This window comes from Micropterus salmoides, unplaced genomic scaffold, assembly GCF_014851395.1.
Source record: "Micropterus salmoides isolate LMB-PRFRI ecotype aquatic unplaced genomic scaffold, ASM1485139v1 Ms_hic_scaffold_16, whole genome shotgun sequence".
Lineage (NCBI taxonomy): Eukaryota > Metazoa > Chordata > Actinopteri > Centrarchiformes > Centrarchidae > Micropterus > Micropterus salmoides.
The window spans coordinates 2,259,139-2,531,060 of NW_024040707.1; the positions used below are offsets into that span (position 1 = coordinate 2,259,139).

General features: G+C 42.3%; 2 protein-coding genes and 1 long non-coding RNA gene across 9 annotated transcripts; 2 read left to right on the forward strand and 1 right to left on the reverse strand.

The window, feature by feature from the left end:
- Positions 1–207: 207 nt before the first annotated feature.
- Positions 208–41,471, forward strand: LOC119905086 (myosin-7B-like). Its single transcript, XM_038721809.1, has 45 exons — positions 208–307; positions 404–507; positions 1,488–1,631; positions 1,712–1,868; positions 3,592–3,619; positions 4,022–4,115; positions 4,246–4,338; positions 5,362–5,425; positions 5,505–5,603; positions 8,879–8,982; positions 9,063–9,201; positions 10,954–11,072; positions 11,204–11,353; positions 11,808–11,978; positions 13,236–13,415; positions 16,123–16,255; positions 16,345–16,421; positions 16,765–16,852; positions 18,102–18,219; positions 18,322–18,445; positions 18,585–18,721; positions 18,903–19,073; positions 19,201–19,285; positions 21,328–21,570; positions 21,688–21,864; positions 24,132–24,277; positions 24,396–24,486; positions 24,588–24,745; positions 26,754–26,985; positions 27,399–27,525; positions 29,215–29,333; positions 29,540–29,736; positions 31,221–31,404; positions 32,937–33,102; positions 35,171–35,295; positions 35,386–35,501; positions 35,588–35,774; positions 36,621–36,830; positions 37,128–37,253; positions 37,373–37,463; positions 37,546–37,625; positions 37,747–37,851; positions 37,964–38,059; positions 40,061–40,204; positions 40,291–41,471. The coding sequence occupies exons 1-45, from the start codon at positions 208–210 to the stop codon at positions 40,300–40,302; spliced, it is 5,811 nt and encodes a 1,936-aa protein (XP_038577737.1). The 3' UTR covers positions 40,303–41,471.
- Positions 41,472–43,556: 2,085 nt separating this feature from the next.
- On the reverse strand, positions 43,557–163,771 carry LOC119905009 (extracellular sulfatase Sulf-2-like). 7 transcript variants are annotated; one of them, XM_038721663.1, is made up of 25 exons: positions 163,337–163,771; positions 143,572–143,607; positions 121,719–121,762; positions 85,976–86,205; positions 84,509–84,629; positions 83,761–83,879; positions 83,520–83,671; positions 80,953–81,122; positions 75,419–75,569; positions 75,159–75,258; positions 73,491–73,566; positions 70,960–71,088; positions 64,091–64,147; positions 63,524–63,653; positions 59,554–59,794; positions 56,902–57,103; positions 54,870–54,966; positions 54,698–54,792; positions 54,534–54,593; positions 52,917–53,086; positions 51,788–51,930; positions 50,583–50,706; positions 49,490–49,523; positions 49,269–49,325; positions 43,557–46,115 (listed from the first exon to the last, which is right to left on the reverse strand). In XM_038721663.1, the coding sequence occupies exons 4-25, from the start codon at positions 86,133–86,135 to the stop codon at positions 46,085–46,087; spliced, it is 2,619 nt and encodes an 872-aa protein (XP_038577591.1). In that variant the 5' UTR covers positions 86,136–86,205; positions 121,719–121,762; positions 143,572–143,607; positions 163,337–163,771; the 3' UTR covers positions 43,557–46,084. The 7 variants fall into 7 exon arrangements, with proteins under 7 accessions (XP_038577591.1, XP_038577588.1, XP_038577595.1 ...); XM_038721660.1 differs by having other exon boundaries at positions 49,490–49,526; XM_038721667.1 differs by lacking the exon at positions 54,534–54,593 and having other exon boundaries at positions 49,490–49,526.
- Positions 163,772–227,900: 64,129 nt separating this feature from the next.
- LOC119906253 lies at positions 227,901–229,751 on the forward strand. The gene is made up of 2 exons (XR_005444952.1): positions 227,901–228,711; positions 229,053–229,751. It is a non-coding gene; the product is annotated as an uncharacterized LOC119906253 (long non-coding RNA).
- The last annotated feature ends 42,171 nt before the right edge of the window (positions 229,752–271,922 follow it).

Below are 271,922 nucleotides of genomic sequence, written 5' to 3' on the forward strand. Positions count from 1 at the left end.
CTTCTTTCTCTAGATATTGACCCCAGAGAAGCCGTCTGCACTAACAGCTCTTAGAAGTATTTATTGCTGCTTTTCCTGCTACGTGTAGATCTCTTACTGCATTTCGCTCTGAATAAAAGCGTCTGCCAAATGAGTAAAATGTCAATTCTGATCACGACTCTTCAAAACAGCTAAGGAACGTGTGTTTCAATGTGTTCTTGTGTTCAGATGTCTCGGTTCACGGATATGAAGGAGTTTGGAGAATCTGGTCGCTACCTTCGTCTCACCAACTTGGAGCAGCTGGCTGCCAAGGCCCAGGCTTTCGACGGTATAGACTTGTGTCTACAGTGTATATATATATATATATTTTAAGTGTACATTTACTGAGTACTAAATGAGAAACTGTGTAATCTAATTCTTCCAGGTACGAAGCGTGTCTGGATGCCTGATGAGGTTGAAGCGTACATCGAAGTGGAGGTTAAAGAGGTGAATGGAGACAAGGCCACCGTGGAGACCAAGGACGGACGGGTTAGTTAATCAGTTTACTAATCTTTAAATATTATTAATGCGTTCATTTTTTTGTCATTTAATGTACAAGTCACTCAGGTTGTCAATAACAGTAGTTATCAGTTTGGTTTTAGCAATATATTAATTCTACAGGCTGTGATGTGACTGTACTGAACTTTCAAATGTTATTGGCTGCATAGTTTACTTGCGTGTTCACTCCGGCATAAAAGGACGGAGTAAGTTTTCTAGAGGACTGCACTAGTGTTGTAGTACTCGAGACCGCTCTTGGTCTTGTCCTCGACCGCATTTGTACTCAGTCTTGTCTCGGTCTCGGACACTGAGGACTCGGGATTTTATTTTAAGACCAGTCAAGACCACAACTTTAGGAATACCAATAAATTTCTTTTGCATTGACTGATTTATTTGTTAACATCCTAACTTTGATTGGATGGAAAACTCATTGCTTCAAATGCATCCAATAACCCTAATTAAAAATGTTGTTGTTCCCGTTAACATCTGTCCCCCCTCCCCGTGATGGTCACGGAAGAGGAGTGTTGATTTCAGCTCTTAGTGTTTGTATGTGGGCGTTTTAATGGGAATGTGGATCTTTCCACTTAGTTTGAGAAGCACCTCTGATCTCGTTCCACATTTTATTGTGTGTCATGTAATGCGGGGAACTGGTCTTGACTTGGTCTCGGTTTTGGGCGGTCTTGACTACAACACTAGACTGCACTAGGGACCGACACCAATACCTGGGCTTTGGGTGTCGGCCAGTGTAAAATGAATAAGCGGTATTCCTCACTGTGAAGAAGAGACTGGAAGTTTTTATGCTCGTCATTTATACTATAGAGCGACCAATACATATTTTTAGGGACAATAATAATATTCAAGAGTTAAATAAAACAAATATATTGTATTTATTTTACGTAAACCTAAATATCTTTTGATAATGAAAGACTTGGTTTAAAGCCAAACCTCTCTCTTATATATGTGTGTTCCAGTTTCTGATAGTAAAGGAGGCCGACCTCCAGCCAATGAACCCTCCGAAGTTTGACATGATGGAGGACATGGCCATGCTGACTCACCTAAACGAAGCGTCTGTCCTCTTCAACCTGAGGAGGCGATACAGCATGTGGATGATCTATGTTAGTGTTTATTCTGATACACACCTGCAGCACTCTTTCCTCCTCGTCTGGGCCTTTCTAACGCTGTGTCTCTGTGTCAGACCTACTCTGGTCTGTTCTGTGTGACAGTCAACCCTTACAAATGGCTGCCGGTCTACTCTGCTGAGGTGGTAACAGCCTATAAAGGGAGGCGTCGCGCAGACACGCCACCCCACATCTACGCCATCGCCGACAACGCCTACAGTGACCTGCTGCAGAGTGAGTCCCCTGTAACCTCTAACATTAGCCCTGTGGGTTGACCTCACCTGGTCTTTACACCGTTAGATGCTTCAGGCCACTATCCTAGTGTTTTAGTACATGAGACCGGTCTTAAGACCACATATTGATGGTCCTGGTCTTGTCTCAGACTCGACCACATTTGTACTCGGTCTTGTCTCGGACTCTGGATTTTATTATTTCAAGACCAGTCAAGACCATAACTTTGGGAATTCCAATAAATTCCTTTTGCATTGGCTGATTTATTTGTTGGATATAAAACTTATTGTTTCAAATGCAACCAATAACCCTAATTAAACATGTGTTCCCGTTAATGACTGTCCCCCCTCACCGCGATGGTCAGCATGGAAAAGGAGCGTTGAATAAAGATGCTGACGTTGGTTTCAGCTCTTAGTGTTTTAATGGGAATCTGGATCTTTCAGATCAATCTGAGAAGCACCTGAGATCTCGTTCCACATTTTATCGTGCGTCATGTAATGTGGGGAACTGGTCTCGACCTAAAAGTCTCGGTCTTGACTACGACACTACAAACGTCCATCCAGCTTTCCTCTTTACTGCTCATGTGCAGCTCTGCTCCCCATAAAGCTCTACAATATTAGACTAGAATATCTTTAAGGTATTTCTTTTAGTTATCCCGTTCATTTTACTGCACAATTGTAATTTAATCAGACCTGCAAACCCTTTATTTCCTTCCTAACTTACAACAATGAAATCAGATTATACGGATGCGGCCGAGTTATTAAAGTAACGTGATTACTGTAATGTAGCTTTTTGTTGTAACACAGTAAATAACATGACTAATCTCAGTAAGGAAACATGAAATCAGTGGTGATTTGTTATTTTAATAATTCACCAACACCACAACACATTTCTGCACCAGAGAAAAAAAGAATATCTGTGAGTAAAAGAGTGACGTTATTTTCTGCTGCTGAAGTTGGATGGTTGAGATTTTAGGCATTTTATTCTACATGTGTTTAACTATTTGATTTCCTGATTAGAGAGGCTGCTGTAAAGTGCATCCTGACAGGGAGATTTTACCTTGTGCATTAATGCGCACAGCGTCTTTAGTAATGGAGGGACAATTTCATGTGCAGTCAGAGCGCTTACTAACATTAACACTAGTTTGCCAAACACTTCCCATACATAATTTCATACTACTATCTCGAAGACTGGAAATGCCTGGCTCCTTCAAAAACTATTATTTAACTAAATTAAAGACTTTTCTTTTACAGAAAATACTTTTTCTGAATAACTTCTCAGCTTTTACCAACACGTGTTATTTAATTATTAACAGAAATACGAGTCTTCAGTTGTGTCCAACTAAACTTTTCACTTTATTGATCGATAATTCAAGTACAAATTTAAGGGTGGATGAATTTCCAGAGGCATTCGAATGATAGATTGAATTTCTGTCTTTATACACCTAAAAGCTGTTGAAATTAAAAAGACTTTCTAAAATATGTTGTGCTGTGTTTATGTAGACTCTCTTAATGTTGGTTGTCAGCTGGCTTTAAGTCCATATTGAGCTTACAGACGTGAAATAGGTATAAATGTTCGAATCTAACTCTCTGCAAGAAAGTCCCAGTCAGCTACAGCGAATAGCATTTCCAGGTTAATTAAGGTTAATTAGACCTTCAATTATAAATGCCAGGTTCTACCGCTGCTCCTCTACGGGTCCTTAACTTGGCTTCATTTCCCTCCACAGATCGTGAGAACCAGTCGATGCTGATCACGTGAGTCAGAGCGGCTTCATCATTACAGGCTGTTGGATTAGCCAGAAATTTCAAAATTAAGCTATTTACTATTTACGCAGTGGTGAAATGTACAATTTAAAGAACATTCAATCGAAAATACTGTACTTAAGTACAAATTTAAGGTACTTGCACTTGAGTATTTAATGCAACGTCCTGCTTCTACTCCACTTCATCTCAGAGGCAAATATTTTACTTCTACTTACTACCAGAATAAAGAATCTAAGTATTTCTTCCATCACTGGTTATATTTCATGCACTTTATAAAAGAGAGCGTCTTCACCACCAGAGCCTTTTTTATTCTTCTTTAATCTGAGTCACAGCAGTCGTGATCTTTCACTTTATTTTTGAACAATCCTTCTGTCCGTTATGTCGTCCTGTCAGTGGCGAGTCAGGCGCAGGGAAAACAGTCAACACCAAGAGGGTGATCCAGTACTTTGCCATCGTCGCTGCTCTGGGGGAACACGTGAAAAAAGGCGTACGTCTTCTCAGTGTTCCACTTATATTTATTAGCGTCTTGTTGCTTCACAGTAGATTTTAAATAAGTGAATACTGGGACTTTATTGTGTTTACATGCGTGTCAGCCTCTGTCTCTCTGTTTTATTCAGGGGTCTTTAGAGGACCAGATCATTGAAGCTAACCCGGCCATGGAGGCGTTCGGCAACGCCAAAACCATCCGCAACGACAACTCCTCTCGCTTTGTAAGTTTAATAAAGTCTTAATGACTGCACAGGCTGGAGCTGAGGAGGGAGTGCTGGGTATAGTTATGTGTCAGATATCAAATGTAACTATGTGAGCTACTTGTAGTTTTTGTCTATTTTCCTTTTCATGCCACTTTCTACTTCAAATCCCCTTCTTTAATATTTTTGAAGGTTTGGACTGTTGGTTGGACACAACAAGCATTGTGAAGATGTAACTTTGGGCTCTGGGTAACTGTGACAGAATTTTTACAAACCAAACAATCAGGCGATTAATGGTGAATTTTATTTATATATATTACCAAAAAGTTATCTTATTTTACTTTAAATAGAGCAGGTCTAGACCGTCCAGACCCAGCAGCTCCCCTTTAACAAGTGGAGTGGAACCTGGACTCAGGACCATCTGCATCCATTAGCAGCGGATACAAGTCGCCTCTATCCTGATTGACAGGTCGCCATGGTAGCGACTTGTCAGTCACCTTGTAGCCCTGCCCTAAAGCCTCCCCTGCTTCCTGGTCTCTGTTCCTCTAAATGGGACCATAATTTACTAAATGAACATCATGCTGTGTTGAAGAAGACTTGAAACTAACGACTGAGACCATAAACTCATCAGGAAAGTGTTTACTGAGGGAATAAATCAGCTGACAAGCAGAAACATTTTCTCACAGACTTCTAGACAGCGAGTGGAGTCGCCCCCTGCTGGCGGTTACAGAGAATGGCACTTCAAACTTGGCTTAAGTTCGCAGATCCGGAAGTTCCCGCTTGGTAGAGAAATAAATAATCAGCAGTTTAATCCATAATGGAAATAATCATTAGCTGCAATCCGATACAAAACAAATACATCAGTAAAATCGTGCTTGCACATGAATGAATAAGGAATACTAAAATGATGATATAATAGTACAACAGGCTAAGGGGACATTTTACTGCTTTAACTACTTTTACTTAGTACATTTTGACTGCAGGACTTTAACAGAGTGATTTTCACATTTGAGTAACGTATGGATCTGTGTTTGTGTGTCTCAGGGAAAGTTCATCAGAATTCATTTTGGGCCAACGGGGAAGCTGGCGTCTGCTGACATCGGCATCTGTGAGTCACATTTATCAGATTATCCTTCAACTAGTTAGAATTTTCACTAAAGGATGTATTTATGTTTGTATTTAATCAGATCTTCTAGAAAAGTCCAGAGTTGTGTTCCAGCAGCCAGGAGAGAGAAGCTACCACATCTACTACCAGATCCTGTCCAATCACAAGCCGGAACTACAAGGTAGCCCCACCCACCACTGTAACTCAGGTAGCCCCACCCACCACTGTAACTCACCCAATCACAAGCCAGAACTACAAGGTAGCCCCACCCACCACTGTAACTCAGGTAGCCCCACCCACCACTGTAACTCACCCAATCACAAGCCGGAACTACAAGGTAGCCCCACCCACCACTGTAACTACAAGGTAGCCCCACCCACCACTGTAACTACAAGGTAGCCCCACCCACCACTGTAACTACAAGGTAGCCCCACCCACCACTGTAACTACAAGGTAGCCCCACCCACCACTGTAACTCACCCAATCACAAGCCGGAACTACAAGGTAGCCCCACCCACCACTGTAACTACAAGGTAACCCCACCCACCACTGTAACTACAAGGTAGCCCCACCCACCACCGGAACTACAAGGTAACCCCACCCACCACTGTAACTACAAGGTAACCTCACCCACCACCGGAACTACAAGGTAACCCCACCCACCACTGTAACTCATCTAATTACAAGCCGGAACTACAAGGTAACCCCACCCACCACTGTAACTCATCTAATTACAAGCCGGAACTACAAGGTAACCCCACCCACCACTATAACTCAGGTAGCCCCACCCACCACTGTAACTCATCTAATTACAAGCCGGAACTACAAGGTAACCCCACCCACCACTATAACTCAGGTAGCCCCACCCACCACTGTAACTCATCTAATTACAAGCCGGAACTACAAGGTAACCCCACCCACCACTGTAACTCAGGTAACCCCACCCACCACTGGAACTACAAGGTAGCCCCACCCACCACTGTAACGCAGGTAACCCCACCCACCACTGTAACTCATCTAATTACAAGCCGGAACTACAAGGTAACCCCACCCACCACTATAACTCAGGTAGCCCCACCCACCACTGTAACTCATCTAATTACAAGCCGGAACTACAAGGTAACCCCACCCACCACTGTAACTCAGGTAACCCCACCCACCACTGTAACTCATCTAATTACAAGCCGGAACTACAAGGTAACCCCACCCACCACTATAACTCAGGTAGCCCCACCCACCACTGTAACTCATCTAATTACAAGCCGGAACTACAAGGTAACCCCACCCACCACTGTAACTCAGGTAACCCCACCCACCACTGGAACTACAAGGTAGCCCCACCCACCACTGTAACGCAGGTAACCCCACCCACCACTGTAACGCAGGTAACCCCACCCACCACTGTAACGCAGGTAACCCCACCCACCACTGTAACTCATCCAATCACAAGCCGGAACTACAAGGTAACCCCACCCACCACTGTAACTCAGGTAACCCCACCCACCACTGTAACTCATCCAATCACAAGCCGGAACTACAAGGTAACCCCACCCACCACTGTAACTCAGGTAACCCCACCCACCACTGTAACTCATCCAATCACAAGCCGGAACTACAAGGTAACCCCACCCACCGCTGTAACTCAGGTAACCCCACCCACCACCTATTCCTGATATTATTCATCAGCAAAGTAACAAAGAACAAACCACAACCATTCAATAAGAATTTGAATCAGTGTGGTTTTAGCACTTTATCTAAAAATACTTCTCACACAGGTTGAACCTGTGCAGAGGCTCATTCACAAACCGCACACAGTCAACAGGTGACTGAAAGACCAGTAAACATGCAGCAGCAGCAGCACAGATGTCCACACAAACAAGTGCAGAAGATAACTTGCACCAGCTGAACCGACAGACAGGGTGAATTTGACTCACGTTAACTGACGCTGAAGGCTTTTTCTTGCCTTCACGGAAGCGAACTGGTCCTTCTGAAGCTGTGATGTTATTGATCACCTCCATTGCTGCTATAACTAAACTGCCATCATTAGCAGCACTGGGGAACAACTCTCAGCGATGCTACTATCTGCTGTTTGTGTCGGTCTCCGCTCACTTCACAGGCTCCTTCCACATGATGACACTGACTCACCTGATTAGTTCATTAACCTGCACCTGGTTTCCACCTGCGCACTCTGGAAGGCTGCAGTATCATGTGTGGCCGTTACAAACAAGGGGGGCGCTGTTTCACTCATTTCTAACAGATGGCTGCAAAACGGTGGAGGGAAGTAACTAAGTACACTTTTGATTAATTTGTACTTTATATTTCCACTAGCTGCAAATTATGGGCACATTTTACTCCACTATTTTTATCTGATAACTTTAGTAACAAGTTACTTTGTAAATTCAGATTAAGAAAACCAAATAGAATATTGTTATAATGTGTTAGATAAGAATGTCTTGATTCCCAGTGGGAAAGTTAGCAGTATGTGGTGTGAACACATTAATCCATCAATATATTTAATTCTGAAATGGGCCATTCTACGTAATAAGAACTTTTACTTGTGGTACTTACAGAGTGTATATATTTGATGTTAATACTTTTGTACTTTTACTTAATTTTGCTCTCATAAACATGAAGTGGAACATCTTGCAGCCAAAGAGATGGATAGACCAAACCAGTGCTAAAAAAACAGAGATAACTCTGTTTAGCACATTTTAAACTGACCTTACCCCACACGCATGATATCATTTTTCCAGATTTCTGAAGTTGGACTTTTCCTTTTGTCAATTTAACAAATAATTCAAGAGTTCAAGCACACAGTTTAAGCAGAAGGAAAAAAACAAATGTGAACATGAAATCAATAAGTCATGCTCTCGCATTGAAAGACTACGCTCTTGATTTAAGACAGGAAAATAATCCCATACGCCGGCGCATATAAAAATGTAAAAAATTATTATATAACAGTTCAAGGTTGTAAACAATATTGTGCCATTATGTATAAAAACAAATACAGCAGATATATGTAAGAACTAAAACTATTATAGTTTTAAAAATGTCTTTCAAAATTGTGTTATGGTCTGCAGAAAGTCCCACATCAGCACTTTCAACTGGTTTTCTCAGCGCGTCTCTACATGGTATATAAATAAAGTTGTCACTTAAAGTACGAACACTGTATTCACCGATGAGTCGATGGACCACAGAGTCAACTAGAAAAACTGACGTTGTGTGTGTTGTTGTGCACACTTTAGCTTCCATTGTGGTCTTTAATATTAGTTTTAAAGACAAATGGACCCAAGTGAAAGGGATGCAACTTTCTGCTCATTTCTTGGGAGGCAAGTGACTCTAAAAGAAGAATTTGACTGGCATATGATACATCCAATAACCTGTTAACGCTCAGCGATGATTATGATAATTAAGATTATTTAACGCTGGAATTACTGTGGTTGTACTGTGTTGCAGACATGCTGTTGTTGACCACCAACCCCTACGACTACCACTTCTGCTCTCAGGGAGAGACCAAAGTGGAAGGCATCAACGACGGAGAGGAGCTGATGCTGACGGACGTAAGAGACAAACTCCTCACCCCCAAAACCACACACGCTGTTCTGTGATGACATTTAAACTACAGTCTCTGTATGTGCAGCACGCCATGGACACGCTGGGCTTCACTCCAGAGGAGAAGTACGGCTGCTATAAGATCGTTGGAGCCATCATGCACTTTGGTAACATGAAGTTCAAGAAGAAGCAGAGGGAGGAGCAGGCCGAGGCCGACGGCACCGAGAGTAAGACGCACCTTTACTCACCGTCTCATCGGCTCAGATAGAACTGCTGCTGGTCGGTAAAGCAAGGACACAAGATGATTTATTTTGTGCCATAGAAGCATAGAAAAAGCTTCAAATAAGCTTCTTAATAAGGCAGCTTGATTAGACAGCCAACTCAAAGAACCAGGCCTGGACTTTCATCATTTTAAGGTCACTTGGCCTTTGGTGTTTCAGTTTTTTGAGGGCACAAAGGCCAAGGGCATCAATAAAACAATGAGTCCACATAAATGATCAGTTTATCTCAAGGCTTGAGGATAATTTTACTTTTTTTTCAAATTTATTAAGGCTGAAGTAGGCAACGTTGGAGAAACAGGAAGAGACAACTAGATTTTAGTTTTATAGTATACAACCGAAAAACCCCCTCCCAAAGCACATCACCATGAGGGAACTGCCCATGAGTGCAGTGGCAGAGTGCACGCAGGTAGACAGGTAGGCTAAATTTATCATATCCACTTGAACGGCCAGGATCAGTTCTGTCTAATATTTTATAATGATTATTTTATTATGCCTTTATTTTACAAGGCAAGTTCTTTAAGAACAGTTTATTTACAATAATATAAGTAATAAACTACAATGTGAGAACGTTTTACCCCAAGACAGCAGACTGAGATCTGCTCATAAAGCAAGCTAGACCACCTCCAGATGTGGTCTCGCAGACTGGATTTCATTGCATGACAGCAAACTAGAATGCCAACATACTGCCACAGCGGCTGCACAGGAACCGAAGCATGAGATCTGCAGGAGATGAAGAGAGAGATTTGACCCACGGCCGGTTCATCATAGTTTCTGATGACGCAACGCAGTGATGATACAGACATGTCACAGAGGAATCAAGCATGAATAACATGGATCTGTCAGGCTTCTGTCTTTCTGCTTCAGCTGCAGAACCTCGATCCAGCAGTTGAACTGGTGATGAGGAGGAGGAGGATGTGGGCTGAAGCAATAACCAAAGCATCTCTCTCGCTTTTGTTTGGCCGAACTAAGTCTCAGCAAAGGAAACTGCTGTCTATAAAACATGGACAGAAACGAGGCCTTCGTGAAGTTCCTGCCCTGCAAAGAGCATTCAACAACAATAAACAACAAAAACAAAAATAAAATCAATTAAAATACAAATAGAATAGACCAGAAATACAGTTACAGTGCAAAAAAAACTGAATAAAAGAGCAGAGTGCATTTCAGATCATCAGGAAGTCGGTTCCATCTGTGAGCTGTATGGTTCTGACTCGAGGTTCTACCAGCTTACTGCTTCCTGTAAAGATCTAAGGTTCCTACTGGGTTTCATGTTCCGCAAAGAGATCAGAGATGTGTTGTTGGAGATTACTGAGTGATTCATAAATTAGCAGCAGCACTTTATTTAAGATTTAAGAACTGGCGAAGTGTGCTCAGCTCTCTCGGTTCTATCCCTGAAGGAGCTGAAGTCGTCCAACAGCCTTTGTGTTTTAGACCTGACAGGAGCTGAAGACCTGGCTCTTTGTTTGAGCTCTAGTTTCTTAATTGTGGTTTAAATCTCCTTTTAATTACTGGAGACAAATTAGCCAAAGTTGGGTGAACTAAAGTCAAGTAAGATATTATACCCAACGAGGCAGGTGGACAGTCAACGTTTCACGTCAGGTGATTCTTTGCCTCCTCATCACAGTTGTGGAATATCCATGTAGTTGTGGATTAATGGGCTTTAAAGACAGATGAGATGAGCTGTATGTGTTGTGTGTTGAGGTGTGGATAAAGCAGCCTATCTGATGGGCATCAACTCTGCTGACCTGCTGAAAGGCCTGCTGAACCCCCGCGTCAAAGTCGGAAACGAGTTCATCGTTAAAGGACAGACTGTTGAACAGGTAACCCATCAATCAATCAATCAATCAATCAATCAATCCATCCCGGTCTCTTCTACCACATCATGCTAACAGCAGTAGGATCACTGAAACCATTTATCTTTGCAGTCACCGGCCATTTAATGTGTGTGCAGGTCAACTATGCAGTGGCAGCTCTGGCCAAAGCCACCTATGACCGGATGTTTAACTGGCTGGTGAGTCGGATCAACTCCTCCTTATACACCTCTCTGCCTCGTCAGTACTTCATCGGAGTCCTCGACATCGCCGGCTTCGAGATCTTTGAGGTAAAGAGGAGCGAATGACATGAGACACATAGTCAAGTTTCCACTCTGTTCCAAACCCAGCTGACCGCTGGATGGATGTCCTGTGCGAAGCTACGCTAAACATGTCCCAGAACTATTCCTGTATTAGATGCACAGATTCTTATCTGAATCTATGAGAGATCCCCCAGAATTCACTTGGTTAAGTTAATATTTGATTTGGCCCCCAGTTCGTTTTTGTGACCTTCCCAGAAAATAAACGTTACCTTGTTGATCTCCAGAAATGTTAACCTTGACCTTAAAAGAAAAAGAATACAGGGTGCAGGAGGTTAAATTAACCATGAGAGTTGAATTTAACGTGGTGGGATTTGTAAAGGCTCCCTTAGCGCCTTTCCATTGAACTGTTCTTAGGCTAAGAAAAACGCCCACCGGCCGGTGATGAACACAGCTGCTAAATGTCGTCCATCTCTTTCTGCAGTTCAATAACTTTGAGCAGCTGTGCATCAACTTCACCAACGAGAAGCTGCAGCAGTATTTCAACCACCACATGTTCATCCTGGAGCAGGAGGAGTACAAGACTGAGGGGATAGAGTGGACCTTCATAGACTTCGGTTTGGACTTACAGGCCTGCATAGACCTCATAGAGAGGGTGTGTGTGTTTGTGCGTTACTCTTGGGTGGGCTTCGTCAGGAGGAGGTCATGTCTTACTGTGTTTGTAAAGTTCAATCATCTTTAACATCATGGAGGTAGAGATTAGTGTTGTAGTACTCAAGATCAGTCTGAGACCTTTAAAAAGTGGTCTCTCTCGTGTGGTCTCCAACGTTTTATTTCAAGACCACAACTAGTGGGAATATCAATAAATTGCCTGAGCACCTTCTGATTTATTTGTTAACATCCTTACTTTTACTATATAATATGAAGCAATTGTAAATCGATTTGGATGAAAGCGTCAGCTAAATGAATAAATGTAACTAGTTTCAGTTGCTGGAGCAACACAAGCTACTTAATTTAGTTAACAGATTGAGGGAAGTAGCTAATATATGCGGTGTTAACTTCGTGAGACATTGATGGGACGTTTTTGCTTGTTATAAACAATGACGAGACAGGCGGCATAACGCTATGTAGCTAATGTGCAAGCTAAGTTACTTCAACGTTAAGGCAAGGCAAGTTTATTTGTATAGCACATTTCAACAACAAGGTAATTCAAAATGCTTTACATAAAATATAAAAGCAACAGGGAAATATAAAAAAAGTTTAAAAGCAACGTAGGGAAATTGAAAAAATACACATTAAGTTATAGTGCAGTGTACAATCAGGGTTAAAAGCTATAAATGGAAAATAAAAACAGGCTGAGCAAATAATTGAAAATTATTTTGAAAAGAGAATAAACAGAGAAGTACATTTAATCTACTCTCTCTAGCTAGTCTGTACTCGGGTCCATTGCAATCTTTGGGTCCACTGAAACTCCAAAAACCCTCGGACACTACAGAGAAACCAGGACACGTCTGTCCACAAGCCACTTTGATCCAGTTATATTCTGGATCCACCTGCGCGTTTACAGGTGGACAGAGGTTCCTGCAAATCACTCAGGTGTGAGATTTAAGACCAAGGTTAGCTAATGTCAGCTGCATACAGCTCCTGAAATTATAGCTACTCAACCCCTCGAAGTCTTGGTCTTGTCTCGGTCACGATACACTTGGTTATGACTTTGTTTGGGTGGCCTTGACCACAACACTAGCAGAGATCCTTCACAAGTATTATCCAAGGAATATTAGCTTTATTTAGACAGATGAGGTAGAAGTGAATGATTCTGCATGGTCAAAGATGTTTTCAACGTTTTCCCTGAAGGAAAAGTGCATCTGATATAAAAATACTAAATAAATAAATCAATGTGGATTTCTTTCAGCCTATGGGTATTCTGTCCATCATGGAGGAGGAGTGTATGTTCCCCAAGGCCACGGAGCACAGCTTTAAAACCAAACTCTACGACAACCATCTGGGGAAGTCGCCCAACTTCCAGCGGCCGCGGCCGGACAAGAAGCGCAAATATGAGACGCACTTTGAGGTGGTTCACTATGCTGGAGTGGTGGGTCTCAGCTCATATTGTTCCTTTAAAGTTGCTTCTCATGTTAAAGTTACAGCAGTTGGAATTTGCCATATTTATTGATTTGAGTGCTGGTTCCCAATCAGAGAGGCTAGTAGTAAAATTATTATTATTATTATTAAACCTTTATTTAACCAGGAAAATCCCATTGAGATTACTAATCTCTTTTTCAAGGGAGTCCTGTCCAAGACAGCGGCACAGATCACAACAATTCAGTACATTTCAGACAATTTCATAACAATTTCATAAGACTATTTAAAAACATTTACAAACCATAGATTTCATTTCCAAACCTTTGAGCAAGAGTTTAAATTGGCCTATTGAAACCAGTTCCTTTAATTTCCAGAATTTTTGTAAATTGTTCCATGTTGTGGGGGCAGAAAAGTAAAATGCCACCTTACCAGCTTCTGTGCGGACACTTGGTACAGACAGTAGCAGTGAGTCTTGTGAGCCTAAAGAATACAGTCCAGCCCCTTTTGGTTGAATATATTCACACAGATATGAGGGGAGCAGACGCAGAATACCCTTATAAATAAACATATACCAATGACTGAGTCTACGGTTTTCCAGTGCTGGCCAGCCCACATGTGTATAAAGTTCACAGTGGTGTGTGCGAGGCTTACAGTTTGCGATAAACCTCAATGCAGCATAGTAAACAGAGTCCAATAGTTTCAATACTTGGGTCGGGGCATTCATATAAATGAGGTCACCATAATCCAGAATGGGTGTAAATGTTGCAGCTACAAGTTTCTTTTTTGCATTGAAAGAAAAACATAGCCTATTTCTAAAATAAAAGCCAATTTTCAGTCTCAGTTTCCTAACCAAATGTTCAACATGTCCTTTAAAACTAAGACTGTCATCAATTAAAATACCTAGATATTTAAAAGATTTTACTCTTTCGATTTCTGCCCCTTGAAGAGTGACAATTGGAGGACTTATGTATAAGATTTAGTTTGACCAGGTGCTGGTACAACAATAAACATGGATTACATGAGTACGCAGAGTACTGTATTATCTCTATAATGAGTGTTTTAGTTTGTAGTTAAGACTACAGTCAGCATATTTAAACTAGCTAACCTTGCATTTGACTCGTGCTCAATTCTGCATGTCTACGTTTCAACTGTGAAGGCTTAAGCTATGCAGGGGTAACCTTCTATGTTTTCAGATTATTTATAGAGAAATGTGTGAACGTTATTGTTACAGAGCTCCTAAAGTCATCCTAAACCCAGTGAATAATCTTTAATCTGTGGGCTTTATATCAGGTCACCGTACATCAGCTAAATTAAACATGCAATTTCGGATTTAGGAGGCCTTAATAGAAATATCTAACATAAAACATAGATTTGGAATGAAAAATGGAAGCACTGAAATTAAATAGAGTGGTGGCTTTTACAGTGTGTCTCTGCTCACTGTTGTTCGTCCAAACAGGTCTATGTACTAAAAAGCAAAACTCAGGTTCAAGAGATGCACCGAATGTTCGGCCACCGAAATGAATCGGCCGAAAATAGCAAAAAAAAGCTCTTTCGGTGTTCGGCCTAATACGTCAAAGGCTTGTGAGAAGGCGATTAAGTTAGCCGCACCTAAATTTGGAGTGCACACGTATTTTAGCCTTTATGGTAACTGAAACGGCCCAGAGCGAGCTGACAGGCAGGTTAGGTTATCCTGTCAGTGTTGCAGTATGAGAGTCCTACCTAAGTCTTACGCTGTACGAGAACCACATACAACATTTATCAAACTGGGTCGGACTGGATGACTTTAGTGCGAGGAGGAAACACACGTGACAACGTCCGGTTTCCAAAATAAGGCGTCTGTACAGGATGGAAATAAGATTATTTGGATTATATTCACAGAAAGTATAAAACAAAACTCGTGTCCATTAAAAGTAAATGGACGCGTGTAATTTACTTTACCGGACCCTCTCGGGCCCCGGACCCCCCACCACAGTCTCTCCACATGTGGGAAACACCATCTAATTTATGCAATGGTAAAAAAAGGAAAAAATGTTTTTACAGATGTTAAAACAACCACACACAGTTAGACCGTTCTCCGTAATTTACTGTTGCAAGGAAAAGATCCAAAGGAGAGGTGGAAGAGACAGAAAATGGCCTTGAGCCGGGCTCTTTGGGTCGATAAACTAAACTTGTAAAGACATCATTGCAGCACCTGATCATCTTTAAAAAAGCATAGATATGATTCAATTTTATTTATATACAAAAGTGACAAAAGTCGTCTTGGTGCTCTTTTCATGTGAGTCACTCCCAGACGGAAGTACTTTAATTCTTGGTTTATTCTTAAGGCCATGGCTATTAAAATATCATCCAACATACACTGAGACGTGGTTTGGTTTGTGGTTCTAGTATCAGGGATTCAAGGTGAAAACTTTTACTGTTGCAACCAAACCTTTCATTTCTGTTTTATCTTTGTTTTACAAGAAGAAACTTTGGCAAATCCAAATCACTGACTATAAGGGACTATAGTCTTTGTGTCGTCTGCTTAGACATAGTCAGATCGTAGCCAGTTGGAGCCTGTAGATCCTGAAAAGAAGAGACCAGAGAGACAGTTTTTGTTTGCTGAGCTGTGTACTGATCAACTATAGAGATACCAGCCTCACACTCTTCTCTGTTATGTTGTACGGTTGTGAAAAATCTATTCATGATCACAGTAGTTCTGTGTGTTTGTCTCCCTGTAGGTGCCGTACAATATCACAGGCTGGCTGGATAAGAACAGAGATCCTCTGAATGAGACGGTGGTGGTTCTGTTCCAGAAATCCTCCCACAAACTAATGGCTGGACTGTTCGAGAACTACACCAGTTCTGAGATGGGTAACTAGACAAACAGCCACTATATGAATGTTTAAAGTACGAGGCAGAAATCCAAGTGACGTGAACAAGTGTTTGTGCTGTTGTTTCAGCGGGTGATCCCAAGGCTGAGACCAAACACAGGAAGAGGAGAGGAGCTTCCTTCCAGACAGTTTCACAGTTACACAAGGTGAGCTGGACTGTTGTTCTTACCTGTGGTTGTGACAGATGCTGCAGAGCCGTGCATTCAGAATAAAGTGAACTACAAGGGAAACGGGTCAAAAAATATCTGGATTTAAAAGCAGAGACCGTCTTCGTCCCGGCCAAAAATAAACAGCCTGAAACGGAATACTTCTTCTACTTAATGCAACAAGGCTGGGCTTTGGTGCTCACCGCCATCTGTGTCATTTAGAGAAGGGGGTGGGGCCTAAGTGCAATTATAAAAGCAGCAACCCCCTGGATGGACTGTGATAGGCTGAGACTCTTGACAGGCACTACAGATGGTCTCCAACTCTTTCTCTGTTTGAATGCAGGAGAATCTCAACAAGCTGATGGCTAACCTCCGCAGCACTCAGCCCCACTTCGTCCGCTGCATCATCCCCAACGAGTCCAAGAACCCAGGTAACCAAACAACAGCGGCAGCAACACAAACAGTCTGTGGCCCCGCTATTGGCCCCATGGAGCCTGTAATGTTCATACCGCAAAGCTGTTTACTAACACATTAGCCAGGTTTCAGGTGTGATGACGAAGTTCTCGGAGACTCAGGATGACTTACACAGCTTTTGTTTATTGAAGCGAGGCTGAGGAGATCACAGTGTCAGCATACAACACCAAAACCCCCACAATATTTATGCTGTGCGCATTTTACACACGAGGTACAGCAGCATGACGTCAGTGATTATTAGATTTCTCCCGACAGGTTCGTCAGGATGAACTGACAGCAGCCTCTCTGATCATGAAAGTGATTTGTTTAAGCACAAACACACAGCCTATAGAAATCTATTTACCCATGATCCATCAGGGGAGCTAGCAGCTTGTTAAGAGGAGCCGAGCTCCCCTGTAGTTTGCACCCTGCGTACAATCTCAACCATCGGATTCCAGCAACAGGAAATAACGTTATCCTTTCACTCTTTGATTGGTTTTTCTGCTGCCGAAATGTTTCTTGGTGTTGGTGATTTATTAAAAAGACACACCACTTAATTTCGGGTTTAAATGCGATGAAACGCACGGTAGAGAGATTGTAACGGGTATAATATTACCAATTCTTTTGGGTAATGTGTTATATTATTGCGTTACAGCAAACAACAATACATTACTGTCATTGCGTTAGTTTTGTATCCCAACACAGCCAAACTGCTGATGTTTAGACTCCAGTGCAAAACCGACATCTCAATCAACTCTAATGCTTTCCAATAACAGACAGTGAGTCTGGAAACAGAGAAGATTCACTTATCAGTCAAGCTGTCGTCACCATGACAAGGAGGGAGACGGAGGCAAACAACTATGGCGGAAAAGTTCAGGGATCTTCTACTTCTGGGGTCAGCTAGTGACCCCAAGCGAGACCTGTACCTGAGCTGTGTCTGACCTGAAACCTGAATTAAGCCTGCTAATACAATCCCCTCAAACCATGCTAACATACATGGTTATTCTAATGTAAGCATAGTTCCAATACTTCCAACAGTCAAGGCATTTCAATTAGAACTTTAACTGATTATAGTTTCATTTCTCTACGAAATGTCAAAAAATTGAAAAAAGAATCAGTTTAAAAGTTTGCAGAAACTGAAACTAAAGAATGGAAACGTGTCCCGTCATGTGGAAGGACAGCAGACTGTCTTTGAAGATGTTTCAGGTGTCGCATTGTGTTTTCCAGGTGTGATGGATCCCTTCCTGGTCCTCCACCAGCTGAGGTGTAACGGGGTCCTCGAGGGGATCAGGATTTGCAGGAAGGGCTTTCCAAACCGCATCGTGTACGCAGAGTTCAAACAGCGGTCAGTCCCAAACCGGACCACACGCAGAAACACAAGTGTTTCTCACTCCGGATGTTCTCAGCTAGTACTTTTTAAGAATCTCTTTGCACGTTTCTTTCTCAGGTATCGCATCTTGAATCCTTCTGCGATTCCAGAGGACTCGTTTATGGACAGCAGGAAGGCTGTGGAGAAACTGCTGGGCTCTCTGGACATAGACCCCACCCAGTATAAGTTCGGACACTCTAAGGTGCAGTACAAATACTGTAAATATTACTACCGGGGTCTGAGGATAGAGGGGGTTGTATGTTGTCCTTACATCTGTTCGGAAAGCTGAGATGAAGATTAGATGGTGTTGCTCTATGATCTTCTCTGTTGGGTCCTCTCAGGTGTTTTTTAAGGCAGGTCTGTTGGGTCAGTTGGAGGACATGAGGGACGCCCGTCTGTCTCAGATCCTCACCATCGTTCAGGCCATGGCCAGAGGGAAGCTGATGAGGATGGAGCGACAAAAGATGATGCTGCAAAGGTCAATAAGACAACGTTTAGATAAAACAAATAAGCGCCTGCTTGTCTGAATGTCTGCCAGAAAGAAATGGATTCAATCTACAATGAAACTTTGGGAAAACATCGGCTGGATTATAAAGTTCAAGAGATTTGTTAGTTTTGGGGGTGGAAACTCAGGTGTGGTCTTTACTTCTTCCTCTCAGGGACGCTGTACTGGTGATTCAGTTCAACCTCAGGGCGTTCTTCTCTGTGAGGACGTGGCCGTGGATGATGCTGTTCTATAAGCTCCGCCCCCTGCTCAAGAGCGCCCAGGTGGAGAAAGAGCTGGCTGCTCTTAATGACAAATTCAACAAACTAAAAGAGGCCTTTGACAGGTCTGTCACCTGTTTGTATAATTTAATCAAATACATGCAGGCATTTATATCATGATAGAAGTCTGCTGCTCCGCCTCCTGCCTGTGTTGTCTGTCACTGTGGTTCACTGTTATGTTTTCTCCGTCAGGTCAGAGGTAAAGCGGCGGGATGCAGAGGAGCGGCAGGTGGTTTTGGTTCAGGAGAAAAACGACCTGGCTCTGCAACTCCAAGCTGTAAGCAAGCACTGAAACTTAAAGAATGACGAAGGGGTCAAAACTCCTAAGAAAGCTTGTACCATTTAGAACAACTTTACTGCCAGACCGACGCTTTTCGGCTTGTGACTGTCGTGTTGATTAGGTCATCCAGAAGGCCACAAGCCGCATTTTGACCTCTTCTGACTTTTTCCCTTCCCCATGCATCTTGAATGTAGGGGAAGTTGTGCCGGAAATCTCTGTTTATCTTCTAAAGTATTAAAAGGAACAATTCAAGATTTTTCTTACACCCATTTACACCTAGGATTAACTTGCAAACGGTGTCTGTAGCTCTTATCTGGATCAGGAAAAATAAATCTCAATGCAGTTGTAAATACACACAGAATACAATTACTATTGGTTCAACATCTGGGAGGTTTGTTGCTGTCCAGTGAAAACCATGCATATCCAATATTGGTAATTTATAATTATTCAGACAAAATTAAGGACTGAGGTTTGTGAATGGGTTAAGAAAATTCTCTTACTTGTTAAATTTAAAGGAGACCCATTAATCTGCTTTTCCAGACCTATATTGTAGTTCTGTGACTCCTATATGGCAGCTTTTCATGACTCAAAGTTAAAAAAAATAATTTTCTGTCTTAGACTGGCTCTTCATGTAGGCCTTCATTTCAGCCTCTGTCTGAAACGAGGGCTGTTTCTCAATCTGCGTTCTTGTCTGTTCATCAGTCGCAGCCAAAGTACTGTTCCAATTCAAATTACGCATCTAGCCAAGTACAGTCAAATACCCGGATGTGTTCTCACTTCGGATCACCAGAGTTCCCAGAATGCATTTCGCCGCCAATAAGCGGAAATGCCGGACAAGAAAACTCAGAACTCTAACTTATAATACTGCTGTTCTTGTGTCACATATAGTATTTTAAAGAGTTTTTTATGTGGGAATATAGTTGTTTAAACTACAAATATGTGGTTGATTTCTCAAGACAAAGCTGAGTTAAAAAATTGCTACGACGTTTTCGGAGATGTGAGGTTCCGCCCGCTAATGGGTCTGGCCGTCATCAAGCCCGCTGCTGTTCCAATTGCTGAATGACTGCTGAATGGAAGTTTGTACTCCAGAGCCGAACTTGCCAAGTCCGAGCTTTAAAGTACAGAAGTCCGAACTTGGCGAACTCGAGAGATAGATGGTAGATGCTCCTGTCTCTTTAAGGCCCCCCCTCTCAAAGCCCACTGTTTTCTGATTGGCCAAGAACTGAAGCATGTTACCAGGCTGTTGTTGTTGCTGGGCGGAACAGGCAGACTGAGCGTTGCTGTGGGAGCAAATGACCATATTTGTAACAGCAGCTCCGTCTGGCTCCGTGTGTCGTATTACGGAGCCGTTGGTAGAAAAAGCAGTTGAAAACAGAACATTCAGAACAGGAGGAAACCTGAGGTTTACGCTCACAGGGATTTCTTTTAAATACTTTAATCTCATTATTTGAAGCTTTGGCCAAGTTTAACATGAACATCCAACATTAACACATTGTAGGTCATAAAATGAGGAAAAGCATAATAGGTCTCCTTTAATAAACAATTTAAAAGATGATCTGCAAGCTGCCTTTCCTTTTAAGAATATTTAAATTTAGGAGATAAATTTAAGAGAGTTAGAACCAAATTCATTTCAAAATTAATTGCATCGATTACAGAGGTAGTTTAGCCTAGCTTAGCATAAAGACTGGAAGCAGGGGAAAACTACTAGTCTAGCTCCAAGTAAAAACAAAGTAAAAAAAAAAAAAAACTTTACTTTGAACATCTACAAAGTTGTTTGATTTACAAGTTAATAAAAATTTAATATCTGCAATTTTAGTGTGATTACTGGCCTCATTAGGTCATTAATACATATGTGTCTGAATTTCTTTTGTCAAAGGACAAACTTATCCCTGGTTTTGAAATAAAAGATTTGACCTAGTTGAGCTATTTTCATTTATTTAAAACAAGAAAGCCTTAGTGACCTTCTTTATTCAGCTAAACTCTCACTTTTCTTTAATACCTTTATAATTTGTTACATCTTTATCATTTTAATCATCCAGGAGCAGGATAACCTGATGGATGCAGAGGACCGCTGCAACCAGCTGATTCAGTCCAAAATCTCCCAGGAGTCGAAGCTGAAGGAGATGCAGGAACGTCTGGAGGATGAGGAGGAGGTGAGCGCCACGCTGACGTCCAAGAAACGTCAGCTGGAGGACGAGGTGGCGTCGCTGAAGAAAGACGTCGACGACTTGGAGATGACCCTGGCTAAAGTGGAGAGAGAGAGACATGGAGTGGAGAACAAGGTGTGTTGGCGAACAGCTATGTGTCCCTGCAGGATTCTTTCTTTCTCTTTTAGATTGAGAGCTTTAGTCTGGTGATGGGTGGAGCTAACAGGTTTAAATGTTTTTCTTTCCGTCCAGATGAAGAACCTGTCCCATGAGATGTGTGTTCTGGATGAAACCATATCGTCTCTGAGCAGAGAGAAAGCCGCCCTGCAGGAAGCTCACCAGCAGGTTCTGAATGACCTTCAGGCACACGAGGACAAGGTCAACATGCTGGCCAAAGCGAAAGCTCGGCTGGAGCAGCAAGTGGACAATGTAAGAAAAGTCTGCCTGAAGTGTGAAAATGTATATTTATTAACGTCTGTCGACATGCTGGGCTGGAAGAACTGCCTGACTGTAGATTGGTCTTGTCAGCCAAAAACTCCTCAATGAGCACAATGACCATCTAGAACAGGGGTATTCAATTAGATTTCAAAGAGGTCCAGTTAGAGAAAATTTCCTGAAGCAAAGGTCCGGAACATCAAAACGACGAACTTGCGTTATCATTCAGTACTATAACCTATAGTTGTATCAACACATGTTTTTAGTCAACAACGGACTGTCAAATCAAATAATATTTCCGTCAGTTTTAACATCAAACTGGAGGGATAATAAATAATAACTATTCAAATAATAAATTCTAAATTTAAGTAAACTAAATTAAAGTGCCTAATTTTTTGAAAAAATGTAATAAAAAGTGTAGCTTGAAGTGATGAAGTGTAGTCTTAACCAATTTTATAATAAACACACAAATGAACAGCTGTAATGCCTCCTCTTCTCTTTCATTTTCCTACTTTCTGTTGTTCAGTGAGAAACGTGAGCTCCAGCTAGCATATTGGAGATCTATGAGATATTCTGGTTTTGAACTGCCCGTGGGAGGAATGTACATGTAAAAATCTGTACATGCTTGATTAAAAGTCATGTGAAATCTCTTTTATCTTACGCTCCGTCACGAGGTAGTAAGTCTCAATAATAAATGGGCTGTAGGTCGGTGGTCCGGAGAGGACAGCAGCTGGGTCCGGATCCGGACCGCGGTCCGCCTATTAGTGACCTCTGATCTAGAACCTCCTAAATGGCCTTTAAAACCACCTATTGGATCTTTAAAGCCTCTTTTAATTATCACAAGAACAACCAAAGGAAGCTCTACAGTAGAACCTCTTAAAAAATAACTAACATTATCAACCAAATGTGAAGAAGTAACAGTTCTGACATCTATGTATTTTGTTGCAGAGATATCTACCCTTGCAGAGTAGTTAGCATGCTAACCATGTAGCCCCGGCCTGTTCTGGAGACAGTATAGCTCAGGCCTCCTCCTTAAGTCTAATAAATAAACTTACAAAATGGCAAGAAAGAAAATATTCTTACACCTATTTTTCTTTTCAAAAAAATACAACCGTACACCTTCGGTTTCTGTCTTTCACAGAACTTACCGCCTTGTTAACAGATCACAAAATAAAGCTCACCAGCACCGCCATGGATTGTCTTTCCACTTTTCCAACAATCGCCAGCTCTGGTTTGGTGAAATAAACCCGCAATTCAGTGAGTTAGATGTGAAATCTTTTTGCCTTTCTGATGCCTGATCTCCTACCTGATGTCTCTCCTGTCCCTGCCTGAACCCGGTGTCCACCCCAGAGACAAAGTCCTGGTCAGAGCCGCAGTAAATCCCCTCTTCTTGTATACCTTGTCATCCATCTGGCCTCCATCTGTCTCTGAGGCTGGTCCTGGTCGGGTCATGATCACCAGGAGGCTGCTGATCCCGGTTGCATTGCCTGCTCCCCCAGCTCCGATTCTAGTGCCCTTACTTCCCCAGGTCCGATTCTAGTGCCCTTTCTGGTTTCACTCAGCTAATAGGACAGCTTAGTTAGCTGCACGGCTAACTGAACTTGCTAGTTAAAGGCACTTAACAGCAGTTATAGACTGATGTGTGATATGCTGCCCCCCATTTTTTTGGAGTATGGATTTGACAGGTGGCCAGTCTCAGTTCTTACACATTCTATTTTTAATTATCACCAGAAATCTACACCCTAACCACCTACAGAATCCCTACAACCTCTTCAGCGACTATATGAATTACCCAACAAACCACTACAACCTGCTGGATGACACCAAAACTGCCTAAATGACCTGCTGAACCTGCTTAATAAGGCTTTTCATTACAACTACCCAAAGGATCCCTGGGACTTCCTAAAGGACAACTAGTACCAACTGAATGGCCATAAGGACCACCAGAAGGAACTCTAGAACCCTCTCAGTAACCATAAGGACAACCTGAAAGACATTTGCAACCACTTTCTGACCAGTAGATCATCCTAAAGAACCACTAGAAACTCCTGAAAGGCCATGAAAATCACCAAAAAAAAACTTGAATCTATTTAATGGCAATCAGAACTTCTTCAAGGATTTAAAGATCCTCTAGATCATTTACATATTGGTGTTAAATTTAAGTAAAACCCAACATAAAGTGCCTTCTAAGGTTTTGGAACACCTACAAGGTCGAGGTACTCTCTTTCTATGACTAAGCCTCCCCCCTCTCTTCCCTGCAGGTGGAAAGTTCCTTGGAGCTGGAGAAGAAGGTGCGCATAGATCTGGAACGAACCAAAAGGAAGCTGGAGGCAGATCTGAAGCTGTCCATGGACTCTGTGAGGGACCTGGAGAACCAGAAGGAAGAGCTGGAAGAGAGACTGAAGAAGTAAGAAAACACATGCTGCCTGACAAGAGAATTTCTCCACAAGGACGAGCTCAACTAAAAAATAAAGTTTAGTGTGTTTATTCCTTTCCCTTGATACTCTTTCTTTGTCTCCCTGAAGAAAAGACTTTGAGTTGGGTCAGCTTCAATCAAAAATGGAGGATGAACAGAGTTTGGCTGCTCAGCTTCAGAAGAAGATGAAAGAGCTTCAGGTTGGTGAGATTAATTCAGAATAGAACCCGTTTAGCTTCCTGATCGGCCCCTTCATCACTGCTGCTGCTTCTACAGGACTGTTTTGTGATTGCACCCTCAGACTCGAATTGAGGAGCTGGAGGAGGCGCTGGAGGCGGAGCGGGCGTGGCGTTCCAAAGCTGAGCGTCAGAGGAACGACATCGCCAGGGAGCTGGAGGAGCTTGGAGAAAAACTGGAAGAGGCTGGAGGAGCATCGGCCGCTCAGATCGCTCTCAACAGGTCATCATCATCTACAGTTATAATCCTCTAACGTCCAACAGCGGGTTGACAGTTTCGGTTTTATATTTGATGGATTGTAGTGAAATGGGGGTCAGACGTTCCGCTCAGGATCCCATCAAGTTGGTGATCCTCTGACTGTTAATCGGCATCATCAGGTCAACATGTTCATGGGTCCAATAGTTTTCTTTATGACCAAACATTATACCTGCTGAACATCAGCATTTTTATCAGCAGCTGTATCTAAGAACCGCCTTACAGAAGTGCTAGTAGTGTTGTAGTCAAGACCGCCCAAACCGAGACCAAGTCAAAACCAAGATCAGAGTTTACCGAGACAAGACAAAGACTTTTAGGGGCTGAGAACAAGTCAAGACCAAGACCGATGGAGGGCGAGACAGAGTCGAGACCAAGACCAGTTCCCCACATTACATGACACACAATAAAATGTGGAATAACATGAGAGGTGCTTCTCAAATCGATCTGAAAGATCCACATTCCCATTAAAACACTCACATACAAACACTAAGAGCTGAAATCAACGTAAGCATCTTTATTCAACACTCCTCTTCCACGCTTACCATCGCGGGGAGGGGGGACAGCCGTTAACGGAAACAACACATTTTTATTTAGGGTTATTGGTTGCATTTGAAGCAACGAGTTTTACATCTAATCAAAGTTAGTATGTTAACAAATCACACAATGCAAAAGCAATTTATTGATATTCCCAAAGTTACTTGACTGGTCTCAAAATAAAATCTCGAGTCCTCAATGTCCAAGACAGAGTACAAATGCGGTCAAGTCCGAGACGAAACCAAGACCATCAAAAAGTGGTCTTAAGACCGGTCTCGAGTACTACAACACTAGGTGCTAGCATGGCTGTCGACCCTTATGGCCTGGTTGCTCTTTGGAAAGTGGGACACCCAAAGTTCATCGACTTGTCCTCACCTGCTAGAGGTTTGGTGAAGCAATGGCTACTTTTTAGGGCTAGCTTGGAACTGGCTGTAGCTGCTGAGCTAACTGCTGATTCACAATAGCTCTCCAAGCAAGTTGCCTTGCTAATGGTCACTTACCATCTAGCAAGAACATTCGTTAAACGTTCACACAGTTTATTCAAGAGAAGCATTTGTACCATCGACTAATGTGTCATTACAGCCTGTAAATCTTGGTTGCGGAGCAGTTTATACTCCCGACTGGGCAGTAAGCAAGCTGAACCTCCGGCATTCTTTCGAACAGCCAGCAGGGGGCGACTCCTTTGGTTGCAAAAAGAAGTCCGGCTTCATTAGAAATAATGGTTAAATGTTTCTACTTCTTAGCTGATTTATTCCCTCAGTAAACACTTTCCTGAGAGTTTATGGTCTCAGTCGCTAGTTTCAAGTCTTCTTCCATTTAGTAAATTATGGTCCCATTTAGAGGAACAGAGACCAGGAAGCAGGGGAGGCTTTAGGGCGGGGCTACAAGCTGATTGACAAGTCTCCGTTGAAAAAGCTTATTAGGAGTCGGCTGTTCATTTTTTCCAGTAGGTACGTTTTGTTTTACCCCCTTTTTTTATTGCTAGCCAAAAATTAGCATCCCAGTTAAAATCACAGTTAACGTGAATTACAGATGCACCTTGCTAACCAGGCTTGCTATCGCTACCATCTCCTCCAGTTATGGTAACGTCTGGTGCTTTGTTACAAAATATCAACATGGTGGATACATCCAGTCTGTTATTATCCTGGATTTATTATTTTATAATACAAAAACTAACTAACTTAATGTTTCACAGTGTAGTCTAATGTAATGCAAAGGACTTGTGATTCCATTTATACATTTCATACATCGTAATGAGCTATCCAATACTATAATTGGTAAACCTACATTGTACCAATCTCAAGGAGGCAGCCATTGGTGAGATGCTTCTCCACTCAAATGTTTATTCAGTCTCTTAATCCTGTCTGCATTCTTTACACTGTACCTAAACATAGCATTGGACGCTGTGACTACAAAGTGTACCCAACTTCATGTCAAACAGGAAGAGGGAGGCAGACTTCCTGAAGATGCGACGGGAGCTGGAGGAGGCGGGGCTTCACCACGAGGCGACGGCCGCCACTCTGAGGAAGAAGCACTCGGACATGGTGGCAGAGCTCAGCGAGCAGATAGACGCTCTGCAGAGAACCAAACAGAAACTTGAGAAGGAGAAGGCCGAGTTCAGGCTGGAGGCCGACGACCTGGCTACTAATGTGGAGCAACTATCCAGGTCCAAGGTAAAAACAGCTTATAAAACAACCTTATAAAACTCCAAACTAAAGGAATAAAATTGGCTTTTTAAACTGTCTCTGGAGACTGTTGAGTCTATTTCTGATGGACAGGCTAAAGCTTCAAATCCACACTTTGATGCAAAAAGATAAAATGGTTTTAATAATTAATATGAAGCCACAAATATTAAAAGGTAATTTTTCAACTATTCCATATCCTGACTTTCTAATACCGATCCAGCTGCAAAGACCCTGGATACAACATTTTATTAGAGCCTCCCTGCCACACCTGCAGTTTTGTAATGAAGCTTTCTGTCAAAAATGTGTTGCCTCTGTGACACTGGACCAGATTCAATCATCAGTTGATACGGCTGCTTGTTTGATGACTTATGATCTACTTGTGTCTCTCTGTTTGTGCACAGGGAGCTGTGGAGAAGATGTGCAGGGTTTTGGAGGACCAGCTGAATGAAAGCAGGAGCAGAGCAGAGGAGCTGCAGAGACAGCTGACCGAAGTTTCTTCTCAGAAAGCACGAGCGGTCACAGAGACTGGTACAGCCATGGGCGTAAATCTCACCTCACAGTAGGGGGGGGACAATAAACATAAAATTTCTCAAGAGCAATTTTTGAAGGGGACACAAGTAATACAGCCAAAATCTTATTTTTATAGGATACATGCACACAGAGGGAAGTCTTGCTATTATCTTTCTGGTCAACAACACAAAGCAATAGTTGTTTAAATATGACTTAAGTTCATAGGTTCACAATGCGGCCATATTATCCTAAATGACTTGCGTCCTCTAGGCTACATAGTAATTTAGGTTTCTTCTGGGATAGAAGATGTCTCTTATACACACACACACACACACACACACACACACACACACACTATATATATATTATATATATGTACATGTTTATATATATGTGTACATGTTTTAATTTTCAAAAAACACCACATTTTTGTCATACTGCACATCGCTGCAGCTCTGTTTTAGCTACAGAGTGAAGCATCTCACTTCTATCCGATCTTTGTTTTAAGTTGCACATGCTCTGTACCTTTGGTAAGGACTAATGTACAATCACAAGCAGAGTGGTGGCGGGTCCTGACAAGCAAGGTAGTGTGATCCAAAACATTCAGAACGTCATGTTTCTCAATCCCAAGTTTGCCAAGTTCGGACTTCTGTACTTTAAAACTCAGACTTGGCAAGTTCGGCTCGGGGACTACAAACTCCCAGGAACAGGAGCACGCAGTCAGTCATTCAGCAATTGGAACAGCAGCGGACTTGATGGTGGCCAGACCCATTAGCGGGCGGGACCTCGCATCTCCGAAAACGTCGTTGCAAATTTTTAAATCAGCTCCATCTTGAGAAATCAACCTCATACTAAAACTATATTCCCGCAAAAAAAATACTCTTAAAACTGCATTCTGTGACACAATAACAGCAGTATTATAACTTACAGTTGTGAGTTTTCTCCTCCAACATTTCCGCTTTTTGGCGGCAAAATGCATTCTGGGATACCTGGCTATCCGAAGTCCACACAAGTCACCACCAAGTCCACAAGAACACAAGTACAGACAAGAATGCAGACTGAGAAACAGCTATGGGTTCAGAACATCTGTATATGTTCCCGAATCAGCTTTGCAACCTGTAATGAGGCAAGATGTTTCAGAGTTGTGAGTTATTAATTTGCAACAAATTTATCATTTATACGTAAAGTTTTAACTGAGCTCTGTCTCTACATCACAGCTTTATGTCCACTGACGACCAGGTGGGGGTTAGGGGAGTCAACAGGCGGACGTCTTGTCACTGTGTGTGCTCAGTGTGTTTCTCCACCAGTGTTTTTTTTTTGTGGGGGGGGGGGGCGTGCCACACCAGCCGCTAGGCGAACATTATGACACGTGTTACAAAGGGACTCAGATAGGTTATAGAAGTAAAGGCCGGACTACAATCCAGCTGTTTTCAGGCAGTCAGGAGCATTGGGTGATGGGAACTCCCTTTGAGCTAGACTTTTGGATTTTTTTCACTATGCAAACCTGTTACATGTACAAAAAAGGTGTATATACCACAATAAAAGAAAAGGGACAAAGTCAAAAAGCATAATAAAGACACTCCACCAACCCTATGATCAGTGGACGACCAGCTGTAACTCCTGAGTCACCAGAAACAACATTTGAGGACCTAATGAAGGAGGCTCGACTTACCCATGTTCATCTTCTTTTCCGTGTTGTTCTTGTAGCCGAGTACAGCCGTCGTCTGGAGGAGCGAGATGCTATGATTGGTCAACTCCAGCGCTCCAAGGCCGGGGTTTGCCAAAACTCTGAGGGTCTGAAGAGGCAGCTGGAGGAGGAGAGCAAAGTAACACTGAACCCTAATAACTCTCATCCATCATTTCAATTCTGTGCCCGCTGGGTGTCGCAGCTCTGTTTACATCCTATTTCATGCTAACAGCTGTACATAGATCTTAATAAGCCAGCTTGTGTTCCTCTCTGCTAAAGGTGTGTTAAAAGGAATATGGGAATCAGGTCCGTGGTTAAAAGTAATTACATATGTGTGTGTTTCAGACTCGTGTGGCGCTGGCTCACGCTTTGCAGGCGTCCCGTCATGACTGCAGTCTGCTGACAGAGCAGCTGGAAGCTGAGCAGGAGGCCAAGGCTGAACTGCAGAGGGAGCTGTCTAAAGCCAACAGCCAGGTGGTTCAGTGGAGAGCCAAGTACGAGACCGACGCTGTGCTGAGAATAGAGGAGCTGGAAGACGCAAAGTATGATACTCTGATACTACTACTACAACTACCACTGCTGTGACTGTTACTGCTGATGTTTTTCAGTATTCAAAAAAGTGTAACGATGAGTATGCGCAGACACAAGTATTACGTAACATATAGTTAGCTTTTAGGATTTAGGCTTCTGTTTGCGTTCCTTCAGCTTTTGCCTTTGTTGTGTAATTTTGTCTGACAAACTCTTTGATCCTTGGCAGTTAACTGAGCACTAAAGCCCTCCCCATTACAGTAACTGTCCGATCATAGCTTACTAACAGTAACTTGTGTGTCAGTGTTTGTATTTTTCCACAAGCGGTGTACGTGGAGCTGTGATCAAAGAGATACTGGAGATACTGGGCCTTTTTTTGTGATTTTGCGGCAGGTTTTCTAAAAAATTGCGATGAAGGTTGCGATGGTTTGGGGGGGGGGTTGCGATGAAATTGCAGGAATAACTGAAAACTGCAAAGGTAGATGACACTTGCCGGTGACTGTGATGCAGCATGTGACTCTTTGATTTGTCTCGTCTGTCTACCTGCATGTGTTTCTGACATTCTCCGCGTATGTGCATTTCTCTGTAAATTGGTAGACAAAATGTTTCTGTCCGCTTCTGAATTCATTCTGCTGCGACCATCATCAGTTCCATCATCAATAAATATTAATGAGCCTGTTCCAGAAGCAGCCATGCAGCCCAAACTGTTGTGCTTGCTCTGCCCAATGCTTGTCCAATGGCTCTGGTCGATTTTCTTTCTTTTCTCAGCTTGACAATGGCTTGCTTTTCTCCCATAGACAGCTCTCTGGTCTTCATGTTGGTTTATCCTCTTTAACAGGAAAAGCAGTCTTTATAGGTTTGAACCAAGGATGAAAACTTGTCATGCAGTGACTAGTGAACAATCAAGCTAAAAGGCAACAGCTAGGCAACAAGAAACATCTGTCAGTCACATGTTCCAATAGTTTTGCTCACTTGAAAAAATGGGTGGGTTCAAACAAAGGGTGGTTTGTCCTGAGTTGTTTAACACATCTAGATGTGAATACCAAGAACTGAGAGCTGAAATTCTGAACTCTTGTCTCATCTTTTGATCTTAAACCCAAATGTCTTCAGTGACAACAAAAACAAAGAATTTGCCTTCCTGTTCCAATACTTTTGGAGGGGACTGTCCTTGTTCCCCAGAGACTGAATCGTAATCATGTTGTTGACCTGCTGACCTTTCCTCTGGTTTTTCTACTTAACACTCAAAAATAATAACATCCAAAGTTAAAATTCATCCCCAGAGGATAAACCCCTTCAGATATCAATGAGACCATGACTTTTCTTCTAGCACCATCCACAGGTTTAAGTTTAAATGTTTAGCTCCACCACTGTTAAGACTCTACAAGTGTCTTTACCAGCTGCATAACAGCTCTGACCTGAAGCATATTTTTGTGGTTCAAGTTATTTCTTTTCCCAGCTGTGCGGTCGAGTACATGAGTTCTGGTGCTGTTGTTTGTAGGAAGAAGTTAGTCGTCAAACTGCAGACTGTCGAGGAAACGGTGGAGATGTCTCAAGCTAAATGTTCCTCCCTGGAGAAAACCAAACAGGGTCTCCAGACAGAGATTGAAGACCTGATGATTGAACTGGAGCGTTCCAACACTGCTGCTCTGGCTCTCGACAAGAAGCAACGCAACTTTGAAAAGGTCAGTCAGCAACGCCGGCCTTAAAGGTTCAGTGTGTAAGATTTAGTGGCATCTAGTGGTGAGGGTTGTGAATTGCAACCACCTGTCCAGTCTCCCGCTGCCCCCTAACCTTTCAAAGAGCGTCGGACAGCTACGGTGGCTGACAACAGCACAAAAGATGTCTCTTCTGAGACAGCAGAGAGTGGCCAGTCAAGAAATGAAGTTTCTTTATGTATATTTATTAAGAAATTATATTTACTTAAGTATTCAGTAAATGTGTTATTGTGACTTGGCGACTGACAGACAACATGGTTAATGTAACCCAAGAGTGTGAAACACTGTCACTGTTTCTGCACCGCAGTCATTTATAAACCACACATTAAATAAAGTTTTTACAAACTTTGACAAGTGAAACACATTCATTCTCTCTGTGATTATGGACCCTCGCCAAAACTGCACGCCAGCAATAATATCTGGCCAGCTGCCAGATTACGGTGCCTCGATAGCGGCAAAAAATATAAATAAATACTTTGATAGCTTTGCTGAAATAGATCTCAGTCATGACACCAACAGTTACTCAAATAATCACTTCCTCTTTAGTGGTTTTGCCCACAAAACAAAAGCGCGACAAGCATATATAGTGCAATGCTGTATTTAGAGATGAACTGAGCTTTTACTTGACACACCTCTGAAAGAGCTGTCAGAAAATGTGATTCCCTTAAATGTGCTCTGCCTGGAGATACTGGGGAAATGCAAAAAGCGTCCGTAGGTTGATGGATGTTGATCAAACACAGAAACAAAAACACTGCAGCACATGCTGTGATCTGAAAAACATTTGCCACAGAATCCATTTGTTGAAGAGAGAAAAACTGAAATATGCCCTAAGGTGGGATTGAACCCACAGCCCTTGGGTTGATAGCCCTGCCCATTACCAAGTGAGCTAACTGAACAACATATCAATATAGACCATTTAATGGTTGATTATTGCTCTGATGCAAAACTTTGCAGACCCCTGCAGTATACAGGTGCTGGTCATATAATTAGAATATCATCAAAAAGTTGATTTATTTCAGTAATTCCATTCAAAAAGTGAAACTTGTATAATGTATACATTCATTCCACACAGACTGATGTATTTCAAGTGTTCATTCCTTTTAATTTTGATGATTATCAGAAGTAGAACCAGAAGAATGTAGTGACAAAACACGCTCTGTAGCGCTGTTTGTCCGTTTTCAGCTACTGTAGAAACATGACGATGCAGCGTGGCAACGTCCATGGAAGGAGGTGCCCGCAGTTATGTAGATATAAATGACTCATTCTAAGGTAATAAAAACATAATGGTTTATTATGTAAGGTCTTTATAGACCACTGAAAACATAGTTATGGATATTATATTGCATTTCTGTCAATAGATCCTCAGAAATATGACACACTGGACCTTTATCCCATAATAAAATCGTAAACAATGTAGGAAATAAGATCCAATACTCACCACTTGTAGACATAGAAGGTGGCAGTAAGATAAGCAGTGTTTTCCATTTTGTTTGATGCAGTTGTTGAGTGACTGGAAGCTGAAGTTTGAGGAGAGTCAGATGGAACTGGAGGCGTCGCAGAGAGAGTCCCGCAGTCTGAGCACCGAGCTCTTCAAACTGAAGAACTGCTATGAAGAAGCTCTCGACCACCTGGAGACAGTTAAACGAGAAAACAGGAACCTGCAAGGTACAGTCTCCCTCACTCAGTCTTCTTCACTTAGATTAGCCACAATCCCGGAACCCATTGGCCATCGCTAGATGAAGATTTATCCTCTGGGGACAACGGCCAGTGTTTCGGGACTTGTAGCCGGTGTGACACCAAAATGTGTGACCTATCAGATTCTGTGACCCAAATGGCAAGTGAAGCGCCAGAGACTTTGTTGACGATGTAAAGCGGTTGCAGTTTGGTTGGGTTTAGGCACCAAAAGTACTTGGGTGGGTTTAGGCACCATAAGCACTTGGTTGGGTTTAGGCACCACAAGCACTTGGTTGGGTTTAGGTACCACAAGCACTTGGTTGAGTTTAGGCACCACAAGCACTTGGTTGGGTTTAGACACCACAAGCACTTGGTTGGGTTTAGGCACCAAAAGTACTTGGTTGGGTTTAGGCACCAAAAGTACTTGGGTGGGTTTAGGTACCACAAGCACTTGGTTGAGTTTAGGCACCACAAGCACTTGGTTGGGTTTAGACACCACAAGCACTTGGTTGGGTTTAGGCACCAAAAGTACTTGGTTGAGTTTAGGCACCAAAAGTACTTGGGTGGGTTTAGGTACCAACAGCACTTGGCTGGGTTTAGGTACCAAAAGTACTTGGTTGGGTTTAGGTACCAAAAGTACTTGGAGGTCTAGCAGGAACACAGGGGCAGCAGGTGACCCGCAGCCACAGATCCAGACTCCACAGCTCCAGAGCCAGAAACACCTGCAGGAAGTGATAGGAGGAGAGAGGAGAGGGACGAGAAAGCACAAGACTACTGGAAAGGGGAGAAGTTGTGTTAGTAACATGCAATAATGGGATGAGGTTGCATACAGAGGGAGAGAAAGTAGAGGAGAGAGGAGCTCAGTGCATCATGGGAAATCCCCCGCCAGTCTAGGCCTATAGCAGCATAACTAAGGGATGGTTCAGGACTCACTTGAGCCAGCCCTAACTATAAGCTTTATCAAAGAGGAAAGTCTTAAGCCTACTCTTAAATGTGGAGATGGTGTCTGCCTCCTGAACCCAAACTGGAACCTGGTTCCACAGGAGAGGAGCTTGATAGCTGAACGCTCTGGCTGCTAGTCTACTTTTGGAGACTCTAGGAACCACAAGTAACCCTGCATTCTGGGAGCGCAGTGCTCTGGTGGGGTAGTAAGGTACTATGAGCTCTTTAAGATAAGATGGTGCCTGACCATTAAGAGCTTTGTAGGTAAGAAGAATGATTTTAAATTCTATTCTGGATTTTACTGGAAGCCAATGCAAAGAAGCTAAGACAGGAGAAATGTGATCTCTTTTCCCGGTTCCTGTCAAAACACGTGCTGCAGCATTCTGGATCAGCTGAAGAGTCTTAATGGACTTTTTCGAGCAGCCTGATAATAAAGAATTGCAGTAATCCAGCCTAGAAGTAACAAATGCATGGACTAGTTTTTCTGCATAATTTTTAGTGTTCCTGATTTTCGCAATATTACGTAGGTGAAAAAAGGCGGTCCTTGAAATTTGCTTAATGTGAGACTTAAACCTGATCAAAGATAACTCCAAGATTCCTCACAGTGGTGCTGGAGGCCAAGACAGGTCTTGGTGGGGACAGGCCACCAAAACCTGGGACTGTCCCCGGAAAACGTCTGGTCACGCTATAATTCGCCAATGAGCAGATTTTGACCACTCTTCGTTTTTTGAGTGGGAATGTGTGGTTCACAAACTCCGTCAACTGTGGTGGAGTAGCATAACTTTGCTGTTTAAAAGGAGGTGATTGTCGGGTCAAGAATCGTCTTTTAGTGCCGTCCACGCATTTTAGGACTGAAAGCAAACATGGTGGCATCAAACCCTCTTTATGAACCTCTGATGCTGTTTTTTATTAATCTTCCAGGAAACCACAGCAGCAACGAACTTTACACCATCTCATTTCTTGAGAAACATTGAGCCACGGAAAATAGTTTCAGACTGTTTCACACTGACAGCTGCCTCACATCAGACCAAAGCAGCAGGCTGTGGTTGTTTTGGTTCTGACAAAATGTTGACTAACCATGCCTGGCTAACTGTTATGTAACTGTGTTTGCCTCCAGACGAGATACTGGACCTGACCGATCAGATCAGCCAAGGAGGGAAGACCATCAATGAGCTGGAGAGAATGAAGAAGCTCCTCGATGTGGAGAAGAGTGACATCAGGGCAGCCCTGGAGGAAGCAGAGGTAAACGACTTACCTGTTGTGGATACCTGTCAACTCTCTACCAATTAAACTGTTTCCTAAGCTACTGCATCTGCCACCTCTACCAACCAGGGTACTCTGGAGCACGAGGAGAGTAAGACCTTGAGATTTCAGATGGAGCTGCAGCAGATAAGGTCCGAGATCGAGCGCAAGATTTCAGAGAAAGATGAAGAGATCGACAACCTCAGGTACCAATCTACTGACAGTCTCCGCAGCCAATCAGAAGCCAGCACAATAAATGCGTTTGAGTAGTAATAGCAGTGCTGTCCACCAGGCGGAGCCACCAGCTCTCTCTGGAGACCATGCAGGCCACCTTGGAGGCGGAGGTTCGTAGTCGCAGTGAGGCGGTTCGTCTGAGGAAGAAGATGGAGTCTGACCTGAACGAGATGGAGGTTCAGCTGGGACAGGCTACCAGACAGGCAGCCGAGAGCCAGAGGATGATCAGACACCTACAGACACAGGTAGTCTCATCTGCTCCGCATTCATACCAAGAGATACCAAGACAATAAAGGCAAGGATGGATAAATTACTGAAGGCGACAGATACTCTAAGGCCGTCATGGTCGTCTTCTGAGTATCATGTCGACCTTTTGTTTTCAAAAAAAGGCAGTGGAGGGTGCAACAGGTATGCCAAAGTCAGAGAAGTCTTAAAGCAACATTTTGTTGAATGAAAGCCAACTCCGTGTTGGTCTTCATATCCAAAACAAAGCGGCGCTCTCTCTCCGTGACTCAAGCCTTTCTGATGTTGACCGTGTTTTGGTTGTTAGCAGGCTCCAAGTCCTTCGCTGGGGTGTTGTCAGTCGCCGTGTGTACAGATCAGAATCAGTAGGCAAGAGTCTCTGGAGCGCGCATGAACGACACAGCCTCCATAAACCAATGAATTATGGAGAAAATACGAACCTATTTCTTCACAAAGGAAGCAGCATAGTGGTCGTCAGAGGCGACCGAGAAAGCTGGCGAATGGTTCATCTAGAGGTTATAACCTGTTTACAATAAAAAGTGATTTATTTCAAACTACATATGGCACTTTATGCAAAAGCTCATGTTGCATTCTTGGCATTATGTAAAAGAATAAGTGAGGGAATCAGCTGATCAATGTGAACATATCTACACAAAGTAGGATGATATTACTTGTGTGCTGGATGCTTTCTAACATGTTAGCAAGAACAACTTATCCCGGTGAAGGTAAACCAGAGGTTGGATTTTCAGTTTGCTTCTCTGCTCCCTAGATATTTATTTGGATGTATAGTTGCTCTTCCTATGCTGCATGGCAGATCTCATTGTGTTGTGTGTCGCGTCCTCTCGTAGGTTAAAGAACAACAGGTGGACCTGGAAGATAAAGTCCAGCTGACCAATCAGCTCCGGGAACAGATTGTCCTGTTGGAGCGGCGTTGTACGCTGATGACGGCTGAGGAGGAGGAGCTGCGAGGGATCCTGGAGCAGACGGACCGCGTTCGCAGGACGGCCGAACAGGAGCTGGTGGAGGTCACAGAGAGAGCTCACCTGCTCGCCTCGCAGGTACGAACAGAAACGCACCCTGCAGGGCGCACCAACAGGACGGCTCACGATCAGCAGCAGCAGAGCGTGTGATAGGACTGTGTGTGGTGACCAGTGATTGATCAACGGACTGACTGTCTTTACTGACCGATTGATTTATCCGCTAAGTGACCATAGAGTGATTGACATTAATGCACTGACTGACTGCTTCAGTGATCGATGGACTAATCACCTGCCTTATTGACTAATCGACTGATCCACCAATTGTTGAATTGGATGATCGGTGAACTGACTGATCATTGAATTCCTGTGTTTCAGAACGCAGGTCTGGTGAACCAGAAGAGGAAGCTGGAGGCCGATCTGTCTCTGCTGACAGGAGAGGTGGACGAGGCGATGCAGGAGAGTCGCAGTGCTGAGGAGAAAGCCAAGAAGGCCATCACTGATGTCAGTCCTGACCTCTGACCCCTGTCCAAACCAAAACTAACCCTGAGGTTTTCACTGGTGTTCAGCTGCTTTATGTTGACCTCGTCTGCGGTCTTGTGTGTATGTTTGTGTTTCACCAGGCGGCTCTGATGGCGGAGGAGCTGAAGAAGGAGCAGGACAGCAGCAGCATGTTGGAGAGGATGAAGAGGAACGTGGAGTCAACGGCGAAGGGTACAAAAAATCTCAAACGCTGTTGAACTCACCTGTGCTGCTGCAGGTTGATGCTAACGGGGTCGTCGTGTGTCTCTGACAGAGCTGCAGGTCAAACTGGATGAGACGGAGCAGATGGCGCTGAAGGGGGGAAAGAAACAGCTCCATAAACTGGAGACAAGAGTGAGTGAAATTGTAAAATCGTCCAATCTTTCAACACTGCCACCAGTTTCATGGTCTTGGGCTTTAGTAGTGAAGAGCTGCAGAAAGAAAAGTGACTCGATGAGACATCTTCTGTGTGCAGGTGAGGGAGCTGCAGACGGAGCTGATGGTGGAGCAGAAGAGGAGCGAGGAATACCAGAAAGGAGTCCGTCGCTACGAGAGGAGAATCAAAGAGCTGACGTACCAGGTGTGATTACCTCCCATCATCCAGCTGCTGCTTCTGTCAGTATCAGACGGATGTTCTGCCGGTTCTTTGTTCTCTCCATGCTTTTGAACTGGTTCTCTTTGTGTCCCTGCAGACGGAGGAGGACAGGAAGACTCTGCTGAGGATGCAGGAGCTGGTCGATAAGCTTCAGACCAAAGTCAAGAGCTACAAGAGACAAGCCGAGAACGCAGTGAGTCTTCATTAATGTTTTATTATTACAATAAAATGACAATGTGTAAGGTGTCTCTGGTAGCCATGAACGTACGGAATCAGAATCAGAAGGAGCTTTATTGCAAAGTAGTGTTTTACACATACATTGGTGATAAGGTGCAACATGTAGACAAACATACAGCTGACATAAATAAATCTAGAAATATATAAATTTGGAATAAACAAATGCAAGTTATACGAAGTACTGCTACGGAAGAGATTATTGTGTACATAAATATATAAATTGACAATATAAAAATATACAACAACAACGATTAACAACAAATAGGTCTTTTACAGTTGCAGTCCTTTTTAGATACGCATGGTGTTCTTGAGGTGTTCCAATTGGTTTTAAGACATTTCATAGCACTGAATCTGCACTTTTAAGAGTTTTTAATAATCTTTTAATCTCAACTGACTCTGGAGATTGTGCAATTTTTATGCTTTTAGATCTTACAGCAGCATTTGACACAGTTGACCACAGCATCCTTATTTCTCACCTCGAACATGGCGTGGGGATTAAGGGCACCGCCTTAGAATGGTCATACTTGTCTGACAGATTTTAGAGTCAGTTTTGGTGGCTCTGTCTCACCGTCTGTGTCCCTCACATGTGGAGATCCCCAGGGTTCGATTCCCGGGCCAATTCTTTTTTCACTCTATTTGCTTCCCCTTGGATCAATCTTAAAAAGACATAACATCAGATTCCATCTCTACGCAGATGATTCGCAAATCTACCTGCCCATCAAAAGAAATGATGGTAGTTCTTTAACAAGGTTGATTGACTGCTTTAATAATATTAAAGCCTGGATGGCCTTAAATTTTTTTAACTTTAACGAGAGTAAAACTGAGGTCATTGTTTTTAGACCGAGTGGCGCCTCTGATGTCTCTCAAATAGACCTGGCCACTTTGCAACCTTATGTTAAGTCTGTACCTTGGAGTAAAAATGGATTGTGATTTTAAAATGGAGAAGCAGATCAATTCTGTTGTGAAAGCTAGTTTCTTTCAACTTCTTACTAAGTTTAAGCCCTTTTTATCCTTCACAGACTTTGAGAGGTTCATACATGCATTTGTCACAACACGCCTCGACTATTGTAATGCTCTGTATGTAGACGTTAGCCAGGCCTCCCTCTCTCGACTACAACTGGTTCAAAACGCTGCCACTCGTCTCCTTACTGGAACTCGTAAGCGAGATCACATCACCCCTGTTCTTGCCTCCCTTCACTGGCCCCCAGTTAATTTTAGGATTGATTTTTAGATTCTATTGTTTGTTTTTAAAGCCCTTCGTGGACTAGCTCCAGTCTATATCACTGATCTGTTGAAGCCGCATGCTCCTTCAAGGTCATTAAGGTTTGCGAACCAGTCACCTCTTGTTGTCCCTAAAACACGGCTCAAGAGCAGGGGGGATCGAGCTTTCTCAGTCGCAGCCCCGAGACTGTGGAATGAATTGCCTCTTCATGTCAGACTGGCACCAAGCCTTCCGGTTTTTAAATAGCGACTTAAAACACATTTGTATTCCTTGGCTTTTAATCTGGCATGAGAGCTGTATGTTGTATTTGTCTTGTGTTGTATTTTGTCTTTGGTCAACCTGGTTGTTTTAAATGTGCTTTAGAAATAAAGTTTGATTGATTGAACAAATATGTGCAGTGTGAACGGAAACTACAGAAAGTTATCAGCTAAATCTGCTGCTCCTCGGGTTTGTGGATCTTTAGAGTGAGTTTCAACTCACTTAAAGATCAACTTAAAGAGACATATATTTCCCTCAGGAGCTGGTGGATACCAAAAACAGAGCAAAAAGAGGGGGCAATACAAACATGACTCCACATGAATGTTGCTCTATAACTGGAGGTGGAAATAAGCAACTGTTTGCTAACAGGTTCAACTTCATCATCTGGTTTCTGGTGAACCCTCAGTGGCTATTAAAAAAAAGTTGTAGCAGATTTAAAGTAGAATGACAGCTGTCGCTTCTCTGTGTGTCCGCCAGGAGGAGCAGGTGAGCTGCAGCACGGTGCGTTTCAGGAAAGTCCAACACGAGCTGGACGCCGCCGAGGAGAGAGCCGACGTGGCCGAGACGACCGTGAACAAGCTGCGGATTCGGACCCGCGATCAGACCAACAAGGTCGTCATGGTGAGTCACGCACTTGAATCAGAAAGTGCTTCTTTATGATAAAAAATGTTGTTGTTGTTTCTAATTGGCTGTTTATGTTTCTGCAGATCGCTGAATGAAGCTCTGCTGCCTCTTCAAACACCACCAGTGTGTTTCTGGTGTTTGATTTGCTGTGTGTTTCTGTCTGATGTGTTTGTACTGAATACTCCAGGACCTTCTATTGTATGTAACCATGTCAGTATGTTTCTGGATTTCTCCACTGTAAAGCATTGCGAACCGGTTTGTACAGGAAGTGTTGAGGGTGCTGAGTACGTACGGGAGCTGGGATCGGGAGCTGGGATTGGCAGCAGCAGTCGAGCTGAGGCAGGTCCAGTATACGGGTTAGCAGTCCTGAACTGCTTTTAGTTTGTCACGCCGTCCTCAGTGAGTTTGTAATATTATTTACTGAGGTTATAAAGCTTTCAGTTTGATCACTGGTAGCATAGAAAAGCTGAGACAGTTGGAGCTGGCAAGAGTATTTCCTGGAAGCTGCCTCCATTTTCATTTGTGAGGAGTGAAAACTTTCCTGGTTGCAGACAGTTGAGGACAAATTGAGACTAAGTAATAAGTAATTCAAGACTAGTGGCTAGAGGTTACATACAGCGCATTATATTAAACCTGCATTAAAGCTGCAGTATGCAAAACCTTCGGCATCTGTCTCTGTTGCGTCGTATCACACCGCAAAGCCCCTCCCACCAAACCCACAAGTTGAACGGCAGCAGAAGTAACCCTGCAAAACCTCATCCCTCGTAGGGCTGGCTCTCCATGGCGTGAGTCTCGCCAAGGCCCTGGCCCCTCTCGCCTTGACTCGTCTTCTCACAGATTTGTAGGACAGCCAACAGCCCTCAACATGATTGGCCAGAGTTCCCCGTCACGAGCTACATTTTCTAAAAGCTGAAAAAACAGCCAAGAGGAGGTGCAGAAATCTAGTTTTCTCTCAGACCACTTGAATTACAATATGCTGACTCTGCAGCTCTCTGCTGCCTTTAGCTTCTTTTAGCTCATAGCTTTGGCGCATTCACTGTCTGGTTTAGTCCTTTAGGCTCTCGCCATATAAAACTGTAGGCAACCACCTTCTCAGCAGCAAATAGCGGATGGACACAGTTAGAGACCAGCTGGTTAACATACTGGAGCATTTAGCAGCTAGATCTTTCCCCAGGAGCTGGTGGAGACCAAAACCAGAGCTAAATGATCCTGCTGCTCTGTGTCTGCTGGATAGGTAGGTGGGTTTATTGTCACAATATAACAGGTTATATAATGAAATTGAATTTTGAAACTCCCTTCTGCTACACAGCAGACAATATACATTAATAAAGAATCAATTATGTAAAATGGTAACAGAAATAAACTATCATCACTGGAGCAGTGCTGAGGATGAATTAGAGTTTAAGAGTCAGATACCTTGGGGGGCGGGGGGGGAACTATCAGACTCTTAATCTCAGGGTGAACAGGCTGTGGCTGGGTGGGTACTGTCCTTTAGTATCCTTTGGACTCTTCGTAGGCACCTCAATGATATTGCTGGTGCTCTGGAAATGGGTACCAATGATCTTCTGAGCAGTTAGAATCACCCGATTGGATGTAGAAGTAGGCAGCTGTTTGCTAACATGTTACTATTTTATAAGGGCTGGATTTCAGTGCTCCCCAATTCTTCAGCACTGCTTAAACGTGATCACAGTTGGAAAACGCACAACCACAATTAGACATTCGTTAGACATTCATAATAAACCAGGCGCCTGTATTTAGACTATATGTTTGACTTTTGATGTGTGGGTTTTAAAAATAAATACCTGTTGACCTTGACAAACTGTTTGCCGACATCTTTAACTTCTTCTTCTACACCACACAACACCACACAAATCATAGCGTTCACCAACAACAACATTAACAATTACTCTGCAAACAAACACACACAAAGAAATACAAGGTTTATCCATAGACTGTATTCAGTGGACGCAGCCGCCGTGACGTCACCTGTTGGTTTGTGGACTACCGTTTTGAGGCTATGAGTTTGACTCACTCTTGGTTTTTTGGAACCAGACGTGAACATAATTGGACGAGAGCGTAGTGCCAGCTAGCTTGTTTTACAAAGTGGAATTGTAATTCATGTTAACTTTAATGCTAATTTTAGCTAGCAAAAAAAACAGGCTTAAAACAAGACAATAATAAACAATACACAGAGCAGCGGATACGAGTCGCCTCTATCCTGATTGACAGGTCGCCATGGTAGCGACTTGTCAATCAGCTTGTAACCCCGCCCTAAAGCCTCCCCTGCTTCCTGGTCTCTGTTCCTCTAAATGGGACCATAATTTACTAAATGAACATCATGCTGTGTTGAAGAAGACTTGAAACTAGCGACTGAGACCATAAACTCATCAGGAAAGTGTTTACTGAGGGAAGAAATCAGCTGACAAGTAGAAACATTTTCTCATAGATTGATAGCTAGCTAGCGTTACTCTTGACAGCCCCCCGAAGCCAATTACCCTAACCACAACCATCACCGAGTGTGTGCCTAAACTTAAGTTATTGATTATATACATTTCGACCGGTTAACCCTACAGCTGTGCACATCGGCCTCATGGCTAACATGCTAGCAGACAGAGTTAACCTCCTCCTTGTTGCTGTGCACTACCATCAACACTCCGCTAGATGGCGCTGTCGCAAAAGAACTACGGTCCTACTACTGCGGATTGCGGGGGTCCTGAAACTGCAGCCTCCGGTATTGCTGCTACATAATATTGCCCGGAGGTTTGTGCTTGGCGTTTGTTGCATCAACAGTTGAAAGTCTACTGCCCCCTAGAGGCTGCAGTGTTCATTACAGCCAAAATATGAATGTGTTGGACAGAACAAACGAAATCCTGATGATTTATCTGTTCTTAAGTTGTACTATTAATGAAGCTAAGGCCACGGGGTCTTGATCATGTGCCCCTATGTGACGACCTTGGGGTAAGATGGGTTGGAATAACCTGCAGCTGCAAACGTCTCATCCATGCTTGTTGCATTTTATTTTGCAATTTTCCAGGTACTACTTTTCATAGATGTAGCTAGCAATGAAAGGAACATGACATCTCAGATTTGGGTTGCCCAATATGAAGCTCTGACTGGTCGATGGTTGACAGTCTGTTCAACAGTCACTGAGACGTCATCCTTTGAAACAAGAAAGCTGTTAGACTATTAGACAACAATGACTTAACCCGTTCAAGCATCTCTAACGTGAATATTTGTTTTCTTTTATGATAGCAACCTAAAAATATTTAATATTAAAACATTTAGCGACCAAACAATCAGTTGAATAATTTATAATACAGCCCTTAGATTTAAACACAAACAAAAAAGGTGCATTTTAGCAATCGACACTTTATTCACAAACTAAAACCAAACACTGTGTCCACAGGCGAGTGGGGGACTGTACAGGTGTGTTACATCAGTATTTACTGGCCGCACAGGGCCAGGTTCACGTCACGTGTCGTCGTTTCTTGTCTCAACACAAACCTCTGTCGGTCCATTCATCCCTCCATCCTCCAATCAAAGTGCTCAGCAGTTTGTCCTTCAGCGTGTGTGTGTGTGTGTGTGTGTGTGCGTCCAGTTCAGAACCAGAAATCTGATCTGAAGCCTCAGCTGGTCCAGAACAATCCGATTCACCATTAGTCTTTAGAAAACACACCTAAACATTTAAAAATACATTCAAACACAACCGGGAGGTTTTTCCTAGACAGCAAATAGCACCGCAGAGCAAATACATTTGGGGTTAAAAAATAAACTATATAGACAGCAGACTGGTTGGCTGCACTCACACAGGAAGGGAAAAAAAATCCGCCTGAAACACTTTCACACTGTAGATCCACAACACGAGGCCACGTCCCACTCTGATGAGGGTCGACCGGAAACACAACAAATGTCAGATTTTGGTGTTTGAGGGCTTCTTTCTGTCTCCACCATATGTGGAAACAAACAAGCAGCCCAGATGTCCTGGGCAGCCTACATTAAATAAAGCCTAGTAGGTCTCAGGGGGATAAATTGTTCCCTAGAATCCCCAATTTGTGTATTTTGTCACCTCAGTTTAATAATTCAAAACCTTCAAACCTCAAATTGTGCCCTTAAAATACTAAAACTCAACATAATGTGGTATCAAACACTAAATCGTGCTCCACATTTGCTTTAATAATTCGCTCAAACTGGAAGTTGTCCCCTTCATGCGGCCACGACTTCATATCACTGAATCCTGATTCAGATTTTCAGGGACTTCATTATTTTTATTATTATTATTATAAAAAGCAGTTTAATCCGTCATAATTGTGACTTGAATATTGATATCAGAAACAGGCTGGAGTAACTGTAAATTAGGTGATTTGAGAACAAAATGATGCAATATTTAAATGGCCACATGAATCCATCATCAGAGGGCAGCTGGAGGTTATGATTTATCAAAAGACCCCTACCAGGCTGCATAACATGCCAAAGGAATATGGCACAGAGGAACAGCAGCTGTTACCTCATTGGTCTATAACATCGGCCAATCGGTAAAGCTGTTTCAGCTCACGCGCTGATGCCATAACATCTGAAACGTGTCGTCTACCTGCCGAGAAAAAAAACACCATTTGGGTTCTTCTGTACTGTCGCCCAGTGGTATAAAGAGAGAGCACGAAGAAGCTGGACACACCTTGTCTTTGTGCTGCTGACAGGCATTCTGGGAAATGTAGGAAATCAAACCAGAGAAAATAAAAATTAAATAATAATAAATGCGGTGAGATATTTGGATTCAACAGTCTGGAAGTGTCTGAGAGGCGAGCGACACACATCTGACGTCTTAATATTCTTGCTCATAATCGGCAAGCGCTGGCGGGCGGAAATCACCAGAACAGGTGTGTGCACAGTTATTTTTTTCACTTCCCGTGTGAATCCAGTCGTGGTTTTTCTACAGTTATATTTTACATTTTATAAGTTACATCTTCTAATTTAGAGCTCAGGACGTCTCTGACCAGGAGTTGGGATTCGGGCGAGGGAGAAAACGGAGGCTGAAAAATCTGCTAACAACAAAATCAGCTGAGAGGAGGAAACACCTGAAGTGAAAAGGAAACGTATGTGCAGGGGGAGAAGGTGAGTGGACGGCGATGTTTGATGGTTAACATGAGTAAAAAAATAATAATAATAACAAGTGGCGTCACAGAGCAAGAGCCGACATCTGCCTCTCATCTTGTGTTTTCTTCCTCGTTTGTTCTCATCGGGGCTTGCCGCATTGCATTGTGGGTACTGTAGTCAAGTCACCAGGTTAGTACAGCTGTAGCTCTGTTGCCAGTGAAGCCGCCGGTCGCCGCTGTAACCGGCGTTCAAGTTAGTGGAAGAAATTAAAAATAAAAATAAGGAAATGACATCACATTTACATCAGCGGTGATGTCAGAGTGTTCGACGTGGAAGTTTCGTCTTCTTCCGTCTCAGTCTGAGTTTAGTAACAACAACAACAACAACAGGGAGAGCGGGTCCTTTACTGGACTGTTAGAGAGACTACATATGAACATGTAAAACAAACATGGCTGCCGGGAGGTCACCTGACGAGGAGGAGGAGGAGGAGGAGGAAGAAGATGGGAGTTCTGGTTCTTCCCCCGTTCAACTGACGAGGTTCTCAGATTTTGCCGTCTCCTCCTCCTCCTCCTCCTCGATCTTCCTCTCCCTCCTCAGATCGAGGATGAGGAGGAAAAGCTGGTGAAGAAGTGCGCCGGGTGTTTTTCGTCCCGGCGTCTCCCTGAGCAGCGGGGCGGGGGTGGGGCCAGATGATGTCACAGAGACGGCAAAAGCTGATTGGCTGACCGGTGCTCCTTCAGGATTCTGTGGGCGGGGTCAGGAGCCTGCTCCAGCCAATCGGGAGACTTAGCCCTTCCAGCCGTCCCAGATTGGACCTCTGGGTCGACAGAACACAGAACCGCAGTCAGGTTACGAGCACAGTGAGCGTGTGTTTGTGTGTGAGAGTCAGCAGACAGACAGAAAACAGGCAGCAGCAGAAACAAGCAGCGAACCAGAGATCATCAGGTTTGTTGGGGGGGCTCATGCTACGTGCTAACATGCTTCTTAGCATGTTTAGCAGGTATAATGTTTCCTATGTTCCACATCTTTGTTTTGGTAGAAGCTGATCGGCAGCAGTGGCTCAGTTTGATCCTCCAGTCTACATGTCAAAATGTTCTCGAGCAAGAGACTGAACCATCTGATTTTTCCTGTAGGCTCTGCCGTCGGCGTGCCAGCGTGCCCCGTCCACACTGCTGCGTTTTGGTTTTAAAACGGAGACCTTTTGCTACGTTTGCTCCTCCCGTCCAGACTAAAACGGCAAAAATGAAGACCTAAAACACTTCTGCCTCTCTGATTGGCTCTCATCAGTCGTGCAAAGCAGAAACACGATGCTGCTGACAAAGTTTCTGATTTGGTATTTTTATTTAAATATTTTGTACCGTGCAAATAACACTTACAGCCGACACTTGTGCATGTCGGCGTTTACTTTGCGAGACTCCCAGCCACCGCCGCTTTTAACTCCCGTGTTACATTCAGCTGTAGTGGCACGCCCAGTGTACCTGAACGGCCACTAGATGTGCGTTTTCACTCATTTTAATGTAGACGGAGATCAACTCTGATACGTTGGTGTGGACGGGGGTCGGATTGGTTTTCAAACTCCGTTTGTAAACTAAAATGTAGTGTGGATGGGGCCTCAATGTGACTTCAAAGGTGCCATTTACTACAGCTGAGGCTGATGGAAATGTCTAGAGAACTTCATGGCAATACATCTTAGAGATGATGATTTTTTTATCTGGACAAAACTGGTCTGAGTGACTTTGTCGTCCATAGATCAACGCTGGGAACATCAGCTAGGTGAAGGTGTAAAATGAGTTAAAATGTGCAATCCCTCCATTTAGCTCTAGTTAAATGGAGGGATTGAAAATCTGCTGGCCGGCTGAGAGCTGCTAAACGTGGGGGAGAGGAGCAGGGAGCAGCGCTGCAGCTTTTAGACAAATAAACACCCGTAGTCGTTCAGATTCTGCTTTGAATGAACAAAGCATGAATTCATATGTTTAACAAATCTGCATCATGTTGTAGTTATTTCAGCATCAGTTTGATCCGTTTATTGCTATTTAATCACAGCAGAATGTTTACTTTGGGTTCATACAGTTGTAGTAATAGGGAGTTGTGTTTATTCACCTTCTCGCGTTGTGTGTGAACACTTGCAGCGAATGTACTAACGCGAGGAAAGCGGCGCGAGGCCAAAATTCGCGGTTGGTTTGAATGTGGCATTACATCCAGAGGGTTTTATGTGCTGTAAGCTGTGCTGTCAGGTTGAGGTCAAAAAGGTTGCTGTTAGATTTGAGTTACTGTTACTGGCACCTCCGCCAGATTTAGTCGTACAGACTAATTTTCATCTGAAGTCCCTGGCAGGTTGATGTTTTAACCTGTTTAGGATTCTAACTTTAATTTATAGATTTTATTTCTAACAGGGCTAGTTGGTTTGTTGTTGGCCTGACCTCTTCCTGATGTTCCAGATAGAGAACAAATATTGATCATTCATTCATTCTTTGAGTGATACTCCTCTTCGTAACACTGCATCTCCATTTATCTGCTGTGACTCGTAATAATAACAAGAACAATGTTTCTGTTCTTCTGCACGACAAAATACAACATAATGTTCAACTCAAGTTAAAACTAAGTAAATATGTTTTTATTCTTTAACCACAACACACCTCAACATTTATGATAAGTGTGTTTTACAGGAGCCTTAATGTGGTGAAAATCAGGTTGGGTTTAGTTTCTTTTCTTTCTTAAATAATATGAAAAGAACCAGAGCCAATTCCTCTAAATGTTCCTCGCTCACTCGATGCTCGAATAAAAGTTAGAAAACTGCAAACAACTTCCTGAACTGTCGGGGGTATTAGGAATCAAAAAGGCCAAAAAGGAAGTTGCCGCTGGCTGCCGAACATTTGGATTCTGTGTGTTTGTTAACGACACGGTTTCTGGTTTCTCATTTCTTTTTACATGGAGTTAAACATGAACCCTTGTACCTATTTCCAGGGAAAACGCCTAAAATAACAAACCCAAATGAAATCAGTAATATCTCCTCAACCATTTGGCCTAGATGCATCATTCTGGTCTCCTTTGAAAGGTCAGAAGCAGAGGAATATAAATCCATTGTACATTAACACATTTATTTTACCATTACAGACTACATGGAGATGAAATACAGAAAAAATATGATATTTTCATCCTCGCCTGGTAAAAAAAGCTATATTTTAATGCAATAAACCATCAAAACCATCATAAGGTAGATTATAATGCACCTGGAATAAAACTGTAACTGTAAATTTGATGAAAATGGCCATAATTACTGTTTATATGTTGACTTTTATTGGGAGTTATCTTCAAAACATTATTTCTCTCCACACAACCACGTTCCAAATAACATAAAGCTTCCAAAACATTGAAATATTGATAAAAACAGTCAATATTCCAAAAGCACTCCCACGCTTTACACATGTCTGTGTAGCTCCTACGCATCGCCAGCAGAGGTCGATAAAGACCGCCTCCGCCAAAGCAAACTCTTCTTCAATCTGAGACAGAAATGAAACTTAGAGCTAAGCCGACCTCACCAAGATGGCGGCCCGCCAGATGGTCTCTGTTGACACAAAGGGCCGCTGTTTTTGAACATCGATTACACCCCCCGTACCGGGTCAATCCGTTTCCAAGTGGTTAAGGAGATGCTGACTTCATTTGTGATTTCATTAATCCTTTATTGAGCCATTAGAAATTTTTTGTCTTCATTTTGAGCCTAAACGTGGTCAAAAGATGTAACTCAAACCATGTTCGCCCATAGTTCAGGTTGTTTTTGCTGCTTTCCTGTCATGTGAGGTGGCAAAAGCCGAGGCTGATGTTTGAGGGGTTTAATAAAGTGAATGTAATGAATACGTGGATCCAGTTCAGGGTAAAAATATGATTCTGCTGTATGTTGAACAGACAGACAGGTGAAAGCAAAGTGCAGGCCAGACAATCTACAAAGAGGAAGACAAGGAGGAAGACTCACAGGGTTCGAGATGATGAAGGTTTCTTGACTCTCGGCCACTTCTTCCTCTCAAACATCCTGATGCAACAAACATACACACCGTGTTACACACACACAAACACACACTCTCTCTCTTTGCTCCACCACCAGCAGCCATCAGCGCCGTCAGGAAATCATGCAGCATCCAGAGCAGGAAAACACAGTGTGTGTGTGTGTGTGTGTGTGTGTGTGTGTGTGCTTACCTGTAGTCATCAAAGCTGCTGTGTTCCCGCCCTCCTGCTGAAGAGACAGTCTGATTGGTTAGTGAGCAGAGATCACACCTCATCAGGTGGATTTACCAGCGACATGCTGGCTGGAGCAGGTATTTTAATCACTCACTGAAGCTGTAGGTGTTTAGAAATCTTGTTGTTTAACTCCAACTCACACCGTACGAGTAAATCCACTGCAATGTAAAGCCAAAGCTCACACTGTACATGTGCAAAACGCCCTGTCGGCCCCTGAAGACTGTTCTGGCTATTGACGATTGTTGATAAAGATTTGTTTGTAACCTCTGAGGCAGGTAGAAGTTTAGCCCCTTTTCCACCGCACGGTACCAGCTCGACTCGGCCCGGCCGCCCGCTCACAGAGCCCTCTGCTCCCGCCGTCACACAGACCGCTGCGGCAACAACGGCAGAGGAAAACACAGCTGGAAGGTTTTCATACCTCTTATCTGTCTTTATATTCTGAGGAAGATTCAAACGTTTTAACTTAAAAAAGAGAAAGCTGTGTGTGTCGCTGGTGTGTGTGTCGCATTGAACATTACGTCGCGGCAGTTGTGTGTGGCGTCGCTATGATGACCAGCTACATTGAGGGGTACTATCTGCAATGGAAAACGGAGCACGGGCAAACCGAGGCGAGTCGAGGCGAGCTGGTAGTGGTAATGGAAAAACGGCATTTGTTTTCTACCAATAATGCTAACCACGCAGAATTAATGCCCTGATCATCTGTGGCGTCCTGGGTGCTGAAAAAAAAAAAGAGGGGTGTTTCTGGACTAGGTGGCCAGGAAGACGTAGACACTATAGCTCGTCCATTTTGCAAAGATAATTGGATGTCATCTACTTTTACTGTATAGATTGCTAGTTTCACAGTGCACTTGTGTCCTCATTCTGCTTGTATAGGGCTGCAACTTGTTTGAGAAAGATCGACGCATTTACTGTACAGATGGACAGGAGTCCCGTTAGCTGCTACACAATAAGAGATATTGACACTCCTGCACGGATAAACAATTACAAAGTTTGAAGAATTAATCCTTCTTACTGTTGGTAATGTAGGACTGTGTGTGCGTCACTATCATACCCTGCTCCACTGAGCGTGTGCGAGGATTGCACTGCTTGTGTCCCCTGCAGCCTCTGAGCTCCATCAGCTGAACGTGAAGCTGATTCAGAACCGTCCGATCCAAAGAGCTGACAGCGTTTATCAACTGGCAGAGAGACAGAGAGTGAGACGGGTTGAGGGTTTGTTTTCTGTAAAGGTGCATCTAACTCTGAGAACATGTGACACAAAATCAAGATTCACATTCACACCAGAAAATCACCTACGAACTCCAACAGACCAGTGATGTAAGTTTTAAGAGGTGATCAGGTTTGGTCTGCATGAATAGAATTCCTAAAACTGAGGATCTTGTTTATGTGTGAATCCCAAAACCTTCGCTGTCTTTTATCACCAAGGTCACATGGCCCTCGTAACATTTGTTCCTGGGCGGTCCAAAGGACCAGAGTGCAGATTCAACATGTTGTGAAGTTAGGTAAGTTTGTCTCTGCGACGAAACAGGGACAAAAACTTTCAAACTGGTCTAAGATTGACTGAGAACTCTGCACTCTGCAGCAGCAAACAGGGCTGCAATGTAAAACCTTGTTACAGATTGTTATCACAAGTGTCTGGAAACATTATGGGAAGGATCCCAACAGAGACAAGAGTAAGATCCTTTTTGTTTAACCAGAAACAGTCACTACGTCGCTCTCGTCAAAGCCACCAGACCCCATTGATAAATACTGCAATTTTATCTTGCATGACACAGGAGTTGCTGGTCTTCCGCTGCCTTGGTTGGTTAGTTTCTTTGTGTTATTGTGTGTAATTTGGGTTTAAAAGGGTTAAAAACACCAAAGTCACATAATAGCACAAACAAACTTACCGACCAAGGCAGAGGTAGATCAGAGATGTAAAATTACTGTTTTTATTAATGGAGTCTGGTGGCTTTGACAAAAGAGTTATAGCAACTGTTTCAGGTTAAAAAAAAAGGGATCTTACTCTTTTAAAAAAGAGAGATATTTTCCTTAATGTTGTTAAAATATTGAGCCTGTCAGCGGCAAAAACAAGCTCTTTAGTGGACGTAGTTTGATGGGGAGCAATTTCCTGCAAGGATTACATCTCTCGCCGAAGAAGACCAGAAATATGAGCAAGCCAGTAAGTTAACCTTGAGCTTATAATATTGAATCACATGAATCTACAAAAGGTGAAGCTTGTATTACATATCATTCACACAAGACAGTGTGTGTGTGTACCTGGTATGGGTCTGTGCTGAGGTCGAAGTACTCCAGGAAGCCGGTGGCAAACTCACAGAACAGGAAGTTGTGGGTCTCGTTGATCGTCCTCAGACACCAGTACGTGTTGTTGTTGGCGCTGGTGCAGGCGCAGAACGAACCCACTGCAACACACAAACACATCACAACACAACTTAGATATCACACACAACATCTCTGGTAAAGCAGCACTTTAAATATATCATAAATATTAATATCTGTGTTGATAGATTAAGTTATATTTGAATAGGAAACACAGCAGTCAATTGGTTCAAAAACTTACAGAGCAAATGCACTGTGTTTCTATAGATGGTCTTAAACCAGACTTTTTAGATATTTCCAAGGGTGTTCCTCAAGGTTCGACTTTAGCCCCGATTTAATTTTCGATGTTTATAAATAATATTGGTAAGGACACGCAAACTGCACCTTTTACCCACATATTCGAGTGGCCTTTTCTTGCGGCCAGCCTAAGGCCTTTTCTTGCGGCCAGCCTAAGGCCTTTTCTTGCGGCCAGCCTAAGGCCTTTTATTGCGGCCAGCCTAAGGACTTTTCTTACGGCCAGCCTAAGGACTTTTATTGCGGCCAGCCTAAGGCCTTTTCTTGCGGCCAGCCTAAGGCCTTTTCTTGCGGCCAGGCTAAGGCCTTTTATTGTGGCCAGCCTAAGGCCTTTTATTGTGGCCAGCCTAAGGCAAACCTGTGTAATCCCCATGCTGTCTGATCAGCATCTTGATATGCCACACCTGTGAGGTAGATGGATTATCTCGGCAAAGGAGAAGTGCTCACTAACACAGATTTTGACAGATTTGTGAACAATATTTCATCTCCGTTCCACCAGGTGGCTCTCTGACCAGGTTCCAAGGGTTTTTACTGAGCTGGGGAAAATGTAACTGCCACATGTGATCTGGCTTAGTCCCTTTCCTTTATGCGTGATGCTTGTTTGTTTGTTTGCTGTATTTCTATTTAAATTGTAACTGGTGTGACGTCTTGGCCAGGTCTCCCTCGGAAAAGAGATTTCAATCTCAAGGGACTTCCTGGTCAAATAAAGCTTAAATAAATAAATATTTAAACAAATGTTGAAAAGAGTGTGTGTAGGTGTGTTTGTGTGTCGTACGTGTCCAGTAGGGCGGAGTGTGCCAGTGCTGGTTGTCGTGTGTGAAGCAGGTGAGTCCGGGCATCGAACACGTGTCGTTGTTTTTGATCCTCTTGATCAACTTCCTCATCTTCTTCCTCCTCTTCTGCTCCTTCAGAAGCCACGCCTTCTTGTCCCGAGCCCCGCCCTTCCTGCACGCACACAAACATTTTGAATTGTGGTGAAACATGACAGGATTTTTTGTTTGTTTATTCAGATCATCCAGTTTTTTTTATCTCCTATTTCATCATCTTGCTTTTCTAACAACTTTTTATCTTCTCATGCCCAAAACAAAAATGGACGCCAACCAGCTGCTTCTTTATTTGTGCTGAAAAGGCCAAAACCAGGAGAAAGAAAGCTGAGTCTGGTGAGATCCTGGATGGAGGAGTGTAGGACTGAAGAGAGGGAAGCAGAGCTGAGTGAATTTTGTCAAACAAAACTAACTTCAGGTAAAGATGTTGATTTACGCCGACACACGGACGACATCATCAGTCGCCAACGTACGTACATATCAAACATGTTCAAAGACGTCTTTGTGTGAACGATCGGCAGCGTGTGAAGGCTTCACATCAGAAGCTTATTACACTTATTACAGGATTTTAACACCAGCTGACCCAGACCGGAACAGACCTGGTTACTTTCGTCAGACGAAACTAAACGAAATATTTTCATCAACGACCTTTTTTTCCCCGTGACTATAACGAGACGAAGATGAGACGGCGACAATGTCCTTAAACACTGACTGTGACTATATTAACGTGCAATATTGTTGATGAAAAATGTAAAAAAAAATGTAATTCATAAAATAAAAACCTTTCTTTTTGTCAGTATAATGAGGAGACAAAATATTACAGGCCAGATTTTCTCCCTCTAAATTGTTCCACCTGAACAGCGTGTTTATTCATTTCTTCCTGTGCTTTGAACGCTGGGCGACCGAGGCGACGCCTGGTGGGCGAGGAAAAAGTTACTATGGAGGATGAACACAACATGCTTGGGAGAAAGAGGCGCTTAGATATCAGCTCCCCTAAAAGCTGATATCAAGTGATATTTCGGGGCTCTCTAAAATATTGACAGCTGCTTTATTGCCATTAATCTCTATATGTCTCTGTCATCATTCACACACTGATGTGGTCATAAGATTGTTGGAAAAAAACACTGCGAGCTTGAAGCGGCGTATCAAGGCTGACCACCTGGGAACTGAGCTAAGTTAATGTCTCCTTTGCAATAAAAATGAGAACAGAGCTAAAATTCCAATCATGTCTCTATTTTGGTTTGAGCAGATTGACCAAACTGATAATCAAAATTATACTAATGAGTTAGAAAAGACTAAAATGATGGTTAATGACTAAAACTAGACTAAAATGCTTTTGATTTTCTTTTTACTAAAACAGCCAGACTTTTAGTCAACTAAAACTTGACTAAAAAAAATAATATTCAGTGGACTAAATATGACAAAAACTAAGCAGGACATTTGACACAGGACAACATCAGTGTTTTATCGCCCGGTTTCACTTAAAATGAAAGAAGAAATGTCATTTGCTGCTGTCTGCTTCTTCCTTTTTGTCTTTTAACAGCGACATTTTAATGTCTCAGTCCCACCTGAAGGGGTGCAGGCCACCTCCTCTGTACCTCAGCTTATTCTTCAGTTTGGACTTATACCTGAAACACATACACATCAACACCAGCTGTAAGCGCGACCATTCTCCCTGCGTCTGCGTTCAGGCATGGCACTGTGGCGTGTAAGCATGCTCGTCGTCACTTACAGGTACTTATTGCAGTCACACTCCAGGGGGCGGGCCTTCTTCAGGTGACCTCTGACCTCTCGCAGGTTCTTTATCTTGGTCTGCAGCGTCTCAATCTGACAGAGCGAGAAGACGTTCGGTCAGTGAAGCACTGAGAGTCAGTCAGTCAGCCAGTCGGTCAGCTGTGTGTTACCTCGTGGTCGATGTGCAGCTTGTGGTCCTTCCAGGCCTGCAGGGACTGATAAACTCCCGTGTCACACTTCACGGTGGCGTTCGGCAGAATGGAGCATCTGCAGCAAAACAGGAATAACAATATAATAATAATGTTCACACTTTCCCCTGAATGTGTTATTCCTCTTAATAATTCACAGTGATTCACACAGCTGGTGGATTCAGCAGAGCAATCTGAGCCGTCGAGGACTCGTTCTGTCTGTGCCGACGAGGCAGTTACGCAACATTTAGTTCCCGCCACCGCTGACTGTAGTTAGATAAGAGTTAGATGAGAGTTTAAGTCCGGCTTGGACGCATTAAAGACCTTTTCGGACGGAGAGCTCGGTGCTCCTCATGTGAACATATGTTCTGGAAAAGACTGAAAGAGTCTTTAAGTAAATAATAGTCACTACTAACTTCAGGTGTGTACGCTACACACAGCGCTGCAGCTGTGTGAAGTTATTGGATTATGTTTAATGAATAACAGAGAGCGGCGAAGGTCATTAACTGTTTAGGTTCCCTTAACTGTCTCGAAAAAGTTCAAAACAGTTCGGTTTAAGCCGGCTTCCTACCCGCTCGCCTCTAAAGATGATTTACTCGGCGCATCAGTCTCTTTCTGTCTCTTTTTATCATGTTTATCATGTTCTCTGGCTGATCATAGGACCTTATGTAGTAGTTCTCCCACCAGGATTCGGTATTGAAGGTTTGAACCAGCGTTCCGCCCTTTGTGTTGGCATCTGAAGAGATGAAGCTTCATTTTACAGGTTTGTACTTAGCTGTGATGGCAACTCTTGTTTCCAAATAAACACCCGAGGTTAGCACTTGTCTTTCTTTATTCAATCATCTGCAGAAGGACTCGCATCAACATGTAAACTGGAATGAGTGCGGAGAGCTGAGGGCCGAGTTATTTGTCATCCGACAGAGACACGTTGTCCCTGAAGTCTGGACAGCACAGAGAACAGAGATGCTTTGACTGTTTCGTTTACACATTTTCAGCATCACATCACACACGAGTCTCTCTGAGTCCCGGAGTTACATGAATCCTTGCATCACTATGTTTGGACTTCCATTACATTTCTCCCTTTTTAGCATTTCATGCTAACATGATGAAAAACCTTCCTCCAAACATTTCATGCCACTAGGTAATAAGTACTAATCCATATATTACTCAACAGTAAATCAAAGTTTTATTTTATAATTGTAACTGAAATCAACAAGGGCGTCAGTTTGTGTTGAATGTGGTGGGGACATTTAAGGGCTCAGATTAGGGGTGTGACGAAACACGACGAGAAGACAAGATACTCCAATGCCTTTCAGAAGAAATATTCAACATTTTTAGCATTAAACTCTTAATTTCCTGCAACTTAGAGACATTTTCTGCACCAATTTATGGTGGGAATGTCTTTATTTACATGAAGGGAAACAAAATTCATGTGACTCGTGACAATTCAGAGTATAAAAATATTATCGAATATCATGCAGTAATCAATTGTTTTTTGCCTAAGTTCCTTTTTTTTGGACAAGGCAGATCTGTTTCTTCTATATTTAAATTGCATTTCATGATTTCCCTTTGTGCAAGTAAACCTTTCTCATAGAATTTTTATTTGTTATTTAACATTTCTTGTTGCAAGCTAATTTTCAGAAAACTTTTAGCAGATGCTTTCAGCGTCAATGACACCTATGGATATCTATGAATATGAATCTTTAATCTCTAATGATTAATAATCAAAAGCTTTAAATCACATCATCCTCTCCACCACTAAATAGTTGAGTTCACTGAACAGAATCGGAGAGTTCAGTTGTTTCTTGCACGTAGTGGCCCGTAGGTGACTTAATTAAAAAAGAATATAAAATCTGGTGCTAATTACAGTGAAAGCTGGACAGAGACCAGCATTGGAGTTTAGTTAAGTTGCGTTGAGTGTAAACGAAGCTGTTTTATATGAACTGCACCGTGCAGAAAAGCCCCGCGGTATAACCATGATGCAGTCTGTCGCACACACAAACCTATAACTCACCTGTGTGTGACTTTGTGGGAGTTGGGCAGGGACACGCCGTTGGGACCGCCTCCCATCCCGCTGAACTCGTCCTCAGTCTCGTCTCCTATCAGCTGAGCCCAGCCGGCCCCGTCCACCACGCTGTCGTTAACGGGGTAACTGTTCGTCATGGACACGGAGCGGCTGTACCGGTTCCTGGAGTAACTCTTCAGGGCTTTGAACTCTGAGACACACACAGAGACTTTATCAACGACACACATTTCTCACTGAACAATACGATTAACGAGTTTTACGTCTCCTGGGAAAGTAACAAGATAAAAAAAAGGAAGAACTGTTTTAAAAAAGGAAGAACCTCAACGGTGTCCATCATCATGGGGGGGGGGTGCAGTTCTGACCTCAAACACTAGAGGTCAGCGTCGCATCAGAGAGCCAGGAGAGCCGGCTGAAACCAGTCCAGCAGCTCTGAGACACCAGTTCCACAGAGAACCAGATATGTTAAAATTTATTCTAGATTCATTACACAGAAAGTGAAATATTTTCTTTGTTTTAATCTTGATGATAACCGCTTACAGCTGATCAAAAATCAAAACTCCAGTGTCTCAAAATGAATTTTAGACTAAAGAATTTATAATACAGAAATGTTGACCTGAGAAGAGCTCTGATCGGCTCTTCTGGTGCTCAATTTTTCCACGATATTCAGACTTTTTTAGATGAACATGTTCTCTACATACAAAACACCTGAGAGTCTGTTAGTCAGAAGGGGGGCTGAGCTAACAGCGGCCATAATGCAGCACTCGCAGTCTTGTAGAGAGCCATAAATAGTGTCGCTGATAACAAACAAAACAGGCAACAACTATTTTTTACACATAACAGGTACAACAAGATGAACTCACATGTTCACTGAACCAAGGGCGCCACTTTGTGTTGAAAAGTGGTGGGGACATAAGGGCTCAGTTTAGGGGTGTGTAGAGTTTTAGTAATCAGAATTTTTCCTTTTTTTTAAGCATATCTTGAGTCCCAAAGTGACACATTCACAACACTTTGTAAGTAGTTAAGTAAAAAGCACAATATCTCCCTCTGACATGTGGTGGAGTAGAAGTAGAAAGTGGCGTGAAAAGTAAAGTACAGGTACCTCAAATTTGTACTTACTTAATATACATTACGTACTTAAATACTTTCTACCACTAACTGAAACAAGCAGAATTCAGAATCTGCAGGTAGTTCTGCAAGGTGTTTAATCAGACATCCCCAAATCAGAGTCCAAGAAGAACAAGAGAACTGTTCTGGAAAAATCACAAGACGACCCTCAACCCTAACGAACCGCAGCCCCCTGCAGTCCCCTGCAGCCCCCTGCAGCCCCCTGCAGTCCCCTGCAGCCCCCTGCAGCCCCCTGCAGCACCCTGCAGTCCCCCACTGCCCCCTGCTGCCCCCTGCTGCCCCCCCTATCCCCCTGCAGCACCCTGCAGCACCCTGCAGCACCCTGCAGTCCCCCGCTGCCCCCTGCTGCCCCCTGCAGCACCCTGCTGCCCCCTGCAGCACCCTGCAGTCCCCCGCTGCCCCCTGCTGCCCCCCTGCAGCACCCTGCAGTCCCCCGCTGCCCCCTGCTGCCCCCTGCAGCACCCTGCTGCCCCCTGCAGCACCCTGCAGTCCCCCGCTGCCCCCTGCTGCCCCCTGCAGCACCCTGCAGCACCCTGCAGCACCCCGCTGCCCCCTGCTGCCCCCTGCAGCACCCTGCTGCCCCCTGCAGCACCCTGCAGTCCCCCGCTGCCCCCTGCTGCCCCCTGCAGCACCCTGCAGTCCCCCGCTGCCCCCTGCTGCCCCCTGCAGCACCCTGCAGTCCCCCGCTGCCCCCTGCTGCCCCCTGCAGCACCCTGCTGCCCCCTGCTGCCCCCTGCAGCACCCTGCAGTCCCCCGCTGCCCCCTGCTGCCCCCTGCAGCCCCCTGCAGTCCCCTGCTGCCCCCTGCAGCACCCTGCTGCCCCCTGCAGCACCCTGCAGTCCCTCGCTGCCCCCTGCTGCCCCCTGCAGCACCCTGCAGTCCCCCGCTGCCCCCTGCAGCACCCCGCTGCCCCCTGCAGCACCCTGCTGCCCCCTGCAGCACCCTGCAGTCCCCCGCTGCCCCCTGCAGTCCCCCGCTGCCCCCTGCAGCACCCTGCTGCCCCCTGCAGCACCCTGCTGCCCCCTGCAGCACCCTGCAGTCCCCCGCTGCCCCCTGCAGCACCCTGCTGCCCCCTGCAGCACCCTGCAGTCCCCCGCTGCCCCCTGCTGCCCCCTGCAGCACCCTGCTGCCCCTGCAGCACCCTGCTGCCCCCTGCTGCCCCCTGCAGCACCCTGCTGCCCCTGCAGCACCCTGCAGTCCCCCGCTGCCCCCTGCAGCACCCTGCTGCCCCCTGCAGCACCCTGCAGTCCCCGCTGCCCCCTGCAGCACCCTGCTGCCCCCTGCAGCACCCTGCAGTCCCCCGCTGCCCCCTGCTGCCCCCTGCAGCACCCTGCTGCCCCTGCAGCACCCTGCTGCCCCCTGCTGCCCCCTGCAGCACCCTGCTGCCCCTGCAGCACCCTGCAGTCCCCCGCTGCCCCCTGCTGCCCCCTGCAGCACCCTGCTGCCCCCTGCAGCACCCTGCTGCCCCCTGCTGCCCCCTGCTGCCCCCTGTTGGACTGAACAATGAGCACTCACTCTTCTTGGAGAAGAAAGGTTTGTTGTTGAAGGGCCTCATCGTGGAGGGCCGCAGGTTCAGAGGCCGGAGGTCTCGGAGGTCGCAGTGGCAGCCGTTGGATTTCCGGTACAGCTGAGACTTGATGCTGAGTGGACGCTGCCGACCAGTCACGTCCCTCTGGAAGTTGTTAGCTCCTCCCCCTTCGTTCTTACATTTGAAGAGCCGAAGCTTCCCCGTGGCGTCCTCCACACACTGCCACTTCTGCACACACAAGCAAACAAGCAGAGGAATGATTATAACAGGTTTGACTCTCAACCTTAAACCTAACTAACGTGACTACGCCTTCTCTAAACCCCTCTGCACCTTCAGCACTCATGGTTGTCAAGCTGAAAGGTGGATACTTTGGGGATCACGGTCTCGGACGTCAGTGAATTTACCATTTATAGCGAATGGCTGGACAGGAAAGGCTCTGCCGTTTGAGGGAGCTCTCAAACAAACAGGACTGAATCTTAGTCAACAACAATAAAGGCTTGTTACATAAGGAGAAAGTTGTGGAGGGAGCAAACTGTAATTCTGAGTTGTGTCAGGCTAAAACAGCTGGTAGCCAAACAGCTGATAAACGAGCCACTGATGGTGAAGCATGAGCGACACAGCTGATGCAAGAGTGACTTCAGGGCTCCGCCTGAACGAACAACCCGCTCAGTCATTTTGAAATGTAGCTGCCTCACAGTAAAGACAAATACATGCAGGTGAAGAGTAGAGAAGGTGAAGGTGCAGTCAGACCACATTTTAGTGGGCACAGTGTGTGATGTGGTCCAAAGCAGGCGGAACAGAAAACATGGTGGCCAAGATTGTAAGCATAATGTGTTAACAGCTGTCTACAAGTTATAAATTATACAGCTTCTTATTAACACTCTGTAGCTGCACTCACTGCAGCCAAGCAGCTTCTCTCTTTCAATCAATCAATATTTCCTGAATGTGGTCGATCCTGCCTGCCTCCCTTAAACTGGCTGGCAGTTGGGATGGGAGGGTAACTTTAAAAATGTACTGCAATACAATTACTAATTATCTGTTAAAAACTGTATTTAGTCTTTGGATAGTGACCGGAATTGAACAGCTGGCAAGCAAAGTTTATGTTTCTCCCGTTTTCTGATTTACAAACAATATTGTTTGTAAATTTCCCCCCAGTGAAGGCGTTGCTACATGAGTTGATGGTTTCACCAGCACGTTTCAGTGGAGTGGTACTGTGGGATCATTCATGCACATGTGCACAGTAGTTTAAAAAAGGATTGTAATCCTGTCAATAATCCCCATTTTAAATAAATATATCAGTAAGCTGATTAAGTCTTTTATTGTGTGACTTTAACAGAATACAGTTCACCTTTACGTAACGTAAAGTGTTCCATTACAACCATGCTGGCTTGGCATTGGTGAGCCTTGTATAGATTACCATCGTAAGGTAACTCATTACGTACCGATCATGCTTACTGTCGTGCGAGACGCCCCCTAAAGGCCCATTCTGACATGTTAACACAACATCTGTCCCAAAATATGTACTACATACAAGTCATACTAGTACACGGCTTTAGCCGTTAGTTTACAAACAAATCAACACATTTAACCGCTTTACAAATAACACAAAACGTGCACCTTCAGATGCCTAGATGTCACAAAAAGAAATCTTTCTTTAGATTAATTACGTATTTTGGTTTTCCACAGTGGTTTTCGGGCTGTTTCACCACCATCCACAATTTATTAGAATAGGCAGCTATCAATCAAACAATATTTCCTGAATGAGAGGTCAGTCCTGCCTGCCTCTGGACATCAGACAGCGTTGCGATGCCATTCCTCAACCTCCCAGAACACCTTTGGGATAAACTTGGAAGGAGGACCTACCCGTCAGCCCTTCACCACTACTAAAACACTGCAGATCCCCTGACGGTCAGCAGGTCCAGCTCTGTGCTGAGGTTTTCTTTGGCTCCAAACATCGGTTATTGTGTCACTCTGCAGTTGCTCATTAGCAGGAGCTGAGTGAATTTCTACTGTTGCACTTGGTTATTAAAGAGTGACAAATGTCTGAATTGTTAATTACAAACACACACAGTTTGTCAGTGCGATCCTGCAGCCGGCAGACACTGTTGCTAAGAGACTAATCAACTGGCTGGAGGGATTTTTCGACAAGTGTAATTAACCTCAAACAAGCATGAACACACACACAAACACGCAGTGATGTAGCTCTCCAAACGTCTTGGAGAAAAGTTTGTGTTGTGCTGCTCCATCCCGATTCTCTTCACGTCTGTTCTCTTTGATTGAGTCCATTGTGTTCTGTTCCTTCTAGTAATTACTGCTGTTATTGCATCTGTCTGGTTTGCTGAGATGACATCTGGTTTTTATCTCCCTGACAGAAGTCTCTTATTGTTCGTCTGTGTTTCTTTCAAGTCTCTGTTTATTACAGCAGCAGCCATCTCAGTTTTCCCGCATTTGTTTCATAAAAACTCTTTAGTGAGGATTGTTCTGCAGAAACACAAGTCTGGGTAAGAAAATACAAGGAGCAGTTTACCAGTTTGTCCTTTTTAACATCTGAAAAGAGTGGAAGACGTCATTTATTATTTTATGTTTATAATGTGAAGTATGAATACTGAATAATGGGACGAGGATTAAGTTATTAGGATCAGATCAGGATAAAGTATAATACAGCACTGTAATACACTGAATAAAGTATTGGGATCAGGAGTAAAATATTGGGATCAGGAGTAAAGTATTGGGATCAGGAGTAAAGTATTGGGATCAGGAGTAAAGTATTGGGATCAGGAATAAAGTATTGGGATCAGGAGTAAAGTATTGGGATCAGGAGTAAAGTATTGGGATCAGGAATAAAGTATTGGGATCAGGAGTGAAATATTGGGACCAGGAATAAAGTATTAGGATCAGGAATAAAGTATTGGGATCAGGAATAAAGTATTGGGATCAGGAGTAAAGTATTGGGATCAGGAGTAAAGTATTGGGATCAGAAGTAAAATATTGGGATCAGAAGTAAAGTACTGGGATCAGGAGTAAAATATTGGGATCAGAAGTAAAGTACTGGGATCAGGAGTAAAGTATTGGGATCAGGAGTAAAATATTGGGATCAGGAGTAAAGTATTGGGATCAGAAGTAAAGTACTGGGATCAGGAGTAAAGTATTGGGATCAGGAATAAAGTATTGGGATCAGGAGTAAAGTACGGGGATCAGGAGTAAAATATTGGGATCAGAAGTAAAGTACGGGGATCAGGAGTAAAGTATTGGGATCAGGAGTAAAGTATTGGGATCAGGAGTAAAGTATTGGGATCAGAAATAAAGTACTGGGATCAAGAGTAAAGTACGGGGATCAGGAGTAAAGTACGGGGATCGGGAGTAAAGTATTGGGATCAGGAGTAAAGTACGGGGATCAGGAGTAAAGTATTGGGATCAGAAATAAAGTACTGGGATCAAGAGTAAAGTACGGGGATCAGGAGTAAAGTACGGGGATCAGGAGTAAAATATTGGGATCAGAAGTAAAGTACTGGGATCAGGAGTAAAGTATTGGGATCAGGAGTAAAGTACTGGGATCAGAAGTAAAGTACTGGGATCAGGAGTAAAATATTGGGATCAGGAGTAAAATATTGGGATCAGAAGGAAAGTACTGGGATCAGGAGTAAAGTATTGGGATCAGGAGTAAAGTACGGGGATCAGGAGTAAAGTACGGGGATCAGGAGTAAAGTACTGGGATCAGGAGTAAAGTACTGGGATCAGGAGTAAAGTATTGGGATCAGGAGTAAAGTATTGGGATCAGGAGTAAAGTATTGGGATCAGGAATAAAGTACTGGGATCAGGAGTAAAGTACTGGGATCAGGAGTAAAGTACTGGGATCAGGAGTAAAGTACTGGGATCAGGAGTAAAGTACTGGGATCAGGAGTAAAGTATTGGGATCAGGAGTAAAGTACTGGGATCAGGAGTAAAACAGTACTGTACCTGTCCAGTCTGCTGACAGGGCGTCTGGTACTCGGCTCTCTGACAGAGGTCTTTTACTCGTTGGTGTTTGGGCAGGAAGTTCTCCTCCTGCGACACTTCCTTTCCCTCGACATGCAGGTGCAGCAGCTTCCTGTTAACAGACCCAACAGGCAGGAGGCAAGTTAGAAACGCCGGACACCGTTTATTTCCTGCTGAACGTTTTCCACCATCATTTGGTCAACGGTTTAAACTGTCCAGTTTATGACCCATCAACCTCAGCTGTACTTTATGTTTAAGTACTAATTAGCAATGTTGTGCTAACATAACTGCACTACAATTAGTACTACATGCCAAAGAAACAAAACAAAATATTAATAAAAAATTGTTCTCTTGAGCTACTCCTGCAGTATTTACTGTATTAGAACTAATTAATTATTATATATATTAATTAATTCTAATTCAATTTGTAATCATATTAACTGTAGCGGTAGCAGTGATCCTAGCAGCAGTGACAGTGGCTGTGAGGTTGTAATATGTGCTGTCATGCAGCAGCAGCATCAGGTATATATATATATCTAAAGTTTTTACCCTCTCTCCACCAGAAACGAGTCTCTCCACACCTTTGGCTTCTTGTTCACTTGGAACCTGAAGAAGAAGAAGAAAACAGCACTGTAAGTTCACCAACAATAAGCACAGCCATCGCCTCCTCCCGTCATCCTTCCCCTCTTTGTCTTTTTCTCCTAACGTCAACTCCAGAAACACAAGAGGCAAAATCTCTTTAGCAAACCAGCAGCTAAATGTTCAACCAAGAAACTGACGTGGTGGTCATTACAGTTACTCATTTACTTTTTTTAAATCACAAGTGACTTGTACCTGACCTGTGTTTGCAAAAAATATTTTTTATATATACTGTATATAATCGGTAATTTGATATCTGAAAAAGTCTGTCTTGGTGACGTAAACATTGTTTTTAACTTTGCTGCTTACTTTTGTACCATTAAGGTTTTTCACTGGACTTGAACTACTTAGATTTCATCTAACTCAGGTTTATATATATAAACCTGAGTTAGATGAAAGTTCTGTTTGCAGCTTCATGTACAGAGCATTTTATTTCAGAGTTCATTTCAGTTCAAGTCAAAAATTACACACATTTATATTATGTTCATAATACACACTCTGTCTCCCCTCATTAAATGACCGACTCCATCTGGTTTCTATTCTGTTCTGTTTGTAACTTTAACTTGTAGGAATAATATTTTGATTTTCTTGCCGCAGTAAAAAAAAAAAAAAAAGAACGTGGTGGAAACAGCTGCAGGACTTTTTCCAGTCGTCTTTTTCTTTTTATCGATTTGCAGAAACAACTGTGTTTAAAACAAAAAAATAGTGCAGAAGTGAAACTGCAACGCACACAAAGGCATTGGAAAATAAAATTATAATTCTGTGCACCTTTTCTCCCACAAAGAGGTCTGAGTCATGCTTTAAGAAGGGCTGTAATTTCCTCTCTGCAGCTAAAAACACTTGATAGACAGCTGTCAGTGCAGCACAATGAAAGTGTTCTACGGTTCAATCCCCAGATCAGGCAGGATAAAGACGTCTAATACATGGGTGTGGAAAGGAAGGAGAAGCACTGGCCCCTCTATCATTAACACCACTGAGGTGCCCAAGAACAAGGCCCCCAACCCCAGCTGTTCCAGTGGAGCGTCTTCCAGCTTCTGGGAGTTTGATCAAAGTTATTTACTTGATGATGTAACTAAGATGAGTTTTGTCAAAAGCAACCACACAGAGTAAATCTCCAAAGTGGCTGTTGTTGAAATAAAGGAGGAAGCTTCCGGTCTGGGACGTGGATCCAACGCGGAAGTCCCTTAAACCTACATTCTATATAACGGCCACCAGGGGGCGACTCTTCTGGTCGCAAAAAGAAATAATGGTAAAATGTTTCTACTTGCCAGCTGATTTATTCCCTCAGTAAACACTTTCCTGATGAGTTTCTGGTCTCAGTCGCTAGTTTCAAGTCTTCTTCAACACAGCGTGATGTTCATTTAGTAAATTATGGTCCCATTTAGAGGAACAGAGACCAGGAAGCAGGGGAGGCTTTAGGGCGGGATTAACTATGAGTCGTTACCATGGCGACCTGTCAATCAGGCTAGAGTGACCCGTACCCTCGGCACTGTGTAAATTTAACCAGCGCCGCTGAAAAAGCTTATTAGGAGTCGGCTGTTCACTTTCTACAGACGCACCTCGCTAAGCAAGCTAGCTAGCTCCGCACACGGCCATTAGCTCCACCGTCTCGTCCAAATATGGTCACAAAAACTCACCATGACTACGCCCTCTTCTTTTATACAGGCTATGATTGAAGTAGGTTTTTAAACTGAGAGTTGGGGGGCGTGACGAGAGAGACAGCAGTGGATGAAGCTCATGGAGGCTACATGAAGGTGCTTTAAACCCTTAACACTTAATATCTCGTGCAGACTACATGACTTTCAGCATCGGCCGATGGCCGTGCCGTTCACACTACACGACCTGCCGTCTTGTGACGCGAGTCTTGAAGTCGTTGTAGCGTTTACACTATGTGATCGGTGACAGGGGGTCACACACTACACCAGCTGACAGCGGCTGAGTCACCTGACGCTGGTCTCCAAACCACGATTTGTCAAGAAAACACGTGAAATGTGAAACAGGAAATGACGCGAATCTACACAGGAAACATCTGTTTGTTATTATAAAGACAAAGAATCTGGGTGAAAGGATGGATCAGCACAGCAGGTAGCAGCGATCGTCTGAGCTACAGAGAGCTGGAGGGGAGGAAAAAGTGTTTAGCAGTGAAAAGTAGCTGCCTGCTCTCATTGGCTGGATGTGGACGTCGAGTCGGCCGACTCCTCCAGATATTTACTCCTATTTAGATATCTGGCAGACGTCGGCGATGTGTCAGCGGTACGTTTTAATGCGTCATTGAGTAGTTCACTCGTAACGACTGGCGACCGCTGATTTACCCCTGATCACAGCCCGATGGTCGCCGGGCGGCAAATGGTGTGAGAACTCTGCTTAACTGCCACTATTTGGGTAAAAAGTCCTGCTCTGAACATACAGACACATGTTTTAAGATTCCCAAAGATATCATTATCTCTGATTAAAAATATGCTGCTTAATTAATTCACTTAGAAATTATAGAAAAAGACGCTCCTTTAAATTGCAGAACTTGCCTGAGACTCATCACGTTTTTACGGTTGGTGCACTGCTAACAGCTAATTTGGCTACTTTCAATGGTGAGTGTTTGCATTGCATCAGTATTTATTTGAGTGCTGTTCATACTGTTATATTGTCATATTATATATATCAAATCCAACTACCTCAAGTACATGACACTTGCACATAATACTTATTTACTCCATCACTCTGTGTACAACTGAACCTGTTAGCGGACTGTCCTGGTGCTGCAGAACTATCTGGTGCAGATCAGGTGCTCATGTGTTTTTCCTGAACTGCACAGAATAAGTCCTTTGTCATCCCTGGTTGTTATTTTGAATCAGCTATGGCTCGGTGCAATCAGTCTTTCAGCTGCTGCCTCTGTTCCCCACGGGCATAGATTCCTCTGCACTTCACAGAGGACGGGGAAGAGAAGGGAACAGATGCCGCACAGTCCCTCGCTGCACTCGCGGCGAGGACGTATAGAATCGATTACAACGTGTTCAAACAGCCGGGATGAAACAATCCTCCTGACAGAGACTTCAGAACACTGCAGAACTGAGGTTACAGCGACTAAAAGTGTGTTTGGGGTTTAAAGAAAGCGATCTGGCTCAGTGGAGTTTTTGTTTAAACTCAACATGATACAAACACAGAGACGCCCGCACTGTGTTTTAAAAGGAAAAATAAAAGTTGGAACGACATGGGATTTCAGTCCAAGTTTGTTCAAATGTCAAAGTTTCGTGCCGTGAACAAGTTATTCCAAATTTAACCTAAAGATCTTTGTCTCTGAACTTTCAGGAAACACATTCAGACTCTGGTGCAACATCCAGCTGGATAATTTCTATTCTGATGTGAATGTGAAGGATTTTATAGCTTGAATGCCCCCCCCCCACACATTTTACTGATGTGGTTCCAGATGTTTTGTTTCGCGGCCTGAACATTCGTTTAAAGTCAGATTTAGCCAACATCTTTCACATGGTTACATTTCTGCTGAGAAAAACACATTTCGGTTTGTTATAGTCAAAGAAAACCATGAACATTTTAGTCTAGTGTTAATAAAAACTCTTGCTGGTTTGTCTAGTTCTCACAAGTCCCGCCACTCAGCAGCCATCTTGGTAACGCCTCAAGGTGGTTATTTCGGACTAACAAGTCCAGGCCTCTCTCTAAATGAGCAGAGCCATAACTGCAGCTTCACTTGTAACTTGGGCATCAGCAGTTTTCCCCCAGAGGTTATACTTCTACTCAGTCCCAGCGACATGGCGCCATGAGCTCATCCTGCCGGAGTGCTAGAACAAATGCTAAGCTAACGGGTCTCATAACGTATACGTTTATAGAAGGCGCCTTTCTAATACATACTGCAAGTACTGCAGTATGCAGTTTAGTACTTATTTATTTTTTGCCTATTAATACACACACATTTACGGTTTTATCTATTTATTTTATTTTAATTTTTAATATATTTTAATTTTTTTAACACACGCTGTTTTATTTATTTACTTTTAATTTTAATATTTATTTTTACGGAAGTTTTGTATTTTATATATACAGAACTTTATTATTATTATTATTATTATGTTTTTTTTATTAACACACACACAAACTTTTACTGTTTTATATACTTATTTAATGAAATGTATGAAATTAATTGTAATTAATTGTTTCTTAATTGTTTATTGCAATATTGTTGTAATTGTTGTATTTTGGTGGACATGTGGGGACTCTGATCTGGTCACACGCCTGCTCCTCGCCGCCACCACAACATCTGAAACCGACGTCAGTTCAAACAGGGAAGCTGACCAAAACCTGCATGGAGGGTTCCATGTCGGCCCAAAAGCGACGCACAACGAGTCACAGGACTTTTTGTCGGTGCGGCCATGCGGCTACCAGAGTTCCGGTGTTTCTGCCGTTGCTCTGAGTCTTTAATTAAACTGCGTCTGCGCGATCATGAGCAGCAAACCCTGGTGCCAACAGGAAGTAGCCACATAAAGTTCATTCATGCACAAGTTCTAGTCTATAAGCCAAATCAGCATCTTAGTCTGTCTCTCAATCCTGTGCGACTTCCTGTCTGTGTCTCGAAGCCCATTGGTTCCTCAGATGTAAATCCTTAAAGAGGCCTCCTAAATATAGAGCTTAATGTTTAAAAAGTAATTTCCTAAAACAGGTGAAAACAGGTGCATTTGTTAGGGACTATTTTCGGCGGAGGATGGATCCACATGTGGCGCTCTGGTGAGTATTCGGGGCAGCGGGTCGGTGTATGTGGGACTGAGTCAGCCGACTTTAAAGTTGTGTAGGCATCATCTGCACATATCTCAGATCTGAGTTTGACAGCCTGCTGATTTGTTATCCCATTTGGTTCGACCTCCTGACCTTAACGTTTGCCTTTGTTGACACTTTGATCATCATAAATATGAATATAAAATGTAGAAGCCTTCAGGCGAGGCAGATGGCTCTTAGTGTTTCTGAACTGCGGTGCAGCCAGGTGCTTTAATGAGGGCGTTACAGCTGAGAGACGTCCCGCTGCACCGCCGCCGCTCTGCAGGAGGATCATTTACATACTGATTGTGCGCCTGTTTGCTTGAATGACTACATTATATCCTCTGACCTCTGTCTTCAACAAACTGGTTATCACTTCACTCCGTTAACTCAAACGCTCACATCTTTTACTGGAGCAATACCGCAAAGAATACTTCAGCACAAAGTACATTTAACGAGTCATTATCCCATAAAACATTTACTGTGAAATGTCCTCAAGTAGCACAGATTAGCTTTGTAATATGTTCACATGTTTTACCTTTAGTCAAGATGAGCTGAAGACAAGTACATTTACTCAAGTATTGTACTTGAGACAAAATTTGAGGTACCACTATTTTAAAGCTTTAGTTACTACTACAAATGATGGTACGCTGTTGTGGAATAAACTACCAAACTGTAAATTAAATAGTTCTAATTAGCTCCAAATCAGCCAAATACAACAGTAAAAAACTAAAGTATATATAATACTACACTGTAATAATACAATTCATACATTGTGTGTGTGCGTGATGATTGTTTTGATTCATTTTCTTGCTGTGATTTTGTGTAAATGTAATTTTTAATGAGTCTCTTGCAAAAGAGATCGTGAAACATAACTACCTAACAAACACTTGTGGTGCTCATTTTTCTTTTTACACTTCAAGACCATTGTGCAAATTAAAGGTTCAGTGTGTAAGATTTAGTGGCATCTAGTGGTGAGGGTTGAGTATTACAACCAACGGCTCAGTCACCGCTCCCCCCTCCCTTTCCAAGCGCGCAGCAGACGCTACGACGGCCGACGCGCTCTGTCGGCTCTTGTACTAAATAATACGTGCGCTCCTCCATTTGTCCCAACTTCTTTCCTTTTCTTACTTCTAATAAATCTGATGCTGACTACTGGGTGTTGATGGAACAGTGGATAAGACACATACCTTTGGTGTGAGAGACCCCGGGTTCAAGTCCACTGTGAGACACCATTGTGTCCCTGAGCAAGACACTTAACCCCTCGTTGCTCCAGAGGCGTGCGACCTCTGACATATATAACAATTGGAAGTCGCTTTGGATAAAAGTGTCAGATAAATGAATTAATGTAAATGTACTATTAGTAGTACTTCTTCTTCTTCGTACTTATTCAACATAGTGACGAAACACAATGTGTAGAGCTATTTGTTCATTTGGGCTTCTGTAGAAACGGCAGCTCAACATGGTGTATGTAGATATAAACGGTTCATTCTAAGGTAATAAAATCGGTTCATCGTGTAAGCTCTTTATACACCACTGAAAACATACTATATTGCATTTCTGTTAACAGATGCTCCTAAATATTACACACTGGTCTTTTAAGCACAATTATGAAAACAGGATGTTTAATTGTGACTGAATTTTGTACCTTGTGGTATTAAGTAAAGGACCTAAATAATTTATCCACCACAGCTTTTACACTCACACTTACTGCTGATTACCTAGATAGGCACAGCTGATAAAATCAACGTGGCTGACAAAAAATGAGAAACTGCTTCTGTATATTTTTGTCTGAAACCAAGGACACGCTGTTTTTTTAAAGTAACGCATCTGCCGCTGTTATCATAGTAAACTGAACAATGTGCAGTGGGACGTCAAAGTCGAAGACTGCAGAAGCAAACCAATTGTTTGAGTTTTAATTTGTATGAGAAATAGTTATGTTATCTCTTCTTTTTTTCTCATTTAAAAGCTTTGTTTTCTCACTCTAAGGTAATTTCTGTCTTGTGTGTGTGTGTGTGTACCTGTTAGCAGGTTTGTCAGTGTCCAGTAGAGACATTATCGACTTTCCGTCCATGTCTGGAGGAGTGTCGAGGCCGGCGATGTCCAGGATGGTCGGAGCCAGATCGATGTTCAGGACTATGTGAGGGTTACTGACACACACACACATAAACAACAACATAATTAATATACAGGCAGCACCTACAGATGCTGTGATGCATTGCTCTGGAAAATTTGTACACTTCTCTGTTTATAGCATCTGTCTCTAACAAGTAAACACATTATAATAAGAAACTCCTCTGGCTCCCTCGTTAATGTCCAACAGTAAAACCCAGTTAGGTGAGTTTTATTTTGTGCCGAAGTAAAACACCAGAATAGAAAATAAAAATGTAATTTAAATGTTATAAACTGTTGCAGAAGGAAATGCAGCTCTCTCTCTGACCTCGTCATCGCCTCGTGCAACAGCTCTGACTGTGGTAATCTACTTAACAAGAACACACACACATATTTAGTGCACAAGTGTGTCACATTTTTCTGGGGTATGATTTATTCCACTGCTCCCCTGATCCACTGACTTATTTTTATTTTTAGTCATTTGAATCATTAAAGCTGCATTTACCTATAGTTGGCCACAAGGGGGCAGAAAAACGCAGACACAAAGTTGGACTTAAGCTGTTTCGACCAGAAGTACCGAACTTTTAAGTCCTCAGATCACTTTTCAAGGAACTAAAAGGTCCCTTCAGCCCGCTGCTGTGTGCGTTTCCACCGCGGTCTAAGGACCTGCTGAGGTTAGCCAAATGAACCAGCTGACGTAGGCTGTAGGCCTGCACGCCGTACAAAGCGATGCACAGGCATCATTATTTGTAACCACTATCCATGAGCAACGTTTATAAATGAACATCAGATTTGACTGGAATATAATGAAAAACTCCAGGCTGTGTTTGACCTGCTTTTTTGTGTGTGAGTATAATGAAGAGAGGTTCGTTACAAACTTAACAACAAACTGGATAAAACCATCAAGTTCTTAAAGTAACTCCAGCACAGAGAAAGCAACACAAACATAAAATCTCGACAGTTTGGAAGGTTATTAAAACATTTCCAGCTGACAAAGAGCTGCAGATCAGCTGCAGCATCACGTGTGTGTCGCCTGAGCGTTTATAGCAAGTGTTTATCGAGCTTTATTACCTGCTGTAATCAGCTGTTCTGCTTGTTTTGGAGAGGAGGAGACCGACTTCAGCTCTGTGTAAAAACTTTCTGACTGATGAAAACTTAAAACAATAAAGTACCGGTACTTTCGGAAAGTACTACCCCCCAAGCAGGGAGGGTGGAAACGCAGTGAGATCCTCCAAAGGTTCCTAGTTCCAAAGTAAAGTTCCTTTGGTGGAAATGCGTCTATATTATCCTCTTACAATTTACACATCCAGCAGACACAGAGCAACATCATCACCTGTCAGGTGCTTGGACTGGTACTTGCAACTGATTTTCTCGTTTAGATATTAGCCTTATGGCCGATGTTAAGTCTGGACACTCAACCTGACAAGATCCAATCTATAGTTTCTGCTCAGAAACAACATATTACTGTCCTGGAAAACCACGTGGAAAAAACGCTTGGATCAGCTCAAAGCTACCTGCTCTGTGCTAGAAATCAAAACTCTACGATCTGGAAGGAAGACCTAACATGCAGAACATGCTAAGTCGACAGAATGACCGCACCTCACCGCCCCTTTCTCTCTCAAACGCTTGATGTTTTCAGATAAATTCTCGCCATGAGTTACTCTGAGCCCAGCAGAATCACCCTCTTCCACCGCTACCAGATGAAAGATCTGCGAGAGGCTTGTAAACATTTCATGACATAAAAATCTGTCTTTGCTGAATCCTTCAAACCTGCTCTCGCTCCCTCTTACAGAGAAACGGTAAAGACTGCACCTCTTACAGGCCAATTTACTTATTAAATACAGACGTAAAAATCCATGCAAAAGGTTCTGGCACACAGATTAGAGGCTCTCCTTCCCAAAATCATCTCCCCACAATTAAGCTGGGTTTATAAAAAAAATCAACATTTTATACTCTGAGCCTGAATGTGGAAGCAGAGGAGACAGTCGGTAGAGTGCAGTTATATTCTTATGGCTTTAGAAAAACATCACTGTCTCTATCTGTAAATACGAACGCTTACAACGTACTTTTATACGCCTCTCTGCCAGCCACCCTAGAATTATGGGAACTTTTCAATCAGAACTCAAGCTGAATGAGAGTGAACGGCCCGATAAATAAAGAAGTGTTTGAGCTTCGCAGACCTTCCTTTAAAGTTTTAAATAACTTGGTGTCTGTGTTACGAGGGAGTTTAAACACATTTCAGGTCAAACGTCTCTGTTTTACATGACCAAACAACAACAATTGTCAGGTTTGTCTTTTTGGTCAATTTCATTTGTTTTGTCGCTTAAAATGCAGGTGTGCAGGTTTAAGTAGCAGGTTGTCCAAGGTAAAAGGAGAAATGTAAATATCAAACAGGAACTGATAAGTGTGTGTAAATAAAACTGAATTGAATTGTGTTTACATGCTGCCCTGCTCCACGTTGGGTCCTCTGATGAAGAACGGCACTCGGATGTCAAACTCGTACGGCATGGATTTACCTGCAGACACAAAAACACACAACGTCAATATAAACGTGGCACCAACTATCAACTATCCTGAAAGGCTCTCTGGTCGGCGCCTTTACTTATTATTCATGACTCTTTCCTCATCTGCCAGCTCGGTGCTCGGGGCAGACAGCATGAAGATAAAACAATACTGAAAAGGATTGCTTGAGGCTTTGACAAGGCTACTGGGACTTTATCGAGACCTGAACAGCCAGCAGGGGGCGACTCCAGCGGCTGCAGAAAGAAGTGTGATTTTATAGAAGTCTCTAGTAAAATGTTTCTACTTGTCAGCTGATTTATTCCCTCAGTAAACACTTTCCTGATGAGTTTCTGGTCTCAGTCATGGGTGTTGCCGTGGAGGGGAAGTGGGACTGATTTCCCTTGAAGATCCTGGAATGGACATGTTTTATTTATAAACAAGTAGTTTCATTACTAACTTAAAATGTGCTGAATACATTCAAAGTCCTTCTAGGCAAGTCACGTCACAGCCACCTTAGCAACAACGCCTTCGGGCAGCTATTTCGGACTAACCAGACCAGGCTCCTGTCTGAATGAATGGGGAGTCAGAACTGCACTTTCACTGGGACATAAAAACTACATGAAAATCAGTAAATTGGCAGTAAAATCTAATAAAAATCGCTGAAAAATTTTGACGACTTTGCCCCAAAATAAGGTTTAAAACACATTTTTCCCAACCGGTTATACTTCTACTACGCATGCACAGTCAGGGTGCGAACTACGGGGGAGCCGGGGGGATCTCAGCTCCTCTTAATAAGACATCAGCTCCCCTAAAAGCATGAGTTGTGATATTTTGGGGCTCTCTAAAATATTGACAGCTGCTTTATTGCCATTAATCTCTATATTTCTATGTCATCATGGATCAAGCGGAGCGTCAGACTTCATCCAACCAGAGGAAACGATCTCCTGGCCCTGGTACGGGTTGTGTCTCTGGTACGACCGAGGTGTGAACGGTTTGTGATCGTTCCCTCTGGCTGGATGAATATTACGCATGATCCGTGTAGGCCTACTCTTGCAGCTGGGGGCGGAAATTCTTCTCTCTCACGGAGAATGATGATAATAATAACAATAATAAGACAAACATGGCTGATGGTTTCACAGTCAGCTTCAGGCCTACATGTGTAATGATTCAGCACAGCCCCCCCCCCGGTAAAAAAAGTGAGCTCCCCCGAAAGCTATGGTATAGTAGAAGTAAAACAGACCCTTACGTCAGTGGAACGATTGGCTGAAACATGTTTCCCGCTTTGGCTGTTAAAAGCATATGATTGATTGGCTTTCTAGCGGGAGGGGCGGGATAACCGCCATCTTTGCAGGTACGGGCTTAGAGTTGTATTGAGGCGTCTCTGATAAATTTGTTGAGACAATGAACTTTGCATACCCCTACCAAAAGACGCAAAATGGTTTAGTCCGCCCCACACTACGATTCGTCTCTGAAGGTTCCAACCGAGCAGACTGACTTTTTGTCCCTCATCCAAGAGGTGTCTTCAGTTCTGACTGACTGGCAGGGAAACTCAGCTTATTAACCTCAGTGGGATCGTTAGCTAGGAATTCTTTTCCTTTCCTTTTACCTTTCACGAGGCCAAACTGTCCGATGTGGTAGCCGTGATCAGACGTGTAGATGATGTAGGTGTTTTCCAACTCGCCTGTCTCCACCAGCATGTTATACAGCTGAGACACACAGACAGACACTTTTAGTTTTAGATAAAAGGACACACGGCTTTCTTTTGATTTAACTTTGCAAACAGACCTTTCGAAGCCGAAGAGGAAGCACAATGTACGGATACAGGACAGGACCAGTACCTGTTGTGTTGTGTTGTGTGTTATTTACCTTCTCCACACTGTCGTCCACAGACAGAAGCGTCTGCAGTCGCTTCCTCTGCAGCACGTTGGTGAACTCCATGTGGATGGGCTTCATGGGGCCGGTGTAACGCATGATCCAGTGCTTGTCCTGGTTCGGAGCGTAGTTATAACTGGGAGTGCTGTGGAGGAGAGAGATAGAAGATAGAAGATGTTAGGCCGGAGAGACGGACGGTGTTGAGGTGAGGACACGCCCACACTGAGGAAGACATATCTGCAAAGACCAAGCAGGAACCTCCGGGTCTGCAAAGTGAAGCCAATGCGGGAGAGCCTTAAACCTGCGTCCTCTCCAGCAGCCAGCAGGGGGCGACTCCAGAGGCTGCAGAAAGAAGTGTGATTGTATAGAAGTCTGTGAGAAAATGTTTCTACTTGTCAGCTGATTTATTCCCTCAGTAAACACTTTCCTGATGAGTTTCTGGTCTCAGTCGCTAGTTTCAAGTCTTCTTCAACACAGCATGATGTTCATTTAGTAAATTATGGTCCCATTTAGAGGAACAGAGACCAGGAAGCAGGGGGGCCTTAAAGGCGGGATTAACTATGAGTCGTTACCATGGCGACCTGTCAATCAGGATAGAGGCGACTCGTATCCGCTGCTCTGTGTACATTTAACCAGCGCCGCTGAAAAAGCTCGTTATTTTTTCTAGTAGGTGCGTTGTTTTAAGCCTGTTTGTCGCTAGCCAAAATTAGCATCCCAGCTAATATCACAGTAAACGTGAATTAGAGATGCACCTTGCTAACCAAGCAAGCTAACTAGCTCCACCGTCGCGTCCAAATATGGTCACGTCCAGTGCTGCTGGTTGCAAACAAATCAATGTGGCGAGATGTGTTGCTGCACGTACAGGTGGGATGAAATTTATGATTCAGGAAGTCAATTTTGAGCCACAAGTTCCACAGTCATGAGGTAAACGGCAGAATTAATGTGTTTCGCTCGTCCGTAAGGCACAGGTGATGCTGGAAACTGGTGACTTATGACTGGTGGTTTACCTGAACTTCAAAGTTAGAAATTATAACACCAGTGTGGTAGAAGAGTGTGTGTGTAGCTCAGTATGACTGTATGTATTTGGATGCAGCAGGACACAGGACGCTGTGTGTGGAGTAATGACAGCAGATGCTCCTGCTCATTAATTACAGACTCACCTCACCTCACACACACACTTACACTCCTCCCGCTGTGTTAGCAACAGAGGATGTTGTTCCGTGTGGATAATGAATGGCTCCCATCAGCCACCTCATTTACGCCTCTCCTCCTCTCGACTCGGCAGCTACATAATTAAATTTCTGCGTCGGGACAGAAATAACCTTAAACTCTGCAGCTCTGCTTCCTCCTGACCGGACGGCTGGAAAACATCTGCATCAGCTTCACTCAGAACCAACGTCCCATCAGCACCGTCAGACTGGAAGCCTTCAGACAGTCTGACGGACGAACGGCCGACATGTGGAGCTCCTGTGATTTATCGGCATTAATGTTTTTTAAATGATTTAGTCCCGTATGGATGGTTTTGAGGACCTGTTTTAAGATTAGGTTTAATTTGTATTTAATTAGGGAGTACGAGAACGAAACGTGCAAACTTCTGATAAGAGTCCCGCCCTCAACACGCCAATATTTAGACACAGGCTCTGGGGGTGAAAGATGAAATTATATATTTATTTTGGCTTGTGTCTCAAACTGATTTTTTGGCGGCAACAGAAACAAGGACTGCAGTGAATGCGACATCGACACATCGGATATGTAGAACTAGACGTGTTTGTGTCACCTGATGAAGTACAATGCTCTCTTTTAGCCCCATTTTTGGTCTCCACCAGCTCGTATCGAACTGTGCCTTGTTTGCTGCTGAGCAGGTCGGGTACAGTTGCTGTGATCTGTTTTATTACTACTAGGTTGACGTCACTCTGCTGCTCCAGTATTAAAATCCAGATTAAAAAAAACGCGACAAAACTGATCAGCTATTGGATTTATCGGCGTTGCACATATTTTTTTATAAGTTAATCGTTATTCTTCTTTTATATTTTATATTTTGTCAATTTATTCCATATTTATATATTTCTACATTTATTTGTGTCAACTGTATGTTTGTCTACGTGTAACATTGTCTCCAAAGCAAATACCTCATGCGTGTAAAAACTACTTGGCAATAAAGCTCTTTCTGATTCTGATTCTAATGTTTTTTAATGTATGGATGGTTTTGAGGACCTGTTTTAAGATTCAGTTTAATTAGTATTTAATTAGGGCCCGAGCACTAAATGTGCAAACTTTATATGTTTGATAATGGAGCTGCAACGATAAGTCGATTAATCGACAACAATTTTCATAATCAATTAATGGTTTCAGTCGTTATTTTAAAGAAAAAATGTGATGGTTTAATCTTCCTAAATGTGAGGAACTGCTGCTATTCTTTGTCTTTGGGTTATGGGGCTGTTGGTTGGAGAAAATAAGTAACCTGAAGATGTCACTCTGGGCTCTGGAAAATTGTGATGAGCATTTTATTTATTATTTCTTGACATTTTATAGACAAAATGATTCGTCACTTAATCGTGAAAACAGTCGGCAGATTAGATGAAAATTAAAATAATCGTTAGTTGCAGCCCTATTTGATAAGAGTCCCGCCCTCAACACATCTCTATGCCAATATTTAGAGACAGGCTCTGGGGGTGAAAGATGACATATTTATTTTGGTTTGTGTCTCAAACTGATTTTTTGGCGGCAGCAGAAACAAGGACTGCAGTGAATGCGACATCGACACATCAGATGTGTAGAACTAGACGTGTTTGTGTCACCTGATTAATGCTAAGTACAATGCTCTCTTTTAGCTCCATTTTTGGTCTCCACCAGCGCGTATCGAACTGTGCCTGTGTGCTGCTGAGCAGGTCGGGTACAGTTGCTGTGATTATTTTTATTGATATTTGCTTAATTGCTACCATTATTAATACTTTGCATCTCTATGTGGAACTTGCATTGTGCTTCTGTGTCTTCTCCGTCCTCCTGTTATGTTATTGTATTATTATTGTATGAGTAAGCACATCGTGAGCAGTATTGTTGAGACCAAGACCGCCCAAACCGAGACCAAGCCAAGACCAAGACTTTTAGGGGCTGACACCAAGTTGAGACCAAGACCGAGTCAAGACCAAGACCAGAGTTTATCGAGACCGAGACAAGACCAAGACTTTTAGGGGCTGACACCAAGTTGAGACCAAGACCGAGTCAAGACCAAGACCAGAGTTTATCGAGACCGAGACAAGACCAAGACTTTTAGGGGCTGACACCAAGTTGAGACCAAGACCGAGTCAACACCAAGACCAGAGTTTATCGAGACCGAGACAAGACCAAGACTTTTAGGGGCTGACACCAAGTTGAGACCAAGACCGAGTCAACACCAAGACCAGAGTTTATCGAGACCGAGACAAGACCAAGACTTTTAGGGGCTGACACCAAGTTGAGACCAAGACCGAGGGAGGGCGACAGAGTCAAGACCAAGACCAGAGTTTATCGAGACAAGACCAAGACTTTTAGAGTCTGACACCAAGTTGAGACCAAGACCGAGTCAAGACCAAGACCAGAGTTTATGGAGACCGAGACAAGACCAAGACTTTTAGGGGCCGACACCAAGTCGAGACCAAGACCAGTTCCCCACATTACATGACACACAATAAAATGTGGCTCGAGATCATCCAAAAGATCCACATTCCCATTAAAACACCCACATACAAACACTAAGAGCTGAAATCAACGTCAGCATCTTTATTCAACACTCCTTTTCCACGCTGACCATCGCATGGAGGGGGGGCAGTCTTTAACGGGAACACCACATTTTAATTAGGGTTATTTGTTGTATTTGAAGCAATAAGTTTAAGTCCAATCAAAGACATGATGTTAACAAATTATTTAGAAAATGCAAAAGCAAATTATTGATATTCCCAAAGTGATGGTCTTGAAATAAAAGTCCTCAATGTCCGAGACCGAGACAAGACCGAGTACAAATGCGGCCGAGGACTTCGTGGTTGCTGTTCGCTGGCATCTGCGATTGGTGTGGCTGTGATCTGACCGGACCTACCAATCAGGAGTTTCCAATCAACCCTGGCTGCACTTTAAAAAGCTTGTTTGTCCACAGTTCAGCGCAGCTGTGAACTGTTAGTTTGTTTTTGTCCATTGTATTTCTGTAAGCTTATGGGTGCTGACCTCCTTTTGTTCTTTAGTGTATTTTAGAGCCTAGAGCTAAGTACTGTCTCTGGACAAGACCCTCTTTTGTTTCATTTTGTGTATTGGTTATTTGTCAGAACCTGTATAGCCTCTTTCTGTTAGATTTCCTTGTGGAAGCGCGCTCTCCTGGTTAATTAAACACCCAACTTTAACCAGAATCTTCCAGTTGTCGCATTCCACCTCATTTCCAATCCCAATTACGTGTTACCGCCTCCCTTAATGAGCCGGGTCGTAACATTATTTATAATGATTTGTCTGTTTTTTTCCAGAAGGCCACATCTCTGCACTTTAACCTGCATCTTCAGTCGTAACACTGTCGCAGTGTTTTCTGTCTTATTGTCTTTTTTTATTTATTGAATTCCTTTTTATTGCTTCTTTATTACTTTGGGAAAAGCTGCAGCCAAAGCCGAACCTTCAATCCAGATTTTGTTTGTCAGCTTGATGTTCCACTTTCAGGTTCTTCCTCCTAAATGATGGAGCTGGTTCTTCCTTTTAAACTTTATTTCTCAATCTGAAGTGACCAACAGGCCACAGAAAGCATCGCAGGACACATCGTGACTTCAAACAGCCTGCACAGCGACATCATTTTCAGTTCGCAGTGTGCTGTGCAGTGAGTACGTTCACTTTCTGTCTTGTTTCCAGCTGATGCTCGACTTTACAGAACGTCTTTTGGCTTCTTGGTTACTTATTTTAAAAGGGTAATAATAATCACTGTGTGCTGAAGAAGCTCTCGGTGTACTGAAAGATAAAACTCTCCAATTTGAGAAGTCAAACGTTGATCAGTACGGTGTGTCAGTGTTTAGTCAGAGGCTGTTTTGGAAACCGCCTACTATACAAGCAGTATGTACTGATTTGGCCTAAATGTTCTATGCAGTATGTAGTACATACTAATGCTGGTCTGTGTAATACAGCCACAGAGTGTTTTATTATTCCTTTCAGGGGAGAGGGATTACTGTTTGTTCCAAGTATTTCCAGCAGCGTTTCTGTGTTAACAAAAAAAGCCTGGTGAGCTTTGAATGGGATTTAAACGTTCTCCTGACAGCAGGAGTGCAGCCGGCGCTTTTTCTCAGGCATCTGTTTACATCTGCTGGATGAAAAAGATTTGACCGGGAGGTTAAAAGAACGTCTGACACTCCTGATGACGTCTCTGTTTGTCTGTCTGCTCATCAACAGACAGACGGACGTGTCTCTGGTTCAGATTCAAACGTGGACTTTAACTCGGGCTGTGCAGAGCAAAGCTGCTCCATTGTTCAGCTGGATTATAGTGGCTTAAGTCTCAGTGTGTGCGTGTGTGTTTGTGTGTGGCCTACATGTGCTGTGAAGCGTTGGGGAAGGCGGTGCTGTACTGCGGTGCCGAGTCTTCCGGTCCGTGCGGCGCTGCGTGGCTCAGAACCATCAGCACCGGGCGGTGAGGATAAATACGCTTCGAGGAGCGGAAGTACCTGATGGACTCTGCCGTGATCAGGTCGGTCAGGTAGTCCTGGTGACACACAAAAACACAAACATGGCATTTATATATGGCTGCGAGATCGATAAAAAAATAAAAACATTACCAAGTGTGCCATATGATTCAAAACAAGTGGGAAAGATTATTTTTGAGTTTTCACTGAATAAAATAATAAATTCATGGTGATGTCATGTTTGTTGGCGTCTGTACCAAACAAACGTGTTTTCTTAGATCTGGAGAACAAGATCTGCAGCACTTCGTTATGTCATAATTTACTTTTAGCAAATATATCTTCACATTGTCATTTTGACGATATTCCGCTTCATTGTGCAGGAGCAGCTGAGTATTTTACATTTTGTTACCCTTTCTAGATTCAATCACGCACTTGGAGTTAAGTTAACGTCAAGTCTGTTTTCATTTGCTCCAAAATCCCATCGGGCTTAACTGTATTTATGTATAGGCATGTGTTGCAGAATGAGTAGGGGAGAGCGGGGTGAGTCGGTGTCTCCAACTGAAATATGTACATATATTTTAGGATGTGGTGCATCCCTGAGGATAATCAAATTTGGATCTAAAATAAACTGTTTTCAAAATATGGCTTCCCAAACAAAAGAGTGGACTCTTGTGGCTCAACTTGCCCTCTATGAGGGGTAAGTTGAGCCACATTGGGGTCGGGGTTCAGGAGGTAGAGCGGGTTGTCCGTTAATTGGAAGGTTGGCGGTTCAATCCCCGGCTCCTCCGGGCTGCATGTCGAAGTGTCCTTGGGCAAGATACTGAATCCTGAATTGCCCCTGGCGGCTGTTCTGCCAGTGTGTGAATGTTAGTTTCTGTTTGAGCTCAGTGTAAGAATGTTGTGTGAATGTGATGTAGTGTAAAAGCGCTTTGAGTGGTCAAAAAGACTAGAAAGGCGCTATACGAATATTGAGCATTTGCATCAATGTCATTTCATCATGCAAACTCAAACGCCAGTTCCCAACATTCAATTGCATTTAGTCGTGAAACATTGCAGCTGTGTCTCCTGGTTGTTTCATATCAGCGTATCGCTTTAAAACCATCCTGTTGTTCGTCCTGTCCCGTGTCACCTGATGAATGGACGTCCCATTCTGTACCTCTCCCACTGCTCTGTCCAAACCCACAACCTGTCTTCCATTTATAGAAGAATGACATGACGGTTTCTGGTCTAAAACGCTTAATGTCACATCATTTTGCTGAACTTCCAGTCAAATATCTGGCTCAACTTCCCCCCCGGGTCTTTTGGCTCAGATTACCCCGTCCCTGCCATTTTAACAACTTATGTCATCCAGCAGTTTAAGAGTCACGTCATTCTAACAGTATAGCCTCATATTGTAACTTCCTAAGCACTAACACATGCGTAAGATTTTCTCAAACCTGTCTGTAAATGTTCAGACACAAGAATCAGGACTCCTTGAGCATAAACAAATCACTGTTTTGTGATCTTAAATGTGTTCATCACTTATTCCACGGGACTCTCTCCACCACAGGGTGAGTAAAATGATAAACTCTTCAAAAATGTGTGGTCACGTGACTAATTTTGTCTACGGTTGCCGAGAAACAAGGGGTGGCTCGACTTCCCCACAGGCTCAAATCACCACAAACCACAAATATTACGAACATTATCTTCCTGAAAAGAACTATATAATTTAAAACAAAAATAGTACTAAAAACAAAGTACAGCCAACATAGTAATCTATTTTAAATAAACAGATACGGGTCTTTTATTCAGCTAAACATGCAGAAATGCCAACATATATTGAGAATAAAGGTCCAATTACAAATTAAATTATCTTTACTTTTCTTTAAATGGAGAGGAAATACCTATTTCTTCTAATGTATCCCAAATGACATTATTATTTCCAGAAAATTCAAATAGAGGCATTTTTGTGCGTGTTCGATACGTACCTGGGAACCTTTTGCATGAACAGTTTCTTGTTTATGCCTGTTGTCGCTAATTTGCATCATACCTGAATGTCTAGCTTTTCTATGTTCCATAGACAAATTAACACATAATTTAATTTTTAAAATGTTTTTATTGTAAATAAATTCAGGCGTCAAGCGGTTAATGCATAAATAGATACTTTAAATTGTCTTTTATGACATATAGTTATATAAGAAACAGCTTAATCTATAAGAATCAGAGTTTCCAGATTAATTGTGGGTGTAAACACTTTGACAGCCCTAATAAGTGATATATTTGACAGTTACCAAAAAATGTCATTTCCCTGTCTGTGCAGCTGCAGTGGGGAATATTTATTATGTAAAACTCAAAGAAACAAAGGCTTAAGTTGACTAAAATAAAAAGCACCATCATGTTTTTAAATTTTCTAAATTGTTAATTCGTTGTTGTTTGAAGTGAAGTGAGAACTTAAGAGAACGTCTGAAGACATCAAATCAAACGTCCTTTGGTTGTACCTGCGGGTACTGTGCTCCGTGTTTCTCTCGGACTCCGTTGCGGCTCAGCGTGTAGTTGTAGAAGCGGCTGTTCTTCACCAAACCGAGCCACTCCCTCCACCCGGCGGGGACGTATGAACCGTTATACTCGTTCAGGTACTTGCCAAAGAAGGCTGGAGGGAGGACACGCAAAGACAAGGAGACGGTCAGGCGAATCACAGAGGGCTGATAAAAGCCTGATCCTGTGTGCGCGGTTCTCTACCTGTCCTGTATCCGGTCCCGTTGAGGTAAACCCCGAAGGTCCGCGGCTCGTGCTGCCGCTGCCATGACATAGAGGAGCAGTTCTCGTTGTTGGTGTAGGTGTTGTGGTTGTGGACGTACCTGAGAGACAAAATAAGTATCTTTAGTATTTTTATTTTTTTTAACAAATCTAATTCTTTACATTTCAAATTTAGACATTTTAGTATTCTAGCAGTGGAGTCAGCTGACTCGGACTCCGTGTTATGGTTTTGCTCTGCTGTTTTGGTATTCTCATCAATCACTTCCTGTCCCTGTGTTTCTCATTCTGTGTTCTTGATTATCTCTTGGTTTTCTCAGTTATGCATTTGTTCCGTGTTTCCTGTTTTACTTTGAAATCGTCCGTCTCTGGTGTTCACGTCTTGTTTGATCTCCTAATGTGTCGCACCTGTTTTCAGTCGCCCTGCTCTCTCTTTAGTTTGCGTCCTGTCTTTGTTTAGTTGTCGGGTTGTACGGTTGCTTGTTGCCAAGTTTCTTCCCAGGTTTATGGATTACCTTGTTGGCATGTGGATTGTCTTGTTCCTTCTGTTAGCTAATTAATATTTCCTGGGCTGCCTGCCTCGGTTTTCTTGTGTTGATTAAATTATTACAGCTGTACCTGCTCTGCCTGGTGTCCTGCATCTTGGGTCCAAATCCCTCTTACCTGTGTGCCTAAGCTTGACAACCTTAAATAACATTCAGTCAGTAAATAGTGTAATGATGATCTGTCTTACTTCCCAGTGAGCATGCTTGAACGTGACGGACAGCACATGGGCGTGGTCACAAAGGCGTTGGAGAAGGAAGTCCCGCCCTCCTCCATGATGCGGCGAGTCTTGTTCATCGCCTGCATCGAACCTGCAGAAAGAGGGAGAGAGAGAGAGAATATTACTCAAGCGGGAACCTCCGGGTCTGAAAAGTGAAGCCTGCCAGCAGGGGGCGACTCCACTGGCTGCAGAAAGAAGTGGGATTGTATAGACGGATATTCTACTGGATGCGCGCAGCCAGGGTGGAAAAGCGCTTCAGAAGATAGTAATCAACCGCTGTAATCAACATAGATATATATATATATATAACAAACTGCCATTTCAGAGTCGGACCTGTTTGTTTGTGTTTCATTTTGCATATTAATAGAACACGCAAGGCCGCGCTGCAGGTCAGCGGCACCGGACGTAATGTTTTTATCTCAGACAGTGGTGTTAAAAAATTTTAAATTCTTCGTAAAATCATACTTCTTGATGCTGTTATGAATACGCTCGGCTGCTTGTTGAGTCCTCGGGTTAATTTTTGTTGTACGCTGCGGAACAAGTAACGTGCGGGGTGCGGCAACGAGTAACGTGACTATTTACGGTTAATACCCAGTAATAAGTAAAGTAATATCGTTTCTTTTTAAATGAGTAATAAGGAAAAAGAAACTCATCACAGTTTCTGAGTAATTTGCCCAACATTTGCCGTAAAAACTGATACGCCGTGAAGACAGAGTGCTGCTTTTGTGCTGCTTTTGATGACGTTGGACAGAAACCCGTCTATAGAAGTCTCTGAGAAAATGTTTCTACTTCTCAGCTGATTTATTCCCTCAGTAAACACTTTCCTGATGAGTTTCTGGTCTCAGTCGCTAGTTTCAAGTCTTCTTCAACACAGCGTGATGTTCATTTAGTAAATTATGGTCCCATTTAAAGGTAAAAAAAGCCAGGGATGCTTTTAACCAGCGCCGAAGGAAAGCTTATTAGGAGTCGGCTGTTCATTTTTTCCGGTAAGTAAGTTTTGTTTTAAGCCCGTTTCACCTCCCCAAAACCTAACAACACAAGAGCAAAAGTGTGTTTATTTGCATGGTCGTTAGCATGTCCAGCTAACTATCTCCAGTAGCAATGTTGTGCTACTTCAAAGTCAAGAGTTAGCATTTCTATAGCTACAGTGTTTTGTGAGGTTACAGGTTTCAGGGCTGGAACATGCACCGTGTCCTGGATTATAAGATATCCGAGTTTAACGCTAACGTTAGCGGCTCTGTCCTCGTCTTTATTGGGTTTGGGGGAAGTTTACCTGAGATGATTTTGCCAAACTCATCACTTTGTCCTTAAAAGTTAAACATTCTGTTCTGCATAAATCTAAAAATTTTCAGAGTTTCAGCATTAGCATCAGTGTCGGTAACAGTAAGAGTAAAGTAATTATTAGTAATACTTATTCTAGGATAAGAAGTGTGTTACCCAGCTCCTGGTCCTGGTCGTCCGTCAGGATGAGGATGATGTTTGGCCGGATGTTGCGGCGGTCTCTCTGGAGGCGGGGCTTCAGACGCTGGCCAGAAGGGAAGTAAGCGTGGCAGAGCGTCACAGAGATGAACAGGAAGAGGAGGAGTCGGCCCGCCATGGCCTTCGACTCCTGACCTCCACAGAAGGTCAACCAATCAAGCTGCTTCCCCCCCGTGGAGTCTCAACTTCTGGAAAACCGACCAACAAAGAGAGCCAGAGTTTAGCTGCAGTGGGAATCAAACCTGTGAGTTCAGGACGTATAAGTCACAGCAATCCGATTTTCAAATCTCAACCGGTTGACCTCGTGTGTGCAGTGTTTTTGCACAGAAAAACAAAAAGAAGAGAACCAAACTGTGGATGAGCTCGAGGCTGAGAAGAGGGAATCAGCAGGTTTATACATTTATACTGCAGATACACAACACGTGGGGTCGCTTCCCCCCGTCTTCCCGGCCGCTGATCCAGTCGCCGACCTTACGATTGTATTTGAAATCCCCACACTCTACAGGATAATCGTTTCTGACGAGCTTTGGCTTGGAAACGCCCCCAGTTATCCTCCAGTCTACAGCCAGCATTGAGCTTAAATTGTCTTCCGTATCCAGTTAGTCACTAAAGACTGCGACTGTTGTGACTGCTGCCACAAATGTCTTTCTTTGCCAAAATGTATGTAGTGTTGGGCCTCAAATCAATGACAACAAGGACGGGCCTTCAGGTACAGTGGGGAGCCCGGTTAAAGTCTCAAGACAAAGAAAGAAATAATATCTGCTGCAGATATCTTAGAAATCTGACCAGCTGTTGTCCAGATCTCGTCCTGCCAACATGATATTATTATTATTATTTTTGCAGCAGCAGTGTTTGGGTGAAATGTCAGCGCAGTACGTGACGCTCTGTGTTTATTTTCAGTGTGAGGGTGAGAATATTGAAAACACGTCCAAGACAGAAAGAGAGAGAGACACAGAGAGAGAGCAGGGGTAAAGGCCGATATTGTTAGCACACATGTAGCGGTGTCCGGAGAGAGTTGTTTCCCCATATAGGCGGCATTTTTCAAGTTGTTTGAGACGACAGAACGCCTTAATGTAAGTACATTATTTGGGAAAATGTCCAGGGAAGAAAAAAACTTCCTGTGGAGCCAACATCCTATTTTGTATCTACCTGTTTTCATCTATGTGAAACCATTAAGGACAATTTTTATGTCTCACATAGCCACATAGTCGTGACTATTTATACTTGTGCGTTGGTGCCTTTGTCGCTCTGTAATTACATCGCCAAAATGCCAGCTGGCGGTGGGGTTTCCCACAGCCATGCTGGCTAACTTCTGGTTTAGCCCTCAGTGTCAGCGTCACCTGACGCTGGTCTCCAAACCACGTTTTGTCAAGAAAATACATGTGAAATGTGAAGCGTGAAATGATGCGAACCTGCACAGGAAACATCTGTTTGTTATTCTAAAGACAAAGAATCTGTGTGAAAGGATGGATCAGCACAGCAGGGATCGTCTGAGCTACAGAGAGCTGGAGGGGAGGAAAAAGTGTTTTGCGGTGAAAAAGTAGCTGCCTGCTCTCATTGGCTGGATGTGGACGTCGAGTCGGCCGACTCCTCCAGATATTTGGCGTGCTAGTTATACGTTATATCTGTTGGCAAAGAGTCTGGGAGCCATTTCGATGCGTCATAATGACTGGCGCTAATTTACCCCCAATCACAGCCTGACGGTCGCCGAGCTCTCCGACCGCTGATTGTGTGGCTCTTCTAGACTTTCTAAATGTCATCAGACCGAATGGATCAAGCTCTGATAGTGAAACGAGTCACGTCGCAGTGGCTGTGTCGCTCAGAAAAAATGGATTCACTGTTTTACAGCTGCTTGTTTGGCCTCCAGTAAAATTGACTTCCAAGCACGGAGCACTTCCTGGGAGCTTGGAGGAAATGCGATGCTACTGGCAGGCCGAGAGAGAGAGAGAGCGCTGCTTTCACAAAGAAAAAATAAAATAAAAACCACTGCAGGATATTTGGTTCTAATAATTACAGGAGAACGTGTCGGGAGGCTAAAATCTCTCACACACGCTGCAGTCTTTTGTTCCTCTGACAATGAAACATCACAACCAACACACTTGAATGTGTGTGTGAGCGCTCACAGCAGGGTGCAACATGCAAATTAGCCAGTAATCAAACACACACACAGTAAGCTTTGTGTATGTGGGGGGGGGGGGCTGCTGGTGTGGCGCTCATGTTAAAGTGGTCCGGTGGCTCCAGCTGTGAACAGACTGACATCAGGCTGGATATTAACTTATTGGGAGAAAACTGGTAGTTCTGTGTAAATGAGACGTTGAGCCCCCCCACATCGCCAAAACGCAACTGCTTCGACTGACGGGCTCTACCCTGGATATTATTTACATAATCGCCTGCGTGCTTTGCGTGTACCTGGAGGATTAAAGCTTGATTTATAGTCCTGCATCAGGTCATTTATACTTGTGCCGCTGGTAAAATTTACTTCAACGCACGGGGCACTTCCTGTCGGCTCGGAGGCATTGCGAGGCTACCCAGCCGACCAATCGCAGATCTTTTGGTCGGCGTCGCCTTGACGTGTAGTTACATTTTTGAGGAGGTGCACGTCAGGCAACAGAGTAGGCGACGGCGTAAGGTAGGGGGCTACACAGAGGCTACGCCGTCGATCACCTTCCTTGAAAACCTCAGAATTTGCACAACGTAAACAAACCAAACATAGCAACACTCGAGCAGGCTGTGATTTTAACGAGAGATCATAACGGTCTTGATAACTGCGGACTGGCTCCAGGAGTTTTACTGTAATTCAATTCATTTCAAATTAGATTTATTGGCATGAATGTGTAACAACAATATTGCCAAAGCATCATACATACAACATACGAACAATCAACTCTATACATTTGCCGTGTGTGTGTGTGAAAAATTTTAATATGTTAAAAATTAAAATAAATAAATAAAACAGTAAGCATATGTGTGTTAAAAAAAATATAGAAAAAATTAAATAAATAAATAAAATAGTAACGTGTGTGTGTTAAAAAAATAAAATATAGAAAAAATTTAAATAAAATAAATAAATGAAACAGTAAGCGTGTGTTAAAAAAATAAAAAAGTATTAAAAAGTTTAAATAATATAAATAAAACAGTAACCGTTTGTGTGTGTGTGTGTGTGTGTTAAAAAAATATATTAAAAAGTTAAAATAAAATAAATAAAAACAGTAAGCGTTTGTGTGTTAAAAAATATATATTAAAAATGAAAATATATAAATAAAATAGTAACATGCGTGTGTGTTAAAAAAAATTAAATGTATAAAAAAATTTAAATAAAATAAATAAATGAAACAGTAACCGTTTGTGTGTGTGTGTGTTAAAAAATATATTAAAAAGTTAAAATAAAAACAGTAACGTGTGTGTTAAATTTTTTTTGTAAAATAAATAAATTAAACAGTAAGTGTTTGTGTGTTAAAAAAATATATATTAAAAATTAAAATAAAAGAAATAAATAAAATAGTAACGTGTGTTAAAAATTTTATATAATTTAAATAAAACAATGAGCGTGTGTGTTGAAAAAAAATATATTAAAAAGTTAAAATAAAATAAATAAAAACAGTAAGCGTTTGTGTGTTAAAAAAATATATATAAAAATGAAAATATATAAATAAAATAGTAACATGCGTGTGTGTTAAAAAAAATTAAATGTATAAAAAAATTTAAATAAAATAAATAAATGAAACAGTAACCGTTTGTGTGTGTGTGTGTTAAAAAAATATATTAAAAAGTTAAAATAAAAACAGTAACGTGTGTGTTAAATTTTTTTTTGTAAAATAAATAAATTAAACAGTAAGTGTTTGTGTGTTAAAAAATATATATTAAAAATTAAAATAAAAGAAATAAATAAAATAGTAACGTGTGTTAAAAATTTTAAATAAAATAAATAAAACAATGAGCGTGTGTGTTGAAAAAAAATATATTAAAAATTAAAATAAAAATACATGAAACAGTAAGCGTTTGTGTGTGTTTAAAAAAAAAAATATATAAAAAATTTAAATAAAATAAATAAATACTGCCATAAATCTCCTTTTTTAAAGTCTGCTGCTGACCTTCTTCTAATGCGTTTAATGGCGGTTAGCAAACCAACTGCGTACTGCCACCACCTGCCGGTCAGATCGACTACGTTCATGTGCTGAATTGCATCTTACGGACGCGTAGTGTTAATTCCTGGGGACGTGCACAACCTACGCTCCAAAGGAACGCAGGATACGCGTGGCGGCCATCTTGCGTACGCGTAGTTAAAAGCAAGTATATACAGGGCTTTACTGGACTCATCAGCACCACACGACCGTGACCAGCAGTGATGCCCCCGAGCCTGCCGAGGAGGCACACAGGTGAGAGTAGCGTTTTAACAAAATGACGGAAAACAGTTTTAAAACAGTAAAGTAAAGAAACAATGTCAGAGCAATGTTCACTTATTAATGACAAATCCAAGCACTGACTGAAGCAACTATTAAGCTACAAATGTTGAGATTCCTGTACCTTTAAAAAAAACAAATGTTTAGAAAAATTGTAATGGAATTGTGATTCCAAATCACCGTCCTACTAAAACTCCAACCTTGCCTGTTTACATTATAATAATAATTACATTAAAAACATTAGAGAATATAACGTACAGGGAGTATAAATTTGTGTCAAATGGAAGTACAAGTATCTCAAATTTGTTCTATACTGTATATATCTAAATATATCTATATATATGTTCCCTGCAGTGATACTCTTTGTGAGAGGGATTAACTTTCCTACATTTGAAGGTTGGATTAAAGAAACGTTGAACTGCATCAAGCTGGAGATCGTTAGACTCGTCGCTCTCCGAAGCACACCGGAAAGCTTTCCAAGACAGTTTGGAAATTCCTCCTGGATTACATACATACTGTGAAATGTTTCACACTCCCGTGCACTGAAGAGAACAATCTTAAGGGGAGGGGGAATAAAGTTCCTTATGTTAAGAACTGAAAATATATTTCTTAGCAAGTAAGACACCAAATCCTGCTGAGGTCAGAGGTCAGTGGAGAAACAAAGATAAAGCGACAGTAGCTCAGATTGTCAATCTGCCATTTTAATCTGTGTTCTGTGAAATGTGTTTCTGTTAAACTCTGAGTACTTTTACAGCTAAGCTCTAACCATTAGATCTTTGAAGCTGCCGCTCTGCTTAGACCGACTCAGACATTTGCATTCTGACTTTAATGTCTGTTAATGCAGCTTTTGCAAGCGTCCCTTCTGTGCACGTGTATATTGTGTAACATATACTAACCACTGTGTACCAACATTATTTTACTCCAAAATACACAACTTTAGAAGTCACGTGATGTTATTTATGATGATTTTGAATGTAGAAACATGTAGAAATAAGCAGTGAGATTGAGAACAAACAGATGTGGGATCAGACCCAACACTAAAGTATTTTTTAACCCAGTTAACGGAGCCCAACATCTGGACTGGAGCAGAGCGGTCCAGCCGTTCAGCCCAACACGTGTTCTGTCCTGCAGTGACCCGGCGCTGTTCCTCTACTGAGTCTGTAATCCAGCTCACTATGTTTCTGTTATGTCACACAGTCTCATTATGAAACTGACCCAAAAAAAAAACTCTCCTGAGACCAGACGAACCCTCACGACGACGCAACCTTAACGGGATTATTTTTCTGACTCACCTGTTTAACTCTGGACACAGAGACCAGGACTTTAATGTTTGTTGTCAAAGTTGAGCATCATGACACAACCTGAGCATAGAAGGTATTTGCAGCACAATATGATGGACTAGTGTTGGGTTTCGAAAACCGGTTTACAAGTTGGTCCGTAGATTAGTTAAGACCCGTGGGTTTGGACTCTGCTCCTCGGTTCCTAACTTCCTGCATATTTCAACTCCTGATTGAACTGCAGTGAGCATTTTTCAGTCCATCAAAGTGTCTCTGATCTGCTCATTTGTTACGTCAACAAAGCCTGAAGAAGAGAGTCCTTCTGTTTCCGGTCCTGGATCGTGGCGGGCCGCAGCAAACGCCCCAAAGTTTGGCTCAGCTTCACTAACAAACTGCACCAGCTGCAGTCAGGAGGTTTGGTGCGAGGGAGGAAGCAGCTCTAACATGACGAAGCGTTTCCTTCAACACGGCGTTTATCTGAAGGAACGCTTCACCGTGTTCAACGTGTCGTGCTCTCCCAGATCCAGCTAACGCTAACAGCAGCAACGCCTCAGGTACAAAACACAGGTGAGCTGACGTTCACCTTCTATACTGAAGGGAAACCGACGATGGCTCCAGATGAGACCCAGAGACGCCGCTCTAGGACAGAGACTCCTTTCACTTTAGCCATTAAGGGGAAGAGGAGCGAGGAGGAAGAGGAGGAAGGAGATCTGTGCTGAAGGAACCAGAACTGAGATTTAATAAGAGCCGGATTCGATAAGTAGAATCAGAATCTATAAATTAACAATAACCACCTTATGAAGACTGAAGACATGTTTTTCTTTTAGATGGACTTGAACTAACTGTGCAGCTCCTGGGATTCAGGAGTTAATCCCAGTGTCACTGTTTCATGCGTGCCGCACAGAGGAAAAAACATCTTCAGATACAACTGAAATGTGTCGGCTCTCCGTGACGAGTAAGTACATGAACCCTCTGAATCTGCAGCCAAAACAAAATATAAGTGTTCACAAACATCTCGGCCCCCTTCCTCTTCCAGGTAACACCTCCGCCTGTTTTCAGATGTTGGGGAGCTCTGCTGCAAAGGTGAAAAGGTAGAATGAGGCGGTGTGACGTCGGGTAAATTTCCTCAAGTGACGTCACTTGAGTCAGCGTTGGCTAAAGCCTACAAGTTTGAAAGTGAAGAAAAGTGAAGTTGCTCATCTCTGCTGCAGGCTACATTAACTGCTACTACGCCAACATAAACAGTTGCATTGTGGGTAATGCAGGCTTTCCATGTTGTGGTGAGGAAGAGTAATTTGTAGAATAAAGGAGGACATATCTCCGGTTCTGCTGCATCGATTCATGAGTCAGTGTTACAGGAGTGCAGTGATAAATCTGCAGCGCATGAATCTGTAGTTTCATCCCTCTCACTGCTGAAAGCAAACCTTATTCTTGCTTTTTTCAACTTCATCATTTTCTAGTTCAACTCTCTGTCTCAGCACATCTTCCTGCTAAAGAACAGGTGCCTCCACGAAGTAGCCTCTTAATTTAATATTTTACAGGTTTCTTAAATCACATAAAACTTGTCCTGCAGTATGAACTGCTGCATGGGATGACTCGTCTTTTCCACACAAAGAACGTCTGAGGTGGGGTAAATTACTCATCCACATGAATGATTGAATTTGTATGATTTCATATTAAACGACTTTGTAAAATGAATTTTATATTTTTTTTATAGGTTTTTAGATTGACCATGTAACAGCTGTCTGCATCTGGCTTCACACTGTTCCTGCTAAATTAAACTGAATGAATGTAGTAAACAACTTTTAAAATCCAGCTTCATCATTTTTTTCTTTACATTATTATATCAAGTCAGGTCAATTTATATATAAAGCGCAATTAAAAACAACCACTGTTGAACAAAGTGCTGTACAAAGTTTCACAATTACAACAAGAAGAAGAAGAAAAAAAGGGAGCGTACAACGATAGTAAAGACAGGGATGAAGCATGCAGCAATAAATGGAAATATGAAGCAACCAGGACAGTTAACGATGTCACACCAAAGAATGAAAATGCGTTTTAAGATGAGACTTGAAGGTCTCAGTGGTTGGAGATGATCTAATGAAACTGGGAGGTTTATTCCACAACCTTGGGGCCACTATGGAAAAAGCACGATCGCGCTTTTTTACCAGGCGAGCCTTTGAGAAAGCTAAAAGGAGGTGGTGTGACAATCTAAGGGGGTGATATGGCGTGAGGAGTTCTAACATATATGGTGGAGCCTATATATATATATATATACTGCCATTTTCAATTGTTTTGCAAGTGATCAAAATAGCAACATTTATAAATCCGAAATCATCTTCACAACATTAGTATTGTACACATCTACATGGTCCATGGAAAAATTGCCTTGTCTTTTGTAGATGACATCAGTGGAGAGAGTGGCTGAGTACGCAGAGCTGGAGAGTGAGGCACCCTGGGAGACGGACAAACAGCCTCAGCATGATTGGCCCAAGACAGGCTCCGTCACCTTTGACAGAGTCGACTCTATATTTGACTAACCAATGAAGAGAGGCCAGTATCGCACAGATGTGGTCCCTCTTCCTTGTATCAGTCAGCAATCTAGCAGCCGCGTTTTGAACAAGCTGCAAACGAGGTAATAATGACTGACCAATGCCGGAGTACAAAGAATTGCAATAGTCAATATGGGACGATGTCAGTGCATGTTTAACAGTCTCCATATAAGTCCTCATATAAGAGAAAGGATTTGAGTTTTTTGATAGTCCTCCAGTGGAAAAAGCTACCCTTGAGAACAGAAGTAATTTGTTTGTCAAATTTTAAAGCAGAGTCAAAGACAACACCTAAATTTCTTGCAGAGGGGTGCACGTTTTGAGATAATATATGCGTTACCACCAAAATCCCAGATAGCCTATGAAATAATAGTCTAGCTATTTCAAGTATCTGGTAATTTATGCAGTTTAAAATGCAGTAGGTTTAAGCTAATGATGGTGACCAGCAGGTTATAGCAGTTTTATCATCTTGGTTCGAGCTGACTTATTTATTTGATGCCAATATCGTACTTAAAAAAATTTAATTTGATTAATTGCCCACCCCTGACTGTTTGGTGCTTTACCAGTGGAGAAAACACAATACAGTACCATATTCTGCACCACATGCAGCTGGTGCACCTCAAACAATGAGTCTGCCACTCTACTCTTGGGTAATTAGACCCACTGTTCACCCTCCTACAACCCCTCTGCTCATTCATCATTTCCACTGTGGCCTCCAGAACTCTCTCCCTGGAATACACAAGAACAAAAGGAAAAATTGAATAAACTAACCCCAAAGTGTCGGAGCTGGCGATTCACCAAGGACCAATGTAATCAGATGTCCTCTGTGTTTGGTGAAAGTACAACATTTGGAATATTTTCTTTTCTGGTTGCAGGCGATGAGCTCTGTAGGAGCCGTTTCTTTCTCTCATCAGACCTTCGCTTCCTAACAGGCTCGAATTAGCCGTCACCATAACAGAAGAATACATTAAATACCCAATAACCTTGACAGTAATGAGAGACGTTAGCATGACCTGCCTTTGTTGTAGATAAAGGCACAGTTCCCAATTAGCTTTTCAGACGACGTGGAATATGTAGCACTGCTGAGATGTTCTGTTCTCTCTCTCCACCACTGATGGGTTTTAAAACTTATTTTGCCATTGAAGTTTTCAGCGATGACCCCTTCCTGTTCTTCCAGTGAACCCACAGACACATTTCCACATCAGTGAAGTTATTATAAAGTGAATTCTGCACTATTAATGTCTGACAGAGCACTGAACGGCGTGGTGTGGCGATAAGTTTGGGCTTTCATTAAGGTTATTTATTTATTTGTCCAGGCAGTTATATACACATCAGAAAATACGGAGACAGTTGGTGTGATTATTACCATCACAGGGTTTTAGTTTTTATGGACTGATCAGATTAAAGAACATATTGATCTCCACAATTGCCTCTTTCACAGTGTTCCCTATTTAAACTCAATATGTGAATTAAGAGATGACTATTGAGATAATATGTGCATTACATGACTCTCTCTGCTGCAGCCTTACGGGGGATCAATAAAGTAAAATGTTATCTTATCTTCATTCCACGACTGTCTGACAGCAATTTAACGTACCTGTCTCACATCTTTTACCAGAGATGGGGACTCGAGTCGAGTAAAATCTAAAAAAAAAACATCTTATACAATCAAAATGTATATAGAGTATATGTTAGAGTACGTTATTCTTGTGTACAAAGAGGTAATTGTGCATGTGCAAAAAACTGTTGTGCTTCACAAAGTAAATTTACTGTAAAATTTAAGTATTTTTAAGTAAATTTAAAGTACTGTACTTGTAATTTTGAGGTAGTTTCTACTTTACCCTCCTACTTTGTTAGTAGGAGTACTATAGTAAGTACTATACTACTAATCTACCCAGTAGTATATAAAGTAGTAGTTGGTGATAAATGTAATAATATAATATTCAGTAATATTGTAACAGTACTTCAACTTTTGGTCCTTCTCATTTGCTGATAATACTACTATACTTTTATTTGAGTATCATTTTGAATTCAGGACTTTTACTTTACGGGAGCGGCTGTGGCTCAGAAACTAGAGCGGGTTGGCCGTTAATCGGAAGGTCGGCGGTTCAATACCCGGCTCAGGGCTCAGGATGAAATCTTAAAATTTTGTATCCCGTGGTGTGTATTAATACTTCTCTTCACTGAGCACAGATGTGGTGTGTAGTCCAGGGTAACCTCGAGTTAACCACGAGCAAAACCTGCTCGGAGCATTTTAGAGATGAAGCGTAAATCGCCGTGGCAACAGACCTCGGGTAACACCTGTCCACCTTTCGTAGTGTGGGCTAACCGGGAAGTTACACCTGAAGTTACCTGGATCAGCCAGGTCCCTCGCTCCGTAGTACAGGCCACAGGTCTTCCAAAAAGCAAAGTAATACAAGAGGTAATGAAAATAAATCCACCGATAAACGAAACAAACACAAAACAGACGGTCGGGAGGGGAACATAAAGCTAAAATCACAGGAAACACACCAATAGGCAGGAGCTGGAAACACACAACAAGGACTGAACAGAAAGGAGGACAATGTACGGAAACACGAGCGGGGGAAGGTGAACAAACAGGTGACACACATCAGGAATATTCAGGACAAAACAGGAAGCAAAACACAGAGAACTTCAAAATAAAACAGAAAAAGGTTTTAAGATTTTAAAAAAGGCGTGCTTGTATTTATTTAATTTATTGTGAGCCAGTTTTATCTGAAGATGTGATATTAACCATGACTTTTTTTCTCATCTTGTCTTATCTTTGTTAACACCTTCGCAAAACTAGTTTTAATCCTGAAGTAATCCAGTATTGCTTTGTAATCATAAGAAAACAACTTGCCATCTCAATTTACACTTACTATGACAACCTGAAAATCATACTTATTTAGTAGTTTTGGGAGTATTTGGTAGTATTTTCTGTCCCGGTGACTGGCTGGTCTGGAGCTTTGAGTTTAAGAATTTCACGGTTCACTGGTTGGAGGTGAAAGACGTTTTAATGCTGATTTGAAGCTGCTGAAAACAAAAGAGGCTGTTTTGAATCCTGATACTTTTTACTTTCATTTGATATTCATGGAGTCCAGCCTGCAAGGAAAGCTGCTGCTCTTGTTTCCAGATAGTTTGTTTTATTTGATATTCAGAGCTTTTTCTTCTGAGAGCAGTGAAATATTATATCCTCTCCTCGCCCCCGAGGACACCGGTAAACACAAAGCACACAGACGGCAACACAATAATACATAATATCTTGCAGGGAAAAAAACAAAACAACCTAAACGTTCAAATTAAGTAGAAATGTAAAAGGGAGAAAAGACAAAGGGTGTTAAAATGTTGATTAAAGATGTAAATAGTGAGGAATTCTTGATTTACATTAAGATAAACCAATTAAATTAAACGTATAATTCAATCAGGAGCTGAAATATGTCCATAACGTATGTGGAAAGGGAGCGCCCACATGTCTTGGGACTGTTGAGGTCCCTTCAGTCTATTAAGGGACAATTTTGAGTTTTTATTGGTGACAGCAGTGTACAGGATGCCTTATCAGTGAATTTTAGTTACAATGGTTCATACTAACTTACTTTATGATATTTCGGTTCGTTAGCATAATAAGCAGAAAGCTATTAGCATGGCTAACTAAACTCTGGGTAGTATTATTTGCAGTAATTATTACAAACGTTGCTTCTGTCAGTAACCACGTACATCCTAAGCATCGGTGAGAGGAAGTATTCAGATGCTTTTCTTCAGTAAAAGTACTAATACAACACTGTGAAACACTGTGTCACTTATTGACGCTTTGTAAATAAATATGCAACGTCCGGTTAGACTTTCAAAATAAAGCGCTAGCGTTTCGAAACATTGCCATTTTAAAACAGCGTGCTATTAAAGTTGTGAAACGTTGCAGTTTTTTGACAGGTTTAGGCAACAAAACTACTTGGTTAAGGTGAGGAAAAGATCATGGTTTGGGTTAAAATAACTACGTAGGTCAGTTAACACATAAGTTAACTTAGGTCACACAATTTACGTAACTTGTCTAACTTTGATAAAAATATTTAATGTTGACTTTTTTAGTCTATTTAATCTCCTGGTTCAAAGTCCGGGTTCTGGCCCTCCATCCAGCCCAACCACCTCCTTACTCAGTCTTTTCTGTTAAATATCATATACCTACCTTTACCGTCAAAACTGACACTACAGGACTTCCCCCACTGCGGTGAACAATAACGCTATTGTTAGTCTATTTAAAATATCAATAAATTAGGTCTCTATTGGTTTACTATGTTAATGACAAATGAAGCTGAGAGGCAGAAAAATGGCTGTTTTACCATTAAAACATGTCCAAGTATTATCAGCAAAATGTACTCAAAGTATCACAGTAAAATAATTCATAGTGCAGTAAAATGGTCCCTGCAGTTAGTGTTGTAGAGCTTGAGACCACTTTTTGATGCTCTTGGTCTCGTCTCGGACTCGACCGCATTTGAACTCGGGATTTTATTTCAAGACCAGTCAGGACCATAACTTTGGAAATATCAATAAATTGCTTTTGCATTGTCGGATTTATTTGTTAACATCCTAACTTTGATTGGATGGAAAACTCATTGCTTCAAATGCAAACAATAACCCTAATTAAGAATGTGCCGTTACCGTTAACGGCTGTCCCTGTCAATGGTCAGCGTGGAAGAGGAGTGTTGAATAAAGATGCTTACGTTGATTTCAGCTCTTAGTGTTTGCATGTGGGTGTTTTAATGGGAATGTGGATTTTTCAGATCAATTTTTATTGTGTGTCATGTAATGTGGGGAACTGGTCTTGGTCTCAACTTTTAGATTTAGAATTTTATTTATTTGCACAGTTAAAATTTAATAAAAATAACCAAAACAATAACAAATAATATAACGTGCAGGGAGAGGCTGAAAACCCAGATGGGCTTATTTAACGCCTCCACCTATAGTTATAATCAAAGTTTAAAAAAAATAAAAATAACAAAGAGAAAAATATAAAGTAATGAAAAACTAGTAATAGAAACATATTTAACATCAACAACTATTTTTAATGACAGTAAAAATAATAGAAATATAAAACAAAAATATGAATGTAGTATAAAATGATGTTCGTTAGTGAATTAGACATTTAAAACAGCAGTAAAATGGGCTTTTAATAAGCTTTTTGTAACATTTTAATGAGGAGGAGTTTTTTGCCAGGTGGGAAAAGCTATTCCATAATTTGGTACCCCAAAATCTGATAGTAAGTCAGATTTAGGGGTACCAGTAAAGACTTGGTCTCAGCCCCTAAAAGTCTTAGTCTAGTCTCCGTATCGATAAACTCTGGTCTTGGTCTTGACTTGGTCCCGGTTTGGGCGGTCTTGATTACAACACTTCTGCCAGTGTTTCACTATTATATCTGATGTTTCTGGATTAATCTTCCTGCTGCATTACTGTTTGTTGCATTTTACTGCTGTTTAAGGCCGAGCTCCTTTATATCCTGTTGGGTAGTTTAATCTACAGGAATGCATCATGGGGTGGCGGTGCAGCAGTGGATAAGACTCATGCAAGTGCATCCACACTTTGGTACGGGGGACAGTTTGTGCCCCTGAGCAAGTTGCTCCAGAGGTGTGCGGCCTCTGACATATGTAGAAAGACACTTTGGATAAAATAAATCTGAAGTAATGCATCAAATTCTATAAGATCATCTGCACGTGCACCCTCTTGTGGCCCTTTTTGGTGACACTTGGGAAAGACACGAGTACTAACTACATTTGTGTACTTCATCCACCCTTCCACATTAAGCTTTCCACATACTTTTGGCCATGCAGAGTATAAAACTTTATTAACATATTATATTATGCGTTTGGAAATGTGCAGTCATGCTCTCCTGAACTGCGAACAAGAGCTCCAAACACCTCCTGGGATCATAAATCCTGTCGTCTCTCATCCTGATGTGCCCTCTCTGGCTCCGGCTCTCCTCGATCACATCTATCCGCTCATTAATATTCATGAGCAGATGGGCGAGGCCTCGGCGCAGATGCAGCAGTGACTCGATATGAAATGTGGTGAATGTCAATAAAGAGCTCCAGCGTTAATGCCGAACCGCTGTTCCATATTCATTAGACATTTTTTACACGCAGAGAGACCAGCTGCGCCGTTAAAGGTCTCCAAAGCGCTGAGGGGTGAAAGGTCACAGAAAGGTCAGAGGTCAGCTCGTTGCTTCCTGACACAACCCGGAAAAAGGGGCTAGTTTACTGTAGTGTTTGCTGTGGTAACAGAGATTTGGTTCCTACACTATATTACAGAGCCAGCTGCGGTCTGGATTTACAGCAGGACATCACGAATGATCAATTCATTCGCCAATATTTTTTTGTCTCTTTGATTAATACGTCAGATGATATTTCCGCAGTGTTACCAATAAACCTGTCAGCAGGTATTTACTGTGCAGGATTTAGGATACTTTACATACAAGTTTTCTTCAGTATCACAGTAACGCAGTGATAGTTGTCTCTACTTTCATGGTGTTCACTGCAGGAGGTGATTACAGCTAATCAACGACTAAATGTGCAGTGGATTTATTCCATTTTTAGCGATGCTATCTGCAGTAGCAATAAGGATGGCAACGTGAGTCAGGTGGGCCGCCATTTTGGATGGATTGCCATAACATTGGGTTCAGACATTCACGTTCCCCTCAAGATGAATCTCTCTAATAAAGGCAGGAATGTGTGCGTGTGTTTGTTTTTCGATTATGTTGAGAACCGCTCATCCAGTCGACCTCAGACGTGGCGAGTGCGTCACTGCAGTGCTGGGTTGCATTTGGTTTAATTGAAGTGAAGTGAGGCCGGGAGATATTTGGCAAGGATACAAAAAAATAAGTGCACCACATCAGCGTTTGATTTAAAACGACACTACCTTGTTGAAATTCACAAACTAAGCAATTAAGTACATAGTGTACACAGTGTACTACATGTTGGTGTACTAACGAAATCTGAAACATCTGGCTGGAGAAGACAGAGAACATTTTGAGTGTCTCCCCAAAATAGATACTCAGAGCTCCTCAGTTCACTGCTGTTCTTTACGTAAAGTTTTGTGCAGCATTCTCTGTGATATCAAATCTCAGAATCACTTGGAGTATTAGAAATAGGAAACTGTCTCCTGTTTGTTTCTCTGTTCTCTCAGTCCAGTACTGAAAACAAATGCTGATTCAGGACATGCAAAATGTTCAGTGCTCAAAAATCTGGGGTTTTTCCGTATTTTTCTCACAGTCAACAAATCTCATGTTAACAGCAACATCAACATGTCAGTCTCAGAACTCACAACTAGGGTTGGATATCAAGAACCGGTTCCAAGTGGGAACTGTTACAAAATTTCCAAGAACCGTGGATTAGTTAAGACCCGTGCGTTTGGATTCCTAACTTCCTGCATATCTCAGCTCCTGATTGAACTGCAGTGAGCATTTTTCAGTCCATCAAAGTGTCTCTGATCTCCCAGGAGCTGCTACGCCGACCTAACGTCCCATCATGTGTTACGTCAACAAAGCGTGAAGAAGAGGGTCCTGGACCGCGGCGGACCGCAGCAAACGCTCCAAAGTTTAGCTTTAGCTTCACTAAAAAAAGAGAGCGCCACAGCAGAATGAAACAGCTGCAGTTTGGTGCGAGGAAGGAAGCAGCTCCAACACGACGAAGTGTTTCCTTCAACACGGCGTGAATCTGAAGGAACGCTTCACCGTGTTCAACATGTCGCGCTCTCCCAGATCCAGCTAACGCTAACAGCAGCAACGCCTCAGGTACAAAACACAGGTGAGCTGACGTTCACCTTCTATACTGAAGGGAAACCGACGATGGCTCCAGATGAGACGAGTCCCCAGAGACGCCGCTCTAGGACAGAGACTCCTTTCACTTTAGCCATGAAGGGGAAGAGGAGCGAGGAGGAAGAGGAGGAAGGAGATCCGTGGTGAAGGAACCAGAACTGAGATTTAATAAGTAGAATCGGAATCAGACTCGATAAAATTTAAACACTACTTGAATATCACAGGATTTAATTCAAGTAATTTTTTAAGGGTTCAGTGGGGAAGTTTTAGTGGCATCTAGTGGTGAGGCTTGCGTATTACAACCGTCAGTTTAGTCACCGCTCAGCCCTTTTTTTCCCCAAACGCACAGGAGAAGCTACGGTGGCCGACACGCTCTGTCGGCTCTTGTTCTAAATAACCCGTGTAGTCCTCCATTTGTCCAAATTTAAACCAGACCACAACTACTAATACTTCTTCATCTTCCCTCTTCTTCTTAATACGTATTCGACGTAGTGATGAAACACGCTCCGTTCGGGCTACTGTAGAAACACGGCAATGCAAATGGTGACTTCCATGTAAAGGACCCGCAGTGTATGTAGATATAAATGTCTTATTCATAACTGTTCATTATGTCAGGTCTTTATACACCACAGAAGACAGTTACGGATATTATATTGCATTTCTGTAAATATTACACACTGAACCTTTCAACAAAACACAATTTAAAATTGTATCATGATCTTCCGCATGATAAGCTAAACTCTAAATAAAACTTCCATACCACAATACTGTTGATGCACTGATGTACTGCCCTGATGTCCGATTGTACTTCATTATGATATTTATTATAAATTATTATTATCTAATCTTCTGGGTATTGAAGGTGTTTCGGTCCCTGCAACATAATAAATTCAATATTCACATGAACAATTAAGTTGATTAATCCTCAACAATTTTGATAATAATTTCATAAACTCTTTCCAGCTTCTAAAATGTGAATGTTTAATTCTGTATCACACAGTATGAAACTAAATATGTAAATAATAAAAACAAAAAAATACATTTGGAATTATGTCCTGTATTTAAAAATGAAACTATATATATATGAGGTGTTTTTAAGTCTTCAGTAGGGACCAACACATTGTGGACGATAACAAAACTAAAGAACAACACCAGACTTATCCTTCACGTCCTGCAGCTGTTTGTCTCACTTGACGCCAGTAAATCAAACTAATCCAAAGTGAACAACCTGAGCCGCCCAGCAGAGACCTGAAACATGCACGAAATCAGATACACTTACTGTAAACTGAGCGTTCTGTTCCTCTCGGCGTGAAGACGAGGAGTAAAACAAAATTCAGATGCGAAGACCACAAGTATCCTGACACTCTGCAGAACAGCCAGAACAGACACTACCACTTCTCTGTTTCTGTTCCTCTTTGGCACTTTTTTCTTCTTTCGCTTCCTCTCGTTTGACGTTTCACACTCTCAGATCTTCTCTCTCTTTCTATCTTTTTCTCTCTCCATTCTTCTTTGTCTTTTCCTTCAGTGAGCCTGACATCGTTCCTCACTCCGGCTCTCTCCTCTCTTGTCTCTCTTTCCTATCTGGTCTTCATGACCCCTGCTGCCTTGCTCGTAGGGCTCTGCCCAAACGCCGACAACCTCCCCCCCCCACCCCCCTCTCAGTTCAGGTCCTGTTGGCCGTTGCTGCGGCAGACATGGTAATAATCCCTGTGGAAACCGCGCTCTCCCCTTGATGACCGCACGCTCTCCCTGTCGTAACAACAGCTGAGCCGCTGCTCGCCCTCCTCCGTCCTACTCCCCTCCCTCTTTCTCTCCCTCTCTGTGTCTCGCTCAAGCTTTCTCTATCGCCCTCTCTCTTTCTGTTGATCTTTTTATACCTCCTGTTCTGGATCCTCTCCTCTGCTTCTTTATCGCCTTTTTCCTCTCTCTCGCTCTCTCTCACTCTCTCGCTGCCTGTCTCTATTGTCTCTGCATCTCTTCATCACTTTCTCATCTCCTCTCACGCCCATTCCTTTCTCTTGTTTATTTTCAGACACAAAACGTGGGCTGATTAACTTTCTGTCTGGCTAAGTTGATAATAAAAAGACAGAAAAACTAAGAGGAGGAACAGGAGATGGTGGAACCCGGAGCCGAGGTAGGCAGGACTGCTCGTAGGAAGTGCAGCTTGCACCAGGATGAAGCAGAGCTGCAGAAACATCTTTTGAGAAGATGAACCGCTTGAACAAGACCGTAGGAGGAGTAGTGTCGCTCAAAGTTTTTCTTTGCCAAGTATACTAGCGCTCACCAAAGAAGTTTCCACGCAGCATTTTCAAGTCCCGGAAGCTTGCATCGTATTGAACATGGAAGCTTTTCCCACATTTATCTAAAGTGATTTTACAGAGCTCTGTTGGCGACCCATTTTTATCCTAGGGTGACTGATACGGACGCTTGGTCAAGACCCCTTGGTGTCGCCTTTTTTGCACTTATGGAGTCCACAGTCGAGTTAGCAGGAATAAATATGCAACGTCCGGTTGCCAAACTAGTGTTTAATGTTGTGAAATGTTTAGGAAAAGATGGTTTGGGTTAAAATAACCGAAACGTGACTTAACATACGTGATTTACTCACGTAAATTTACATTAATTAACATGACTAAAAAGACTGTTTCACACAGAAAACAAACACCGGCCTCCTGGGTGAAGGCCCGGTTTCTGATCCACCTCATTGATGGCTGATAAATTAACTACCTTGATGCACCAACCCGCTGTCATACCAACTCGTCACACATAAGACTCCTTAGCGTGCCTTTTTAACGCCCTGGGGACCCTTTAGCGTAATTTTAGAACATGTAGGGCTCCGCGGTCGAGGTAGCATGGTTAGAATTTCAAAATAAAACTAGTGGTTAGGTTCAGGCACAAAAATGACTTGGTTAAATTTAGGGAAACACTGTGGCTTGGGAAAAAAAAAAGTAACTTAAGTATAAAGAATCAGTGTTGACTTTTTGTTTGACACAGGAAACAAACACCGGTCCCCTAGGCAAAGGTCTTGCTTCGAACCCATCGCTCCACGCCAGCAACTTCTTTACGCAGACTGTTATTTATAATAGGCCTACTTTTTGCGTAGAACTATGATGCTACAGTGTGCCATGTGACAGACACATGTCACAAAGCGTTGCTATTTCATGCCCCGGGAATTCATGAGAAAGGGCTGGAGTTGGAGCTGACAGCTGTGCTTCCGTTTCCTGGCACCACTGGCCGCCCTCGCACACCAGATATCTGCATCAAGTTCTCCCAGTTGTTGCACCAATGGGAGATTTTTCCTGTCACAGACCTGCAGTTTCTGCTTTCCTTTTTTTTCTGTTTAGCAAAATGTGCCTGCGATCACATACTGTACACAGTGTGTGAGAGTAGCTGGACTAAAAATAAAATGGAAAGACACAGAAGTAACTGATTCTATTGGTCTATAACGGGCTCATCCGCTTGGTCAAAGTTTTAGAACTCTGACTGGACATTGCATCCAAACAGGAAACTTGAATTTGTCTGTTGTTTGGGGCTTAGTGGAAGTGAATGAGGTCTGGAGTGAATATTCAGAGGACAAGAATAATGTCACAACACCTTAAGCACGATCTCTCCCGAACTGTAACCATGCCGTAGTTGCCATGTGCAGATATTGTAGAAAGAGATAAATTTAAAAAAGCTGTCTTTAGATGTAAAAAAAACTTTTCTCTGAACTTAACACAGGGTTTTGCAGAATTGTCCAATATCAACATTCTTGCCTGGCGACCAGCTTCTGGCACCATTTCCTACTAAACGTTTCTGTTAATCTTTTGTTTGTGAACGTAATTTTTACAAGACAGACCTAACTGAGTCTATGCAGAGAAAAATAGCCTGAATTTATACAAAAGGAGACCCCCTGACCATGCCTCTAGTAAGATAAATTATCAGGATGTAGTTTCACATGGTGGCTGCACTGGCGCCCCTCTGGGACGCCGAGGACTGTTCATGTTGTTTAATATTGTAATAACGAGGATCCTCTTGGTGAGAAAATGACAAATAACAGAGGCTTATTACTCTGACAATGACTGATGACCTTGGCTTTTGTTGCCATTTAGAATCAATGAATTGATTTTGACTCACAGCTGTGGCCATTAAACAGCAGATCATAATATAACATGTACGATAGTGAGATGTTGACCTGCAGTCACATCGTGTCCAGGTCTAAATCATTTATCTGTAGTGTGGATGTGAAGAAGCGCTCTTCGGCTGCTTTATTGATGAGGTGGATGCCAGCGGTTCCACAGGAGCAGCAAATGTAAATGCACATGTCCCGACCACTTTCAGCCTGCTGATGTTTCATATCGCAGATATCTCAGGGGAACACGATGGCTTCAGTGTTTCTACCACCATCAGGAACAGCTCCCTCAACAAGCCTCATATAAACTATCATCAACTCCTTAGTGAAAGCTTTATTTTACTTGGTTAGGTTCAGGTAACAAAAACTACTTTGTTAGGTTTCAAGCAACAAAAACTACTGGGTTAGGTTTAGGCAACAAAAACTCCTTGGTTAGATTGAGGCAACAAAAACTCCTTGGTTAGATTGAGGCAACAAAAACTCCTTGGTTAGATTGAGGCAACAAAAACTACTGGGTTAGGTTCAGGTAACAAAAACTCCTTGGTTAGGTTGAGGCAACAAAAACTACTGGGTTAGGTTCAGGTAACAAAAACTCCTTGGTTAGGTTTCAAGCAACAAAAACTCCTTGGTTAGGTTCAGGCAACAAAAACTCCTTGGTTAGGTTTCAAGCAACAAAAACTCCTTGGTTAGGTTCAGGCAACAAAAACTCCTTGGTTAGGTTTAGGCAACAAAAACTCCTTGGTTAGGTTTCAAGCAACAAAAACTCCTTGGTTAGGTTCAGGCAACAAAAACTCCTTGGTTAGGTTTAGGCAACAAAAACTCCTTGGTTAGGTTTCAAGCAACAAAAACTCCTTGGTTAGGTTTAGGCAACAAAAACTCCTTGGTTAGGTTGAGGCAACAAAAACTACTGGGTTAGGTTTCAAGCAACAAAAACTCCTTGGTTAGGTTCAGGTAACAAAAACTCCTTGGTTAGGTTCAGGCAACAAAAACTCCTTGGTTAGGTTTAGGCAACAAAAACTCCTTGGTTAGGTTTCAAGCAACAAAAACTCCTTGGTTAGGTTGAGGCAACAAAAACTACTGGGTTAGGTTCAGGCAATATAAACTCCTTGCTTAGGTTCAGGCAACAAAAACTCCTTGGTTAGGTTCAGGCAACAAAAACTCCTTGGTTAGGTTTAGGCAACAAAAACTCCTTGGTTAGGTTCAGGCAACAAAAACTCCTTGGAAAACTCCTTGGTTAGGTTGAGGCAACAAAAACTCCTTGGTTAGGTTGAGGCAACAAAAACTACTGGGTTAGGTTTAGGCAACAAAAACTCCTTGGTTAGGTTTCAAGCAACAAAAACTCCTTGGTTAGGTTTAGGCAACAAAAACTCCTTGGTTAGGTTGAGGCAACAAAAACTACTGGGTTAGGTTCAGGCAACAAAAACTCCTTGGTTAGGTTTCAAGCAACAAAAACTCCTTGGTTAGGTTCAGGTAACAAAAACTCCTTGATTAGGTTCAAGCAACAAAAACTCCTTGGTTAGGTTTAGGCAACAAAAACTCCTTGGTTAGGTTTCAAGCAACAAAAACTCCTTGGTTAGGTTGAGGCAACAAAAACTCCTTGGTTAGGTTCAGGCAACAAAAACTCCTTGGTTAGGTTCAGGCAACAAAAACTACTGGGTTAGGTTCAGGCAATATAAACTCCTTGCTTAGGTTCAGGCAACAAAAACTCCTTGGTTAGGTTCAGGCAACAAAAACTCCTTGGTTAGGTTTAGGCAACAAAAACTCCTTGGTTAGGTTCAGGCAACAAAAACTCCTTGGAAAACTCCTTGGTTAGGTTCAGGCAACAAAAACTCCTTGGTTAGGTTCAGGCAACAAAAACTCCTTGGAAAACTCCTTGGTTAGGTTGAGGCAACAAAAACTCCTTGGTTAGGTTGAGGCAACAAAAACTACTGGGTTAGGTAGAGGCAACATAAACTCCTTGGTTAGGTTTAGGCAACAAAAACTCCTTGGTTAGGTTTAGGCAACAAAAACTCCTTGGTTAGGTTTAGGCAACAAAAACTCCTTGGTTAGGTTTAGGCAACAAAAACTACTGGGTTAGGTAGAGGCAACATAAACTCCTTGGTTAGGTTTAGGCAACAAAAACTCCTTGGTTAGGTTTAGGCAACAAAAACTCCTTGGTTAGGGTTAGGAAAACATCATTGAACTTGGCAAAACATGTGACCTTTGACTTTTAGTAACACGGGACACAAACCTCGGTCTCCTGAGTGAAAGTCCTGAGTTTACTTATTGACTCATCCATCCACCCCACCACCTCCCTACGTCACCTGACTTCTTCTGCCTCTAGAAGTTGCAGCCTAACAAAAAACCTAACCTTGGGTCGTAAGAAGCTACTGCATGATCGACCTACAAGGCTGCCTTTCTGGGGAGGACAAACTGGATTTAGTAGCTATAACCTTACGGGCTCAGGATGTAAACCTTGATCTCCGTTATCAGAGTCCTGAGCTTCCAACCGGACCACTTTTGCTGCGGTAAAAACCCTCCCTTGATTGGAAAAATCATTGCCAGAGTACATAATCAAGACAGTGATTGCATTTGCTCCAAAACATATGTGGCAAAGCCAATTAGTAGAATAAATAAAAGTATGTTGTAGGAGATAGGGTCGTCTTCATCGGACAAAAAATTGTATTTTTCAAACTGAACAAACGGAAATTTAACAATAACAATAATAACTTTATTTATGTAACTGTCATGGTTCTGTTGTGGTGGCTGTGTGTTTCATGTTTCCTGTTTTACTTTGTAGTTTCTCTGCCTTGTGTGTCTCCTTTTACTTCATGTGCACATCTCACTGACTCACCTGTGTGTGATTATGTTTCACCCCCACTGGTGCATTTAGTTGGTCTTGCCCTTTGTTCAACACTGTCATTCCTGTGTTCAAGGTTTAGCTTCCAGCGTTTCATGTTTCTCATCTTTGGATTAAATAATTTGTTGTTTTTGGATCTAAAATATCAGTTTGGACTCATGAACTAACCACCTGCTTCTGTATGGACTTCGGGTTTTTTTTTTGACTGTCTCATCCCAGTTTTAACTGTGTCATTGCCAATAAATACCACAAACTATCTCCCATCTGTGTTTGTGTCTGCATCCTTGTGCCACTGACTGATCTATTGTGGAACCTAACAATAAAACCAAAATTACAAAATGCTTTATAATAAGAACAAATAATATGAGATTATTAAAATATGTTAAAATAATCCAACACAATAAAATTCAAAACAAGCAACAAACACCATCTGTTAAGGAAAAGCCATAAGATAAACGTGAGTTTTAAGAAGACATGTACAAGGGGATACTAAGCTCGTCTGCCTGAAATGAAATCTGCTCCAGGTAAATCAATTCAAAACTCAAACACTGAATCAACATACGAGGGAGAAAACAGGGAAGTAGGAGAAATGTTTGGCCGGTTAGAAGAGACATCTGACGTCTGCCAAATAACTAACGACTGAAACAGAGGAGGAGGAACAACAACGTGGGAATACTGTTTTAGGATGGAATATCCCTTTAAGAGATACGCTGCCCATCTGCTGCACACACACACACAGCACTTCAACATGAATAGAACATGAAGACAGAAGCATCATCTAAATACAAGACCTCATTTACACACCATCTCTCTCTCGTCCATCCACCTCTTCCATATTTATACACCAGCACAGGTTCCGCCCACCACCTCATTTACACACTTTTTAATGTTCTCTCCATCTGCACACCATCTACGCATCAATTATCAGCTCCTCTCACTCATTTACACACCACTTAACATCCATGAGTGTTATATAGAGAGTATATATATATCTCCACTACCTATACAAGTGGGAGAAAGAACCTCGTGAGAGAAAAAGAGGACAACAACCAAACATGTCTTCACCGGAGAAACATGGAAGATACACAGTAACAGGACACCATCCCAACGTCAAACACCGTCCAAATACAGAAGAGAAAAGTGGACATAAAGCTGACGTCAACACATGAAGTGAAATACTGGTGAGTAAGATTTGTGGTAAGAAGAAAAAAAAGACATAAAAGAAGAAGAAGTAGAAGGAGGACCATCTTGACACCCAACAAAAACAAAACAGCACATGAGATCAGCCGCTTCTTTTTCCTGCAGCCATCAGGGTCGAAGACGACACATTCTCACTCTCAAGTCGTGGTCAAGACCCGCTGGCGTCAGTTTGTAACACACTGGGAAGCTTTTGCTTTCTACAGTCTCCATTTATTGTGTCAGTGTCTGCATTGCTTTGACCTTTCTCTGTAGGTCCTCCCTTCTCGCACGCCAACATTAGTCGGCTTAGTTAGTTAAAAAATGGCCAAGCACAACACACAAATCTCAGTCTGGATCAAAGCTGGTTTGTACGTGTCAGTGTCAAATAAAGGTGCCGCCGATCTAAAAGCCCACATAAGCTCTGCAAAATTTCAGCAAAAGGAGAGATCTCGTCAGGTAAAGGTGTTAAAAGCTGAATATTTTTTTCTTATTTGTTTAACATTGCCACCAAATATTTGAGCACTAGTTTTATTTTGAAAGTCTAACCTGAACGTTGTATATTTATAATGTGCAAAAACGATGCCATAAGGGTACCCTGTGCGTTAAAAAGCAACAGCAAGGGGTCTTGAGCAAGCGCCCGTATGAGGCGAGCTGTCAAAGACGACACTGATTATCCGACTGTTCACCACTTAGGTCCAGAGAAAAATATCTAACTACTGTACTCGTCAGATTTCCATGAAATCAGCTTTGAGGTTTCGTCGTCCCCAGAGGTGGAAAGAAGAGACGTGGAGAGAGCGCTCTGTTAGAAAGGAGGAGGAAGACAGATGCAGAGAACCGAGGTAAAGGCGGCGAAGGAGACGAGTTATCTGACTAATGAACTCCTCTTATCTCACAGCTCTGCTGAACGAAACAGACAAGGGAGTGACAGATGGACTGATAGACGCTCTTTTGTCCTCGGGTGAGGAGCTGCTCTCCACAGCTCGCTCCTCTGATGCACGAACCGACTGATGAAATAAAATGCTAATGAAACAGCCCGGTTACACATCACGCTGCTGCTATAAGAATAATAACTGATCAGTTGATTGTACTGATTTGTTGCTCAGAGGAAAATTACTTGCACGTCGATCAAACCAAATTATACTTTTAAAAGATTTTATATTTTCTCCATCTTGACTGAAGTTTCAGAGTCTCAGTCCACAAAGACATTTTGACGTCCAGTTTCCTGCAGGAGTCAGAAGTTGAGGTCGAAGTGTTTCACTACTGGAAACCTGATGATTGCGAGGTCAAGTCTTACTTTTGGTGCAATTTTGTGACTTTAGACATGGCGGTCGCCATTTTCTCTCTTCCTCCACTTCTCTCCACTTCCATAATCACGTCGTGTTCGCACAGCGTAAACGCGATGTGCGACAGTAATAAATGTCCGTGCGAAACAGCACGCTATATAGTTTTTATCAATTTAATCGATGAATCGTTTCAGCCCTAAAAGAATGCTTAAAGTATAAATTAACAAATTTAATTAAAAACGCTGTTTACATGTAATTATATCAGCACTAATAATACATGTTAAATGTCATTAAAACTAGGGGTGGGAATCGCAGGGTACCATCACGATACGATACACGGCTCACGATAACGATAATATCACGATACAGCAATTCTGCGACAATCAATATATCGCTTGACAATCCTAAAGTGATACATCACGATATCTAACTATTAATACAAAATGCCCATGAAAAAATTTCCTATTTATTTGCTGCAAATCCAAACAGCACAATTCTGCTCTACAGAACTACAGAGCAACTATGAAAAATTATTATCAAAACATTTGTTTATAAAAGGCACATAAAATGCAAATTCACGGAATTGTTTACTGCAAATACAAATTTCTGTGTACCACCTGAGTCTAGTCTGTACATCACATTATATTAATAACCGTTCAGTGACACAGCGTTGTGCTGCCCTTTCTCTTCCTACTGATAGCTCTATTTTTAGACCACTGGGAACATTGGGTTTGAGTTTTGACCCTTTGGGGTTGCTGTAGCTGATCTGTGTGGAGAGCAGCTCAAGACGGTGAAGTTAGCAGCTCTTTTTTATTTCACACAGAGCTCAGGAAACATGTACTTTAAGTATTTGCGCAGTACGTCACTCAGGATGTTCCGCATGTGAAGCAAAATGTGTAGTTTATGTTAAGATTGTATTTTCACAATCGCAATTCTAATGTCTGTTAGCACGTTAATGGAGATCCCCATTGTATGTTAGCATTGAGCTAACCGTGGAAGCGCTATTTTTGATTAATATTATGTATCGATATGATGGGCTGGAATATCGATACAGTATCATGGAAAAATGTACAACGGTATATTGCCGTATTGATTTATTGTCACACCCCTAATTAAAACAATGTAGTCCATTTTCAACTAACTGGTCAGCAAGAGATGCTTAGAGATATTCTAAAACAAAGATTGAATTAATAATTAATTCTCTTGCTTAGAATGAGCACCTCTGCAGTAAACTAGGGTAGCTGGAGAAGCACATGGGTAATAAATACTGCAGTTGGATCATTTGGGCTGATTAAAATTATTACATACACAGCGCACTGCACTAGAAGCATGCGACCTTTTCATGTATATTTAGGCTTTTGTAAACTCCTACATGTTGCTGCTGAATTAAACGGGACGAAATCGTCTCCAGTCTGGCAACACTGCTCACTCGTGGAGTAACGATAACAGCGTCTCATGCGAACAATGAAATCGATTTCTTAAAGCAGACCTATTATGCTTTTAGACATTTTATGACTTACCTACAATGTTAGGGCAAAAAATGAGGTTAAAGTATTTAAAAGAAATTCCTGTGAGTAAAAACCTCAGGTTTCCTCCTGTTTTGACGCTCTGTTTTTATCTGCTTTTTCTACCAAGAGCTCCGTAACACCGAGCCAGACGGAGCCGGCGTTCCATATATGGGCACAGCAACGCTCAGTCTGCCTGTTCTGCCCAGCAACAACAACAGCCTGGTAACATGCTTCTGGTCTTGGCCAATCAGAAGACAGTGGGCTTTGAGAGGGGGGGGCCTTAAAGTGACAGGAGCATCTACAGCTTGTATCAAACAGAGGCTGAAATGAAGGCCTTCTTGACTACATGACATATTTTTTTGAACTTGAATCATGCAAAGCTGTCATACAGGAGTCACAGAACTACAATATAGGTCTGGAAAAGCAGTTTAATAGGTCTCCTTTAATCAAACAAGGTTGCAAACCAGACGAAGAGAAACGAGGCGGAATGTAAGAGAGTTCAAAGCGTGGAGGTCAGAGTCAAGAACGTAAAGTCGGACAATGGATGAATATTTATTCCCGCTCTGGTTTCAAGAGAAATAACTTGGAGCTACATTTCCAAATCCAACACACTCTCACTACCAAGTTGTCATGTATGGACACATGGTCAAGACTCCTTGGCGTTGGGACTGGGAAACCCTTTAGCGTCATAGTTGAACCCAGACAGCAGATGTAGTATATAGATAACAGAAAAGTCAGAGTAAGGAGGTGGCTGGGGTGGAGGGTGGGTCAGAAACTGGGCTGAAAACAAACATGGATTCTTTTTAGTTATGTTACGTTACTTAACTTCCACAACTGAACCTAAACCAACCACAACCTTTTACTAAACCTAACCAACTAGTTTTGGTGCCTAAACACAACCTTAAGCAGTAGTTAACCAGACATTACATGACCCTACATGTGCAAAAACAAAGCTGAAGTGGCCTTAAAAGGCGATGCCAAGGGGTCCATGTGTGACAATGTGTGAGTGAGAATGTGTTGCCCCAAATACTGCAACTGCAACTACAACCATCCCGGGCCAGCGTGGCTCCCATGATGGAGGAAACTATGAAGAGCAGCGAGCTAGCTCGACTGCGCACTGTAACGCCGTGTCCTGGAACCAGGAAAGATTTGTTTCATAGACATTTGTGGGACTAATAATTCAAGCAGAACTCTAACTTTAATCTGACTCGAGCAGTGATAGCATGTGCTCGTTTACATGCAACATGTAGAAAGTCACTGAAACCCTGAAGTGATTGTTGTAGTTCTGAATTAGACTTGTGTTAAATTTCGTTTTGGCAAAATGTGACAATAAAGCAGAAAGAAGGTTTAGAACAGACACAAAGAGACGGAGAGACTGAGTGTGTGTGAGAGTGTGTACAGGTGAGTTGTGTTGGCAGGCTGCCAGGCGGTAATTACTACCTCCATTAGAAAGCTGTGATCATGTTAAACACTCACCTCTGACACACACTGAGAAACACACTATGCACACTTTGATCATTGTGAGCTTTTTACTAGGTGTGTGTGTGTGATTGTGTGTGAAAAGCTCCCAGCTCCCTCCGAGGAACTAAAAGCTGCCATTTTGTGTCATTAAACTGAATCACAGCAGCTCACATCAGAGTGGACCTCTCACGCTGACCTTTGACCCTGAGCTCTGACCTTAAAATGTGTCATAATACAATAACAAAAACAACAACATATGTAAATGCTCCGTATAGCGCCTTCTCGACCACTCAAAGCGCCTTTACACAACATCTGAATTCACCTTTCATACATTGATCCTAAGTGCTCAAACACAAACTAACATTCACACACTAACACGCTAACGCACACTGGTGGAACAGCCACAGTATCTTGCCCAACGACACTTCGGCATACAGCCGGCGATTGAACCGCCGACCTTCCGATTAACCGATTAACAGGCAACCCGCTCCAGCTCCTGAGCCACAGTCGCCCCTGCTTTTCATGGTCACAATTCCTGCTCTTTGCAATAATGCAAAATGCTACATTTATCTGTAAAAAGGTGTAAAATATTTTGTTCTTTACAGATGATGATTTTAGAGAAATATTGATTTCTTTTCTAAATAATTTTATAATTCTGATGTTCAAATCAAAAGTAATTGATATAGTTGTTTAAACTGACGCCTCATACCTTGCCTCAGAAGCCTGGAAGAGAAAGTATACATACACTCACCGGCCACTTTATTAGGTACACCTGTTCAATTGCTTGTTATCGCAAATAGCTAATCAGCCAATCACATGGCAGCAACTCAATGCATTTAGGCATGTAGACGTGGTCAAGACGACTCGCTGCAGTTCAAAGTGAGCATCAGAATGGGGAAGAAAGGGGATTTAAGTGACTTTGACGGGCTGGTCTGAGGATTTCACGTGCAACCATCTCTAACGGCGGACTCACACAGTGTTCGCCACGGTTTTTACCGTCCTCAGCCCTGCGTCAACTCACACTGGAAGCGTTTCAGATGCGTTTCAGATGCTGTGGAGCGTTTAGCCTGCCCCACGTTGTTGACTTGTTGACTGACTTCCTGCCTGGCTCATCTGCTCTGTGCTTCGCGCAGCGGAGAGCCGCTTCTGGGACGCGCTGCGGCGCTTCTAATGTGAGCACAAGCACTGACTACAATTGCAGCGATTTGCTCCGGCAGCTGTGGCGCAGCCATAACGCGGCACACACGCCGCCAGTGTGAGTACGTGAGTCTGTGAAGGTTCTCAGTCATCCAGGTCAAAGTTATCCAACGAAGGTTGAGGTCAAGGGCAAGAGCTTAAATAGCTGAGTTTCCCTACCAGTGAGTCAGAACTGAAGAAGTCTCTTGGATGAGGGACGAAACGTCTTCTGGTATCTTCAGCCAAGTCCAGTTGCCCTTGACCTCGACCTTCGTTGGATAACCATCTCTAGGGTTTACAGAGAATACAGTAAACACCTCGGAACAGCCTGTTAATACACCCTCAGAAGTTTTATTTGTATAATATTATATATTATATAATATTAAAGAAGGAAGACGGAGCAGCTGGTCACCGGCTGATCCTACACTGAAATAAAGAACAAAACTCCTTCATTTAATTGTTCATTTGATATCGGAAAATGTCTGTTTTGGTGAACATAAACGCTGGTTTTAACTTTGGCAGTTTGCCGCTTACTTTTGGACCATTTAAGGTTTTTCACTGGACTTGAGCTCCTTAGATTTACATACAAACTGGAAAAATGGAGCTGTTCCAAAACCTTTGACCGTTACTGTACTTTATACTTTGATAATCTGTCACAGATGTGAGTCTGTCTTTTTATTTTTGTTTTTCAGTGCAGGCAATTTAGAAATTAATTTTGTTGTGCATTGCAGAGCCTCACTGCTCTGTATTCGTCACAGTTACTGCTGGCTGATCGAGTGCTCACTCTGCGTGTATGAGTGTGTGCGTGAACTCCTTTCAGACAAACAACAAAATGGCTTTCAGATTTAAATCCAGTCCGACGACAGAGATGATGGAGTTTCAAAAAAACCCCGTCAAAATGAAAAAGGCACACAGGAGAGAGAAAGAGAGAGTCCAGCTCGCTGAAACAACATCTCTCTAGACTCTTTTTCAATTGCTGTTGTCATGGTAACCATGCATGATGTTGATTATTATGGGCTGCTCTGAGACATGAACCAATGGAAGCAACAGAGCAGCTGCAGACATGAAGACCCATCCTACCAGAAAACAAAACTAACACTTTCATTTTATTTTGAAATGTTATTTTTTTTTTTCATCCATAGAGATTAATGCCTCCTTTAATTTGGTCCCGCCTCCAGCTCTCAACAAATCTCTGACACGGTCTTCACGGTAAAAATTTTCTAGCAAGCGTTGCACTTTTTGTTTTTATCACTGGTAAATGATACCATGATTGATGTGGTGATTCTGTGTCGTAACCAGCACAGCGCACCAGGAAAGTCCCTGATAAAGGCTATTAATAAGCGTTTAATTTATAAAAACAACTCAATCGTAATAACATTTAATAAACAGATCTCACAGATGATGCATTTCTAAGAGACAAAATGATCGGACACACTTTTCATGACGCCACACGAAGCAAATGTAGGACTTTTACCTCCTTGTTGCCGCTAGCTGTTAAACGTTATCAGTATTACTTGGACACCCGTCACGCTCCGCCTCATCAATCCCTCATTTATCAACCACATCACCATGATTGTCCTTTCTAAAGAAACTTTGGACGCCCATCTACCGGGATATTTGGAGAAAGCCAAGGTTGTGTAGCGATATAGCCTAGCAATGTGATGGCTAAAGCCAGCTAAACAAGGAGGTCCTGCATGTGAGATCAAAGGAAGGACGAGAGTGTCAAGGTGACCACTGCTACCTACCTAAGCCTAAAAGCAGTGCTTTAGTTCAGAGCCGTTTCTGTTAATCGGTCTCTGGTCTTTCAGTCCACCATGACACCAGGACCAGTTCACTACAACTGATCCTGCATGCTTAGAGGAACTGATCCCCAGAGGAATGTGAAACAAGAACACTACAAATCCCTGTTGTAATACCAGAGTCAGGGGGGGTTAAATGGTCTAAACGTCCCTCTACGGCTGAAATGTTTAGTCATTCAAATAACAAGTCTGCTGATTCTAGATGTTTCTGTGTGTCGTATCAGTGAGCGTCACTGCTGCACTGGGTCACATGTTCCTTCATCACCATGAACACACACACACACCGTAGTTTATTCTGACTCAGTCCCACCAATCCATTTTCTTAGTTAAGACCGCTTTAGCGTAGTTTTTGCATGTGTAGGTTTGACGGACCACCGTCACTACGGTTGAATATGCGCTGTGACCGCCATTCCAACGATGCCTGGCTCTGCCCTGTAGACTCGGGTTCAAATCCGGGCGACTGTTCTTTGTGCACCGCCTGCCACATCCGTTCTGCACATGCGCAAACGTTCCTAGGTATCTACCCCATTGATGTGATATGTACTGTGAGCTCTTACTAGTATTTATTGTCAGTTGTAGATCTGTAGTTGATGCTCTGTTAATGCTTGTATGTTGTTCCTCAAATGTAAGTCGCTTTGGATAAAAGCGTAAAAATGTAAATGTGAATTTAAAAGTGGTTCTGTCACTTTCAAATCAAGATAAAATGTTTTTATTAATCACTGGATATTAAATTGTTCACTACGATGTAACAGAAATATACTCAAGATACAGAAAAACCTTATTCAACAGTACATTTTTAATGTCTAATAATGACAACAATCATAACAGAGTAGCACAAAGGAGCTAGCTACCCTAGCTGCTAGCAGGCCGATGTGCACAGCTGTAGGGTTAGCTGGTCGACATGCATGCAGTCGCTGATTTAGGCACTCACTCCTGTGATGGTTAGGGTAAGGGTAGCTGTCAACGCCTTATACACTGACAACATAGCTAGCTACCTAGCTAGCCGCTAGCGCTTCCGGTCTATACAGAGCGTCTCATACAGACGCTCATACGCATCAAATACTATGATCAAATAAAGCTTTGTCAGCCTTTCTGAAAGCGTCAGTATTGGACGCCCTGAGATGAGAACCGACAACAACACATGAGTAATAACAATGACGTTGAGTATGCGCTGTGACCGTCATTCCAACGGGCCGGGTTCTTTAGCGTTGTGGTTAAGTTGCGTGTTTGGTACCCCGTAGATCAGCGTTCAAATCCAAGTGGGGTGACTGCTCTTGGCCCTCTGTCACAGTAAGGCACGCAACATCTGGTCAGACTTTCAAAATAAAACTACTGGTTAATGTTTGGTTTGGTTTAGTAAAAAGGTTAAAGTACTACTTTACTTACGGAACCTAACTTACATGAGTTAATTAATGTTACTTATGTAACTTCACTAAAAACAATCAGTGATACTTTGTAGCTGTTTGTTGTTGTGTTTATAGCGTTAAACTACGACGCTGAAGGCTGCCATGTGTGTTGGAACCAGATGCCGACGGTTGTGACAAACAGCTACTTGACACCCTGGGAATGAGAACAGGCTAGTGCCACATACACCGTCCTGCTTCCCCAAATACTCACTACAGCACCACTTGTGGATCCATCCGCCGCTAAAAATAGTCCCCAACAAATGCACTATTTTCTCCTGTGTGTTTGACTACAGTCAGCAGCTGTTTTAGAAAGTTAAACAGCCTTTTAAACATGAAACTGTCTGTTTGTGAGTTGTTTTTTTACGACTGAAAAGGAATCCATAAACAGTAAACGTCATGTTGTGGGATATTAACACTCTTCTAAGTCTTTGTTGTTGGGACTGTAAATCCTGTACAGCCGGCTGCGTATTAAGTTGCTGGTTGTAAACCTACCAACATTAATGAGCTCTGTGCTGCTGTGTGGATGTTGATCTGATGGTTCCTCCAGTCAGTCCTCACAGACTTCAAACAGGAAGAAAAACACAGATTGATGTGATTTGTAGAGAAAACGTCTGAGAAAATGAAACCAAATGTCTGCTTTTCTGATCGTTGTTCATTCAGATGGAACCAGCTGTCCAAACGCACCCCGGGAATCCACTTACTGTCAGATTAGGACATTTCTAGGTTTTTTTTTTTCATGTCATGTCATCGAAAATAAAACCATCAGTACTTTGTGTTGCTTTTACAAATTGTCCATGCTGATTGGTCTGAAAGCCCCCCCACACACACACACAGTTTGACAAACACACTGAACTGTCAGATCGTAAGATGGTGAGGCTGTCGGCTCGTCTGCGTTTAGCGGGAAAAGGAAACTGAACTTGACACAAATATATAACTTTCAGATGGATGAAAGTAAATAATAGTTCTGTTTATCGCTCTGTCTTCCAGCCCGCTGTGAGGAGGAATCAGCAGCCACGGGGACATTTGGTTTCTCCTCGTTATCACAGTCTGGAGACCGCAGATCAGTGGACCGCATAACGACTGAACAACAAACACATGGTTTTCTCCAGTCGACAAGTTCCATTCGTTCATGTTTAAGGCCCAACAGTTTCTGTTGTTACTAATGTTTATTTATTGAAAACAATACCACAACTTTTAAGGAGCTGATCGGTTGAAACTAAAGGTCCCACCAACTACTTGACTGACTGACTAATAAAACCACTGGTTGGCGCTGTGACCAGTTGTCGACTTTAGCTAATGAAGTTACATAGGGTGACCATACGTTCTTTTTTTCCCGGACATGTCCTCTTTTTGGGACCTAAAAATGCGTCTGGTTTGGATTTCTAAATCGCCCAAATTTGGGGATTAGGCTTTTTCTTTCTTTTTCTTTTTCACCATTCATTGTGTAAGCTTTTGAATTGCTTTGACCTTTCTCTTTAGGTCCTACCTTCTTGTACTTCACCACTGGATGACTAGTAGGTACAAAACTCCGTTTGAGTCTGTTTCACAGCCTGAATACAACCTTCAAATGCATAATTATAACTGCAAAACTGTCTACTTCTTTCTGATATCGTTTTTTCCAACCTGAGCCATAGCCGCCCCATTATAAACTGCTGTTTTCCAAAGTCAGGAATTAATTTCCTGCATGTGTTTCACAACACTCGGCAAACTACTTTAAAAGATTAGATTACATCTTTCAGCACTTCTTGTCAGGAAGACAGTTTGAAACACTGCATGGACAAAACGGAGTGTTATTACATCTGCTGCCAGGAGCATGATGAAACAATGAGGAGTGATGACAACAAACTTCATAGTGCTGTGTAGCTCAACAGTTCAGTTTTGGAAGGAAAAGATGGATCCTCGAACAGGTGAAGTGGCCCCGGCCTTCTACTGAGCCCGCCTGGCTGAGAGACCGCAGTCAGCCCCCCCCCACGCCCAAGCTGAGAGTGCCGTTCTATGGGGCGACTTCTCTCTCGGTATTTGGCGATAAAGTTTTGAGTGTTAATTACCCCAAATTCGTCTTTTCCTGCCGCAAGAAAACAGCGCTCACACGTTTGTTTTCTTTAGGCTGAACTGTCTTCCCATGAACACGATGTTCTTCAGCTTTAACTGGAGGGAAGGTATTAATATCTGAACAGCAGAAACACGAAGACAAATCTCCGGTTTCAACTTTTGATAATTTAAAGCAGAAGAAAGAGAAGAGGAGGAGGAGGAGGAGGAGGAGGAGGAAGAATGGGAGAGTTTCCAACTTGTGCAGTGACTGAGCCACTGAGGCGCCTCAGAAACAAGATCCACTGAGAGCGAGAGCGTAATGGCATGCTGCAGCCTACCGGGCCTCTGGCATCATTTGGCAGAGTGTGTTAGTGTGTGTGTGTGTGTGTTAGTGTGTGTGTGTTAGTGTGTGTGTGTGTGTGTGTAGTGTGTGTGTGTGTGTTAGTGTGTGTGTGTGTTAGTGTGTGTGTGTGTGTGTACCTCCTGCAGTCAGACTCATTGCCAGCAGCAGGCTGAACTAATCAGTTAGCGGGTTAGCTGCCGCGCTGCTTGACCTTTTGACCTCTGGCTGCTCTAACAGACACATTAAAACACACGGCAACATCCAGAGACTCACACACACACACACACACACACACACACACAAACTATCAACTAAGCTCCGTAAAAGCTTTTTTTCAAACACCAAATGTAACCATGGTTACGGATGAGAAACATATACACCGCAGAGATCTGTGTGTGTGTGTGTGTGTGTGTGTTTTCATGATGGATGTGGTATCTAACCAGTTGTAGCGGGTCGACTGCAGGAGGCACAAACCGAAGAATTCATTACACACACGCGCAGACTAATTACAAATCAGTCCTTTGTGTGTGTGTGTTACCTTGTGCAGACACACTCCTGAGTGTAATCAGTGTCAGCAGGGACCTGAAACAAACACACACAAATACACACATATAAGGTTAAAAACACGCCCACACAGTAGATGAGACAGAATCACAGACAACATCAGTGAACAACACTGCAGTGTGGTGAGCGCCCCCTGCAGGCTGCAAGAGGTCGTTCTAGCCAAGACGTCCTCACCCCCGGCTCGTCACATATCTACGCTTGGTCAAGGCCCTTTGGCGTCGCCTTTTAACGCCTTGGGTACCCCTTTAGCGTCACTTTTAGACGTTTAAGGCTAAGTTAGCGACGCTTAGCAGCAAGAAATATGTAACGTCCGGTTAGACTTTCAAAATAAAACGCTAACGTTACGAAACATGGCTATTTTGAAACGACACGTTATTGAAGTTGTGAAACGTTGGTTTTCTCTTCGTTTGTTGTTTTTTGTTTATTTGTTTGTTTTTCTCCGCCCCAAGCCCCCCTTCCACTGTTCTCTTGCAGATTTTGTTGCTTTCAGCAATTGGTGTTTCCTTCTGCCATTTCCTGTTGCCCCCACACCCCATCACCATTCTCTTGCAGGTGCTGTCCTTTGTCTGTTTGTGTGGTATTTGTGTCCCCCATCCCCATGTCTACCCCCCTGTCCGTCCCAATGACGAATAATTTAATAAATAATAATAAAACAGACAAAGGAGTTTATTAATACTCTCTTGTTAAAATCTGCTTGGCATAATATGGTATCCAGCTCCTCATACTCTATACAAGGCTGCTGGACAGGACAGGTTTTTGAAATACATATGTCAGTTAACATGCAAGTTATGTTACTTCACTTGCCTAACTTAAATAATAATAAATAAATAAAAATATTTAATGTTGACTTTTTGTTTCACACGGGACACCAACCCCGGTCTCCTGGTTTAAAGTCCAGTTTCTGGCCCTCCATTCACCCCAACCACCTCCTTACTCAGTCTTTTCTGTTAAATATCATTTACCTGCCTTTACCGTCAAAACCTGACGCTGATGGTTCATGATCTCTTTCAAATACTTAAAAACAATAACTAGTATTTAAAAACACGTTCACTGACAAAAAAAAAGAAGAAGAAAAGGCCTTGTTTTGTAGACACATGAGGCTCTAACCTCTGTGACGAATACATTGCCTTTTTCTGTTGATGAGAGTCTATTTTGGTTTGTGGGACGTGACAACGTTGGGACGCCTCGGGCCTGCAGAGCGATCACAGTTCACAGATTTTAAACAAGAGGAAACACGAACGCGACAAGTGTTTTGTGTTGACAGAGATTTACTGTGTCAGATATGTGAGGTGAAACATGATCAAACAATCAGACAAATGTTCTGAAACCACATGAAAGGATCTGAGTCTGTACACAGAGTGAGACCTGCTCTGACAAATCTATTAACTCAAATGAGGATTTGATGAGTTTCCTAACAGGCCTTTAGGTCCTCCGGTATTAAGATCAGACACCGACACTGGCTGGGTTCATGAAAAAACAATGAAGAAAACTTAAGAAACTTTATATTTTCTGCCTCCAGTGGATAAAATATGTGATCCTTTTAAAAATGTTAGTGGGTGCTTGTAAAGAATTTTAATTATTCCATGTACTTGGTTTTCTTAAGACTAATATGAACCCTTATTCAAATACAAAATGTAATAGAATAATAATCTGATTTATGGTAACAGTTCTCTGATCCTCTGAACCTGAAAACAAATATTAAAAATGATCAGTTCAGTTAATTTTATTATCTATAAGTGGGAAACTTGACTTGCAGTCTATTAACTTAATTTACTCTACTACTCATGTTGCACAGTCTGGAGGTTCATACTTCAGGGTATTCAGGGTATTCAGGGTTACTACTAGATAATGTTTACATGCTTTAATGTTCAAAAAACACATTTTTCTCATCCTGTCCGTTGCTTCAGCAACTATTTTCACCCTCTGTCTGAACACTGAGATTTAGCTCCTGTCTCTTTAAAGCCCTACTCCCTGAAAGCCCACTTTCTTTTGAGGTGCAGGTGCCTTAAACCTGCCTTCTCTCTAACAGCCAGCAGGGGGCGACTCCACCGGATGCAGAAAGAAGTGTGATTGTATAGAAGTCTGTGAGAAAATGTTGCTACTTCTCAGCTGATTTATTCCCTCAGTAAACACTTTCCTGATGAGTTTATGGTCTCTCTAGACAAAAATATCAGCCCTGTTAAAATGTCAGTTAACGTGAGTTACAGACGCACCTAGCTAAGCAAGCTAGCTAGCTCCGCACACGGCCGTTAGCTCAACCGTCTCCAAATATTGTTAGGTCCGGTGCCGCTGGTTGTAAAAACACAACATGGCGGCAGCCTAACTGCCAATTCAAGGCTTCAAAATGGCAGTCCAGAAACCAGTGGGGGACGTCCCCATGACTAGGTGTACTTCTTTTATACAGTCTATATGTAAAACTAGGCCTCACTAACTACTGTACAGAAACACAACATTAAAGCTTTATTCTCTGGTTTTGGTGGATCAGAGTTGACAGAGAAAATCTTGTCTGGTTCTTCCCTCTGATGTGCTCCGGCTGCTCTGCCTCCACTTTCAGAGTGTGTCTGTTAGCGGTTACTTTAGCCGCTAACAATAGCCGCTGCTAGCTACTCAGTTAGCCGTGCAGCTAGCCGTCCTACTGCTGATTCTGCCCGGACTGGAAGCTTGGTGCTCCAGGGTGTGTTGGTGTTTAAACATCTTACATTAGTACAGAAGCTTTGGACCGCAGGTTCAGAGCCAGCTGATAACAGCAGCTACCGTTAGCAGCAGTTAGCAGCTAGCAGTAAGTAAAGCTATCTTCATAAATCAGAGTTGAGCGAAAACCAGAAAATATTTAGCTTTCATTTATAAATGTAAATGCACTTTCTGTGAGACCTCCAGCTCCATGAGCTCGTATGAACACTTCTCTGGAACGTGGTCTGGTTTATGTACATTTAGCGGGTGTAAACACAGGGTTCGAGTTACCTGGGAAGCAGTAAAATCGTGCATCTGTGTGGGTCACTAATTCATTTATCAAAAACCATTATTTGGAATCACAAATAATGTATTTTTCATTTAGTGCCTGCTATTATTTACATTAAAAGATAAACAGACTTAAATGAACATACTTTCCTAATGAACTACACTGCACCTATTGAAACTTTAAACTTTATCGCAATATTGCAGACATCTGGGGCAAGTAGTTGACTGCTGTATGTGTGAGAGGGAAATGCTGAATCACGTAATAAGCAATAATTTCCCTCTGTCTGTCTCCTTATTTATTTATCTCCGTCAGTAATGTTAGTTAGTAAATTAGAGACCCCCACGAAGCTCAGATTATAACTCGAACCCTGCGTGTAAACATTAAAGATTCCAGATGTTACGTAACACCTAGCACTTGTTGGCTTTTTCGCCCATTTTTCCAGGGTCTTTTGCATGCGTGAGGTTTACATATGAGGAGGAAACCATGGAGACGCAGGCTCACGGTCTGTCAGCTCCATGTGCTGAACTTTTTATTATATTATTTATATTACTTACTATAAAGTGGAAAACTACAGCTGACGGCTTGCCGAATATTATCTGCGAACATTTTAAAGTAGAACGATGACAGCAAACGAAGCGATGTCAGTTACACAGAAATATGTATTTACATTTTGCCAACATGAGCTAGTCATACCGAAAACACACACACACACACACACACACACACACACACACACACACACACACAATGGTCGGTCAGTTGGCACGGCGACAGTGACACCATGGCAACAACTGCTCATCCTCCACCTGAGACTCTGTATGTGTGTGCGTGTGCGTTTTGTAATTACTTCAGTGAGGCGCTCTGCCAGTGATGTCGGCCTTTGGGGAAACACACAAAGCTAACACACACACACACACACACACACACACACACACACACACACACACACACACTCTCTCACACACACACACACACACACACACACACACACACTCACAGCTCCACAGGTAGAGTAATGGAACAGTAAATCAACACGGTGACAGGAAGTTGGCGATGCTGACAGGAAATGTAGAATCTCTCCGGGCGGCTCTTCTTCACTGCAGAGAGAGAGTGTGTCTAAGACTGTTTGCTGCAAAAACATTTTTTTTATTATTATCAGACTTTCTTCATTTGATCATTTTAGAAGCACACATTGAAATGTGGCCGTTAGTTCTGAATCTAGCGTGGTTTCCATAAAGTCCTCACGGACGCTGCTGTTCTTCACAGAAAGCCAATGAACGCATTTTGTAAATGTCTCTTTAGATAGTAGTTTTTAATTGTTAGATCCCTGACGGACGTGCACACAGTTCTGCTAATACCACTGAAGTGGCTCACAAGCTCGAACATGTGCAGTTAAGAGCTGGGCAACAAAACGCGATGTAATTTTCCTCAACAAAAAAACAAAATGTTCAATAAATACAATTTTTATTTAATTAATTTGTATCATGAACAAATTAGTAATTTATCTTTTAGGATATTTATCTAGTTGAGGAAAAGGGACTGAAAAAAGATGTTATCATAATAGTTTTACGTCAGATTTGTGAAGTGTTTGGCTTCAACTGTTTGTTTAAACAGTTTAAAACCACAGTTAACCGTCTGGGTTCTTCATCTTTCACTCTGGAGCAAAAATCTGCCTTTAAACTTGAAAGAAACAATGACTTGATAATTATCGATATCAAATGATATCAAATGTTTTATTCAGGTGAAGATACCAACGATGGTCATTCAGTCTTGGCCACCGGTGGCTCTAACGACCATGACGACTGTCGTTACCACAGCCAGGAGCAATAACGAACCAGCGGTATCGACAGTCCTAGCTAACGATCCCAGAGGTTAAATAGCTGAGTCAGGAGGATTTTCAACAAACACAACATCCCTGTGTTTTTTAAAGCCAAGAACACACTAAGACAGATGCTGGTCCACCCCAAAGACCTCACACCCAAACACAAGAAAAGAAATCTGGTGTATGCGATACAACCACTACACAAACACCTGGCTCAACACAGAAGGGCCAACTCCTCAGGTCAAGCAGTTTACTTACATCTGAAGGACAGAGGACACTCGTTTGAGGACCACCAGGTGCACATTTTAGACAGAGAAGATGGATGGTTTGAAAGAGGTGTCAAGGAAGCATCTACACCAGGGTTGAGAAGCCGTCATTGAACAGGGGAGGGGGTCTATGCCACCACTTATCCCCCACTTACAGTGCTGTCCTTTCATCACTTCCCAGGAAACTCAACAAACGTAACCTATTGGCCTCAGGTGAAGATACCAACGATGGTCATTCAGTCTTGGCCACCGGTGGCTCTAACGACCATGACGACTGTCGTTACCACAGCCAGGAGCAATAACGAGCCAGCGGTATCGACAGTCCTAGCTAACGATCCCAGAGGTTAAATAGCTGAGTTTCCCTGCCAGTCAGTCAGAACTGAAGACGTCCTTTGGATGAGGGACGAAAGGTCTTCTAGTTTCTTCTACAGAGTCCAGTTGCCCTTGACCTCGACCTTCGTTGGATAACCTTAAAGTACCTTACTTTATTATGAACTACTTGATCCGGATACTGAATGTCCTGGTTCAAAATTAATAAATTGATAAGCTTAAGTTATTGATATGAAAGTTTAGCTGGGAGAACAGCTGGTACTGATGGACAATTAGCAACTAAATGAAGACGGTGAACATGGTCTGTGTCCCAAATCCCTCCCTGTATATCCAATGTATTTACCCGCCTCCATTTACTGTGTGTGCCTGAATGAGTTTGAACTTTACATAACATATGCACTATTTTCTGTTAACAATCTCACAATAAGTCACATTTTATAGCTCTGTCGCGCACTACACTTGTGATTCAAAAGGTCTGTAAGTCTTAATGTAACGAAATTATTCTGGACACTTGACCTTTTCATACTAGTTCTTCTTCCGGGTCATGGGCTATCTTTATATCTGTGTCATCCTTGTTTTTGCCTCTTTCGACTCTGACCAATCTCTACTTTCCAAAGCCAGTTGTTTAGAAGAAATCAACGCGAGTTTGCAAAAATGCACCAACGAACGTTCAGAAGATTGCAGGGGGAGGGTTTTTCAGCGGGGCACTGCATGGTGGTGAGAGGCATGTCCGTAATATCATTTTTAAAACATGATCACCAAACAGAAAAATGACAGAAACACACTTCAGGTCTCGTAGAATATGTTGGAGTTACTTTAAGCAGATGTTTTTACAGAGGAATCCGAAATGCCGTGAGCCGTCATGGGCATCCGGACAATGTGTCTACTGACCAAATTACTCCCAAACAAATTGGCCCAAAATGTGACAGTCAAACTTTGATTAATCTTTGTTAAACACTCCACCTGCTAAACGCCAGCTTGTGAACACTGCGAGCTCTTAGCGTCTAGTTTAAAGCATCATTATGCAGTGCAGCTGCACAGAGCTGCTGGTGGCTGAGTGAAAATGTTCAGAGAGAACACAAAGCCGCCGCCCCCCCCCACCCTTGGTTTATTCGTGACTTTGAGTGCTGCATTGTTTCTGCACTCTTGTTGCTTGTTCGCCTCCGACTGCACAGACGTTCGCTGTGGTTAGGTAGCAAATGACTGTGTGACAGCTGAGACTGAGTTGTGTTGTGTCAGTCTCTCTCTCTGTGTTTACGTCAAGTGGAGTCATAACGCTGTCGGATTAGAATTCATTTTCAAATTGCACAGACGGGTTCTTCTCTTTAGTCTGCGGCTGTTTGCATCCACTCGACGTGTTTGATATGCAAATCACCGAATCCCAGCCTACCTCGACTCACCGTGTGAGTCAGTGCACCAGGACTCACCTCCTGGTGTCCGGTGTAATGTCCCTCCTCTGATTTAGTTTCTGAAACGGCAGCAGAGGAGCGCCGCGGGCAAGCTTTAGTTTGTCCTCCACAGAGGATGGGATGTTTGTCTTGTTTATTTATTTACCTTTTTTCTTACAAATAGCCGAAGGCTGTAGGAACCTGTGGCCATCGGTTACGCTTTGCACCTCCCCCTCCTCCGCACCTCCCTACGCTCCTTCTCCTCGCCTTTCTGCACCCGTCCTCCACCTACACCTGGTGGCCCGCTGACCTATCAGCACACAGGAGAGCTCTGTGTGTGTGTGTGTGTGTGTGTGTGTCACTGTGGGTCCCTGAGGCAGTAAACTCTCCACCAGTGAAGCAGCTGTTTCCCTCTGAGCAGGAGGAGGAGGAGGAGAAGCAGCTGCTGCCTCTCTCTGCCACTCTCTCCGTTAGCGTTTTGTTCACTGACTGAACGCTCGCTCTGAGCCAGCAGCTCCCTCTCAGTCCCACCTTTGACGCCACACTAGCAGTCTGGACTCAGACCTGGTCCCTCTATGACTGAAATAATGCTCCTTGCAAAGGCAAATATGAACATCTCGGTGGCTCTACGCAGAATCGACGGGTGTTACGCAGGGGTGGAAATTAACTTTCTGGCTCACCTGCCAAGGTGGCTGGTAGATGAATAAATCCATAAATGACTGGATCGTTCTCCTTGATCTCTGGGGAGGACAGCAGGACCAACGACTACCAGCTGAAAGCTAAAAACACTCCTAGTATGACTTTTGTAATCAGCTCCCAACACTGGCAGCTTTCACGCTGCCTTATTTCACAGGGGTATTGCGCCAGTCTGCCGGCTCGCTGCACTTTATGAAAGGTACGGAGCAGATTTTATTCGCCTCTGAGCCGGAAAAGTTGGTGACAGACACGAGACAGAAAGACGGATCGATCTGTTTGTGAAAAGCCTCTCACTCTTCCCCCTTTCCTCCCGACTCCTGGCCCCTAACGCAAAAATCTCCGTCAATCAAACACGAGTAACATGAAACGAACATAAACAACAACCAGTGAACGCCCCGAACCCATGTGTTACATGATTTTAGATCCCTTGGTACATCAGGGACCAATTTAAGTGCGACACACAACCAACAAGAAAGTCAAATAGAAATTATAAGGCGAATACATTTACCCGCCACATTGGCGGGTAGCCTTCCAATATTTGGCTGCCAAACGGAAAATCCACCCGTATTTGGCGGGCGGTGGGTGTCCATCCCTAGTGTCATGGGTAACCCTGAGTCACACATAGGCTGTGTCTGAAATCACTCACTATATCGTCCACTAGTGTTGTATCACTCACGATATGATACGATGCACGATACATGGGTCACGATACCAATAATACCACGATACAACAATTGTGCGATAATCGATATATTGCTAGACAATCCTAAAATTATTTCTCCTAGATGAGTTTTCTCTATTTATTCGCTGCGAATCTAAACTGTTAGAAAACGGTTTAGACCTGTTCAGTGTGGAGCAGATCAAGCCAGTGAAGTTAGCAGCTCTTTTAATTTTACAGCACAAGAAACAAATGTTCCTTAAGTATTTGCAAAAGACTTGCTAAATGAACATCATGCTGTGCTGAAGAAGTCTTGAGACCATAAACTCATCAGGAAAGTGTTTACTGAGGGAATAAATCAGCTGAGTAGTAGAAACATTTTCTCATAGACTTCTATACAATCACACTTCTTTCTGCAGCCGCTGCAGTCGCCCCCTGCTGGCTGCTGGAGAGAATGCAGGTTCTTCAGCACCGGATTCACTTTTCAGATCCAGAGGTTCCTGGTGAGTTTTTTTTTTACATAATGTGTATCCTATTTTTTTGGATTTCTACAGAACAAAGTGATTCAACTAAAGAATTACAGCACAGCAGTAGGTTATACTTTTATAATGAATACACATGCACATAAAACACTGTAGTATTTATTGGTGTTTCTTCCCGAGCCATTAACAGTAAGTCACAGCGCTGTTTGTTGCTCTTTGGCAGCTGCTGTTTAAACTGATCCTCCCTCTCAGCTGACCTCAGCTCTTCTTCTCTGTTTTCTCCTGCAGCTCTCGGTGTGCTCACACTGTGGACCCGAGCAGAACAACGCCCCGGGCAAAAAGGAAAAGATGCATCACTAATTCACAATCTACTTAAACGCACACCTGCTGACGTACACACTCCTCATCTGTTCTCCCTTTGCCTGCCACATGTGCACCCCTCCCTCCTCCTCTGCTCCCTAACTTTCTTATCTCCTTTTCTGTCTTCTCACAGAAGTTGTAGGGCAGATGTCGGGTTTGTTGTTGCCTCGTGTTTGGTTAGATTTCCTAACTCCTGTAACACTGTCAGGCTCGTGATGGACAGATTAAAGGATCAAAATCAGTGTAACAGAACCAGAGATATCATCTTTCTTATTCCTCACATTCTACTTCCTTGCCAAAACCTGGTGCCTACATTACCCACAATACAACTCAACCGACGACAGTTAACAGATTAAGCTCTGTTATGCTAGTAGCGGGCTGCAGGGGTCTGGTAAGCTCACTTCACACCAGTTTAAATTTTTTCTTAAAGGTCCAGTGTGTAATTTATTATTTATTGACAGAAATGCACCATAACTATGTTTTCAGTGGTGTTTAAAGACCTTACATAATGAACCATTATGTTTTTATTACCTTAGAATGAGTCATTTATATCTGCATAACCGCGGGTCCCCCCACCATCATGTTTCTACAGTAGCTGAAAATGGACAAATGGTGCTACAGAGCGCGTTTCATCACTTCGTTCTTATTGTTCTACTTCTGGTAGAATTCAGGCAGTGCAGACTCTCATCACTGTGTTGAATACGTACGTTAGAAGAAGAAGTAGTAATAATAATATACTGCAGTGCAAATAAGTTTTGCGTCGGAGCAACATTTTCAACCATTAGATGGTGGATGAGAATATAAGACATCAAGCGGAGAATCCCAGCTGACATCGGGCGAAAGGCGGGGTACACTCTGTACAGGTCGCCAATCCATGGCATTTGAATGGTGGGAGAACCCGGACAGAACCCACGCAGACACGGGGAGAACATGCAAACTCCACAAAGAAAGGCCGGGGCAACCGGGTTTGAACCCACGACCTTCTTGCTGAGAGGCGACAGCACTGTACCATGTGTATCAAGTGAATGAATAATAATTTTGCAGTAAATAAAATGACCCACATGATGTACAAATCCGTGCAAGTTATTTACTTGTTATGGATTGCTTGCGGAAGTTAAGTTTGGGCCATAGTAATGCACATGCGCAGTACCTTTTGTTTATGTTGATACCGTTGAAAGCGTCACACTTGTCTCTCTTACCGCTGCCTTGGCTAACCTCGTCCTTCCTCACAGTACTTTTTCATTCCCAGATTATTTCCCACACTTTTTTGAGTCTGGTATCTTATTTCCTCTCCCTGCAGCCCTCGGTGTGCAGCCGTCTCGGTGAGCGTCTCCCTCTTATTTTCTCGTAGCAGTCAGCCTTGGCAGCGGCTGCAGCAGGTCAGTCACTGTGAGCCAGTTCCAAACACTGTCAGCAGTCTTTACATCTTGTCATGGTCACATATTTGTTTAATCAGCTAATATATAAACCCTGTGTTTGTTTTAATATCTCTAGTCACAGATCACCACCAGTAGTATCATCATCTGTTCCCTGTAAGTTATGTGAGCCCACGGTGTTTTAAAGCGAGAGCTGGGTATTCCCTCTGTTTCTATTTCAAAACAGCGTCACAGCAATCGCCGAATGTATCGATACAGAAGCATCCGTGTACGCATATCAGCAAGGAATACGTAACGATATATTTCTGGATCGATAATTTGAGAACAGCCCTATTTAGATCCTTGTTCCATGTTTCATACTTTGAGCACCTGCCCTTCCAGAGGTCTCTGCACGGCCCTGAAATCCGAGAGGACGCAGCATAAAGTCATCGTGAACAATAAAACTGGGTTGAAATAGAAATCCAGTGAGCTCTTACCCACACACAGGAGGAAGGGGAGGAGAGGAGAGGAGAGGAAGGAGGAAGGAGGAAGGGGAGGAGAGGAGAGGAGAGGAAGGAGGAAGGAAAGGAGGAAGGGGAGGAGAGGAGAGGAAAGGAAGGAGGAAGGAGGAAGGGGAGGAGAGGAGAGGAGAGGAAGGAGGAAGGAGAGGAGGAAGGGGAGGAGAGGAGAGGAGAGGAAGGAGGAAGGAGGAAGGAAAGGAGGAAGGGGAGGAGAGGAGAGGAAAGGAGGAAAGTGGAAGGGAAGGAGAGGAGGAAGAAGAGGAGAGGAGAGAAGAGGAAAGGAGGAAGGTGGAAGGGAAGGAGAGGAGGAAGAAGAGGAGAGGAGAGGGGGGAGGAGAGGAGGAGGAAGAAGAAGAGAGGAGAGGAAAAGAGAGGAGGAAGAAGAGGAGAGGAGAGGAGGAAAGAGGAAGGGAAACAGAGGAGTAAGAAGAGGAGAGGAAAAGAGAGGAGGAAGAAGAGGAGAGGAAAGGAAAGGAGGAAGGGAAAGAGAGGAGAGGAGAGGAAAGGAAAGGAGGAAGGGAAGGAGAGGAGAGGAGAAAGAAGAGGAGAGGAAAGGAGAGGAGGAAGAAGAGGAGAGGAGAGGAAAAGAGAGGAGGAAGAAGAGGAGAGGAAAGGAGAGGAGAGGAGGAAGGAGGGAGGAGAGGAGGAAGGGAAGGAGAGGAGGAAGAAGAGGAGAGGAAAGGAGAGGAGGAAGAAGGAGAGGAAAGGAGAGGAGGAAGAAGAGGAGAGGAGAGGAGAGGAAAGGAGGAAGGGAAGGAGGAAGGGGAGGAGAGGAGAGGAAAGGAGGAAAGTGGAAGGGAAGGAGAGGAGGAAGAAGAGGAGAGGAGAGAAGAGGAAAGGAGGAAGGTGGAAGGGAAGGAGAGGAGGAAGAAGAGGAGAGGAGAGGGGGGAGGAGAGGAGGAGGAAGAAGAAGAGAGGAGAGGAAAAGAGAGGAGGAAGAAGAGGAGAGGAGAGGAGGAAGGGAAGCAGAGGAGTAAGAAGAGGAGAGGAAAAGAGAGGAGGAAGAAGAGGAGAGGAAAGGAAAGGAGGAAGGGAAAGAGAGGAGAGGAGAGGAAAGGAAAGGAGGAAGGGAAGGAGAGGAGAGGAGGAAGAAGAGGAGAGGAAAGGAGAGGAGGAAGAAGAGGAGAGGAGAGGAAAAGAGAGGAGGAAGAAGAGGAGAGGAAAGGAGAGGAGAGGAGGAAGGAGGGAGGAGAGGAGGAAGGGAAGGAGAGGAGGAAGAAGAGGAGAGGAAAGGAGAGGAGGAAGAAGGAGAGGAAAGGAGAGGAGGAAGAAGAGGAAGGGGAGAGGAAAGGAAAGGAGGAAGGGAAGAAGAGGAGAGGAGAGGAAAGGAAAGGAGGAAGGGAAGGAGAGGAGAGGAAAGGAGGAAGGGAAGGAGAGGAGAGGAGGAAGAAGAGGAGAGGAAAGGAGAGAGGAAGAAGAGGAGAGGAGAGGAAAAGAGAGGAGGAAGAAGAGGAGAGGAAAGGAGAGGAAAAGAGAGGAGGAAGAAGAGGAGAGGAAAGGAGAGGAGGAATGAGGAAAGGGAGGAGAGGAGAGAAGGAAGAAGAGGAGAGGAAAGGAGAGGAGGAAGAAGAGGAGAGGAGGAAGGAGAGAAGGAAGAAGAGGAGTGGAAAGGAGAGGAGGAAGGAGAGGAGGAATGAGGAAAGGGAGGAGAGGAGAAGAAAGGAGAGGAGGAATGAGGAAAGGGAGGAGAGGAGAGAAAACGAGAGGAGGAAGGAGGGACGAGAGGAGAGGAGAGGAGGAAGGAGAGGAGACAGCGTCAGAGCAGAGGATAGTTTTTGAAACCTGAATGAGAAAATAATCAATAGTTCTGTGCAATCTTTGTAATAAAGTAACTGCTGAGAGAGACTTCATGCAGCTGTCACGATCAAGAGTAAAATCAATAAGAATCTGTTTATAAAAAAATCTTTACTGATTGTCCTAATTTTTAAAGCTAAAACCAGTGAGTTGTAAAACTTTTAGCTTAAAACAATCAAATGTTGAAACTGTCGCAGAGTGATATTTGCTTTATCAGCTGTTAGTGTTCAGTGTCTCCTCACTCCCTCCATCCACAGCCTCTTTCCTTCCTCCATCACAGTATTACTCTCCCTCCATCTCTCTCTGAGCGAAGTCAGCTCCACTTAATTTATTACGAGCTGTAAACAAAACAGATTCAACACAAAGAGCTTCACCGAGTGACACAGGTCGATCAAAACAAGAGCGGACGAAAATACACCACATCCATCTCCTCCTCCTCCTCCACCTCCTCCACTTCCATCTCTCGGTCTCTCTCCATCCCTCCGGGCGGTTCATCCATCCTGCCCACTCAGAGACAGAAATAGACTGATGGAGAGCAGGAGAGCTCTGCTGGGAGATGACCACTGGACACATATATATATATATATATATATATATATATATATATATATATATATATATATATATATATATATACATACATACTGCTGAATGCTCCTATAGGCACACAGACCGTATGTGGACGTGGTTCACTGCTCAATGCAGGTTTGACTGATACGTTTACATTCACAGCCTCCAGTCCATCACGTTCGTCGAGCCTCTCACCCTGATGAAGGCAGGATTTACTGCTGACGTTATTGGCTGCGTTAGTTTTACCCGGGTGCCACCTAATCAGCTGAGTGCCGCAGAGCGTCGCGGTCTCTGACGTGTCAACGCATGTCCCACCTCGTCACATATGGACACTTGGTCAAAACCCCTTGGCGTTGCTTTTTAACGCCCTTGCTACTCCTTTTGTGGACGGTCAGGTTAGCAATAGTAATATATCCAGAATTATCACAATAATGAGCCAAACAGCGGATCACTTAACAGATCTGAGGTAGAACACTCAAAACATTTATGAGTAAAATCAAGTAAAAGCTTTTTTCAGTCCCTTTTTCCTCAACAAAATAAACATCTTAATAAAAAAATTAAGTCCTATTTCGTGAATGATTCAAGTGAATAAAATCAAACATTTATTGAATATTTATTGAACATTTGTTATATTTTTACTGAAAAAATTATATTGTGATAATTATTGTTATTGTTTTATTGTCCAGCCCTAGACTTACTTAATAAATTCGACTTTGCCATACCCCTAATTTTATTTAAATGGATGCACACTGTCCTATCTTTATACACTGGATCAAAGATTTACTATTCTTCCTCAAAGAAGTGGAAAGTGGAAAGAAACTAAATTTCAGCTCACTTAGCTTGTTAGAGTTATCTCTGCTTTTTATTTTACTTCCCAAAAACTTTTGATTAGCCCATTTTTCATCTATTTTTTTATTCTTGTCTTCGTTGTTTTTTTCTTGATTCTTCTGTATACACACGTCACCTAATAATTAGAAATGAAACTAGTGGTGAACGTTGTGAAACAGTATGTACTTAATGTTGTCAAATGTCGCAATTTGGTGAGGTTATTTGGTTTCACTTTAGGAAAAGGTCACAGTTAGGGTTAAAAAAACTTACGCAGCTTATGTAACTTCAATGTTGACTTTTTGTTTCACACGGGAAACGAACACCGGTCTCTTGGTGAAAGTCTGGTTTCTGGCCCAACATCCACCCAAACCACTTAAATTAAATATTCTTCACCTTCCTTTAGTTCAAAAATGGCGCGACAGGGTCGCCAAGTCCCGACACGCTGAGTCGATTCAGGCCGGTCCGATTCTTGTTTAACTGCTGGGCTATATTCTCTACTGCATGCTTATGCTTCTCCATAATGGACAGTCAGTATTAATATTTGTGGGCATGACTGTCAGTGGAACTGCTTGTTATGTTTGAGGCCAATAATAAGTTTACTTCTTAGAACCTTCACCTTTAAGATGCACATTGACAATATCATTAGGAAAATATATGGATGTCTTAATACTCTGTACAGATCAATCAATGGTTTTACAACTCAAGTCAGAAAAAAATTGTTTCTCAACTGGTAATACCAATCATTGATTATGCAGACATAATTTACACTAATACCTTTGAGTCCAATCTTAGACCTCTTAATGTTGTATTCAGTTCCCTTTGCAGATTTATACTAAACTGTCCATTTAAAACTCATCATTGTCTTATGTATGACTCACTGGCTGCAACCTAAACCACTGGATTCTGTTCATCTTCAAATGTGTTTACTCCAACTGTCCTGCATACCTTAAACAGCACTTAATACCTTATTGCTCGACATACTCACTTAGACTTCCAATGTCCAACATTTTTTACTGTACTACTACGTTTTCTGGAGCTGGTAGGAGAGCATTTCAATATAAGGCCCCTCAAGGCTGGAATAACCTTCCTCTTTTCTTGAGATCTATTTCCACATTTCGCTTATTCAAATCGTCACTTTTTTCTTTTCTTAAAACTACATGCTCTTGTTATTAAGAATACCAATGGTGTTACATATAAATGGTTTATGTAGAAAATGTATATTAGTATGTATACGAACATGACTTTTTTTGTCTTCATTCTCTTTATCTTGATTTTCTTTGGACATTCCTATGTGAGATGTGATGTTATCCTGCTATGTTACATTTTGTCATAAGGCATATTGATAAATGATGTATTAGTTGTTTAATGCACTCAGCTGATTATTTGGCAATATACTTTAATATATGTGCTATGTTAATTGCAGGGGTAAGGGCAGGTGAGCGAGTTTTTGTTTTGTATATATGTCTGTGTTTGTATTGTGTTTTTGTATATGTGCTGTGTGGTTAATTTTTGTGCATGGATGCTGCAGGACCCCTTTGAAAATGAGATGATACATCTCATGGGGGTTATCCTGAAATAAATTCAATTGTGTGTATCAGAGACAGTGCAGTGATATTTGTGTCTGTCTCAGGTCGGGCTTGGGCTAAAAAACTGCAGACGTTGTCGGGCTAGTACACCAACGCCCCCCTTCTAAACTTATTCCCCTCTGTTTGTCATCATACCTCTTTGCTACTCCTCGATAACGAATGCCATTGCATCAACATACAGAGCTCGAAGTGCCGCGTGAAGCCAGGACACGATCACGTGTTGTGTGTTAAAGGAGACATGTGGAAAAGCATAATAGATGCTTTCCCACATTTTACGACTTACCTACAGTGTTGATCATGTTAAACATGGCCAAACTTTCAAAAACTTAGGTTAAATCATTTATAAGAAATCACTATGAGCGTAAACCTCAGATTTCCTCCTGTTTTGAACGGCTTTTTCTACCAACGGCTCCGCAATACGACACACGGAGCCAGACACAGCTGCTGTTCCATATATGGTCATTTGCTCCCACAGCAACAGCACAGCGATGCTCAGTCTACCTGTTCTGCCCAGCAACAACAACAGCCTGGTAACATGCTTCAGCTCTTGGCCTATCAGAAGACAGTGGGCTTTGAGGGGGGGGGGCTTAAAGAGACAGGAGCATCTACAGCTTTTTCAGAGAGAGGCTGAAATGAAGGCCTACATGAGGAATCAGAATAAGAAAAAAAATTTTTTTTTACTTTGAATCATGCAAAGCTGCCATACAGGTGTCACAGAACTACAATATAGGACTGGAAAAGCAGTTTAATAGGTCTCCTTTTAAGCTGGATCGTCCGGCGTGTCTTTGTGAAACTTTACCATTTCTTTTAACGAAATAATCACAAATATGGCCAAATAAGTGTTTGCAGTTTGTAGCGTAACCAGGCCTGACATTTACGTGATTATAGGTAATAACAGAAGCCTGTTGTTTGGTAGGCCTATGTCTAATATCCTTGTTTATATATGTACGTAGCCTATAATTAACATGATTTACTTAAATATAAAATAAAGACATGATCTCCTTTGCAATTATCTTAAGTTAATTATAATTAACTTGCTGTGTACCAACCAATCAAGTACTTTTTTACCTGTTAAAATACCTTTAAATAGCCAATACAACTCATGTAATTCTGCCACAAAATGATTTGATTTCATTCAGAAGAGTTCTATTTAAAAGATTATAAAACCGTCCCCCTTTTTTATTTTATGCATAACAACATTATATTTTTTAATCACATACTGACCACCAAACCAAAAATGTCCCTGGTTTTCATTTCAGAAATCTGGTCACCTCAGCAAAAGAGGGATGGGCAGCTCTTTCACTGCTGCTGGGTGTTGTTTCTCAGAAATCTTGAGCCCAGTCAGCCAATCAACTTCCGGATCAGTGCTGGCGCTGCAGAGAACAATATTTGAATTTTGCAAATAATTCCCTCTGAGATTTGGATAGGACGCCAAAGGAATAACACATCTCTCTCTCAGCCACACACATGTTCGTACTTACATACTTGTAAGGACCATTATGTGCTTAATTCATCCCACCGCCCCCAACATGAACTTAAACCTTCCTCTAACCTTAAAACCAAGTCTGAACCATCAAATGGCACAGAAGGTAGCACCAGAAGAACAAGATCTCCCCACACTCAGGGTGTAATGATCAAAAAACTGGTCCTCACAAAGACACACCCCAATCTTCGTGGGGACCTGTCATTTACATAATGTATTTCGTAGCCCTCTAACACATCACAACTACATGCCTAACTGTAACCCTAACCTCACTCTAACCTGAACCCTAAAAGCAAGTCTTTACACTTGTGGGGTTGAGCATTCTGGTCCCCACAAAGCTGTTGGACCCCACACGTATAGTGGATTCCCAGTTTTTGGACTCCACAAATATATTAAAACAAGCGCTCACGCACACATTACAGGATTACTGGTCCAGTCCCAGTGGTGACTGCAGTCAGGAAACTCACAGTTTTGTCAATATGGCATGTATCATGCACAGCTAGATACATGGCTTTGCTGTGTGTGATGAAGTAGCTGCAACACAGATATAGAAATAATCCCTGATGTACATCTGACCCGTTTCTCCTGAAAGGACGTTTCAGCCTCACAGCAAACTCTCCTGCAGCATTCAAACTGAACTTATCTTCTTAAAGCAAGTGAGTTAAGCGTGGATATTAAAATGAACAGACGCTTCATTTCATCACCGGAAAAACCGATGAAACTAAAGCTTGGGACAAAACTGAAGACGAGCTGAAACCTACAGAGACTAACCAGCATGAAGATTATTTTCAAAATGTGCACAGGTGCAACGACTGAACCAACGAGTAAATGAACCAACCACTGCTCAGGAACCGCTGGAGCTGTGGCAGAAATCCCTTTGTGGTAAATGCGGCGAAACGGAGCAGAGCGACTGGAAGCGACCGGGTCTGAAGACTTCACATCAGAAACACATCACACACTATTTTATCTGCCGACCTAGACTGAAGAACTGAGCCAGACTGGAACAGACCTGGTCGAAATTGGTCTGATAAATCCTAACGCCCAAATCTGGTTCCTCATTCATCATCACCACACCTTTACTCTCTAAATACAAAACAAAACAAAACTCAAGGACAGGAGCACGAAAGTTGCTTCTTTACCTTGAAAACGATAACTTTAATTAAAAGGTATATTTAGATGGACTCACATGATTTTGAGGCTGATACTGTTATACAAATATTCAAGAGTAGGAAAGAAAATCAGAGAACAAATATTATCTATAAGGATTCCTGAAATTGGTGGTGAAAGTAGTTTTCCAAAGGAATGTCTTTATTAGTTATTCAGACTAAGATACATAAACCTGCACTGACCTTTGTTCTTCCTTATCCGCCGACGTTTAAACACAATACATCTGCTACGAGATGGTACTGATCGATAAATTGGCTTGTATGAAGATCAATCGTTCAGATCTGACTCAGTACAAATTTTTAAAAAAAGGAGAAATGTCAACACGTTCAGGGACGAGTGTTTGAGGTCAACGATCTGACATCTACACGCTGGGTGACTTCATCAGCCGCCCGGGAATCAATCAAACAGGCAGTAAACCAATTAATCAGACCTTCAGTCGATCATTCCTCTGTTTGAAATTGAAGATTACTAAAAAAGACATCAGTGACAGTGGCAATGTGACCAGTTTTCGGTAGAGCCCGAAGGATACCGATTTTGATATTAGTGGATTTTAAAATCCGATAGCCGATATATCGGCAGATATTCTTTTAACCCCTTATTTTAATAAACGCATGAATTAACTAAGATTATCCCACATTTGTTGAGACCTCACCAAGATGCCACGACATAATGCAGCTTAAAAATAAACTTTAGTACTTTGAACAAAAGTACAACAAAATATATTAAAGTTTTGATAAATAAGATGTATAAAACTACAGAAAGCATTTTTAAAATATCTGATTTATTATAAATTATAGAGTATATATATATTGTCATGCAGTAGTCATTACCATACATATAATCTGCCACGATGACTTCTACTTTCTACATCTGCACTCTGTTAATTCTATCCAATGTTGCAGAAACACACTTCTGGCTCGATGATACAGAGTCGCAGAGGATACGCCGCCCTTGAATTAATTTAATACTACATGACTGTCTACAACGAGGACCTGCAACTGTGTGTTAGTTACTTGTTCAGCTCACGTTTAATCATTTCTGACACGCCGACTGTAACTAGACACTACAGTTTAATCGTTAACGTCAGCCTCCTCCACTGATAAACTCGGCATTAGCTTTGTGGCTAATTTAGCAACAGGCAGCGTTATCTGCTGTTGGCGATTTAGACTCCGTGTCTCTTTTTTAATAGTCATATATCAGCTGTTATAAAAGTAGCTTATATTGGCCGATAATGTCTGCAAAACGATAAATCGGTCGGGCTCTAGTTTTTCGGTCTCATCCACCTCTCTCTGCAAACACTCGGTGATCAGAAACACATGTGGGAAAACACACACACACACAGAGGAATGTGGAGGAGTGGCGGTCATCTGGAGTCCAACCAGGTTCATCTGCAGGGAAACAAGCTGTTTTCTGTCGACGCCGCAGACTTCAGCCTGAAACAAGCTGTCACTGTTTGACCTGCACTCGTCAGTGTTATCAACTCAGATACAACTCGCCGAGTTATTCAACAGTAACTCGGCTGTAACGGCCACCGTACATCGAGACCTAATCCTGATGTTGAAGGGGACGTTTTCAGAGGCAGTTTTACTCGCAAAACTGAGAAGAAAAAGAACTCTCCGTGTTTGTTCCTGGTTCCAGCAGCAGGTCTTTAAGACATTCTGCCGCTCGGATCTGTGCCAGTTTGTCCGTCTGCTCGCAGAATCAGGCCGATTTCAATTCATCTTGGGGGAAAGTTCAGCCGGGGTCCTTGGAGCAAATGGTTGGATTTAGCTGCAGATCCTGATCCAACAGCGCCGACACGTGGCCCCTTTATCAGGATGCTTCCCCCTGGCATTAAAATGCGTCTCTGGTGACCACATTAGGGCTGAACGACTAATTGTTTTCAAATCTAAATTGCAAAAGAACGCAATTAGCTAATGTAGGTTAATTAGCACATCTGACCCGTTTTTAAACAGTCATGCAGTTACAAATTCATTACGTTGTCATCTTTGTGTGACAGATCTGCTCGCCAATCACAAGCGCCTTGCGCCTCATGTCACGGTCCTGCTCAACAGTTTCATTTGCACTCGGTACCTTTTAGCGTCGTTTTTGGACATGTAGGGTTCCGTGATCAAGTTAGCAAGAATAAGAAAAACGCCTGGTTAGACTTTCAAAATAAAATTGTGGTTATCATAGTGAAATATTGCAATTTTGTTAGGTTTAGGAAACAAAACTACTTAGTTTAGGAGAAGATCCTGCTTTGAGCTGAAATTCTTTCTTCTTCTATTATTTGGGATTTACGCTTCACACCTGCCTGTCATTCTTTGGGATTACTGCAGGACTCTTTATGTTTGCTTTGTTGGATTACTTTGTTTTGTTTGGACAGGAACTCCGTAAGTTTGAACCCTTTCTGTTTTTCTTTAATAAATGAAGTAAACTTATCCTGCTGAGTTAAAACATCTGTCATTAAAACCTGTTCACTGCCTGAGCGCACGGCACTTTTTCTGACTGAAAGTATAAGATCAACCAATCCTGAAAGATGTGATGTGACATTTCGTTAGCAGACGGCACCACAGCATCGTCATTCATAACACTGGTCTGTGTAAAGAAAATCAGTGCAGCGATTTGTTTATCATTTATCTTGTGAGTTGGATTATGGACTGATGAAAAGCACGAGAGGGGAGGAGGGCGTTGTTCCGCGTCCTTGAATGCACCACCTTCACTTGTGCGACTGCGCTGTATGTCGACGTGTTGAAGTGACTGTAGAAATGTGTCGGGCTGCTTGTGTGTCGTCATTTATGGGTCCAACCTGCATCATTAATCAGGAATGTGAGGCTCCTGTTACTGGGTCACAACATGGGAACGGACTCAGGAGTGTGTATCAATCAGTGTGCGTCTGTAACACACACACACACACACACTAATCTAACCACACCTCTTTTTCTGACTCACAACCGTGTTATCTTGAGATGACACGTTTTCCTCATGATTAACAAAGCATTACTTTATTATTTTAGGATATAAACTCGTTTCGTGGAGCGGTTATTTATCTCTCATTATCCCAAGATAACAAAGTTGTGGTTTTACTGAGATAAAAACATCAGATGGTGGCTTAAAATCATTTTAGTCACAAGATAACTGGTTTACAATAAGTTAAATAATTACAAGCACTTTTTAAAATCTTGATTGCAGAGAAAGTTGTAATTGTTTGGTCTAAGTTCTGTCCTTTTTCCTGTTTTATTTTGAAGTTTGTTCACCCTCCGCTGCTTGTGTGTGTTTCTGTGTATTCTTTTCTGTTCTGTTTGTTCTCGTCCGGCTGGTTCGTAACACCTTTGATTTTGGATTTACGTTTCATTCCTGCCCGTCTGTTTTTGGATCAGTGTTTCTTTTGTTTCGGTGGATTTTTTTTCCTTAACCCCTTCCATCACTTTGCTTTTGGGAAGATCTGGTTTTGTGTGCACTGGTTGGGTTTAATCACTGTAAGTTTTTTCACTGTGTCTTAATTTAATAAATCAGTAAAACTTATCCCGTGACTGTTTCTGGGTCCTAAAACCAGTCAAATCTGTCTGAGAAGGAGGTTTACCTGCAGTGTGTGTCGGGTCTCCTGCTGTGTTCAGTCCTGCAGAGACAAACAGAGACAGAAGAGACCGTTAACAGAGGACCAAAATGTCTTGCTTTTAGGTCCTCAATACCTTCATGTTCACTTTACAAGCGGCTTTTTACTGTTACCCACATATCTGAGATCAGGAACAAAACATCTCTCATCCAACGTCCGCTCAGATGACGTCAGAATGTCTCAAACTAAAGATGTCTTCGTTAGCAGCATTGGAAGAAGTGTTCAGATTCTTTACTTAAATACCACTCTGTTAAAATACTCCACTGCAAGTGAAAGTGCTGCATTTAAAACCTTTCTGTACTCATAGTGCAGTAAAACTAGGGCTGGACGATACGGCCAAAAGATAAAAAGTTTCATATCTTTCGATATCGATAATTATCACGATAAGTATCAAACTGTTATTTCTTTCGAGTTTAAAAGGCTGAGTTTTGCTCCTGAGTGAGTTAGTTGAAGAAACCTGATTGTTAATTGTGGTTTAAATTCTTCTTTAAGGGCAACACTTGAGGCCAAACAGTGGATCACTTCACAAATCTGAGGCAGAAGATTCAAAACAATTATGATAAAATCTTTGTCAACAAATATGCACGAGTAAACAAAAAAAAACACAAGTAAAAGCTTTTTTCAGTCCTTTTTCCTAAACAAAACAAACATCTTAATGATAAAATAAGTGTATAAAATCCAACATTTATTGAATATTTGTTATATTGCTGTTGAAAAAATATATATCGTGATAATTATTGTTATTGTTTTATTGTCCAGCCATAAGTGAAACTCATCCTGCCAGTGTTCTTGTGAGAAACCTGGACGACAAAACAAAATTAAACTTGTCTGCTGTCAGTTTCTGAGTCTGAACTTGACCAAAGATCCTTATGTGAGGGAAGAAGCTCCGCTCTGTAACACCGCTGTTCAATCTGAGGGTTTCTGTAGTTCCAACAGAGTGAGACGTCTCTCTCTCTCTCTCTCTCTCTCTCACTGATCGCTCATCAATATCAGGGTCACATTATCAGATCCATAATTGAAGCTGATCAACTTAATACTTTTGAACCTTCAGTATTTGGATCAGGAAGCCCGTGAAAAATAAGGCGTGCCACATATAAGTTGTGCAACTGTTATTTCAACGTGTCAGATACATATTTAAACAACCTACGAGTCAAGTCAGTTTATTTATAAAGCACATTTAAAAACGACCAATGTTGAACAAAGTGCTGTACAAAGTTATGCAATAAAAAACAGACTAATCAAATGAAAACAAAAATAGGAAAACAAGTAAAAGTAAAAGTGTCCCTGAACAGACTCAAAAGGCAAAAAAAAATTTTAAGCCTCGACTTAAAAGTCTCGGTGGTGGAGGATGACCTGATATTAAAGGGAAGTTAATTCCACGGTCCCGGGGCCACAACCGATCACCCTTTGTTTTCATCTGTCAAACGGCTAAAAGGAACTGGTTTGATGATCTAAGGGGCCTGGAAGAGAGATGAACACTAGGAGGTTTGAAATATACGATGGAGCCGGTCCATGAAGTGCCTTAAAAACAACTAACAGCAGCTTCAAATCCACACTTTATATTTGACTGGTAACCAGTGGCCCCTCTTCCGTCTACCAGTCAACAACCTAACAGCCGCATTGTGAACAAGCTGCAAGTGTGATGATAATGAGTCACATATTCCAGAGAACAAAGAATTAATAAGTGCGAGCAAAACAATCTCGAAGTCCTTAACAAAGAGAAATTATTTTAGTTTTGCAACCGTCCTCGGGTGGAAAAAAGCTGCCCTTGACAACAGAATGAATATGCAAGTACTGTATCTCACATTTTTGTAAATCTTTTCATGTGACAACACTAAAGAAATGACACTTTGTTACACTGTAAAGTAGTGAGTGTGCAGCTTTATAACAGTGTACATTTGCTGTCCCCTCAAAATAACACATCACACAGCCATTAATGTCTAAACCGCTGGCAACAACAGTGAGGACACGCCTACTGCATCTGATGGGACACCGTATGGTGAATATTACAGGGCTCGGATCAGGACAGGGGCTAAAAAAGCTCAACTGGGACATCCGAAGAACTAAACAGCATCATTATCATCCAAAAAAGTGACTTCATCTACAACCTCAGCCTCTGCTCGTGAAGGTGAGGAGAGGAAACTGAGTTTAGACGACTACAGGCCAGAATATAATGAAACAACGACACAGCGGCTGCAGGTACCGCAGACCATTTCCAGTTTTAACTTGTTGCAGACGACCTCGGCGACCCCGCGCTTTAAAAAACACGACGGCGCGCTGCAGGGTAATAACCAAATACAGTACAGCACACACACACAGCCACAGTCAGCGATTCTTCTCACGTCTACCCTGAAATCCCTCGAGTGAAGAGAGAGCGAGGAGACGATGAAGAGGAGGAGGAGCAGGAGGAGGTGGTGGTGGTGGTGACTGAAAGAACATTTACCAATCTGTAATCAAAAGAACTCCATGTTGGACTGTCGCCTCCCCCCTCCTCTTATTCTCCCCTCCTCTCTTTCTCTCTTCAATTTCCTTCCCTCTGTTGCAAAGCATGACTGGCATACTGATGGCGGGATTACACACACACACACACACACACACACACACACACACACACACACACACAATCTAGTGAGAGAAGTAATGACTTTCTGCCTTCTCTCTCAATTCGCTGCAAGCTGCCAATTCCCACTGGGTCGCTGTGTGTGTGTTTGTGAGTGTGTGAGAATGTGAAAGAAACAGAAAGAGCAAGAGACACGAGGGAGGTGATACAACATCTCCAATTAGCTGGGCTGGTGGTCTGGTGGGTTCATTGTGTGTGTGTGTGTGTGTGTGTGTGTGTGTGTGTGTGTGTGTGTTGGCGGGGATAATAAGACCACACAGGTCTTCAGGCAGGTCGAGGACCTGAACCTGATCTCTCTGGAAATGTCTGTTTGTCTGCGTGAAGCTGCAGAAGACGACAAAAGTCAATCACAAAGTCTGATTTGTTTGTCGTCTCGCCCGAGAAGCTCCAGCAGGAACCTCAAAGCTCTTGTTAAATTTCAGACCTTAAAGTAAAGCCATGTGGCTACACCTGAAATATTACATGAATATTATCCTGCAGCGGGACGTTAGCCAGTGTGTTTTATTCTGTGATGCAACGCTAAAAGCTAGAGCTAAAAGATCTGAAAGGACGCAGGACGGACGGCGAGCTGGCCTTCTTTCTGTTGGACTTCTCAGTAATATCTTATTAGCTGGCTTGCTGTGTCTCGTGTAAAGTTAGCTAATGGCAGCGGAGAAGAGTCAAAAGGATGCAGATGGAGGAAGCTAAGAAGAGAAAGAGAGAGACCGAGTGAGACGCTGCCGGATGTTGGCGAGAGTTTCGTGAAATAAAAGTCTGCAGGACAGACGGCGAGCTGGCCTTCTTTCTGTTGGACTAGTCAGTGATGTCGCTTGATCTTTGGCTGTTAGCAAAGTTGTTAACATTCTAATTTTTGATAATGTAATCATAACAGATGCAAGTGTACAGCTGTCCTTATTTAACACAGTGCTGCTGAATTAGTCAGGGCGCCAAATCACACAAACAAAAACTCATCTTACATAATGTTAGTTTATTTCAACAAAACACTGCAGACTATAAAAGAAGAAACAAAGAAGTCAGCGTAAAGGGTTAAAAAAATGGCGTATGCATATATATTAGGCAACAAGAGATGTTAAACAGTCACTGAGTTAGTACAGTTCATTATGGTACCGGTTATTACTAACAAACAAAACGTGTTGAAAAATAGACACCCATGTAATTCTTTTATGATATTGTCTTAAATGGTTCAAAAAATACCAATTTTATTGTATTCATCTGGTTACCGTGACAGAGCGATACTTAAACAGGTCACTAGGTGGCGCCTAGCGCTTGGGAGGAAGCTAAAGTTTTCTGCCTGTTTCTAAATACAAGTGGGTTGATGTTACGCAAAATTGCGTGCATGTATAAGTATAAGGGATCAGAGTGTTGTGAATCCTTTGCCGTAATGTGTTTAAACACGGATGTTTCGCTATACGCGGCCATGCTAGGCTAGCGGGCATGTTGCTAAATGTTGTTATTCGGTGTGTGTGACACCTTCTGTTAAACGCATTTGTTATTGACTTTAAAAGTGATGGAAATACAGTAATTTGTGAATGTGGGACAGAAGAGTGATAGTGATATGAGCGGTGTATTGGTGTTTGATGTGCAATGTGATGAAAGTGTTGAACTTTGGGAAATGTTAGTTACAATAACCAAATGAGAACAAGTTGTTTTGTTGTTGGAGGAAAAGTATGGACATCAATATTGTTTGTTTTGCTGTGCTTCTGTTCTAATGTATTCACATATGTTATTATTACTTTCTGAAGATGTGGCGATACCGCACATCCTTACGACAAGCATTTTGTTCATTACCTCAGGGAGTCAAATGTTAATTTCTTCCTTTGTTGAAGAGGCAGAATAAATCCTGCAGTCGAGCTAAACGCAAGTTAAAGTTTTCTGCCTCTTTGTTTCTACATACAGAGACAGGATCCCCACCAGGCCAGGGGGGCAACATCAGCAATGAATTATTAGTCACGACTAACTGCTGGTGGTGATTATAATAATCAGACTTACTTTACATACAGTCACAAACACGTGTGTCACATTTAACAACGTTCACACTAATTTAAATCACTGTAACTGTGGGATGTTGTTGTAATTATTATGACTAGACTTTGACATCCTCGGTTGATTTATTCTGTTTTATGCATGTATTATAATAAAGTCTTTGTGTCACCCTGTTTGTCTGTCTGTCCTTCATTTATTTATTTTTATCGATAAATAAAATATTATGCAGTTTAAAGTGCGACTAACACTAAATCTGTTTTTATCATTGTTGCATCTGGAAAGTCTCTTTCCAGGGTTTTGATTTTGCACCAAGGAGGAGAAAGAAGAAGAAGAAGTCAGAGAGGAAGTCCTTGTTTTCTGTTTCATGCTGATGCACACACACACGTGCACATGGAGGCTAGATAGTGATGGCGGATGTGTGTTATTGTGTGTGTGGTGTGCATGTGTTTCTCTGCGGGTACTTGTGTTTTCCACCAGTAAAAATCCTCAAATTCTCATTTCACGCTTCAGTGAAAAGCTTCTCAGCCATCGTTGTTTCTCCTCCTCATCCTCACCTCCTCCTCTCTTCGTCTTCCTCCCCTGCACAGCTCCTTTTCTTTCCTCCCCTCGTCTGCTCTCCTCTCTCTGCATTTGCTCCCCGCTCTCTCCTCGCATGTTAGTTAGTTTGTTTCGACAACCCCTCCTCTGATTGGTTAGTTGGTTAAGGTAAGGGTTAGCCAATTAGAGGCCGAGCAGGGGGCAGGACTCGACACAAAGTTGCTGCACATTAAATGAGAGTTGTCAAAACTGTATCTTCCTTTCCTCTTCAATCTCTCCTGCTCTCCTCTATTCTTTTACAGATCACAGCAGTTTTTTTATTTTACACAGCCCAAAATCACACATTTGAGTCAAGGGGCTTCCCGAGCTGTACGGCATCCTTAGACCCTTTGAGTCGGATAAGGTTAAAACTAGCCATTTTAATCGTGATTAATCGCATGAATTTCTTGCGATTAATCACATAGTTATGCGCAAAACTGAATAATGAATTCTAAAGTAGTGTACTGTGCACTTTAAATGTACTGCAATAACATGTGGTTTGTAAATACTTTAAACAAATAAGGTGCTTTTTCCCAGCAGTATTCACTTTACACAGCAGCAATAAAATATTTCTTGTAAACTAGATGAAGGCCTATCAGGTAAAGTTATGTAGCCTATAATTTTAAGTAGCGCACAGAAACTTTCAAACTAATAATAGTAATAAAAACTGCGTTAACTTGAGATAAAATAATTGTCTGCGTTAATTAATTAATGCATTAACGTGCCCAGCACTAGATAAAACTAAATGGAAGAGCAACAGAGGAGGGATCCCCTGGCATGAAATGAACCACCATAAAATTACAGTAGTACAGATTGTGAACATACACTCACCGTCCACTTTATTAGGCATGTAGACGAGGTCAAGACAACTTGCTGAAGTTCAAACTGAGCATAAGAATGGGGAATTCAGTGACATGGCATGGTTGTTGGTGCCAGACGTGCTGGTCTAAGTATTTCAGAAACTGCTGATCTACTGGGATTTTTACACACAACCATAAACCATCTCCAGGGTTTACAGAGAATAGTCAGAGAAAGAGAAAATATTTTGTGGTCTAAAAAGCCTTGTTGATGTCAGAGGTCAGAGGAGAATGGGCAGACTGGTTTGACATGACAGAATGGCAACAGAAACTCAAATAACCACTCGTTACAACCAAGGTATGCAGAATACCATCTCTAAACGCACATCACGCCGAACCTTGAAGCAGATGGGCTACAGCAGCAGGAGACCACACCGGGTGCCACTCCTGTCAGCTAAGAACAGGAAACTGAGGCCACAATTCACACAGGCTCACCAAAACTGGACAACAGAAAGAGGAAAAACGTTGCCCGGTCTGATGAGTCTCGATTTCGGCTGCGACATTCAGATGGTAGGGTCAGAATCTGGTGTAAACACCACCAAAGCATGGATCCATCCTGCCATCGGTTCAGGCTGGTGGTGGTGGTTTAATGGTGTGGAGGATATTTTCTTGCCACATTTTGGGCCCCTTCGTACCAACTGAGCATCGTTTAAAGGCGACAGCCTACCTGACTATTGTTGCTGACCATCATGTACACATCAAACTGGATTCTTGAACATGACAATGAGTTCACTGTACTCCGATTGCCTCCACAGTCAACAGATCTCAATCCAACAGAGCACCTTTAAGACATGGACGTCTTCCTTCCTCTCCTACAGACTGAAATCACTCTGCTCACCTTTTCTGTGGATCTCCATAGGTAATCCAGTACAGTAGCAGGTGTCCTCCTGGTCTGCTGACAGTAGGAGGGGTATTTTTGGGAGTGACTGCAGTAACAGTCATCTACCTCCCCCCTCCCCCAACACCACACAAAAATCATCTGTGACCTTCATCTGAGATGGACTTTTTGTCTGTCTGTCTGTCTTCACCCTGTTCTGTCAGTCTGAATCACTCTGCTCTATTTCTACTCGCCATGTCGCAGCTAATGGACGCCCGCGGACACACACACACACACAGTGACCTAATCATTACCTCTCCTGGAGACAGTGCTGCAGAGTTTAATTCTCTTTCTCGCTTTGTGTGTGTTTCTATCCAGTGGGGCATCATGAGATCATGTCTGACTGCTGCTGTTTTATTCAGCAGTTCTGCGTCTAAACTACACGTCGCACTTTACCAGCTGTAGTAATAAAGAACCTTTCAAGACGGGAACAGACTTTTAAATGACTACCTACAAAAGTACAGACCCCGCACAGCTTTTTCCTACAACATACACTAATTGTGCACGAAAAACCTGAGATAAACAAAAAGAACAGTGGTGTATGAAGTATTCAGATCCTTTACTTAAGTAAAAGTACCAATAACAGACTGTAAAAGTACTTGGTTACAAGTAAAAGTTCTGCATTGAAAATGGTACTGAACAACAAACAAACAGCTCAAACCTGCATGAGCGTTTTGTGATCCGGGTTCCTGACGTTGACTTCCAGCACAACTCATTAAGGTTTGGGCATAATAACTACTTGGTTAATGTTTGGAAAGCTTTGTGGCCACGGCTTAACGAACAACAGATAAAATCCTTACTCAAGGTCCTCTTACTGGCTTTTTATGCTTTCAGCAAACTTCAAGGCCTTCATGAATGGATGGAATTTGCACATCCATCTAGCTACTGTTTCCACAAATAAGAAGGAACCTGCAGCTACAAGAAGTAAGTCACTAATTTTAGGAAACATCCATGGTGACGATTTACAGAAGAATTAAGCGGTTGTGGTTGAAAGAAGAACTACTCGGTTAATATTGGGAAAGATCATGTTCGTTTTGGAAAGAAACAAACACCAGTGTGCTTCCTCCTCATCACGCCTCTTCTTCTTTTGCCTCTGACAGATAATAATTCACGCCACCAGTGGAGACGTTCGTCTGGTAAATGTGAACATACATTGTGTTTAGACATGTGAGCAAACACTGGAGTTTGAAATCATCACAGTCTCTCAAAGAGCAATTCTAAACCCCATTTTAGCTTGAACACACCCCCGTCACAAATTCAAAAGATGCATGACTCACCCACCGCCCCCGCCCCCGTGACAGGTTACCCCACCCTCCGACACTCCCACCTCCCTCACAGACGGTTGTTGTAGCATCTCTCTTGTTCTCAGCCATTGTGTGATTTGGCACCTTTTTTAGTGAGTGTAATTTACCGCTGTTGTAAATAAGGACAGCTGTACTTATGATTACATTATGCTGAAAAACAAGCAAGTCCCCAAGTTTGCCAACTTTGTTTTCTCTTTTTAGCTTTACTTTTTTTTTTTACCATTTTTGGAGGAGATGGTGGAGCTAGCTAGCTTGCTTAGCTAGGTGCATCTGTAAGTCACCTTAACAGGCTTAAAACTAAATGTACTCACCAGAGAGAGTGAACAGCCGACTCCTGATAAGCTTTTTCAACGGCACTGGTGAAATTTACACAGTGCCGAGGGTACGAGTCACTCTAGCCTGATTAACAGGTCTCCATGGTAACGACTTGTCAATCACAGATAATCCCGCCCTGAAGCATACTCTGCTTTATGGTCTATTTTAAAATAAATGGGACCATAATTTACTAAATGAACATCATGCTGTGTTGAAGAAGACTTGAAACACGCGACTGAGACCATAAACTCATCAGGAAAGAGTTTACTGAGGGAATAAATCAGCTGAGAAGTTGCCTCATTTTACCATCATTTCTAATGGAGCCGGACTTCTTTTTGCAACCAGAAGAGTCGCCCCCTGCTGGTCGTTCAATAGAATGCAGGTTTACGGGACTTCCACATTTGCATCAGATCTTCGGAAGCTTCCCGTTTGGCAGCAGCATAAAAGCCAACAAAGCTAGACAGCAACCGACGCAAGAGCACTTACAGTAATGTTGTTGATGTCATCGAGTTAGCTAGTAAGTTTGCTTACATCACAGATTTATAGCTAGCGGCTAAACTTCTGTCTGTGAAATCTCTGGCTGATTACCTTTGCTTTTACAGCCAAAGATGAAGAAAAAGACGGCATACTTTATTAATCCCACAAGGGCAAATTCAACTTGGTACGGCCCCCCCGAGCGGTTGGGGGTTAAGGCTACCTTCACCTCTCCAGCTACCAGTCCACACCTTCATATCTCTGGTCTGAGCTGGACTCGAACCGCTGCATCAAGACACAGCGAGCAGCTAATAAGTTATTCTGGCCGCCTGTCCTGCAGCCTTTCAGCTCTTTTAGCTTAACGAGTAAAAGCCATACTGATATTTAATCTTGTCAGGTCTATTGCTTCGTCACTCTCTCTTTTTCTCTTTCTCGCTTCCTCTGACGTCTTCTTAGGTCTCTACGCAGCCTCTGCCATGATAGCCATACTAAGAATGCCAAGCTAGCTTCTTCCAAAGTCAATCACATTGCACATTATATGCTTTTTGTCTCTTCTTATACCTCACTGAAGAGTCGTGTTTGTGCCATAAAGCTTTACGCCACTATTGTGATAAATGTCCTGCCTGGGACTCCAGACACCGACGCCCCCTGTACCAGGTGCAGCGCACAATTGTCAAAGCCACTGACTTACTTTTGCGGTTTGTGCCGTTTTAAGTCCAAAAATCAGCTGATTTGTTGCTCCGAGTATCAGCGAGCGCCATCTTGATTATTGCGCAATACCTGGGAGCTGTGCCTGCCGCCTCTCTCCTTTTTCTGCAGAGCAGGAGAACACAGTATTTTTCACCATATGGTGGCCGACCCAAAGGAGCTACATAGACATCCAATGATCAAGCCGGATCTTACAGACCGCTGGCGCTATAATCTTTGATTAGACTGACAGGACAGCTGATTCGCTGGGTGCCTAGCAACATTAAAAAACCGCAGCGCTTTGCTCTTTTCTAAATTCTACCAAAAAAGGCACTGATGTGCTGCTCGCGTTTTCAAACCTGCAAAGCGCTTTCTGTCAGGTTAACAACCACTGGTTTATTGCATTAAAATATAGCTTTTTTTAACCAGGCAAGGATGAAAATATCCTGTTTTGTTCTTTATTGCATCTCCATTTAGTCTGTAAAATAAATATGTATATATTATAAAAAATGGTATTTTTGTTCCTCAGCTTCTGACCTTTCAAAGGAGACCAGAATTATGCATGTAGGCCAAATGGTTGAGGAGATATTCCAGATTCATTTTGGGTTTGTTATTTTAGGTGTTTTTCCTGGAAATACGGGCAAATAGCTGGAGGTTTTGAACATTAAACTACTACCTTATGATCTGTAGCAAGACTGTTTACTTCTACTGTGTGACACATCCACCATTATGTCCCTGAGCAAGACACTTAACCCCTAGTTGCTCCAGAGGCCTGTGACCTGACATATAGCAACTGTAAGTCGCTTTGGATAAAAGCGTCAGCTAAATGAATAAATGTACTGCTACTACTTTGTCGTACGCTCTCTTAATATCTTTTCAAATTACCACTCCTCAGTGGTCACACTGTTGATTTCTGCATTAATGTGAAACCTGTTAAAAGGCAACGTCACAGATTTTTCTCCGATTACATTTTTGTCACATTTAAATCTGGAAAAAGACAGAAGTCATGTTGAGATGGACACTTCAGGCGAGGATCATGAAAAAGTAAAAGAGTTTGTGCAACAAAAATGTGGATTTAGTGTTTAGTTACTCTCTAATAAGCATCTGTTCTTCTTCACTCTGATATAAAAGAGCAGTGGATGTTCCACAGTAAAATACCTTCTTCACAGCTGCTGCAGGCTGCCGCTGTTTAAAACTGATCTATAAAGAATTTAGATTCATTAAAACTAAAAACCTCTCTCTCCTTCCCGAGTGTATCTGAAGGTCAGTCGCTCCAGAGCAGCAGTCTTTAACGATTACCAATTTCATCAATTCTGCTACAGCGAGGGAGGACGGGGGATTACAACCGAGGATGGGGGAGTTTTTTTTATCATATAACAGCACATGGAGGGTGAACACCAATCAGAGCTGTTCTAAGATAAATAAATTAAAAAAAAGCTAACTGACCTTCTGTCTAACTGAAGCAAAGTGAAAAGGACAATTAAAGTGCAGGAGATTTATGAGGCAGTGATGTAAAGTCACACCGGAGGAAACGCTGCTGCACCTCTGAAGCCCTGCCAGCGTCCCCTAGAGGCTGCAGAGCTCATTACAGCAACAATTTCAGTGCAGCACGAAAACTACATACTGGTGATTTATTCTCAGAGCTTCATCAGTAGCAAAGCTAAAGATGTAAAGCTTGTCCCGAGGATGGCGCTAGAGAGACGATAACTGGGGCATTAAATCCTCTGGAGAGCAGGAATGAGATCGGGACATTTCAGGGAGATGGATCCTCTAAGAAGCATGAATGATGATGAAGGACTTTCATTAAACCTGCTTTGATGCATGGGGGCAGAGAGCTACGTAACGCTGAAATAAAACCGTGGTGTTCTGTCGGGAGATGCAGTTACTTAAACCAACAGTGAAAAAACTATGAAAGGGTATCAGGTTAGAAGGCGTCGACACATTTTATAAGCACGGAGCAGGTAAAGCAACAGTGAACACACCTGGTTTAGTATAAGTATAAATATTAGTGGTGTGATGAGATCTCGCGAGATTAAATTGTGACGATATTTCTCAGCAGGTAAAAAAGTCTCGCGAGACTCTTATTATTTTCACACGCTGTCAAGCCACACATTAAATTTCTCACGCAGTGAAATACAATTGTATAACTGATAATACTCACGGAGCGAATCAACCACGCCCAGCTGATTGACACCGGCGTACGCTGTGATAGTAATCAGCTGAACCCGCTCGTCCAGAGTCCAGACCTTTTTATATACAGTCAATGATCCAGACAACTGTGACGAGTGGTAACATAGCTGGTAGAGTTTTGCAACATAAACATCTAAAAACTGAAGCCTGCTTTGTTTGAAACTGTGAGCTTCACTGGAAGTTAACGTGCGAGTGGATTTGTGGTGAGATTTCTGCCTGATCAGAAGTGTTTAATTTATGTTCGGTTTTACATGCAACATGCAGTCCCAAACTGCGTCGGTCAAACGGTCTGAAGGGGATAACGTTACTACCAGCGGATCGAAAACGTAATTCACAGCAGAGTAAAGGGCAGGTAGACTTCTCATTAGATGATGAGGTTAGTCTGGTAATATTCTGCCTGTGGGAGACTACATTTCTAAAGGAGAAACAGATCTGAGAACAGCACAGAGTGACTCTGTTATAGTTAGGTTACAGATTTTGAATCGTCACCTGCCTGAATTTTGTGTTTCTGTTTAAATAAATAAATTTAAAAATCACCATAAACTGGTGCAGAAAAAATAAAGTGTTTCATATAATTCAGCACTAAAGATTTCTTAAAAATATTGTTAAAATCTCGTATCAATCTCGATCTTGTGTGGTAAGTGTCTCGTCACACCCATAAATAAAAATTTTAGATTTGTTGAGCTATGAGCAGAGGAAAAGTCCATTAGGCTAATATGTGCAGAGTTAAATGCCATAGACTGGAGCTAATAATGGTGACTAGCAAGTTATAGCAGTTATAACCCCTGGTCATGTTTGCTCGAGCTGCAGCCTGCTGCGAGGGACTTTGGGCTTTGAGAGAGGGGCGGTAGCCACCGCCGGAAAGGATTGTAATCGAGATTAAAATCTGATTAATTGAACAGCCCATCAGAAGGTGTGTTTTACTGCTACAGGTCCAAGACTTTTATCTAAAATGCTATCAGATAAAATAGTGATATAAATAACATGGGCACACCGCCTCATGTTTACTCTGTAAAGCTAATCTTCCTCCTGGTGTCCAGATGAGAGAAGGTGATTAAAAACATATATATGTACATATATATTTTTATTTACATAAATATTTTCATCTCGTCTCCTTCAGTCATCACGCCTCACCCAAAGCAAAGCTTACCAAGCAGCAGTGAGAGCTTTGTTGAGTGTTTAAAAGACTTCTTTGCGCTGTGTTTGGCCTATCGACACTACTGCAAATGTTCCCCTCACCTCCTCTGCATGTTTTTGAAAAACATTCACTTGATCTATATTTTTATTTGCAGTTAATATTCTCTTAAAAAGACGCTTTAATTAAACAAATCCATGATAAAACAACTTGCAAAAGGAGGAGGATGTGAGCAGAGTTTTACTTTTAAATGAGTCAGAAGCAGAAATAATTTTAAAAACTTTAGAAAATAATGCGGAGAGAAATGTTAGCACAAACACACCGTCATGTTTCCATCACTGCAGAGGACTTTACATTGACCGACATTCATTTCCAGGAAACTTCCCCTACAGCTTGATTTATACTCCTGCGTCGGATCTACGTGCGTAGCTACGCAGTCGATTCGACGCAGAAGTATAAATCGCACTTAACCCTAACCTTACACCAAGTCCTCACCCTGAAACTGAATAATTTACATTATGGGAACTTGTGTTTTGTCCCCAAAAGGAAAGCAAGTCCCGACAATGTGACTGTGTAAATGGCTTTGTGTCCCCACAACATCAGTAACACAGACTCACTCACACACACACGTACACTGCCTTCAGTAACTCTGTGTGAAAATGCCTTTCTATTGAGCAGAAGACTCCCTGCGGTTCTTTACATCTCTACATGTGACCCCACCGACCCACACACACACACACACACACACTCACACACACACACACACTCTCACACACACACACACACTCACACGCTTCAAACCGCCGGCTTTCTTCATGAATCAGTATTAAAAGAGAAGAAAAGAGCGATAAAGGGTGACAAAAACAAAGTGAAGCAGAGGCTGACTGTGCCCTGCAGACTCCATGCTGCAACGAGTTCAAAGGTCAGCAGGCTGTGTTGTCATGGTATCGACCTTGGAGCGAGCAGGATCAGCTGACGCCCTGTGATGATGTCACTGTGTTCAGGGCTCAGCTGGCTGTTAATCAACATTAACTCAACACGCATAAACCTTATTGATCATCTGTGATTATGTTTTGGTGAAATAATTAAAATCTTTATGGTTTTCACTTCACTGAAAAAAACTAAACTGGCTAATTCAATGTAAAAATCTGTCTTTGAGTCACACAGGGTTTTACACTCAATCTAATTTGTCAGCCCGTCCTCACCAGAAAATCTTATAGGTCGATTATGCAGCAGCTCATTATGACCCATGTTTAGGTTTTTAACCCAACAGGAAGTTGAGTTGAATTTTGGTCATTTTGTGGATGATTTACACACTCCGTACTTTAAAGAACTCCTAGGGATTTAGTCCGACCGACTTCAGATTTTTGCTGTGCAGTCTAAACCCATTGACGATTAAAAGTTGTACAAACGGTGAGTTTTCGTGGAACGGCGTGGCCGTGGCGTGGCGTCCAAAATCGATGATTCGCCATAAGGCAGGAAGTTGCTGTAACTTCAGTCTATAAGCTCATATCTGCACCAAATTTGGGATGCATTAGAAGAGTCCCGCCCTGAACACATCAACATGCCAATATTCACTCAAGGCATAGCGCCACCTGCTGGCAACAGGAAATGACACGTTTTATGTTGTAATGTACTACTCCTAGCAGGTTGGACATATCAACTTCAAAACTGTCCCAATAAACCCTTAACGCATTGATGAAGCCATGTTGTAAAACTTGTGAGTCTGCAGTTAACGACGTGGCCTATTTTGTTGTTTAGGTATGAGGACATGGAATTTAGTCCAACAGCAACAGCTCTACCATAACGTCTATCATTACAATCCCTAACAACGTTCAGTTTTATTGTGACATTATTGGAAATGTGTAACTGTATTTAAATGTTTATTGGTGAGATCAAAGTTAAAGGTGGTGTTTTACTGGCCTACACCTCTCACTATAATGCAAGGGCACTAACTACGACCTCGGTGCTAAAACTGGTAATTGAATTAACAATAAAAGCAGACTTTATGGCAGTTTTATTTTATTATTTGTACCTAATAAAGTGGACACTTAGTTTATTATTCCTACATGGTTCTTACATTAACAAGACGTCAGTAGATTTAGTAGATAAACAAAGGTTCAAATTCTCATTCACGTCATGTGCAGTAAATGACTCGGCTTACTTCAAACAAACCATAAACTGTCGGACGAGCGCTTTCTTATCTTTATTAAGATAAGAGTGTTCAGTTAATACACTTAATATCTTACATTGGCTTATTGAGAGTTGCTTGTTATTACCTTTTAAGCTGCCTTGATGGAAAAATAATTTCCTGAGAAGAATGTTTTAAGAAGACCTTGTAACTTTGTTTTTGAAAGGGCTGTATAAATAAAGTTAATTATTATTTATTGTTATTATAAACTGAATTAAATGATATTCAAGTATCCAATTCAGTGTTTTGCAGCCATGTTTGTCCTTTTAGGTTTCTGAAGTCAGAACTATAAACCATGTAACACAGAAAATGAACATTAACTTGTTGTATTTCTATTAGATATAAAAAGATAAACAGATATCAAAGTTTGTGAAGCATTCTTGTTTGTGGAATAAGTGTGAGCTCATGTGGAGTCGCAGTCACGTGTTACCAACCAGCTGATGGCATATCTGATGAAATATGAAGAGACAGTGCGAAAATACATACAGCCAGAGAAACACAGAGGGAACAGAAGGTCAAGAGGTCAAAGGACAACAAGGACGAGAAGCAGCTTCAGGCAACAGTGTCATTATCAAGACATGCACGCACACACACACACACACACACACAATATACACAATATACAGTTAACACACACACACACACACACAATATACACAATATACAGTTAACACACACACACACAATATACACAATATACAGTTAACTCACACACACACACAATATACAGTTAACACACACACACTTACAAACACACACACAATATACAGTTAACACACACACACTCAGAACTGTATGACAAGCCGCTCCAATTTTCTTTTCATTGTTGAAGAAGCTAAAGATAGACAAAGCTAAAATATGTGCAGACAGATTCTCAGTTCCCTAAAGCTTCAACAGTTCTGTACAGAGCGGAGGGGAAACCCCCACGTACACTAACACACACACACACAAAACAGTGTGATTTATGCCCACACTCTCTGCTAATCCCTGTCATGTAGTGACACAGCAAATGGCCATCAGTTAGACCACACACTCAGACATCAATGGGAAACCATCAATAAAGAAAACATCAATAAGCAGCGTTACAGACCATAATTACAGTCTGAATTCACTTGAAGTGATGTGAGAAGTTTTCAAGGACCTGTTGACTTTTTATCCACTGTGAGAACTGGTCTCTACTGGAATCCACTTTAGAACCTCATGTTGTCAATATTAAGAAAGGTCCAACAGTGGATCTAAGTCTGTGAGACAATTGGGACGTGAAATGACTCGCTTCACTATCTGAATTTGATCCGTACGGTCGGATAACATTTGGAAATTCTAGAAGAGCCGCACGATTATCATCATCTGTGCAACGCAGAAAGTCTACATGCTCACAAGCCTCTGCCGTAGACTCGACGCAGAAGTATAAATTCTCCCTAAGTCCCTCCCCTTTATGGGCGAGAGACAACTAATGTTTTAACCCTGTTTGAATTGCGTACTGAATTACACACATGATGTTTGTCAGTTTATAGGTAAATTTTACAAGTACATCGTAATTTGTTTTAAAACTGTTGAAGTGAAATATTTTACTGTGAAAATATGTAATTACAAAGACTACAAACCCAAAAGCCACGAATGTGACCGCACTACGTTTTCCACATGTCGCTAATGTTAAATTGCCAACAAACATCTACATGAAAGACTGAAGGTATAGTTTTCTCTGCCCAATAACATGCAGTTTTCTGATAATTTATTTTATACTATTTTAGTTTTGCCATCTTAAAAACAACTGTGTGTGTGTGTGTGTTAATATTTGAAGAGTCAGGGTCAATGGATGTTCAGATGTTTACATTCCAGCATTTGCAAAGTAGCCATCAGCCATCTACCCTGCTGTGTGTGTGTGTGTGTGATCTTGTGTTTGTATATTTGAGGGGTCCAAAAACAGGAAGCCCACTATACTTGTGGGGTCCGACACCTCTATAGGGACCAAAATGCTGGACCCCACAAGTTTAACGGGCTGTTTGAGGGTCAAGACTTGGTTTTAGGGTCGCAGCTGTGATGTGGTTAGTTTCAGCGGCTGGGGAATGCATTATGTCAATGAGATGTCCCCACAAAGATAAATACAAATGGTGTTTGTGTGTGTGTGTGTGTGTGTGTGTGTGTGTGTGTGTGTGTGTGTGTGTGAGAGAGAGAGAGAGAGAGAGAGCTGGTGGGAACCCACTGACCAAATCACATGTAATCGTAATAGTTGCTGTCAACAGAGTTCCTGCCAACACCGACCACTGCAGCTACCACAGTCAGTACAAGCTGCTGTAACAGTGTAAAGTCAGAGAGATCCCGTCCTGCAGCCTGACTGGGTGAACCCATGAGTCACCGAGCTGTCAGTCGTTTCTGCTCCTTGTTTTCAAAGTGGAAAAATGTGGTGGGGTTTAAGGAAAACTTTTCCCAGGAATTCCTGGTGGGGGATATATTGTTCTTCTTTTTTTAAGCACGTCCGCCCACAAGTACTGAGGCGTGTCCTCCTGACACAGATATCATATACTGATTGGTTGCTACACATTTGACCTGAATCATTTATAAAAGGGTTCTTAGGTTCATACTTGAACTTAAGATCATTTCCGACGGTGTGCTTAAGTTCGATTCATAAAAACATAAGAGCATAAGAAACCTTGCTTGCTTCTAAGAAGCCCATTTGTAACATACGCACCTGTGATCTCAAATTAAATTAAAATTGAGCGATTTCCTTTTGTGTAATGCTTGTGCAAATGAGGCTTTAGTCATGAACAGCTGTGGACCAAAAGAGAAAACTCTGTAAAAGACAAGATCACGGCGATGGCAGAGGAGACTGAAGCCAGGCAACACAAATTATTCGGTGGACTAAATAGTTGACACAAAGCCAAACACGTAGCTTGGGAGTGAAGCTAATGCAAAGTTCACCACAGATTTAGCTGCATATACAGTATCTCTACAAAAGTGAGTCCACCCCTCACATTTATGTAATTATTTGATTATATCTTTTCATGTGACAAAAGGTTGAAGAAATGACACTACAAGGTAAAGTAGTGAGTGTACAGCTTGTATAACAGTGTACATTTGCTGTCCCCTCAAAATAACACATCACACAGCCGTTAATGTCTAAACCGCTGGCAACAAAAGTGAGGACACCTCTAAACTGCAACACCGCTACATGACAAGCAGGAAAATCACAATTACATCAAGCTTAAACCAGCTTAGAGATGAGATCATTTCCATGTCAGAGGAAGGTTTAATAAATAACTACTTATCCGTGATTTTCTGGGTAAGTCAGTTTTATAAATGAGGCCCCAGTTCTCCCTGGATGTTTTCCAAACTTAAATCTTGTAATGAAAACTAGGATGTAGGAGTTTTAAGTGGCTCTATAGTCTAAAGAAGCAGTTGTTGTTCAGTTGGTTTACAACTTTGATCCAGACTGAGATGGACGGATTGGCATGAAATCTGACTGCCATGTTCCCCGGAGGGTGAATCCTGATGACCTTTCCTCTGGATCCAAAGTGATTACAGTTCATTCTGAGGAGACATGAATGTCTGAAGCTACGTATTCTGATAAAGGACACATGTTGGCGTTTGATCCAGTAGGTGTTTAGAAGTCGGAGGAGCACCGGAGTCAGCAGGATTCATCCTCTGGGAACCATGAACATCTTTACGGACCGACCCAGCGTCATGCTGCTCCGCTGTGTTTTAACATACTAACCATTCTTGTTTGCACCATGCTCGCTCACAACCCGACTAGCCCCTTTGATATTCCAGCTGAGGAACTTTGCTCCACGTCTCGGTCTGCCCGATATTCCTGCCTGTACCTTCACTGTCGCCAATGACGGCGAAAATGCTAAAACTGAATGAAGACTTTTACTCTCAAGCCTCCCTCTGGACCATTTGTACTTTTACTCCACCATGAGGATTAAAAACAAACCTCGGTCAGAGTGTCTTTACTGTTTGTTTTAGTCGCCCAACTTCTTTTTATTGCCTGTTTGGTGTGTTTGTATTCCCTGTGCAGCCCTTTGTTGGTTCGTTAGGAAAAATGAAACATTAAAACAATATTATTAGAATAAAAACAGAGCTGGGTGGAACAGCTTTCCTCCCTTCCTTCCTTCCTTTTTCCCCTTCCCTCCCTTCATTCATCCCCCCTTTTTTCTGTCCTCCCTCCCTTCCTCTCCTGACTGACCTCAGTGTTGCACAGCTAAAACACACTCCCACGTGTTCTGCGAGAAGGAAGCAATAAACAAACACACACACACACACACACACATCCAGTTAAAGCAGCATGTGCAGCAAACAAGTGTGACAAGTGTTAAGTACAACATGGCCTCGAAACTAATGCGAGGGGCACATCAGTAAAGTGGAGCAACACAGTAACAAAGCTGCTTTGACTAACAGCTCCGACCACAGTGAAGTAGAGCAGAACTGAATATCACACACTTTACAGATCGGCCCGTAAATGATGACCTCAGAGCAGCAGCAGCAGAGACGTTTCTGCAGAAGCATAAAAACTCAGACTCCTGTACCTCCTGCTGCGGCTGCGTCTCCTCCCTCAAGGAGCTCCTTGCTGTCAGCAGGTGTTCTCCTCTCTGAGAAGGAAGAAGGAGGAGGAGGATGGAAGCTCAGGTCACAAACTCATCTCCTCCATAAAACTCTTGCCGCTGCTCCTTTCAGCTACAAAACTTGGTGCTCACGCTGACATGCCTTCCTCTCTGTCTGGAGGGGAAGACGGTGAGTTTGAAAGCGAAGGGGAGGAGGAAGGAGCCTCCCTCTGTCTCTTTTTCTTGCTCTGTTCCAGCACTCTGACTTTCCAATGTCCCCTCCCTTTCTCTGTCTCTGCCTGTGTCTTAACGGCGTCCCAGAGTTCCTCGGTACAGCCGCCGCCGAGCCGCCGCTGGTAAAGCCATCTGTTGCAACAAGTCTGCCTGCCTGCCTCTCCACTTTCACTCTCACTCCCTCCCTCTCTCTCTTTCTCACTCCCCACCTCGCTATCTCACTCTGTGCCAGAGAGAGAGAGAGAGAGAGAGGAGGGGCCTTTTCTTCACTGTGAACCAATAGGGAGGTTCAGGAATCCCTCTCCCTGACTGGAAGGGGCGGAGTCAGTAGCACAGAGGACAAAATGAAATAAATACAAGAGGCAAATGTGCACGCACACACACACACTCGGTGGCCAAAAGTATGTGGACAGATACTTTAGTGCCCCTTTAGTTTCAGTAAAAGGAAAATGTTAATGCTGCAGCAAACATATTTTACACAACACTGTTGGACGAAGTATTCAGATCCTTTACTTACGTAAAAATACTAATACCACTCTGTGTAATGTAAAAGCACTACAGTGAAAATGTTTAGTAGTATAAGTATGCAAGTATAATCAGGAAAATGTACTTAAAATATTAAAAGAAAAAGTATTTTTAACATTTTTAACTGTTTGGTATTGGACTGCAGCTAATAATGATTTTCATTATGAATCAATCTGCTGATTATTTTCTCCATTATTCGATTTTTGAAATTCTAAAAATAGTGAGAAATGCTGTCACAGTTACCCAGAGCCCAAAGTGACACCTTCACAATGCTTGCTTTGTCTAACCAACAATAAAAAGCTCAACATTATTACAAATAAATTAAAATAATTGAAAGGAAAAGCAGCAAATCGTCACATCTGTGAAGCTGCAACATTAATATATTTTTAAATGACTCAACCCCAGTTGTTTGTAGTTAATTTCAATGTAATAATCGTGTCAGCTGCGCTTTTATTAAGTCTTCATATGTTTAGATTATAAAGTAACTGAAGCTGTTAGATAAATGTAGTGAAGTAAAAAGTAAAACATCTCCCTCTGAGATGTGGTGGAGTAGAAGTAGAAAGTGGCATGAAGAGATAATACTCTAGTAAAGTACAAGTGCCTCATATTTGTACTTAGGTACACCATGTCCACTACTGGTGTTCTAACAGTTTATGGAGGGACGAGGGCAAAAGAAAAAGGACCACACTGACAGTCTTACACATAAAGGTGTGTTTTCTCACGAGAAAAAAGTCGTCAAACTGAAACATCATACTTTTAAAGGGTTAGGCTACATGTACAAACCAGTTCAGCAAGCATGATTTAAAAAAAAAAAAAACACCATTCTCAAAGGCTGCATATTTTTTTAAAAAGCTAATGTTTATGGACGGCTATAGATTGCCAGTACCAGATGATGAAGATGAAGTACAGCGCAGCCACTTTAATAATTAGTTTCAGCAGAGAGCAGAGTAGAATTTCCGCTCTCTAATTCATCTACTCCTGCTGTTTGTGCGTCTTGACATCAGCCTGATATCTGCAGACAGCCCTCTAGCTAGCATTAGCTATCTGGCTATAAGGCAGGAACAGACCGAAACAGATTAAAATCTGCTCACTGTTCAGTCAGCTCGTGGTTTCACCTCTCAAAACCAGAGATGATAGCTCCCCGATATATGCAGAGAGCACAGATCAGTGTGCAGGTCTGTTTTCAGTCTCCTTCTCTCTCTGGGATTATTACTACATTTACCGCAAGATGTCCAGAGTCAGCTAGTCACATGAAGTCAAGACAGTCCCACAAACTACGGCAGATCAGCATAGACTTAAAGAGCAACCTTTACACCAGGCTGGAAAGTGTTTTTTCCATCACCTCTGACAACATCCAGGTAGGGGTGGGAATCTCTGAGTACCTCATGATTTGATTCATTTCAGAGGGCTGCCATGCGATTATAAAACGATTATCGATGCATCTTGATACATCTTTTTTTTCTATACAGGATCTCTGGATAATTACTAAGCATTTATTTTGCGCATTAAAATCCAAAAACGTGCTGTACAGGGGAGATGTTAGCTCGCGTTAACAGCCTCCACTTTTGTTGGAGAAACTACAGACTTTTATTAACGGATACACAGTGACCTACGCTGAACTACCAGACAGAAACTTACTGCTAATATTTTTCTGCGCCAGCTTTCACCATCATGTTCTGCCACTCGCTCTCTCTCATTCGCTCGGCGTCACACACAGGATCTGCCAAGCGTCGAGTGTCACCATGCTCACACAGTGTGCAAGTTGAAATCATCACTTGCGCATTGATATTAATGATTGTGTGACATTTAAGTAGGGTGGTTATTCCACAGCAGTGGTGTGCCGAATACAGGTGGAACAGCGGTCTCTCTGTTATGTGCACGCCACAGACGACCCGGGCGCTGCACTTCTGTGAGTTCCACCTATTTGTTCCGTCAACATTACGATATCAGTTAACATTTAAATAATCTTTGTTTTGACATTTGTTAATCGAGTCAGAATCTTCCACGTCTGCATCGTGATGCATCCAAGAATTTATTTTTTCTCCTACCCCTACATCCAGGTCACTTTAGGTCAGAAGCGCTGCTCTGTTGGTGATGTCACCGTGTCCTGGAGCACACCTGAACATCACTGTCAGCAAAAGTAAGATCTTCAGGGATTGTTATGTTATTCTTTAACTATTCACCTCACAGACTCAAGACTGAAAACAGCTGATGTGGCCGTCTATTTTCTACATTACCTGCTGCAAATGACATCATGCACTGCAGGTGTACGTTGCCCTTTAGAAACTGTCTAATTTCATCAAAGTTCCAAGGATGAAGTTGTTGTTTTTTTTACCTCAAAATAAAAAATTAAGTTCAAAAACATTTTAACCCATCCAAATATTGATATCAGTGAGAAACGGAGTAAGAACTGGGGCTCCCTGGAGAAACCTATAGACATATACAGTTGTTTGTCATCTGCATAAGGGTTTGGGTTTCAAGAACCGCTACCAAATGTCCAAGAACCATGGATTAGTTAAGACCCGTGTGTTTGGATTCCTATGTTTCTGCATATTTCAGCTCCTGACTGAACTGCAGTGAGCATTTTTCAGTCCATCAAAGTGTCTCTTGTCTGCCAGGAGCTGCTACGCCAACCGAACGTCTCCTCATTTGTTATGTCAACAAGGCATGAAGAAGAGAGTCTTTCTGGTTCCAGTCCTGGACTGTGGCGGACTGCAGCAAACGCTCCAAAGTTTGGCTTAGCTTCACTAAAAAAGAGAACGACACAGCAAAATCCAACAGCTGCAGTAAGGAGGTTTGGTGCAAGGGAGGAAGGAGCTCCGACGTGACAAAGCGTTTCCTTCAACACGGCGTGAATCTGAAGGAACACACCGTGTTCAACATGTCGCGCTCTCCCAGCTACAATGACGCCCCAGATCCAGCTAACACTAACAGTAGCAACGTCTCAGGTACAAAACACAGGTGAGCTGACGTTCACCTCCTATACTGAAGGAAACCAACGATGGTTACAGATGATTCAATATAGATTTTTCTTAAGCTGTGTTTACATACAACGCAAAAAATATTTTTATCGCTGGACAACTGCTGAGTGTTCACACACAACACGATAAGTGAATTAAAAACAACCCGTTAAAGTTACAGACATATTTTCTGAACTCACCAGGTAGTTCCTCATTTTCTTTTCTCCAAGTAATGTCTAGTTTTGTCCAGTTTTTATACAAATATGAAGCAGTTGTCCAACAGAGCTCTGGGCGTTAACCAACGCTAACAACAACAGTTGAACCTGAAATGCACGGAAGCTAGCTGCTGAGAAGCTCGAGTGAAGATAAATCAATGTTGTTATCCCAAAAACTAAAGTAAAAAGCTGATTTAATAAAAGCAGTTAAATCTGTGCTCCTCCCACGAGTAGTTGTCAGAGCTTAATCCAGACCGACTACGGGGGTTTATTTGTCCAAAAGCTGCAGTGCTGCTCCTGCCTCTTTCTTCTTCACTTCCCCGTACTTTAGCAGCTCTCTGTCGGCCAGTAGCATTTCACTCCCCCGCTCTGCCTGGTCCTCTCCATACAACACTCTTTGTCGGTGACTCACCCCTAATAGGCTTTCGCAACATAGCATCATGCGAATTTCTTGCTCAAGTTGAAAACTGTGAACTCGAGCGAACAAGCGAATCTCGCAACTAACGCATCTGCTGCGCCGGCGAGGAGCCAATTCGCAGGAATTCGCATCTTTGCATTGACTTTGTACGTGTTCACTTTCAGTGTGAACACAGCATTTGAGATGAGTCCCGAGAGACGCCCCTCTAGTACAGAGACTCCTTTCACTTTAGCTATGAGGGGGAAGAGGAGCGAGGAGGAAGAGGGTGAAGGTCACTGAGCGCTGACAAGATCTGTGGTGAAGGAACCAGAACCAAGATTATCTTTAAAATTGAAAGAAAAAAACAATTCTAATCTGCATAACAGTGGTCTTTAATATCTGCCTAGAAGCAGTAAACTTGAAAATTAAAAAGAACCCAGAGTGCAAGTACAAGCTACCAATGAATGGCAAAGTAAAATACAACCAGAAATAAAAAGCTCCGACCTTATCACCAGAACATTAATGACCGTGTTACAGTGTGATGGGGGGGTTTAATGTTTGGGTGACCACATTCTTTTTGTTCTTTTTGGCCGTGCAGTTTGAGAGAGATTCCAAGTGAGAGCAGAAGAGCATGGGGGAAAGGGGAGAGAGAGAGAGAGGGAGGGCTGAGGAGGAGGTGGAGTGCACATTGTAATGGAGCTGTTGGCAGAGCTCCTGGCTGTTCATGGGTATTCATGTAGCCGGTGGCTTCAGTTAAATGGAGCGAGAGAGGGGAGGGGGGGAGAGACGGGTGCCGAGTTTCAGCTGAACATGAAGTCTGCTACGCCCTGTCCAACGAACATCATGCAAACACACACAGACAAGTTCAAATTAAATTACACTGAAAATGTGTTTCCAAATGTCCACACGTTCAACAGGTTCATGATTTGACCAGGTAGAAATTTATGTTCAGACCGGATCGACTTAATGACCTGCAGGGTCTCTCCAGCAGATCGACGTCAAGTTTACTGAAAGCACTTAAAGAAATACACCATTAAAACAAGGCAATCTGTGAAAACTCTTGACTTGTTTAACAACTTGCACAGATGAGTAACCTGTTCAGATTTCCTTCGTAGCCTTAAGCATCTTTTCTCAAGGCAGAGGTTCCTAAAGACACCTTCTGGTTCTTCAGCCTGTTTTCATTCCCAGGGCGCCAAATACCTACGCTTAGTCGCGTCAATCGGCGTCTGGTACCGACAGACGTGGCACCCTTTGGCTTCAATGTTCAACGCTAAAAGTAGTCCTAGTATAAATTACAGAAAAGGAGGTGGTTGGGGTGGATCAGAAACTGGACATTCACCCAAGACCGAATTAATTTCCATGTGAAACAAAAAGTCAACATTGATTAAAGGTCAGGACTGGCGACCTGTCCAGGGTTTACACTGCCTTTCGCCCGATGTCAGCTGGGCTTGGCTCCAGTCCTCCACAACCCTGTACGCAGGATAAGCGGCTGACGATGGATGGATGATTGACATGATTGTAAGTTAAGTCACGTAAATAACATTGTTATTTTCACCCAAACCATGATCTTTTCCTTAACCCAAACAAGTGGTTTTGGTGCCTAATCCTAACCTAATTGCAATGTTTCACAACTTTAACCACTAGATTTATTTTGAAAGTGTAACCAGACTTTGCTAACTTGACCGCAGAGCCCTTCGCGTGCAAAAATGATGCTAAGGGTACCCAGAGCGTTAAAAAGGCCTGTGATGAGAACAGGTGGGGTTCTGGTTTTGTTTAAAACTGGAGTTTTGAAACGAATACAATCTCTGTCCACAGCAGCTGCGTATCAGAGTTGATCTCTCACTACATTAAAACGACTGAAAACACACATCTAGTGGCCGTTCAGGTACACTGGGCATGCGCGTGCTGGTGTGAACATGAAGCAGATGGTCTATTCTGTAGTTACAGAAGGCAAAAGAATATGCAGACGAAGAACCGCACCAGATTTTATTTTGCATGGACCAATAACGAGCTGGGGCTGTTACTGAATGTAACACAGAAGTTAAAAGCAACAGCGGCGGCGGAAAACAGACTGAGAGTCGTTGCAAAGTAAATGGCGACATGCACAAGTGTAGGCTGTAAGTGTTATTTGAACGGTACAAAATATTTTAATAAAAATACCAAATCAAAAACTCTGGGTTTGTCAGAAAAGTGACAGTGAACGCGGGTGCTAACCGACGCTAACAACAACAGTTGAACCTGAAATGCACGGAAGCTAGCTGCTGAGAAGCTCGAGTGAAGATAAATCAATGTTGTTATCCCAAAAACTAAAGTAAAAAGCTGATTTAATAAAAGCAGTTAAATCTGTGCTCCTCCCACGAGTAGTTGTCAGAGCTTAATCCAGATCCTCTCCATACAACACTCTGAAGTTGTCGGTGACTCACCCCTAATAGGCTTTCGCAACATAACATCATGCGAATTTCTTGCTCAAGTTGAAAACTGTGAACTCGAGCGAACAAGCGAATCTCGCGGGCGGAGGAAAATATTCTGGCAGTAAATGTACGGTGTCTGTTACAGTGTGTCAGCTTCTCAAGACCAAGAAAAGTCTGTTGTTTTCCACCTGCTGGAAAAGTGAAGCCGGTTAGCTCTAAGTTAGCCAACATGACTGAGCTGAGCAGCTTCTACAGCTTCTGTTATGTAACTTAACATTAGCTCAATTTATAGAAAGTAACTGGAAGCTGGATTTTATTACTGCCTACTTGTCCAGTGTTGAGAACATCAGGTACAAACTTAGACTAAACTGGTGCAGCCTGCAGCTCCGTCCTGTACGGATTGATTCATCCTAAATTATTTTTCAGTTTTCAGTCTGAGAAAGTGGTTTAGGAAAAGAAAGGACGGAGGTGACCGGAGGAGCTGAGGTTAGTAAAGCTAATTAGTGATGCAAACTAGTGAGGAGACGTTTATTTTTGGATTTTAATGTGCAAATAAAATGCACCTCAGAAGGGAGGAGGTTTCTCATGTTGCCTAATTTCTACAGATAAATGTCAGAAGCTGTAAAACGAAGACACAAAAGGCAAACATGAACAGTCGTGTCTATAATGATTCTGAGGTCACATTAACAGGGTTTTGCCCAAAACATGCTGTGGCATCACTGTAAAATCACTGTGGAGCAACACAACCAACCAAATTACTTTATCCGGATCTAAAGGTTGTAGTTCTTCCAGTAAACTGATCTTTGGCTGCTGTTTATTTATTACCTGCTCTCGCTTTTCCAACTATTTGTTCAGAGATATGGTGAAAATAACGGCCCAATATGATGTGAAATTACATATTTTTCATTGGAAAACGTAAAATTTTCTAAGGGGGAGCACCCCTAAACCCTCCGACCAACATCAAAACATTCATCTAAAGCTCACATTAAACTGGGTAAACACTGCAGTTGTAAGCTATTCTAATGTGCATCGCATGCTCAAGACCAATGTTGCTGAGACATGTTGTGTCTCACCTCCGCTGCTACAACTCCATCCTATAGGGGAAACACTGTAGCTAGGCAGCTGTTGGTTACCGTCAGTCCTCCGAGCTAGCCTCGGAGTTCACCAAGGATGTAACGTCATGTCAGTGTCATTTAAAGACGTTTGATAACCATGCAAAGACTTCCTTCCACGAATCACCTGGTAAAAAGAAAGAGCCTCGCACTGTGAAAAGGAAACCTGCTCCTAGCTCACTCGCTACTTGCTGGTTGAACTTCTTTTCATGGTCAAATCATCATCTTCATAATCAGCCTTTAAATCAAATTGTGTCTCCACACCTTAAAAAAGGCTCAAACCGCCAGGCGTTAAAGAACAAATTGCAGATTTGTTTAATAAAAATGGTTGCAGTGAAGAGTCGATACATAATGAGGCAGCCTTCAGACCAGTATTCAGCTTCATAGTATTTCCAGCTGTTCAAAAAAAGCTGATGCTGTTCATGTTTTTGTTTTAAAAAGTAATGAGTGGTATTTTTGTTTGCATTGCTATAGCCATTAGTCCAAAGCAATCCAATAAATAAATGATTTGGAAATTGCAGTCACCAGCTTCTTCAGAACATCCTAAACTGTGAGTGTTTCTGCAGAGCGTCAGCTGACAAAACTCAAGTAACACTGACTGTGTTTCCAGCAGAAACCTCCTCTGCCTTCTTCTGTCAACACGCTGCTGTTTCATGTCCCTGACAGAGCTGAGAGGCCTGGCATGCTTTCACAGCTCGGAGTGCCGCTGATCGCCTTCACAAATATTTCTACTTCATCCATCGCACCCCGAATGGACTTAATGGTCAGAATATGTTCACTGCAAGCAGAGGGAAGTAGAGAAGGTCACTTTTTAAGTCGTTATAAAACTTCTGACACCTGATTTTAAATATTAAGAAATACATCACATGCGCTGCCACCGTGACGTCACCTGTTGGTTTGTGGACTACCATTTTAAAGCCTTAAGTTTGGCATTTTGACCATCGCCACCTTGTTTTCTTTTGGAAGCAGAAGCGACCATATTTGGACAAGCAAGCTAAAGCTCTGCTTCCTGGTCTCGGTTCCTCTAAACGGGACCATAATTTACTAAATGAACATCATGCTGTGTTGAAGAAGACTTGAAACTAGCGACTGAGACCAGAAACCCATCAGGAAAGTGTTTACTGAGGGAATAAATCAGCTGAGAAGTAGCATCATTTTCTCACAGACTTCTATACAATCACACTTCTTTCTTTCTTTCTAGAGAGAATGCAGGTTTAAAGGACAATTTATATTTCTGTTTCAAGTCTACGCCATAACCTTCGCTGTAGCGTAGCGGATCATGTTGGAGCTGAAGCTGATTGATGTGAAATAACTAAAATACAGAAAAGAGAGAAGGCGTCGGACGAGATGGTATTTACAACGCTTGAATCGGTTGAAGAAGAAGGAGGACAAGCTGGAAATGAGTCAGAGGAAATGCAGCAACGTGCAGTAAAATTTTTGGGGAGGTGCATGAATTTAAGGAAATTTTTTTGATAAGTCTGTTGAAAGTAAACAACGGAAATTATTAACTTTCCATCAACAAACTGAATTGAAAGATCGCCGCAAGTGGTTTTTCCTTTAGTGGTGAGTCGTAAACCTCCGAAAAGACGACAGGCACAAGTATAAAACGAGAAAGCAGTCTGTTTAAACAAGTCTCTAAACTAACGACTCTCAAACAGAGTAAAGACAATCTGCACGTCCAGCCGATCAAACTAGCTACACCTGAAGCAGCCACAGCTGCAGCCGGAGGCTCCCCGAGTAAAATCAATCCTTAATTGATGTGACGGAAAACAGTGATCGATCAGTGACAGCAAATTAAGATGTACAGAGAAGTGTTAAATGATTGCAGAAGATGAAACCAAGGGAAAGCCAAGCTTGTGGTGATAAACTTGCAACAGTGACAAACGTGCCTGAGACTCGGCGCTGCAGCCTTTTTATACAGTTTATGATTCAGACACATGAGGGGAAAAAAGGTGTATACAAAAAAAATCAATTGAAGTACCGGTTTGACTGGAGACATTTCGATACTGGGCTGTTTTGGTCGATACCATAAAGGTATCAAGTATCGATCCCCATCCCCCGCCTTTAGGCACTTCCACATTGGCTTCACAGTTCACACCCTGAGGTTCCCGCTTGATTAGAAGCCTGGTCTGGTTTTTATATAAGTTCTTTGGATGTATAAAACCTCTTAAACCCTGCGGGGTCGCCCGCTTTAGCTGCTTCTAAGCTGCTTAGATTGTTAATACAAATATTAATGTTTAAACGTATCATCAATATGTCCGTGTGGACATGCTGAACACCGTTAGATCGTTCAGTTCATTCAACAGAAACAAAAAGGCCCCAAAGTCTAATTCTAATAGATTTACTGGTGTAATTAGCACGGTACAAGAGATGGAAGTGCCAACTCCCGTTACCTTTGAAGCGCTCCTTGATTATTTATTTTCCTTTAGTCTGTAAGGGTCCACCCATCAAAAGAATCAAAACAGCTTTTCATAAAAATTTATCCACAGGGCTCGACAACAATGGTGGCCCGATGGCCCGAGGCCTGTAAAAAGTAACGTCGGGACAGCTGAACTAGCTACTCACGATCGGGCCACTGCAAAAAGTATTTTAAAAAAACAAAAGAAATTAGAAAATCAACACAGTTGCTTTGCAGTTTTCAATCCAGATCTGTAGTGTGATGGAAATCCGAGGTTTTCAAATAAACAGCTCAGGCAAATACTTTTTTGTCTTTCTGCGAATTTTAGCCAAGTCTTCTGCAGAAGGACTCACAGCAACACACATCCGCCGTGTACATGTATGCTCCAATGAGTGAGGAGAGCTCCGTGTTATTCATCCAGCTTTAGGGTCAATCACATCATCCCACAGAGACACATTGTCCCTGAAGTCTGGATAACAGAGAACAGAGATATTTTGACTGTTGCGTTTACACAGATTCAGAGCCACATCACAGATGAGTCTCCCTGAGTCCAGGGTTACATGCAACATGTTTGGAATTCCCATTACAGTAGTTACGTGACGAGTGTTTGTCAAAATTTCTCTAATCTCAATCAACCGGCAACCTCATGGTCTGAAAGTGAAACCATGCAGACGGAACTTTCACGCCGTCAAGCCTCGTTAAGTCAGAGCATCAAACCGATATCTGTTGGAGAAAACGCGTCGCACTTTCACCTGCCACCGTCTTATATACAGTCTGCAACATGCATTTTACTGACGGCCGTTTCACTGATGCATCGGCAGAGGCATCAAAAGTCTTTACATACAGTTCAACAGAGTAATAGACCCCCCCCACCGCGGTAAAGTCAGCGCACCATAAAACATAGTGGGAGTTATCGTGTGCAGTGCGTGACAGGACCATCGACTGTATGATTGATAACAGCTGACACGCGCACATTAGTTTCTATCATGGGTAAGTATAAGCTACTCCTGCCAGACAGTAAAGTGTAACATCACTAAACTTTACAGGGTAGTGATGTTAACGCAGCATATCGTTAGTGAACACTCCAGCCGGTCAGTTTTGGTTGCCAGGGTAATGTATTACGTCCGACTATTAACCACACCCCCATTCTCTGTTTGAGAAAGAACGTTAGCCAAAAACGTTAAAACTGGCTGGAGAGGCTTTAACCATTTTATTTTATAATTTTAACATTTTAGTTGTTTTTTTTTATTCAGGATGTATTTAATAACTGATTACACATGTTAGCAGTACAACTTACTTATAAGTCTTTGGTTTGACTGATAAATAACTTTTGGAAGGAGGGCCAGTAGAAATTGTCTTTGGGCCACTAAGTTTCAAACAGACGTTTAACGTTGAGCTCTGATCCAATTTGTGAATCCTGTGATGTGAAGTCCATTTCTCCAGGTCTGCTAACTTCTCTCATCCTGCACCCTGTTGCTTTCGTTACATTGCTGCCTTCAAAATAAAAGCGCATAAGCTGTCGGTCGGAGCTACAGTAGATCAAATGAATGACGTGTATTTGGCATTATTGGATTATAAAAAAAGTAATATTCTGTGTGAAATAAATCAACTGTTTCATAGCAGCCTATTTCATTTTTGTGCAAGAGGAATTAAAGGCTTGTCCCATATGGACGCCTGTCAATTCAGGGATTACAAATAAAAGCCCGGGTTATTAAGTTTTTCAGTAAGTCTCTATTTTGCGTTTGACATGTGGGTGAACTGGACTGCCCACTATGCTGGGCTTGACACTTGGTTTTAGGGTTTAGGTTTGTGGAGTGTACGGTTTCAATGACGGTTTTCACAAGTACAAACCTGTGTGAGAGTGTGTGTGCATAGCTGAGACCAACAGGACAGTAGAGGAGTGGTACCATCTGGAAATATGCCCAAGTGACTAAACACACACACACAGAGCCCTTCTGGGTCTTTGAGCAGTAAAGCATCCTGGGAAAGCAGTCGCCCAGCTGCTGCAGCCTCGAGGCGTTTTGTGAAAGAAAAAAACGGCACATTAAATCAACGATAGACTCCCAGTTATTTACTCAGCAGGCTGGTTTCTCTGCAGCTCAGCTCTTTTACATTCAGCTGCAGTGGTTTCTCTTCTGTAACACGTCAGTCAGACACAGATATACAGATACAGACAAACAAATAAATCATCCAAGGAAACACCGGGCGTCGGCACTTTTAATACAAGGTAACTACACTCGGTGGCCACTTTATTAGGCACACCTATACAGTCCAATGCCATCCAATATATAAATTCTCTTTACAAAGTTTATAACGTCGGAAATGTGTAATTCCTTGTGTCAAATGACGTCCACTAAAGTGCTTGTTTTTGCCGCTGACAGGCTCAGATTGTGATGACACGAGTCTGGCACTCATCATCAAGGGGGATCCTTTTTGTTTAACCAGAAACAGTCACTATATCGCTCCTGTAAAAAACCCGCCAGACTTCATTGATAAAAACAGTAATTTTACCTTGCAGAACAAAAGGAGTCGCTGGTCTAGTGCGGCATCGGTCGGTTAGTTTTAGAGACAGAGTTAATGAAGCATGTCCCTGATTTTTCCTCTAGTGCCGCCATCAGGTCACATTTTCCACTTCTAGCATTAAATATTAAAACCAAGTGAGCAGATTGCTGTGTTTTGCGGTCAGTGATTACTCCCCACAAACATCCCCCAACTGCAAAACATTTTCAAAACTCATTACAGACTCCAGAACTGATGTCATGTCATGCAGCTCGGGGTAACCACAAGCCACAACTCAGCTCGTCCTCCTAGTTTGATTTTTGCTGAAGGCTGAGAAATCCAACACTGATTATTTTCCCCTATACTCTGTCTTGCACATTTTTGCTCAAGTTCAGGCATTTTCAGTTCACCTGGACGTGTCTTTGCCTCAGTTTGCACCACCAGGAGCAAATCTGCATCTGTACATGTCACTTGACTTTGCATGCAATCCTGCGGCTGCTTTACGTTTAGTCAAAACAGCTTAAACTTGAAAAAACTGCTTTTTGGGCCACTTGGTTTCAGCAGAAACATTAGCACATCATTGCCTTTAAAGTTGATATGGTGAACAGCTGACAGTTTACAGAACAGAGGGTTGGTGTTCCCTAATGAAGTCATGTTATATCTTATTTAGGGGTTGTACCAGAGCAGGTTTACATGGTTTCATTTTCAAAAAACACCATTTTTTTTTGTCATACTGCACATTGCTGCAGCTCCTCTTTTCACCCTGTGTTGAAGGCTTTGTTTTAGCTGTGGAGTGATACATCTTGTCTCTAAATGATCTTTGTTGGGAGTTGCACATACACAGTTCCTAGTTAAGGACTACTAGCCAATCAGAAGCAGAGAAGGGCGGGTCCTGAATCTGCACGTCACAGTAACAACTTTATGTCCATTGACTGCCTGGACGGTAGCTAATGTTTGATGCATGCCGGGCTTAAAATAAGGCATGCTGGTTAGAAATTGTGTCCGACTTTCGCCAGCGCTGCAAAACGACACCATGTCACATGATATTAAAATATCGCGGGAGTCTCGTGGCCGCAGTTGCTTTTCTCTGGCTGCACAAAGCTTTTGCCTGGTCTCTAGATCAGCCATTGCAGTCGCCAAATCGTCGAAAGTCAGCCGCATTCATCTCAAACGCACTACTGTGTGCTGCAGCTCAGTGTTTTTCCACTGGGGTTTTTGGGGGCGTGTCGGACTAGCTGCTTGGCGAGCTTTAAGACGAGATGGGAACTCCCTTTGGGCTGGACTTTGGGCTTTTTCACTTTGCAAACCTGTTACATGCACAAAAAAGGTTTATAACTCAATAAAGGAGAGGGAAAAAACCATAAAGCAGAATATCCTCTTTAAGTCTGGTATTCTCTCTGTTAGCTCTGAGTTTGGTCTCCACCACCTCCTGAGGGATCTGGCTCTTCACCAGCTAGTCTCTGAATGGGCGTGTCTTTCACATTACATACACTCATTTGATCCGTTGTCATTTTAAAATCCTGATTATAGCTGTTTTATGGATGATTTGTTGGTTGGTCCACAGCAAGATATCTGGAAAACCGCAGATCTAGATTGTGCTTCCTTCTCCAAGTTGTACAAACTAAATGAGAAAATCATCTACAATGTTTTGTGATCTGTCACAAATCAAACACTTATCCATATGACCTTTTCGTGATCTTTCACCACTCTACGGTTAAGATTTGGTTAGGTTTGGGGATAGAAACAGCTGGCTCATTGAGGTTAGGGAAGCATCGTGGTCTCGGGTTAAAAGAAACGCAATGTTGACTGTTTTTAAAGCTGCTGCAAAGATTTTCACTCACAGATAATCCCAAACAAACCTGGAAGTATCTGCATATTCCCTCTAGAGATACTTTGTGTGCATTATGGTGGGTGAATGCTGAGAATAATAAATTAAATCAACAGTGACCATTCTGCAACACAGTTTTCCTGCAGGACAGCACAAACGGAGAGCCACCACCCAACTTAAACAGAATAAATCACAGAACAGGTCCAGATCTGATACTTCAGCTTTTCAGTTTAGTTAGAAAACACAATTTGGACATTAATCCTGTTTACTGCCGAGCGTTGATTTTCTCTTTAGGCTCCCAGCGGGCTCTGAAGCTGTCAATACCATCGACAAAAAGACAAATGGCCCTGCACTCTGCACTCGTAGCTGCACTGCAGAGTCTGTTAAAATCACTGCTGTCGGCTTCAATCCACACAGCTCCTGAATCAGGTTTATCGGCAGAGCTCTTGTGTTGTTTATACTGCTGGCAGGTATGGCGCTCGCACTGGAGACTCCAGACGCTTCCTGACAGGAAGTATGAACATAAGCACTGATTGTCTTTGTGAATAAAACCAAATGGGTCTCCAGAGTAAAGGGCTTGAAATCATGGTCATGTTCGACAGTTAGAAATGCTGGTTGTAAAAAAGAAGGATGTCGGTTTTATTCTCAAACTGTGATAAAGAACCAGTTGGGTGGTGTTTTCCGGCTTCATATGAACGCAGACGTGCTGTTTCTCAACTTAATATTTAAGCTTTTTATAAGGACTCAGCATGAAAACTACAGGACCTTAGTGGTGCTGTTGAAACAGCATGTGAGCTTTAACACCGAGCAAATTAGCCTTACTTTTACAACAATATTTTCTCAATTATACTTCATACCGCAACATAGGCCCCTGTGAAGGAGGGGCAAGAGCATTCACCCCACGCGGATTTGAACCTGAGCCTCCAAGTTACCAAACATGCAACTTGACCGCAACACCAAAGAGCCAGGCTCCTTGGTATGTCACAGCACATACTCCCTGTGACGTCACAGGGGTGAAAGCTAAATGCGCCTCATTTAACTGCAGCACACAGCTCTCCTCTCCCTTCCAAACAATCGCTACCCTCCAGGCAGTCAGTGGACATAAAGTTGTTCCTGTGATGTAGAGACAGAGCTCAGTTAAAACTTTATGGATACAGATTAATAACTCACCGCTCTGAAACTCTCGCTCCAGTCCGTGTTGCCGAGCTGGTCGGCAACACGTACGGCTGAACCCAAGCTGTTTACCGGCTTCTCGCTGACCCGCCCTACTCTGCTTCTGAAATTTTAACTGTATATTTTATAATTTTTTGAGAACAAACTGATGTAAGGACGGTCATTGGAAAGTCTGTGGCGCGATTTGGCAGCATGGGATGCACTGATATACAATGTCCCAGTGGGTCTCAGTTGGATTCAGGTCTGGGGAACGTGAGGGCCAAGTCATCCAGGAACTACCTACACTCAGGTCACATGAGGCCGGGTATTGTCCTACACCAGGAGGCACCAGGAGGAACCCAGGGCCCACTGCACCAGCATATGGTCTTACACTGGCTCTGAGAATTTTATCCCGGGACCTAACAGCAGTCAGGGTACTGCTGGCTAGCATCTCAGGAGAGTTTCATGACAGTCGGGTGACTCTGTCCATCTGCAGGATTCTGCCCCCTGTACAGCTGCCAGCAGTGGTGGAAATGAAAAATTAGCTTACATGCACAAAAAACATGGTGTTTTATGGGTTCCCTGTAGATGCGGATCAGTGGCACAGAGAACAAGATGAACACCGCTGTGTTTTATCGTCTGTTTCAGGGTCTCACATCCATAAAACCGAAGGTCCTGCATGAGAAAGATGCTTCATCCAAAGTGTTTTATGGTCTCAGTTCCGAGTGAAAAGTGTCGGCTAGCAGCTGTCTTACTGCAGAACGGCTGCTGCTGCCGCCGCAACACAATGACAGGAAAATACTGCAGACAGACATCTGAACACTGAGCTGTGTGTGTGTGTGTGATGGTGATGGATGAGTGTGCTACCCGCCCAGCAGGGTAATTCATTTCTCAACCTGAACAACACTTACTGTCAGACTGAACTGGATTAATAGTGGACCACAGCCGACACACACACACACACACACACACACACACAGGCATGTACAGCGGCGACTGCAGTGCTGCGTTCCAAGTCGCTTATTTTTCCTTTTGGAACGTACTGCAGCTGCCCTCAAAGTACGTACTGTTGCATGCAGTAAAGTTGGGACAAACCATTTTGTCCTAACGTTGCACCTTGAACTTTGACCCTTGTGCTCATACTCATGCTGTGCAGAGGATTGTGGGTCAGAATAGGCAGCAAAGCATGCTGGCTTGCAGACTGTAAAACACGACAGGATGCAGCAGGACATCCTGGTCATCCCATGTGTTGGGACATACTAAATCTTTTTCTGGTATTTTAAATAGTGTGGTAGTATGGGTGGTGGAACGACCCCAGCTCTGCGTCATTTGAGACCAAAGGAAATGACGTCGTAAGGGCCTGTCTGCATCAAAGCGTCTTTTTCAATTCACTGCAACGGGAGCGCCGCGTTTTTACAACATAGTAAAAACAGCAGCAGCGTGACGAGGCGCTGAGTGTCTTTTCCGGTCGCCGAGTTGAAAAATGTTCAACTTTGGGAAAAACGCTGCACTCATCACTTTTTACACCACACCGAGCCATCTCCGCTCAAAACGATGTGCCTCTTCGCCGAGTTATTTCCTCGCCCGCAAAATCTCATGAACCCACGTACGGCGAATCCCTCGCTCTACATGTTTCAGCCTTCTCTTCATGTGTTACAGTTTTACATTCAGCAAAATTAGGTTGCCTACTTTCAACACACCTCCACGGATATTATGTATCATAGCAACCACAGCGTTTTCAGCTGGTAAAAAAACGCTTTGGTGGACAGGGGCCCAAGGCACGGGTCGGCAAATAAGTCTGGCATCGGGCCATAACAAAGTTATTATTTTAAATCCTTGTATACTCGTGTGCAGGTTTAGCTCAGTCTGTTGGTAAGGTTGTAAGATTGATTCCAAACAAATGCGGATATTTTTTTTCTCCCTTGTTAAACAAATTGATTATAAGGACACTTTTGTACATGCTCACAATAAAGCGTGTGCTGCAGTGTGTGCGCGCGTCCCGGCGTTTCACCCACATTCATAAACCTGTGGACGCTGAGGAAATTCAGGCGAATCCGATCATACGTTAATTGACGGGTTTTTCAGAGGTGTGTCAAGTAAGCCAGAAACTATTTTAAATGGGGGAGGTGATGGCGCAATGGATAAGACTATGTCTTTGGTGTGAGAGACCCGGGTTCAATTCCCCACTGTGAGACATCCTCCATTGTGTCCCTGAGCAAGACACTTAACCCCTCGTTGCTCCAGAGGCGTGCGACCTCTGACATGTATAGCAATTGTAAGTCGCTTTCGATAAAAGCGTCAGCTGAATGAATAAATGTAAAGGTCCTTCAGAATTCTTCAAAGTAAAAGCTCTCAATAAACTCAACATAAAGCATTTCTGCAAAAAAATGTTCTTGCGCTTTTATTTTGAAGGCACAATCACTTAAGAGGAAGTGATTATGTGAGTAACTGTTGCTGTCGTGACTGAGATCTGCTTCAGCACCAGCCAGCTATCAATTTCTTTCTGTCTTTATTTTTCTGCTATCAAAGGTAATCTGGCCGCGGGCCAGATATTATTGCTAGTGGGCCGGTTCTGGCCCGCGGGCCGCCTATTGCTGACCACTGCCCTAAGACACCATAATGACATCACCTCTGCAGGACCAATGAAGAAACAAAAGACTAACATGTACGTACAGGATCTGTACAATAATATAATCATGTATACAACCAAGGGCGTCACTGTGTTGAAAAGTGGTGGGGACGTAAGATTCATAAGATTAGGGGTGTGATGATACATTTGGGTCATGAGACGATGCACGAGAACAAGATTTTGAGCATGAAACTGGTAATTTCCTGTATTCTGGAGACATTTTCTGCTCCAATTTACAGAAATGTCTGTTTTTATATGAGGGAAAACTATATTGCATAGCATGTTTTGTTTTTGTGCAAATCAACCTTTCTCAAAGCATTTTCACTGGTTAGTCAACATTTCTTGCTGCAAGCTGTCTTTGACACCTACGTATACAACAATATAAATGAGCAAGTTTGTCTAAAATCTATGTCAAAGTCACATCGCAGACATAACCAAAGCAAGATAAACACTCTTATTAGTTTGCATGTAAACATACTGGAACTACAGTATGTGCTTTTGGAGGTGACTGAAAGCTGTCCATAATAAAGGATGTGTAGATTCTCCAGAATAACAAGATGAGGAGATTTTATTGCAGTTAGTAATGCTGAAAACAACAAAAAGACCTCCTTTAGTTCCTGTGGATGACGACGAGTTTTATTTTTCCATCCTTGTTAAACCCACCTACTGAGACGCAGCTCTTGGTCTGACTCATTCACAATCACATATCTCCATATGCATGTATTCTATTCTAAGTCTGCACTGAGTCATTAAAGAGAAAAAATATCAGCCGTCTGCATGTGAGATAAGATGCTTTTATCTGCCTTCACACAGGTACACTGCTTCCTTCTTTAGAACAAGTAGTTTAAACAGGTAGTGATCGGTGATCCTAAACGAACACATAATGGAGATACGAGTCACCAGGGAGACAATCTCATGCTGGTAACCAAAATGTTGTTTAGTCTATTTACATTTGTTAATTATTAGGGTCGGGTATCGAGAACTGGCGCAAAATTTCCAAGAACCGTGGATTAGTTAAGAACCGTGCATTTGGATTCCTAACTAAGCATATTTCAGCTCCTGACTGAACTGCAGTGAGCATTTTTCAGTCCATCAAAGTGTCTCTGATCTTCCAGGAGCTGCTACGCCGACCTAACGTCACCTCATTTGTTACGTCAACAAAGCCTTAAGAAGAGAGTCCTTCTGTTTCCGGTCCTGGACCGTGGCGGGCCGCAACAAACGCTCCAAAGTTTGGCTCAGCTTCACTAAAAAACTGCAGCAGCTGCAGTCAGGAGGTTTGGTGCGAGGGAGGAAGCAGCTCCAACGTGATGAAGCGTTTCCTTCAACACGGCGTGAGTCTGAAGGAACGCTTCACCGTGTTCAACGCGTCGCGCTCTCCCAGATCCAGCTAACCAAGGGACATTTAAGGGCTCATATTAGGTGTGTGACGAAAACACTTGGTCCACGCGACACGATAATGCACAATACTGGAGTCACAAGAACATCACAACAAAATACTCCAATACTATTTAGAAGAAATATGCATTGATGAAATATTAGATATGAGGGTCTGGGGTTCCTCTCCCAGACAATTTTGAGCATTAATCTCTTAACTTCCTGCATTCTAGAGACATTTTCTGCACCAATTTATGGCGGAAATGTCTTTATTTATATGAAGGAGAAACAAAAATCAGGTGGCCGTTGACAAATCAGAATAAAAAGATATTATAGGATATAATGCAGTAATCAGCAGTTTCTTCTAGCTTTACATTGCAGTGAGTGTTTTCTTATTGTGCAAGTAAACCTATTTCATAAAATTTTTATTTGTTGTTATTTAACATTTCTAGATGCAAGTTATTTTTCAGAAAACTTTAAGCAAACGCTTGAAAAGGCGATGGGGACAAAATCAGCCATTTCAAAAAGTGTCATGTCCCCAGTGTCCCCAGTGTAAATGACACCTATGCAGCTAACGCTAACAGTAGCAACGACAAACCAAGCCGACCATGCAACACAACTCCAAACTGGTTTGACAGCAGCAGTAATCTCTGGTAAAACAAATGATTCAATATATATTTTTCTTAGAGACGAGGCCCCAGAGACGCCCCCTCTAGGACAGAGACTCCTTTCACTTTAGCTGTGAAGGAGGAAGATGAGGAAGGAGGAAGATGAGGAAGATCACCGAGCGCTGACAAGATCTGTGGTGAAGGAACCAGAACCGAGATTCACTAAGAAGAATCAGAATCGATAAAATATTTCAATGTTTTGGAAGCTTTATGTTATTTGCAACGTGGTTGTGTGGACAGAAATAATGTTTTGAAGAAAACTCCCAATAAAAGTGAATATATAAACAGTAAATATGGCCAAAACATGGACATTCACCTGGTATATTTTTGAAAGCTTGTGTAATAACTGTTGTATAACAGTTTCTTTTCATCAGATTTACAGTTAGTTGTACTCCAGGTGTATTAGAAGATGTTCAGGTGCATTATAATCTACCATTGCATTAAAATGTAGCTTTTTTTAATCAGGCGAGGATGAAAATATATTTTTATTTTCTGCATTGCATCTCCATGTAGTCTGTAATGGTAAAATAAATGTGTTAATGTACAATGGATTTATATTCCTCAGCTTCTGACCTTTCAAAGGAGACCAGAATTATGCATCTAGGCCTGATGGTTGAGGAGATATTACTGATTTATATAAATTAACCATTTGGTTATTGATGCAATCCATACATGTTTTAATTTGGCACTTTCACTTCCAAAAGGTTGTAAAATGCGAGAAATAAAAAAAAAACTATAGAGCAGATATTGATTATTCTGGGGGTCGTTTTTACATTTGAGACATTAATATAAAACTATTGATTATTAAGGATTCCCAACACCTCCCATCTCCGCTGACAGACCGTATTTTGATAGAATATAATTTTTTTATATTTTATATATTTGTTTACCAATTCTAATTTATTGTATTATTTTTTCTTTTACTCTGCACTTCATTGTCCTGTGCAACTGTGTCAATTTGAATTTCCCCTCTGGAGGATCAATAAAAGGGAAAATGTCATCTAATCGTATTTAAGCACATTTCTATTGTTCTGGTATTTAAATGTTGATTCAAAAATGTGTTTCTGAATGCATCGGCATCAGGGTGGAAATAGCTGTAAAGTGTCTGGACAGCTGCTGTCAGATATTAGCTGCCCCCGCTGCGTTCGCACACACAGAGGCTCTCTCCCCCACAAACACATTGACGGCCCCCCAACCCGTCCGTCAGAGGAAGCTTGTTTCTATTCAATGAGCTGCAAATTAGACTGACCCTTTCCTACCAACCCCCAACCCACAGTAACACGCACACACACAATCCTAGCATGCACTATGCCCTCTCGCTCTATCCGTCTTGGCTCACTTGCTCTCTCTTTTCACTTTGTGTCCTCTCTTTAGAGGCCCTGTCATGCCCTGACACACAGAACGGCATCATTCGGACCACACACACACACACACACAGCAGACAGACATGGGAAATGAGGGGGAGAGGGTCATTAACTCCACAAAAGAGGCAGAAAAGGCTTCAAAACGGTTAAAATAGCAGCTGATGGATGGAGGGCGGCACAGATGGGTGAGGGGATGGACAGAAGACGCGCCGACAGGATCGATGGATCACCAGATGGCGGTTTAGGTGGAGGCGTGAAAGAGTGTGTAGCTATCTGGACGCGGACGTGCAAGGACGGATTAATTCATTCATTTATTCATTCATTAAATCTCCATTTTCGCTTTTATCATTAACATTGTTGGACAAAAATTCAGCCGTCGATTTATGAAATCATTTAAATATTGGGGAGAGGTCGCTGCATCTGCTGCACGAGGAGCCTCATGCAAGATTCATTTAAATGTTTTTCATCTCATTATCCGTCCAAACCTAATTTATTCTGTCACACAGCAACCGTTTGCGAATATGGCTAACCGCACACTGCATTATAGACCTTCAGACCCACAATACCTGCAGCTTCATGAAGTTCCTGCCAGTAAAACCACACTTATATTATCTGGCCGCTGTGCACTTAAAGAAAGCGTCCCTCTGACTGAGCCGGTACAGAAGCCATGCTTGCAGCTTAGACATAAGGCTGCTCGGGGCTAAGGTCCGGTCTGGACGAATCAGGACTCAGGTTGGTAAAGCAACAGGAAATCAGAGAGTGCTGTGCCCTAATCTTTACAGAGACCTGCTGCTTCGACATCTCAGATGAAGCACTCGGCGATCTGAGCTGACAGAGCGCAGAGACTCTGGAAAGATCAGGAGGTGACCTTTGTGTTTCCATTGATTTAGTCATTTGCGAGACGCTTACATACAAACATCAATGAAGCGCCAATGTGGACGGACACATCAAATTATTGGCATTTATTATTAGTAGTATTGCTATGGCAACAGGCAGCGCTTGTAGAAGCAGCAGCTCCTTCAAACTTTGCAACAGTTTTGTTTGTTATCTGTTTTTTTCCGGCTTTCTTGCCAAAACAACTTGCCTCTGACATAAGTACAGTCATTGGATGATGAAGACGGGGGTTTTTGATTAAAGAGCAGCAGACCTCGATCCACCCGGCCCAAACAACCGGACCAGGCGCCACAGCGGGTGATCGCTCAGAGGTGAGGAAAGAGAGCCAGGAGAGGGGCCATGCTGGACAAAATGGGTCAATCACTCTGCAGGTGGTCCATGATCCGAGCATCATCGATGTAAAACGCAGAGTCCACCTTTCTCTCATCTTGCCGGTGCTCAAACGCAGTCAAAATGTTTATTGTGAAGATGAAACTTTCATGTTATCATCTGGTTGCTGCCGTTTACATTCACCTCAGATGCAAATTTAAAAAATACACTGTGGAATGTTTGGGGTGTAGGCGTGTCTGTATATATGTATATAAATAACTGTATATTCTTTTATTTTATATGTTACCATATTTTATTAAATGTTAATTATATGTTGTGTGTGTAGCAATTACAAATTTAGTTTTGTTATGCAGCCTATAATGACTAATACTCAACCTTGTACCAAACTAATGACTTCAAAATGTGCATAAAACTATAAAACACGGCTACTAAGTTATGTAAGTCACATGACATAACATTATTCAACTTATATAACTATGTTTTCTTTCTTTTCTCTGAACCCCAGACTCCTGGATTAAAGTCCTGAATAAGTTTGACCCAACCATCTCTTTATACGGACTAACTGCAGCTGCCACTGCAGCCACGGGCCAGATATTATTATTACCGACCACTGGTGTAGTAGGTCGCCAGAACCGACCCGCCAGCAATAATATCTGGCCCGCGGCCAGATTGCTTTGATAGCAGAAAAAAAATAAATAAATAAAATCATAGCGGCTGATGCTGAAATAGATCTCGGTCATGACAGCAACAGTTACTAACATAATCACTTCCTCTTAAGTGATTTTGCATCCAAAATAAAAGCGCGAGAATGTTTTTTGCAGCAATGCTTTTACTTTGAAAAGTTCTGAAGGACATTCGAAAGAGACTCTGGCTTACTTGACACACCTCTGAGAATTTTCTCAGGGGAAATGAAAATTAGCGGCCACAGGTTTATGAATGCGGATCAAACGCCGGGACGCGCACACACTGCAGCGCATGCTTTATTGCGAGCATGTGAAAAAGTGTCCTTATAGGCTAATCAATTTGTTTAACAAGGGAGAAAAAAAGGTTTTCAGGATTGATCATACAACTCCTCCAACGGAAGTACCGCACTCTACCGACTGAGTTAAACATGCACATGAGTATCCAAGGGGTTGAAATAATTTGACTGAAATAATGTTCTGGCCCACCATGTAATGGCTTGAAAAAGATTTGGCCCGATGTCAGACTTATTTGCCGACCCCTGTACTACGCCAACAGACTGGCTCCACTCAAATGAACAACAGAGCAGTGTTCTTTCCCTTGGTTTGGCTTTACTGTCTTCAGAAGGTCGGAGAGCCCAGTAAGCCTAGCTCTAGATCCATACGGACTCACACAGTAAAGTTAGCGGCACTGAGTGCGTGGCACAAACCCAATCAGTGGCAACATGATGACGGTGCAAACACTCCAGTCCTTCCAGTAAGATCCCTGAAAGAGACTCGGCATGGATAGTCTCAGCTGGCTGATTGCTGAGCACCATTCTGGCTAAACTGGTGTTTACTGTGTCCTAAACTGAATTAGCCATTTAATTCTCAGCTCTCATAAACGCTGGCTGTGATTACATCAGTCTGATTTAAAACTCCCATGAACATAGTTACACTTCCAAATACGATAATCAGATAAGGAGCCAACACACATTCATTATGTTACAGTCATGCTCTATTTTGGCACTGAAGTCCCAATGATTCTTTGGAGGATGTACGTATAATGTTGCCATGGGTTTAGTGAGTGCCTGTATTTGTTTACATTTAGTCAAACTGGCAGCATTGAAAGTACACCAAATGAGCCGTCAGCTCTTCCTGTTTGCAGTGAACCCATGGATGTGCAAACAACCAACACTGGATCATTTTGATACTGAAGAAATCTGCATGCAACATGCAGATTCTCAGGAAAGCTCTGCAATTATAAAGAGTCTCTTCTTTCTGACATTTCTAAGTGTACCTGCGGGATATATTCACAATGGATATTGGAGATAACGATATTCTGGGGAAATGTAAGTTCCACTGAATCTATAAATATGTGCATCATGTCTGTGTGTTCATTTGATTGTACGGCTGCAACTTAATGGAATAGTCGAGTAGTTGTTAGTTGAAGCCTCCTCGACCACTAGGAATTACTCAGTGCCTCTTATTTAGCTGTTCAACTTTAAAATTTAGTTTGAGGTTGTTTTAGGCAAGTGCTAAGTAACAATAAAGACAAAAAAAATAATACTGCGTTAAAAAAAAAACTTTTAATGAACATTTCTGTTGTAGCAACATGTCATGAAAAAAAACAAGTATATATTGTAAGAAATAACTAATTAACAAGGCACAACATTTATCTAGTCAGAGATGCCTTGCATGCCTGTCCTGCAACTCACTGGGACAAACTGACAACATATTTTTATATAAAGATTTCATGTATCACATTTGCCAAATTTACAATTTACAAATAATTAAAAATTTGTAGTTGACAGTGTTTCACTAAGTTTATAAAGTTTACCCTGACTCAACAACTCACAAAACTCCATGTTTTTTTTTTTAAGGGAGTCTGGCGCAGAGTAGCTGCCGCCTCAAATTACTCACACAGGTTTGGAGGAGAGAGAACTCAATGAGGATAACAAGAAACCATTAAAAACACCAGATGTAAACATAAAGGCAAGATCTGATTGTTAATATCTGGGAAATGTATCCAGATACAGATCATATTTTAATACGACTTAAAAAGTATGAAAGTGTCCGGTGTTCCCTAAACGTGTGCACGTGTCTCCAGCTGTTATAATAATTATTAGCTACTCTCTACGCCATAAACCAGTCATCGATCAGGAGAAAATGTCTTAACATTAAGCTACCTGGCAAGCTAACTAGCTTACTGAGACGAGTCGACATCATCCAAAGGTCCAACATGCCTCCTCTTCAGATGCTCAGCTTTGCAAATGCTGCAGTTCACAACTTTTTTGGTGGAGAGAAGAGTGAAACGCTCTCATGTTTCAGAGGGTTTAGGTCTTGAAGTACGTCGATTATTTGTTGCACTCCTATTTGACTGAGATTTAAAAAGGAGTAATTGCGGCAATCGGGCGCCTGGCGTTGTTCAAAATGATGAATTTGCTTCATTTAGTTTTGAGATTTCAAGTTATTTTGCTATTATTACTACAATACTTTCATAAAATGGACATTTACATTTATTTACTTGAGCGAAATTGCTATTTATGTCAGAGGTCCCAATCCTCTGGAGCAACGAGGGGTTAAGTGTCTTGCTCAGGGTCACAGTGGGGGATTGAACCCGGGTCTCTCACACCAAAACGCAGTCTCTCCACTGCGCCCAAAATGTATAAAAACAATCTTGAATGTTATATATACACATTATCATTTGTCTATTTTATACCAAGTCTGTCAACTGCAAATCACGTAAATTTCATCTGTTAGCATGCTGTGTTGCTTAAAATGATTAAATAAGTAAATTACATGTTTCCTGTATGTCAAGTCAAGGCCCTTCAAGGCCGTTAAGTCTTATAGCGAGACAATTACAAGAGGTTTTAAAAAAGAAATCTATCTTTATGTGGCATTTTATCTGTAAATATGTGGGAAGAAAAGCGTCCGTCACACAAATGAGAGGTATATTTTTAATAAATCTGTAAAAGAAAATATTTTGAAAAAACGTTCTGTATTTCACAATGCAAACGTATACAATATACACAATCAATTGCTGGTCAGCTGCTATTAATTTTGTTAAATCCTGGTCATTGTTAACTGTATATTGTCATGTTTTGTGTGGTACGCGGCAGTAATTAATTGTTTTATGTTGTGGGTGCCCTCTTAGCTGTATTTGCTTGATTTGCGTCATTATTGTTTATGTATGTTTATGTTTGATATTAATTGTCAATTGACCCTTTGCTAAGCCACGCCTCGAATACACAGCTGGCCAATCACAGCGCAGTCTAGGACTCGCTCTAACTGAGGTCCGACGCTTTCATGGCTGCGCTTCGTTGACTCTAATGCTAAAAGAGTCATTTTCTAGCTTTTTTTTTGGATGTAGATCTGATCAAACGCTGTTCCTGGGGCATCTTATAATAGTTACAGCAGCTACCCAGAGAGGCTGAAAGGAGAAGTTCGATTTGTTCTCTTTCCAAAACCTAAAATAAATCCAGAAACATGTCGGCTGTGGATTGTTCCTAATGTCACGCTAGCTAACTTCCTACTGAGTGTAACGTAATAAAGCCTGATGTTTCTGCTTCTTTCTGAGATCGCTTTTTCCAACAAAGTTGACGACATTTCTACGGGGAGTGCAGTAATAGACAGCGGCAGCGCCGACAGTTTGTCTGACTTAGCAACAGTAACTAAGGGGTGTGGGGCTTTGCGAAGGGTCAACTGACTCTTTGCTGGAAAATGAATGTGTAATATGCAAATCAGCGCATATTAAATGAGGAAATACCTATAAAATAAAAAAACATTTTAAAAAGCTTCTATTTATGCATACTTTGAGCTGGTAAAGTTCGATTGTGATATGAGTTGAGATAAAAGCCTATTTGACTGTGTTGTCTCTGTGTCTTAATGTCCCTCATGAGCTCAGTGCCGCAGCCTTTGCTGTTGTGCATAAACAATATTAAAAAGTTTTCATCAATTCTCAGGGGTTTTGTTTGTGCTCCAGCCTCTGCAGCAACACTGATGCTGCCTAAAAAAAAAAAAATACAAAGTTTCCTGCGCAGCCCTGGTGTTTGTGTACTTTTTATACTTTGGTCAACAGAAAGTTGCCCACAGGAGCTTTAAGCTGACAATAAATAAATAAATAAATAAATAAATAAATAAATAAAGGAGCAACACTGTCAACATTAGTTGGCTCCAAATCAGCGGTTTCTAAGCAACAGCTGACAGGCGGCGGACTGTACAGCTACTGTAGCTGAAACAGCAAACCCTGCGAGTGTGTGTGGTCAGCGATGTTGGTCCTCTGGGGGCCGACAGCGGCGTACAGAAAGACAGCGAGAGCCGGGACGTACGTTGGTAACCATGGAGACAGAGAGGTCCAATGTGTGTTTAAATAAATTCATAGTGAGTGGTTAAGTAGCCCACAGCAAGGCTCTTCACAGCAGGACCGTCTGCACTCACACACACACACACGTTTGTTCTTCTATCCTCGTGGGGACCTCTCATTGACATAATGCGTTCTCTAGCTCGTTACCTTAACCATCATAACCACATGTCTAATCTTAAGCAGAGACGTTTTCAACAGGAGACATGCCACTTAAAGGTTCAATGTGATAGTTTTAACGGCACCTAGTGGTGAGGGTTTCGAATTGCAACCAGAGGCTCACGGTGCATTCACGTGCTCCTCGGATGGTCCCATTTCCCGAGTTATGAAGTCGTTTTTCCGGCTTCAGTGTTTTGACATGAACGCTGCTACAAAGATGTGTTGGATTATCAGAACGTATAAACGACACGCAGACATCTAGTTCATTGTACATTAGACACTAAACTAACAGTTATAATCTGATTACAAATGACATGTTTGCAAAATATGTATATGCAATACGTGATTTGGCACAAATCAAAGTTCTGTGTAATTCTTTATGTCCCATGTTCACTTTATTTCTCTTTGTGCAATAAATATTTCAGGAGGAAAAGAAATTATGATTATTCCGACACCACATGAACGCACCATAAGTCACCGCTCACCCCTCCATTTCCAAGCGCAGGCGAAGCTACGGTGGCCGACACGCTCTGTCGGCTCTTGTGCTAAATAACACGTGTGCTCCTCCATTTGGCCAAGTTTCACTTCTTTTCTTACTACTAGTAAACCAGACTACTACCACCGTTATTTGTTCTTGTTCTTCGTACGTATTCAACGTAGTGATGAAAAACGCTCTGTAGAGCCGTTTGTCCCTTTGGACCCGCGGTGCGCGTAGATAGAAGTGACTCATTCTAAGGTAATAAAACCATTACAGTTCATTCCGAAAGGTCTTTATACACCACTGAAACCGTAGTTACGCATCTTACATTGCATTTCTGTTAATAAAATCCTCCTAATTATTACACACTGGACCTTTAAAGAATATTGAATAAAATTCTTTGGGGAAACGCCAAAGATGGCTGCCCGCCCCTCCCGGCCAATCGTGACGTACGCATAGTAGAAGTAAAACCGGTTTTAAACCTTAAGTCATTAAACATTTTCTCAGATTTTACTGCTGATTTTATTCATGTAGGTTTTTTTATGTCACGGTGACCAGTGAAAGTCAGGTTTAATGGTTTGTCACTACATCTGGCCTTAAAAACTCCCACTCCTTAACATTTGTCTCTTTCTTCCTCTCTCCCCATCATCCCATTGTATCTCCTCTTCTTCTACATATTCCTCTCATCATCCTCTAATTACTCCCATCCACTCCTCTCCTGCATGAGCTTTGTAGCTTCGCTTCATTTCTTCTTTGTCTCCATCTCCTCCTCAGCTCTTCCTCCCACTCCTGTCTCTCTATAACTTCTTATCTCCTCCTTCTCATTTCTCCTCTCCTAAACCCCCCACAGGAGGTCGGGGGGTTGACAGGAAGCATCCATCACCCTGCGCCCGGATTCAGGTTGTCTGTTCTCTTCGTCACCGGGGTGTGTTGTCACAGCGACATTGTTGAGTGACAGGTCGTATCTGTAGCCGATGGACACGGCGACTGTTATCACAACTCCAAACACACACATCTATTCTCGGTGTGTCCTTGTGTTGTCATACAGTATGGATCTTATATAAAACAGATGTGATCGTCTCTTTAAAACAAGGACGACCAAGTACTCTTAAAATACACACACACACACACACACACACGGAGGGTAGATAAGAATGAGATATCTCGAGGTGTCAACACTCACTCAGTTCATTTCCAACAAGCTCAGACATTCAGGCTCCGCAGGTTTTACATGACGACAACGGAGAAAAGTCCAAAACGAAAAACAATGATGAGCATTTAAGAGGTCGACACAGCAGTGCAATAAAAAACACAAACTTCTTAGTGAATATGACGAGCTGAAACACGTTTTTTCAATCATTTCTGCCTTCAGGACGGTTGATTACCGGCAAACTAATTCAGTCGTGATCGTTTCAGTAACAAGGATTAAAACTGTCCACCTGCAGTGGGAACTCTTACACAGCTGCATCTTGCATTTAGCCTCCAGCTATCTTTTGTTAGCAAGAATGATTATGTTTGAAATGTTTTTTTTTTAAATTTTTTTTTTTAATTTAAGGTAATTAAATTCTCTTAATTCTTACCGTTTCTACTAAAACAGAACACATATTTATGTTTCCTGGTACAGCAGATCATTAGCCCTTCAACCAAACAGTTCCTGGAACTCAAATTTAGGGAATAAAAGTTCCCCAGCAGACACATATAATGCTTTCCAAAACTCGAGAACTCCATCTGCATTTTGACCTGATGAACCAGGGTCTAAATTTAGTTTCATCACCCGTCAAAAGCCCCTGCTCCGGGGCCACGACTTTCTAACATCCACAAAACATCACGCAAAAATTAATTACAAAGAACACCACAAAGACCCCACTAGACATGGGTGGTATCAAGTTAATTAGGTATACCAGGGTATTTAAGAATCAAAATACTATAGTGGCACGGTTTGCCACGTTACTCCAGCAGTAGCAGCACCCATATTATTATCCTGTGTACCACCAGTAGTATGTGAGAGTGTTGATTTTAGCCTGTGCCTGTGCGTCCTGGCGTTTGAGCCGCATTCACAAACCTATGGACACTAATTTTCATTTCCCGGAGGAGATTCCAGGGAATCTGATCACACGTTTACTGACGGCTTTTTCAGAGGTGTGTCAAGTAAGCCAGAGACTCTTTCGAATGTCCTTCAGAACTTTTCAAAGTGAAAGCTCTCAATAAACTCAACATGAAGCATTTCTTCAAAAAAACTCTCACGCTTTTATTTTGGAGGCACAATCACTTAAGAGGAAGTGATTATGTGAGTAACTGTTGCTGTCATGACAGATCTATTTCAGCACCAGCTGCTATCAATTTATTTATTTTTCTGCTATCAAAGCACTCTGGCTGCGGGCCTGATATCTTTGCTGGTGGGCCGGTTCTGGCCCACGGGCCGCCTATTGCTGACTACTGTTCTAACCTATAGTGATGCAGGGCAGGAGCAGCCAGCTACATTAGCACGGATCTGCCTCTGTTTGCTTTGTAACGTTTAATTTAGATGGACATGGATTATGCCATAGCTGGACATTATAAAGAGAAAAAACATTGTTTGGCGACTTCCCTTAAATTTATTGACATTGAAGAGTGAGACCCAATCCAAGATGGGGTAACCTGATTAACCAAATTTTAAGAAAGGAAGCTTTTCCTGGATTCAAGAATTGAAGACAACTCAACCTCATGGACAATTGAACCGGGACGACCTGCTTGATTATCGAGCACCAAACTTGGGCAACTACGGAGAGCTGAAACAGACAACGCAGGGTGGGAAATCTCTGATGAGGCAAAGACACCTGCTGTACACCTGATCTAGAGCTGCTTGCTGTGTCATTCACACCCAAATATCTTCCCCGGGAGTTTGGTCAGCTGGCTCTAGTACTTGTTTACATCCCCCCCCTCTGGCAACATGACATGTACGGCAGAGGCCATAGCTGCGTGGGTCCTTCAGATTGAATGTGCATCCCCAGATTCCCCCTGTTCTCATTTTAGGGGATTTTAATGGCCAACGTTCCAATAATTTGACATGCGCCACCAGAGTAGACCAAACAATCCACCTCTGTTATGGGAATGTAAAGAATTCATACAAAAACCACCTCTTAGCACTGCAGACCATAATGTGGTCCATCTGATCCCTGCTTACTGTACAAAACTGCAGAGAGTGCGTGACCAAGAAGCTGGTGAAAAGGTGGGATGATAATGTGGCTGAGTCTCTACAGGGCTGCTTTGACTGCACCTTCTGTGAGGATATGATTGTCCCGCAAAACACAGTGAAAGTATTCTCTAACAATAAACCCTGGATTACAAAAGCCCTGAAAACAACTCTGAATAGGAAGAAAATAGCATTCAACTCAGGAAACAGAATTGAGCCCAAACTTATCCAAAACAGACTGAATAAGAAAATAAAATCATCAAAGAAAGGATGCAAGGAGAGAGTTGAGAAACTCCAGGGACACATGGCGAGGCGTTAAAACACTGGCTGGCTTCCCCATTAACAACTCAGCATCATCCGGGATAGATCAATTCTACTCCAGGTTTGACTGCAGCTCCTCTTTTCAGCCTGTGTTGAAGGCTTCGTTTTAGCTATGGAGTGATACATCTTGTTTCTAAATGATCTTTGTTGGGAGTTGCACATGCTCAGTTCCTAGTTAAGGACTATTAGCCAATCAGAAGCAGAGTAGGGCGGGTCAGCGAGAAGCCGGTAAACAGCTCGGGTTCAGCCGTACGTGTTGCCGACCAGCTTGGCAACATGGACTGGAGCGAGAGTTTCAGAGCGGTGAGTTATTAATCTGTATCCATAAAGTTTTAACTGAGCTCTGTCTCTACATCACAGGAACAACTTTATGTCCACTGACTGCCTGGAGGGTAGCTAGTGTTTGGAAGGGAGAGGAGAGCTGTGTGCTGCAGCTCGCTGTTTCTGAGGGCGGGTCGGAGTAGCCGCTTGGCGAGCGTTACATGAGGCGCGTTTAGCTTTTATCCCTGTGACATCACAAGTATGAAAGGGAAGAGGCTGGACTACAAACGAGCTGTTTTCAGGCATTTCAGAGCAGAGTTTTCTGTGGGAGATGGGAACTCCCTTTGGGCTTTTTCACTTTGCAAACCTGTAACATGCACCAAAAAGATATTTAACTCAATAAAGGAGAGGAAAAGGCAAAAACCATAATACCACCTCTCAAATGAAACACAGAATTTCAGCTCTTTCTTGAGATGATAGTGATTAGACATCTGTCTCTGAGGTGATTTTCACTCTTAGGGAAAGATGAGATACTGGGTTCCCTTCCCGTTCAGGGGCGGGACAGATGTAGCACCTACAGGTGATCTGTCCTAAGGTAGTCTTTTGCCAGACTTATGTGAGATGATGCTATTCTTGAGACTCATGTATGTTGTTCTACATTTTTTGATAAACCATATTTATGTCATTTGTATTGTTCACTAAAAGACATGGGAAAAATGGAAACTACCACGCCTGTGAGTGCTTTTGCAATTTAACAGCGTGAACCAGAAGAAGCCACAGGTGAAACGAGTTGTTCACAATAAACATAGTGAAGTCTTTTCGGTGTGCGGTGGCTTGTTTTTTGATTTAGATCTATTGTTGTTTCACTGAAACTCAGGTACACGGCTTCTTCATCCATCTCAGTCGCCATAACTTACGTGACCAACATAATAGACAATAATGCAACTTAACGGTGGAAGACCCATTCACTACATTAATGTTACTTACTGCGGTCTAACTGTTCCAAAAGAACAGGGAAGTGTGACAACAATCTCCTAATATTAAGCCTAGCTCAGAAGCTGTTTTAGTCATCATCAAATACATTTAGCTGATCTCACACTGGGGAGCCAGTTGGCAGGAGCGTCTATTTGTCTCAGTACGCTCCTCTTTCCATTACAGTTTTTCTTCAATTGCCAACAAGCGTCAAAACTGAAGCCGCTTTCTCAAAAATCTTCGTACATTCTGCATCACCAATGTGCATCTTGGCCAAACAGTTAATGCAACACTTATAACATATCTCAAAATAAACTTGTTCAACCAAACACCGGCAACAGTTCTCACTCAGAGAGCAAGCACTGTCACTCATAACACACAGTCCCAAAAACACTGACAACAGGGAGCATTATACGTAAACGATTAACTTTTATATCTTTGAAGTGATATCACATAAATCTTTTCACTTTATTGACTGTACTAAAGTCTATGTAGGCTAACAAGAACAAATCAGAAATTTTCTTCAATATCATTGACAGTATTTTTTTCTACATCATTGCAAAGAGTAATTTACTATAATTAATAAAAATTTTAAACACTAAAATAATTCCTTAAATTTCCGTTTTGCAATGCAGTTTTTTTCAGTTGTTAAAACAGTCACACCGGTGACACAGTGACCACAACCTGTAGTGAACAGCCGACTCCAAATTAGCTTTTTCAACGGCGCTGGTTGAATTTACACAGCGCCGAGGAAACGGGTCACTCTAGCCTGATTGACAGGTGGCCATGGTAACGACTTGTCAATCAGCTTGTAGCCCCGCCCTAAAGCCTCCCCTGCTTCCTGGTCTACGTTCCTCTAAATGGGACCATAATTTACTAAATGAACATCATGCTGTGTTGAAGAAGACTTGAAACTAGCGACTGAGACCATAAACTCATCAGGAAAGTGTTTACTGAGGGAATAAATCAGCTGACAAGTAGAAACATTTTACCATTATTTCTAATGGAGCCGGACTTCTTTTTGCAACCAGAAGAGTCGCCCCCTGCTGGTCGTTAGACAGAATGCAGGTTTAAGGGACTTCCGCATTGGATTCATGTCTCAGACAGGAAGCTTCCTGCTTGCTCTAAACAAACACTTTGCACATAGATGTAAACATAACATTTACTGTAAATATTCTGCTCAGATTTTCTATATATTTCAGTCTGGTTGCTGCAGAAATGCAGGACATTTACCATCATTCTGTTTTAATCAAACAGTTTAGAACACAGTTCTGTAACAGAAGTAATGAAATATGTGAAGAAAGTAATTCATTGAGCGCATTTTCTGTGAAAGCAAAAAAAACAAACTATTCACAGTTTGGACCACATACACTTCTACATAGACTTCTCTGTTTTCCTGCCTGTGTGAAGAGTTTTAATGTGACTTCAGTTTTAACTGAATCTGATGCAGAGACGCTGCATTGAGCTGATGTATTATAGTGTATGCAGTAACTTGCAGTTGGTAAACACACACACACGGGATCTTTAGCTCCCAGGAGGCGGCCCAAGCTGTTGAAGCGTTACTCTGATCCCTAATCAGTTCAACTACATAATGATCTGTGTGGGTGAGATGAGAGCCTGTGAAAACCTCTCTCCCCCACAGCGCATACATCCGATTCATCCAGGTGTCTGTGCTCATTTATGGACAGTTGTTCGCTAGCTGCTAACCGCTTACTGTTGTACTGCAGAAGTTCAGAAGGTCCTCTTCTTCAGGTTCACGTGCATCACCACCACCTCCTTCTGGACAGGACGGGTGTCGACCCTGATCTACACGTAGCAAACAAAGACAGACTGTGATCAGATTTGTGATCGGGCCAACGGAGATGCAGAACCAGATGTCCCATCTGGATTTTATACTGCTATATTTAAGTCATCATGATGTTGTTTGTAATGAGCTGTTGAGTGGCTAATATGTTTAAAAAGAGATGAGCAGATGTGCCAAACAGCTGATCAGTAGAGGTGATCTTATGTTGAAAGTTGAGGTCTGAGGATGGATCAGAGTTACAAGTACTTATTCTGGAGTAAGTGGTTTTGGGTGAACTAAACTACAGAGCTGCATTGGGATTCCGCTGGTCCCAACAGAAATCGTGCGGGAGCGAGCGGTTTAACTCTGCTGCGGGCGGGTGGTTAAAAAAATATAGCAGTAGCGCTAATAAGATGGAGTCAACAAACGAAGTTGAAAGGAAGATTAAAAAGAGCACATGCGACTGGTCACGAGAACGTACTGCACGGGCCTGACCCGAACCGGCGACCTTGGGTACAGGAGGCGGACCCGCTGACAAGGGAGCTAAACCCCATGACCACTGATGTCAGTCGCCAGGACGACTCACTGCACAGCCTCGCTGGTTTCCATCACACAGGCGTTTAGCACGTAGCCCAAACATTTGTGTTCTGTTTTTACTCTGCATGTCACAATGCTTGCGGGTGCAGGCGGGAGTGGATACACGTGTTGGGGGTGCAGATACACGTGTTGGGGGTGCAGATACACGTGTTGGGGGTGCAGATACACGTGTTGGGGGTGCAGATACACGTGTTGGGGGTGCAGATACACGTGTTGGGGGTGCAGATACACGTGTTGGGGTGCAGATACACGTGTTGGAGGATACACGTGTTGGGGGTGCAGATACACGTGTTGGGGTGCAGATACACGTGTTGGTGTGCAGATACACGTGTTGGGGTGCAGATACACGTGTTGGGGTGCAGATACGCGTATTGGGGGATACACGTGTTGGGGGATACACGTGTTGGGGGATACACGTATTGGGGGATACACGTGTTGGGGTGCAGATACACGTGTTGGGGGATACACGAGTTGGGGTGCAGATACACGTATTGGGGGATACACGTGTTGGGGGATACACATGTTGGGGTGCAGATACACGTATTGGGGGATACATGTGTTGGGGGATACACGTGTTAGGGGTACAGATACACGTGTTGGGGTGCAGATACACATGTTGGGGTGCAGATACACGTGTTGGGGGATACACGTGTTGGGGTGCAGATACACGTATTGGGGGATACACGTGTTGGGGGATACACGTGTTGGGGGTGCAGATACACGTGTTGGGGGTGCAGATACACGTGTTGGGGGATACACGTGTTGGGGGTGCAGATACACGTGTTGGGGGATACACGTGTTGGGGGTGCAGATACACGTGTTGGGGGTGCAGATACACGTGTTGGGGGTGCAGATACACGTGTTGGGGGATACACGTGTTGGGGGATACACGTGTTGGGGGATACACGTGTTGGGGGATACACGTGTTAGGGGTGCAGATACACGTGTTGGGGTGCAGATACACGTGTTGGGGTGCAGATACACGTGTTGGGGTGCAGATACACGTATTGGGGGATACACGTGTTGGGGGATACACGTGTTGGGGGATACACGTATTGGGGGATACACGTGTTGGGGTGCAGATACACGTATTGGGGGATACACGTGTTGGGGGATACACATGTTGGGGTGCAGATACACGTATTGGGGGATACATGTGTTGGGGGATACACGTGTTAGGGGTACAGATACACGTGTTGGGGTGCAGATACACGTGTTGGGGTGCAGATACACGTGTTGGGGGATACACGTGTTGGGGTGCAGATACACGTATTGGGGGATACACGTGTTGGGGGATACACGTGTTGGGGGATACACGTGTTGGGGGTGCAGATACACGTGTTGGGGGATACACGTGTTGGGGGTGCAGATACACGTGTTGGGGGATACACGTGTTGGGGTGCAGATACACGTGTTGGGGGTGCAGATACACGTGTTGGGGGATACACGTGTTGGGGTGCAGATACACGTGTTGGGGGATACACGTGTTAGGGGTGCAGATACACGTGTTGGGGGTGCAGATACACGTGTTGGGGGATACACGTGTTGGGGGTGCAGATACACGTGTTGGGGGATACACGTGTTAGGGGTGCAGATACACGTGTTGGGGGTGCAGATACACGTGTTGGGGGTGCAGATACACGTGTTGCGGGAGTGGGCGGTAATGGTCACAAAATCAACGGGAGCAGGATCAAGAAAACAGTCCCACACAGGTCTCAAAACCTCTGCTAACTGGAAGTAAAGAAAAAGATTTTGTGCACGTTAGTAGAATAGAGCGGCGAGGTGAAGTGTCAAATTAAATAGAAAATGATGTCACAGAAAAAAAAACAGGAGAGCAGCTGAAAACACAAACTTTATCTGCATAAACATGTGACACACCAAACCGCACATCTGTCTGTGCGTGTGTGTCATGTCAGCTTAATCCATTCTTCTAGTCTAATTATGTTTTGTCTGCCTTGTTATTCATTTCATCATGACACTGTTCATTATGTGTGTGTCACACAGACACACTTTCACACACACACCAAGGCCAAACCACAAATCCACTTCACCGGTCTGTCATGATCCGGCAGCCACTTGGACTAAAAATATAACAGCCAGTGTGTGTGTGTGTGTGTAATTAGCAGCTGTGCGGTTTGAAGGCAACAGGTCTGTGTCAGAAACAACTCCTGGGAAATATCATCAGTGCTAATGAAGAGAGCGCTAGAGAGATTAATGCCAGAGATATCAAGCAGAGGCAGCTTCTTCGCTAGAGCAGACTCTGACTCAGTGACCCTGCAACTGAAACGGGGAGACACAAAAAGTCCAGGGGCCGGTTTCACAAAGCTATTTTAGACCGACCTATAGTGTAAGACTTGTTTAACCACCAGTAACAACCAGTTACATTACAAAAAGGGAAAATGGCTCATAATTTGGGGTTTGCGGACGATATTATGGAGGGAGCTATGAGAAGGAAAGAAGAGTCTTTAGGGACGGCAGTAACCAACTACAAATACACAACAACGAGTTCATCGGTCGGTTTCGTTTAACTACGGAAGCTATCCTGAGTCTGACAGATGGATAAGCTGTTATATTTGTTGTTTATATTTCTTTGTTGGCATCTTGTACCATTTTCTTTTTTCCACTTGTTAAACCCAAAAATCTATTGATGGACTCCAGACTGTCCAGAACTCAGCTGCCAGGCTTTTAACCAGAACAAAGAAATATGACCACATTACTCCTATTTTAGCTTCATTACACTGGCTCCCAGTATGTTTTAGAATTGACTTTAAAATTCTATTGATCACTTTTAAAGCTCTTCATGGCCTCTCGTCTTGTTATATTTCTGACCTTTTAGTCCCATACACACCAGCACGTACCTTGAAATCCTCGGGCAGAGGTCTGTTGTTCCCCAATTCAAGCATTTCTTTTTGCTACCACACTCCACCATCAGTAAAATGTCATAACTATTATACTGCTTCAACAAACATATTTTTTGTTGTTTTGAAAAGTGTCTTATTTTACCCAGAATTCACTGCAGTATAATCGGTGTATCTGAAGTCTGACTATCTACTGTATGTAAGCCAGAGTCAAAGTCTATCTTTATGAAAACCACTAGGTTACCTAAAGAATATAGACAGGATACCGGCGGGGTCTTAAAAGTATTAAAAAAGTATTGAATTTAATATTCTCAAAATAAGGCCCTAAAAGTCTGGATTTTCGGTCATAATAATTTTTTGGGTCCTTTCGTAGGATTAAATAAATATATTACAGTCATAAATAACTGTCAAATTTATAAAATGTTGTGTGTGTGTAACGTTACTGTTACAACTGACTACTTGCATGTCAGCTGACTTCCTGTCAGCTCTACGGTATCATTAAATTCATCGCGGACCTCCTGTCAGCGCCGTTTCATCCTTATTTTAGTCATTTGAGTCAGGACCGCGCAGTACAACTCGGGTTACACTGGTGCCGTGACCGGGATTGTACTGCACATCCCTGACTCCTACCGGCGACCTCGGGTACAGGAGGCGCTTCTGTGGTTTATCAGTGTGCGGATTTGCAGACTGAACACTTGCATCGATCTGCATTATACGCTTGTCTCCTTTGAAACGTCTGTATCCTCACGACAATGCATGGTTATAATTCATGTCAGTAGCTAGCTAGAGAGAGAGAAGTGTTTCTGCCAAATCATAGCAACAAAATTTATCTCCTCATTCCATGAACTGAGGACAACCAGTGGAAACTCAGACTAGACTAATAAATAAAGAATTCATTAAATACATTAAATACATTAATATTGTACTGAAATATTATATTATTTTTATTGTTTGTTATTTGTTTCTTGGAAAAAATGCTATCATTTGTCAAAAAGCAAAAAAATTTCATATAATTAGTTTTTAGTTTGTTTCTCTGTTTTGTTTATCTCACACACACACGGACAAAATTGTTGGTAGTCTTCTGTTAAAGAAAGATAAAACCCACAATGGTCCCTGAAATAACTTCAAACTGACAAAAGTAATAATAAAAAGAAAAGAAAATAACTGGAAGTTAACGGATGAAAATAAGGCATAGCTTTTGACTAAAACAACGGCCTGACAAAAATGATGGTACCCCTAGAAAAGATTAGAAATAATTAGACCTTAGGGACATGTTATACTTAGGTGTGTCCTGCAATTAGCATCACGGGTGTCTTCAAACTTGTAATAAGTCAGTCTGCAGTCTATTTAGGAGAGAGCTGACTCAGGAGATTAGAAAGAAAATTATAGACAAGCATGTTAAAGGGTTTTTCTTTCTTTACAGGAATGGTACCAACAATTTTGTCCACGTCTGTATTTATATAGTTTTTTCTTGTTTATATGTGAATGTGTGCTTTGGTAACATTGTTTACCTAAATATTCATGCCAGTAAAGTTAATTGAAATGAGAGAGGCAGAGAGAGGCAGGAGTAGAGAGTGGTCATCCACTCCCCCCCCCAGGTCTTCATGTCAAAGTATCCTTGGGCAAATTTCTGAATCCTCCCTGCTGAACGTGTATGAGTGTGTATTTCTGTCAGCCTCTACATCATGTATGAACATGTTTGAAAGGGATGAATGTGATGTAGTGAGAAGCTCTTTGAGTTGTTGGAAAAACTAGAAAGGCGCCGGCCAAGTACAGACCACCTACCATTTACAGGAGAGAGAGAGAGAGACAGAGAGGCATTTTGGTTTGCGTCCGTTGATAACGTCCCTTGGAAATCAAGAAGGAACTGAGAGGTTCTGAAACTCTGGAAATGTCAGACTAGTTTTGCAGGTGTTTGGAAATAACCTCTGTATTATATACACTGTTTATACTGTCATTTACACTGGGGACATTTTTTAAAGCATAATTTGTTTTAAAAAATTCTTAAATATAGCTTGCAGTTAAATAACAAATGAAAATGCTTTTAGAAAGGTTTCTTTATAATTTAAGAAAACATGCAGTGCAATTAAAATATAGAAGAAACCAATCTGCATTGTCCAAAAAAAAAGTAACTTAAGCTAAAAAAAATAAAAAAATTCAAGCTTCTGATTATAAAATGACCCAAAAACATGCAGCACCAATCAGTGACTTTAACAACTTACATTTACTCATTTGACAGACACTTTTATCCAAAGCGACTTACATTTGAAAAACAACTTACAATCAACAAAGAATCAAATACAGCACGAGATCTACAACTGACATACAGTAAGAGCTAATAGCATAAATCACATCAATGGGGTAAATACCTAGGGAAAAACAAAAAAGTGCAATCAATACAAGATAATGGTAAGGGGATAGAAGAAGAGCACAGGAAGTGCATGTTCGAGGTTGCGGGTTAGGGGTGTTATCAGAGAAAGTGTTCTCGGAACTTCTCTTGACACGGTTTCTTTTTGGCCATATTTTCCGTTCTCTCCCTGTGAACGTGACCAAAGAGGAGGGAAGACTAAATCCTGCCTCAGCAGGGACGATGTTACAGGAGAAAAGTTGATCTGCAGGAGAAACTGATCTGAGAGCTGCACTCACTTAGATTCTGTTATATTTATATATTTTGAAATGTAACGTGCCACCTGAATTTTGTTTCCTTTTACATAAATAAAAACATTTCCACCATAAATTGGTGCAGAAACTTTCCCCAGAATGCAGGAAATTAAGTTTTTAATGATCTAAAACTTCCTGGGGGAGGCCCCTCCAGACCCCCCACTCATATCTCAGCATTGGGGATACCTTTAAAACACTGTTGAAAGATCTTTTCGTCTCGTTCTTATGAACCTAATCTGGCCCGTATGTACCCACCACTTTTCAACACTAAGTGACGCCCTTGGTTTATACTGACTGTAGTAAAGAAGTGGACGTAGCCATCGTGACGTCACCCGTTGGTTTGTGGACTGCCGTTTCAAAGCCTCCAGTTTGGCATTTTGCCGTCGCCATCTTGGTTTTTAGACAATTAACTTTCATGAAAACACACTGTGAGAGTGTACACAGAGCAGCGAATAAGAGTCACCTCTATTCTGATTGACAAGTTAATCAGCTTGTAGCCCTGCCCTAAAGCCTCCCCTGCTTCCTGGTCTCTGTTCCTCTAAATGGGACCATAATTTACTAAATGAACATCATGCTGTGTTGAAGAAGACTTGAAACTAGCGACTGAGACCATAAACTCATCAGGAAAGTGTTTACTGAGGGAATAAATCAGCTGACAAGTAGAAACATTTTCTCATAGACTTCTATACACAGCAGTGCGTCTGGTTTTCAATGTCCCTCCATTACTCAGTGACCTCCACTGGCTCCCCGTGGCCTCCAGAATCAAGTCCCTAATGCTGCACACAGAGTGACTACTTCATCTGCACCATCTACCTAAACTCCATAATACAAGTTAATGTTCCTTCTCGGCCGCTACGCTCCTCCAGTGAACGCCGCCTGGCTCGGCCATCCCTTCGCACAAAGCGACCTCAGTCCCTATTCTCATCTGTGACCCCACGATGGTGGAACGAGCTACCGCACGCCATCAGAGCAGCGGCGTCCCTCTCTGACTTCAAGAAGCTCCTGAAAACTCTGCAGACAACACTTCCTCTCTTATTGTCACTTGTAGATCTCTCACAGCGTAATTTGTTGTTTCTCAAATGTAAGTCGTTTGGATAAAACCGTCTGCCAAACGAGTAAATGTAGATGTATACAATTTGAGCTGGTACTGGTAAAGTCTGACCTAATGATGGCGCTAGAGAAACAAAATCAGGGGAGTAACCAAAGTCATCAGTGTGGCCAAATCATTTTTCACATTCACACATAATCATTTTCACTCGCACGTGCAGCAACATGCTCGCTGTGTGGGCTGGAGTTAAGGAGAGCAGCGCTGAACCACTGGCAGGAGCATCGACATTTGATCAGCTTTATTTTAGCAGACCATTAGATATGCCCGATAGAAAGGCCCGAAGCCAGCCCTTAGGATCAGCTCGGGACAGAACCTGCAGAACCGTGTTTCTGATGTCTTCTTGTGAGAAGCCTCTGCACAACATCACACGTAACTTTTGGCTGAAATCCCATTATCTAAACAAAAATGAACTGCTCTCATTCATCAGTCGATAATAAATCCCATGTTGTTTGTTTTAGATGTGAAGCGTTTCCCCGCTGTGTAACTCTGGAGCCGCTGGAAAGACGTGAACAAGACGTGACTTCATCTTAGCTTTTAACATCCAGCCTCAGGAAGAAGACAACGAGCATCCGAAGGAATCCACTGCTTCATTACCACGCACAGCTGCTCAGACAGCCTCCTAGCAGATCTCTATCAGGTTATTGATGAACGGATCAATACTCAGAGAGGTCACCTCTCTCTCGCGTCACCTCCAGCTCTCCACTTTCTGACTCTCGTCTCCCTCGTTTGCCGATATCGTCTGCATCTCTTCATCTTTATTTCCTGCATCTTCTTCCTCCTTTTATCCATTCATCTGTCTCTAAATCCTCCTGTTTTCTCCGCTCTGTCTGGAATTTTATTTCATTTCAGTCATGTGCCTTCTATTAACTCCCATTAACAGACACACACAGTGTCAGGGGTCAGTGGAGACAGTACTTCAGTGTTCGTCTCCCATTAAGCAGATTCCAGTCAGATTACAGGCTGGAGGACAGACAATAAAACTCTTCACTGCCTCGTATCTTTTTCTTCCATCCTGTTTTTCATCACCAACAGTAGAGTGGCTCTGATGTCAGTCATCTTCAGTACTTGACAGGATACCCCAGAGGGCTCATTATATAACAACATTTCAGACCAAAAACCCATTTAATTCCAGTGGTATTGCTTCAATCAACAGATTCCTTCTTGAAGAAATCAGCAGTGAACTTTGACATGTAAATTTGCTCCAATGACGTTAACTCTGCAAATGCTTTTGCGTGTCCTTTGTTCAGTCACAAAAAAAAAACAACCATCACCAAAATAAGAAGCCTGATCTTTGGAAAACAGCCCGTGGCATCGCGGCTAGCAAGAACACTGGAGTGCAGGTTACTATGGAAACTGTGTGCCCATTCACTTACATCATCTGAGAAATGAAAAGTTTTCAGATCTACTCTGAAAACATGCAATTATGTTTTATCTCTGAAACAACATCAGCTGACGCTCTGCACTGCAGAGGATTCGAATCAGATCTGTCTGACAGGTTTAACTGGGCTTGGTTTCCATGAGGGCGGCACGGAGTTTGCATCTTCTCCCCGTGTCAGCGTAGGTGTGAGTGTGAGCGTGACTGGTTGTTTGTCTATGTGTGGTCCTGCGATGGACTGGCGACCTGTCCAGGGTGAACCCCGCCTTTCGCCCGATGCTAGTGACCCTGCACGCAGGATAAGCGGTTGACGATGGACGGATGACTACTAAAACTGGAGTTCTCTGAGCAAAAGTACACGGGTGTCTATCGAACACGTTCGCATGTGTGTGTGTTTCCTTTATACTTGAGCAGACTGGGGTATAATGTCCACAAGGAAGCAGCGTCAGAAATTCACCAACGAGTCAGCAAGTCCTCCAAAATACATAATTTGTAAATGACCTCCAGAAGACAGAAGAGCTTTCTGATGCGACTCCCCTACCAGCAGCCGACACCATTTGCCTGTCCCTTCCAAAACGGTCATCGGAAAAGAATTATGATTTCTGATGTGACAACGCTGTGGCTTGATTAGGTTTAGTGTTAAAAGAGTACTTTGTTAGAGTTAGGGGACCTTCGTTGTGGTGTCACGGTCAATAATAATTACTTAGTTGAGGTTCAGGAACACCGACGGTCATGCTTAAAGGAGACCTGTTATGCTTTTCCACATTTAATGACTTATCTACAATGTTATAATGTTGGATGTTCATGTTAAACATGGCCAAAGCTTCAAAAAATGAGGTTAAAGCATTTATAAGAAACCCTTGTGAGCAAAAACCTCAGATCGAACTGCTTTTTCTACCAACGGCTCCGTTCTACGACACACGGAGCCAGACGGTGCTCCGACACTAACGGCGCGGCAACGCTCAGTCTTTGTCAGGGTTTTTGCAGTGTGTGTGAGCAAGATTGAGGACCCAAACGCAGGACACAAGAGCTGAGCAGGTTCAGTTCAATATTTAATTAACTGAAGGCGTACTCACAACAGTGGCAGATACAACACGTCCATCGAAAACCAGGGAATCCATTTAGAACCAAAAAATCCATAAGAAGGTAGGAAGCAGGAGCAGAGCAAACACACATAAGACTAACCACAACGATCCAACACCGACTGAACAGAACACAGGCATTAGGTAGTGAGGCAAACGAGCGGGGCGGGAACATAAAACAGGTGGATCACATCAAGGAGAACAGAACAGGAAGCAAAGCTAGACAAGAACACCAGGCACAGAAGATTACAAAATAAAACAGGAAGTAAAGTGCACGGGAACACACCAGGACAGAAAAACACAAAATATAGAAAGACTGCAAAATCAGGGCAGGGACTGAGACCGGACCAAACAGGAGACAGGACTACACTAAAACATGGAGACATAGGACTATGGACTCGAACAGGTAAAAAACATGCAGATAAACATAGAATAAACTAAGCTACAAAACCCTAAACAAGATCAAATAATGAAACACAGAAATACACAGACCAGGAATAACACTAACAACTAACTAACTAAAGCACAGAGCTAAGAACTAAGGCACTGGACTAAGAACTAAGATAAGAGACAAGACATAAATGAGAAACTAGAGAAACGGAGGCTGATAGAAAGACACATGAAACATTGGCAAAACCAGAAACACACAGGGAAAAATACAACACAAACATAACCCAAAACTAAACTCATAACAGTCTGCCTGTTCTGCCCAGCAACACCAACAGCCTGGTAACGTCCTTCAGGTCTTGGCCAATCAGAAGACAGTGGGCTTTGAGAGGGGGGGCTTAAAGAGACAGGAGCATCTACAGCTTGTTTCAGACAGAGGCTGAAATCAAGGCCTACATCAGGGGTCGACAAATAAGTCTGGCATCGGGCCAAATTTTTCCAAGCCGTTAGTTATATACGTCTGGACACTTATTTTTATTTCCCTGAGAAAATTCAGGGGAATCCAATCACACATTTACGGACGTTTTTTTCAGAGGTGCGTCAAGCAGGCCAGAGACTCTGAATTTCCTTCAGAACTCTTCAAAGTAAAAGCTCTTAAGAAACTCGACATGAAGCATTACTGCAAAACACGTTCTTGCGCTTTTATTTTAGAGGCATAATCACTTAAGAGGAAGTGGTTGTGTGAATAACTGTTGAAGCCATGACTGAGATCTATTTCAGCACCAGCCGTTATCAATTTATTTATTTTTCTGCTATCAAAGCAATCTGGCCAGATATTATTGCTGGCGGGCCGCTTCTGGCCAGCGGGCCGCCTATTGCCGACCACTGGCCTACATGAAGAATCAGTATAGAAGAAGAAACTCTAAATAAGAAAATAGAAGAAATAAAGAAAATAAAAATGGAGATTTCTTTCTTGCCGCACAGGTCTGCACTACGGCTTTGTTGATGTCAAGTGTGGACACAGGAAACCGTGGGTTTACACCCAAACGCAAGACACCGTGCTGAGCAGGTACAGTGCCAGGTGTTTATTTGAATAGTAAAACAAAAGACGATCAAGCTTACGGTAGTGTAGAGGCAATGTCCAAATAATCCAACTATGCACAGGCAAATCAACGGGCAAAAGAAAAGCAAAAACTCCAGGCCAGGAAGGCAAGCGAGAATCAAAATCCTTATCAAAACTTACATCCAGACAAGGGAAGCAGGCAGAGACGCCAGACACTAAACAAAGACCCAATCAGGAAGCCAGATGTGAGTGTCTGCATGGTTTTCGCCTATTTGCCCTAATATGCTACCACGGCGTTTTGAAACATAAACAGCGTTATTAAACTTCTCAGTTTTAGGTATTCGAATTCACCATTTTAGTCTGGATGGCAGGCGTAAATGTATTAGTGTGGTCGTAGCCTTGTATACACAAGAGGGAGGTGACAAACAAGGAAAAGGTGGAAACAATCAGGGAAAAGTAAAAGTTGTAGAGAGGAGTTTGTTGTGCTGAAATAAAGACTTGCTAGCAGCTCCTCTATGTACACAACAAACTCCTCTCCTTCGTTTCCACCGGCGTCTTCCTGCAACAACTCACCTCTCGTGATATTTCAGAGCGACAACTGTCCTTGAGCGAGACTTCAGTTTCCTGTTAAATACAAAGGGTGTCGCCTGGAGTCCCTAGTAGGGATCCTTTCCATGATGTTGTCAGACACCTGGTGTAACAGTCTGAGCCGGTCGCTGGCAACAAGAAGCACTTTTTGTGGACAGCTGAAGCCTCTACTGCACGGATTCAAAACTTTTTGTGCCTTTGTGTTTGTCATTTTAACACCAGCATATTTTAAAATAGGGCCCAGGTTAAAACATTATTCCTTAAGTCACACAAGCCACATAAGCCCTCTGGAAATGTTTCTTTCTTACCTATTTATTATTTATTTATACACACATGGTATACTGTGTTTAAGAAATCACATTAAGCCTGTGGCAAAGAACCTTGGTGTCTGGTTTGATAGTAATTTAAATTTCGAGCAGCACACCACAAAGCTTGTTCAATCATGTTTTTATCAACTTAGAAATATAGAAAAAATTCGATCTATGTTAACTTTTAAGGACACCGAGACCATTTTACACGCCTTCATCTCATCACGCCTGGATTATTGCAACAGCCTTTTCACCTGTTTAACCCAAAAATCTACTGATCGACTCCAGACTGTCCAGAACTCAGCTGCCAGGCTTTTAACCAGAACAAAGAAATATGACCACATTACTCCTATTTTAGCTTCATTACACTGGCTCCCAGTATGTTTTAGAATTGACTTTAAAATTCTATTGATCACTTTTAAAGCTCTTCATGGCCTCTCGCCTTGTTATATTTCTGAACTTTTAGTCCCATACGCACCAGCACGTACCTTGAGATCCTCGGGCAGAGGTCTGTTGTCTGTTCCAGAGTCTCGACTGAAAACTAAAGGGGACAGAGCGTTTGCTGTCAGGGCCCCGAGGCTCTGGAACAGCCTGCCCGAGGAAATCAGGTCGGCTGAGTCAGTGAACTCTTTTAAGTCCCTTCTTAAAACATACTTTTATAGGAGAGCCTTTCCCGATCTTATTTGACTTTATTTTATCCCTTTTATTTTATTCTATTTTACTAATTTTATATTAATCTGTATTTTAGTCTCTTCAATGTTTTCTTGCTTTTATCTTGTTTTGTTTTTGTATTATTGTCTCTTGGGTATTATTGTCTTTACACTTGTTAAAGCACTTTGTAAATTGTTTTTGAAAAGTGCTCTACAAATAAAGATTATTATTATTATTATTATAGATGCCTAAACTCCCTGGTTGGCTGTTAATTGGGTGTACGGGAAACATCAGTACAGTCCTGTGAGTGTCAGTCTTTGCCTTGAAGGAGACCAGACACCCTCCTCTGTTCTTCCTCTCTGAAACACAATTGAATCCTTCACAACGTCCTCCTCCTCCTCCTGCTCTCCACTCTTTTGTTGCTGTGATAGAAAAAGGCTCAGTGTCTCTTCTAATGCGTTTCTCGTGACAGAAAACAGACAACTTCTGTCAGACACACAGCTTGCCGGGCTCTCACCAGCTGTGGCCAACCTGTCCTGTTTTGTTTTTTTAAAATGGACTGACTGACGGTACTGAACTGTATTTAGAGTGGATTAACCTGCGTCTGTTTCAGGTTTTTTATTATAAATAGCATCTAATGTTCCAGACATGATCTTACAGCTTTTAATCCCAGGTCACTCTGTTACCCGGAAGCATAACAGGAGATATGGAACATCTGCAGCTCGTGAATGCGTCTATATTTTACCTCCTGTAGTAGCAGGTACTGTAGAGTCCCTGTGTCGCGGTCCACTCTGTAGACCTGGAAGCCAGACAGCTGCCCTGTAGGGTGACTTGGTATTTGTCTAATTATCTGTACATTACAGACTTTCCACAACACTGAGCACCTGCAGCCTTTAAAACAGCAACACAAAGGAGTTCAGAACCAGGTACATTTTCACATACGAGGAATTTGCCTTGGTATAAATTGTGCTTACGGTACATCCAAGCTTCATCTATAGACCTGCAGGGGCCCCAGGAGTGGGTCAGTGATGGATTTTAGGTGGGACAACACAAGGTGCTTAAAGGACTTCATAACCACAGAGGTCAGGGTGACGGGTCTGTAGTCGTTTAGTCCTGTGGTCCTTGATTTCTTGGGGACAGGGATGATGGTGGAGGCCTTGAAGCAGGCTGGCACATGGCACGTCTCCAGTGACGTGTTAAAAATGTCTATGAACAACGGAGACAGCTGATCGGCACAGTGATTCAGGGTGGATGGGGAGACAGAGTCCGGACCAGCTGCTTTGCGAGGTTTCTGCCTCCTGAACAGTCTGTTGACATCCCTCTCCAGGATGGTAAGAGAGGGGGAGGAGGTGGTGGACTGTGGTGTGACAGGGGATGGTTTCAGGTCTGTCCCGTTGTCTTTTAAAGCAACAGTAAAACTGGTTTAACTTGTTGGCAAGGCGCAAGTTGTTCATGGAGCGGGGGGATTTAGGTTTGTAGCTGGTGATCTGTCTGAAGCCTCTCCAGACAGAAGCAGAGTCATTTTTAGTCTCTCCGAGTACAGCTGTTGAGCATCTCGCACTGCCTTGCTAAACCTGTACTTTGACTCCTTATACCCGGCCCTGTCACCACTCCTAAATGCCTCCTCCTTTTCCAATTTTAGCTGTGAACCAGGGTTTGTCATTGTTACAACTCACCCTGGTGCGTGTTGGTATACAGCTGTCCTCACAGAAGCTGATGTAGGACGTCACAGCCTCTGTAAACTCATCCACATTGTTGGTAGCAGTCCTGAAGAGAGTTCCGTGTCGCGGTCCACTCTGTAGACCTGGAAGCCAGACAGCTGCAGCAGGTCTACAGAGCAGTTAAAATGTCCACATGTAGATTTAGACCAATATTTGCCCTTAACCACATGGAAACGAACTGACCCGATTCGGGGGGTGTAATTGATTTTGCTGTTGATTGAGCTGGTTTCCGTCCAAAAACAGCGGCCATTCGTGTCCACAGAGAACGTCTGGCGGGCCGCCATCTTGCTGAGGTCGAAGGACAGCGATAAGTTTCATTTCTACCTCAAATTCTCTCATAGAAGAAGAGTTTGTTTGGCAGAGGCGCCCTGTAGGATGTTCTGTTCTCAAGCTACAGGCCTGTAAAGCATGGGAGTGCTTTTGGTCATATATATTTTGACTGTTTTATCAATATTTCAATGTTTTGGAAGCTTTATGTTATTTGGAACGTGGTTGTGTGGACAGAAATAATGTTTTGAAGATAACTCCCAATAAAAGTGAACATACACAACACAATATGGCCTAAACATGGATATTTGCCTGGTATATTTTTAAAAAAATTGTGTAATAACTGTTTTATATCAGTTTCTTTTTATCAAATTTACAGTCACAGTTGTATTCCAGGTGTATTAGAAGATATTCAGGTGCATTATAATCTAATTTAGGATGGTTTTGATGGTTTATTGCATTAAAATATAGCTTTTTTTTACCAGGCGAGGATGAAAATATCATATTTTTTCTGTATTTCATCTCCATGTAGTCTGTAATGGTAAAATATATGTTAATATACAATGTTATTTATATTCCTTAGCTTCTGACCTTTCAAAGGAGACCAGAATTTTGCATCTAGGCCTGATGGTTGAGGAGATATTACTGATTTCTTTTGTTATTTTAGACATTTTTCCTAGAAAGTGTTGCCAGGGTCCATGTTTAATTAAAACCTAATAACATATTCAATACATCTCTGTCAGCGCAGAAAACAAACTCATGAAGGAGAACATTCTGGACCTACAGGCATGCACCATGAGGGATAACTTGGTTTTCACCGGCATTCCCGGACAAACACCAGACGACCCTGAAAAATCTTTTAAGGAGTTCATGTCCACCCACCTCAAATTACCCAGAGAAACTGTCAACAACATCAACTTCCACCGAGTACACCGTATGGGCACCGAGCACAACGATAGCAACAGACCATGTTGGTATCTTCACCTGAGGCCAAGAGGAAATGCTTGTTCAGCCGGGTGTAGATGGCTTCCTTGACACCTCTTTCAAACCGTCCATCCTCTCTGTCAATATAAAAATCCACAGTTCAACCACCAATTAATGCGTCCTTATCTCAGTTCAAATCTCATAGGAGTCCATTTTTCTATATCCCAGTCAGCAAACAAAAAAAAATACTCAGTTCGAACCAGGCGACGCCTCTTGTGTTTGATAGACTGACTGGTGGCTGCGTGTGTGACGCAGGCGCCAATCGCCACAATACACTTACCGTACTACATGTATATTTCTGTTGTGCATTTTTCCTGTCTGTCAAAGCGGCGGATGGCCCGACAATTTCACCCACCACCACCAAGTTACCCGCGGGTGTCGGGTGCTACTTTCATTCCTTGTGTGACACTAAAGTTTCTGTGGTGTCAGCGTCTGTCAAGCTTAAGGCCGTTGTACTACAACAAGTCAAGGAACAGCAAAGTGCAAAGTTGATGCTTCGTCTGCGTACTGCTTTACTCTTGGGTGTCATGTGACCAGAGTGTAATCGCAGCCTTTGCAATTTGAAAATCTCGTTTTCTCGTTGATAATATCACAAATGCAAGTAATCATTCAGCCTTACTGTATTTCAATCTTCTAACCAAGGTGATTTGGCAGGAAGAATATCTTAAACACTGTCTAGTTAGCAAGAGTTGTGATAAAGATGTACTGTGGCCGTATATTTTACAGTTGACCTATAAGTTTGAGACACCAAATTAACTCCAGCTAATTTTCAGCCTTTATGCAATGCATCGTCTTCTTTGACATTTGCATATACATCTGTGAGAAAGTAATGTTGGTGAAAATATACACCCTCTGATTTATTGGACAGCCTCTAATGTTGACAGCTCAATATTCAGACATGAAGGGATGTAAGTAAGTAGGTCATCTACTGAATCTCCTTGTGTTTGTCACACAAAATAGAGACAAATGAATTCAAATGGCTGTAAATTCAACAAAATGTCCTTCAAGCAGGATGGACTCAACAGCTCTGTGTTTTATAAGAGGATGGGAGGAGGTGATGGAGTGATGAGTGTTATGTGGGTGGTGATAATGTGGTTGGGGGCGATAACACCACCTGTCACTTTTAAGTGTTGTTGATGTCTGCCTATTTGGTTGGATTTTCAGTTGTATAACTAAGATGAGGCGTCTTGACTCCTGACGCTGGAAATGAGCCCTGGGTCATCCAGCAGGGAGGATTTTAATACAACAGCAGCTCCATACATTCAGGATTATGGATTATCCATCTGTCAAAGATGCAGCCGGGATCTTCCTGAACCGCCAACAACAAAATGACCCCGCTGAACCCAACTGAAGACAAAGGCAGAGTAAGGGACTAAGAACGATTCAGCATCAGATGATTGATTGCAAGGTGTAAAAATTCATCAGGCAGCAGGAAAAGGGACCAAATTAAGATTTGCCAGCCAGGTTGGAAATTTAGGGCTTTTAGTTTGAAAACCCTATATAAAACAAGGCAACTAAATAATATCACGACAGAAATAGGATTAAAAGGGTTTAAAAAAAAGTTAAATAGGAGATAAGCTAACATAAATAATCCCAAATTTAACTTTGGCAGTATTTTGTAAGCTTTGGGAGTTCTAGAAAGAAGTTTTCTCAGAGTTTGTTCCAGATATGTGGAGCATAAAAACTGAATGCTGTGTTTTGATAATGCTAATCAACTTTATTGCCCACATACAATTTACACCCAGTACAACTAATGCAGAATTTGTTCTCTGCATTTAACCCATTCTAATTAGGAGCAGTGGGCAGCCAGTCTGCAGTGATCCATGCCAGCGACCCTCAAGTTCACAGACTGAGCTAGACTGACTCTGTAAATTATAGTCTTCTCAAGTGTAGCACAGTTACACTGAAATAAGCTGTCTTGTATGCTAACATACATACATCAACAACATTATTAGGATCCATCCTGAGGGGAACTTAAATGCTTAAATCAAATTCCAGGACAATTCATCCAACAGCTGTTATTTCAGTCTGGACCAAAGTGGTAGATCGGCTGACGCTGCCTCCCCTGCCATCATGCCGTTTAAGAAAGTAAAAGTGTATAAGCAATAAAGACGTAACTCAGTAAGATGGTAATGGCTGGTGCACACTAAAGGATTTACAAATCGTAGCCTATTTTCAAAACGTGGAATTAGGGCTGGGCATTATGGCCAAAAATGTTATCACGATAAAAACATTTCATATCATTCGATATCGATAATTATCACGATAAATGTAAAATCGTTAGTTCTTTCAAGTTTAAAAGCTGAATTTTTGCTCCTGACTGAAAATTTAAGAAACCAGAAGGTTAATTATGTGGTTAAACTTTTCTTTGTGGTCAGAATGGGAGAAACACTTGATATTAAACCGTGAATCACTTAACAAAACTGAGGGAGAGCATCCAAAACTAGTATTATAACTAAGCTAGAATATTAGTAAATCTTTTTTCAGTCCCTTTTCCGCAACAAAATAAATATTTTAACAGAAACATTAAGTGCTAATTTGTTCATGATTCATATGAATATATATGATATATTGAACATTAATTATATTTATATTGAGGAAAATTATATTGCGATAATTAATTAATTAATGGAATACCATAGATTTACCATCTTTTTAATATCTCAATCTTATAAGCGCACAGACCAAATGATTCAGTCCAAACCATGGACTGTATAAAATAAGTGGACATAGTCATCACGACGTCACCCGTTGGTTTGTGGACTGTCGTTTTGAAGCCTTGAGTCTTCACACACTGGTTGTGACTGATCCCTTGGAATGAACTATGACAGTCGACATGTGGAGGAGGGAGGTTTAAAATGTGGGTTTAGTGTGTGTGTGTGTGTGTGTGTGTGTGTGTGTGTGTGTGGCAGCTAACTGACCATTTGTGTGTGTTTGTCAGTAGATCAGCAATTTGATCTCCTTCAGCAGTTGTTGAAGTCTGGGTGTAATAAGGCTGCATCAAACTGTCCAATATCTGACCTTTTTATCAGTGTGTGTGTTTGGCTTTGGGAAACGGTTGACTGTGTGACTCAATGTGAACATTAGGCTGCCGCTAATGGACCAGTTTAGACACGCATGAAGGAATAACATCCCTTCTCTCCGAGACTCTGTCGGCCTCTCTTTCACACTCTCCGTCTCTCCTCCAGCAGCGCCGAGTCTTCAACATGTTCAGAGTTCACCGTGTTGACCTCACAAACATCACCTCGGTTATAGCGAAAGAACACGGCGCTTTTAACACGTTTAGAGTAGCCATAAAAGGACATGCAGTCTGTCCAGGAATCACCACCAATTCAACAGGTCACTGCAGCATCGGAATTTTTCCACACAGGAAAGATGCCAAACTATTTTAACATCACGTAAAAATAATCCAATTTAGAACTACTTTTAAAGATCAAACCTCCACAGTGGGCTGGACTTTCTTTCCCCAGAAAGCAGTGCAATTTGACCAGAAGAGGCCTGATTCTGTTCTCAATTCAAAAACCCAATCCTTGGTTCATTAAAAAGATAAGGGTTGTACTAGTCCCAGGCTCTTGCTCCGGATCCCTGCCAAACCATTCACTCACGTCCTCAGTGCACTAAACTGCAAAATGAAACATACCTGGAAGTTAAACACTTTGGTCTTCATTGAACTGAAAGAAACAGTGTGTGAGCGTGCAGCTTATTTATCTAATAATATGAAAGTTGAACAGCCTTCTACCTGTGTGAGAATAATGACCATGTAATTTATTGTCCAACAACCCGTCCTCACTCCCCGACTCGTCACATACGGAGGCATGGTCAAGATCAGTCGGCGTCAGTTTGTAACGCACTGGGGATCCTTATAGCGTCATAGTTCAACACAGTGGGGGGAAAACCCTCTAGCATCAGTATGTGACGGTAAAAGCAGACCAAGTTAGGAGGTGGTTTGGGTGGATGGAGGGAGAAGAAGCCCGACTTTGAACCAGGAGACCGGGGTTCGTGTCTTGTGTCTCAACATTAAATATTTTTATTTAAAGTTACGTAAATTGCGTAAGTAACACAAGTGGCGTAAGTTAACTTACTTGTTAACTGACCTACGTAGTTATTTTAATCCAAACCATGATCTTTTCCTCACCTTAACCAAGTACTTTTGGTTTTTTTTGTTTGTACGTTTCACAACTTTAATAACAGACCATTTAAAAAGGGCGATGTTTCGAAACGCTAGCGTTTTAATTTGAAAAAAAGGACGCCAAAGGGCCTTGACCAAGAGTCAATATGTGACGAGCTGCAAACAGAACCTGCTGTGTGTTGGTGTGTGTGTTACGTAAAGAGGCGGAGACAGTACTGTTTACATGATTAACGTCTCCAGCAGTGGAGTCTCTGCTGCGATGCCATTACCGCTGAAACTCAACGTTATCCCCTCTGTACGAGCGCAGGGCTTCTGAAATTAATCTAATTTTCTTTGCCCGACCAGCCAGTTGGCTGAGGTTTTGTAAAGTGCTGCAGTGAGTGTGTGTTGGTCAACTTGTTTGCTAGTTAGCAAATGTTTGTCTCTGGGTGATGGGGTTTGACATTTTAGTAAAAATACTCCTAAATGGGTTCTTTTAAGACAAAAATAATTCTTGCGTGTGCGCTCTGATGACACATGATGATGTTCAATTTAAAACGCACATTTAAAAGTCAAGAAAGTCGCAGTTTGAAAATACGTAATTACAAAGACCACAAACCCAAAAGTCGCGTTTGACGTCGTAACTTTTTCTCTCAATGATTGAAGCTAACGTTACTGAAGCTAGCGTCAAAGAGCTTCCATGTGTAGATGATGTGATAAAAGGACAGAGAAATGTTGGATTAAACACATCAGGTGAGATATATTTCTTCGTGGAATGTAAGTTATCTAGCTAGTAGCAACCAAGAAATGAACGTTAGCTTAGCATTACCGTGTTAACATGTCGGTGACTATTATGCGAGACGAGAGATGTAGTTCATTGAACGGTTTTCACACAAAACGACATGTAACTTTACTGTTTTATGACAAACTGCAAAATTATCTTTTAAATTGACAAACGTGTGTAATTCAGGGCTGAGTCAAAAAATAAGTCGTCTCTCGCCGTTGACCATCTTACGTATTGTTTCCGAAGTAAGGTCCAATGGACCGGAAGCAGAAGCAAGTGACTTAGGCCCTCTATACAGTACTTATGTGAATAGATTTTTTTTCTCGCAACCTTTCATGACCAAGTTCACCAAATTGACAACACTCGGCTTTGACTACAGGACAATGTGCATCTCAAGGCCAATTCATACTTCTGTGTTGAGTCTTTGCTACGTGCCGTTCTGAGCATTTACACGTGTGCATTGGTGTCTGCGTCGCTTTACAGTTACACCACCAAATGCTAGTTGGCGGTGGGTTTCTATGTTCCACAGTATTGACCTTCTTCTTCTTTTTCGTTGGTGTAGGATACTACCAACAACGGCAACTGAAACTGAGCGAATCATGTCAGAGTTGAAGCTGATCGATGTTTAAAAGCAGTTACATTTAGCGAAATTACCAAAACTCAGTAACGAGAGAAGGCATCGGAGGAGACGGTATGTGCGACCCTTGAGACGGTTGAGGCAGAAGAAGAAGGACAAGACGGAAATGCGTAGGAGAAAATGCGACGCTACCAAGCCGACCAATCACAGTTCGACATGTAGTAACAATTTTGGTGAGGTGTGTGCCAGGCTACGCCGTTGCTTTGACGCAGAAGTATAAATCTGCCTTTATTTTATAACATAAGCAAACAGGTTTAACATTTCTGAACCATAAACAGCAGTCTCAGGATTTCGTAATTTATAATGATGCGCTGATCCAACTTTTGCTCCACACGGCCGTATTCTGTGTTATTATGCTGAACAAAAAAACGTGCACAACATGTGCAGGTTTTCTAAACCCTAAAATAGGCGACTGACTCTTTTCCCACTGCCAGTTGACGAAAGTTTGCCTTTTCTGTCGCCCAGCTCTTTGACAAACCGTTTGTAACCTTTACTAAGGATTCTTCCATAAATAAATTCCTGCCGGACATGCAGCTCTGTCTAAATGTGAAGGTCTCTTCCTCCTTCCTTTCTCCCTACAGAGAAAGTAGAGCCCGAAAAAGACTCCTTAACCTTCGGAAGGTCGCACAGCGTTGAGTACCATGGCCCCATTTCATTTCCTGTAGTAATCATTTTTACAGTTGATCCTTTTGCAATGATTTGAAGCACAGGATTATATTATAGTTTTTGTGATAAATAACTACAAATGACTGCTCTTGTTTCCTGGCAAACTGGTTGACATTTCAAAAGGTGTGCCTCTGTTCCTCCACACAAAGTAGGAAGCAGGAAAACATAGCTGCTAACCTGTTAAGCTGCCATCGTTGTTTCGGTTAATAAATGGAGGAGCAGCTTGTGAAACGGCTTAACAAACCACTGAACTGTAAGCTGGAGGGACCTTTCTTCTGGTAGGTGATGAAACTCTGACTCCCTGCCTAAAAATACAACCTAAATAGGAAGCCTCGCTCTCTCCGTGGTCCCTTGGCTGTGGTCATTAGATGTGGAGAGTTGTGGGTTCAGTGACCGCAGACGCTAACAACATAATGATGAACACATGGTGTAGAGAGCAGGAAAATGACAGCAGACAGATGGAGGGAGATCGAGGAGAGGAAACATGACAAGCTTAAATCTTCCATTTCACATTGTAAACACACATTTGGGGTTTTACAATCTTTTATCTTTTTATCTCAGTTATGACATATTATGAGAGATTTGACTTGATTGCCAAGATCTGAGGATGTGGTGACATTGCTGCAACAGAATCCAACACAAACCCCATCGGACAGTTAAACTCTCCAGTTCGTTAATCTGTGGAGATGAAACTGCAAGTGAGGAAACACAAAATGTCACCTAAAGTACTGGACTTGGCTGAAGATACTTTTAGACATTTCGTCTCTCATCCAAGAGGCTTCTTCTGCACCCGTCAATCCTCCTGTTTTTCCCTCGATTCTCCTGTATTTTAGCATTATTTCCCACTGTCCTCCCATTTAAGTATTTTTCTTTAATCCTCCCATATTTTTAAACTATCAGGGGGAAAATATTGACATGTTTACTATGTTTCCCTGTGTTAAAGCAGGTAGCAGTATGTAGAACATTAGCTGTAAACAACAGACATGGTCCAAAGTCTCTGAACTAGAGTCTAAGTCAAGCCTCAAGTCTCTCGTGGTTATAATGAATGTTGTATCAGCTGCTGCGTTCAATCCAGGCTGCTTATAAAACTGCACAGCTACAAGGGATTCTGTAACTGTAACCTGTTTTTCACTTACAGATCACAATCATGTAATATCCAATGCAACTAATGACAGCTTATTAACTACTGTAAGTCCCGCTGACTCTCAAACCAGTATAAGATTAACTAAATAAATATGTGACGTCACATGATCAACAATAAACCTGTAACCTGTTTGCAGCCAATGGTAATAATTAACGTGATGGCAGCAAGCTCATCTGAAGTTTCCTAAAAAATAAACATTGTGCACGAGTCCCGCACGAGGACGAGTCTCAAGTCACTGTGTGCGCGACTTAAGTCGGACTCGAGTCAGAGTCTCTAACTTGAGTCTCTGGTAACCACATACTTAACTCGTCAATTACTCAAACGGCACTTGTCAATAGCTGTCGAAGAAGATACGCAGCGCGAGGGTTCAAGGATGGATGACAGTGAAAGGGGATGGAGTACCTGCCAGAAAGGCCAACACTTTGTGCAAGTATCTCACCAGATGGGAGGAATTTCTCTCCATCACCCACACCTCTCCTGTCCATGTTCGTAATCACTCTGTTCTATTAATTGTCTCACTTAACAAGTAAGCTTCCCTCATTTTCAAATCTCAAAGTTATTCATTTCTGGCCGACAAAGTGATGGATGCCACTTGGTTCCTGGCTCACATTTGTCCTCGTGAAAACGCCAACAACAGTTGTTCAGACTTGGCCTCACGTGAGAACGACGACTGTCGTTACAACAGCCAGGAGCACTAACGAACCAAGCGGTATCCATCAGCTTGATAACGACCCCACAGAGGTCAGAGGTTAGTCACAACTGAAGAAGCTTCTTGGATGAGAGGCGAAACGTCTTCAAAACAAAAGACCAAATGTGCAAGAGTGAAATACATGACGAGATCAAATGAAGAGCAGCAGAAAACAATCCTACAAAGCAGCTAACAAGTCATCACAATAAGAATGTTCTGGGCTGGTATCCTAATTCTTTCGCATATTTCCCACCATGCTTGAGATTTTATAAAAAACAGTTACAAAACTGCGAGAATACATAGGATTCGCTTTTCCATATTTGTTCACTACAGGATATTGATGGCCGTCGTAATTGCCGCCTCCCGTCTATGCCAGACTCCTGTTCTAAAAGCACGTTATGCATGTCGGTGTATTTGAGGTCAAAGTATCAGGGCAGTGGTTGCTGTTTTGTCTGGCGCTGCTGCTCTCAAAATTGGGGAAGGCAACATTGGAGAAATATCCAACCCAAATAATTCCACCCTCTCCCATCAGGCCTCGCTCCAAAGCCACTCCCACAAAACACATGTTCATGAACAGTGAGTGCATAGGCAGAGTACAGGCAGGTAGGCCGTGCTTATTACAGTCTTCCTACAGCCACAGATACCCATGCCTGTCAACTCTTTTCCTGAGATTTTCCCGCATTTTTAACCTTTCTAAAAATGAAAGACATCATATTCTGCTTTTTGGCTTTTTCCCCTCTCCTTTATTGAGTTATAAACCGTTTTTGTGCATGTAACAGGTTTGAAAAGTGAAAAAGCCCAAAGGGAGTTCCCATCTCCCACAGAAAACTCTGCTCTGAACTGAAAAGAGCTTGTTTGTAGTCCAGTTGCTTTGTGACGTCACAGGGATGAAAGCAAAACGCGCCTCATATAACGCTCGCCAAGCGGCTACTCCGACACGCCCTCAGAAACAGCGAGCTGCAGCACACAGCTCTCTCCCTTCCAAACACTAGCTACCCTCCAGGCAGTCAGTGGACATAAAGTTGTTCCTGTGATGTAGAGACAGAGCTCAGTTAAAACTTTATGGATACAGATTAATAACTCACCGCTCTGAAACTCTCGCTCCAGTCCATGTTGCCAAGCTGGTCGGCAACACGTACGGCTGAACCCGAGCTGTTTACCGGCTTCTCGCTGACCCGCCCTTCTCTGCTTCTGATTGGCTAGTAGTCCTTAACTAGGAACTGAGCATGTGCAACTCCCAACAAAGATCATTTAGAGACAAGATGTATCACTCCATAGCAAAGAGGAGCTGCAGCAATGTGCAGCATGGCAAAAATATGGTGTTTTTTGAAAATATAACCATGTAAACCTGTTCTGGTACAACCCCTAAATGAGATTATGAACCTGAAAATGAGCAGAATACCACCTCTTTAAAATAAATTTAAATGTTTGCTACGTTCTCCGGTGGCAGAATGTGGAACATTAGCTGCAACAGTGACAGGAAGTCAACAGCATCAGCAAATAAAACAAGAAGAAGAGCAACGTGAGGGGCTCAGGACATATGATGATACAGTGTCGGAGCATTTGGTTTATTAATTGCTGTCAGGATGATTTTCATGTATTTTAACAGATTTCTGAAAAGAACTGCGTGCCTAAGCTTTAATTGTAATTAATCGCTCTATTCAATGTTCAACTTTTGATGTAACCACACAAGCACAGGAAAAACTCCTTACCGACAGGCTGGCAAATCTTTGTCTAAATCATTTATGTGTCGACAACTCAGACGTACAGTTTAAAGAGGTGGTATTCCTCTCTCCTTTATTGAGTTATATATCTTTTTTGTGCATGTAACAGGTTTGCAAAGTGAAAAAGCCCAAAGTCTAGCCCAAAGGGAGTTCCCATCTCCCACAGAAAACTCTGCTCTGGACCGCTTGAAAACAGCTCGTTTGTAGTCCAGCCCTTCACTTCCTTTACTTGTGACGTCACAATGAAAACGCGCCATAAAGCTTGCCAAGCGGCTAGCGGGGTCAGGCACGTCCTCAAACCAAGCTAGTCTGAGCGGAGTTCTAACTTAAAAAAGAGAACGCTGTGTGGATCGCTGGTGTGTGTGTCGCATTGAACGTTACGTCGCGGCAGTTGTGTGTGGCGTCGCTATAACGACCAGCTACGTACTATCTCTGGGTACTATCTGCAATGGAAAACAGAGCAGGGCCGAGTAGAGTCGAGTCGAGTCTAAGGCTTTGATTTGGATCACACTACCTTGTTTCTTACGACCCGCCCTTCTCTGCTTCTGATTGGCTAGTAGTCCTTACCTGGGAACTGCAGATGTGCAACTCCCAACAAAGATTTTGTACAAGTAAGATGCATCACTCTGTAGCTCAGGAGCGGAGCGAACAACAACACAGGGTGAGAAGAGGAGCTGCAGCAATGTGCAGTATGAGAAAACTATGGTGTTTTTTGAAAATTAAACCATGTAAACCTGTTCTCATACAACCCCTAATTAAGATTTTCAACCTGAAAATGAGCAGAATACCACCTCTTTAACTAAATCATGGCAACAGTACTGATGCCTCAGGTTTTGTTAACAAGTTAACTGACCTCACTCTCAAACATAGAGGAGGATTTAAACAACATTTAAACATTACAATTATTTTACAGGCATGTGAATTTAAACAACCTTTTTGGGAGTTGACAGGGTGGTGCAGCACCAAGCTTCTTCTTTAATCAGTTTAAAGAAAGAACAAATATCAGATTATTGGTTATTATTGGTGTGGTTTTGCTGGTGCAGACAGAATCAGTGATCAGTATTTCAGATTCTCATGTAAAGTATCTGGATCTATCTGCCTGTCTGCAACAGGTCTCCACAGGTAACAGGGTGTGTGTGTGTTTCAGTGAGGGTGGGCGGTTAAGTCCAGGTTTCACGACACTCCCTGAAACGCAAATCAGTGTTTGCTGACTCACCCAGATCCCACGCAGACTTTACCCAGCAACAAGTGTGTGTGTGTGTCTGTAAAGCTATGTGCCCGTGTGAGTGCCAAAGCACGCCTGTCGAGACCCGACGCCGGAGTAGACTCTCCGGCTTTGCCAAAGACATTTGAAATAAACACACATAAAAAATGGAAAATATGTACCTGGAGGTAAAAAAAAATGTCCCTGCAATGTAAATGACGTCTGTGATGAGACTCAGTAAATCAGTGCTGAGCTTCATCACAATAAAAAACTAATCATTTAATTAATGTTTTAAAATCTTTAAGGAAAAGTTACTGGCAGGAACCATTTCTTTGGAGTGTCTCTGATCGTGTCTCACTGACAGAATCTGGCAACCTGCGATCTGTCCAGAGACACTGCGCAGGAGTACTGGGCGGATGGATACACAAGAAGTAGTTCCACCACGTCAAGAGTTTGTGTACAGATTAAACTAAAGAGATTTAGGTGTTGGTAGGCGTATGAGTTTCCCCCTGTGTCCAGTCTTTTTTCAAAGCTATGCTAAGACTTACGTAATGTAGTTAACGGTTAGATGTATTGTTTTGGGAGCCGTGGATAAACAACCTATGTTGTTGTTTAGGTTGGAGGACTCTGCACCCACTAGGTCCAATCAGCCGTCACGGCTAAAATCATCATCAGCAGTCCTGATGTGCCTCCCTGCATTAAGAATGAGACACAATGAGTGTATTTCCTCAAAATGACTTCTCTGCAGTTTATTGTCGCAGCAGCTGACGGAGCCATGTTGGCGTGGTTTAGGTGAGACGCAGGTTAAAAGACGCCAGGGTGTCTCCTGAAACTGGGCTAGATTTGCATAAATATGTCGCCTTTGTTCAGGTACAACTTTATTTCAACATGCAAGTCGAACAACAACTTCTGAGATGCTTTTATGAGTTGATCTTCTCATGTCAACATGTCTGTATTATAAATTCTTTATTCTAAAAAGTTTCAATTTCCACGAGCCGTAAGCCGTAATCATCAAGATTTAAACAAACAAACAAAAAGTCTTGAAATAATTCACTTTATGTGTAACAATTCCAGAATATATAAAAGTTTTATTTGTTTGATTCAATCATGGAACAAAAATAATTCATTATCGATATTTTAATGTTTTCCGTCTTTTGCTGTAGTTTTAACTTTTCTAAAAATAAAAAATTTGATTGAAATGTTTGCCACGTTCCCCTCCGGTAAGCAGGTGGCAGAATGCAGAACATTAGCTGTAACGGTGATGGGAAGTTAACAGGTGTGTATTTAACGTGATGCATGCTGGTTATAAATTGTGTCCGACTTTCGCCAAAAAACGTCAAATGATATTAAAAACTTGCGGGAGCCGAGTCTGGCGGCCGAAGTTGCAAAAACTTGGAACCACCTTTTGTCTGGTCTTGTGGCAATTTTCACGGTCATTGATCTCAGATCACAGAAAGCTCACGCAGGTAGAATGCGTCCGACTTGACGGCGCCGTTTGTTATTCCCTGCCCCTGCAGTCGCCTGCTGCTCACGTTGAACTATCAAGTCGTCGCGAACGCTGCTAACGGCACCTGCCAGAAGAAGAGGAAGAAGAAGAACAACGCAAGGATGATTCCGAGTATTTCACTTGCATATCGCTCTAAAAACAGAAACGTGCGAACCGGAGAAATGATTTACGATGTGCGAGTAAAGACCCCAACCTACAGTAATTCTGCTGCACGAATGGTTATGGTTAAGAAGTTAGCATTAATAAATTATTAATGCCAGTGTAGACTGTGCTTCTTGCACAAGGATTAAATGAATGAAAACTGCAACTAGAATTAATATTTTGCCGAGTGGGAACCGACATATGAAATTATAATGAATATAGTTGGAGGGGGCAGGAGGAACTGAAAGTGTATAGAAAGGATTTTACTTTTCGGGCGTGACGGCTCCACCTACAACCTGGATAACATCCAAAATGAGCTCACACATCCTGACTGGAGCTTAACGCACTAGTTTGCTCTTTTTCTTGGGTTTATGTGATCATCACGATCTGGATGTGGGAAGATAGTTTTCATTCTGTACTTCTGTGTAACAAGGACTTTACTCAGTGCCTCTCTTTAGCTTGATCCTGAAGATTACCACACCCTCTTTTTTCAAATTGAATAAACAGCAGCTAAACACAATTCATTGCGTTGTGCAGCGTTCGCCACATATTACCTCACTCGCCTCATCAGTAAATGCAGCCCCTGAAGCACAAACACTGTTCCTGGAATCACAACATCTGCAACAAACATTGCAAAATGTGATTTTTTTCATCTACCTACCCGTCTACACCACAGCCTGTCTACCTGTCAGTCTGCTCCAGTCATTCAATAATGAATGAACACTCAAACACGCTCCTCAGAGTCGGCCGTAATGGCTCCCGCAGGGAACTGCCTGTGGATGGAGGAGAGAGATCAAAGGTTGAACACTTAAAGCTACAATCCAAAGACCAGAAACAAGCCTCTGAGACTACTGTAACACGCGCTGTGTGTCTGCAGGAATACAGACTGTGTATCCAGAAACGGTTCCGCATCGGACCAAATTTCCAAGAACCGTGCGTTTGGATTCTGCTCCTCGGTTCCTAACTTCCTGCAGTTACTCCTAACTGCAGTGAGCATTTTTCAGTCCATCAAAGTGTCTCTGATCTGCTCATTTGTTAAGTCAACAAAGCCTGAAGAAGAGAGTCCTTCTGTTTCCGGTCCTGGATCATGGCGGGCCGCAGCAAACGCTCCAAAGTTTGGCTCAGCTTCACTAAAAAAGCTGCAGTAAGGAGGTTTGGTGCGAGGGAGGAAGCAGCTCCAACGTGGCGAAGCGTTTCCTTCAACACGGCGTTTATCTGAAGGAACGCTTCACCGTGTTCAACGTGTCGCGCTCTCCCAGATCCAGCTAACGCTAATGTAACACAGATGAAATGATCTAGGTTTAAAAATAGGAAAAGCCTATAAAAATCTGAATGAGTGATTTTATTTTTGAAATGCAACTTTAGAGATTATCTAAGGATTTTAAAGGGTTAAAATTCAGTTACCAGGGCAAAATAGACCGACAGGTTAGTTTGGCCAATCGGCTGACAGCAGGTAGGCCCGCCCACCTGCTCCCGCGTCTCTGGGAGCGAGCGAAAGTTTTTTTTTCCCCGCTGCTGTGTGTGTGGAGAGACAGAAGTGCTGCTGTAGAGGGTGAAAACGGAGAAACCTGGAGAAAATACAGCTAAAAAACGAACTACACTGAGGCTAACTTCAACACTACAAACGTGGTAGTTAACTGCTGTGAGAGTTTAGTTGTAAGTTCAGTGTTTAGATATAGCGCTTGAGACGACTACTAGCAGCGTCGGTAGCTTTGATGTCCGTAGGATTTCCCGCGACGCGCAGTCTTTGCTGATTCAAGAGCGAGGTAATTCATTTAAAACTGCTTTTGTTCATTCTTTATCACCTTACTGTGAAAGCTAATTTATTTTGCACTGAGAGAAAGTACTGAAAGTCGCATACGGTCTCGTATGTTTCGGTTTTAGAAGACCTTGTGGCTTTACTGGGCGCCGCCATTTTGGGTGTGTGTCCAGCCGCTCTGGTGAAATCGGTGAGAATGTTCACTTACTTTGCACCTTAAATTATTTATGTGCACTTAGTGAATATGAAGCTACAGTTTTAGTTGAACAAGCTGGTTTACTGTGTTGTTTAATGTGTAAACTCAGCTTACTTTATTTTGCACTTGCATCAAAACTTTAATTGTTCTAATGTGCAGCTTATCTGGTTGTGTGCAGCCAAGTTATTTATGTTTATATGCTGAATTTTGAGAGAGAGGCACAGAAAGTAAACACCCACAGTATGTATGTCATTGTGTATTGTGAATTTCATGTAGTGTATATTATTGCATGAGACTTAAGCAGTGAATATTTCTCTGACCCTGTCTGTTGACAGGTCAGGTTTTTTTTTTGTGCGTGCTTCTTTTTCCATTGTCTGGATTGGATCTGCGGATGAAAATTGATGGCGAGCCGTCCCTCTTGAATGATCGTGGGAGCCATTCCCTCTTCAGGATCACTGGACCTGTCCCGCTACTACTGCACTTTGCGGTGTGGTAGGCCCCACTACAACACAAAACCCCTTCACTCACCTTCACACTCCTTCCCCCACACACATCCATACACCAACCCTATGGAACTCTGAACTCTGACTTACCTTCGACAAATCCATTTTTTGTTTGGACTTTGGACTCACTTAAACAAACTCACCTGTTCACACCTTGGGACTGAGAATTTGGAGCTGAGTAGTAGGAATCATTCCTGCAATTAAGGGTTACTGTTGTACTGTGTGAATTCTATTGGATTGTATTATTGAACTGGATCTGAACAAACTTGAATGTGGTGTTATTAACAGAAATTCAGGTTAAAGGGGTGCACCCGGGAATTTAATTATAGAACTACTTCAAAGAGTGAAATACTCACTTTAAATTTGGAAAGCAAGCATTTCATGCTGATGTCATAGCCTGATTGTGATATCAATAATTGCCTTATTCATTGCTTGTTTTATTATTGTACTTTTTCATTTTTGGTACCAACAAATATTTTTATTTTTATACATATCTTCAAATATAAGAAGCCGGCATTATCCTACATCTAATCCTTGGTCTCTGAGTCTCATTTTAAACACCTCACTTTTGCTCCAGCAGCCGAACCAACCGACTTAACCAACCAATCAGATCACGGCCCTACCCATAATCCTTCCTGTGTGCTACACTAACAGCAGCAACGCCTCAGGTACAAAACACAGGTGAGCTGACGTTCACCTTCTATACTGAAGGGAAACCGACGATGGCTCCAGATGAGACCCAGAGACGCCGCTCTAGGACAGAGACTCCTTTCACTTTAGACATGAAGGGGAAGAAGAGCGAGGAGGAAGAGGAGGAAGGAGATCCGTGGTGAAGGAACCAGAACTGAGAGTCCTTAAGGACCGGATTCGATGTAGAATCAGAATCTATGAATACCCGACCCTTTTCTCACAGCATACAAACTGTAGGATGACTGGAACTGAGCTCAGATCAGCTCACAGGTTCGGTTTCTTCGTCTACAGCTAAGGAAAAAACATTTAACCTCAAGTGAACTTGTTTTGGAGTTCAAACTTTATTTGAAAGTGTGGAAATATGGACGTCGGCCTGTTTTTAATCAAGTCTAACACTAACAAGAGCCCTACACGCTGTTCAGACAGAAGATGCCGATTGTGTGAGGAATGTTGGGAAAAGTTTGGTCTTGGTTCGCCGTTGGAGACCAAACCAACCAGTTGTAAGCATACAACAACAAATCCAGCCTTTGAACATCATTTTGCTCGACAGTGTGTCATGCACTTCACTGCTTACGTTCTTTCTGATTTTAGTTAACTTTAACAAACACAATTAGTGACAAACCCTGAAGACCATCGCAGGTTAAACATAATAAATGGAGCACATGATGTGACAGCTCTCTATATCCAAACACAGATGCTCGTCTTTTTTTGTGCTTATTTTTCTAAACAGAGGCCGGTGTGTGAGTTGATGTTTCTATACTTTTATTTCCGTCCTTCAATTTACATGGTAGCGCTATGATTCACCAGGCATTCATCGCTCACTCTTACATGTTTCAAAATAGATGTAGAGTCCCAAACAACCACGATTTCAGAAGACTCTACTTGTGCAGTGAGACATGCAGTGAAACAGCAACACTGCACAGTGTGTAGAGTTTTTAAGGCTGCCCAGAGTCCAAGCTGCTGTTTACTGTGGTTCATAATCAGTGCATGAAGTTAATTAACTTTCCCGTCATCAGCTTTTAGAAACATAAACCAGGAGCCACTTAGTCCATTTTCCCACTGCTCTATCTGGTAAAGTTGATCTTCTGCATTTAGCTTACCTTTTATTTACCATACAGATTTATTTATTTTGGAATTGATTTGGGGGAACATTTCAAAGTGGGGTTATCAGCCTGAGCTTTAACTACGTGTCAGAGCACTTCAAACTGTTCAAGCTTCAAAGGCCTCCATTAGAAGTCGGCTTCAAATATTAATAACTGCAGCCAAGCAGCTTGCTCTTTAATCAATACCTCTGACACACACACACACCGACGCAGAGCAACATCCCACAACACACCAACACAACCACAGACATGCTGTCTCACACACTTAACAGCAACAAACACCGACACAAACACCTCAAACTGCCTCCAAATCAGCATTTTTTTATGCTCTTTGCGCCTCCCTGAAGGGAAAATGTCAACGCACGGTTCCATGTATTAACAGTCCTGAGGGTAGATGTGATGGGATGCGGCACTGTGGTTACAAGTTCATGATTCAGCATTTGCTTTCTTTTGGTTTGTTAGTTAACACACTGTTTAAGGCGCCCAACAGCATGTTCACACCCAGAGGACAAGCTGTATTTATAGACCATGAAGAGGGTGAAGTTATTAGCTCATATATGCGGCTGCTGCTGCTGTGAGTGTTGGGCGGTAACACTAATAACAGTAATATTATCACTTTCCACAGTAACTAGTAGTGTAAGGATTACCATTTCTAAAACAGTAATAATAGTGACACGGACACAGACGTGATGCTGCAGCTGATCTGCAGCTCTTTACGGCTGGAAATGTTTTAAAAACCTTCCAAACTGTTGCAAATTTATTATTTGTGTTGCTTTCTCTGTGCTGGAGTTACTTTAAGAACTTAATGGTTTTATCCAGTTTGTTATAAAGTTTGTAACGAACCTCTCTTCATCATACTTAACAAAAAAGCAGATTTTAATGGTCGAGCACAGCCTGGAGTTTTTCATTATATTCCAGTCAAATCTGATGTTCATTTATAAACCTTGCTCATGGATAGTGGTTACAAATAATGATGCCTGTGCATCGCTTTGGACGGCTTGCAGGCCTACAGCCTACGTCAGCTGGTTCATTTGGCTAACCTCAGCAGGTCCTTAGACCGCGGTGGAAACGCACACAGCAGTGAGCTGAAGTACAAGTGCGGGGAAAATTAGCTTATTATTTTAGTTTTTGGGATTACAACATTGATTTATCTTCACTCAAGTAGCTTCTGTGCACATCCGGTTCCACTGTTGTTGATAGCGTTGGATGGCGCCCACAGTTCTGTTGGACTGCTACTTCATATTTATATGTACTTGGAGAAAAGAAAGCAAGGAGGTTGAACTACCTGGTGAGTTCAGAAAATGTGTGTCTGTAACTTTATTCCAGCTCTCGTACTCTACCGTGAACAGGTTAGCACGGCATAGCCCTGATCGATCCGAACTCCATTCAGAAAACAAACATTATAAAAGTTGCTGCTGACAGACCTGACAAAGCATGAATTCATGTGTCTAACAAATCTGCATCATACTGTAGTTATTTCTGCATCAGATTGATCCGTTTATTGCAATTAAATCACAGCAAAAGGGTTTACTTTGGGTTCATACAGCTGTAGTATTTGCAGGGTGTGTTTATTGGCTTATAGCCGTGTGTGAACACTCAAAATGTCCAGCGGTCAAACTTGCACGAGTAAAGCGAGGCGAATATTAACTTCGCTTTCAGTGTGAACACAGCTTAAGAATCGTTATGTTTTGTAAAAAAATAATCAACTTTGCTCTTAGAAATGTGCTCTTAGTTAAAAAGTTGGGAGAGACTTGCTTTGTTATATGTTGATATATAACTTATATATGTATAGCATCATCTATTTTTACACTGAAAGTTTAGCCGGACAGTTTGAGTAAATTTTATTCAACGCTGGAGCTAACTTAGGCTACGATTTAACAAACACATGCTGCTTTATGTACAAATAGCCATTTACTTTTTTATCTGCCTACAGTAACCTGACAGTCATTTAATGTAGTTGAAAGTCACAAAAGGTTCATACAGACTATAACGGTAAAATGTTGACCGACAGTGTTATTTGTGTCCCTAGAATATACCGCAGTAAAGTATCCATTCACATTTATTCACGCCTCTGTTCAAAGTGAGGTGCGAATGAGGGACAATCCAAGCCACAATATACAATCAAGCAGTGGCGTTTGAGAAGAAGTGCCTTAAAACTCCACATTCGACCTGACCTGAGTGCCTTAAGATGCATGAAGTAACGTTTAAGTGCCTTTTGAGAAAGACCTAGAGAAGGTTTGAGAGAGTGGTAGTGACAGAGAAAGAGCATTTTAGGTGAGTGCAGTAGGTTGGTGAGCGATTCTGCTTCTCGGTCACTCGTTCCACCACAGACTGGTGAGAAGAGTTTAGATTTAGATTTCCTGCCTCATGACAGGAGGACTAATGGTCGCTCATTTGCAGATTGAATTGAACAACAAGACTCATAAATCTGCATGAGGGAATCCAAAGAGGTGGGTGCTGTGCTCACTCTATAGCAAATGCAGGCAGCAACAGTGAGCCAGTGGAGGGTAATGCAAAGTGGAGTGAGCTGCCTTCTGGATGAAGACCAGACGTGCTGCCGCATTTTGGACCATTTGCAAAGGTTTTATTGACCATGCTGGCAGCCCTGCTAGAAGGGGGGAGGGGGCACCAGTAGCCAAGGCAAAGAATGGCACAAGCATGTACAATGAATAGTTGGGTTTCTGTTGTGATCTGGTGCCATCTAAATAAAATTTAAGTGAATATATAAGGACTCAATCAAAGCAACATGACTGAGTGACAGATGCAGTGCCGGCAAGAGCTAAGTTCTCTACATTAAATGAAGATTCACTACACTGAAGCTGCCCCACAGGGAAATGGAGCGAGTGAAGCTACAGCAACATGGCAAAAGTAGTTTACTACAGCTAAGCTATTTAAAAAAAAAAAAGTTATATAATGAACCAACTTCATTCCACAGTAGCAAAAGAATAAAGACCTCCAAAACCAGTAACAACATGGCAAAAAAACACTTCACCTCCTCACTAGAGGAAGAGATGTTCAGGCTGAACCTTGATCCTTCCTACAAGGTGTATTTGTTCACAAGAAAAGCAAACTCAATCCCATGTGTCTTTATTCCCCTGCAGCAAAGTCGCAAACAAAACAAAATTATAAACAGCACTTTTGTTTTTGCCCCCATTCATCATGAGCTGAACTCAAAGATCTAAGATGTGAACTATTTCTCTCAAATATTGTTCACAAATCTGTCAAAATCTGTGTTAGTGAGCACTTCTCTTTTGCGAGATAATCCATCCACCTCACAAGTGTGGCATGTCAAGATGTTGATCAGACAGCATGGGTGTTGCACAGGTGTGCCTTAGGCTGGCCACAATAAAAGGCCACTCCAAAATGTGCAGTTCCATCACACAGCACAACGCCACAGATGTCGAACGTTTTTGAGCGTGCAGTTGGCATGCTGACTACAGGAATGTCCACCAGAGCTGTTGCCTGTGAATTGAATGTTCATTTCTCTACCATAAGCCGTCTCCAAAGGTGTTTCAGAGAATTTGGCAACTTCGCACAGCCACTGAAGAGGAGTGGACCAACACGCCACAGGCCGCAATCAATAACCTGATCAACTCTACGCAAAGGAGATGTCTTTCACTGCGTGAGGCAAATGGTGGTCACACCAGGTTCTGACTGTTTTCCGGACCCCCCCCCCCCCGGACTTCACAATACAGTGAAACTGCACATTTTCGAATGGCTTTTTATTGTGGCCAGCCTAAGGCACACCTGTGCAAAAAAAATTGACACATTTGTGAATAATATTTGAGAGAAATAGGATTTTGTGTACATAGAGAAAGTCGGAGATCTTTGAGTTCAGCTCACGATGAACGGGGCAAGTGTTGCGCTTACAAATTTTGTTCAGCTTAGTAACGGCACTAATTGTAGCGACGTGACTCAACAACACTGCAGATCAACGTGCTCAGATAAAGTTTGCTCGTCAGTCACGATGCCCAGATTTCGAGCCGACTCTGACCGAAGCTGGTGTGTATATATATATATATATATATATATATACACACAGTGGGTACGGAAAGTATTCAGACCCCTTTAAATTTTTCACTCTTTGTTTCATTGCAGCCATTTTCCAAAAATCAAAAAAGTTCATTTTATTTCTCAGTAATGTACACTCAGCACCCCATCTTGACAGAAAAAAACAGAAATGTAGAAATTTTTGCAAATTTATTAAAAAAGAGAAACTGAAATATCACATGGTCATAAGTATTCAGACCCTTTGCTCAGTATTTAGTAGAAGCACCCTTTTGATCTAATACAGCCATGAGTCGTTTTGGGAAAGATGCAGCAAGTTTTTCACATCTGGATTTGGGTATCCTCTGCCATTCCTCCTTGCAGATCCTCTCCAGTTCTGTCAGGTTGGATGGTAAACGTTGGTGGACAGCCATTTTCAGGTCTCTCCAGAGATGCTCAATTGGGTTTAAGTCAGGGCTCTGGCTGGGCCATTCAAGAACAGCCACGGAGTTGTTGTGAAGCCACTCCTTCGTTATTTTAGCGGTGCGCTTAGGGTCATTGTCTTGTTGGAAGGTAAACCTTCGGCCCAGTCTGAGGTCCAGAGCACTCTGGAAAAGGTTTTCGTCCAGGATATCCCTGTACTTGGCCGCATTCATCTTTCCCTCGATTGCAACCAGTCGTCCTGTCCCTGCAGCTGAAAAACACCCCCACAGCATGATGCTGCCACCACCATGCTTCACTGTTGAGACTGTATTGGACAGGTGATGAGCAGTGCCTGGTTTTCTCCACACATACCGCTTAGAATTAAGGCCAAAAAGTTCTATCTTGGTCTCATCAGACCAGAGGATCTTATTTATCACCATCTTGGAGTCCTTCAGGTATTTTTTAGCAAACTCCATGCGGGCTTTCATGTGTCTTGCACTGAGGAGAGGCTTCCGTCGGGCCACTCTGCCATAAAGCCCCGACTGGTGGATTGCTGCAGTGATGGTTGACTTACTACAACTTTCTCCCATCTCCCGACTGCATCTCTGGAGCTCAGCCACAGTGACCTTTGGGTTCTTCTTTACCTCTCTCACCAAGGCTCTTCTCCCCCGATAGCTCAGTTTGGCCGGACGGCCAGCTCTAGGAAGGGTTCTGGTCGTCCCAAACGTCTTCCATTTGAGGATTATGGAGGCCACTGTGCTCTTAGGAACCTTAAGTGCAGCAGAAATGTTTTTGTAACCTTGGCCAGATCTGTGCCTTGCCACAATTCTGTCTCTGAGCTCTTCAGGCAGTTCCTTTGACCTCATGATTCTCATTTGCTCTGACATGCACTGTGAGCTGTAAGGTCTTATATAGACAGGTGTGTGGCTTTCCTGATCAAGTCCAATCAGTATAATCAAACACAGCTGGACTCAAATGAAGGTGTAGAACCATCTCAAGGATGATCAGAAGAAATAGACAGCACCTGAGTTAAATATGAGTGTCACGGCAAAGGGTCTGAATACTTATGACATTTCTGTTTTTTTCTGTCAAGATGGGGTGCTGAGTGTACATTACTGAGAAATAAAATGAACTTTTTTGATTTTTGGAAAATGGCTGCAATGAAACAAAGAGTGAAAAATTTAAAGGGGTCTGAATACTTTCCGTACCCACTGTATATATATATATATATCTCCAGCATCTTTGAACTGTTTTATAGTTCTGTTTAGGCGCTCTATGTACTTTATGCTTTATGCACACCACTTGGTCAGGAAAAGATCATGGTCATGGCTAAACACAGTAATACGTCAACAGTGACTTGAAGCATGAGACAGGATGTGTTCACTTTATTAACCTTTGACCAAATCCACCATCTTACCCTAACGTTATTTGTCTAAATCAAATCACACACACTCATTAAACTAACACTGGCTTCTCGTCTCAGGGTCCTGTGTTTTAACGGCCCATCGTCCACCTCACCTGTGCGTGGAACATTTCCTTTATTCAGAGCAAAGCCTTGGCAACAATAACATTTCCTCCAAAATGGTCTTGGAAACTCTAATTTTCTAGAAACAGAGTTGCTCCTAAAGCTGTTTGAACTTATGATTCAGGAGAGTTTCGTGTCCATCAAACCATAACCTGACAATTAACTTTTTTATGGCAGAGGTTTTTATGCAGAGGTGTCCTGGCACTGCCATACCTGAATGGAATGCAACCGTCAAAATGTCTGCTGTGAGAACGGTCTGTTTGAGAGATTAACAGGATGGGAACTGACTGTAACCGCCCACCTCTCCACTCTGTTGTACTTGGGTTGGGCAGTAAATTCCTTTGCAGATTTTTTTTGCCAAAGTAAACAAACTTTGGAAATTAAAAATGCAGGTTAGTGCAAGACAATGAGTAAGCACACACACACACACACACACACACAAGGGCGATATAATAAAAAGCACCGCCTCCTTACAGGTGGATTCAGAACCCGCAAAGACTGTTCTGCAGGTTTTCCCCCCAACCTATGCTTTCCCAATCAGCCCCCAGCGGGTGTCTGGTTTAGGGCGCTAAACTGGCCAGGCCTCACACCTGTACCATGTGTACACTTTGTGTGCAAACCTTCAAAGCTGTATATCACCATAGCCTGTAAACACACCTCCAAGTCTGTTATGCTCTGTCTCTCTGTAGTTGTGTCCAAATGTTCTGCACTTTCTGCAAAGTCAGCACTTTGTGTAGTATTATGTTGTCCTGTCTGCACTATGTTCTTATGTTAATTGGTGGCACCCTGGTCCTGAACAAACGCTGTCTCACCTCTGTGTATATTGTTGAAATGACAATAAAAGACTATTACTAACTAACGAGCTGACTAATTGAACTATACAATGACTTTTTGGGGAGGGGTTGGCTTAAAGAATGTTGGACCAAAACAAAGATCCACAAAAATGACAGACAAGAGCTGTTTTCACGCTACCGATTGCCTTTTTGTCAGTATCATTAACTGCGGAACCCCCCTCTCACATTAAATTAAGGCGGGGAGGCGTTTCCTACTTGTTGTTCCAAGCTTTTCCTGCGTTTCACCTGGAGCTTTATCTTTATCTGAATTATGGTGATTTGGCGTGCAGACGGAGAGGCTTATCTATAATGTTGGATGTGTTAAACGTGGCCAAAGCTTCAAATAATGAGGTTAACGTATTTAAAAGAAATCACTGTGAGCAAAAACCTCAGATTTCCTCACTTTCTGTTTGTACGACACTGTTCTACCATAGCCTGTATATAAGAAGTGGGCGTAGTCATCATGACGTCACCCGTTGGTTTGTGGACCGCCGTTTTGAAGCCTCGAGTTTGACCGATAGAACGCAGCCATGTTGAGTTTTTGCAACCAGCGACACCGGACGTGACCATATTTGGACGAGACGGTGGAGCTAACGGCCGTGTGTGGAGCTAAGCTAGCTTGCTTAGCTAGGTGCATCTGTAGTTCACGTTAACTTAACTTGTAGTCATTTTAACTGGGTTGATAATTTTGTCTAGAGAACAACAGTCTTAAATGTTCTCACCAGGGAAAGTGAACAGACGACTCCTAATAAGCTTTTTCAACGGCGCTGGTTAAATTTACAAAGCGCCGAGGGTACGAGTCAGCCTGATTGACAGGTTGCCATGGTAACGACTTGTCAATCACAGATCATCCCGCCCTAAAGCCTCCCCTGCTTCCTGGTCTCTGTTCCTCTAAATGGGACCATAATTTACTAAATGAACATCATGCTGTGTTGAAGAAGACTTGAAACTAGCGACTGAGACCAGAAACTCATCAGGAAAGTGTTTACTGAGGGAATAAATCAGCTGACAAGTAGAAACATTTTAACATTATTTCTAATGGAGCCGGACTTCTTTTTGCAACCAGAAGAGTCGCCCCCTGCTGGCCGTTCGATAGAATGCAGGTTTAAGAGACTTCGGCATTAGAATCGAGTCTCAGACTGGAAGCTTCTTCTGGAAGCATTTTTCTCGTGCATATTTCTTGAAAAAAAAGATTTGACCATAATAGTTTTGAATGTTCTGCCTCAGATTTGTTAAGTAATCCACTGTTTGGCATCAAGTGTTTGTTCTGACCAGAAAGAAAAGTTTAAAACCACAATTAACCATCTGGTTTCATCAACTTTCACTCAGGAGCAAAAATCAGCCTTTAAACTTCAAAGAGATAATGATTTGACTTTTATCCTGATAATACTTTTGGCCAGCCATACCGGCACGCTTTGATGGTGGTAACAGTAGCATGCACGCAGCTATCTTTCACCCTTACGCATGAATTTTACATCAATAATAGTACTACTGTATTATTTATATATTATATTACAATACTGATGATCCATGATGATGAAGATACAGAAAAATAGAAACCCACGGCAAAAATAGCACCAACATGTTGTCAACATTTTAGAGACCCTCCAAAATGTCACAAATCACGGTGTTAGGGGAGCTCATGTCTTTTTAAGAGGAGCCAAGCTCGCCCTGGCTGCTCTGTAGTTCGCACCCTGCACACACTCACAACAGCAAAGGCAAACATGGGTGGTTGGAACCAGTTTTGATAAAGCCACTCGGTTAAACCAGGATTTATTATTCTGGACCACAAACTACTCCTGGTTTAATTCACAGCCTGTCAGGGAGAACGTCTTGATTACTCAATAGCCTGCAGGAGTGCCTCAAACTTAATTAGGACGGAAATGGATCTGACATTAACAGGCCCTGATGAGGAAAACTTTGTCTAAGTGCAGTCCACCTGCTTCTTAATGAATTATCTGATTTTTGGTTAAAAACACTAAGACTGACCACATCAGGGCTCCTTTGTGTGTCTATGAAGCTCAGCCTTACAGCCGCACAACACATTCCACTCATCAGGTGAGAAATTAAAGAACTGTAAATCAACTTATTAATCTGTTGACATCTGTGTGCATATCAAAGAGTTGAGGAGCTGCTGCACAAGTAACAACACATGAGAAGAAATAAATTAACAGCGTGACTCACCGTCAGATGAAATGTACTCAATGACTGTGGGTAATTAACATCCTGAGGACAGTGTCTTCCCCCTGAGCCGGAGCTTCTCTGAGAGGCTGCAGTTGGAGACAAGTTTGATGTCAGAGGGAATGTGCGTGGGAGCGGTGGGGCAGTGTTTTCATGAATGTTAATGGGCCTAAAATTCTGCCTCTCACAGACCTGTTAGCGGTGAATCTGCATAAAGTGAGCATCTCTGTGGGCGTTATCAGATTCAGCTTGTCTGATCAAAAGCAGGGTGCAGGTGTTCCTGGTTTATAATGTAAACAGGAAGGACTTCATGGGGGATGCACAGTGCAACGCCAAACTCTCTGGTACTCGCGGAGCAAAGTGCAGCTTTGGTTTTCGGTTTTAAATTTATACATCATTTTAAAAGCAGAAGTATGTATTGAAATGTTTTGCTGACTCTCAAAGGAATACCACGGGGAAGGAGTAGGAAGTTTGAATCACAAATGTTTTTATCCAGGCTTGCAGCAAGGCTTTGGATGGTGGTGTCAGTCTGCCTATCATGTCTGTTCAGCCGGTTCTCATTCCCAGAGCGTCATAAACCTACGCTTTGTCACGTCCTTCGGTGTCTGGAACCAGCCTTGGAGCCTTTAGCGTCACAGTTCAATGCCAAATGTAGGCCTAGTATAAATAACAGAAAAGTCTGAGTAAGAGGGTGGGATTCTTTTTAGTAAGCTAATTTAGTTATTTTAACCCAAACCATGACCTTATTAACTCTTAGGCTCTTCTTAGTCTGCTTCCCCCATATCTTCATCCAAAAGAAAGGCACAGGGTGATGTTGACTTTGTTCTGAGGACTTCTTACTGTTATCTGTCCCCCACGTCCAGACTGCGGCTCCCTGCACTCGGAATCGGCAGCAAAATGTCTCACTGGTTGATTTCGAAGTACTTAGACACAGATGTTTTGATTGATTACTCGGATGATCTTTGATGTTTATTACTTTTGGTAAATAGTCATGAAATTTTGATATTTCATGATTTTGTAACTTACTATTTATTCCCATTGTAAATTGTTACATGTGCAACCTTGTTAATTGTGCTGCTGCCTGTCTTGGCCAGGACGCCCTTGGAAAAGAGATTTTTAATCTCAGTAAGTAACCTCGACATTTTACTCTTTGGCATACCGGGACATGTTCCTTCTCCCAAGCTGCCGGTCCTCTCCTCTGCCCTCTCCATATCAGGTTCTCTGGCCGCTACGTGACGCTCACCTGCCTGCTAAACTGTGTTTGGGCGCAGAGAGACGAGGGAGAAGAGAAGCTCGGGCGCCTTTCAAGCAGCCGTGTGCTGAATGTAGCTCGTCAATGTCACTTTTTGTGAACCGACCAATCACAGCCTGGATGGGGCGGGACATTTAAAGATATTGACAGATAGGTGTCAATTACGCTGGGGACGCAGGGGACAGGTCAGAATCAGAATGTCTCCATCACTTTTTAATAGCTTTTGTTAAAAATGTGAAATGTTCAATAACAAATACAATAATGCACAATAAGAAAACATGCAGTGCAGCTGAAATATAGAAGAAATAAATGTGCATTGTCTAAAATCTGATTACTGCGTTATATTTTTGTACTTTGAATTGTCACCTGCCACCTTAAATTTGTTCCCCTTTATATAAATAAAGACATTTCCACCATAAATTAGTGCAGAAAATGTCTCCAGAATGCAGGAAAGTAAGTGTATAATATAGGAGGTGTTGATGGCGCATAGATAAGATGCCAGCCTTTGGTGTGGGAGACCTGGGTTCGATTCCATCCACCATTGTGTCCCTGAGCAAGACACTTAACCCACACTTTTATCCAAAGCAACTTACAATTGCTATACATGTCAGAGGTCTGGAGCAACGAGGGGTTAAGTGTCTTGCTCAGGGACACATTGGTGGATGGGTCACAGTGGGAGATTAAACCCGGGTCTCTCACACCAAAGGCATGTGTCTTATCCACTGCGCCATTACCACCCAGATATGATATGATCTGATAATAATGAATATCTACTAGTTCCACTTTGAGGTTGACTTTTGGTGCTAAAATCAGACATTTCAAAACGTTGATCACTAGTTTTATTTTGAAAGTCTAACCACAAGAGGTATATTTATTTTTGCCATCTTGACTGCGAAGCCCTGTGTGTGCAAGAATGATGCTAAAGGGTACCCAGGATGTTAAAAAGCGACACCAAGGGTCTCGACAAAGTATCAACCTGGGATGGGAACAGACTTACAATTGCTATATAGGTCGCACGCCTCTGGAGCAACGAGGGGTTAAGTGTCTTGCTCAGGGACACAACGGTGGATGGGTCACAGCGGGGGATTGAACCCGGGTCTCTCACACCAAAGGCATGTGTCTTCTTACTTGTGTAACTGTGTCTTACAAAAGAAAAACTACATGTTACTCATCCAATAGTTGCTGAAAGCCAAAACATCCAAACAAAACATCTGCTGCACCATATTTTAGTTCTCCACTGCTCGTCTGTGTGATCAGCAGATTCCAGCCATCGATTCACCACAGTGTAGTCCAAACACACAGGCAGGTGCAGTGCTTTCCTCTTTAAACGGATTGATTCACAGTTGGCTAAAACGGTTACCCTCAGCAGGTTAATAGGGAATAGATAAATAAATATTATATATAGTTTTGTTAACTCACTGTTCTTCTCCACTTCTCTTCTTCAAATCTCCCAAAAGATTGTAAAACATTTCCTTTGCTGTGTTAATTTGTCCTAAACCAACCTAACTGTCAGCTTGTATGAGACTTCCTGGTGGTCTTGCGCGTGCCGCTTGACCCATAAGCTTGAGATTAATACACAGGAAACGATCAGCTGGTAACGACTTAATCTACTGTAAACACACACACAGACACACAAATCACCAATTATATCTGCATCGACCGGCGGACAGGAGGCTTTTTTATGCACGAGCGGCTCTCAGGAGAAAATCAATATTTATCCAAATCTGTCTGTTGTGTTTTGTGCTGGGAAATATCAGCTGCTGCCAGTCTGACCCTGAACCCATCACACTGTTGACACACTGCAGATGGACAAAATCAATGTGGATAATACAACATGTTGTGAGGATCCACTAAAAACAGGCCTTGGGTTCATGATGCTGCTTTTGTTGGACACACGGTCCAGACTGCAAAGATACTCAATTTACTAATTATATAAAAACAGCAATCAAATAACTGTACCAGCATGGGTTTTCAACCAACATCCCACAAATTGTAAAGAGGTCAGGGTACCAGCGGGGTCTTAAAAGTATTAAAAAAGTCTTAACTGTCATATTCCAAAAATAAGGCCTTAAAAGTATTAAATTTCATTGCTAAAATATTAAATTTTGTTTACCAAGGTCAATTGTCAATCACAATTTGTTCTTGTCCTTTCGTAGGATTAAATAAATGCCGTAACGTCATAAATAAACACTTTTTATGTGTGTGACTTTATAATTTACTCCGTTTGGAGTGACTCTGATGTTACACGGCAGTACAGGCAACGTTGCTGTTTACGTCAGTGTTCAGCTTTGAGGCCCATTTTTACTCCTGCGTGGGGTCTATGTGCGCACCTACGCACGTAGCCATGCATTTATACTTGTGCGTAGGTGTCCCCGTCATTCTGTAATTACATCCCCAAACAATAGTCTGCAGTAGCGCTACAGCGTCCACTGTGTTGACCTTTGCCGGCCGAGCAGGCGAACTTCCGGTTTAGCGCTCCGCTAACGTAAATGGGGGTAAAACTGTAACATCAAATGTTACCAAGCGAATGGATCGCATTCTGATAGCGAAACGAGTCATTTCGCTCGGGTTGCGACGGTCGAATATATTGATTCACCGTGTTACAGCCGCCGCTTTGGCCGCTGGTAAATGTTACTTCAGAGCGTGGGGTACTTACGGTCGACTCGGAGGCATTGAAGTATAAATTACCCTTTACGCTCTGGACTGTGGAGTGTTCGCGGTGCACGAGCTCTGGCATCCAGCTCTGGTGCGAATCAGTCAGTTAGGAAAGAAAAGAAAACGTCTCAAAGCTAACGTTAGCTCGTTGCCTGAGAATAGGAAAGTGTCTGAAATTCAGAAAGCCAGAGACACGGACATGTGGCGGTTGAGGCCGAGGACAGTGGCGCTCACACTTTGGCGAGCACTAATGAAACAGCAGAGCTGGAAAACCCGCCTGCAGGTTCCTGATCAGTGAATGATACAACAGCAATGGAGAGACAGTTGTGTATGAGGACCGTGTGTCTGTGTGTCGGCGTTGCGCCGCTGTTGTAGTGTAACGTTATGTGAATGGAAATATCCGACATGCTAATACACATTAAACTTACATCACCCAGATGCGCTGATCACCGGGACGAGGAAAAAACAAACCGGAGCCCATAAGAGTTCTTAGTGCACAAATATTGGATTCATTTCATAGGTGTAATTTACACTGTGGACACTGGGGACATCACTTTTCTGACGCATTTGTTAAACATGTTCTGAAAAATGGCGGGAAACATTAAATGTTAAATAATAAATAAAATAATGCACAATAAGAAAACATGCCGTGCAGCTGAAATATAGAAGAAATAAATATGAATTGTCTTCTGAATCACTTCATATAAATAAAGACAATTCTACCATAAATTGGTGCAGAAAATTTCTCCAGAAAGCAGGAAACTAAGTGTTTAGTGCTCAAAATTTTCTAGGGGACCCCCAGACCTCCATTTATATATTTTAGCTTTGAATATTTCATCAAAACAGTGTTAAAATATGTTCTTGTCTTAAAAAGTCTTAAATTTAACTTTGAGAATCCTGGGGGTGCCCTGGAGGTGGTATTCTGCTTTTTGGCTTTTTCCCTCTCCTTTATTGAGCTTTATATCTTTTTTGTGCATGTAACAGGTTTGAAAAGTGAAAGAGCCCAAAGTGAGTTCCCATCTCCCACAGAAAACTCTGTTCTGAACTGAAAACAGCTCGTTTGTGGTTGACCCTTTCTTGTGATGTCACAATGAAAATACGTGTCATAACGCATAACACTAGCTACCCTCCAGGCAGTCAGTGGACATAAAGTTGTTCCTGTGATGTAGAGACAGAGCTCAGTTAAAACTTTATGGATACAGATTAATAACTCACCGCTCTGAAACTCTCGCTCCAGTCCATGTTGCCAAGCTGGTCGGCAACACGTACGGCTGAACCCGAGCTGTTTACCGGCTTCTCGCTGACCCGCCCTACTCTGCTTCTGATTGGCTAGTAGTCCTTAACTAGGAACTGAGCATGTGCAACTCCCAACAAAGATCATTTAGAGACAAGATGTATCACTCCACAGCTAAAACGAAGCCTTCAACACAGGGTGGAAAGAGGAGCTGCAGCAATGTGCTGTATGACAAAAATATAACCATGTAAACCTGCCCTGGTACAAACCTCTGAATGAGATTATGACCCTGAAAATGAGCAGAATACCACCTCTGTAAAGAGTCTAGAGGGGAATGGATTTGATACCCGGTCCTTTAATAAGAAGCAGTTAGAGTAGCAAACATTAGTCAGGGTACGGCTTCAAGACGAAAGCACAGGAAAACTAAGTGCATGTTCTTAATCTCTGATAGGGCTGGACAATAAAACAACAACAATAATTACCGCAGTATAATTTTTTTTCAATAATATAATAAATGTTCAATAAATGTTTGATTTTATTCATGTGAATCATAAACGAATTAGGACTTAATGTTTTTAATAAGATGTTTATTTTGTTGAGGAAAAAGAACTGAAAAAAGCTTTTACTAATGTTTACCCATGCATATTTGTTGACAAAGATTTTTATCATAATAGTTTTGAATGTTCTGCCTCAGATTTGTGAAGGGATCCACTGTTTGGCCTCAAGTGTTGACAATAAAGAATAGTTTAAAACCACAATTAACCATCAGGTTTCTTCAACTTTCACTCAGGAGCAAAAATCAGCCTTTTAAACTCGAAAGACATAAAGATTTGATACTTATTGTGATAATTATCAATATCGAAAAACATTTTATCGCGATAACATTTTTGGCCATTTGTCCAGCCCTAATCTCATCCTAATAGTTGAGTTTCAGGAGGCGGCAGATTATATTTGCAGAGCCTGACACAGAAGACAAAGCTTTTATGGAAGAAGCTCATATTTACTGGATTTTGAGGCTGACATCTGGGAGTTAAAGTAAATTTTTAAAACACATAATATCTTTTATCCTAGATATGTTTTCATTAAAGAATTGTGACTAAAAACACCAAGTGGGACATTTTCCAGTGTTGAAATGAGCCCGTCAGCGCTCTCTGCTGGACAAACTCTGTGACAGACTAGATTAGTTATTGGCCGACATATACAGATATATCTGCACTCAGCTAATATCGCCAGATATATCATCCAGATGGAAAAATCCTTTTTATACTATTCTTTTTAACTTTAAAATGCAGCAGAGTGATCATGTACCAGAAACCAAAATACAGAAAAGTGTTAAAGCCGTTAAAGAGTGGTGATCACAGTACTGGATTAAGTCAGTTCGTATTGTTTAATTTAATATAGGGCGTTATTAGAGTCAATAGGTGACAGATTTAATGATATTTTAAGATGATTCACTATCTGTTTTTCCATTTCATTCCCCTAACTTCCCTTTGGACGACATACATCTGTATTTTTATACTGTAGATTCGTTTCCCTTTTCTTTTTTAAATCAATTAATTTTTCCCCCCCGTACTTCCTTAGAGAAAAAGACAAACTTCACATTCTTTACAACAATATCACAATAAAGCAATACTGTGGCAACAATAAACAGAGGCAACTTAACAAGAAATTCTAATAAAACCGTCATCCTGAAAAGCTAGAGAGGCTCCTATTTTTAACTGATAGCCTTTAAAACAAGGCTATACAACAATAATTTTTTTTAATTGAGTTTTTATTTATTTTTGGCTGAACAGAAATTATATATCTCGCTCATGTTTATTTAGAATATTCTAATCTATAAAAAGAGATATTTTCATTTATCTTCAGGCATCTTAACCCTTCAATGAACGAATCTTAGAAAAAGACCTGCTTAAAGCAGTTTATTTCGCCTTCTCTCGTTTTTGCGTTTTAGTAATTTCACTAAAAGCTGTTCAACATCGCTTCATCGCTTGAGCCGCTCTCAGTTTCATACACTCATGTCAGTTAAAGCTTGTTCTTAATGCAGAAAAAATCTAAATAATGGTGTTTTCAAAAGCAAAAAACGAGACCTCTCAATCTCCCATGTATTACTGCTTACCAGGAAAATGTGATTGAGGCCAGATGGAAACTCCTTTCAGCAACTTTTATGTCTACACCAGATTATGGAGAAAAATGTATTTATGTATACCTCTGCTCAGTGTTTGAGATTTATCTTAAACTCCCGAGCTCTTACACATCATTGCACTTTATATGCTGGGGTTGGATGGACTTCCCAGAGAAAACAGCGCCGTAGACTCAGTGACTGGCACTTTTATTAACAAAGCTATATAATACTGGGTTTGCTACTTTCTTATTTGTTCTGTTTTCTCATTAAAAATGTTGGGGGGGCTCTGCGTCCGTTCACAGGACTTCATTTTGTTAACTGTCCCAAATGTTAGAACAGATTTTGGAGAAAGGGCTTTAATGTACTCGGCCCCATCCGCTTGGAAATCTTTTTAAATTGAAAGAAATTGTTTCTTTTAGCAATTTGAAATCACTCATGAAGGACTTTGAGGCTTATTCGATTAGAAATTTTTGCTGTGTAAATTATTGTGAAAAAGGTTGTTGTTGCTTTTATGATATCTGTATTGTTGAATTGTATTTTTGCAACTTTAATATAATCACTTGTTGCTGCCAGGACGCTCTTAAAAAAAAAAAAAAGAGAGATTTTCAATCTCAGTGAGCATTTCCTGGTTATTAGTATAAGTTTGTCTTCAGGGCTGCCACTAGCAATTATTTCCATTATCGACTAGTTTGTTGATTTGTTTGCTTGATTAATCGATTAGTTGTCAGGTCCACATTCAGGGCAGGAAATTAACAAGCGCCAAATGCAGGTAGATTTTCTGTTTGGGGGATAAATGAATGAAACGTATTCGGTACGATATCGCCAAGAGATTTTTGACTTTAAGTACATAAAAGCGGATCAGTGTTGTTTTTTGTTGTGTGATACATTTAAATTGGTCCCCAATGGATCTAAAATCGTGTAACACACAGATTTGGAGCATTCATCGGTTGTTGTTTATGTTCATTTCCGGTTTCTTGTGTTTGATTGGCGTAGATATGTAAGCATGTAGCTAGCGACCACCGTAACGTGCATACCTGTCAACCCTCCCGTTTTCCTCGGGCTTCTCCCGTAATTTACCGTAAATCTGTGTGTTTTCTACGTTCCATCTGCTCTGTAACAGTGAAGGGAAGTCAACAGCACCGAGGGGTTCAGGGCGGACAATGCGTTGAGTATTTCACATGCATTTGCCACTAAAATAAATCAGTACAGTCATTTTTGTGCAGGAATGGTTATGATTTTTTGGTGAGTAGTTAGCATAAATAAATTACAGACCAATGTAGACCGTTTTTCTTGCACAAATATTTAATAAATGAAAACAACCTCCAAAAAGTAAAGTTTATGAGGTTGAAGCAGAACATAAAAAAAGGCTCAAGTTGAATGTTATGTCATTTAATAGCAATACATTAATTTTGCTTCAAATTTCAATCTGGTGTCATCTTTAAGTTTGTATTCAACGGAATACCTTATTATCTCAATTAAAAGTACTGAAACAAACGTGACATAAAAAAGGCAAGTTATCATTTTGGCCGGTGGATTTTTTTCATCTACCAGTCACATTGGCAGGTGAGCCAAAAAGTCATTTTCCACCCCGATCACATTTAAGAGGCTGGAATCAGGGACTTTTGAAATGTTTTCTTTAAAAAAATGGTCTCAGTGATTAATCGATTATCAAAATAGTTGCCGATTGCTTAAGTAGTTGACAAATAATCGATTAGTCGACTAATCGTTGTAATGACGTCCACTCAAAGTTCATAATCTGTGATAAGGGTTCTCAAGCAAAGCAGGTTCTGTTGTTAAAGGGACATTTACCAGAATATGAACAATATAAAAAAAATCTCTAATGGTTTATGTGATGTCACAGGATATTTCATCATATCGCCCAAAACACGCCAGGTGTCGAGCCATCTCGGTTAGTAATCTTATGAAAACAGGCCTGTTAGTTCTGTGTAATTGGTATTTTTTGCAGGAGAAACTGGAGCTACTGGCCATGAGAACTTGTTGAGTCGTGTGTAAAGTGCCTGCCGAGAACAGATTAGCACTTTCTTGTCCTGGTCACAAGTCAAAAGGGGTGAGAACAAAACAAAAACACAGCACAATACCACAGATCCCCTCCCACAAAAAAATACATCATCCACCTCTGACAACCTGTTACCACGAGTAACCATCACATCCCGTCAATCACTGCGGGGCAAAACAATGCCGCGCCTGGTGGGCTGACAGACCGGGTCACCATGACAACACAAAGGCCCGCTTGATGACTCAATGGCGAGCGAGACGAGGCGAGAGAGCGAGGTTGGGTCTCCCGCAGCCCGCCATCGAGCCCCTCGCTGCCTTTATGTGCTGGAGTTTAGTTTTAAGAGGATTATCAGCCCTTTTCAACAGCTGCTAATAAGACTAATTGGCCCCAAATGGGAAATGCTGAGAGACAGACAGAGAGTCGGAGAGGGAGGGAGGGAGGGAGGGAGGGAGATGTGTTGTTGTTGTTGTTTTCTCTCTTACACTACTGGCAGGGATGGCATTAAAGATTCAGACCGAGCGAGGAAGAGGAGTGGAAGGTCGGTGAAAGACGAAGAGAGAGAAGATCATCATGGATTAATACTGTGTGCGTGAAAGACTAAAGACTAAAGCTACAGTCACGCTGCAGGTTTTAACGATCAACTGTACGTCCATCCATCTCTCAGAGACGGGGACTCGAGTTTGAGACTCGGACTCGAGGTGCGGGACTCGTGAACAATGTTTATTTTTAGGAAACGTGCCGTTATTCCCTCCCTGCGTTACCTGTAACCTGCCTACGTAACACGTAGCATCAGCTGCGCGGCCGCACGTGAGAGAGGACGGTTACAGGTTTATTGTTGATCATGTGACGTCACATATATATTTAGTTATAACGTTACCCTGGGTTTGAGAGTCAGCGGGATGTGTTGACTTACAAGAGCAAGACACTTAACCCCTCGTTGCTCCAGAGGCGTGCGACCTCTGACCTCTTAGCAATTGTAAGTCGCTTTGGATAAAAGCGTCAGATAAATGTAATTCCTTATAGCTGTGCAGTTTTATAAGACTAACTGGCCGTCTCTTTGTGTGGAGAAGTCAAGTCAAGTTTGCATGAATTTTGTTCCCAGTTTCAGCGACTCGGCGTCTTTGCTTTGCCGAGGCTGCGATTCTGGGCCTCTGATTGGTGCAGCTGAATTAACCTGACCCACATCAAATAGATGATGTAACCATTATTTCCTCCTGATTAGCTCCAGTTAAGAACAAGTGCAAACCTTGATTAATTAATGGCTTCCTGTAATTGAAGAGTAAATTACAACCTTTTGAATTAATGAGGCCTCACTGAAGCGCCGCTGTGAGGTAATGTTGCGTTTTGGCCAATGACTCCTGCTGATGTTCTATCAAAACTTTAGTGAAAATCTAAGAAAGCATAATCATCAGCTGGAGACCGTTAATATGCAAACAATGGATCATGTCAATCTGGAGACATCTAGGCCATATTTTACCGCACTGACGTCGACCTGCTCCAGACTGCTCGCCCTCACCAACGCACTAAGCTTCCAAAATAAAAATACTTTTCATCCAATCCCTCCTAATAAAAAATACACTTTTGAAACCAGCATGCAGGGAGAAATCTATCGCAGGTGAACTCGTACACTAACCTTTGATTTTTATTTTAGAAATAGATTCACTTTCCTGGAACAATAATTAACCTGAGGAGTCAACAGTCAAAACACTGCAGCCTCTCAGACCTGGTGATGCTGTAAAGTACAGCAGCAAGGAGTCAGTGTAACTTAAACTGTACCTTTACAATTGACCATTTTCTCTCTCTCTATCTCGCCTGTCACTCACCGGTCTTGTGCAGAGTTTCGCGTGCATGTCGTGCGGCCGACAGCTGCCTGCACGTCGAGGTTACTCCCGGGTCTATTTCTAAGTGCCATTTAAAAACGATAGTCTTTGTGTGGTTCATCACTGGTGATGACGAGATCGAGACGAGATTTTAACACCATTTTCAAGAAATCTTTAATGCTGATTTATTTGAAAGATCTGAGCAGTAAACACTTTATTTCCTGATTCATTTTTCTGATTTTTTTTTATGTAAAGAGACACAAAATTCAGGTGGCTGAAAAAAATCTATAACTGAACTATAACAGAATGTAAGTAAGTGCTGCTCTCAGATCTGTTTCTTATTTAATATCATCCCTGCTGAGTCAAGATTCAGCCTTCCCTCCTCCTTGTGTCTTTGAAGTAACCTCTTTAAATGTGACTGTGGCTCCTTTTCACCTCAATGAGAAAGTATTTAATTTTAATTAAGGTATAAACTTCCTGGACTTTTAACCCCTTGAGTTTCTGCTCATGTTAGAAACTTTCTCTCCCACATATCTGCGTTCTCGTACACGTCCAGAGAGACGGCAGAATATCACCAGACTAACGTCATCATTTGATGACAAGTCTCTGCTGTGCGTTACGTTATTGATCCGCTGGTAGTAACGTTATCCCCTTCAGACCGCTTGACCGACGCAGTTTGGGACTGCATGTTGCATGTGAAACTGAAAGTAAATGAAACACAAATCCACACGATAACTTCAGCGGCTTTGATAAAGTGCAGCTCACAGACCCAAACAGTCAGTTAGTGGGTGTTTACGTTGCAAAACTCTACCAGCTACGTTTCCTCATCACAGGACAGGAGTGGGTTCAGCTGATTACAATCAGGGCGTATGCCCGCCGGGCGGAGCCGATTCGCTCTGTGAGTCTGTCTTTTCAGTTACACATTTGCATTTCACTGCGTGAGAAAGTTAATGTGTGGCTTAACAGCGTGTGAAAAATGTCACTAGGTGATCAGCGCGACACAGCTGGCGAGAAATCTCGTCACAATTTAATCTCGCAAGATCTCGTGGCGCGAGATGTCGTCACACCCCTAGTGATAAAATGATCCGAATGTCGCACTGACCCCCCCTTCCTTAAGGGTTACAATTATTATTACTTAAGACACAATAATGGCGATACTTTCAGCTGTGGGAAGAACGCTTCTTTCCTTCATATCTGAATTCTTCCTTCAGTAACAGCGACTTGAACAAGGTCACGTGACAAGCGCCATGACCTGGAGGGCAAAACAACAGACCAAGATAGCGGCTGACATCGCGACTCCCTCGTAGAGACGCCGCAAAAGTCGATAAACTTCATTTGGATCACCTCTCAACTCAAGAAAAAGATAGATATGGACACAAACTGCAAGTGTGGGACACTTGTGATCCATATTCAGCAGTGGTAATGTTTACCTTTACCTTGTAGGGAATCCCTCACCTAAGCTCAGGCTTGTCTCCTCTTTGATTAGTGCATCCGAAAGCACAAAAACCATCCAGCGTTTTGGCAACGCAAAAGTAACAAACTCATAGTAACTGTGCATCACTTGCTTCCTGGTTGGCGGGCAGCCGAAAATAACATTTTCCTTGGAAAGGACAACACAACAAGTGGCGTTCTGGTAACGCAGAATTACTTAAATTAATATCTGTAATATTGTTACTGTTTTGGAAATAGTAATCCCTTACAGTACTAGTTACTAGGAAAAGTATTATTACAGTAAGGCGTAACTGATACTGAGTCTTATACGGCTGAAGTGAAGTAAACAGAATTGAAATCAGGTGACTGGTGAGGGGAAAGACATCTCATCACCAAACTCAATCACAACAACAACTAATGAGAGTTCAGGAAATCTAATTTACTGTGAAGTGACTCAGTCTCTGTTGAACAGAAGGACCAAACTGAGACAGAGCCAGAGGAGGAAACACTTCAGAGAGGAGAGTCTGATGGTCTGACAGAACAAAGACGCGACTCAGAGGCAGGAAGTGTTGCATAAGCATGCATCAAGCTTCCTGCGTGACCTTTTCAAATGATCAATAAGTTAAGAAGCAGCCAGATTTATCTGCTTTTCTGAAGAGTTTTCACAACTACAAAGCCGACAAACAACTGACGAGGAGGAGAGGGAGAGGGGTTAGCAGAGAAAGAGAGAGCAGGCTTTGAATAATGAATGAGTTGTTTACGGTCTAAAAAAGGTCTGGACCACCAGAGTCTACGTGCGCACACACACACACACACACACACACACACACACACACACACACACACACACACAGCTGATGCACAGCTACAGTCTGTCTGAAAAACAACCATACACATCATGACACCATCCTCACTCTGTTTGCTTTGACACCAATAGTCATTGATGCGGTTCAGGATTATACAAAGACTTGTAGACTTTGTCTCGTCTACCAGCTGAATAGACAAAAACACGGAGGCCCCCGATGTGTGTGTGTTTATATTTTATTAGTCTTGTCCCAATTAGTCTAACGTAGACACACACACACACATTTATTCCAAGCATGAAATCTCTGACAGCTCTTGTGTTAACCAGAGAGCCTGTGAGGTTGTTTCTTCTGGTTTTTAGCCGTGCAAAATGATTCCTGCTCTGTTTTATAGGCGGCACACAGTTTTTAATAATGAAAACCAAAAACCTAAAAATCAATCAAAAAGATGCCACTCTCTTAGTTTGCATCCGACAGAGTTTTGGCAACTGCCTGAGATAATTGGCTGCTCACTACGTCGCTGCTGTATCAGCCGAGAAATTCAGAGATGTTTTATAAATTTAGTTTGGCTCTGGATTCTGGTCCTGGTCATGGAACAGTGGACCAGCTTCTTGCAGGATTAATGTAGGAGCCCACGGGACTTTGCTCATCCAGTCTACACGCGTCTTGTTTGAGGTACTAGAGAAGTATGGGCCAGTAAGAGCTGTGGCTGTTTGGCTTCGCCAGGGTTGTCCCTCAGAAAGTCTTAATGGATATGAGCTCAGGCACAGCCGCGGGGAAGAGAGTGTCTAGTTTGGGGAATTGCTTCTCTGCTCTTTGCGTCTGTTTTTTGATCAGCCCAAAAGGACTCACTCCATTACTCTGTGACCTCCACTGGCTCCCCGTGGCCTCCAGAATCAGATTCAAGTCCCTAATGCTGCACACAGAGCTACTCCTGGGTCTGCACCATCTACCTAAACTCCATAATACAAGCCTGCGCTCCTCCAGCGAACGCCGCCTGGCTCTGCCATCCCTTCACACAAAGCGACCTCAGTCCCTGTTCTCATCTGTGACCCTACGATGGCGGAACGAGCTACCGCACGCCGTCAGAGCAGCGGCGTCCCTCTCTGACTTCTCCTGAAAACTCTGCAGAGACCACTTCCTCTAGTTTCTAACATGCACTTCCTGTGCTCTTCTTCCTCTATCTCCTCACAATTCTCTTGCATTATTCATAAACTTCTTCCCCTGGGTGTTTACCCCATTGATGCCGTCTGCACCGATAGCTCTAACTAGTATTTAGGGATGCACGGAAATGAAAATTCTTTTCCGAAGCCAAAACTGAGTCTAATGAAAGAATTTGCAGAACACCAAACAAATACATTCACTTTTTTTCCCCCATGAATTTTGCCTTTTTTTTTTTCACTGCATAAATTAAATAGTCAAAATGTGCTTTTTACTCAGGGTTTCACACAGGATGTGGAGAGACTTTGGTGGGGGTAAAGTAATTTACATGTGTCCATTTACTTTTAGTCCACAGGGCCATAAGCAAACAGCAGTGAGCTCAACACTAATGAAGCCAACAAGGACAGCAACAGACAACGTTTAAGGGATCTCGACCCTTTTTATCGCAGCTTTCCACAGAGATCCTGCCATCAAAACAGAAAGAATGTCCACCAATATCCCGGTGTTCTGACGATCTATGCTGCCATATCCAACAATGCTACCTTATGTGTTCCCCATAAAGTTATAACTCTCACCGTATTGTGACATATTTTGTTTTTATAACATCATTTCAGGGGTGGCGTATTCTGACGGACTAATATCCCCCATCAAATAAAGCTCCTACCACAGAATCATTTTATATCGCACCACTGCTCACTCCATGCGTTCTGTACGGAGATGGGGAGCATGTTGAAAAACTAAATTATGCCATCTTTATTTAAGATATCAGGGGCAGCGTATTCTGATAATAATATAACTAATAATGATTTTGTTTTTTTGAGGTTACTGACGATCACCCACTTTCTCGACGGCATTCCCAACAGCAAGGTTGCACAAATTTATGGGCGTGGAAACAAACCGCGCTTGTGGGTCATACGTTTGCGCAGAACCGCTAAGTAGCGCATCTGGATAGGTGGCATAAATAGACATAACACCGGCTCCGTACCTTTCATCCAGCGCAGCCAGCCGCCATATTGGCGTAATAATCACGGATAATAAAACATATAAACAACAACAACAATAAAGAAAGACTGAGACAATAGTGCAATGAGCAGAGTGCAAAGGATGCAGGAGTAAATTATTAATACCATTATTATTCACACGTTGGAGGTGGATGTGATATACAGGTATGCCGACTCGTCACCGTCCCAGATGAGGCCGATGACCGTTGTGTCGTCAGCGAACTTCAGGAGTTTGACAGACGGGTCTCCTGAGGTGCAGTCGTTGGTGTAGAGGGAGAAGAGCAGTGGGGAGAGCACACACCCCTGGGGGGCCCCAGTGCTGATAGTCCGGGTGCTGGATGTGATGTTCTCCAGCCTCACCTGCTGACTCCTGTCAGTCAGGAAGTCCACTGACAGGTGGAGGCTGGCACAGTGAGCACGAGGGGCCTGTAATGTCCTTCAGGTGAAACACCTGTCTTTCAAAGGACTTCATGACTACAGATGTCAGGGCGACAGGTCTGTAGTTATTTAATCCAGATATGGAGGGTTTGTTGGGGACTGGGATGATTGTGGAGCGTTTGAAGCAGGAGGGAACTTCACACACAGCTCCAGTGAACTGTTGAAAGAGATTTTCAGGCAGGATGGAGACACACCGTCTGGCCCATATGTACAGTATAAAGCATTTTATGCATATACTCCTCAACGGAGGGGGGGTCCACTGGGGTAGCCACCAATTTTATTAGGGTGGCCGTGCCCCCCCCCCCCCGGCAGCACCACTGGATGGGTCTAACATTTTCTGATCAATAGCTTCATTTGTATGATTTCACATCCACTTATTGTGCATTTATAGCACCTCCTAGTGGTGGATTTGAATGAGACTTGCAGTGTATGTGTGAGGTGCTTATGTAGACATATCCTGAAAGTTTTGAGTTGATTGAACAAACATTTTGTGATTTGTAGCCTGATTTGCATTCTATCACCTGCAGTTTGTTTGCATTTATAGCGCCCCCTGTTGTTCGATTTAAATGAAACTTTCAGGGCATATTTCAGTAACTTATGAGGACATATCCTGAGAGAATTGTGATCATTGGAGAATGAATATGTGATTTATAGTGTCGTGACGCATGTACATCAAACTATCCAGGAATGTCTGGGGCTCCTATCTGACAGCTGGACCACCATTTCCTGATCTATAGCTTGATTTGTATCATTCCACGTCCAGTTACGATGCATTTAAAGACCCCCCTAGTGGTCGATTTGAATGAAACTTTCAGGGTATATTTTCCAATCAATCCACCTTTTTTACCAGTTGAAATATGTAGTTTGTAGTATTACACTTGAGTATAGTTTGTCCTTATTACCAGTTGCAATACATTTAAATGGCCAATGCAGTTTTGCACTTATCAGTTACATCCTCGCCTGTGATCTCAAGCTTTGGATGGTGACCGAAAGAATGATATTACAAGAGGCCAAAATTAGTTTTCTCTGAAGGGTGGTTGAACTCACCCTTAGAGATCGGGTGGTTCAGGACACACTAGAGGGATTATAGATCTCATCTGGTGTGAGAACGCCTCGGGATCCCCCAGGAGCAGCTACTTTGGGTTAATGAAGAGAACAACAATAGCCGAGTCTGATACTGAGGTCAAGTGGGTATGCACTAGATCTGGAAATAAACCGGCCTCAAAAAGGGCTTTCAGCATGAATGACATGTTTGTAGCCGTACAGATTGTTGTAAGGACACATACACAAATAAAAACTCTTGAATCCACATTTGTGGTACCCTAAATTCAAATCAGCTTTATTGGCATGAATGTATAACAATTTTGCCAAAGCTACAAATAAATTACACAAGAACAATTAATTTCATACATTTCATTAAATAAGTAAATAGAACAGTAAAAATTGTGTTTGTCAATAGAAAATACAATAATAATAAAACCTATATAAAATATAAAAATTCCCTAAAAATATTAAAAATAAAAGTAAATAAATAAAAAAACAGTAACTTGGGTGTTATTTCATTAATATATTAAAAATTAAAATAAACATAAAACGTGTGAATATTAAGACAAAAAAATAAATAATTCATAAAAAAATTTAAAAAAAAGAAAGTATCAGTATCAAATGTGAAATTTAAACAATTACTAAAATATCAAACAATCAAAATAATAATTAAATAAAATTAGTACAATTATTTATCAGTCTGAGTTTCCACTGGTTGTCCTCAGTTCGTGGCATGAGATATATTTTGCAGCAATTATTTGACATTTGGGCATTTCTCCCTGTAAATAGGGGAGTTTGTGTGTCTGATATAGATTTGAAATCAGGGTATATTTGGACACTATATGGACAAAAGTACTGGGACACCTACACATTTTACTTTTATGGCATGCCATTCTAAATCCATAGGCATTAATATGGGTATTCCAGCTTCCACTCTTCTGGGAAGGCTTTTTACAAGATGTTCAAGTTTGTCTGTGGAGATTTTTGCCCGTCCAGAAGAGCATTTGTGATGTCAGACACTGATCTTGGACGGGAGGGCCTGGCTCACAGTCTCTGTTGTAGTTCATCCCATTTCTTTATGGAGCTGGCTTTGTGCAAACTGTTGGAAGAAATATTGTCTAAAATTGTATGCTGAAGCATTATTTATTGTTGCATTATTTACCTTAGTATTGGGAAAGTTGTGTCCTAGTACTTTTGTCCACATAGGACCACACCCAGCTATGATGTAGCGTTGTACTGATGCTGCACGGCTTGTAGAAAAAGCATGTTGTGAACACTAGTTGCAGGACGAGCTAGATTATTAGTTACTCTTTAAGCGAACAGAGACGTCTGACGTTCGTGTTAATGAAAACTCTGGAAGCTCTTGACACTGAAAGACAGAAATTCAGAAATTAACTCATCAAAAGTTCAAAGTGGAGCAGATTGAGTCCTCAGCTTCTAAAGCCGCTGTGCTCATTAGCATCTCAGCTACAGTAACACACAAACACACACATATAGAGCGTATCTACACACAGACAATCAGCCGTTTGACTCATTAGTGTGTTAACTACCAGCCTCTGCACAAACACACACACCAGATCGTCTTTGTAATCATCGTACGCTACACAACAGGAGGCCTGGGACCCCGAGTGAGAGTATGAGCGTTTGACTGTGTGTGTGTGTGTGTGAGAGCCTGAGGTTTGATTAAAAAGCTCTTTTGTGGTTTTGAGATGCTAATCTTTCCATTATCAGCAGGATAAAAAGGAGTTTAGCTGCTTAAAGACAAACAAATGACTTCTGGCACACACACACACACACACACACCATACATGGCTAATGAGCGCTTTGTGCGAGAGCCTCTATGCGTGTGGATTTTTTAAAACTAATGGACAGAGAAACGTCTAAATCTGCCTCGGTCCTCATGTTTCACAGCTACACGAACACAACACCTGCAGAAGAAGAAGAAGAAATCCCATCATGTCAGCGACAGGAAGCATTCATGACATCACTTCTCATGTCAGCTTACACACTTACAGGCCAAGTGTGATGTCAGCGCGCAAGCTGAAAGGCCAGTCCAGCGTGTGAAGTCCAAACTCCTCAAAGGAAACGGGCTGGTTCCAACAAGCTTTTCGGGGCGGTTGGATTCACCAACTGACAGCTAATCAACACAGCTGAGGCGTTACCCTGTTGTCAGACTGAAACATGATGTGGTGAGAATTTTGTTATTTCACATAAACTATCCTTTAAACTCCATTTTCCCATATTACTACAACTAATTAGAAGTGAGGAACCCAGACAGAATTAATACTAAAGGCCAATTTATATTCGCTGTAGCCGACGGGGTAGACTATGGTGCCGTCGTGGGCATTTATAGTACTTGTGAGTCGCCCTGTCGGTCGGTATGTACGACCCTTGAACCGGTTGAAGCAGAGGATGAAGGACAAGACGGAAATGCGACGCTACCAAGCCGACCAATCATTAGTGTTTAGCGGTAGTTGTATTTTTGGGGAGGTGTGCATCAGGCTACAATGTCAGCAAATAAGTCTGGCATCAGGCCCAATTTTTTTCCAATACATTTACTCATTTCGCTGACGCTTTTATCCAAAGCGACTTAAAATTGCTACATATGTCAGAGGTCGCACGCCTCTGGAGCAACGAGGGGTTAAGTGTCTTGCTAGGCATGGGTCTTATCCACTGCGCCATCACTCCCTTTTCAAGCAGTTACATGGCGGGCCAGAACAAAGTCAAATTATTTCAAATCCTTGTATACTCGTGTGCACGTTAGCTTGGTTGGTGCTGTGCAGGACTTCCGTTAGGAAGGTTGTAAGATCGATTCCAACAAACAGCGGATTTATTTTTTCCTCCCTTGTTAAACAAATTGATTATAAAGGACACTTTTCTACATGCTCACAATAAATCATGTGCTGCAGTGATGTGCGCGCATCCCAGCGTTTGATCCGCATTCATAAACCTACAGACGCTTATTTTCATTTCCCTGAGGAAATTCACAGGAATCCGATCACACGTTTACTGACGGCTCGGGGATGTTATGATACTGAAGGACCGTCGGGAGAAACTGGGCAGTGCGCGTCATTTGAAGCCAACTAACAAGCGTAGTGCGTCAGATGCCTGCAGCTGCTTTTCAGGTAGCTGTGCAAATTTAGTTATAACGTTATTACAGCGCAGCGGTTAGCTGCGGACAGCAATGTGCAATATGACAAAAATATGATGTTTTCTGAAAATTAAACCATGTAAACCTGTTCTGGTACAACCCCTAAATAACAATATGAACATAAAAATGAGCAATTACCATTTGTAATTTGCACCTATGGGCATCTTACCCCAGTGAGAAAAGCCTTTCTCCTAAAACTTACATTTGATAACATTCAAATTAATTTGTCAACTGTAGGTATTTATTTTATATTATGTTACCCTAAGCATGGCCATCTCCAAGATACAAAAAACCCAATCTATATTATTTTATGTGTCAGCAAATAGACATTGAGCTTAGGGGGGCGTCTTACCCCACTTTACCCTACTAAATCATTAATTCAGACAGACTTGGAGCTGTTGGAAGTTGGATTTGTGTCTTATTTGTGGGAGCCAGGCTAGCAGTTTCCTGTGGTGTGCCTCAGGGTTCTGTCTTGGGTCCGATATTTTCTTTGTATATGCTCCCCTTGGGTCATATCATTAACAAATGTAAAGGTCACATCCCTTTCTTTAGCTGTGCAGTCAAACCTACTTGTACATACTGAGCTGTATGAAAGGTACTGAGCCGGTTTTAATCCGCCTCTGAGCAGGGAATGTTGGTAGTAACAGAGGCGGAACGAAGTCTGTGTGAACAGCCAAAGCCGGCATGCCGGAACAGGAGTGACGATTCGACGCCGTTTTGTTAAGTCGCAGTCTAACTCTAAAAGCCCACCGACACAGTTTTGTTAGGCCCTCAGCCCGACGTCAGCGTCCACTGGAAGTGTCTCAGCATTGACTTGTAGTTAATTTGTCTTTTTTTTTTTAACCACCTTCTTCACAGCTCTCTGTGAACCTGTGTTGTTCCGACGACTGCGGGCTGCATATCCAAGGGAGCATTTCAGAATCAGAGCGTTTTATCTGCCTGATGTTGCTGACATGTGTAGATTTTATTGATTTGGTAATCAGTGCTTGCTATTGTGCTTCTACTATGATTAAAGTAGGTTACTTAGTTAAATGGTTTCTTTTTGTCTGTTTTATTAACAGTGTTTGTTGTTTTACAATCAGGAGCCTGCACAGGGTATTTTATTTTGAAAACTAACCAATTGATCTCAGGCAGCCGCGCGGCGTAGGCGGACTCAATGGAGGTAAACTGGAACGCTATGTGAAAGAATGAGCGAATGCAGCTTATTGGCAGACATTCTTTCTGCGTTTATTGCGAGATCTCTGTGTGAAAGCGGCATTTATTTACTTACAGTTTCTCCTTGCTTCTAGTTTTTTAGCCAAGCCAGACTAAAACATGTAAACTGAACCAACAGAGACTTCTCAAAAGACTCAAAGGGGGGGGGGATCATGAATGAATGTTTAACTGATTGCTCCACATGATGACGTGAGGGCAGAGGGTTCACAGAGTCGTGGAGCTGCTAATGCTCTTTGGTCGCCTGACTGGAATATGAAGTCCTAAGTAAGTCTGTTAATGTCCCAGAGGGAACCTTCGAGGAGAATAATTTATGACTTTAGACGTTATATCACACTCAGGTTCTTTCTGCAGCTCGTTTCTTCTCCTCTTCTCACCTCACTTTCAGTTCAATCCCCATCTGTCACGGTCTCTCTCTCTCTCTCTCTCTCTCTCTCTCTCTCTCTCATCTCTCTTGTCTCTGATTGGTTGGGAGAGATGCACGTCCACTTCAAAGACTGAAACAGCATCACTATTCTGCAGGAGAGTAGGACGAATAGAGTTCAACAGACAGAAAATGATGGAATTAGATGGTGAAAGACTAGAAGTTGGAGGACGGTGATATGGGAGGAGGAGGAGGATGTTAGTGTTTCAGGGAGTCTTCAGAGGGTAAAGCAACACAACACTCATCCTGCGGAGATGTTTCAACTTTTGACGGAGCTACAGGTCAACAACGCCCACACAACTTTGCACAAACTGCTTCAAAAGGTTCGGAGACGTGTCCACAACTACCACAGCAGCTGCTTTTAAAGGATCAGTTCATCCACAGTCTACCAAAAGTATTTTCCCACTTTTCACCCTGATGTTTGAATGTGAACGTTGAACTGATGTCACATGAAAGTAAAAGTAGTTATGAAAATAACTTGTTCACTACTGAAAGCGACTACAAGGAATTTAAATTTAGTGTCGACTCTAGCGGCCCCTGTGGACAAAAGCGGAAGTGTTTCCACCGCCTCGTGTCGTCAAGGCCATGATCTGGCTAACGCCTGCATTTGTTTCGGAAGCGAATGAAAGAAAGACAACTTATTTTTAATACTAGTTTCCTCTTTTAAAAACAGCTGTTTGCAGGATGCATAGCGATGAGCTAATTTATCTATTTATTAAGATTGATAACTCTAATATGCCGAATGGTTCACACACTTAGGTTACATGTAGGGATGCAACGATTACAGATTTTGTTGGTACGGTTATTGTCAGAGGAATCAGTTAATTTCACAACACAAGTAATGACTGAAGTTAATTACCTTAATTATATTTCTATAATATGCAAGTATTATTAATGTAAGAGGAATATTAAGTTCATTTATCCCCCAGGGGAAATTAAGTGTTTAACTGTTATTGTCATCAAATCTCATCCACAAGTATAAGTTTTAGTGAAAGAAATTGAGAACATTTGTATGGATGTAATGTTAAATGTTCAGAGACTGAAGGTCTGCAGGAGGACTACGTTCTTCCATAAAGGCCCTTTCAGAAAAGCAGCGATTTGAAGTGAGTGGAAACTTTGTTCAGCGCAAAAGTTCAACTACTTTGACGTGCGCGAGCTCGCCGTGCGGTGCACGTTGCTCGATGCAGCAACAAACCGCCCATGGCGCGGCGCATGTCTTTGAAAATAAGGAGCCTCATGCAGCGGTGCTGTCGCTGCGGTGGGTCTGAAAGGTTCCCATGCTGCTTTGTTTATGTTGCACTGAAAGCTTGAGTCTCACCGCAACGGCATCGATTGTAAGTGACACATTTATATTTAATTCCCAACAACTTTGCAGCGTTAACTCAGTTATTAGGTTATGTATTACCTTTACGTGCAAAGCTCCTGCAGGTGCTGCATCAAGTGTGATGTAGATATTCGCTCCTTTAGCAGCAACCTTTTAACGGCAAGTTTTTGAACAGCTGTGATCCGTCATCTTCAGTAACGCTCAGCTCAGTCTTCGTTTACCTGAAATACTCCCACATTGCCGAGTTCAGCCGTTCCTTTGGTGGAAATAAAGCGTCACAGTTTGGTCCTTCTGCCAGAGTTTAGCCAGCGTGCAGTAGTAGCCTCCGTGTCTCTGATAAGCACGACACTTTAAGCTGCTGCACCGCTTGTGTAACTTTATTTTCATTTTGTGCAAGTTGCAACGGTTTAGTTTCATGCAACACGAACAGTGTAGGTGTAGCGGAGCCTTTACGATTAATTAACCATTTAAAGCACGTTTAATAGTGAAATCCAGTAATCGCTGCATTCCTAGTTACTACAGTGCTATGAACCCAAAATAAATATTCTGCTGTGATTTAATTGAAATAAATGGATCAAAAGGATGCCAAAAATACTACATCATGATGCTTCTGAAGGTTCTCAGCCATCCAGGTCATAGTTATACAAGGAAGGTTAAAATCAAGGGCAACTGGACTTGGTTGAAGATAGGGCTGGACGCTATGTCAATCAAGATAAAAGGTTTCATATCTTTCGATATCGATAATTATCACAATATGTATAGGATTTTGTTCCTGAGTGAAAGTTAAAGTTATGTTAAAAAACCTGATGGTTAATTGTGGTTTAAACTCGTCTTTATGGTCAACACTTGATGCCAAACAGTGGATCACTTCACAAAATAAGGTAGAACATTCAAAACAATGATAAAATCTTTGAAAAAAGCTTTTACTGAATTTGCCTATTTGTCCTTTTTCCTCAACAAAATAAACATCTTAAAAAAATAGTCCTAATTTGTGTATGATTCCAGTCAATAAAAAACATTTATCGAATATTCATTGAACATTTGTGTTATTGAAAAATAATAATTGTGATAAGTGTGATTGTGATTTATTGTCCAGCCCTAGTTGAAGATACCAGAAGACATTTCCTCCCTCATCTGAGACATCTGAAGGATAAAGGACACTCATTTGAGGATCACCAGGTGCACATTTTAGACAGAGATGGTTTGAAAGAGGTGTCAAGGAAGCCAGACCATCACTTAACAGGGGAGGAGATCTGCAACACCACTTACTCTACCTTTACAATGCTGTCCTTTCATCACTTCCCAGGAAACTAAACAAATGTTCACTTTTGGCCTCAGGTGAGGATGCAAACAGTGGTCGTTGTTACAGCAGCCAGGAACGAACCAGCAGCATCGATGATCTTAGCAAACGACCCCACAGAGGTTAAATAGCTGAGTTCCCTACCAGTCAGTCAGAACTGAAGAAGTCTCTAGGATAAGGGATGAAATGTCTTCGAGTATCTTTAACCAAGTCCAGTTGCCCTTGATTTAAACCTTCCTTGGATACATCATGATGCCTATTTGGTCATGAAGTAAAAGACTCTGGCCCGACCTCTAATCACCCTCTGAGCAAGGACGGATTATATCATTTGGTCTATAAAAAAGGTCACAATTTCCCAGAGTCCAAGTTATCGATTTTTATTGCTCGATTGTCCAATCAAAATATATTTTGTTTACTCATATAGAAGATGAAGAAAGGTTTGCAGTGTCCGTACACCACTTTCTGCTAACAATCCCACAATGCAATAGGTCTCAATTTAGACATGCTGGTTTTAAGGACTGATTTTGGCCAACTGTGATTTTGCTTCATTCATTCACTCATTTGCCCCCAACTCTGAAATTTATTGTATTCTTTACCCTCAAACCAAATCCTAATGCGACACACACACGTTGACCAGCAGTACCAATGTGTGTGCGAGTGAGTGTGTGTGTGCGAGTGTGTGTGTGTGAATACGCCTACTTGTTTACATAATCCAGTATGAATAAACATGAGATGATTTATGAATAAACATGGCCGAGGCAGAGCTGTGAACACACACACAAACACCCCTACAATACTAACTGTGGACTATCATTGTACACTCCAATTCATCTCATTTAACAGAAATGTTTTCATTATCTATGTGCAAACATTATTTTAACATTTTGTCTTTTGCATGAAAATGTCACGAGGGGCCCTGCAACCCCGGCCACTGTCCACCTGTCAACGAAGGAGAACTCTACAGCCTGCAAAGGAGCCGTCTGTGGTGAAGACTGAAGACAGACAGGAATACACAGACTTTCTTAATGACTTAATGAACACTTGGGATTTGTCTGCTGTGTCTCAATTGTTTGTGGGGAACGCTGGACACTTCTCACTCTAGCGGAAGGAAAGCGACCACCAACCTGTTTTCAGACTTGTGACAGTGGCGGCCAAAGAAGCTGCAGCGTTGCTTTTGTACTTGCAAGTAGTAAAAGTAGGTTTGTTTAATTTATTTTTAATAAAGTTGACCTGAAATCAAGTGAGCAAACAAGCCAGCAGATATTTTGGTGAGTGTAAACTGCAGTTAAGTTATCAGCTCAGTTACAATTCACCATGAAGAAGAAGATCATCGTCATTTCTGGTTAAAAGGAGGAAGAGGAGGAGAGGACGAAGAATGTTAACGGCACAGCGTGCTGCAGGTTATAATAATCTTTATTTGTAGAGCACTTTTTAAAAACAAGTTACAAAGTGCTTTAACAAGTGTAAAGACAATAATACAAAAACAATACAAGATAAAAGCATGAAAACATTGAAAAGACTAAAATACATGTTTAAGATAAATATAAAATTAGTAAAATAGAATAAAATAAAGTCAAATAAGATCGGGAAAGGCTCTCCTATAAAAGTGTGTTTTAAGAAGGGACTTAAAAGAGTTCACTGACTCAGCCGACCTGATTTCCTCGGGCAGGCTGTTCCAGAGCCTCGGGGCCCTGACAGCAAACGCTCTGTCCCCTGTAGTTTTCAGTCGAGACTCTGGAACAGACAGCAGACCTCTGCCCGAGGATCTCAAGGTACGTGCTGGTGTGTACGGGACTAAAAGGTCAGAAATATAACAAGGCGAGAGGCCATGAAGAGCTTTAAAAGTGATCAATAGAATTTTAAAGTCAATTCTAAAACATACTGGGAGCCAGTGTAATGAAGCTAAAATAGGAGTAATGTGGTCATATTTCTTTGTTCTGGTTAAAAGCCTGGCAGCTGAGTTCTGGACAGTCTGGAGTCGATCAATAGATTTTTGGGTTAAACAGGTGAAAAGGCTGTTGCAATAATCCAGGCGTGATGAGATGAAGGCGTGTAAAATGGTCTCGGTGTCCTTAAAAGTTAACATAGATCGAATTTTTGCTATATTTCTAAGTTGATAAAAACATGATTGAACAAGCTTTGTGGTGTGCTGCTCGAAATTTAAATTACTATCAAACCAAACACCAAGGTTCTTTGCCACAGGCTTAATGTGATTTACTAGGGAACCAGCAGATGGCAGTATTTGATTTGCCATCTGCTGGGACCCGATGACCAGGATTTCTGTTTTGTCTGAGTTCAGCTGGAGGAAATTATTTGATATCCATTTTTTAACTTCACAAAGGCAGTTGTTAAGTGAACTCAGCATTCCAGGGTCTGTGGATCTGACGGGCAAGTATATTTGTGTGTCATCAGCATAAATATGAAAAGAAATACCATGTTTATGGATAATATGTCCAAGGGGAAGCAGATACAAGGAAAACAAAATGGGTCCTAAGACCGACCCCTGAGGCACACCATATTTAACTGGACAGAACGAAGAGACATAGTTGTTTACAGACACGCAAAACTTCCTATTTGACAGGTAGGATGAAAACCATTCTAGGGCAGTACCAGAGATCCCCACCCAGTGCCTCAGTCTGTCTAACATGATGTTGTGATCAATGGTGTCAAAAGCAGCGCTGAGGTCCAGGAGTACCAGGACTGAGCACATGCCTTCATCAGCAGACATTAAAAGGTCATTGGTGACTTTAAGCAGGGCAGTCTCAGTGCTGTGGTACTTCCTAAAACTGTTCAAATATTTTGTTATATTTTGTAAGAGCACCATCGGCACAGCGCGCTGCATGTTAGATGCAGTTGGATGGGATCATGAGTTCACACAAACACACGGGAAACTCAGCGTTGATGAATATTCATGCAGCCGTTCTGTCGTTCGTTCTCACACTCGCTCGTTCTGTTTTCCTCTCAGTGCGACTGACAGCTCTCTCAGGCTGGATTGACACTCGTCCTGCTAATCTCCTTCTCTCGCCTCCTTCACTTTTTTTATTTCCTTTCTTTCTCCTCTACCGTGCAGCCATTACTTCTTCATTCCTTCCTTGCTTGCTTTTCCGTTTTCTTTCTCATCCTTTCATATCTCCTATCCTTGTTCCTAAGTCAAGTCTTCCTTTTCTCCTTCTCCATCTCCTTTCCTTGTTCCTCAACACTGTGTTTCACATACAGTTTGTTTTGATACACTTAAAATTATTTGGAATCTTATTTTGAAAATACATTTTGTGGCATCTCTGCACATCCTTGGCTAAGGACAAGAAAAAGGATGTTTTTGAGAACATTAACCCTCCGCTGGTGTGCTCTGATCCTAAATCCAGCCCCACTTTGAAATGAAACACGTTGAGGTTATAAGTTAATTACGCACAAAACACAGAGTCCTTCAACATACAGCAGTCTGGATGGGTGAGCTGTATATTTAAATTTCTTATTTCACCATTTTCTGCTTCATTCTCCAACTAATTCTAGCGTTTCCTTCCGATGTGGAGAAACTCTAGTAGGCTAAAGCGACATCATCCTACAAAGACTGATTAAAAGCCTCAGGCCATCGTTGCCTACAGGTTTTTACAGTAAGCCTCTTTACTGCTTTGAAATGTGTTTAATATCTTTTATTTGCTCCGTTTCACACAGCCTGACGCAGCCATTAACATATTTCATTTTTCTTATGTGAGGCTTAGTAATATGAGCAGTTTGGTAGGGATATTAAAATAGTAAGTTTTTATATGAATATAGGCTATTTATTTTAGGTTACTAGCTTTCTTATAGGCCTACTACAGAGACTGGTCACGTTCCGCCCCACCTTTTGCGATATGAGGTAATGAGGTGAGTTTTCAGCAGCCTAAATGTTGAGATTCAGCTCATTTTATGGCATGAATGGATTTTTCGTTTTGTTTGTTTCTTTGTGAAGTTAATTTAGAACAATGTTTGGAACACTTGAGTGTGTTAAATAAATTAATTTCTCATGTGAGGAGAAGTTCTTTAAAGTGAGGTGGAACGACCACTTATTCAGTGCCCGACTCTGTTAATGTGGAAACGCTGACACACAGCCGAACTGAAAGAATAAGGCTGATATTGTCATACAGCTCATAAGAACATATCACATTATTATAAGTTAATTTAGGCATTCAGACTGTTGGCGATTTTCTGTCTCCCTGCATGTGTCAGCTGCAGCTGCATGTCGAGTTTCTGCAGTGTTTGCTCTTCGTCTGTAAAATATGACGCTCTGCTGACAGGGGACTTGTTCATGTCATCTGCTGCTAACTCCGCCTCTTTTATGTGAACGCGCTCCCGGCTGGATCGGGAAACCCTGGGTTGAGTTACAGAGTTGATTGTTAAGGTTAGTTAAGCCTAAAACTAAAAGATATCCTGGAGTCCAAGTCTCAAGACTCTTGTGGTTATTACAAATGTTGGATCACTGCGTTTAATCCAGGTTGCTTATAAAACTGCATAGCTATAAGGAATACTGTAACCTGTTTTCATTTACAGAGCACAACCATGTGCAATGCCATTGACGGCTTATTAAATACTGTAAGTCAACAAACCCTGTGACTCTCAAACCCAGTGTAACGTTAACTAAATAAAAGTGTCACGTCACATGATCAACAATAAACCTGTAACCTTTCTAGCCAACAGTAATAATTAACATGATGGCAGTCAGCGGGACGTAAATAATTACGTTAATCGACCACCACAAGTTTGGCAAGCGAACAAACGTTCATTCATCTTTTCATAGCAAGCGACAGTCTGAGTTAACCTCCCGTAGGTCGGAGCTGAAGCAAGAAGCAAGCTAACGTTAGATGGCCGATGCTGAGCTGGTGGTGTTTACTCACCACAGGTTACTAAGGTTCAGCGCTTCTTTGTTTGGGTCTTGTTGTATGAAGTTTTAAAGTTTATGATGAACGGCTCAGCAGCTGCCGGTGTTTGTCGTCCTCTCTCACGTGCGGCTACGTGTTACGTAGGCAGGTTATAGGTAACGGGGGGAGGGAATAACAGCACGCTCAGACGTTTCCTAAAAATAAACATTGCTCACGAGTCCCGCACCTCGAGTTCGAGTCAAGTCTGAAGTCTTTTGATGACGAGTCTCAAGTCGAGTCTGATGTCACTGTTACTAAATTCGACAAACTGTCGGCGCTGCCACTGTCTATTACTGCACTCTGGGAGAAATGTTGTCAAATTAGTTGGAAAAAGCGATCTCAGAAAGAAGCAGACAGTTTTGCATTATACATTTGAAGGTTGTATTCAGGCTGTTAAACTGACTCAGACTGATCTGAGCACAAGTGAACCATCGCATCCCCCGACGATGGAGACAAAAGACAACAATATTAAGGATCAGCAGTGTTCCTGTCCAGCTGGTCGGCCTCTGTTCATTATTACAATCATTAAAAAGCAGAACATCAGGCTTTACTACGTTACACTCAGTAGGAAGTTAGCTAGCATGAGCTAACTAACATTACATTAGGAACAATCCACAGCTGACATGTTTCTGGATTTATTTTAGGTTTTAGAAAGAGAACACATCGTCCTTCTCCTTTCAGCCTCTCTGGGTAGCAACTATAACTATTACAAGTGTCCCAGGAACAGCGGTTGATCAAATCTTAGAAAAATACAGCCAAAAAAAAAAAAGCTAGAAAACAACTCTTTTAGCATTAGAGTCAACGGAGCGCAGCCATGAACGTGTGACAGCCCAGCCAACATTTATATGTGGGGCCCATATGGGTAGTAAATGAGCTAAAAAAACGGGCCCTATATGGGATTGTCCTTGGGTTCCATAATGGCCCAATGCCATTTGCCCACATGGGTTTTATGCAGGATTACACTGGGTCTTAGGTGGGCCCCAACTGGGCGCCATTTGTGTTGCCCATTGTAAGCCTATGTACTCGTTTCCCATTAGTGACCCAACTAAGACCCACATAGGAAGCCAACCCAGATTTACCCATTTGGGACCTTCATAGTTTAACACACATGGGTCCCAGATAATATGCCCATTTTTTCAAGCATACCCATGTGGGGCCCAGATACACATGTTGGCTGGGAGGTAAACAGGTATTTGACTCACATTATTTGAAGCCGGAGCTCTTCTGCTTCATGGAGGTGAACTGGTCCCTGTCCTATAATGTCCCACTGTAACTGTTGTGGACAGAACTCTTCTTCTCTCTCTCCTGCTAGCAAACTGATCTCATTAGCAACGCTGACAAATGTGCTCACTCTGCAGCTCTTCCTTTAAAGTTAAGTTCTTTTTCCCCACTTTCTACAGTTTATCTAATTTGAGAGCGACAGTCTTAACTTTCTTTGTCCACATTAATGTCCTCAAACAGATCCGCAGTAGCGTCACAGTGAGCGCATCTTAAAGTTTCTGATACCTAATCAAAGCTTATTGAACTCACCTGGAGTCTCTGCTGTCAGAGTGTAATACCCCTTTTCACCACACACGCAGACTGCCGTTCACCAGCATGAAGAACCCAGGGGGGCGCTGTTTCACCACTTGTTAGATATGAAATGAACGCAGAGAAGAGAAAGACACAATTATGGATGAAAAACTCACAGGTTTCTGTTTTTTAAAGGATTTGTTGTGGTTTTCTTACTCCAATATCATTGTACTCTGAATATATATATGTATGTATATATAGATGAGGACAAATTAAAGAACAAATCTGAATAAAAGAGTGGAGAAACATATCGAAGGGCTCTCTGTTTGGTAAGTGTGAAAATGATGTGAATAAAATTCTGCAGCCTTTACAGTCACCGAATCTCAACTCACTTTCACACCTGTGGAAGATTTTGGAGCAACATTTTAAGACAATACTCTCCATCCAACATACATAATATAATCTTCACATCTGTTTAACGACGTCTGTCTCTGATACTGGATGATCTGCTGGACTCGGGTCTCTCTGGATCTCAACGAGATGGCGTCGTTAAATAAAGGTGGTGGATATAAATGAGGGGGCATCTTGTGGAGGAATGGTGTTCATTGGTTTTTGCTTTCATTTGTCACCCATCTGTATGTCATATATTATATTTGTACTTACAAAACAAGACATCTGAAAACATCCTCATGGACTGTGGGAACCTGTGACGGGCTGCCATTTTAAATAATTAATTAAGAAGATAATTAGAAGATTAACAGACCATTTAAAACAATAATACAGTACTGTTATGTGGCAGCTTAGATTAGAAAATGATTCCTTAATAGTGTTTCAACATGCATTTTTATTATCAGCAACATGCCATTTTGACGTCAAAGCTTTGTTTAATATTCCTCCTCATAAATTAATCATCTGGAAGAACAAGCGTATTTTTTTAATGAAGAAAGAAGACGGTGAGTGATCTTTTTGATCGACATGTCGATTTGTGAATGACTTCACTGTCAAAACAACTTAATAAGTTAGTTTTAGTCGTCTCTGCTGGTCGCAGTCACCCAGAATATTATATTTTCCCATAGGTGTCACTTACACTGGGGACGCTGGGGACATGTCCCCACCACTTTTTGAAACCACTTGCCAAAAGTTTTCTGAAAATTAGCTTGCTAC

Excerpts from the sequence above, each read along its gene's own strand:
- LOC119905086 (XM_038721809.1), top strand. The coding sequence starts at position 208 with ATGTCTCGGTTCACGGATATGAAGGAGTTTGGAGAATCTGGTCGCTAC. Across the intron at positions 11,354-11,807 it reads CCGGCTTCGAGATCTTTGAG|TTCAATAACTTTGAGCAGCT; the intron begins GTAAAGAGGAGC and ends CTCTTTCTGCAG. Across the intron at positions 26,986-27,398 it reads AGCAACTATCCAGGTCCAAG|GGAGCTGTGGAGAAGATGTG; the intron begins GTAAAAACAGCT and ends GTTTGTGCACAG.
- LOC119905009 (XM_038721660.1), bottom strand. The coding sequence starts at position 86,135 with ATGGCGGGCCGACTCCTCCTCTTCCTGTTCATCTCTGTGACGCTCTGC. Across the intron at positions 71,089-73,490 it reads AACGTGGAGCAGGGCAGCAT|TAACCCTCACATAGTCCTGA; the intron begins GTAAACACAATT and ends TGTGTGTGTCAG. Across the intron at positions 63,654-64,090 it reads TCGTTTCTGGTGGAGAGAGG|GAAGCTGCTGCACCTGCATG; the intron begins GTAAAAACTTTA and ends GTCTGTTAACAG.